The sequence below is a fragment of the Ranitomeya imitator genome, chromosome 2 (genome assembly GCF_032444005.1).
Source record: "Ranitomeya imitator isolate aRanImi1 chromosome 2, aRanImi1.pri, whole genome shotgun sequence".
Classification (NCBI taxonomy): domain Eukaryota; kingdom Metazoa; phylum Chordata; class Amphibia; order Anura; family Dendrobatidae; genus Ranitomeya; species Ranitomeya imitator.
The window spans coordinates 832,934,628-833,167,816 of record NC_091283.1 but is presented as its reverse complement, the minus strand read 5'-3'; the positions used below and the strand labels follow the sequence as shown (position 1 = coordinate 833,167,816).

Here is a 233,189-nt window from a genome sequence, read left to right as displayed (position 1 = left end):
GAACCCCCAAGTGCTTCACAGACGTTTACAACGCAGAGCCGTGAAAATAAAAAATCATTTTTCTTTCCTCAAAAATGATGTTTTAGCAAGCAATTTTTTATTTTCTCAAGGGTAACAGGAGAAATTGGACCCCAGTAATTGTTGCGCAGTTTGTCCTGAGTATGCTGGTACCCCATATGTGGGGGTAAACCACTGTTTGGGCACACGTCGGGGTTCGGAAGTGAGGGAGCACCATTTGAATTTTTGAATACAAGATTGGCTGGAATCAATGGTGGCGCCATGTTGCGTTTGGAGACCCCCTGAAGTGCCTAAACAGTGGAAACCCCTCAATTCTACCTCCAACACACCCCTAACCCTTATCCCAACTGTAGCCGTAACCCTAATCACAACCCTAACCCCAACACACCCCTAACCACAACCCTAACCCCAACACACCCCTAACCCTAACCACAACCCTAATTCCAACCCAACTCTAAGGCTATGTGCCAACGTTGCGGATTCGTATGAGATTTTTCAGCATCATTTTTGAAAAATCCGCGGGTAAAAGGCACTGCGTTTTACCTGTGGATTTACCGTGGATTTCCAGTGTTTTTTGTGCGGATTTCACCTGTGGATTCCTATTGAGGAACAGGTGTAAAACGCTGCGGAATCCGCACAAAGAATTGGCATGCTGCGGAAAATACAACGCAGCGTTCCCGCGCGGTATTTTCTGCACCATGGGCACAGCGGATTTGGTTTTCCATATGTTTACATGGTACTGTAAACCCGATGGAACACTGCTGCGGATCCGCAGCGGCCAATCCGCACCGTGTGCACATAGCCTAATTCTAAAGGTATGTGCACACGCTACGGAAAACGCTGCGGATCCGCAGCAGTTTCCCATGAGTTTACAGTTCAATGTGAACCTATGGGAACCAAAAATCGCTGTACACATGCTGCGGAAAAACTGCACGGAAACGCAGCGGTTTACATTCCGCAGCATGTCACTTCTTTCTGCGGATTCCGCAGCGGTTTTAGAACTGCTCCAATAGAAAATCGCAGTTGTAAAACCGCAGTGAAATGCGCAGAAAAACCGCGGTAAATCCACGATAAATCGGCAGCGGTTTAGCACTGTGGATTTTTCAAATCCGCTGCGGAAAAATCCGCATAGGACCAGAATACGTGTGCACATACCGAAACCCTAACCCTAGCCCTAACCCTACCCCTAACCCTACCCCTAACCCTAGCCCTAACCCTACCCCTACCCCTAACCCTACCCCTAACCCTAACCCTACCCCTAACCCTAACCCTACCTCTAACCCTACCCCTAACCCTAACCCTAGTTCTTACCCCAACCTTAGTGAAAAAAAAAAAAATTCTTTATTTTTTTTATTGTCCCTATCTATGGGGGTGACAAAGGGGGGGGTCATTTACTATTTTTTTTATTTTGATCACTGAGATAGGATATATCTCAGTGATCAAAATTCACTCTGGAACGAATCTGCCGGCCGGCAGATTCGGCGGGCGCACTGCACATGCGCCCGCCATTTTGGAAGATGGCGGCGCCCAGGAAAGAAGACGGACGGACCTCGGGCGGCCAGGTAAGTATAAGGGGGGGGAGATCAGGGCACGGTGGGGGCGTCGGAGCACGGGGGGGTGGATCGGATCATGGGGGGGGTGGATCGGAACACGGGAGGGAGGATTGGAGCACGGGGAAGGATTGGAGCACGGGGTGAGGGATCGCTGTGCGGGGGGGTGGATCGGAGCACGGGGGGGGGGGTCGCTGTGTGCGGGGGGGGGATCGGAGTGCGGGGGGGTTTGATTGCAGCACAGGGGGTGTGATTGGTGCACGGGGAAGCGGACAGGAGGACGGGGGAGCGGAGCACAGGACGGAGGGGAGCGGACCACAGATCGGGGGGCTGGGGGGGCGATCGGAGGGGTGGGGTGGGTGCACATAAGTGTTTCCAGCCATGGCCGATGATATTGCAGCATCGGCCATGGCTGGATTGTAATATTTCACCATTTTTTTAGGTGAAATATTACAAATCGCTCTGATTGGCAGTTTCACTTTCAACAGCCAATCAGAGCGATCGTAGCCACGAGGGGGTGAAGCCACCCCCCCTGGGCTAAACTACCACTCCCCCTGTCCCTGCAGATCGGGTGAAATGGGAGTTAACCCATTCACCCGGCCTGCAGGGACGCGATCTTTCCATGACGCATATGCTGCGTCATGGGTCGGAATGGCACCGACTTTCATGACGCAGCGTATGCGTCAAAGGTCGGGAAGGGGTTAATGGTGCTATATAAATAAATAATAATAATAATAATATATACCTGTAGCGCAAAAACGTGATGTGATAGAGAAATTATAAGATCAGATTTGAAGTCAGCACCCTCAAATTAGTCTAAAACTGTTCTTAAAGTCCATGCCAGAAAAATTTTTTTTTTTTTGTAGACCAGTGTAATAGATAGATAATAGATAGATAATGATATATAGCTGATAGATAATTGATAGATAATGATAAATAGATAATATATAGATGATAAATAGATGAATAATAGATCGATACATAGATGATAGATAATTGATAGATAATGATAAATAGATAATAGATAGATAATAATATATAGATGATAAACAGATGAATGATAATAGATCGATAGATATATAGATAGATGATAGATAATTGATAGATAATATATAGATGGATAATAGATGATTGATAATAGGTAGATGATAAACAGATGATAGACAATAGATATATAGATAGATGATAGATAATAGATGATCTATCGATAATATATTAATAGATAATTGATCAGAGAAAGATACAAAATAGATCAATATACATTAGGTAAATAATAGGTGAGATAAAAAAAGATATAATTAGAAGAATGATTAAATAAATAGATGTAAGATATATAAAAGGTTGTCAGAAATCACAGAAAAATAGATATTATGGTAGATTAATAGATGTACAGATATGAGACAGATATAGATAAATTAAATATGAGAAAAATAAGATATAAATAGAGCTATTGATTGACATTAAATATATGAATGTGAGAAAAATAGATATTAGATCAATACGAAATAAATATGGAATAGACAGATATAATCTATATAAATAAAAATTAATAGAAATATAGATATGTATAGAGAAAGGTAATAATAATTGATAACTATGACAAAAATACAAGATAGATAAAAGGTTGATTGGGGATAAAAATAGGCTGGGGAGACAATGAAAAGAAATAGGCTCCTATCCAGTATAAAAGAGAGAAAACAGAAAAATTGGTTTCTGCTCACTTTGTGGGGTTGTGACAGTCACAACTCCTGTTTGGCAGACGCGGTACTGAATAAGGTGCGCGTCTCTGACTGGGGAGCACATAGAGAGCTGCACGTAAAGGTGGTCTGTGCCAGTTCCCCCCTAGCATCACTCCCCCCTTAGTGATGTACTAATTGGAAGACCCCCAGCCGGCCAGTGGGCACTAGAGGGGAGGGGTCCTACGGCCACTCCTACAGGGGTTAAATCCAGGTGTCCGGCCGAGAACTTTCTCTTTCACTCTCGGCGGACACCTGGAAGCTGTTCGGTCGAACTCGTCCGAACAGCGTGCTGATTTATCTCCTGGCGTGACCTCCAGCTTACCCCCGGCAGGCGCAGCACTGATGCCTGTACGGGGGTATCAGGGGTCAGGCCGGAAAGGTCACAGGGCGGCTGAAGAGCGCGTTGTTCGGTCCCATGGGACCGAGCAAGGCGCTCAACAGCCGCACAGCGGGAATCACGGCGACATCGCAGTAAACGCACCAAGCACAGATACATTATCACCTCCCCCCACAGCCCAAAATCTTAATAAAAATTTTCCGTTTACCACTGCCCCGTCAAATGCCAGCAATAGGGAGGAATACGGTTACCTCCTGACGCCCCCCCTTCCGATTAGCGCTACAGGACCATCTACGGCCAATTATCCCCCGCTGTCCACTGATAGAATCCCCCCCATTACACCGCATAACAACGGCGGACGAAAGCGTAGACGCCACTCGTCCTCCCAATCTTCCTCCGATAACTCCCGTCGCCGTTCCCGCTACTCCTCTAAACGCCCCTCCCGTCACTGTCGCAGCTCCCATAGGAGCCGCCGCAGATCCCGGGCCACAGGATGGCTGTCATCGGCAACATCCGAGGGATCTGAGGTGTCGCTAAGTCCGGATAAGAGTCATCATGCACGTGGCAAGTCCTCTAAATCGCGGCCACCCTCTAGGGCTTTCAGCCGGGGAGAACAATCCCCCGCGGCTTCCAGCCACAACAACCACCGCGCAGTCGCTGAAGACGGAGCCATCAATCCGCCACTATGTGGTAGTAATCGGGCTCCAACGCACGATACTCAGTGCATCGGCCAGCACATCGGCCAGTCCCACGCTGTAGCGGGAGCCAGAGTTTCCCCGTCCTGCGACATCCCCCCGTCAACATCGGCGGGGGTTCCTCCAGGATCGGTGTCCACTCGTCCAGAATCACACAGTGGTGAGTGTACCAAGGATAGCGAGGAAACGTTACGGTACAGGGTTAATGTAAAGGAAATGGAGCTAACTTCAGCGTTAAAGGAGATAATCCTACAATTATCTCAGGCAAGGGGAAATGTGGTGAACACCACAACACCACAATCCGCTAACCTACACAAAGACGCCTTCTTCTGCGGGATCAGTCCGCTAGGCGCTCATATAGATCAGGAAACTAGACTGAAGATATGGAGCAACGATTACATAGATATATGGTCGCTGTTATCAGCGGACCAACAAACGATGGAGAAAGCGAACGATAGGGGTTTTGATAGGGGGAGATCGAAAATTGCTCTAACCATGAATAATTGGATCCAGGCCTTCGCAGTATTGGGCTGTATTATGGGCCAGAAGCATCCGGAACGCTGCTCCGAATTGTTTATATATCAGGACATGATATATAGTTCGTACAAGTCGCACGGCGGTTCAGCCTGGCGACGGTACGACGAGGAGTTCCGCAGGCCTCTGGCCCTACAGCCCGATCTAGGCTGGGGGGTAAAAGGGACAGACGTGTGGTTGCGTATGATGCTGTCCCAAAAGCAGCCCCCCTTTTCAGCCACGACCACTAATTACTCCGGAGCCGCAGGTCAGAACTCAGTGGTCGTGCGAAAACCCGGGGCCTGCTGGCTATATAACGAGGGGAACTGCCGTTTCCACGCGCTATGCAAATTCAGACACGAATGCTCCGCTTGCGGGGGGGGGGACACCAAGCATCAAGGTGCACTCGTCAGGCATACAAAGGGCCTACAAGGCAGAACCCCAGTGAGCGTAACCGCGATGGCCCCCTGGCTAAAGCTCTACCCCAATAAGAAAGCGGCTCAGCAGCTGCAGGCGGGATTCACCAACGGTTTCTTTATACCCTTTAGGCTAACAAGAACGCCAACCCTATCCGATAACCTTAAATCAGCTCGCGAATTCCCCAAAATTCTTAGGCAAAAAATTGGAAAGGAGGTAGAATTGGGTAGGGTAGCCGGCCCCTTTACGTCGCTCCCCTTCAAAAACATTAAAATATCACCGTTAGGCATCATACCAAAAAAGGAACCCGGTAAATACCGCCTAATCCATCATTTATCCCACCCAAAGGGCGATGCGGTTAACGACGCAATTACCCCAGAAGAAGCTTCTGTCTCATACGCGTCTTTTGATAAGGCGGTTGAATTAGTGCGGGCAGCCGGGACCGGCGCCCTGCTAGCCAAATCCGACATTGAATCGGCATTCCGTTTACTACCCGTGCACCCCGAATGTTTCCACCTTCTGGGCTGCAAAGTGGACCAATACTATTACTTCGACATGTGCCTCCCGATGGGATGTTCCATCTCATGTCACTATTTCGAGCTGTTCAGCACCTTCCTAGATTGGGTAGTTCGGTACGAAACGGGCAGTAAATCCCTAATTCACTACCTCGACGATTTCCTGTTCGTCGGCCCCAGAAATTCTAAACTCTGCTTCGATCTACTAGAAAAATTCAAATCTATCTCACTCAAATTCGGCGTGCCATTGTCACCGGAGAAAACGGAGGGTCCATGTAATGTATTGCCCTTTCTGGGCATTGAAATAGATACCAACATGATGGTGTTCCGCTTACCAGAGGATAAAATACAAAAAACCCTGCAAATGTTGAAAGGCTTCCGCGAAGTTAAAAAGGTAACCCTACAGCAAATGCAGGCATTATTGGGTCTACTGACATTCGCCTGCCGGGTAATGCCGGTCGGCAGAGCATTCTCGCGCAGACTATCGCTGGCAACAAAAGGTGCTTCTCAGCCCGGCCATAGAATTAGGCTCACTCGTTCGCTAAAAGCTGATCTGCTGGTATGGCAGACGTTCCTACAATCGTACAACGGTCACACGTGCGTCATGGCTAGAGAGATTACAAGCGAGGATTTAGGGCTGACATTAGGGTGGAACAAAAAAGAGGGTTTCGCAGCAATCTATAAAAACCAATGGTGCAAATCTGGTTGGCCAGAGAGATGGACGACAACAAAGTGGGGGCAAGACCCAGCCCTATGGGAAGTGTTTGCGGTAGTAGCAGCGTTGGAGATATGGGCCGATCAGTTGAGGAACATGAACATTCGTTTCCAAACTAAAAATACGAAAACAGCGAAGAGTTTAAATCACATGTCTTCTTCATCCTTGCCCATACTTGCTCTTTTGCGACGGCTTGCGCTGTTATGCCTAGAAAACAATATTTGGTGTAGAGCCACCGTGGTGGCGGAGGTTGACGAGAATATCATTAACCCATTGTTATTTTCCAATTGGCAGGCTTTCAGAATCCAGCAGCCCAACGCGCAACCCCTGGGTATCCTGTGTCCACTGTCCCTGTGGGATACAGTGGCCAATCATTGATGCCCTTAATCCGGGCCTCCGTTTCGCCAGCTACCTGGCGGGTGTATGGTAAGGCTTGGGAGGAGTGGTGCTCACTAATTCAGGGTAGGCCAGTCGATAAATGCGATCAAGCACGAAGCGCGGTGACGACTGATTTTCTAGTGCGGATGAGAGAAGATGGGGCGTCGGGCACCTCAGCACAACGGAAATTATCGGGGCTAGCATTTTTCTTTCAATTATTGGGATGGGTAGACGTAACTAAGTCCTTCTGCATAAGACAAGCCATAAAAGGTTGGAAAAGGCTTCAGCCAAGCCAAGAATGTCGCCGCCCCATCTCTCTGAGACTATTGCAGGACCTGATTGCGATATCCCCGTCGGTCTGCTCATCGCAATATGAGGCAGCCCTCTTATCGGCAGCTTTTGCGACCGTCTTTTTCGGAGCACTCCGTATCAGTGAATTGCTACCGCGGTCAAAAAACGCGTCGGAAGGAGGCCTAATTAATGAGGACATGGTAATATGCAGCGACGCCCTGCGCATCAGGGTCAGAAAATCCAAATGCGATCCCTCCGGTAGGGGTACATGGGTCCTGGTTAACTCCACAGAGGGCCCAGCTTGCCCGCTAAAAATAGTTAGAAGATACGCCGGGATAAGACACGCTGGTAGATTTTTCTTCACTCATACAGACGGGTCCCCTCTGACCAAGTACCAATTCCAGGCGATGTTCAAGCTATGCTTGGAAAAAAACGGCGCTAATCCAAACGAGTACGGAACACATTCGTTCCGCATAGGGGCAGCCACAGAAGCGGCTAGGGCAGGAGTGTCAGAGGCCGAGGTGCAGAGAATGGGTCGTTGGAAGTCCGCATGCTTCGCCAGATACATAAGACCTGACTTGCTTAATTGACATGTGTTGTCTCTTACAGGGGTGGAAGTTTGGGTGGTAGGAGATTCCTACGTTTACTGGGCCGAAAAGAGGGCCAAACTGCGGCCAGGAGGAACAAATCTTTACCTCCCGGGCATAAAAGTAAACTGGAGGGGTATCAAAGGCCTCCAGTGGAAACAGGTGTTGAAAGAGATGGTTGGCATTGCAAGGATGGCGGAACATCCGGTGATAATGGTGGTACACGCGTGTGGCAATGACCTCGGCAAACAAAAGGTGGCCGAATTGTACAAATGGGTGACAACTGATATGGAAAGGTTCAGCTGTCTATTCAGGAACATGATCCTGGTGTGGTCGGATATAACACCACGGGCCGTTTGGCGAGGAGCAAGAGATAAAAAAGCCATAGAGCGGACAAGGGGTAAATTCAACGCGCGGATTGGAAAATATGTGAGAGGAAGAGGCGGTATCGTGATCCGGCACCGCCAGCTACAAGGGGATAACACGCCACAACTAAGACCGGACGGAGTTCACCTAACGGACATTGGCCTCGATATTTTTCTGTCTGGTTTACAGGATGGGGTTGAACAGGCCCTAACATCGAGGTGTGGGGTCGGAGTCCCGCGTAGGTAATACACGGGATCCTCCGTGGCGGAAGAAGCGGGGGAGGGCAAAGGTCGTAACCGCTCGTTTGGCCAATTCCCCTGTCGATCACGGACAGGAGCTCGGCGCGAGCCGCTCGTTACGATATGTAATTGCCCTTTCTCTGCTTATTAATTAATAAACTGTGACCGACCTGTTCAACCCACCTAGGACTATGTGTGTTTCATTACGGGATTGATGGGAGGGGGGAAGGCACTGGTTACGACACCCAGGTCTCCACAGTCTGGCAGACGCGGTACTGAATAAGGTGCGCGTCTCTGACTGGGGAGCACATAGAGAGCTGCACGTAAAGGTGGTCTGTGCCAGTTCCCCCCTAGCATCACTCCCCCCTTAGTGATGTACTAATTGGAAGACCCCCAGCCGGCCAGTGGGCACTAGAGGGGAGGGGTCCTACGGCCACTCCTACAGGGGTTAAATCCAGGTGTCCGGCCGGAAACTTTCTCTTTCACTCTCGGCGGACACCTGGAAGCTTTTGTCCCACCCACCCTCCCTTTTAAAGGCTAATTATGATACTAACCCGCAGGAAAATGTAAATGTGTAAATTATGTTGTAATATTTAAAAAAAAAAAAAAAAAGTGTGTTTTTGCATACGTATGTGATATAACTAACCCTGGTAACCTTTATTAAGTCACAGCGGAAGAAGCGGGGGAGGGCAAAGGTCGTAACCGCTCGTTTGGCCAATTCCCCTGTCGATCACGGACAGGAGCTCGGCGCGAGCCGCTCGTTACGATATGTAATTGCCCTTTCTCTGCTTATTAATTAATAAACTGTGACCTACCTGTTCAACCCACCTAGGACTATGTGTGTTTCATTACGGGATTGATGGGAGGGGGGAAGGCACTGGTTACGACACCCAGGTCTCCACAGTCTTAGCTTGCGACAGCAGAAGGTTGCTGCGGATCCATCCAGGCAGATAAAATGTATACAAATGGAAAGCTGGATCTGAAATCGCGCTGCCAATCTCCCACCGGACAAAAGAATAATGAAGGGTATTTGGAATAAAAACCGTTTCCAAATACCTTTCACCATCTATTGGGAGAGTGGCAGCGTGATTTCAGGTCCATCTTTCCATTTGTATACATAAAAGGTTGATTGACAGATATTAAATGGAAAAATAGATGTTAGATTGATAGATAAAATTTGGGAGAAATTTACAGCTGGCGAAATATTGAACAAGTGACCAATATTTTTAGTAAATCTATTTCTAAAGGTGCTATTGAGATGAAATTCTCACTAGATGTCGGTAACAACCCATCGAATCCACATAGGCAAAGAAACCAAACCATAAATGTCCATAAATGATGTGTAATAATGAGAAATGACAAAGGGAAAAAGTATGGAACACATGACGAAAGAGAGCTGCAAAAAGCTGTGGAAAGACATGAGAACAGCTGAAATCTATCAGTAATTAGAAAGCAATCCTGCCACTTAGTGAAAAATAATATCAGGTGGTTCAACTGATGGCCAAGAAAAAGGTGTCTCATTACCAAGATGCCACACAAGAAATATTTCATGATGGGTAAAAAAAAAAAAAAAAACAGTGAGCTGCCTCAAGACCTTCACAACATTATTGTTGCAAAACATACTGATGACATTGGTTACAGAAGAATTTCTAAACTACTGAAGACTCCAGTGAGCAGTGTTGGGGCAATAATCCAAAAGTGGAAAGAACATAATTTCACCAGAAACTGGCCATGACCAGGTGCTCCCTGCAAGATTTCAGACAGAGGAGTGAAAATAATTATCAGAAGAGTTGTTCAAGAGCCAAGGACCATCAGTGGAAAGCTATAGAAAAACCTGGAATCAAAAGGTAATATTGTTTCACAGAAAACTGTAAGATATGCACTCAACCTCCATGACCTGCATGCACGCTCACCACACAAGACTCCAACCCTGAACAAAAATTGCACGTTCAAGCATGTTTAAAATCTGTTCAACAACATTTAGACAAGACTATGAAATAATGGAGAATAGATAAGACTAAAGTTGACTTCTTTTTAGCTCATTGAATGCCATAACAGACGTGTTTGGAGGCCAAAAGGCACTGCATATCACCCCCAAAACACCACACCAACAGTGAAGTTCGGAGGTGGGAACATCATGGTGTGGAATTGTGCTTCCTGGTCAGGTCTGGGTTAAATTACGGTAGTCTGCCTCTCTTTGGTTCTGGGGCGGCTATTTAATGCTGGTAGTTCCTGGGTTCTGAGTCTGTTATACTTCCGTCTACTCGGTCAGAGATAGCTGACCCAGGTTATTCATATGTAATCGTTATGCCTCTGTGCGTGTGTGCATTGCTGTGTATGTCCCGGTTTGCCCCTGACTACTGCCCAGGCCGTTTTCTGCTTGGCACTTGTCTTTTTTGGCTTTCTGACCCCTTGACTTGTCTCTGACTAATCTGCTGTTTTGCCCTTTGGTACCTCGCTCACGACCCTCAGCTTGTCCTTTGACTACGTTTCTGTCTTACTACTCGATGTCCTGCGTTTTTTGGTAGATCCTCCGTTCTCGCACGGTAGCTCTGCCCCTATCGTCCTGCAGTGGTCACGTGACCTGCCTAGTTCAGGTCCTGTGTGCACTGCATGCCTCATTCCTCCCTCTCCCTGCGCTCCCGCTAGCGCCCCCTTAGGCTGCCTCTCTACAACACCAGGCAGCGTCATTACAGATGAATGGACAAATGTACCGAGACCTTCTTGAAAAAATTTACTGCGATCTACCAAGATGAAATGAAGGTAGATATTTCAGCAAGACAATGATCCCAAACACACAGCCAAGCATACTCTCAGATTTCAGAGAAAGAATATAAATCTGTTAGAATGGCCCAGCCAATCACCGTCCCTGAATCCAAAAGAAAATGAATGGAAGGATCTAAAGCTCAGAGTTCATAGAAAGAGCCCACGGGACCCTCAGGATTTGAAAAGTGTTTGTGGGGAAGAATAGGTCAAAATCACACCTGAGCAATGCATGCGACTAGTTTCTCTATACTGGAGGCGTCTTGAAGATTCATCACCAACAAAGGTTTTTGTACAGTATTAAATACATTTCAGTGTGTTCAATACTTTTCCCTGAGTCATTTCTCATTATTACACATACAGTGGGGAAAGTATTTATTTAGCCACCAATTGTGCAAGTTCTCCCACTTAAAAAGATGAGAGAGACCTGTAATTGACATGATAGGTAGACCACAAGTATGAGAGGCAAAATAAGAAAACAAATCCAGAAAAATCACCTTGTCTGATTTGGCAAGATTTATTTTGCAAATTATGGTGGAAAATAAGTATTTGGTCATTATCAAAAGTTCATCTCAATATTTTGTTATATATCCCTTGTTGGCAATGACAGAGATCAAACATTGTCTGTAAGTCTTCACAGGGTTGGCACACACTGTAGGTGGTATGTTGGCCAATTCCTCCATGCAGATCTCCTCTAGAGCAGTGATGTTTTGGGCCTGTCTCTGGGCAACACAGACTTTCAACTCCCTCCAAAGGTTTTCTATGGGGTTGAGATCTGGAGACTGGCTAGGCCACTAAGACCTTCATATGCTTCTTATGAGCCCACTCCTTCGCTGCCCTGGCGGTGTGCTTGGATTCATTATCATGCTGAAAGACCCATCCACATTTCATCTTCAATGCCCTTGCTGATGGAAGGAGGTTTGCACTCAAAATCTCACGGTACATGGCTCCATTCATTCTTTCAGTCGTCCTGATCCCTTTGCAGAGAAACAGCCCCAAAGCATGATGTTGCCACCCCCATGCTTTACAGTAGGTATGGTGTTCTTTGGATGCAACTCAGAATTCTGTCTCCTCCAAACACGACGAGTTTTGTTTCTACCAAACAGTTCTACTTTCGTTTCATCAGACCATATCACATTCTCCCAATACTCTTCTGGATAATCCAAATGCTCTCTAGCAGACTTCAGATAGGCCTGGACATGTACTGGCTTAAGCAGAGGGACATGTCTGGCACTGCTGGATCTGAGTCCCTGGCAGCGTAGTGTATTACTGATGGTAGCCTTTGTTATGGTGGTCCCAGCTCTGTGCAGGTCATTCACTAGGTCCCCCCATGTAGTTCTGAGATTTTTGCTGACTGTTCTTGTGATAATTTTGACCCCATGGGGTGAGATCTTGCGTGGAGCCCCAGATCGAGGGAGATCATCAGTGGTCTTGTATGTCTTCCATTTTCTTATTATTGCTCCCACAGTTTATTTTATCACACCAAGCTGCTTGCCTATTGCAGATTCTGTCTTCCCAGCCTGGTGCAGGGCTACAATTTTGTTTCTGGTGTCCTTCAACAGCTCTTTGGTCTTCACCATAGTGGAGTTTGGAGTCAGACTGTTTGAGGGTGTGCACAGGTGTCTTTTATACTGATAACAAGTTCAAACAGGCGCCATTACTACAGGTAATGAGTGGAGGACAGAGGAGCCTCTCAAAGAAGAAGTTACATGTCTGTGAGAGCCAGAAACCTTGCATGTTTTTAGGTGACCAAATACTTATTTTCCACCATATTTTGCAAAACAAAAATCTCATAGTTGTGGTCTTCCTATGATGTCAATTACATGTCTCTCATCTTTTTAAGTGGGAGAAGTTGCATAATTGTTGGCTGATTAAATACTTTTTTTCTCCCACTGTAATTTATGGCTATCAATGGTGATTTCTTTGCCTGTGAGAATTTCATGTCAATAGCACCTGCAATAGTTTTACTTAAAAATATTGGTGACGTGTAAAGAACGTGTTGCCCTCCACAAATCTTATGAGCAAAAATTTGCCTTAGCTAACAACAACTTCAAAAAATTCTCAGAAAAATGGGCTCGATGGGAAGAAGTTTTCCCGTAATATTTTGCAGCAGAAAATGTTACATCGTGATTTGGAGTTTGATTAGAAGTGTTTATGTTAGACCGGCTCGTTTGTCTACCTGTTGTATGTTACTGCATGCATTTTGATTATTCACCATTTAAGTGTATTATTGCTATTTGGCAATCGTGAATACCTGTCGACGTACACTACTTGTGTCTTCTCTCCCCTCTTCTTCCCCTTCTCTCCCCCCTCCTACCCAGCCTTCCTCCCCCTCCCCTTCCCTCCCCTTCCCTCATTCCCCTAATTCCTTCCTGCCCCGTTACTTGTAAAACCCAATAAAGTTTATTTGATATAAATATATATATATATATATATATTGGTGACGTGTTCAATACTTATTTTACCCGCTGTAGATACATTTTTAAATATAAGAAAAACAGATATATTGTTTGATAGAAAAAGATAACACAGCAGCACTCTACAGGAGCCAAGATATATGCAAACACTGAATCTAAACTGTGTTATTATTCAGTAAGATTAACTTACAAAAAATTAAGGTTCTTAGCACATAAATTGTCCAATTCATGTGTGCCCATCAACCGCGGCGAGGAGACCTCCCTCTGATGGGTCCCTGTTCTACTATACATACTTGATCTATCAGCCTACAGTTAAACCCTTCACGACATGCGCCGTACTAGTACGGCGCATGTCGTGTCTCCCCCTTTGATGTGGGCTTCAGTGGTGAGCCTACATCAAAGTCGCGACAGGTCTGCTGTTTTGTACAGCTGACATGCGCGCGCAATAGCGGTGGGTGAAATCGCGATTCACCCGACGCTATTAACCTGTTAAATGCCGCTGTCAAACGTTGACAGCGGCATTTAACTACCGCTTCCGGCCGCGCGGCCGGAAATTAGTGCATCACCGACCCCCGTCACATGATCCTTCATACCTCTAGGGTTACTGATGTCGGCCTGCTGTGAGCGCCACCCTGTGGACGGCGCTCATAGCAAGCCTGCATTTCGGCTGATCTGATGATCACTCCCATGTAGCTGAGCCGATCGAGTGGTGCCAGCTTCTAACCTCCCTTGGAGGCTATTGAAGAATGGCAAAAGTTGAAAAAAAATGTTTAAAAAAAAATAAAAAAGATATAAAAGTTTAAATCACCCCCCTTTTGCCCCATCCAAAATAAAACAATTAAAAAAAAAATCAAACCTACACATATTTGGTATCGCCGCGTTCAGAATCGCCCAATCTATCAATAAAAAAAAGGATTAACCTGATTGCTAAAGAGCGTAGCGAGAAAAAAATTAGAAACGCCAGAATTACGTTTTTTGGTCGCCGCGACATTGCATTAAAATGCAATATCGGGAGATCAAAAGAACGTATCTGCACAAAAGTGATATCATTAAAAACGTCAGCTCGGCACGCAAAAAATAAGCGCTGGCCCAACCCCAGATCACGAAAAATGGAGACGCTACGGGTATCGGAAAATAGTGCTTTTTTTTTTTAGCAAAGTTTTGATTTTTTTTTTTAAATAAAAAAGAACCTAGACAGGTTTGGTGTCTATGAACTCGTAATGACCTGGAGAATCATAATGGCAGGTTAGTTTTAGCATTTAGTGAACCTAGCAAAAAAGCCAAAAAAACAAGTGTGGGATTGCACTTTTTTTGCAATTTCACCACACTTGGAATTTTTTTCCCGTTTTCTAGTACAAGACATGGTAAAACCAATGGTGTCGTTCAAAAGTACAACTCGTGTGCAAAAAATAAGCCCTCACATGGCCATATTGATGGAAAAATATAAAAGTTATGGCTCTGGGAAGGAGGGGAGCGAAAAACGAAAACACAAAAATGAAAAAGGGCCGCGGCGTGAACTAAATGGTCAAAATATGTCTCTCCTGAGCCATGAGCCTACAATGCAAATGGGTAAGTAGAACTGATGAAAATCACCCGCTGGTCAATGGGAGGAGTGCGGAGTCAGGCTGGAGGCAGTTACACCTCCAATAGCAAAATATAAAGAAAAAACCTGACCAGCACCTCCTAGGTATGAACAGGTGCCAGCTGCTCAAGAGTAGTATGTACAGTGCATTATACTATACTGCAGAGTCTCCCTATGGGCGGGGTGCATTATACTATAAAGTCTACCTATGGGGGTGTGCATTATACTATAGAGTCTGCCTATGGGGGTTGCATTATACTATAGAGTCTGCCTGTGGGGTTGCATTATACTATAGAGTCTGCCTACGGGGGTGCATTATACTATAGAGTCTGCCTATGGGGGAGTTGCATTATACTATATAGTCTGCCTATGGGGGTGTATTATACTATATACTGTAGAGTCTACCTACGGGGAGTGCATTATACCATAGAGTCTGCCTATGGGGGTGTATTATACTATATACTGTAGAGTCTATGGGGAGTGTATTATAATATATAGAGTCTGGTTATGGCAATGCATTAAACTATATAGAGTCTGCCTTTGGGGGGTGCATTATACAATATAGAGTCTGACTATGGGGAGCGCAGAATACTATATAGTTGCCTATATGGGATGCTTTATACTATAGAGGCTGCCTATGTGGGATGTATTATACTATAGAGGCCTATGGGGAGTACATTATACTATATTGAGAACTATCTGGTGCATTATACTATATGGAGGCTATCTAGGGGGACATCATACAGTGTTGGCGCCATTAAACAGTTTGGTGGCTACTAAGGGGTCAGTATACTGTGTGAGTGGTACTATACAGCGAGGGGTCACTATACTGTGTATAGGGGAGCTGTACAGGGGGGAGACTCGGGACATTATTAAATTTAAAGTGGGCACTTATTGCTATAGGGGAACTCAGGTTACTGTGATTATCAAAGGGGCACACAGGGCAATATTACTTTCTAGGGGGCATAATGTGGGCACTGTTTTCTAGGGCACTAGCACCCGGCATTACTATATTATAGAGGGGTGCTTTAAAATTTAGAGGGTACAGAGAACCACACAGCAGGTGCAGTAATAGGGACACATACGGCAGCAGCGGCTCAGTATTGGGATATCAGGGGCAGTAATAGGGACACATACGGCAGCAGCGGCTCAGTATTGGGGTATCAGGTGCAGTAATAGGTACACATACGGCAGCAGCGGCTCAGTATTGGGGTATCAGGTGCAGTAATAGGGACACATACGGCAGCAGTGGCTCAGTATTGGGGTATCAGATGCAGTAATAGGGACACATACGGCAACAGAGGCTCAGTATTGGGGTATCAGGTGCAGTAATAGGGACACATACGGCAGCAGCGGCTCAGTATTGGGGTATCAAGTGCAGTAATAGCGACACATACGGCAGCAGCTGCTCAGTATTGGGGTATCAGGTGCAGTAATAGGGACACATACGGCAGCAGCGGCTCAGTATTGGGGTATCAGGTGCAGTAAGAGGGACACATACGGCAGCAGCTGCTCAGTATTGGGGTATCAGGGGCAGTAATAGGGACACATACGGCAGCAGCAGCTCAGTATTGGGGTATCAGGTGCAGTAATAGGGACACATACGGCAGCAGCGGCTCAGTATTGGGGTATCAGGTGTAGCAATAGGGACACATACGGCTGCAGTGGCTCAGTATTGCGGTATCAGGGGCAGTAATAGTGACACACGGCAGCAGAGGCTCAGTATTGGGGTATCAGGTGCAGTAATAGGGACACATACGGCAGCAGCGGCTCAGTATTGGGTATCAGGGGCAGTAATAGTGAAACATACGGCAGCAGCGGCTCAGTATTGGGGTATCAGGTGCAGAAATATGGACACATACGGCAGCAGCGGCTCAGTATTGCGGTATCAGGGGCAGTAATAGGGACACACGGCAGCAGAGGCTCAGTATTGGGGTATCAGGTGCAGTAATAGGGACACATACGGCAGCAGCGGCTCAGTATTGGGGTATCAGGTGCAGTAATAGGGACACATACGGCAGCAGAGGCTCAGTATTGGGGTATCAGGTGCAGTAATAGGGTCACATACGGCAGCAGAGGCTCAATATTGGGGTATCAGGTGCAGTAATAGGGACACATACGGCAGCAGCGGCTCAGTATTGCGGTATCAGGGGCAGTAATAGGGACACATACGGCAGCAGCGGCTCAGTATTGAGGTATCAGGTGTAGTAATAGGGACACATACGGCAGCAGCGGCTCAGTATCGGGGTATCAGGTGCAGTAATAGGGACACATACGGCAGCAGCGGCTCAGTATTGGGGTATCAGGTGCAGTAATAGGGACACATACGGCAGCAGCGGCTCAGTATTGGGGTATCAGGTGCAGTAATAGGGACACATACGGCAGCAGCGGCTCAGTATTGGGGTATCAGGGGCAGTAATAGGGACACACGGCAGCAGAGGCTCAGTATTGGGGTATCAGGTGCAGTAATAGGGACACATACGGCAGCAGCGGCTCAGTATTGGGGTATCAGGTGCAGTAATAGGGACACATACGGCAGCAGCGGCTCAGTATTGGGGTATCAGGTGCAGTAATAGGGACACATACGGCAGCAGAGGCTCAGTATTGGGGTATCAGGTGCAGTAATAGGGACACATACGGCAGCAGAGGCTGAGTATTGGGATATCAGGTGCAGTAATAGGGACACATACGGCAGCAGAGGCTCAGTATTGGGGTATCAGGTGCAGTAATAGGGACACATACGGCAGCAGAGGCTCAGTATTGGGGTATCAGGTGCAGTAATAGGGTCACATACGGCAGCAGAGGCTCAGTATTGGGGTATCAGGTGCAGTAATAGGGACACATACGGCAGCAGAGGCTCAGTATTGGGGTATCAGGTGCAGTAATAGGGACACATACGGCAGCAGAGGCTCAGTATTGGGGTATCAGGTGCAGTAATAGGGACACATACGGCAGCAGCGGCTCAGTATTGAGGTATCAGGTGCAGTAATAGGGACACATACGGCAGCAGAGGCTCAGTATTGGGGTATCAGGTGCAGTAATAGGGACACATACGGCAGCAGAGGCTCAGTATTGGGGTATCAGGTGCAGTAATAGGGACACATACGGCAGCAGCGGCTCAGTATTGGGGTATCAGGTGCAGTAATAGGGACACATACGGCAGCAGCGGCTCAGTATTGAGGTATCAGGTGCAGTAATAGGGACACATACGGCAGCAGCGGCTCAGTATTGGGGTATCAGGTGCAGTAATAGGGACACATACGGCAGCAGAGGCTCAGTATTGGGGTATCAGGTGCAGTAATAGGGACACATACGGCAGCAGCGGCTCAGTATTGGGGTATCAGGGGCAGTAATAGTGAAACATACGGCAGCAGCGGCTCAGTATTGGGGTATCAGGTGCAGTAATAGGGACACATGGCAGCAGTGGCTCAGTATTGAGGTATCAGGTGCAGTAATAGGGACACATACGGCAGCAGAGGCTGAGTATTGGGATATCAGGTGCAGTAATAGGGACACATACGGCAGCAGAGGCTCAGTATTGGGGTATCAGGTGCAGTAATAGGGACACATACGGCAGCAGAGGCTCAGTATTGGGGTATCAGGTGCAGTAATAGGGTCACATACGGCAGCAGAGGCTCAGTATTGGGGTATCAGGTGCAGTAATAGGGACACATACGGCAGCAGAGGCTCAGTATTGGGGTATCAGGTGCAGTAATAGGGACACATACGGCAGCAGCGGCTCAGTATTGGGGTATCAGGTGCAGTAATAGGGACACATACGGCAGCAGAGGCTCAGTATTGGGGTATCAGGGGCAGTAATAGGGACACATACGGCAGCAGCGGCTCAGTATTGGGGTATCAGGTGCAGTAATAGGGTCACATACGGCAGCAGCGGCTCAGTATTGGGGTATCAGGGGCAGTAATAGGGACACATACGGCAGCAGCGGCTCAGTATTGGGGTATCAGGTGCAGTAATAGGGTCACATACGGCAGCAGCGGCTCAGTATTGGGGTATCAGGTGCAGTAATAGGGTCACATACGGCAGCAGTGGCTCAGTATTGGGGTATCAGGTGCAGTAATAGGGACACATATGGCAGCAGCGGCTTAGTATTGGGGTATCAGGTGCATTAATAGGGACACATATGGCAGCAGTGGCTCAGTATTGGGGTATCAGGTGTAGTAATAGGGACACATATGGCAGCAGCGGCTCAGTATTGGGGTATCAGGTACAGTAATAGGGACACATACGGCAGCAGCGGCTCAGTATTGGGGTATCAGGTGCAGTAATAGGGTCACATACGGCAGCAGCGGCTCAGTATTGGGGTATCAGGTGTAGTAATAGGGACACATATGGCAGCAGCGGCTCAGTATTGGGGTATCAGGTGCAGTAATAGGGACACATACGGCAGCAGTGGCTCAGTATTGGGGTATCAGGTGTAGTAATAGGGACACATATGGCAGCAGCGGCTCAGTATTGGGGTATCAGGTGCAGTAATAGGGACACATACGGCAGCAGCGGCTCAGTATTGGGGTATCAGGTGCAGTAATAGGGTCACATACGGCAGCAGCGGCTCAGTATTGGGGTATCAGGTGCAGTAATAGGGTCACATACGGCAGCAGTGGCTCAGTATTGGGGTATCAGGTGCAGTAATAGGGACACATACGGCAGCAGAGGCTCAGTATTGGGGTATCAGGTGCAGTAATAGGGACACATACGGCAGCAGAGGCTCAGTATTGGGATATCAGGTGCAGTAATAGGGACACATACGGCAGCAGCGGCTCAGTATTGGGATATCAGGTGCAGTAATAGGGACACATACAGCAGCAGCGGCTCAGTATTGGGGTATCAGGTGCAGTAATAGGGACACATACGGCAGCAGCGGCTCAGTATTGGGGTATCAGGTGCAGTAATAGGGACACATACGGCAGCAGCGGCTCAGTATTGGGGTATCAGGTGCAGTAATAGGGACACATACGGCAGCAGCGGCTCAGTATTGGGGTATCAGGTGCAGTAATAGGGTCACATACGGCAGCAGCGGCTCAGTATTGGGGTATCAGGTGCAGTAATAGGGTCACATACGGCAGCAGTGGCTCAGTATTGGGGTATCAGGTGCAGTAATAGGGACACATACGGCAGCAGAGGCTCAGTATTGGGGTATCAGGTGCAGTAATAGGGACACATACGGCAGCAGCGGCTCAGTATTGGGGTATCAGGTGCAGTAATAGGGTCACATACGGCAGCAGCGGCTCAGTATTGGGGTATCAGGTGCAGTAATAGGGTCACATACGGCAGCAGTGGCTCAGTATTGGGGTATCAGGTGCAGTAATAGGGACACATACGGCAGCAGAGGCTCAGTATTGGGGTATCAGGTGCAGTAATAGGGACACATACGGCAGCAGCGGCTCAGTATTGGGGTATCAGGTGCAGTAATAGGGACACATACGGCAGCAGAGGCTCAGTATTGGGGTATCAGGGGCAGTAATAGGGACACATACGGCAGCAGAGGCTCAGTATTGGGGTATCAGGTGCAGTAATAGGGACACATACGGCAGCAGAGGCTCAGTATTGGGGTATCAGGGGCAGTAATAGGGACACATACGGCAGCAGCGGCTCAGTATTGGGATATCAGGTGCAGTAATAGGGACACATACGGCAGCAGCGGCTCAGTATTGGGGTATCAGGTGCAGTAATAGGGACACATACGGCAGCAGAGGCTCAGTATTGGGGTATCAGGTGCAGTAATAGGGACACATACGGCAGCAGAGGCTCAGTATTGGGGTATCAGGGGCAGTAATAGGGACACATACGGCAGCAGCGGCTCAGTATTGGGATATCAGGTGCAGTAATAGGGACACATACGGCAGCAGCGGCTCAGTATTGGGGTATCAGGTGCAGTAATAGGGTCACATACGGCAGCAGCGGCTCAGCATTGGGGTATCAGGTACAGTAATAGGGACACATACGGCAGCAGCGGCTCAGTATTGGGGTATCAGGTAAAACATTAGTATTGTTGGTTCTAAATGATTCTGAACGTTTTCTCCTCCACTATTAGGGCGCCTCACCCAGTTATTATCAGGGTTCCTGGTTAGGGGCCACTCAGAAGCTTCGCCCCCTTAACCAAAACCCTAGCTACAACTCTGAAAAATAGATAGCTGATGAATAGATGTGTAGGAGAGATATTGATACATGAGATATGAAAAAAGTAGATATTAGATATGAAATAGATAAAAATCGATATATATATAGACGGATAGATAAAAGAACTACACGTCCCAGCACAGACACACGGTGCTGAGCGGCGGCAGCTGGCTGTGCTCTCTGTCCTGCCCTCCTTCTCTCTCGGTGTCCGGGGAACTTTCCATCTTTCCTTTTCTATAACGTTTCAGTCGACGTTTTCCATCATCAGAGCACAATCCCCGCACAGAGCTCTCGGACTCCGCCAACATGGCGCCGGTCCTCCAGGACTGGAGACGCACAGACAGCGCTGGGCCCGGCCTCTAGTGTCCGCAGCGCTGCAGGTACCACACAAAGGATGAAGGGGGGATGTTGCGTTGTGCCCCGGCAAGATGGCGACTGGAGAGACACCGTAGGGTGCCAGTCTGGTTCTCGGAAGTTGGCGCTTTGTCGCTGAAGATGGCGGCCGGCATGTACCTGGAGCATTATTTGGACAGTGAGTGAAGTGGAGCTGGACCGGGAGAGGAAGGAGGCAACGGGAGACGGGATTATGTCCTAGAGGAGCGGTATACAGGACTGGCACAGGATGGGGGCGGTATACAGGACTGGCACAGGATAGGGGGCGGTATACAGGACTGGCACAGGATAGGGGGCGGTATACAGGACTGGCACAGGATAGGGGTCGGTACACAGGACTGGCACAGGATAGGGGTCGGTATACAGGACTGGCACAGGATGGGGGCGGTATACAGGACTGGCACAGGATAGGGGGTGGTGTACAGGACTGGCACAGGATAGGGGGTGGTATACAGGACTGGCACAGGATGGGGGCGGTATACAGGACTGGCACAGGATAGGGGGCGGTATACAGGACTGGCACAGGATAGGGGGCGGTATACAGGACTGGCACAGGATAGGGGGCGGTATACAGGACTGGCACAGGATGGGGGCGGTATACAGGACTGGCACAGGATAGGGGTCGGTACACAGGACTGGCACAGGATAGGGGGCGGTATACAGGACTGGCACAGGATAGGGGGCGGTATACAGGACTGGCAGAGGATAGGGGGCGGTATACAGGACTGGCACAGGATAGGGGACGGTATACAGGACTGGCACAGGATGGGGGCAGTATACAGGACTGGCACAGGATAGGGGGCGGTATACAGGACTGGCACAGGATAGGGGGCGGTATACAGGACTGGCAGAGGATAGGGGCTGGTATACAGGACTGGCACAGGATAGGGGGCGGTATACAGGACTGGCACAGGATGGGTGTGGTATACAGGACTGGCAGAGGATAGGGGGCGGTATACAGGACTGGCACAGGATAGGGGGTGGTATACCGGACTGGCACAGGATGGGGGCGGTATACAGGACTGGCACAGGATAGGGGGCGGTATACAGGACTGGCACAGGATAGGGGGCGGTATACAGGACTGGCACAGGATAGGCGGTGGTATACCGGACTGGCACAGGATGGGGGCGGTATACAGGACTGGCACAGGATAGGGGGCGGTATACAGGACTGGCACAGGATAGGGGGCGGTATACAGGACTGGCACAGAATAGGGGGCGGTATTCCGGACTGGCACAAGATAGGGGGTGGTATACCGGACTGGCACAGGATGGGGGCGGTATACAGGACTGGCACAGGATAGGGGGCGGTATACAGGACTGGCACAGGATAGGGGGCGGTATACAGGACTGGCAGAGGATAGGGGCTGGTATACAGGACTGGCACAGAATAGGGGGCGGTATACAGGACTGGCACAGGATGGGTGTGGTATACAGGACTGGCACAGGATAGGGGGCGGTATACAGGACTGGCACAGGATAGGGGGCGGTATACAGGACTGGCACAGGATAGGGGGCGGTATACAGGACTGGCACAGGATGGGTGTGGTATACAGGACTGGCACAGGATAGGGGGCGGTATACAGGACTGGCACAGGATAGGGGGCGGTATACAGGACTGGCACAGGATAGGGGGCGGTATACAGGACTGGCACAGGATAGGGGGTGGTATACAGGACTGGCACAGGATAGGGGGCGGTATACAGGACTGGCACAGGATAGGGGGCGGTATACAGGACGTCCAGTAATGGGGAGAATAGGAGTAACTGTGGCAGGATCGGCATCTGCAGCACCAGAAGTGGTCGGGGATCTGCTGAGGATTTGTGCTTCTCCGGACCTCGCTGTGAGCCGCACTGCTCCCGTATTGTAGTTTTTATTTACTTACAGCAAACAGAGATCTTGAATATTGTGCAGAATTCAGACACGGAGTATATTCTGTGTGTAAAATTCTGCAATAAATCCACAATATTCTCGATGTCTTCTAACTCGTGGTTATTTTTCTTCCAGGTATAGAAAATTTGCCGTTTGAACTGCAGAGAAACTTCCAGCTGATGAGGGATCTGGATCAGAGAACAGAAGGTGAGAGCGGACATGACACGTGGCCTGTATACAGGAGGATATGATGCGTGACCCTCGGGGCCCTGTACGGGCCGGGGGTCCTATATGGTCCAGGGCCCCGAGTCACTGCGAAATACAGGAAAATTCCCTTCATTGTTTCTATATCTTCCATAATGGAGAGTGACCCTGCATGTGCAGTCTGTAAAACCCTCTTAAGTAGTGGCAGACATCAGTGGTAAATGTATAGGTTTTTTTTTTTAGGGAAACTTAAAATATTTATTTTCTTCATTTGTTTCCTCCAGATCTTAAATGTCACATAGATCGTCTGTCCCGTCAGTATATGAGCAACGCTCGAACTCTGAGCTCTGAGGAAAAGCTGCAGCTCCTCCGACAAGTCCAGGAGGCGTACAGTAAATGCAAGGAGTACGGCGATGACAAAGTGCAGCTGGCAATGCAGACATATGAAATGGTGAGTGACCCCAGCGAGAGACCAGATGTCCTTACTGATCACTGGACAGCGTGTAAAGCGCGTGTGCAGACACCGCTGTAATGTTCCCTCTCCCTTCCAGGTGGACAAACACATTCGTAGGTTGGACACGGATCTCGCTCGCTTTGAAGCTGATCTGAAAGAGAAGCATATTGAGTCCAGTGACTATGACAGCTGCTCCAGCAAAGGCAAAAAGAGTGAGGAGATGAGTTAGTTGCCCGGTCATTTAGTCTTTCAGCCCCTGGAAATCACTATTGTACAGTTTATATTCCGAATACATCTACATATGGAAAGTTTAGTCCCTTTTGTAAATATAATTATCCTGTACTGATTCTGAGTCACATCCAGTATTATACTCCAGAGCTGCACTCACTATTCTGCTTGTGCAGTCACTGTGTACATACATTACATTACTGATCCTGAGTTACCCCCTGTATTATACCCCAGAGCTGCATTCACTATTCTGCTGGTGCAGTCACTGTGTACATACATTACATTTACATTACTGATCCTGAGTTACATCCTGTATTATACTCCAGAGCTGCACTCAGTATTCTGCTGGTGCAGTCACTGTGTACATACATTACATTACTGATCCTGAGTTACATCCTGTATTATACCCCAGAGCTGCACTCACTATTCTGCTGGTGCAGTCACTGTGTACATACATTACATTACTGATCCTGAGTTACATCCTGTGTTATACTCCAGAGCTGCACTCACTATTCTGCTGGTGCAGTCACTATGTACATACATTACATTACTGATCCTGAGTTACATTCTGTATTATGCCCCAGAGCTGCACTCACTATTCTGCTGGTGCAGTCACTGTGTACATACATTACATTACTGATCCTGAGTTACATCCTGTATTATACTCCAGAGCTGCACTCACTATTCTGCTTGTGCAGTCACTGTGTACATACATTACATTACTGATCCTGAGTTACCCCCTGTATTATACCCCAGAGCTGCACTCACTATTCTGCTGGTGCAGTCACTGTGTACATACATTACATTTACATTACTGATCCTGAGTTACATCCTGTATTATACTCCAGAGCTGCACTCAGTATTCTGCTGGTGCAGTCACTGTGTACATACATTACATTACTGATCCTGAGTTACATTCTGCATTATACTCCAGAGCTGCACTCACTATTCTGCTGGTGCAGTCACTGTGTACATACATTACATTACTTATCCTCAGTTACACCCTGTATTATACTCCAGAGCTGCACTCACTATTCTGCTGGTGCAGTCACTGTGTACATACATTACATTACTGATCCTGAGTTACATCCTGCATTATACTCCAGAGCTGCACTCACTATTCTGCTGGTGCAGTCACTGTGTACATACATTACATTACTGATCCTGAGTTACCTCCTGTATTATACTCAAGAGCTGCACTCACTATTCTGCTGGTGCAGTCACTGTGTACATACATTACATTACTGATCCTGAGTTACATCCTGTATTATACTCCAGCACTGCATTCACTATTCTGCTGGAAAAGTCACAGAATTATAATTTTAGCTCTGGAGTATCTAACAGGCTGTAACCTAAAGACATTTATGGCATATCCGCAATGAAATGCCATGAATGCACGATAGACGGGTCTCAGCTCTGGGACGATGTCAGATAATGTCGATCACTGGTTGCCCCTTATTTTCTCATCCTTAGTGTTCCTTTCCTCCAGCCGTGTGTATGGACAGAGTTTTGAGCCTCGCTCCTCTTCTATCGCCCTTTAATTCTGCCCTCCTTCAGCCGTAGATCCTTTCTCAGCCTGGACGACGATCTCCGGCTCTGACTTCCTCCACGGCACTGATCACATTCTCACTATAGCAGCTAATAATCGTTTTCAGTAAATCGCCCCTTCTTTTATTTTACCTCCAGATTTGCCCCTCATCCCATTTGTTTCTGCCCCAACATTAGGATAACACTCTGATTATCCTTCCTGCAGAAGGCAGAGGTCAGAAGGAGAAGAAAGCCCCGAAGGTCAGATCAAAGGTGAAGAACTCCGACGATGAGACGGCAAAGAGCGGACAGAAGAAGATCAAATTGGTTCAGACGTGAGTTCGGGATGGGTTGAAGCAGAGGTCCAGGAGCCCCCTGGCCTTTCCATCAGTTATTATGGGCAATTTAGTTGCTTGTAATTTATACTGCATAATTGTATCTGCTCCCAATGCTTTGAGCAGCCAATCAGAAAAAGCAGTGCTGCAGGGTAAAGCATGAGGGAGCGACCGGATGGCGTTCTGATCGTCCAGTGAGGCAGGAAAAAGATTTCAGGCTCCCTCCGACTCCAGCAGACCTCTGATAAGAATAGAACAACACACATGGCAGTACACAGCCCGGGGGGCGTATATAACAGCAGTAGATTACTCTAGTAAAGTATATACAGTTGTGGCCAAAAGTATTGACACCCCTGCAATTCTGTCAGATAATACTCAGTTTCTTCCTGAAAATGATTGCAAACACAAATTATTTGGTATTATTATCTTCATTTAATTTGTCTTAAATGAAAAAACACAAAAGAGAATGAAGCAAAAAGCAAAACATTGATCATTTCACACAAAACGCCAAAAATGGGCCAGACAAAAGTATTGGCACCCTCAGCCTAAGGGCTTGTTTTCACTTGCAAGGAACACGTCCGTGTCTCGCATGTGGAAACGAAGCTCTGGCGCCGGCACTGTGGAGCGGAGCGTGCGGTCGCATAGCAACACATGGAGCCGCACGCTCCGCTCCGGAGTGCTGGTGCCAGAACTTCGTTTCCACATGCGAGACACGGACGTGTTCCTCGCAAGTGAAAACAAGCCCTAATACTTGGTTGCACAACCTTTAGCCAAAATAACTGCGACCAACCACTTCCGGTAACCATCAATAACATAGTAACATAGTAACATAGTTAGTAAGGCCGAAAAAAGACATTTGTCCATCCAGTTCAGCCTATATTCCATCATAATAAATCCCCAGATCTACGTCCTTCTACAGAACCTAATAATTGTATGATACAATATTGTTCTGCTCCAGGAAGACATCCAGGCCTCTCTTGAACCCCTCGACTGAGTTCGCCATCACCACCTCCTCAGGCAAGCAATTCCAGATTCTCACTGCCCTAACAGTAAAGAATCCTCTTCTATGTTGGTGGAAAAACCTTCTCTCCTCCAGACGCAAAGAATGCCCCCTTGTGCCCGTCACCTTCCTTGGTATAAACAGATCCTCAGCAAGATATTTGTATTGTCCCCTTATATACTTATACATGGTTATTAGATCGCCCCTCAGTCGTCTTTTTTCTAGACTAAATAATCCTAATTTCGCTAATCTATCTGGGTATTGTAGTTCTCCGATCCCCTTTATTAATTTTGTTGCCCTCCTTTGTACTCTCTCTAGTTCCATTATATCCTTCCTGAGCACCGGTGCCCAAAACTGGACACAGTACTCCATGTGCGGTCTAACTAGGGATTTGTACAGAGGCAGTATAATGCTCTCATCATGTGTATCCAGACCTCTTTTAATGCACCCCATGATCAATGAGTTTCTTACAATGCTCAGCTGGAATTTTAGACCATTCTTCTTTGGCAAACTGCTCCAGGTCCCTGATATTTGAAGGGTGCCTTCTCCAAACTGCCATTTTTAGATCTCTCCACAGGTGTTCTATGGGATTCAGGTCTGGACTCATTGCTGGCCACCTTAGACGTCTCCAGTGCTTTCTCTCAAACCATTTTCTAGTGCTTTTTGAAGTGTGTTTTGGGTCATTGTCCTGCTGGAAGACCCATGACCTCTGAGGGAGACCCAGCTTTCTCACACTGGGCCCTACATTATGCTGCAAAATTTGTTGGTAGTCTTCAGACTTCATAATGCCATGCACACGGTCAAGCAGTCCAGTGCCAGAGGCAGCAAAGCAACCCCAAAACATCAAGGAACCTCTGCCATGTTTGACTGTAGGGACCGTGTTGTTTTCTTTGAATGTCTCTTTTTTTCTCCTGTAAACTCTATGTTGATGCCTTTGCCCAAAAAGCTCTACTTTTGTCTCATCTGACCAGAGAACATTCTTTCAAAACGTTTTATCCTTTTTCAGGTAAGTTTTTGCAAACTCCAGCCTGGCTTTTTTATGTCTCGGGGTAAGAAGTGGGGTCTTCCTGTGTCTCCTACCATACAGTCCCTTTTCATTCAGACGCCGACGGATAGTACGGGTTGACACTGTTGTACCTCGGACTGCCGGGCAGCTTGAACTTGTTTGGATGTTACTCGAGGTTCTTTATCCAACATCCGCACAATCTTGCGTTGAAATCTCTTGACAATTTTTCTTTTCCGTCCACATCTAGGGAGGTTAGCCACAGTGCCATGGGCTTTAAACTTCTTGATGACACTGCGCACGGTAGACACGGGAACATTCAGGTCTTTGGAGATGGACTTGTAGCCTTGAGATTGCTCATCCTTCCTCACAATTTGGTTTCTCAAGTCCTCAGACAGTTCTTTGGTCTTCTTTCTTTTCTCCATGCTCAATGTGGTCCACACAAGGACACAGGACAGAGGTTGAGTCAACTTTAATCCATGTCAACTGGCTGCAAGTGTGATTTAGTTATTGCCAACACCTGTTAGGTGCCACAGGTAAGTTACCGGTGCTGTTAATTACTCTAATTAGAGAAGCATCACATGATTTTTCCAACAGTGCCAATACTTTTGTCCACCCCCTTTTTTATTTTTGGTGTGGAATTATATCCAATTTGGCTTTAGGACAATTCTTTTTGTGTTTTTTCATTTAAGACAAATTAAATGAAGATAATAATAACAAGGAATTTGTGATTGCAATCATTTTCAGGAAAAAACTGAGTATTATCTGACAGAATTGCAGGCGTGTCAATACTTTTGGCCACAACTGTACATGTGTAAAATCCTTTGCAGTAATTCTGACCCTTATTACTTTTCAGGGCAGAATACGGCGCTCCTGCTACTAATTTTGGGAAAGTGCACCCTTCTGATGTTTTGGACATGCCCGTGGACCCCAATGAGCCCACGTACTGCCTGTGCCACCAGGTGTCCTATGGAGAAATGATCGGCTGTGACAATCCAGATGTAAGTGCCAACATTAACTGTTTAGAGGTGTAATTAATGCCGTCGGATGGATCCATAGAGAATACTAATTAGTAAGCCTCAGGGGGCAGAACATCAGACCCTCCACTCCATCTACGGGCTGCATGATGTATTCAGTACGGCTGAGAGGACTTTCCACCATAGTGTATTGCATGTGTGGACTTCACTGCTACATATGGGGGACCTGGGACCTCTGTACTAAGGACTGATGAGGGTCCCAGCATTTATAGCACCATAGTATGTGCGGTGACCCCAGCGTGAGCGCCCTATGGCTGCTAGTTGCCCAGTCCTCCGTTATAATTTACCCCCTGCACATGTATAAAGCGCAGAGATGTAACTTTTGTCCGATCGCGGGCACTGACGTCCGAGCCGTGTGTACATTTATGGGGCAGCACTGTGGCGCAGTGGTTAGCACAGCAGCCTTGCAGCGCTGGAGTCCTGGGTTCTAATCCCACCTTGGACAACATCTGCAAAGAGTTTGTATGTTCTCTCCGTGTTTGCGTGGGTTTCCTCCGGGCACTCCGGTTTCCTCCCACATTCCAAAGACATACTGATAGGGAATTTAGATTGTGAGCCCCATCGGGGACAGCGATGATAATGTGTGCAAACTGTAAAGCGCTGCGGAATATGTTAGCGCTATATAAAAATAAAGATTATTACATTCACACTCGTGCCTCTGCTTTTGTTCCAGTGCTCCATCGAATGGTTTCATTTTGCCTGTGTTGGTCTCGCTACAAAACCTCGTGGAAAATGGTGAGTGGATCGTTCCCCCTTTAGTCCCTGTATTTTATCTCTGTGGCTTCCCCTACCTGCTCCATCCTAGTGCAGTTGCTTGTGCGTCTTGCTTTCTCCTCTTTATACCATTTCTTCATCTTTCTTGCTTCTCTTCACTGCCTCCATCTTGCTTTATGCACTTCTTTATTCCACATCATTATGATGCCACTTTTTTGCCTTCTCTATTCACTGCTCGTGGTTCCTAGCGCCTCGCCAATGCCATAGACTAATATCCCCTGCTCATCATTGTATTTTCTTTTGTTGCTTTCTTTTCCGGTGCCACACTTTTTTCTTTTCTTGCTGCTCTAGCTGATTATCATCACTTTCCTTCCTTGCTCTTCACCGCAGCTCCTCCTCATTGCCACCACTTTCCTTCCTTGCTCTTCTTTGCTCCTTCTCATTACCACCCCTTTCCATCCATCGTCTTCCTCACTGCTCCTTCTCATTGCCACCACTTTCCTTCCGTACTCTTCCTCGCTGCTCCATCTGGTTATCGCCACTCCCCTTCCTTGCTCCTTTTCCTTGCCACCTCTTTGCGTCCCTAGCCCCTTACTAGCATTCCTGTGTTGTGTCCGTTCCTCTTCTATACGGTGACCACTTTGCCTTTCTTCTTTCCCACCACTCTCAGCCCCTGCCGTCTGTTTTTCTCTTCTGCCTGGTTTGTATATACAGGATGTCATTGTCTTTTCTGCCTTCTTCCTGCAGGTACTGCCCCCGCTGCTCCCAGGAGAGGAAGAAGAAATAAGCTCCTGCGCAGAGGCTCCCTGCGGCGAGAGGGCAGCGACTATGAGGGGGCGGGTGCCCCTGCTTCATTTTCTATACCCCAGGAGGACATTACCGATCGTTTCCCTGACAGTATTAGACTTTACCTCCAGGTGCTGTTGTATTGCTGTGCATGAGGGGGGAGCACAGCATTAGACGTACGACTGACCGAGGGTCACCAGACACCCCTGTACGCACACCCTCGGCCTTGTCATTCTGCAACCCCTCCATGCTGGCTCCCGTCTCTTCTCCTTGCTGTGGCTTCAGACGTCTACTCTCCCCACTTTTTATTTTAGTACCGTCTCTAGGATTCGGTTTACCCCTGACGGTGTCTCCCCATCTCTCTTCTTAATATTGATATATGAACTACCTCCGGACAGTGTTCGGTATCTGCCTACCTACCCCATTTATTTGCTTTTTATTTTTTTTTATATTCTGCTAATTAATTTTAAAAGTAAAACATAAAGTAGTAAAACACTACATAACTAACGGGTGCCAAATAGGTTACCGCTCCCCTCCTAATCTCTCCTGTCCTCCCATATTCCTCCTTCCAGACATCAGTCCTTATCCCACCGAACATCACCTGGGCCTCCCCTCATTTCTCTCCCCTCCGACCACAAATCTGCCATCACCCCACCTGCCTTTTCCTGGACGACTGCCTTTATATTACTCGCCTTCTTTTTGTATATTTACCGAGCCCATTCCACGACTCCCTTTTAAGTCCTTGTAGCTGATGGCAGAACAGGGCAGACAGACCTTGTCCCCTTTAAGCCGGGGGCAATACCGAACTGCATGAAAAAAAAATATTAATGTATAAGTGCTGCAATAATCAGATATTATTCAGGAAAATAATATTAAACAGCATCTCGGCCCAGACGGGTATTGACTGTAACCCTGAAGGGGTTAATGTACAAATCCCTATTGGTCTGGGGCAATGAAAGCATTTAAAGGGGTTTTCCAAAAAGAAGGTGTACTCATTATTTATATACTCCTGCACTGGTCCAAGTGTTCCTGGATTCACTGTGGACTAGGGCCCATGCTGTATAATGGGGATCCATTGTGTTCCCCCACCTGTCGAGGCTCCAGCGTTGTCCAGGCGGGTGGCTCAGCTCTCTGTTTTTTCCCTGAACTGGTTATAGAGAGGAGCGCCGAGCCGTGACTGTCTGACTACACAATGGTGGGGCAGAATAATTTCCTAATCATTTCCTCTGACACTTTCCCTGAATATCGGCCCATAAATTACGCTCTTCTACCTAGATGTCCGCCCCTCCTCCCCCATCTCTTGTATTATCAGCCTATTTTCTCTCCATAGGGTCCCTGCCTTTTCCATTACTCCATTTTGGTGCTGAGTTCTTCATCTTCCTTTTTACTGGAAATGTCTAATCCCAGAGTTTACAGATGTCGTACCATAACCCAGTGTCGGCTCGGAGCACGGTGGGCACACTCGTGTCTGACGCTGTACGGCGCGGCGTCGGCATTATTTATCCAGGACCTGAAGACTTTTGCACTTGGGGGTTGGCTGCGTTCCTCACGTCCGCTCCATATTCTGGACTATTACACGTTTCTCTGACGTTCAGTAACTCTTAATCGTGAAAAAAACACTAATTTTCTGTATGATTTGTGTCATTCTGATGGTGCGAGGTCTCGTTCCTCCCCCAGTAACCTCCCGGGTGCTCCCACTCCGCAGCTAATACTGGTTATGTATTTTCTGATTTACTAGTCAAAAATAAATTAATAGTAAATGTCTCCGTGTCGCCCGTCGTCTCATTATCACATCGGCGGGATGGCTGGAGCGGGGACATAATAATAATAATAAATAATCTTTATTTTTATATAGCGCTAACATATTTCGCAGCGCTTTACACACATTATCGTCGCTGTCCCCATTAGGGCTCACAATCTAAATTCCCTATCAGTATGTCTTTGGAATGTGGGAGGAAACCGGAGAACCCAGAGGAAACCCACGCAAACACGGAGAGAACATACATACTCTTTGCAGATGTTGTCCTTGGAGGGATTCGAACCCAGGACTCCAGCGCTGCAAGGCTGCAGTGCTAACCACTAAGCCACGGTGCTGACATTTTTGGGTACGCTTATTTCTGGCTCATTATTGGATACCTCAACTTGGATGCAGTATATGGTGGACTCTGGAATCCATCTCCAATCATGGAGTTTGTCCACCATGCTTTACCTGGCACTCTGCTCCTGTACATGCACAAGGTCAACAGGGAATTACTGATTTCCATTACAGCAAGGAGAAAATAACTTTTTCTTTTTTAGCCCAATAATAAAAGGGCTCAAAACTCCTAAATGTTTGCAAAGAATAAAGCTCACATGGCGACATTGTGCAATAGCATCAAATGTTTGACCACAGGGGTCGCATTGGGTGTAGTGAGACTGGTGCCAGAAAACAAAACCTGTTGGATGTTTAGTTGCAACTTTCATACGACTTCTAAGGCCATGTTCACACTGCAGTATTTGGTCAGTATTTTACATTTGTATTTATAAGCCAAAACCAGGAGTGGGTGAAAAATACAGAAGTGATATTTTTCTGTTCTATTTTTCCACTCTTGATTTTTTGCTTCCAAATACTCAATGTGTGAATGTGGCCTAAAACAATCAAAACACTGGTTTAATTGCCCCTTCTTTCTGGCATCAGTATTACTCCTTCCACTTTCTGACTCCTGTAGTAGCCCCTTCATCTGTCTGGCTCCTGTATTACTCCTTCCTCTGTCCGGCTCCTGTATTACTCCTTCCTCTGTCCGGCTCCTGTATTACTCCTTCCTCTGTCCGGCTCCTGTATTACTCCTTCCTCTGTCCGGCTCCTGTATTACTCCTTCCTCTGTCCAGCTCCTGTATTACTCCTTCCTCTGTCCGGCTCCTGTATTACTCCTTCCTCTGTCCGGCTCCTGTTTTAGCCCCTTCATCTGTCTGACTACTGTAGTAGCCCCTTCCTCTTTCCAGCTCCTGTATTACTCCTTCCTCTTCCGGCTCCTGTTAGTAGCCCCTTCCTCTTTTCTGCTCCTGTATTACCCCTTCCTCTGTCCGGCTCCTGTATTACTCCTTCATCTGTCCGGCTCCTGTTTTAGCCCCGTCCTCTTTCTGGCTCCTGCTAGTAGCCCCTTCCTCTTTCCAGCTCCTGTATTACTCCTTCCTCTTCCGGCTCCTGTTAGTAGCCCCTTCCTCTTTCCAGCTCCTGTATTACTCCTTCCTCTGTCCGGCTCCTGTTAGTAACTCCTTCCTCTTCCAGGCTCCTGTATTACTCCTTCCTCTGTCCGGCTCCTGTTAGTAATCCCTTCCTCTGTCCGGCTCCTGTTAGTAACCCCTTCCTCTTTCCTGCTCCTGTATTACTCCTTCCTCTTTCCTGCTCCTGTATTACTCCTTCCTCTGTCGACTCCCGTATTAGCCCCTTCCTCTTTCCTGCTCCTGTATTACTCCTTCCTCTATCGACTCCCGTATTAGCCCCTTCCTCTTTCCTGCTCCTGTATTACTCCTTCCTCTTCCGGCTCCTGTTAGTAGCCCCTTCCTCTTTGCGGCTCCCGTATTAGCCCCTTCCACTGTCCGGCTCCTGTATTACTCCTTCCTCTTCCGGCTCCTGTTAGTAGCCCCTTCCTCTTTGCGGCTCCCGTGTTACCCCCTTCCTCTGTCCGGCTCCTGTTAGTAACCCCTTCCTCTTTCCTGCTCCTGTATTAATCCTTCCTGCTCCTGTATTACTCCTTCCTTTGTCCGGCTCCCGAAGTAGCCCCTTCCTCTTTCCGGCTCCTGTATTAGCTCCTTCCTCTGTCTGACTACTGAAGTAACCCCTTCCTCTGTCCAGCTCCTGTTAGTAGCCCCTTCCTCTTTCCTGCTCCTGTATTACTCCTTCCTCTTCCGGCTCCTGTTAGTAGCCCCTTCCTCTTTCCTGCTCCTGTATTACTCCTTCCTCTGTCCGGCTCCTGTTAGTAGCCCCTTCCTCTATCCTGCTCCTGTATTACTCCTTCCTCTTCCGGCTCCTGTTAGTAGCCCCTTCCTCTTCCTGCTCCTGTATTACTCCTTCATCTTTCCTGCTTCTGTATTACTCCTTCCTCTTCCTGCTCCTGTATTACTCCTTCCTCTTCCTGCTCCTGTATTACTCCTTCCCCTTCCTGCTCCTGTATTACTCCTTCCTGCTCCTGTATTACTCCTTCCTCTGTCCTGCTCCTGTTAGTAACCCCTTCCTCTGTCCGGCTCCTGTTAGTAGCCCCTTCCTCTGTCCGGCTCCTGTTAGTAGCCCCTTCCTCTATCTGGCTCCTGTTAGTAGCCCCTTCCTCTGTCCGGCTCCCGTATTAGCCCCTTGCTCTTTCCTGCTCCTGTATTACTCCTTCCTCTTCCGGCTCCTATTAGTAGCCCCTTCCTCTTTCCTGCTCCTGTATTACTCCTTCCTCTGTCCGGCTCCTGTTTTAGCCCCTTCCTCTTTCTGGCTCCTGCTAGTAGCCCCTTCCTCTTTCCAGCTCCTGTATTACTCCTTCCTCTGTCCGGCTCCTGTTAGTAATCCCTTCCTCTGTCCGGCTCCTGTTAGTAACCCCTTCCTCTTACCTGCTCCTGTATTACTCCTTCCTCTGTCGACTCCCGTATTAGCCCCTTCCTCTTTCCAGCTCCTGTATTAGCCCCTTCCTCTGTCTGACTACTGTAGTAGCCCCTTCCTCTTTGCGGCTCCCGTATTAGCCCCTTCCACTGTCCGGCTCCTGTATTACTCCTTCCTCTTCCGGCTCCTGTTAGTAGCCCCTTCCTCTTTGCGGCTCCCGTATTAACCCCTTCCTCTGTCCGGCTCCTGTTAGTAACCCCTTTCTCTTTCCTGCCCCTGTATTACTCGTTCCTCTTCCTGCTCCTGTATTACTCCTTCCTCTTCCTGCTCCTGTATTACTCCTTCCCCTTCCTGCTCCTGTATTACTCCTTCCTGCTCCTGTATTACTCCTTCCTCTGTCCTGCTCCTGTTAGTAGCCCCTTCCTCTGTCCGGCTCCTGTTAGTAGCCCCTTCCTCTGTCTGGCTCCTGTTAGTAGCCCCTTGCTCTTTCCTGCTCCTGTATTACTCCTTCCTCTTCCGGCTCCTATTAGTAGCCCCTTCCTCTTTCCTGCTCCTGTATTACTCCTTCCTCTTCCGGCTCCTGTTAGTAGCCCCTTCCACTGTCCGGCTCCTGTATTACTCCTTCCTCCTCCGGCTCCTGTATTAGCCCCTTCCTCTGTCTGACGACTGTAGTAACCCCTTCCTCTTTCCTGCTCCTATATTACTCCTTCCTCTTTCCTTCTCATGTATTACTCCTTCCTGCTCTTGTATTACTCCTTCCTGCTCTTGTATTACTTCTTCCTCTGTCCGGCTCCTGAAGTAGCCCCTTCCTCTTTCCGGCTCCTGTATTAGCCCCTTCCTCTGTCTGACTTCTGTAGTAACCCCTTCCTCTGTCCGACTCCCGTTAGTAGCCCCTTCCTCTTTGCGGCTCCCGTATTAGCCCCTTCCACTGTCCGGCTCCTGTATTACTCCTTCCTCTTCCGGCTCCTGTTAGTTGCCCCTTCCTCTGTCCGGCTCCTGTTAGTAACCCCTTCCTCTTTCCTGCCCCTGTATTAATCCTTCCTGCTCCTGTATTACTCCTTCCTTTGTCCGGCTCCCGAAGTAGCCCCTTCCTCTTTCCGGCTCCTGTATTAGCTCCTTCCTCTGTCTGACTACTGAAGTAACCCCTTCCTCTGTCCAGCTCCTGTTAGTAGCCCCTTCCTCTTTCCTGCTCCTGTATTACTCCTTCCTCTGTCCGGCTCCTGTTAGTAGCCCCTTCCTCTATCCTGCTCCTGTATTACTCCTTCCTCTTTCCTGCTTCTGTATTACTCCTTCCTCTGTCCGGCTCCTGTTAGTAGCCCCTTCCTCTTTCCTGCTCCTGTATTACTCCTTCCTCTTCCTGCTCCTGTATTACTCCTTCCCCTTCCTGCTCCTGTATTACTCCTTCCTGCTCCTGTATTACTCCTTCCTCTGTCCTGCTCCTGTTAGTAACCCCTTCCTCTGTCCGGCTCCTGTTAGTAGCCCCTTCCTCTGTCCGGCTCCTGTTAGTAGCCCCTTCCTCTGTCTGGCTCCTGTTAGTAGCCCCTTGCTCTTTCCTGCTCCTGTATTACTCCTTCCTCTTCCGGCTCCTATTAGTAGCCCCTTCCTCTTTCCTGCTCCTGTATTACTCCTTCCTCTTCCGCCTCCTGTTAGTAGCCCCTTCCTCTTTGCGGCTCCTGTAGTAGCCCCTTCCACTGTCCGGCTCCTGTATTACTCCTTCCTCCTCCGGCTCCTGTATTAGCCCCTTCCTCTGTCTGACGACTGTAGTAACCCCTTCCTCTTTCCTGCTCCTGTATTACTCCTTCCTCTTTCCTTCTCATGTATTACTCCTTCCTGCTCTTGTATTACTCCTTCCTCTGTCCGGCTCCTGAAGTAGCCCCTTCCTCTTTCCGGCTCCTGTATTAGCCCCTTCCTCTGTCTGACTACTGTAGTAACCCCTTCCTCTGTCCGGCTCCTGTTAGTAGCCCCTTCCTCTTCCTGCTCTTGTATTACTCCTTCCTCTTCCTGCTCCTGTATTACTCCTTCCTCCTTCCTGTATTACTCCTTCCTCTTTCCTGCTCCTGTATTACTCCTTCCTCTGTCCTGCTCCTGTTAGTAGTCCCTTCCTTGTTCGGCTCCTGTATTAGCCCCTTCCTCTGTCCGGCTCCTGTATTACTCCTTCCTCTGTCCGGCTCCTGTATTACTCCTTCCTCTGTCCGGCTCCTGTATTACTCCTTCCTCTGTCCGGCTCCTGTATTACTCCTTCCTCTTTCCTGCTCCTGTATTACTCCTTCCTCTTTCCTGCTCCTGTATTACTCCTTCCTCTGTCCGGCTCCTGTTAGTAACTCCTTCCTCTTTCCTGCTCCTGTATTACTCCTTCCGGCTCCTGTATTAGCCCCTTCCTCTGTCCGGCTCCTGTATTACTCCTTCCTCTTTCCTGCTCCTGTATTACTCCTTCCTCTTTCCTGCTCCTGTATTACTCCTTCCTCTTTCCTGCTCCTGTATTACTCCTTCCTCTTTCCTGCTCCTGTATTACTCCTTCCTCTTTCCTGCTCCTGTATTACTCCTTCCTCTTTCCTGCTCCTGTATTACTCCTTCCTCTGTCCTGCTCCTGTATTACTCCTTCCTCTTTCCAGCTCCTGTATTACTCCTTCCTCTTTCCTGCTCCTGTATTACTCCTTCCTCTGTCCGGCTCCTGTTAGTAACTCCTTCCTCTTTCCTGCTCCTGTATTACTCCTTCCGGCTCCTGTAGTAGCCCCTTCCTCTGTCCGGCTCCTGTTAGTAGCCCCTTCCTCTGTCCGGCTCCTGTTAGTAGCCCCTTCCTCTGTCCGGCTCCTGTTAGTAGCCCCTTCCTCTGTCCGGCTCCTGTTAGTAGCCCCTTCCTCTGTCCGGCTCCTGTTAGTAGCCCCTTCCTCTGTCCGGCTCCTGTTAGTAACTCCTTCCTCTTTCCTGCTCCTGTATTACTCCTTCCGGCTCCTGTAGTAGCCCCTTCCTCTGTCCGGCTCCTGTATGTAAACTCTGTATAATTGGTCTGGTTTACTATAAACAGGAGTTTGTTGCTCACTTTTTAGCAAATCGTCTGTGAAGCGCTAATTACTATTAGCTAGGAGTGGAGGCTAATAGCGATGAGCGAGTGTACTCGTTGCTCGGTTTTCCAGAGCACGCTCGAGTGACCTCCGAGTATTTTTTTAGTGCTCGGAGATTTAGTTTTCATCACGGCAGCTGAATGATTTACAGCTACTAGCCAGGCTGAATACATGTGGGGGTTGCCTGGTTGCTATGGAATCCCCACATGTACTCAGCCTGGCTAATAGCTGTAAATCATTCAGCTGCCACGATGAAAACTAAATCTCCGAGCACTATACTCGGGAGGTCACCTGAGTGTGCTCTGGAAAATCCGAGCAATGAGTACACTCGCTCATCACTAGAGGCTAAACATAATGGGCTTGTAAGCGCTGCACTGAGGCCGGCCCGGATCACCGGAGAGCGCTGCCATCTTCTATCATGGCACTGCACTTCCAATACTGCACATAGCCGCAATGGGGCGCGCACACCACGCCAGCGCTGCAACAATGTCACAGGTCCAAGCCGCCAGTCATTCAGGAGCACCTGACATAGGACATCCCCTTTAACCCCCGCCTCCTTTAGGCCATTTTTGCATGATTGAGTCTGAACAAAAATTTTCCAGGGTTATCCACAAAATATAAGGCGATTTACAGGAAATCTGGGAACTGGAGAACTGCTATACAATCATGAGAAAAACTATGGGCTCAATTCGCTGTTTGTGGGGTTTTTTTTCTAGGGCACTTTTTTGTTTATGATGTTTTTTTTTACATCAAATGTTTCAAAACGCACGTGAATTTGATTCATTAATTTTGCGCAAAATAAAGAAATGAACTTTCTTTTTTACCTGCATTTAAGAGTTAAGTCGCACGTTTTGCTAAAATGTTGAGGGGTGAACAGAAAAGCAATTTGAGCAAAAAATGTTTGCAAAGTTTAAAAAAAAAAAATCAATTGATTTGGATGCAAAATTCAGAAAAACGACAACCCTGTCGCCAATGGAGAATACATAATGCGAAAAAAAAAAAAATGATAAAATACACAAATAAAAATTGGGAGAAAAAAAGAATAAAAATGGCGCAAATGCAATAGTGAATTGGGTCCCGAGCACTAAGCTGATCCCTATGGATTTTCATATCAGGACGTGACAAATTCTACAAAAAAAACTGCTAAAATGGTGCAAAATGAACCAAAAAAACACCAGTGACGGATACAGAGGTGTACGTTAACCCCTTCCTGCCCTAGGACATAAGGCTACGTCATGGGCAGGAGTGAAAAATAACCAAAAATGCTAAAATTGAAACCACCGGCAGTCAAAAATGTAAAAAAAAAAAAAAAAGCTCAGGAAAAAATAATAATAAAAAATCTTGAAAATGTTTAAAGAAATTTTTTTTTCTGAAGCGCCGTCCTCTTAAAACTTTGTTGCACGCGCCCTCGGGGGCTGCGGACAATCACTGACTGCCATCTGCATGGATTGGTTGCTAGGGAAGGAGGGGGATAAAATAATTTTTTTTTTAATAAAATAAAGGAAAAAAATCCTTGTGGAGTGTGTCAGTGATGCCTTCTGGACATCTGTCAGGTCAGCAGTCTTCCCCATGATTGTGGAGCTATCAAATAGAAACTAAGGATCCTTGGTTGTTTTCGGTCGTCTCCCCAAAATCATGGAATAAAAAAAACTATGTACCCCAAAATGTTATTAATAATCAGGTATTCCACAGTTCTGTCTGCAGGAAGGAGAGGAGAAAAAGGGGAAAATCGTCCTAATATTGCTGGGGGGAGGGCTTATCTGTCTATGAGCGTTTCCTATTGGTCGCTCTCCCTGTCAGTCATTCCGCTCTGGTTCGCTGAGGACTCTAATTCGCTGCTACAATCCTATTGCTTCACGTTCCTGTCAATCTCTCCTGTCGTGATGTGATTGGCTTATTTTCTTATACGCTACCATTGGTCAGTTTTTCTTTTATAAGAGCGACATGTATTGGTTGTTTTTGACCAACACGTCATGGGGCGAGTGGCTCCCCGATTGGTCACATTTTGGCGGGAGGAGCGAATTTGAAGTCAGGGGGTGTTTGTCTGTTTCACGCCACCGGAAGCTTCCGGCTCCGTCCTCATCGGCCGCACCGCGGAGAGAGACCCGTCAGGTAGAGTACCCCATACTGTGTTGTACTCGGAATGCGTGTGCTGGATCCTGGGACGTGTCCTGAGGTGGTGAGGGAGCAGGCGTCGGATCCTGGGATCTGCTCTGGAGGATGGGGGGAGGGCTACAGGCGTCGGATCCTGGGATCTGCTCTGGAGGATGGGGGGAGGGCTACAGGCGTCGGATCCTGGGATCTGCTCTGGAGGATGGGGGGGGGGAGGGCTACAGGCGTCGGATCCTGGGATCTGCTCTGGAGGATAGGGGGGGCGGGAGGGCTACAGGCGTCGGATCCTGGGATCTGCTCTGGAGGATAGGGGGGGCGGGAGGGCTACAGGCGTCGGATCCTGGGATCTGCTCTGGAGGATAGGGGGGGCGGGAGGGCTACAGGCGTCGGATCCTGGGATCTGCTCTGGAGGATAGGGGGGGCGGGAGGGCTACAGGCGTCGGATCCTGGGATCTGCTCTGGAGGATAGGGGGGGCGGGAGGGCTACAGGCGTCGGATCCTGGGATCTGCTCTGGAGGATAGGGGGGGCGGGAGGGCTACAGGCGTCGGATCCTGGGATCTGCTCTGGAGGATAGGGGGGGCGGGAGGGCTACAGGCGTCGGATCCTGGGATCTGCTCTGGAGGATAGGGGGGGCGGGAGGGCTACAGGCGTCGGATCCTGGGATCTGCTCTGGAGGATAGGGGGGGCGGGAGGGCTACAGGCGTCGGATCCTGGGATCTGCTCTGGAGGATAGGGGGGGCGGGAGGGCTACAGGCGTCGGATCCTGGGATCTGCTCTGGAGGATAGGGGGGGCGGGAGGGCTACAGGCGTCGGATCCTGGGATCTGCTCTGGAGGATAGGGGGGGCGGGAGGGCTACAGGCGTCGGATCCTGGGATCTGCTCTGGAGGATAGGGGGGGCGGGAGGGCTACAGGCGTCGGATCCTGGGATCTGCTCTGGAGGATAGGGGGGGCGGGAGGGCTACAGGCGTCGGATCCTGGGATCTGCTCTGGAGGATAGGGGGGGCGGGAGGGCTACAGGCGTCGGATCCTGGGATCTGCTCTGGAGGATAGGGGGGGCGGGAGGGCTACAGGCGTCGGATCCTGGGATCTGCTCTGGAGGATAGGGGGGGCGGGAGGGCTACAGGCGTCGGATCCTGGGATCTGCTCTGGAGGATAGGGGGGGCGGGAGGGCTACAGGCGTCGGATCCTGGGATCTGCTCTGGAGGATAGGGGGGGCGGGAGGGCTACAGGCGTCGGATCCTGGGATCTGCTCTGGAGGATAGGGGGGGCGGGAGGGCTACAGGCGTCGGATCCTGGGATCTGCTCTGGAGGATAGGGGGGGCGGGAGGGCTACAGGCGTCGGATCCTGGGATCTGCTCTGGAGGATAGGGGGGGCGGGAGGGCTACAGGCGTCGGATCCTGGGATCTGCTCTGGAGGATAGGGGGGGCGGGAGGGCTACAGGCGTCGGATCCTGGGATCTGCTCTGGAGGATAGGGGGGGCGGGAGGGCTACAGGCGTCGGATCCTGGGATCTGCTCTGGAGGATAGGGGGGGCGGGAGGGCTACAGGCGTCGGATCCTGGGATCTGCTCTGGAGGATAGGGGGGGCGGGAGGGCTACAGGCGTCGGATCCTGGGATCTGCTCTGGAGGATAGGGGGGGCGGGAGGGCTACAGGCGTCGGATCCTGGGATCTGCTCTGGAGGATAGGGGGGGCGGGAGGGCTACAGGCGTCGGATCCTGGGATCTGCTCTGGAGGATAGGGGGGGCGGGAGGGCTACAGGCGTCGGATCCTGGGATCTGCTCTGGAGGATAGGGGGGGCGGGAGGGCTACAGGCGTCGGATCCTGGGATCTGCTCTGGAGGATAGGGGGGGCGGGAGGGCTACAGGCGTCGGATCCTGGGATCTGCTCTGGAGGATAGGGGGGGCGGGAGGGCTACAGGCGTCGGATCCTGGGATCTGCTCTGGAGGATAGGGGGGGCGGGAGGGCTACAGGCGTCGGATCCTGGGATCTGCTCTGGAGGATAGGGGGGGCGGGAGGGCTACAGGCGTCGGATCCTGGGATCTGCTCTGGAGGATAGGGGGGGCGGGAGGGCTACAGGCGTCGGATCCTGGGATCTGCTCTGGAGGATAGGGGGGGCGGGAGGGCTACAGGCGTCGGATCCTGGGATCTGCTCTGGAGGATAGGGGGGGCGGGAGGGCTACTGGCGTCGGATCCTGGGATCTGCTCTGGAGGATAGGGGGGGCGGGAGGGCTACAGGCGTCGGATCCTGGGATCTGCTCTGGAGGATAGGGGGGGCGGGAGGGCTACAGGCGTCGGATCCTGGGATCTGCTCTGGAGGATAGGGGGGGCGGGAGGGCTACAGGCGTCGGATCCTGGGATCTGCTCTGGAGGATAGGGGGGGCGGGAGGGCTACAGGCGTCGGATCCTGGGATCTGCTCTGGAGGATAGGGGGGGCGGGAGGGCTACAGGCGTCGGATCCTGGGATCTGCTCTGGAGGATAGGGGGGGCGGGAGGGCTACAGGCGTCGGATCCTGGGATCTGCTCTGGAGGATAGGGGGGGCGGGAGGGCTACAGGCGTCGGATCCTGGGATCTGCTCTGGAGGATAGGGGGGGCGGGAGGGCTACAGGCGTCGGATCCTGGGATCTGCTCTGGAGGATAGGGGGGGCGGGAGGGCTACAGGCGTCGGATCCTGGGATCTGCTCTGGAGGATAGGGGGGGCGGGAGGGCTACAGGCGTCGGATCCTGGGATCTGCTCTGGAGGATAGGGGGGGCGGGAGGGCTACAGGCGTCGGATCCTGGGATCTGCTCTGGAGGATAGGGGGGGCGGGAGGGCTACAGGCGTCGGATCCTGGGATCTGCTCTGGAGGATAGGGGGGGCGGGAGGGCTACAGGCGTCGGATCCTGGGATCTGCTCTGGAGGATAGGGGGGGCGGGAGGGCTACAGGCGTCGGATCCTGGGATCTGCTCTGGAGGATAGGGGGGGCGGGAGGGCTACAGGCGTCGGATCCTGGGATCTGCTCTGGAGGATAGGGGGGGCGGGAGGGCTACAGGCGTCGGATCCTGGGATCTGCTCTGGAGGATAGGGGGGGCGGGAGGGCTACAGGCGTCGGATCCTGGGATCTGCTCTGGAGGATAGGGGGGGCGGGAGGGCTACAGGCGTCGGATCCTGGGATCTGCTCTGGAGGATAGGGGGGGCGGGAGGGCTACAGGCGTCGGATCCTGGGATCTGCTCTGGAGGATAGGGGGGGCGGGAGGGCTACAGGCGTCGGATCCTGGGATCTGCTCTGGAGGATAGGGGGGGCGGGAGGGCTACAGGCGTCGGATCCTGGGATCTGCTCTGGAGGATAGGGGGGGCGGGAGGGCTACAGGCGTCGGATCCTGGGATCTGCTCTGGAGGATAGGGGGGGCGGGAGGGCTACAGGCGTCGGATCCTGGGATCTGCTCTGGAGGATAGGGGGGGCGGGAGGGCTACAGGCGTCGGATCCTGGGATCTGCTCTGGAGGATAGGGGGGGCGGGAGGGCTACAGGCGTCGGATCCTGGGATCTGCTCTGGAGGATAGGGGGGGCGGGAGGGCTACAGGCGTCGGATCCTGGGATCTGCTCTGGAGGATAGGGGGGGCGGGAGGGCTACAGGCGTCGGATCCTGGGATCTGCTCTGGAGGATAGGGGGGGCGGGAGGGCTACAGGCGTCGGATCCTGGGATCTGCTCTGGAGGATAGGGGGGGCGGGAGGGCTACAGGCGTCGGATCCTGGGATCTGCTCTGGAGGATAGGGGGGGCGGGAGGGCTACAGGCGTCGGATCCTGGGATCTGCTCTGGAGGATAGGGGGGGCGGGAGGGCTACAGGCGTCGGATCCTGGGATCTGCTCTGGAGGATAGGGGGGGCGGGAGGGCTACAGGCGTCGGATCCTGGGATCTGCTCTGGAGGATAGGGGGGGCGGGAGGGCTACAGGCGTCGGATCCTGGGATCTGCTCTGGAGGATAGGGGGGGCGGGAGGGCTACAGGCGTCGGATCCTGGGATCTGCTCTGGAGGATAGGGGGGGGCGGGAGGGCTACAGGCGTCGGATCCTGGGATCTGCTCTGGAGGATAGGGGGGGCGGGAGGGCTACAGGCGTCGGATCCTGGGATCTGCTCTGGAGGATAGGGGGGGCGGGAGGGCTACAGGCGTCGGATCCTGGGATCTGCTCTGGAGGATAGGGGGGGCGGGAGGGCTACAGGCGTCGGATCCTGGGATCTGCTCTGGAGGATAGGGGGGGCGGGAGGGCTACAGGCGTCGGATCCTGGGATCTGCTCTGGAGGATAGGGGGGGCGGGAGGGCTACAGGCGTCGGATCCTGGGATCTGCTCTGGAGGATAGGGGGGGCGGGAGGGCTACAGGCGTCGGATCCTGGGATCTGCTCTGGAGGATAGGGGGGGCGGGAGGGCTACAGGCGTCGGATCCTGGGATCTGCTCTGGAGGATAGGGGGGGCGGGAGGGCTACAGGCGTCGGATCCTGGGATCTGCTCTGGAGGATAGGGGGGGCGGGAGGGCTACAGGCGTCGGATCCTGGGATCTGCTCTGGAGGATAGGGGGGGCGGGAGGGCTACAGGCGTCGGATCCTGGGATCTGCTCTGGAGGATAGGGGGGGCGGGAGGGCTACAGGCGTCGGATCCTGGGATCTGCTCTGGAGGATAGGGGGGGCGGGAGGGCTACAGGCGTCGGATCCTGGGATCTGCTCTGGAGGATAGGGGGGGCGGGAGGGCTACAGGCGTCGGATCCTGGGATCTGCTCTGGAGGATAGGGGGGGCGGGAGGGCTACAGGCGTCGGATCCTGGGATCTGCTCTGGAGGATAGGGGGGGCGGGAGGGCTACAGGCGTCGGATCCTGGGATCTGCTCTGGAGGATAGGGGGGGCGGGAGGGCTACAGGCGTCGGATCCTGGGATCTGCTCTGGAGGATAGGGGGGGCGGGAGGGCTACAGGCGTCGGATCCTGGGATCTGCTCTGGAGGATAGGGGGGGCGGGAGGGCTACAGGCGTCGGATCCTGGGATCTGCTCTGGAGGATAGGGGGGGCGGGAGGGCTACAGGCGTCGGATCCTGGGATCTGCTCTGGAGGATAGGGGGGGCGGGAGGGCTACAGGCGTCGGATCCTGGGATCTGCTCTGGAGGATAGGGGGGGCGGGAGGGCTACAGGCGTCGGATCCTGGGATCTGCTCTGGAGGATAGGGGGGGCGGGAGGGCTACAGGCGTCGGATCCTGGGATCTGCTCTGGAGGATAGGGGGGGCGGGAGGGCTACAGGCGTCGGATCCTGGGATCTGCTCTGGAGGATAGGGGGGGCGGGAGGGCTACAGGCGTCGGATCCTGGGATCTGCTCTGGAGGATAGGGGGGGCGGGAGGGCTACAGGCGTCGGATCCTGGGATCTGCTCTGGAGGATAGGGGGGGCGGGAGGGCTACAGGCGTCGGATCCTGGGATCTGCTCTGGAGGATAGGGGGGGCGGGAGGGCTACAGGCGTCGGATCCTGGGATCTGCTCTGGAGGATGGGGGTGCTCTCTGTGCACTATTATTCTTGACACTCATGACCGTCATGGAATAGTTATACCTAAATCCATTTTCTTTTTCATGCTCCTTAGCTTTTATTTTCTCCGTTATACAGTTAACTAGCTATTGAACCCGTTCTACGCCCGGGTGGCGAGCATTTATATTGGTATATTGTCTCCATCCTGGTATGTGCTGCTCCGTCCTGCGTCCCCATCCTGTTATGTGCTGCTCCATCCTGCGTCCCCATCCTGTTATGTGCTGCTCCGTCCTGCGTCCCCATCCTGTTATGTGCTGCTCCGTCCTGCGTCCCCATCCTGTTATGTGCTGCTCCGTCCTGCGTCCCCATCCTGTTATGTGCTGCTCCATCCTGTTATGTGCTGCTCCATCCTGCGTCCCCATACTGCCTCTGACCCGCTCGGCGCCGAGTGCTGGGGGGCCTGAGCAGGCGGGGACACCGGCGCGCTGTGGGGGTCAGGTGCCGGTATCGCCGCCAGCTCAGGCCCCCCAGCACTTACTATATTCACCTGTCCTCCGTTCCATCGCTGAGCGGCGCCATCTTCCCGGTCTCCTGGCCGTGACTGTTCAGTCAGAGGGCGGCGCCGGCGCGCATTAAGCGCGTCATCGCGCCCTCTGAACTGAAGGTCACAGGCCGAAGACCGGGAAGATGGCGCCGCTCAGCGATGGAACGGGGACAGGTGAATATAGGCTGATGCTCACCCTCCTGGCGGTCCCTGCTTCTGCGGGGGAGATCGCGGTGTGCGTTCAGTGTGAACGCACACCGCGATCTCCCGGGAGCGTCGCTCTGTGAGGCCCAGACTGCGCCGGCGCTTGCGCAGTCTATAGAGGCTTCGGACAGAGTGACGCTCCCAGCGTTATATTATAGATGTGACAATTTCTTATGCAGCCCAGTTGCAGGTTGGGCTGGAGGACTAATGTGGGGGCTTTCAGCAGTCCTGGCTACCTCAACACACAGCACACGTTGTGAGGGGCTGATCTGTGCTTGTAGACCGGTGATCGTGCTGTTTAAATGCAGCTGTCGGGGAGTGAAAATATGGTTAAACAGCGGCGATGGGAGCTAGCTCTGCTCCCTGCAGTTATAGAAAGATATTGGTGGGGTTACATCTCCTGCTCCGTACACCGGCCCCTGACCTGGGGTGGAGAATTGTCACACTTCAGTGAGGGGTTAAAGGGGTTGTCTAGGATGTAACCACTAGTTTCCATACTCTTCTGCTGTCTCCCCATAGAGCTAGTCCAGACAGACCTCTGGTCTGCATTTGACCTGATAAATTGAGTAGCGCTCCTGAGAAACATGAGTAACATGACGTCTCTACTGTTGTCCAGGTCTCCACCATGACTCTCCAATTCAATATCCCCCTGGCCTTTAAGGACTTGCTGAAGAGTGGAGGAGTGGGCCAGTACGTGGTCCAGGAGGTGCTGCCTGTGCGACAGCTGGCCTCCGACCTACACGGTGAGTGTTGTTTTGGCTGTGTTTTTTTTTTTTTTTTTTTTTGTTTGTTTTTTTTATCTCTTGGATATGGGATGGATCTCTGTCAGTGATTCTTGCAGCTTAAGGGTACCGTCACACTATACGATTTACCTACGATCACGGCCAGCGATATGACCTGGCCGTGATCGTAGGTAAATCGTAGTGTGGTCGCTGGGGAGCTGTCACACAGACAGCTCTCCAGCGACCAACGATGCCGAGGTCCCTGGGTAACCAGGGTAAACATCGGGTAACTAAGCGCAGGACCGCGCTTAGTTACCCGATGTTTACCCTGGTTACAAGCGTTAAACTAAAAAAAAAACAAACAGCACATGCTTACATTCTGGTGTCCGTCAGGTCCCTTGCAGTCTGCTTCTCGCACTCAGTGACTGCCGGCCGTAAAGTGAAAGCACAGCCGCTGTGCTCTGCTTTCACTTTACAGCCGGCAGTCACAGTGCGGGAAGCAGACGGCAAGGGACCTGACGGACACCAGAATTGTAAGTATGTGCTGTTTTTTTTTTTTTTTTTTTTTAGGTTAACGCTTGTAACCAGGGTAAACATCGGGTAACTAAGCGCGGTCCTGCGCTTAGTTACCCGATGTTTACCCTGGTTACAAGCGAACGCATCGCTGGATCGCATCGCTAGATCGGTGTCACACACACTGATCTAGCGATGACAGCGGGAGATCCAGCGATGAAAGATAGTTCCATACGATCTGCTACGACGTACGATTCTCAGCAGGATCCCTGATCGCTGCTGCGTGTCACACAGCGATATCGTAACGATATCGCTGGAACGTCACGAATCGTACCGTCGTAGCGATCGAAATGTTATAGTGTGACGGTACCCTAAGCCACGAGCGGTGTGAATCAGCCTGGCTCCACAATTGCAGAGAAATGTTTTATTTACTCGGACTCCCATGACAGCACGACAGAGAGAGGGGATCCGCCCATTAGGAACAGGAAACCTACAGATACAAAAGGGCGGTACCTCTCCCTTGCCTCAGTTGGTTTCCTGTTCCTGAGGGGACGGGTGCCTACAGACGAAGGAGCCCAGGCCGGCCGGCCGATTACGGTAGCGGGGGGGTCTCCTACCTCGGCCGGTGCGGAGATCCCTGGAGACACCACGGTGGTCCTTGCTGGATTACACGTCAGTGGTGTTCGCAGCAGGGAGCGGAGTCCGGAGGATTTCCTGCATCCATCAGTGTCGGCGCAGGTAAGTATTCCCATTGGTGGTGCAGCGGTGCGGCATGGCTGCGGGTGCCGGGCTCCGATGTGTGGGCGAGCTCCGGAGCGCTGCCGATCCGTCCCTGGCGTCCTGCACCGCTCTCAGCGTGTGCTGGAGCGTTTCCGGGTGCGGTGACGTGGGGGGGCGGAGTCTGGTAGTCGCTTCCGGGTCGCCGGGCGTCTGCGCATGCGCGGGCGTTCCAAGATGGCGGCGCCCATCGCATCTGAGCGCCGGTTCATCATTCAGCCCTCTGCCCTCCTGGCTGTGTCCAGGAACCAATAGGGATAGCGCTGGCCTATCTGCTGACCGGATCCAAGGGGGATATAAGCAGGTCACAATTTCAGAACCATGCTTTTGGTCGTAATCCGTCAAAACCTGAAAAAAAGGGGGCCTTGCCGCCAGCTTTAAAACGAAGGTATCCCTTTGATGATCCGGTGGTGGAGACATGGGATAAAGCTCCGAGGTTGGACGCGGCCGTAGCAAAGGCGTCAAAGAAAGCCTCATTACCCTTTGAGGATATGGGGTCCCTCAAAGATCCCCTAGACAGAAAGGCGGATATCTTTCTTAAAGGTACCTGGGAGATGGCGGCTGGATCCCTCAGACCAGCAGTGGCCACAACATGCACAGCCAGATCATTAATGGTCTGGCTAGATCAATTAGAGTCTCAGCTGAAGGATGGCGCATCCAGAGATTCTATTTTGAAAGCGCTTCCGACAATTCAGAATGCTGCAGCCTTCCTATCGGATGCTTCTGTGGACTCTGTCAGAATGGCGGCCAGAGCAGCAGGTCTATCTAAGACGGCTCGCAGGGCCCTATGGTTAAAGTGCTGGTCAGGGGACATCCAGTCCAGAACTAAGCTCTGCGCCATTCCGTGCGAGGGACAGTATCTCTTCGGTCCAATGCTGGACGAGTTACTGGAAAGGGCAAGCGATGATAAAAAGAAGTTCCCAAGTCTGTACTCGGCATCCTACCGCCGACCCTTCAGTCGAAAAAGATTTGGTCGTGGGAAGAAACGCGGGTCCTCTCCCACTAGAGAGAGTTTCAGATGGGAAGACAGACGCGGTAGAGGTACGGGATATATGTTTCGCCGTTCCTCAAAGGATCAGAAAAAACCAGACCAATGACTAGCAATCCCTGTGGGGAGCAGACTGTCAGCATTCTCCTCAGCATGGCTTGACATAACGAACAGTAGATGGGTCAGAGGCATTGTTACTGAAGGTCTTAAGCTGGACTTCAATCATTGGCCTCGGGATAAATTCAAATTAACCCCTTATCGTTCCTCCCCCCTGGAGCAAGCAGCCCTAGAGGCTGAAGTCATGAACTTATGCGCCAAGAATGTATTGGTGGAAATTCCAGATTCAGAAAAAGGAAGGGGATTTTATTCTCCGCTTTTTCTGATCAAAAAGCCAGATGGATCGTTTAGAACGATCATTAATCTAAAGCGTCTTAATGAATTCCTGGTTAATGAATCCTTCAAAATGGAAACGGTTAATTCAGCAATAAAGATATTGTTTAAACACTGTTTTATGGTAGTTGTAGATCTTAAAGATGCATACTATCATGTTCCAATACATGAAGATTTCCAAAAATTCCTGAGAGTAGCGGTGTCAATGGAGGGTAGCATTCACCATTTCCAGTTCAGAGCGCTCCCCTTTGGCTTATCAGCAGCTCCTAGAGTGTTCACAAAGCTAGTGGCTGAGGTTATGGCGCACTTGCGAGAGTCCGACATCCTGATCATTCCCTACTTGGATGACTTCCTTATAGTAGGGAGCTCAGCAGACCATTGCCTGTCCCAGCTAGAATCAGCCACATCCAGACTGGAGCGTCTGGGGTGGATCATAAATTATGAGAAATCCCGTTTACAGCCTCAAAAAATACAAAGATTCTTAGGACTATCATTAAACTCAGAAACACAACAATGTTGTCTTCCACTCGACAAATCTTTACATATTCAGCAACAGGTGTCTAAGGCAATTGACAAACCATCCATGACCCTTAGACAGGCTATGTCTCTATTGGGTTCCTTAACTTCCTGCATTCCCGCTGTCCGTTGGGCCCAATTCCACACCAGACCATTACAAGCTGAGGTGCTGGTTAATGACAAAATCTTACAGGGGTCCCTGCAGAGTCAGGTTACTTTAGGTCCAAAAGCACTCACATCTCTTAAGTGGTGGCTAGTCAGTGAAAACTTATCGGCGGGGGTTCCCTGGATTTCTCAGGTAACACGTGTGGTAACTACTGATGCTAGCCCTGCGGGTTGGGGAGCACACATGGATGACATGATGGTTCAGGGTCTATGGCCCCCTTCCCTAATATCAGCCTCCTCCAACCAGAAAGAATTAATGGCAGTAGAGCTTTCAGTGAAAAAATTCCTCTCATATCTGCAGGGTCATCATGTCAAGATCCTATCGGACAACCGGGTGACGGTCGCGTACATAAATCATCAGGGTGGAACTCATTCCGAGTCACTGATGAGTGGCGGATCGTCTGTTCCAGACAGCAGAGAATCACTTTTTATCCCTATCCGCACTGCACATAAGAGGAAAGGAAAACGTCAAAGCGGACTTTCTAAGCCGCAACACCTTGAGACAAGGGGAGTGGTCCCTAAACAATTGCGTGTTCGATCAGATTGTCCACAAATGGGGACATCCAGATGTAGATCTATTTGCTACCAGGGACAATCGGAAGACAACAAAATTCTGTTCCCTAAATTCCAGGGAAAATCCTCTAGCCGTAGACGCTTTCCTGATCAATTGGGATTTTCAGCTGGCATACGCATTTCCTCCACTAGGCCTATTACCCTTGGTAGTCAGGAAGATAAGGGAAGATCGAGCCAGGGTTATATTGATTGCCCCATTCTGGCCCAGAAGGGCCTGGTTCACTTGGCTCAGGATCATGTCAGTGGAAGATCCCTGGGTACTTCCGAAGATTCCGGATTTGCTCTACCAGGGGCCGATCAGTCATCCGCAAGTGAAGAACCTTCATTTAACGGCATGGACTTTGAAAGGGCGTTACTGAAAAACAAAGGGTTCTCCCCGAGTTTGATTGAAACCCTTATGAAAAGTAGGAAGCAGATGACCACAACAATCTACGCTAGAACCTGGCGAAAGTTTCTGGCCTCTTCTGATTTCAATTTAGAAGAAGGAATACCTGTAAAACAAATTTTAGAATTCCTGCAAAAAGGCTTAGAACTAGGTCTATCCACTAGTACTCTAAAGGTACAGGTCTCGGCCCTAGGGGCTCTATTCTCCTGTAACATTGCCAATAATTACTGGATCTCAAGGTTCATTAAGGCATCCAGTAGATCTAGACCCATTCAGAAAGATAGATCTATGCCTTGGGATCTCAACTTAGTCCTATCAGCATTGACTAAAGAGCCATTTGAACCTTTGCAAACAGCTTCAATTAAGGCGCTATCCCTTAAGACAGCATTTCTGGTAGCAATTACATCTGCCCGTAGAGTAGGAGACATACAAGCTCTCTCCAGGGTATACCCTTATACAGAGTTTCTACCAGACAGAGTAATCCTCAGACCGGACCCAGCCTATTTACCAAAAGTATCATCACGGTTTCACAGGTCACAAGAGATAATCTTACCATCCTTCCTCCCTAATCCTGCTAACCCTAAGGAAGAACTACTCCATACATTAGACATTAGGAGATGCCTGCTAGAATACATCTGTTACCGACACATGGAAGAAAGATGATGCATTATTTTTATCTTTCCAAAATCCTAGAAAGGGACTTAGGGTATCAAAATACACATTAGCAAAGTGGATTAGGGAGGCTATCTCTTTGGCTTATACTGCAGGTGGGGGTCCGGCTCCGCAGAATCTGAGGGCGCATTCCACCAGGGCCATGGCTACATCCTGGGCGGAAAAATCTGGAGTATCAATCGACCAGATATGTAAGGCGGCCACATGGTCATCCCCGTCCACCTTCTTTAAGCACTATAGGTTGGATTTGGGGGCTTCCTCTGATCTCACATTCGGGTTAAGGGTGCTACAGGCCATAGTCCCTCCCTAAGGTACCTTACATCTCTGTAATTCTCTCGTCGTGCTGTCATGGGAGTCCGAGTAAAGCATTAAGCTACTTACTGGTAGCGGCGTTTCTCGGAGGCCCATGACAGCACCCTTAGTTCCCTCCCTATTCACTGGGGGTTGCACTTCCTATAGATGTATATATCTCACTCAGGATACCAGTTCCAAATATATAGCTGGAAATTTGTATATAATCTGTATATAATTGTATGTAGTGTATATTTTTTTGTGCCACTAACCGCGATAGTCCTCTCAAGACTCTGAAATACAACTGAGGCAAGGGAGAGGTACCGCCCTTTTGTATCTGTAGGTTTCCTGTTCCTAATGGGCGGATCCCCTCTCTCTGTCGTGCTGTCATGGGCCTCCGAGAAACGCCGCTACCAGTAAGTAGCTTAACGCTTTTTTTTCGAAGGCTTCAGATAAAACATATAGGGCCTGATTTATTAAAGCTTTAATGGCAGCATTCTGGCGTAAAGTTTTGAAAAGTCACAAATGTTTGCAACTCGAGACTGCACTAACAAATTTCGTGTCTTCACTCCATTGTGGCCGCGCTCTGACACGGTGGGCTGACATCGGGTGGTGGCGGCTGCTGCTTGTCAAATTCCTGATGAGCGGTGCCATTCACTACACCACAAATCTTACTCCATCACGGACTGGAGTAAGGTTTGTTAGCTGCACGCCACTTGTCAGGCGCTCCTCCTAATCACTCGGGAGCCGTGCGCTTCCCTCTTATAAAGGCCGGTGTGAAGATCACTGCTCTTGGTGATTATGGGACATGGTTTGCAGATCTGGCTAGTGACTAATCCAGTGCCGCTTGTGGCCGGCTTCTCCCTGCATCACTAGGTGACTGACCGATATCTCTCGTGCGTATATGGAGACTCCGATCAGCCAGCGAGGTTCAGGGAGAAGTCGGCTGGGGCAGTGCCCGAATAGTAAGGTCTCCAGCCAGATCTGCAAACTGTCTTCTCCGAAACGTTGACTCGTTTCAGAGAAGATCCCTGTGTGCAGCCTGGCTGGATCACGGCCCTGGTTTTGGGCAGCAGGAATCAAATGATCAGGTCTCTGTAAATTCCAAGTGAAACTATAATAGACTTTCCCGGCGGCTGGCATCTCATATAATTATCTACTACTTGAGTGAATGACTATTCAGACTATACATTTTGATGAATGTATAATTGTTGTGCATGTGGGTGACTTTTTTTTTTTTTTTCCTTTTGTTTTACAGCGTATAAAGCCGCTCTCCGGTCCCAGGGTCCCAAATCTGTTGTCCAGCACTTTGATCCACTTTACAGCATCATATAGTAAGCGAGCAATGAATTGCTGACTATAATCCGTTTTTGCTTCTATTGCTTATGACCACTTTACCGCATCGGCCACATGATGAGTCCAAGGCGAATGTGACTCCGGCGTCCTCTGGGTTTAGCCCTTCGCTCGTTGCCCTCGGTCTGTAATCTTGGTGGTTGTGGAGAAGCTTCTCGCTGCCGCTGTAAGGCCAGACCCACAGCAGCATTCATTGCTGGTCCTAATCTGTCAATCTGCCCACGCGAGTGTGTCGGCAGGGGATGAGCGGACCTACAGGATGGGTGTCTAATAGAGGGCCGGGCAAAGGGGCGACACTCGCTAAGAGCCGCTGCGGAGACATGAGCACAGATCTTTGGTAATCTGATGGCTATTTGGGGGATGTTAGTGATATTTATTTTTTCTGCTATCGGTGCATTTTTTTTAAAAAAATTTTTAAATTTTTTTTTTTTTTTTTTTTTTTTGCTATTGGGCTGTATTGACCATATTTTTCTTGTTTTAGCCATTTCCAATCGGTGTCTGTTTCCCTGAAAGAAGATTTACTTGAGCTGCTTGTGAGAGGTACGGGGCTCTGATACTAATAGCTGTTTAATTTCGGGGATAAAACTTAATGTTTCCTGAAATGCTCAATAGTCTGGATTATTTTCGATATTCTAATTTACTTCTGTGGTCATTGAAATTGAGTAGGTATAATTACATGACCGTGGATGATTGTGCCGCAGCTATTGGAAAGGCATCATTGCTTACCTGTCCATTATTTATTTATTTTTCCCTTAGCCAATTCTCAGCATGCGAGTGAGCTTCCCTCCGTCCTGGAGGATCTGTCTCTGGCTGCAGCGGAGCGTCATCTCCACCTGAACACCCTGAAGATGAACTGCTTTCTCCTCTTGCATCTCGTGGAGGCGTTTGAAGTTGAAACCTATAAAGCGGCTTTGGGAAATGTGGAGCCCAGTGGGAAGGTACTGAAGGGGTCTGTACTTTAGGCACCGATTATAGGTACGCACTTTAGCTCACTTTTTTTTTTTTTTTGCACAGGGGAGAAAAGCAAAGTCCAAAACTGATGGCTTTTTGTGGGAAAACGAGAGGGAAAATGTTCTGCAAACAGTCACCCATCTGCTTCAGCTGGATATTCGCCGGCTCTGGAACATGTCACTGATAGAGGAGGAATTCATCAGGTTTGATTTACTTTCCTGGACATCATGAAACCTTTGTCTTGCTATTTGAGTCCCAAGATGAATGGGGCTCTTAATCTTCTGGGTTTGCGCTTCGGTCTGAAATCTTGGTGGTTGTGCAGAAGTTTCTCGCTGGCGCTGTAAGGCCAGACCCACATCAGCATTCATTGCTGGTCCTCCTCAGCCATATTCTGTCTACAAGCTCATGTGGCAGAATCTGAGAGGATCTACAGTCTCCACTGGGATCTAGGGAGCGCTGAGCAGTGGGAAACGTGGGTACATATCACTGGTAATCTTACAGCAGGATAGTGGGAATATACTCTGACATTTATCGTGGTAATGTTTTACTTTCTCCTCAGTATGGTTACCGGCTGCTGTTACAAAATGATGGAAAACCCAAATATTGGAGCACAAAGGAACAAGTCCCTGTGGGAATCCTTATCACACCTCCTCGGGGCGGCTGTGAAACGCTCAAATGACACCCTAAGTAAGTCACTAAAGGAGGGGATCAAACCTGTAGGGTGAGAGGAACCACATGTACAGCTTTGTATGGTCACCCATACACAGCCTACCATGGATAAACATTTACTATGCAGTTCAGGAATTAAAGGGATGATCTGGTGCCATCCAGAGCTGTTCACATCAGAAGTGAATGATGCCAACCATCATACGAGACTCGCACATCTGCCAAGATACATGCATTAAAATGGGACACGTGCCCAATACTTCCCAATCGTGCGCTTCTCGCAGGTTGTAATGTCATTAGCACCACTTGCTTCTGATCTCGCGCTGAATATCGCTGGTTGCAGTCTAGATGCCTAATGTGTTGGCAACGTGTCTCCTGCCATGTGATGAGCTAAAGGCAAATGTGACTCCCTTCTCTCCTGGGTACGTCCTCTGCTCATGGCCCTCGGTCTGTAATCTTGGTGGCTGCGGAGAAGCGTCTCGCTGCCGCTGTAAGGCCGGACCCACAGCAGCATTCATTGGTGGTCTGTCTCTGCTTATAATCCAAACTGCGCATCCAAGTGTGAGGCTGCAGTTAGAGAAGACCTACAAGACGGATCACGGCCGGAGAACATGGGGGCGAGCAGAGACTGTTACTCAAAGGGGATAGGGAAAAATGATTGACTTTGGTAATCTGATGGCATTACTACTACAACAGTGCTATGATCTAAGTTAATCAAACCTTGTTCTATGTCAAACTTGACATCCAGGTTAAAAATCCATTTACTGGGAGAAAATCTCATATTGCATGCCAGATATTAAGGGCAGACATGTTTATACATTCCGCTCCTCCTGGTGTAAGTTCTAAATGTGCTGTTACCTGACTCTGATACTGTTTTGCGGAGTCTGTGTGAGTCGAATTGCTGGACAGTCTGACCGTCGGTGTCACCCTGAGAACCGATTTTTCTACCAGCTGGTATCTGGAGCCCGTTTGATTAGTTGGCCTGACGCTGCGACATGGGTGAGTCAATGATGGCGTAGTGCCAGGTCAACTGATATAAAAAAAAAAAAAGTGGATACCGGGTGGTTGACAGCCCCAGATTCCTGATCTGCCCTCTGTATCGTGTCCTGTGAACCGATTCGCACCAACTCTGGTCTTGAGTCTTTTCTCTGTCTTCAGGTGTCAGTGTGAAGGTTATCCAGCTTCTGCAGCACTTTGATCATCTCGCTCCAGTACTCGTCCATGCTGTGACTCTTTGGGCTACAGAATATGGAATGAAGTCTTTGGTGGGTGAGATTATGAGGTGAGCGGCTGCACTTGTGTCTGGGACCGTTTCTTGCTTTACAAGTGTTATAATATTTCTTCTAATGTAGCAGAGGTATCCGTCTGATAAATGCACCAAATTATCACAGGTTAATGCCGTTTGATCCGGCTAATTGTAAGACTGGTCTTAGTTTACTTCTATTAGTTGACTGTGCCAGAAATGTGCACTGTACTTCTGCCACTTTTTTTTTTTTTTTGCACAATATCTTGACAAATATGTCCCAATGTATAATAAATTATATATTTCTATTAGTGAAATAAAACCTTTTTAATGTTCTGACCATTTTACCGCATCGGCCACATGATGAGTCCAAGGCGAATGTGACTCCGGCATCCTCTGGGTTTAGCCCTTCGCTCGTTGCCCTCGGTCTGTAATCTTGGTGGTTGTGGAGAAGCTTCTCGCTGCTACTGTAAGGCCGGACCCACAGCAGCATTCATCGCTGGTCCTCCTCTGTCAATCTGCCCACACGAGTGTGTCGGCAGGGGATGAGCGGACCTACAGGATGGTTGTCTGATGGAGGGCCGGGCAAAGGGGCGACACTCGCTAAGAGCCGCTGCGGAGACATGAGCACAGATCTTTGGTAATCTGATGGCTGTTTGAGGATGTTGTTGATGGTTTCTACTGTCGCCTTGTCTTTTATTTTGTGCTATTTATCAGACAGACCATCTTGATTAAAATTTACATTATTGGTTCTTTTTGCGTTTATTTTTTTTTGGCTCTGTGCCTGTTATGTAATACCAATTGATTAATCCACCTAACTTTAGACTCTGGTTTATATCGCCTATTAGTTAACTGACTTGTGCCATAAATGTTCACCGCACTTTGGGTGTATTGCTTTGTTCACTGTCTTGATAAATATGCCCCAATGTATGTATAATAAAAACATGTATATTAATGTTTTTTGTTTACCTTGTTATATACATTTTTATTTTTTTAAATACAGGAAGATTGGACAGAAGTCATGCCAGGATCTCTCCCGGGAAACCTCTGCAGTGAAGACCTTACATACATTTATAACCCAGCTATCGGAGAGCATTCCTGCTATCATGATGCCTAATATTAGTGTTCTTTTGGATTACCTGGATGGAGAGGTAAAAGTTTAAAATTTTATAAATGAAAAGATCATTGTTTTGGTGAAAACCGCAGTAAACAAGCTTACTACTTTATTTTCCCTGCTCTCTCCTCAAACCCTAGCCATACATGATGAGGAACGCAGTACTGACTGTGATGGGAGAGGTTATTATTCGTGTCCTCAGTGGAGACAATCTGGACGAAGCAGAGAAAAACACCAGGGACAGTTTTCTGGACACTCTGCAGGATCACATACATGATATCCACACTTTTGTTCGGTCTTGTGTGCTGCAGATTTACAATCGTATTGTGCAAGAAAAGGTGAGTGCTGTATTCTGCTCGGACATGGGAAACCTATTAGTCTCAATGTGATGCTAGGACATTGGCGTGTCTCTTCGATTGTGGACCGAAATGTACGGCAAGGCTGTGAATGTCCTTACCTGATCTCGAAGGCATCCAAGAGGCTGAGTCTGAGGTCGGGGAAACCCGCAGTCTGTCTTCCTATCACTGACCTCGACACATGGATGTGGGAACGGTCTTGATGTTAGGAGCTTCATGATGTCTTTGGTCCCTGATATATTGCATTAATCATCGACAGCAAGCTTAACGTTCCACGGGTTTAACTTGATGCGATGTACATAGTGAGACTTGTATTTTACCGCCCTGCTTTCATGTGGTCTTGCCAATCTTTGTCTTCCAGGCTCTACCGTTGTCTCGTTTCCAATCGGTAGTCACACTAGTGGTCGGTCGGCTGTTTGACAAATCTGTGAAGGTCTGCAAAAATGCCATACAGGTTCTTGCATCTTTTCTAGCTAACAATCCTTTCACTTGTAAGGTAAGTTTCTAATACATGAGCAACATATATCTTTTAGCTTGCAGTATAGGCTGTTAAATAATGTGTAGGCTGTGGTGTTTTGACTAATACCTGTTTTAGTTCATGTCTGTGTTAACTACTTCACCTATAACGTGATCTTAGTAATGCATTCAGAGATTTAGAGCTGCTGCCACCTGACTGCAGGGTCTGTATTGTATGAGAAAAAGCCTCTGCCTGTGATGGGTTCCCCCTGTCAGCTCTGAACAGCAGGAGGCAGAGGGGATTGACTGAAACTGTAACGTGTAGGAATAAAATGGAGATACTGCACACAGATGTAGATGTTGAGGCAGGAAAGCTTATTGTATGGTCTTCTACATCACTGCCCTCTTATAAGGCAGAAATTTATGTTCTGTTATGTGGGGGTTTTAGTGGAACAATATGGGGATAGGTCCAAGATGTGTGGAAGGATTTCACTGATGTTCTGTAGACCGGCTATCTTATTAATGCAGGAGAGCATGGGCAGACTGGCATCAAACGGGTGCCTATGAGGGTCATGATGTATTAATAAGCCTCCTGCATTTGGTGCAAACTTTTAAGGGGTCTATAAGATCACGCACTGCTTAGTGGCGGCCAGCGTGTTCTTGGATCTGGTCAGCATAAGAGCAGCGCGTTCAGGGTCTACAGGAAAGGGCTTGAAAGCGTTGCACTCCTTGCCTTGGAGTCCTCCCACCACTAAAAAAAATTAGTGGTGGCCAATTATCTAGCTTTTTCTACAGACTGAGCCAGTTACGTGATTTATGTTTGCAGCTCAGCAGCGCTGACTTAAAAGCTCCTCTAGAAAAAGAGAGAATTAAGTTGAAGGAACTTCAAGAAAAGCAAAGAAGAAAACCGCCAGGTGCGTCCTCCTCCCCAGGGGTCATAATGTGCGTCGTATCCGTTTCCATTTGCCACCTTGTCATTTCTGACCATCGCAGCCTCTCTGGTTATGTTTTAGTGGTGGTTATATCTGCTGAAGAGGAGTGGGAAGCCATGCTGCCTGAAGTGCAGGAGACCTTGGATGGTCTGGACCAGGAGGAGGGTGATGAGGATACTGAGGTGGTCTCTCCCCAGCAGCTGTGCGAGCGTGTCTTCAGCCTCTTAAAGAACACCAGTTACAAGTTAGTGGTGCCGGACACCATATAGGCCTCAATAAGCTTCTCGGCATTTTACTCTTACGTTGTTTGTGTTTGCAGAAACGCCATCAGACTGGTGAAGAAGGGCATGCAGCTCTTCCCCAAAGACCCTTTGTTTTCAGTGGAACAGGAGGAAGACTCAAAGCTGATGACTATTCTGGAGAAAATATTTACTGGTAACGTGTGGTGGTCTGTCTATGGTGGTCGCATTGCTGAACGCACATTACAGAATTGGGCAGGAAAAAAATAAACGTACAGACAATCTGAAGGACGTGTCCTGATGGCTCTAACATTCTCCCCAAAGTTAAGTAAATAAGGCAGCACACTGCAGCGCTAGAACATACAAACTTGAAATACGAAATTTGAACTACATTACTGCACTAGAAATATGAATAATGAGAGCGTTTAGCGCATAAAAATGGCCAATTTTATGTGTACCTGGTAGCCCCTTTACGGCATCTCTTATACCAGGTCCTACACTTGCCTTACCTAGCCACAGGTGTTTTAATTACAGCAGGTCCAGTACCCCTCCACAGAGAGAATTTTAGTCTAGGAAGAGGTTTCACATGTACCCATTCAGATGGAGACGTTTATTCTCAGCGAGGTAAGGCAAGTGTAGGACCTGGTATAAGAGAGATGCCGTAAAGGGGCTACCAGGTACACATAAAATTGGCCATTTTTATGCGCTAAACGCTCTCATTTTTCATATTTCTAGTGCAGTAATGCAGTTCAAATTTCGTATTTCAAGTTTGTATGTTCTAGCGCTGCAGTGTGCTGCCTTATTTACTTATCTATATACGAGTTGGCGACTCTAGGTTCAGCACCTGTTCACACTGAGTCTATGTTTGAATGTGCAGGTCAGGTTTTTGAAATGTATTCTCCCCAAAGTATCTGGTGCAAAACTAATGCAGCAAAACCTGTCACACATACGTGGAACCTGCCACCTATTTCCAGATCCAGTTCTTCCAAAACAGAACCTACTAATTGCTCTAAGATTTTAATTGAAGATATTAAGGCTTGTAGCATTGGGCCGACATATTAATTCCTTATAATTGATTTGCACTTGATTAATATTCAATGGAGGGGGCAGCTTACCTCTTAATGACCCCCAGTCCATGTTCTCCATGTACCAGAACTGAAAGCTGTAATGTAAGAACAGCGCTTGAGCAACTAATGGAAACCGTGTGTTACATGATGGTCATTCAGATGATTGGCAGTATTGTACTACGAGTTAACCCCTGCTAAATGTATTAGAAAGTTCTGAAACTTCATAATGTTGGTCCTGGATGCAGAACTTACATTTACTGTGTGCTAAAAAAAAAAATGTTGGCTCTGTGTTCAGTCCATTCAGCTTCATCAAATCACTTGGATAATTTGCCCCTGGCTCATGAGACTCAATGCACAACCTTCCTCACTATGCTGCCATAATGTAATCAGTGGGTGTCTGGGGTGGGCATATCCTAATAACATGTCTAAAACTTTCTTTATATCGCTTCATTGGGGGATGCAGGTAACCATGGGGTGTATGTTGCTATCGCTAGAAGGCTGACACTAGGCAATATAAGGACAATGGCTCCCCAGCGGTATACACCCACCGACTGGCACAAAACACATCAGTGCAGAAACCCCCCCCACTCAGGAAAAACGTTTATTCCAGTCTCTTCATCCAAGACTCCCGGCTCAGGTCCCAGGTATCCTTCATTTAAGCCTATTCCCTGCTACGGACAGGAGTAATCATACCCATTCCCTAGCACAAACTTTTCTCAGGATTTTACTCCAATCTTCGTGGTCCCGAAGAAAGATGGGTCTCATCTAATTCTGAACCGGTCCCATTCGGATCCATCATTTCTAGATGGAGTCCCTACGCTCCATGGAGCCAGGGGGATTTCTCTGCTTTGTAGACATTCAGGATGCTTATCTGCACATTCCGGTTTGTGTTCAGCACCAGAGATTCCTCCAGTTTGTAAATCAGGAGGATCACTATCAATTCACAGCTTTTCCTTTCGGCCTGGCCACTGCCCCCAGAGTATTCATGAAGGTCATGGCCATCCTTTGTTTCAAGGGGATACTCGTAATCCCTTACTTATGGGGTGGGTAGTTTTTTTTTTTTTTTTTTTTTTTCTGCCAAGGGCCATTTGGATATTTATGCCATCCTTCGGGGACTGTACAAACTGCCCATAAAGTACATCCTGACTCTGGCAGTGGTTTCAGGACGTAATCTTTCATTGCATGCCCTTCAGCGTTCAGTAGTGAACACTGCGTGTGTATGCTAACAGAGCAAGAAGAAATTAATGAGCTGATTGTAATCAAAATACACCTCCCTGCCCAAGAATGTGGCCCCTGAGAATCTGCCCAGGGGCCTGATAGAATGTCATAGAGGGCCGTAAATGGGCCTGAGGTTCCCCACTCCTGCCTTACTTGGATGATCTTTTGATCAAGGGGCCAGCTGGCTTCTCGTCCCCAGGTTAAAACTTTCCTTCAAGGTGGTGCCCACTTGACTCCTCCTTACTGTCCTCCAATAGACCCATGGGATCTTCACCTTGTTCTTGGCACACTCCCTTTGAACCCATTCAGGATGTTCCGTCTTCTCTCCTGTCATGGAAGGTTGCTTTTTTAGTTGCTATTATGTACATCAGGAGAGTCTGAGTTAGCGGCACAGTCCTGCCATTCCCCATTCCTTGTTTTACATCTGGACAAGGTGGTTCTCAGACCCTTCCTTCCTTCCTGCCTAAGGTGGTCTCTTCATTTCACATTAATGAGGACATTGTCCTTTCATCTCTCTGCCCCTCTCCGGTCCATTCCCTTGAGAAGTTCCTCCACAAGCTGGATCAGGTCAGAGCTAGCGGAGCCGATCTTTCAAGGACTGCTTCCTTTCATCATTCTGATGCCCTGTTCGTCATCACTGAAGGTCGTAAGAGGCTCCCAGCTTCCAAGTCCACTATTGCCCTTTGGATTTGTTCTGCAATACTTGAGGCATATCTCATTCAGGATAAACCTCCTCCGTGGGTAAAAGCTCTCTCCACCTGGGCGGTGGGAGCTTCCTGGGCAGTTCGTCACCAGTCCTCTGCTTTTCAGATTTGTAAGGCTGCGACCTGGTCTCGGCAAGGTTTTACAGGGTTCATACCCATGCCGCCTCTGCAGGTCTGGGAAAGAAGGCGCTGCAGGCAGCGGTTGCGCACCGGCCGACCCGAGACTCTTTGGCCCCCCCCCCCCCCCCCCCCCAATGTCAGCCTCCTTATCGACAGCGGCATACACCCATAGTTACCTCTGTCCTCCAGGAAGGATTTTGCGATGCATACCAAAAATCCGTCTTTTTATATTTTCTTCAGCAAAGGATAAAGATGCAGAACCTACGACTGAGGAGCAAGTTGCAGAAGTGGCCGACGGGCAATTAGAGGAACAGAAGTGTGAGCTGAACAAGCAGGAGATGTTGGTGCAGTACCTGACCGACGCTCACCATTTTTCCGTAAAGATAGAAGAAGCCATTGATGTCATAAGCAAGATGATGTATGAAGCCGCGTCGTCTGGTAAGTTCTCGCAAGATTTTGATTGTTTGATTTATTTCTTTTTTTTCCTTTTCCTGATTGGAATTGCTGCTAATCTTTTACAGTGGTACAAGAGGTTATAGAGTTCTTTGTGACAGTCTCACAATTTGGGGTGCCTCAGGCTGTGATTGGGGTCCGCCGCATGCTGCCCCTCATTTGGTCAAAGGAGCCTGGTGTTCGTGATGCCGTGGTCAGTGCCTACCGGCAACTCTACCTGTGTGCCAGCTCGGAGACTGAAAGGTAAGTGACTGCATGAGAACTTTTTTTTTGTTTTAAATGAACCACTTATTACCTTTTTTAGTCTGTAGCAAAGGCTAATATTTATTGTTTTGTCCAAAAGGTTCAGCAGTTTTCTTTGGTTATAGGTAACTGCGGCGGTCGTACAAGGAAAGGACTGATATTGGCAATTAGTTCAAAGGGTTTTCTTAAACCTTTAAGGCTACGTTCACACTAGCGTTGTGCGGCACAACGCACGCAAAAACGCTGCGTTTTGTGCGACGCATGCGTCGTTTTTTGCCGATAATCGGACGCAAGAAAAATGCAACTTGTTGCGTTTTCTTGGTCCGACGCTTGCGGCAAAAAAGACGCATGCGTCGCACAACGCAACAAACAAAAACGCATGCGTCCCCCATGTTAAATATAGGGGCGCATGACGCGTGCGTCGCCCGACGCTAACCCGACGCACACTAGCATAACGCTAGTGTGAACGTAGCCTAATCGCTCCTAAATTTTATTTTTTTTCCCCTCTTTAGGGTGAAGGCTCAGAATTTGATCCATAACTTGTCTTTGCTTATGGTAGATTCCTCTGCAGGAGTTATCCAGTCCTTAGAAGAGATAGTAAGTGTCAGAGCTTTTATATATCGTGCTGAATTTAATTGCTTATGTCTTAACAAGAGTTTTGTACATAGAATCCCTTTGTCATTGAATACATTGGGGGACACCAGATCGTGTGTATACGCTGCTGCAGGTTGAATAGTATGTGAAATAAGTGACTCATCCGTACTGGACTGAAGAAGGAAATACTTGAGAGCCAAATCGCAACCTCCAGGTACAATGGCAAATCTTGGCAGATGGTCATATGAACCCTTAAAATTGAGGTTCTTAGATTTATCAGCCACATTAAGTAGCTGAGGTAAAGTGTGATGAAGCGGTGGCCCTTATGCAAACAGATTTGGATGAGGAGGTAAAGACCATGGAGCTCCTGCAACCAGCTGCATAAGGTTGACATACTGTGACTGGTGCCCAGAGCGATCAGGATCACTGGAATACCCTTAGTCTTGACCTGTTTGAGAACATAGTGAAGCAGAAGATTGGAGTAGTCCATGAAATGACCAGATCATCTCCTATGCAGGACATTATGATTAAGATCGAATATACAGAGACCCATGCAAAGGCATAGCTGGCTGGAAACCTCTGCAGAGAGAACCTGGAAAGGTCGACTCTCCTACCATAGTCTGCAGTACCATTTTCTATCAATGTAGATCGTGGGGAAAGTTGGAATGTGTCGTTCTGCACAGAAAAGTATCCTGGTGGCTTCACTCGTAGCCAAAGGCCTCCTAGGGGCCCCTCTGAAGGATTGGGTAGGCCACTACAGTCACGTTGTGTATCTGCACTTGAAGAGGAAGAACCAGTGGGAAAGACCAGTAAGAAGGCTCTGTTTCATTATGCCTCACGAGCCCGTAGAGTGGGAAGCTGTAGGATATCTGCCCATTCAAGGTCTTCAGATTCCTGCAAGATCTCCCCTTCCGAGGCTTCACAAGTGGGAATAAAGCACAAAATACAAAAAGTGCAGAAGATCAGTGCATGTCATGTCTGCCTCCTACAGAAACTAGACTGAGAACTGTCAGAGGGTAAAGCCCACCATATTGAGCCATGTTTATTTTTCCTTCTTCCACCTAGTGTTTCCCCCATTGGCACATCGTGTACCCATGGTCCTGTATCCCCCAATGCTGTTAACAAGAGAAATATTAGAAATCTTTCAAATTTTAAATCCTTCGCTTTACCAACCTCTCTACACCTGTAAACTTCACCCTTTTCTGCATTTTAGGTGTTGGAGTTTGTACAGAAAGGAGAAATTCGTCCCTCTGTAACACAGTTGCTCTGGGAGAAGTTCACTCTGAAAGTTCCCAGTTCTCACGCGGAGCGTCGCGCTGCCGTCATGTTGTTGGGTATGATGTCGCGGTGAGTTGCCGGCTTCTCAAAACTGTCTCGATATCGAAACTTTACATTTTCGATTTCAAGTTTAACAGCATCTGTGTTTTTTTTTTTTTATCTAAGGGGCGAACCAGAAATCGTACTTAGTAACTTGGAAACGCTGGTGACGGTGGGCTTGGGTCAAGAAGCGCAGAATGATTACCAGCTGGCTCGAGAAGTGTGTAACTGTATCTTGAAAATCACAGAGGGCCAGAAGTCCACTCTTGGGAAGAAATCACCATCTCTTAGTCTTCCGAAAGACCACTGTCTCTTCCAAAATGTGACTGAAGCTGTGGTTGGAGGTAAGTGCCTGGATGTCACCTCTGAAATATCAAGAAACTACCAGATCTTGTCGTTTCTGCCCTACTAATTGCCAATTATTTTTTTGCTTTACACCTCAGTGTTATTCTTGTCTTTGTGATTTGCGGCTTGTTTTTTTTTTTCTTATTTTAGGAATCACTCAGCAGAGCCTGCACTGGTTAACCTTCAAGGAGATTGTGATTAAGCTAGTGTATGAGATGGCAGAAGAACCGGAGGAAATTAGTGCCGAAATCCTCCACAGATGCAGCCAGCAGGTCCTGCAGGAACTGAACAGCCGGGAGGAAGGTGAGCTGGAGGAGATTCACTCCGGGATGGCAGAAACTACTAGTATTTCTACAGAATATGGGGAGATGTTGTAGCACAAGACTACTCTATATGGTCGGTTACGGGGATAATGGCTTTTAATCTGTCACCCTCAGTAGCCACGTTCCCTGCGTTTCTCCTCACCCACCTGGTGTCGCTGGCCGGAGATATCGCGCTGCAGCTCGTGGTATACTTGGAATGTACAGTAAGTGCGGAGCTGAGGAGGAAGAGGGTCTTGAAGGAGGAACAAGAGGCACAAAAACTGGGAAAGAACAAACTAGGGAAGAGTAAGGTGAGGATTGTACGGTGACTTTCTCGTTTCGATGTAAGAAGCGTCAAAACGCAAACAAGATTTCATGTAATTTCTGTGGCTGCCTTCTGTACAGGGGAACGAGAGTCTGGAGGAGGAGGACATGGGCTTGGTTGGTGCTTCTGCAGATGATGCCGAGGGTGAAATCATCCAGCGGGTCTGTGACAAAGAGCTGCTCAATGGTAAGTGACACAAACTTGTGATCACAGGAGTAATGTTGACTATATAAATATATATTATATTATCCCCTTTCCAACAGGACAACAATACCTTTCTGCATTTTTGCCTCTTGTTCTCCGTGTTTGTAAAAGTTCAGGAAAATACAACGACCCGGCCTTATGCACTGCAGCCACGCTAGCACTTACTAAGTTTATGATGGTCAGGTAACTGCGGTCTTCGTATTTTTTCCATATATACATGTATAATTGCCCATCCTTTACTCTCATAATATATATTTTTTTATTTTACAATCTCCAGCTCCGACTTCTGTGACTCTCATCTGCGTCTTCTCTTCACACTTCTTGAGAAGTCTCCTCTGCCGGGGGTTCGATCAAACATTATGATTGCTTTAGGAGACCTCAGCATTAGATTTCCGAATCTCATTGAACCATGGACCCCTCATCTCTATGCCAGGTGCATATTTCTAATATTAAACTTTATAACTGTGCTACACTGTGCGGTAGAATTGGGCTTCGTGGATTCACCAAGATGGCAGTGGGGGTCCTTCAGTAAGCTCCCCCGGACTGCAATGTGGTTATTGTCGCTTCTACGACAGGCTCCGGGACGAGTCTCTTGATGTCCGGAGGACCTCGGCCATTGTAATGACCCATCTGATTTTAAAGGATATGGTGAAGGTTAAAGGCCAGGTTAGTGAGATGGCCGTGCTGCTCATAGACTCGGACCAGGAAATATCCGCCCTCGCCAAGAACTTCTTCACCGAGCTGTCAAACAAGGTAAACGGCGGAGCCTTTGAGTTGTATATTACTTTAGGGCCATTCTCAGGATTACGTTCTCCTGTTTCTTAGGGCAATGCCGTCTACAACCTCTTACCAGACATCATCAGCCGCTTGTCAGATCCAGACTGCGGTGTGGAGGAAGAATCTTTCCACACAATCATGAGGTAATATCAGAAAATGGATAAAACAAACCCATCTGGGATCAGCTCGTCTGATAGATTTTTATTTTAGTTGGAGGTGTTTAAGGGTAACCTACCGGAGAATCTAGTAAAAGCGTTCTAGCACGTGACCCTACGACAACACTGCGGACCAGCAACTTCAATAACCAGGACCTGAACACTGCAGACCGTCCAGCACTTACTGGGGATGCTGCAGATTTCCACTGGTTTTCATTACAATGCAAAGTGAAATACTGGACTATCGGGTCTACAAATCCGCACAAGTTGCACGTGGATTTTATTGCATCCTGCTGCAGTTTCTCACATAGGAACATTCCTTCCTTTAAATGAGATTTTCATTTTTATACTTAAAAATATTTAAAAAACAATATATTAATCTCTTTATACCCATTTTTTTTTTTTCCACTTGTTCCCAGGCATCTCCTGTCGTACATTACGAAGGACAAGCAGACTGAGAGTCTGATAGAGAAAATGTGCCACCGCTTCCGAACGGCCAGGTAACTCTACCTTCAAAATTATTTGGACATTGAGGTTCTCTTCTGGATGGTGAAGTTGTCTGTCCATCAATCTTCAGATCCCAGGGCTCTAAATTTAATAAAACAGACTCCAATTTTCTGCAGAGGGCAATGCTGTAACTTTATTATCCTGCATATTTAATGTGAAGTATTTCTGTGAATATTTTTTTTTTTTTTTTTTTTTGCCCCCTTAGAACTGAGCGTCAGTGGAGGGATCTGGCCCACTGTCTCGCCCTCTTGCCCTTTTCTGAGAAGGGTCTCGGTAAAATGCAAGATTGCTTTGACTGCTATGGGGACAAACTGAGCGATGATGCAGTGTACAACTCCTTCCTTGCCGTCATAGCAAAGATCCGCAGAGGAGCAAAGCCCGAACTCAAGGTAGGTAGGGGAACCGAGGATATCCCTGCCCAGATTCTGGCATGTTAATATATTCTGGTTGCAGGTGATTAATGGTAATTTAGTAGAACAGGTTATTGAAGACTTCTTGCACAACAGTGGGACAGTGTCATGGGATACTTTGTGGGGTGCAATGAAAGCTTGTCTCGGGGCACTCATCCAAGAAGTGAGTAGAGTGAAGTTAAACAGACAATTTGGTGAATTCTTCAGTTGGAGAGTAAACGACGCTGGAACGTTACGCTTCTAACAGAGCGCAGATCTTCAGATGAAAGTTGCTCAAGATGCTTCTAATGTGAGTTTAATAATTAAAAAAACCATTCTATTTTGCTGAAGGTGAGAAAGCGGGGCATGTCTTGATTGCACAGGATTGGCATATATTGCTGCCCTAAATGTGGATAGTGGTGCTATACCACCTGCTTCTAGGATAACCCCCTAAATGTTTGCGCTGCCCTCCCTCCCCCTCAAAAAAAAAATAATTAAAAAAAACCTATACTGTGCTGTTGCCGCAGTGTCGGCAGTCACTCTCGTGGTGTTGTGATGCCGGTGGTGAATCTATCATGAAGAGGAAGTCCGAAAGCTGATCCCTGACTGACTTCCTTTTCATGTTCGATATTTGTCCAAAAGCAGGGACGGTGACGCCAGCGCTGATTCGAGTGCCGGTGTCGCATGCCACAAAACCGCATGAGAGTCCCGGGGGGAGTAAGTGCTCACATCGTGGAAGCGACACCTCCACAGGATGTCAGTATAGGCTTTATTTTATCAGGGCGAAGCGTGGGGTATGAATTTGCCCAAGTAATGGACACGTTCTGTAAAATAACTTAAAATATTCTGATTGCCTGTATATGGGCAGTTGGACCGGATCCACAAATGCAGGACTATATAGGAGGCACAGGTCAGCCTAAGAGGTCAGATGCGGATAGGATAAGCCTGTCATCCAGGAGGTAGTGGCTAATATGGCAAATACATCTCTGGGCACTGATGGGATCCCTATAGAATTGTATAAAGCATGGAGGTATATTGTTACCTAATATTTAAAATATGTATCAGGAAGCCATAAAATCTCACCCATTCCCAAAAGTCCATGCAGGAAGCAATTATAGTGGTGATACTGGCCATTGTCAGCCATTATCTTTACCCCAGAGGGATCTTCAATTGTTCATCAGATTCTGTCCAGGTAGGTTGAAGCCAACCGATATCACTGGTTGTATGTGAACCTGCAATTACTGATTGACCATTCAGGGGACTGAGTTATTTCCTCCTTAGACTCTGCCAAAGCTTTTGACAGTGTGGAGTTTTTTTTTTTTTTTTTGTTTTGTGTGGTTCTACAGGAATTTGGAATACGGTCAAACTTTATAGATCGCAGGAAAATCTTATTCTCCAACCCTATGGCTAGGGTAAGGATGAGAGGGGATCGGGTGGGCACTTTGACTCAGGACTATAGCAGGTATTAACATTGAAGTATCTGGGAGTTGAGGTCTCCTAGCCACTTACATTGTTTAGATTATATATCCTAGCACTGTTCCAAAATGCACAATTTGTGTAAAAAAATAAAAATAAATAAATATATATGAAGACAACACCAAATTTGATAGGTCCCAAGTTTAAAGGGCCACTGTCACCCCCCTCCAGCCGTTATAAACTAAGAGCCACCTTGTGCAGCAGTAATGCTGCATTCTAACAAGGTGGCTCTTTAATTTTTGTGGTCAGGTATTACTAAAATAAAGCGCTTTGAAACTTTGCAAAAATACCTATCTTTGTCCACGGAGGCGGGTCCTCAATGCCCAGCTTGAACAGTACTCTGCCGTCACTCACATCTTCAGGGGCTTTTGGCGCCGCCCCCTCCGCGCTGTTTTCTCTTCAAATCCGGCGCCTGCGCTGTGTAAAACTTTGTGGGGCAGGCGCAGTAAGCTCTGGCGGTCTGACGTCCCAGCCAGGCTTGGAGACTGCGCCTGTGCTGGCAGTGCGGCTACCCACCTCGTTAATCTCTGCCCCGCACTGTGTTATGCATTATGCACAGTGCGGGGCTAGGATTCCTGGGCATGCGCACTGCATGTGTCAGACTGTCACCCAAGTCCCCCGCCTTACAGCCTCTGTCTCTTCAGCTGATTGTCCCGGCGATTGCTATGAGGAGGAGGAGGAGGCACGATTGGGCGAATTCTATAAATTGGGGCAACTGAAAGCTTGGTTGCGTAGGGGGATATGCTATATATCACAGCTATTGGTGAACCAGGGGTTAAGGTCATTTGAGTCCTTACAAGAAGAATTTCAGGTGCCAGAGACTGATCGGTTTCTTTATATAAGGGTTCACCATGCCTATAGGCGGCAGAGGCGGGTTAGTGGTCTAAGGGTCCAGAAAGATATTTTGTTAGACTATATTTGTATGGAAGGGACCATGAGAAGGGTTATATTCACGATCAATGGAGACCTGTTAAGCACCTTTCTTTATCGCTACATTGGGGGACACAGGTAACCATGGGTGTATGCTGCTGACACTATGCAAAAAGAAAATGGCTCCTCCTCGGCAGTATACACCCACCGACAGGCACAAAGTACCTCAGTGTAAGCTTCGTGTCTGTAGGAGGCAGACCTGGATCTGATCCCAGATCCGTCTTTTCCTTTTCAGGTCACCTGTTATTACTGGTACACTGGTTGTTACAGGTCACCTGTTATTACTGGTACACTGGTTATTACAGGTCGCCTGTTACTGGTACACTGGTTATTACAGGTCGCCTGTTGTTACTGGTACACTGGTTATTACAGGTCGCCTGTTACTGGTACACTGGTTATTACAGGTCACCTGTTATTACTGGTACACTGGTTATTACAGGTCGCCTGTTGTTACTGGTACACTGGTTATTACAGGTCACCTGTTATTACTGGTACACTGGTTATTACAGGTCGCCTGTTACTGGTACACTGGTTATTACAGGTCACCTGTTATTACTGGTACACTGGTTATTACAGGTCGCCTGTTGTTACTGGTACACTGGTTATTACAGGTCGCCTGTTACTGGTACACTGGTTATTACAGGTCACCTGTTATTACTGGTACACTGGTTATTACAGGTCGCCTGTTACTGGTACACTGGTTATTACAGGTCGCCTGTTGTTACTGGTACACTGGTTATTACAGGTCGCCTGTTACTGGTACACTGGTTATTACAGGTCGCCTGTTGTTACTGGTACACTGGTTATTACAGGTCACCTGTTATTACTGGTACACTGGTTATTACAGGTCGCCTGTTACTGGTACACTGGTTATTACAGGTCGCCTGTTATTACTGGTACACTGGTTATTACAGGTCGCCTGTTATTACTGGTACACTGGTTATTACAGGTCGCCTGTTACTGGTACACTGGTTATTACAGGTCGCCTGTTACTGGTACACTGGTTATTACAGGTCGCCTGTTACTGGTACACTGGTTATTACAGGTCACCTGTTATTACTGGTACACTGGTTATTACAGGTCGCCTGTTACTGGTACACTGGTTATTACAGGTCACCTGTTATTACTGGTACACTGGTTATTACAGGTCACCTGTTATTACTGGTACACTGGTTATTACAGGTCGCCTGTTACTGGTACACTGGTTATTACAGGTCGCCTGTTTTTATTAATCTTTCCTTTTTGTCTTTCAGGTTTCTTCACCTTCAGGGTAACGGAGTGTAATGTCTCACCCTGTTTTCCCACACTTATGCGACCGAGAGCAGTGTGGTGTCACCCACATCGCCCACTCTCTTGGACCCGCAGGCAGGACTTTATCCCCAGTCACCCTTACGGGTGTTTCAGGGCGATTCCCGGTGGCCAGTCCTCACCTTTTCCCCGCCTCACCCCTCTCCTCAGAGGGCTGAGAGGAAGACTGGTCGCCAGCGGTGGCCTCCTCCCTTCTTGTAAGGGGTTGATGCCGTCTTTTGCACAGTCCGGAGACGGTGCGAGAAGGAGGATCCTTTTCTACCAGTGACCCTCATCCATTCGAGGGCTCCTGATGTCCTCGTCAGCGAGGAGGGAGTCGGGACTCGCCTTTACAGATATGTCCTTTTCTGTCCCCGGTAGCTACCTGCCTGCCTCAGTTTACCCGCGACAGGACTCCGCACAGAATATGGCACCACTGAATGGCTGCGGCCATTTTTTTCCTTCATCTCGGCTAGTGCTTCGTTAACGCCCCTTTCCCGGAAGTATTTCGCTGTGTTCTGGGACATAATGTGCCGTAGCATGCGCAATAATGCTTTTCGGCTTTGCCTGCAGTTGTGCAAAGCATTCTGCGCAAGGCAAGATTGCCTTGCGCAGGCGTGGACTATGGAGGACAGAGAATGAACTTCAATCCAATATTGCAGCCAGCGGGTAAAAGGGTGAATCAAACACCCAAAAACTCCGCCCATATGACCGAAAACTAGTTCTGCCAAATTCAGGTGACATGTTCCCTTTAATTTAGTGAGGCCTCCTAGGTATCGGACCCATGTGTAGTAGTAATGTGTCCATTAACATGACGCCCAAGGAGAAACTTTCCTAGGTCCGATCTGTAATGTGACTTAGTTCTTGTCTTCCTTTCCCTTCTATGGAGCTTCTTTAATGTGGTTTTGATAGTTTAAAAACTGATGGAGAATTTCAGTAAAAATCCTTTTATTCAAAGCAGAAACTGAAAACGACGTAGCCCTGCCTCTAAATGTTGTCACTGTATAGGTGATACGAGGTGTGCGAGTGTTGGATGCCGATTCTGGTGGGTTTCACCACTGAGCCCCCTATGATTCCCGAGGTTCCTTTGAATGTCGCCATTTTCTTGCTCACACATCACCGCTATTCGAAAATGAAACATCAGAGCTCGGTTATTGGGATCAAAAGTGGGATTCCTAATGGTGGGAACAAAGGAATAAGTAATGTCTGACGGGGTAGTGATTGACGTCTGCTGATCGTGGCCTCAGACATACCCAGAGTAACGATCACAATACACCGTAACTTACAAGGCCACGATCACGCTATACCGTATGCTGACAATTTGCTTGTACAAGTTAAACCTGTCTATAGGGTATATTGTGTTCAGGTAGTATACATATATACCACAAAGGTGTGGCATAACATGGGGATTATGCTATTTGATGGAACAGTTACCACTGGCATGGTGGTCACAAAAAAATAAAGCGTAAAAGCCATATGTAGATCAGGCTAGGAGTGCAGTGGGGGGGTGTCCATGCAATATAACAACTCTAAGTGCTGGCACGCCCCTAGTGCACTCCCAGCCTGGTTTGCATATGACTTCTTTGCTAGATTTTTCATCAGTCACATCTGATCTCTGCAATACACCTCAACAGTCTATACAACCGTATGTGAATATGTGCTGACTGATTCCCTTTTATTGAAATTCTGATTTTGTGAAATCCGCCAGAAATCATCCTGTATAATTCATCCGTAGGGTAACTGAATCTCGCTAAAAATGGTTAGTCTTCTGATCTCCGATAGGTGCAGTTTACATTGCATGGTTTTTTTTTTGTTTTTCTTTATCGCCTCTCATTGGGGGACACAGGAACCATGGGTGTATGCTGCTGCCACTAGGAGGCTGACACTTATGCAAATAAAAAAAGTTAGCTCCTCCTCTGCAGTGTACACCCCACCGACTGGCATTATACACTTCAGTTTCGCTCGTTTCGGCCTTTTCGTCGCTTCGCTGCATCAAACTCCTTTTCCCAGCAGCAACAGAGGCCACAGGCACGTCAAGAGAAGAAGGCGGTGTCCTTCAGGCCCACTCCGTCCTGGCGTCCTCGCTATTCCCAGGGTAGATCGTCCAGGCCTGGGACTGGAAGATCCACTTCCGCATGACTCTCGGCAAGACTCCAGCCCAACTCCCAGGTTGGGGGGCCGTCTTCTCCGTTTCAGGGACGTCTGGATTTCCGCAGTAGAGGATGCATGGGTCAGGGAAGTTGTATCCTCGGGATACAAAATAGAGTTCGCCTCCCGACCCAGAGATCGGTTTTTCCAATGTCGTCCTCCAAAAGATCCCGCTTTGGTTCCGGGCTTCTTCGCAGCCATCGCTTCTCTGCTAAAATCCGGGGTAATTGTTCCCGTCCCAGAAAAGGAACGGTACACGGGTTTCTACTCGAACCTCTTTGTGGTACCGAAAAAAGACGGCAAGGTTCGTCCCATTCTGGACCTCAAATTGCTGAACAGGAGGGTTCGCCTGAGACACTTCAGGATGGAATCCCTTCGTTCGGTAATTGCTTCCATGGAGGCTCTGGAATTTCTATGCTCTATAGATATCCAGGATGCCTACCTACATGTTCCAATATTTCCCGGACATCACCGTTTCCTGCGCTTCGCAGTGCAACAAGATCATTTTCAGTTCGTCGCCCTGCCGTTCGGCCTCGCAACCGCGCCAAGGGTGTTCACGAAAATCATGGCGGCGCTGATGGCCATTTTGAGAGTCAGAGGCTTGGTCCTGTTTCCATACCTCGACGACATCCTCATCAAGGCTCCGTCCTTTGCTCAGGCCCACGAAAGCTTGTCCATTGTTCTCGACACCTTATCCCGTTTCGGATGGCTGGTCAACCGGAAGAAGTCCTGCCTTATTCCTTCTCAGCGCATCATCTTTCTGGGCATGCTCTTCGACACTCGTCAGTCCAGAGTCTTCCTTCCCAAGGACAAGAGATCCACCCTTTGTCGGGACATACTCTTGCTCCAGGGTCCTCGGCCTCCCTCCCTCCGATCGGCCATGAAGGTTCTCGACCCCCTTCAGCAAGCCATTCTGTCTCAGTGGGACAGGTCGGTCTTCTCCCTGGATCGGCCGATCAGACTCCCCTTTCGGGTCAAGCGGTCTCTCATCTGGTGGCTGACGTCTCCTCTCATCTCCCAGGGCAGGTCCTTCCTTCCGGTTCACTGGCAGGTGGTGACAACGGATGCCAGCCTGTTCGGCTGGGGTGCAGTTTTTCGTCACCTGACGGTTCAGGGCCGTTGGTCGCCGCAGGAGTCTGCGCTGCCGATCAACGTCCTCGAAATTCGGGCCATCTTTCTGTCCCTCCGCCATTGGGAAAGGATCCTCAGGGGCCTTCCAGTCCGGATCCAGACGGACAACGCCACGGCTGTGGCATATGTCAACCATCAGGGGGGGACTCGGAGCTCCTTGGCCCTTGCCGAGGTATCCAAGATCCTCCTTTGGGCAGAGGCAACGGTTCCGGTGATATCCGCGGTGCATATCCCCGGCGTAGAAAACTGGGCCGCCGACTTCCTCAGCCGCGAGGGCCTCGCGGCAGGGGAATGGTCCCTGCATCCGGAGGTCTTCCATCAGATTTGTCTTCGATGGGGAACTCCGGATGTGGATCTCACGGCGTCTCGAATCAACAGGAAGGTTCCGCAATTCGTCTCCAGGTCACGCGATCCTCTCGCAGTGGGCGTCGATGCTCTGGCCATTCCTTGGTCACAGTTCGAGCTGCCCTACCTGTTCCCACCCCTTCCGTTACTTCCCAAACTGTTGAAGAAGATCAAAGCGGAAGGGGTGCCGGTCATCCTGATCGCCCCGGATTGGCCCAGGAGAGCTTGGTTCGCGGAGCTCGTCAATCTTCTCGCGGACGCTCCCTGGCGCCTTCCAGACATGCCCGATCTGCTGTCCCAGGGTCCGATCTGCCACCCGAATTCTCGGTCGCTCAGTTTAACGGCGTGGCTGTTGAGACCGCGGTTCTGAGAGCGTCCGGCCTTTCGGACCGGGTGATTCACACCATGATTCAGGCTCGGAAGCCTTCGTCTTCCAGGATCTACTACCGCACCTGGAAGGCTTACTTCCGTTGGTGCGAATCCAACCGCGTTCCGCCTATGGTTTTTTCTCTGATCGCCCATGACGGCACCACGGAGAGAGGGGATCCGCCCACCAAGGACAGGAAACCTACGGATAAAAAGGCGGTACCACTCTCCTGCATCAGTTGGTTTCCTGTCCTTGATGGGAGACCTACGGACTTACCAGTCAGCGTTGGAATTCCGGGGCCAACCAGTCCGATTCAGGCAGCTGGGGTCCCTCTGCCTCGGCTGGGGTGGTGACCCGAGGCACCACCGCTGGGGGCTAGTGGGCCTCAAGGGTGCGTGGAGGAGGTGACAAGGAGTTCGCGGTCACCTCCTCAGGTAAGATGCAGCAGCGGCAACATCCAGGGGGGTCCCTCTGTGGTTGCGGGAGGTGCGGCGTGGCCCTCCCCTAGCTCGCGTCAGCCTGCACACTGCAACGCCATCGGGCTTGCAGAGCCGCGCAATAAGGGTCTGCATAGGACCGGGGGTGCCGGTCAGCAGCGCCATATCTGTACTCCGGGCGCCATCTTGGAAAGTCGGCGCATGCCCGGAACTGCGCTGGTCTCGCGAGACGCCGGGGCGCCGCGGAAGCGATTGCGCAGGCGTCGGCGCTCCTCGCTGTAGCTGGACGCTCCATAGATCCCGACATGACGCTTAGGCGTTCTACAAGACGCAGGAGCGTCTGCGCAGGCGCCAGCGTTTCAGCGCTCCTCGTGCCGGCCGGGCGCTACTGCGCAGGCGCCGGGAAGTAGAAAAAAAAAAAAAAAAAAAAAAGAGGAGCAGCGGGAAAGTTTAAATGGGAGGATTTACTTCCCCCCAGTGGCTCTGCAGTATATTGGCAGGAGCCTCAGGAGCAGTCGTGTCAGCGCCAGCGTAGCAAGTGTTGTTTTGCGCAGACCAGCAGCAGCAGTATGAGCGACCCGGCATCTCCCTTGCCTGAATCACCTCCACCTATAGCATCGCCGCAGCAGCAAAAAAGGCGGCAGCAGAAAGGTTACCAGGACACCAGCAAAGAACGCCAAAGGTCTCAACACAGCAAGGAGTCCAGCACGGCGTCGGGGAAAAAGCCAGAGGCTGAGAATTCCCAACCGGTATTTATGGGTCCTGGAGGTGGTAAGTTGATCTTCGTGAAAGTTAGAGACAGTAAGATTATTATTTGTCTCTTTTAGGGAAGGAAAAGCGTAGGTAAAACCAAGCACAAGGTCTGTGCCATCTGTAAAGAGGATCTTCCACTCGCCTGGGAGAAGCAGCTATGTAATTCCTGCATACAGCAGACGGTATCAGAAAGCCTGCCCGGGTTTGCAACAGATCTTAAAAACCTGATTAAAGAGCAGGTGGAAGACACCTTTAAATCCCTTAAAAGGGGAAGAAAACGGAGAAGGACCAGACACAGGTCCCCGTCCCCAGTCTCTAAATCTGACAGCGATAGTGCGAGTTCGGAATCCTCCGACTCCTCCTCCGCGTCTTCGTCATCCACTTCTTCCTCAGGAGGTCACAATTGTTTCCCATTAGAGGACACTGATGGCCTCATAAAGGCAGTGAGGAGTACTATGGGGTTAGTAGACTCCCACCCTAAAAAATCAGCACAAGACATTATGTTTGGGGGCTTAGAACAAAAAAAGAGGAGAGCTTTTCCGCTTAATGAAACAATTGCAGCGCTAATCAAAAAGGAATGGAAAAAACCCATGAAAAAGACTCTCCTAACTCCCAAAAGGAAATACCCCTTTGAGGATGAATCCTGCTCCTTTTGGGAAAAAGCCCCCAAATTAGATGTAGCAATAGCGAAAGCATCAAAGAAATTCGCTCTCCCGTTTGAGGACATGGGGGTCCTAAAAGACCCTATGGACAAGAAGGCGGATGCCTTCCTCAAGGGCTCTTGGGAGTCAGCGGGAGGAGGCCTGAAACCGGCAGTGGCAGCAGCATGCACATCTCGCTCCCTAATGATCTGGTTGAATCAACTAGAGGGTCAATTAAAGGGGAAAACTTCCCGAGACTTGATGCTGAAGACATTACCCGTAATAAGGGGAGCTGCGGCCTTTCTGGCTGACGCCTCGGCAGACTCTATAAGATTAGCTGCCAGGTCGGCAGTATTTGCTAATGCGGCCAGGCGTGCCCTCTGGCTTAAGAATTGGCCTGGCGATCTACAAACAAAAACAAAATTGTGTACTATCCCCTGCGAAGGGGAGTTTTTGTTCGGTTCCACATTAGATGATATCTTGGAAAAAGCAGGGGACAAGAAAAAGTCCTTTCCCTCTCTAGGTCTCCCCTCTTACAGGAAGCCCTTTCGAAACAAGAGGTTTTTCCGTAAGAACCCTGGGAGAGGCCAGGGAAAGTGGGAGGATAAGAGGAACAAGAACAAGGGGTTCATCTTTAACAAAAACCCCAGTGATACCAAGAAGCCTTCTCAATGAAGGTTCGCCCCAGGTGGGAGGGAGATTATCTCTCTTTCTCCCAGCCTGGAAAAAGATTACCTCCAGTCAATGGATTCTAAACATCATAGAATCAGGTCTGAGGCTGACATTCAAAAAATGGCCCCGTCCCTCTTTTACGATGACATCTATAAGATCTTCGGCAGAAGAACAGCTGGCACTGGAAAACGAGGTCATCGGGCTAGTAAAAAAGGGAGTACTCCTGGAGGTTCCCCCACAAGAAAGAGGGCAAGGGTACTATTCCCCTCTATTCCTGAGGAAGAAACCAGACGGTTCCTTCAGGACCATTATAAATCTAAAAAAACTAAACGATTACTTGGACGTTCAAGCATTCAAGATGGAAACGATAAAATCATCTATCAAAATGTTGTTTCCCCAATGCTTCATGGTGGTCCTGGACCTAAAGGACGCATATTATCACGTCCCAATACACAAGGATCACCAGAGGTTCCTCAGGATGGCAGTTCACATCAGGGGAGTCCTAAATCACTTCCAATTTTCAGCTCTACCATTTGGCCTTGCCATAGCCCCGAGGGTTTTCACAAAGCTGATAGCAGAGGTAATGGCTCACCTCAGGGAAGAAAATACCCTAATCGTTCCATATCTGGACGATTTCTTGGTGATAGGCTCCTCCCCGCAACATTGCGAGGATCAACTGGCAATAGTGATGCATTCTTTAAAGAAATTGGGCTGGCTAATAAACGTAGGGAAGTCCAGACTAATGCCTTCTCAGGTCCAGGAGTACCTAGGTCTCACTCTAGACTCCAAAAAGATGGAGTGTCGGCTCCCAGAGAACAAGATACAAAAACTAAAAAGCTTAGTATCAAGAACCCAATCTCTCCCCTCCATAACACTCCGTCAGGCCATGTCCCTCTTAGGCTCCATGACCTCTTGTATTCCAGCGGTCCAGTGGGCCCAATTACATTCGAGAGTCCTTCAATGGCAGATATTATCGGAGCAAATCCATCTAGGAGGGCATTTAGACGGGCAGTTGACTCTATCTCCTCGCACCAATCACTCTCTAACATGGTGGAAATCGCAGGAAAATCTTTCCCAGGGAGTCCCATGGGTAATTCAGGTCTCGAAAGTCCTGACTACAGACGCAAGCCCTTCAGGGTGGGGGGCCCATCTGGGCGACCTAGTAGCCCAGGGCATTTGGTCTCCATCTCTGGTAAACAAATCCTCCAACATGAAGGAACTCCTTGCAGTAAAATTTGGCCTTCAAGAATTCTTGGGGGTCCTTCACTCTCACCATGTAAGAGTAATGTCGGACAACCGGGTGGTAGTATCTTACCGAAATCACCAGGGGGGTACCCGTTCCAAAAATCTAATGGAAGTGACCGACTCAATCCTGCAAATAGCCGAGAGCAATCTCTTATCCCTAACAAGCCTACACATAAAGGGAGTAGACAATTACAAAGCAGACTTCCTCAGCCGGTCCAGCCTAAAACAGGGGGAATGGGAACTAAATCGGTCAATATTCACCCAGATCACAGAAAGATGGGGTGTTCCCAAAATAGATCTCTTTGCGAGCCATCTAAACAAAAAAGTAGCCTCCTTTTGCTCCCTATCTCCTCTGGGGAACCCAGTAGCGGTGGACGCTTTCCTGATATCTTGGGGTCACCATCTTGTCTATGCCTTCCCTCCTCTTATTCTGATTCCAGCAGTGCTGAGGAAGATTCGGGAGGACGGGGCGCTGGTCATCCTAATTGCCCCGTTCTGGCCGAAGAGACCTTGGTTCTCATGGATGAGGAAGATGTCAATATCCGACCCTTGGGTATTACCAGACCTTCAGGATCTATTGTCGCAGGGCCCAGTCTGTCACCCTCGAGTCAAGAACTTGCACTTGACAGCTTGGCTCTTGAAAGGAAATTATTAGAGAGCAGAGGGTTCTCTCCGGGGCTAATCTCAACCCTGTTACAAAGTAGGAAGCCGGTTACAACAAAACAATACGGCAAGGTATGGAAAAAATTTCTGTCTTCTTCAGGTGTAAGAATAGGGAAAGAAATTCCCCTTACTTCCATACTAGAATTCCTACAAAATGGGTTGGAGATGGGGTTGGCCACTAGTACCCTAAAAGTTCATGTGGCAGCTTTGGGAGCCCTATTCAATTTTGACTTGGCTTCAAACAGATGGGTCTCTAGATTTATCAGGGCAGCAGGAAGATCGAGGCCTCTTCCAGTAAAAGTTGTTCCTCAATGGGACTTAAACTTGGTCCTTAAAGCCCTGTCTAGTACTCCATTTGAACCATTACGCGAAGCTTCACTGAAAAATTTATCTCTAAAAACTGCTCTGTTAGTCGCCCTCACTTCTGCCCGTAGGGTTAGCGACTTACAGGCTCTCTCAGCTAATCCTCCCTACACACAATTTCTAGAGGATAGAGTCATTTTAAAAATAGACCCAGCATATCTACCGAAAGTGGCTTCAAAATTTCACAGGTCCCAAGAGATATCTCTCCCCTCCTTCTGTCCCAACCCTAAAAATAAGGAGGAACAAACCTTACATACACTAGATGTAAAAAGGTGTCTCTTACATTACATAGAAGCCACTAGAGAGAGTAGGGAGGATCCCTCTCTGTTTGTGTGTTTCCAGGGTCCCCGGAAGGGGAAAAAAGCATCCAAAGCCACCATAGCAAGATGGATCACGGACGCCATCAGTCTCTCATACTCGGCAAGTGGGATGTCCGTTCCAGGGGAGGTTAAGGCTCACTCAACAAGGGCAGTGGCAACTTCCTGGGCGGAGAAAGCCGGAGCTTCTATAGACCAGATATGTAGAGCTGCTACCTGGTCTTCACCATCCACATTCTATAGGCACTATAGATTGGACCTAATCTCCTCTTCAGACCTTACTTTCGGTAAAAGGGTTCTGGAGGCGGTGGTCCCTCCCTGAATGTACTATCTATGCAATTCTCTCCGTGGTGCCGTCATGGGCGATCAGAGAAAAATATAGTTCTTACCGATAACGGTATTTCTCTGAGCCCATGACGGCACCCGTACATTCCCTCCCTTCACTTATGGGTGCGCACATCAAATTAGTGCCATAGTCTATTTATAGTCTTTAAACACGCGGTATCTCGTTATGATAAACAGTTAAAATTTACAAATGTTTTAGTAGTCTCCCATCGTTCTCTATGTAAAACAACTGATGCAGGAGAGTGGTACCGCCTTTTTATCCGTAGGTTTCCTGTCCTTGGTGGGCGGATCCCCTCTCTCCGTGGTGCCGTCATGGGCTCAGAGAAATACCGTTATCGGTAAGAACTATATTTTTCCCTGCCTTCTCTTTTGGCCTTTCTTCAGGCAGGACTGGATTCGGGCCTGGCCCTTAGCTCCCTGAAAGGTCAGGTCTCTGCGCTTTCCATCCTCTTTCAGAAGACCTTGGCCTCCCGGCCACAGGTTAAGACCTTCTTTCAAGGGGTAGCCCACGCCGTCCCGCCATACAGGGCCCCTGTGGAGGCATGGGACTTAAACCTGGTACTGGACGTTCTGAGGGTTTCTCCCTTTGAACCTCTTAGGGAGATTCCTCTATCAGTTTTATCATGGAAGGTAGCCTTTCTTGTGGCCATCACGTCCATTCGCCGCGTTTCCGAGCTGGCGGCCCTGTCTTGCCGTCCTCCGTTTTTGGTCATTCACCAGGACAAGGTGGTCTTCCGGCCCCCACCTTCCTTTCTTCCTAAGGTGGTTTCCACCTTCCACCTCAACGAGGACATCGTCCTACCTTCCTTTTGCCCAGCTCCGACTCATCCTCTGGAGCGATCGTTGAACAAGCTGGACCTTGTCAGGGCAGTGAGGATCTATCTGGACAGAACGTCCGCTTTCCGGAAGACGGATTCCTTTTTCGTCATTCCTGATGGCACGCGCAGAGGCCAACCGGCTTCTAAAGCGACTATTGCTCGCTGGATCAGAATGGCAATTTTGGAGGCTTACCGGGTCAAGAACAGAGTGCCCCCTCCTGGGATTAAGGCTCACTCTATCCGGGCAGTCGGCGCCTCCTGGGCGGTGCACCACAGGGCATCCGCCCTACAGCTTTGCAAAGCGGCAACTTGGTCTTCCATCCACACGTTCGCCAAATTTTACAAGGTCCATACCTACGCATCGGCGGACGCCGGCCTAGGCAGAAGGATCCTGCAGGCGGCAGTGGTGAGTCCTCTGACCTGATGGAAGTCTGTTTTCCCACCCGTGGGACTGCTTTGGGACGTCCCATGGTTCCTGTGTCCCCAATGAGAGGCGATAAAGAAAACAGGATTTTTTGGTTGCTTATCGTAAAATCTGTTTCTTGAAGCCTCCATTGGGGGACACAGCTCCCTCCCAATGTTTCTGTTATCTGTTTTATGACTGTTCTCACGTTTACAGTTCTCAAGTTTGTGGTTATGGTTTTTCAACCTTGTTCTTTTCTCCTACTGCTTTCTCACTAACTGAAGTGTATAATGCCAGTCGGTGGGGTGTATACTGCAGAGGAGGAGCTAACTTTTTTTATTTGCATAAGTGTCAGCCTCCTAGTGGCAGCAGCATACACCCATGGTTCCTGTGTCCCCCAATGGAGGCTTCAAGAAACAGATTTTACGGTAAGCAACCAAAAAATCCTGTTTTTTTCATGTCTCCTGCAGACTCAGATTGACGAGTTCGAGCACAAGCTGAATGTTTGCCACAACAAAGGTTTGGAGAACATGGACGCCCCTGGAGAAACCATCCAGAACGGAGATGCTCCGCCGTTATCTGTGAAGAAGAATCCACCTGGTAAGTGCCGAGCGACGGCATCGTCATCATTCAGATTAATGTCTGACAACCCGTGGTCACGGTGACGCTAGATCCACAGGAGGCATTTGACACCCTTTGTGATGGGGTAGGTCCATGCTGACGGCTGAGGTCACGTTTCCTTTCCAGGTAAGAGACGTCCTCTTAAGTCTGTGAACAACAAAGCCTCAAAAGTTACTGAAGAAAGTGACTTCCAGACTCCAAAAACTCGACCCCCTAGAAAAAATGTCAGGAAGGTGACGGTGAAGTTCTCCAGTGATGAAGAGTCGGACGGTGAGTAGTTCTAGGGTTATGTTGGCCCCAGGAAGGTTTACGTCTAGTTCTCTTGTAATGTATTTGATCTTCACACTTTATTTTTTTTATATTTTTTTTTTTTTTTTTTATTTTTTCCTCCTTTCCAGATTCAGAAACTGAGTTCAGTGAAGCAGAAACTCCTAAAAATACCACCCCCATCAGACGCACCTCTACCCGATCCCGGGCCCGGTGACCTGCTCTGTGGGCGCCTCCTGTGTGACCGCACTTTATGTAATACTCGGCCTTTTTTAGGTGCTTCTTGTATAATATTAAATCTTTATCTTCCTAAACTTGCTGTTGCCGTTAGTCTGATCCGTGCCCCCTGCAGAGCTCACAATGCTGCACCCTGCTGATAAATGTACTGAGGGCCATGATGGAAAGGTGCTGGGATATGTAGCTCGTCACCGCTCTGTTTATTGGGCTGTAGATGATGACCCCGTACACCACCAAAAGAGCTAATAATGGCCACTAAGGCATAACTATGGAGCAATGGAAGGTGCCGGGCCGGGTCTGGCCAACGAGGCTTGATTTTACGTCTAGACGGCCAGATGCATCACTTAAGAGATGTACTATAGAGGCTGGCAGCGACACTGATGGGGGCAGCGTTCTGGCATCACATGTGCCGCTACCTAAGCACTGTACACAGCCCCCCATCACAGCAGCGCTGGTCTTAATTTTAGCAGGTTGATATTGTCGCACTCAAATTGTTCAGGAAAAGTGATTAAAAAAAACTGCGAGTGATTATGAGGCCCGGCACATTAGATCTGACTGGCTGATTTGTTGGATGCAACATCGGACTGGAGCACCTTGGGGCCCACCAGAGAAAACCCTTCTTGGTGCCCACTATGTAGCTACATGGAAATAAATACAAGACTACCAATTGTGTGGTAAAACACGCAAATATCAGGGTTTAGTATAAGGTAGCACATGTCTTAATTATGTAGCAGGGGTTGGGGTAGCCCCCTAATGGAATATAAAGTAGCCCCCCTGATGCAATATAATGCAGCCCCCCCCCCCCCCTCCATCATTGTTCGCATTGCCTTCTCACCCACCACCCCTATCATTACCCTTTCCACCACCTCCATCATTGCACATTCCACCATCGTTCTTTCCACCACCAACATTGCCTTTCACCTCCATCACTGCTCTCTCCATCACCCCCATCATTGCCCTCTCCAATACACACCGCACCACTCCCACTCATGTACAGACACACAGCACCACTCGCCTCTCTGCACGCTCCCCCGCAGCTCATCCCAGCAGCATCTTCGTCGGCAGCAGCTTTCTCTCTGCTCTGGCATCGGGCAGGGCCCCCTTGACTCTCAGGCCCCATAGCATCGGGGTGTGCTGCTATTAGCGACCCGCAAATGGTTGGGGCCCTAGGCAGCTGCCTGCCCTGTATGCCAGCTGGTGTAAGTGATCGCGCCCACCAGAGAATCCTCCGGTTCCCCAGTGGGCCAGTCCGACCCTGGTTGGATGTGCTGGAAAACGAGCCTGATCTGTGGATGTCGCATGACACAACATGCTGCCAGCTTATTGGTGCAGCCTTCACAAATTGCCCTTCAGAGGTGTGTAGTCTGGATCTCGACTTGTTAGGGAGGGGGCTTGTATAATAAATGGTTATGTATTTATCTCCCCTCCCCCATTGTTCAGTGTCTGAGCTCTGCCTGGCCTCTTCCTGGACAGTGGGGTGCTGGCAGGGAGCTCTGCCTGGCCTCTTCTATCCTCCACTTATTACATCACGTGCTTTCCTCCCTGCCTACAGCCTGTTTTTCTCTTCCCTCCCTGCGATGCTTTGCCCCCTCTCTGCTTTGGAGATTGCTCAGCTAGATAAAGGATTTGTGCCCTGCAGCAGCAAACTAAGAAATTTTGGAATGAAAACTTAATATAGAAAGTTGCGAATTTTCATTTAGGAAACAAACCCTTCTGTACAGATGTCCGTGGCCGCAGGTAACGTGGCTTATGTTTGTACTATAAGAGCAGCCGCTGAGTCCTGCAGCAGCGATGTGTGAGAAGTGAACACTGGGGGGGAAATATGTGCCACTTCTGCTCTTCTAATGTGTGTATAATACCGGCTTTGTTTTCAGGCGTGCCCCATCGCTGGAGCCTTTCCATCACTAATCGCTGGGCTGGCACATAGTCTGATGGTTTCTTGGCTGCCCATCAATGCGTGGCTGCCATCAATCACTGAGCTGCCTGGCTACCAGAAGATGCAAAGTCCTAAGAAGTTTTAGACTTAGCCGGTTATATAGTTTGTGGGGTTGCGATCGGCAGCCGGACGGATCAACCACTTGTGTTTTTGCAGCTGCTATCCGCAGTTGTCGTTGTTCACCTGGCGCGTCGGGTTCAGTCGCAGCTTTGGCTTCTGGGACTGTACGTCTCTGAGAAGCAGGATATCTTGGTAAATTGCGTAAAGACAACTGTTCCCTTTCTCTTTTTTTTTTTTTTTTTTCTTCTTCTTTTGTAGGTGCAACATCCTCCATAATGATTGTAAAGCCTTCTGATAACTGTAGCGCTTGTGAACCACTCGGCCACTAGAGGGCGCAGTGATGGTAAAATAAAGGAAACTGGCAGATGGTGGGCTTCCTCTGCTGATCGCAGCGTGCCCCCCGAATACGAACAACGTGGGCTCATCTGCAGTCAGGAAACGAGCGCATTTCATGCTGGTTTTGATCTTGAAGCTGAACTTTGTTAGAGACAAGTGGGTCATCAGGGATAAGAGGGGTGTTTATACAGCTTGGACCCCTGACGTGCAATGTCCTGTACAGACCTTGGGCAGCCATGACTTGCATGTTTCTTGCTAAAGGTGTCAGTGCAAAATCTGTATTTACTGCCAGCAAGAGCATTAATATCTGTGTTCCCCCTGGGCTCTGGTAGTCTCTGATGGTCGCCCCTTACATAAGATTAAGGCCCTGATTTGTCAGTGATATTTTTTTACACCGTCTTGATGAAGAATGTCTCTTACTGAATCTGACTCCTCTTCCAGCTGCTGTGCATAATGAATGTCGGAGATGAGAGTAAACCGGTCCTAATTTACTTACTTTTTACTCCTATTTTAATGAATTGTCAGTTGTGCTTGGTGACCCCCTTGGTTCTTTATCCAGACGCCTCATGTGCAGAATGTCTGCTGCCCCCCTGCCGTGCAGTCCACCATCACTGATCGAAGCGCGTTCCTGTAATAAAGGCCACCAGGGTAACAAGTCCATCGATTACGTTTCTTCCCTCCTGAAATTTCCCCTATCTCTTGTGAGTGAGGGGAAGGACCCCGTAACGTTACAGAGCGGGGGGCCAAGTGCGGAGGAGCAGAGGGCAGACAAGTCACCACCACTCTGCTGACCCCATAACTGCAGAGTCCAGACCTCCACTGGTATTACATCAGCACAAACACTGCGCCCCCGCCGGGAGCTTCATGGCCGAGCAGCCGTACATCACCAAGCACAATGCCGAGCGTCGGATGGAGTGGTGTAAAGCCGCCACCACTGGACTCTGGAGGACACGTGTTCTGTGCAGTGACGGATCACACTTCTCTGCGTCTGATGGAGGAGTCTGGGTTTGGTGATTCCAGGAGGACGTTACCCCCTGACTGCATTGTGCCCCCCCATACAGATGGTGAAGGGGATGATGCTATGTGCTGTTATCAGAGATCGGCCTCGGACCTTTAGAGCCAGTGAAGAGAAATCTTAAAGCTTCAGCACAAAACATTGAGGACAATGGTAGCTTCAGCTCTGTGGGAACCGTTTGAGGAAGACCTTTACATTGTCATCTGTTGTGACACTACAACTCTCAGCATGCCCTGTATTTTAAGTGGTATTCCAAGGCATTGAGGGCATATTTTAAAAGACCTTTCTGTCTGGATGGTGGGGGTTTAAGTCTCCAAAAGAAGGCTTCCAATCATCCCTTCTGTGCCAGTTTGTTGGAATCCAAAATTTGGTGCAAAACTTACAAAAAAAAAGTGACGTTTTGCTTCAGGATTTCTCCAGAAAATAAGCGGCTTTGCTAAACACAGGTGATTCAGAGATGATGTGCCAGCGCTTTGTGTGGTCACTGATGAAATTGGAAAGTTGGGGTCTCGCTCACTGTAGGTGATGTACTGGGGGCTTCTTTGCTTTCACGTCAGTTTTTTTTTTTTTTTGGTTTTTTCAAATGATTTTAATTTGTGCCCAATTTTAAAGTCTGGGAGTTTTTTTTTTTTTTTGGTTGGTACACCGCAAGTTTTATTGGTCATTTTAACTCTTTGGGGCTTCTTGCTTTAAAAAGGTGCAAAGAAGGTAAAACAGCATTGTTATTTTGGTGCAGAATTCATGAACTCGCTTGTGGAATCTTGAAGAATTGGGTAAAAACTCCAATGTTGAATTGAGCCCTCGGAGCATCAGACATGGCCGTTTCTACATGTAACGGAACTGATTTTCACTTGCTGAATCTCCTGAAATAATTCTGCCGTGTGTGAATACGTCTCTGCTTTATCGTCACATTCATCACTGCGGCTCCGCTTGAGATCTGTGCTGCCTTTCCCCCTCATTCACCGCAGACCCACCAGGCTCTGTCACCTCTCGAGTGAGCGAGCAGCTGGAATCGGGCAGAGTCCTTGCCAGGGGCAATGTCATAAGAGGATGCACCGCTCTCTGCCCCACACAGGACCGGCTGGACCAGACCTGACCCTTCACCCTGCTGGGCGAGTTCAGTGATGGCTGGGACTGGAGCTGTAAGATTTCATGATCGCCAGTAGTGAGGAGCGAGTGCAAGAACCGCACCCGATAAACATCATGTATCTGTTTTATAACCTAGTGGAGAGACCACCTCTGTCCTTGTGACTCGGTTTTCCAGCATTTTCCCACTGATTGATCAGATTGAAATTTGGGAAATCGGGGACCAGACGTTGCCTTGATCTTTATCGTCCTCGAACAATTTTTGCAGTGTTGCAAGAAAGTTGAAGCATCCCACTGCGGTGAAGGAGTGGGCTAGGTCTGTACAGTGTTTCTATAAGTTGTACGTGTAGCATCCACAGGATTAATGCCAGGACCTAAGGCATCATGTCTTCCTAAAGTGCTTTCTGGTGCCATCTTTTCTGGGGTTGTGACGTGCACCCGGCTGTCCACAAGATGCAAAATGTTTCGACTTCTTCCATGATTCAATTTTGATCATGTGCTCATTGTAGGCACTTTAACCAGTGTACAGGGGTCATCGACTACACAGTAGCAATGCTCTATGGCTTCAGGCACTTTGCTATCATAGCTGGACCCTAAGTGCTCAACACTTTTCTGTCGTAGCTTTAATTTTTGGTGCCTATAAAACGATCATTGTTTAGTCAGTTGCTGTTCTTTGGATCAGTTTTGGTAGGTTAGTAATCACTGTACAGCCGGAGACCTGCCGTGTGGCGGGCGGGCGCCCCTGAAGACCTGCTGTGTGGCTGGCAGGCGCCCCTGAAGACCTGCCGTGTGGCGTGCGGGCGCCCCTGAAGACCTGCCGTGTGGCGGGCGGGCGCCCCTGAAGACCTGCTGTGTGGCTGGCAGGCGCCCCTGAAGACCTGCCATGTGGCGTGCGGGCGCCCCTGAAGACCTGCCGTGTGGCGGGCGGGCGCCCCTGAAGACCTGCCGTGTGGCTGGCGGATGCCCCTGAAGAACTGGCGGGTGCCTTTGAAAACTTGCCGTGTGACGGGCGCCCCTGAAGACCTGCCGTGTGGCTGGCGGATGCTCCTGAAGACCTGGCGGGTGCCTCTGAAAACTTGCCGTGTGGTGGGTGGGCGCGGGGCGCCCCTCGAAGACTTGCCATATGGCAGGCAGGCGCCCTCTGGAGACCTGCCGTGTGCCAGTAGTGTGCCCCTGAAGACCTGCCGGCAGTGCCACACTAAATCAAGCAGTTTAAGCATTTGCACCTCTGTTCCAGTTACGATGCGGCTCTGCAAGTGCCAAAGCCCCGATCTCTGGATCGTGGGGGAATCTGTCAGGTTTTGTGTATTTTGACTGCAGCGATGGCAATGTGATGCTGTTTCTACCACATAGATATATGGAAAGCTGTAGACATTAAATATTTGTGTAATGAAAAGTCTTGCTACTTAACAAGCCAAAGCCCAGAAAGGCAGTGCAGGGTATTAACATGTGAGACTCAGCCGTATTTCTCACATGTGTGATCCTTATACACTGGCTCGCCATCATGTGTAGATTAACAGCTATTGCTTTAGGTCTTATGAGGTGACTGAATCTAATTAGATCCTAAACAAAGATATTTGCTTTAAGAGACTCCTCAGAAAACTCCATGTGTATGTACCCTTAGGATATGTTCACGATGCATTTTTCCACCATTTTATTCTGTGTTTTCTATTAAAAAAAAAAAGCACTGACCTAATAAGGGAAATGATTCTTTACTAATATCTTCCTGCTTTTGAGGTTTTTTTTTTTTTTAATGCTTCAAATGCCAAGCTGCTAAATGAAGTAACCGGTCCACGCTTCAGGCTTCTCTTAGGAAGTCGGTCAATACTTTTTGATGAAGGTCAAGAGGAAGGCTAAAAAGACTCAAAAACTTTGCATGTTTTGTGTTTCTGCTGCAAAAATAATCTTCATTGGTTACGGTATTTTCTGGACATTATTAATCCATCCACTAACAGTCGCTGAAGAAAAAAAAAAAAAAAAACCCTCTAACATTGACATGAAAAAATGCTGACTGCTCTGGGAACTACCAAAAAAAAAAAAATGCTAAAGAAAACTCATCTGCTGAAAAACAGCCGTAAGCCACGGAGTGTTAACATATCTTGGAGCTTCCTTTTCACACAAGGTTTTCACATACACAGTAGTGCGCAGGATTTATATTAGTACACGGCTATCATTTATTCGCCATCCATCCGCGCACTGAAGAGGAAGCTCCTTCCTGGCAGCGCAGTCGTCGCTGCTGCAACAGAAAGTTATTGAGCTGCGGTGAAATGTCGTAAAGCAACAAGGCATAAAAGCATCGAGGAACAGATCAGATGAACATTAAATATTCATCATTAGCAAGGTTAAAAGAGCAGCTGTGGAATTGTCCTTCCTGATTAACCCTGTAGTGCCGTCCATGAGACCCTCACTGCTCCGAGTAGAAAATGAGACTATTACTTAAGACTAATGCAAATAAACTGCACGTTTTTGGTAGAGTCGGAGTCAATATAAAAGACTGACTCCTAAAATATGTAATAAATTGGGTTCCGTGCAGGATGTGCTGTAAATGTTTTCATAATAATGTGGGAAAGTTATGAAATGTCCTATAAATGTCTGTTCTGTTCCTGATCTCAGGATCTCGGCTTTTGGTTAAGATTAATCTGTTGCTGCACTTGCTCAGTAGGGACCAATGCTGTGGAGTCGGAGTGGAGATGAATTTGTGCTGCACTTTATGCACATGCTCAGTTGTGAGGCAGGGCTGTGAAGGTGAATCTGTGCTGCACTTTATGCACATGCTCAGTAGTGACCGCTGCTGTGGAGTCGGAAGTCAGGGAAAAGTCGGAGTCGGTGGTTTGGCTTACCGACTCCACAGCCCTGACTATAACCACTATATTTAGTATTTTAGGTCAGTGGCAGTTGGGGTCCTAAGACCCCAGGAATTACCTAAATTATGATGCATCTGCAGTCAGCTTATTTTCGATTGTGAGAAGAGAAGGGTGCGGAGTAATACACTGATCTGTTCACAGATAAGAGTCACAGGACTCAGATCATCACTGATTTAAACTATTAAACCGTGGCTATATGCCAAATTTTGAAAAGTTTACTTTTTAATTTAGTTTGAATAAATAACTTGTATTAGGAGGTTAGGGTGGGGAAGAAGATAGAAGGGGGTCTTTCGGTATTCAGTGACTGAGCCAATGAAGGTGCCAACCGCAGCTGTAGAAAGTCTCTAGGGTGGAAGAATTTGTGTGGTTATCCTCAAAGACTTTACGTTTAATGCAATGTTCCTACTATGTGGATGGAGCAGCGCTTTAGGCACAGTGTATTTTTGTTGCGTCCAAAGTGCTGCCGTCTATTGAACGCATGTAAATCCGCGTGTGATCACTGAAACGTGTGGATTTACCACGTTCAATACATTCTATTCATCTACTACTCTGTAACATTTGGCCGCTGTGGTTTTGACGCCGTATAAATACGCAGTGTCAAAACCACAGCAATTCCTGAACGTAGGAACATACCTTTGAGGTGTCTTCTATGAAGTTGGCTCCCAATTGTGTAGGTCCTTTACAGCAGGGGTCCCCAACTCCAGTCCTCAAGGCCCACCAACAGGTCATGTTTTCAGGATTTCCTTTGCATTGCACAGGTGATGCAATTATTACCTGGGCAAGACTAAGGAAATCCTGAAAACATGACATGTTGGTGGGCCTTGAGGACTGGAGTTGGGGACCCCTGCTTTACAGGATTACAAACGTTTTCAATCCTGTGAGTGTACTCGCTGAATCTTGGAAAATCAAAGGCTTCTTCCAATTCTTCCCTTTGAAAGAAATTTGAAGGCACACGTGGTCCCTGAGACATTATTGAGGTATGTCTGAAGGAGGATCGGGAGCATGAATTTGATCGAATTCTAGGATCCTGGTGGGTCAGGCGCCGTTTCCAGCATCTCGTCAAGTGAAAGGGTTATGGTCGGGAAGATAACTACTGGGTTAATTCGGTGGATCTTTATGGGGATCCCTTAATAAGAGAGTTCCATCATTGTCATCAGAAGATGAGGCTGTCTGAGGGTCCGGTGGCCCCTCATAGAAGGGGGGGAAGGTACTATCATGGCTCGACTGCAGGGCTCCATCCGGTGACCTCTGGCTGATGGTCGGTTTCCCTTTTGGACCACAGCCTGTGTTGTCTCTGTCCAACTGCTGATAATACTCTTGTTTCCTTGCTTTGCTTCTATGCAAATGTTTTCACTTATTCATTTGGTTTGTGCAATAACATCTTTGGGAGGGATTATTTATACTCACCATGAACTTGCAATCTTTTGCAAGTAATAATTCAAGACCGATGGTGTTTGGAGATCCAGCTTCTCCGCTATGGATTATCCTGCCAGGTTAATCTCTGATCCTTTTCCTGCGGTTTGTTTGTGAGTCTTCCTCCCCAGTACCCTTTCCTTTCTTTGGCGTTTGAGGTCTGGAAGGTTTTTTTTTTTACATATTCCGTGTGTTGTGTGGTTCTTATTTTCTTCCGTCTTTCCTGTGTGACTGTCTGAACATGCCCTTAGCCCTGCCTCTGCGCTATGTTCCGTTGTGGTTGTTTTGGGTAACACATTGTGAGTAGTTTAGGGTGCAGTTAAGGACACTTATGGTCAGACTACATTGAATGGAGGCACCATTGCGTAATCTTAGGCTATGTTTCCACGTGCCGGATTACATCAGGATTTGCTGCGGATCGGATGCTGCGTAGAGCCGCAGCATCCAATCTGCAGCGTCCAGATGTTATAGCATAGTGGAGGGGATTTTATGAAATACCGTCTCCACTATGAGCGCACGGCCGCATCCGGCGGCCCTGCGTATCTGGACATACGGTGCGTCGTTATAAAACTGCAGCATGTCTATTTATCTTGCAGAGACGCGTCCAAAATGCTGCCATTCCATCACGTGGAAATATACCCTAAGGGTGCCAACCTCCGTGGTCAGGAAGGAACAAATCCGGGTCAGGTTAGGGATTGCCTAGTCTGAATAGGAACCTGTGTACAGGTTTACACCCCTCCTGGTTTGTACATATCTGTGTTCTGCTTATACGGTCATAACACCTGGATGCAGATTGTAAGAACGGCTGTTGGCTGAGAACCAAAACATAGGTTGAAATCACCGTAAAAGGACATATACCTTTTGTGCTATGAATAAACCATGCAAAAATCCACTGCGCGTTTACAGTAGACTGAAAAATACATCTTAAGGTATAACAAAGCGGACAACTGTCAGGCCAAAGCTGGAAAGGAATGTTGTGCAAGATGCACCCAATATTGTTCCCCCAACCTGTGAAAATCATATCAATACCACAGATGAGGAAGAGTAGATGGAAATACAGACTCCTACATCCCGTACTTTGTAATAGCTGAGCTAATCCGGCTGCTGTTTTCTCAACTTTCTCCATAAGTTTTTCTTTGCATGCACCCTTAAATGTGTATACTGAATATAAATAAATGCTATCATATACCGTTACAGCCTGATCTCATATTCATCTCAGAATCGGATGTTCCCGCTTTGCTTTCCCCTCCCCCATCTTTGAGAATGCGGGTGTCTGTTTAAATTTGCCCCCCAAAAATGTGTTGACTTTACTGAAGGAGAGACTGGACTTTGATATGAAAGGTGTGAAGATTAGTATGTATAGCATCGACATGTCACGGGGGTATTGTGCAGTGAGGGGTTAACAAGGTGAATATAAAACCTGCAGTCATAGAAGGAAGCAGGAAGGGCTATCGATGTAGGAACGGCCACTGACTCAGGAATGGCCACTGATGCAGGAAGGACCACCGATGCAGGTAGGACCACCAACACAGGAATGGCCACTGATGCAGGAAGGATCACCGACGCAGGTAGGACCACAGATGCAGGAAGGACCACCGACATAGGAAGGGCCACCGATACAGGTAGGACCACAGATGCAGGAAGGACCACCGACATAGGAAGGGCCACCGATACAGGTAGGACCACAGATGCAGGAAGGACCACCGATGCAGGTAGGACCACAGATGCAGGAAGGACCACCAACATAGGAAGGGCCACCGATACAGGTAGGACCACAGATGCAGGAAGGACCACCGACACAGGAAGGGCCACCGATACAGGTAGGACCACAGATGCAGGAAGGACCACCGACACAGGAAGGGCCACCGATGCAGGTAGGACCACAGATGCAGGAAGGGCCACCGATGCAGGTAGGACCACCGACACAGGGCGGGCCACAGATGCAGGAAGGACCACCAGCTTGCCACCGATGCAGTAAGGACCAAATGAAGATCCTACAACATGTACCCATCAACTGGACTGGCAAGTGTCGGTCTGAGCAATGATCAGCTACTATCTCATTTAAAGGGGTTTTCCAGTTTTAACTAAATAAAGCCTAAAAGGGTTGTCCTACCATAACAGCTTGTGCCCTATGTACAGTATAAGTGGTAAATTGCTGATCACTTGCAACTTTGCAATATACATTTCATTTTTTTTTTCTCAGTAGATTTCAGCAAAAAGCTCTGCAGGACCCTGGCCCGGCGGCAATGTCGGTAGTCTGTGGCCACCGGACCAAAGCCCTGCTATCGTTCTACTACGTCCCTGTACTGAGCCTGGCAGCCTCCTCCCTCCACCTGTCTGACCTTTATGTAAAGGTCATGCCCACGACGAGCTATTTTAGGACCCTGCCCTTCAAACGGTGGCATTCCTCATGGAGGCCAAGAATAGTGACTGGGTCCCTAACCGAGGTCATGTCGGAGGGTGTGAAGGACAGGAGATGCTTCAGAGCAGGGGGCAGGGCGGCTTTACAGTGAAGCGAAAAATTATCTGCATGTCATACTGAGGCGGCCATTAACACATTGGGATAAGAGGAAGACGGCAGAAAGGATTGATCCCGCCATCGTAATCCCTGCAATTCCTTATAGGATCTAGGCTCTATGGTGATTCTACGCACTGGGTTTGCTCATTATCACCCCTGGTGTTATTCTACTGGGGCGTCAGAGCTCCATGGTGATAGGTCGCACGGATTCGAGGGCCCCATTCAAATGTCCCTTTTTCACGTACATGATCTATCCGTATTTTTTTTTATCACGGATATAACATACTTATTGACTATGCCGCTGTTCATACATGAGTGGTATTTTTGCATATCAACTGCACGAAAAAAAACGAAGACATGTCCGTCCCTGATCTATCACACCCATTCAAATCAATAGGTCTATAAAAAAAAAGAAGGTAGTCCATGGGGGGCCATTCATGAGTCACTCTCATCCAAGTGTTGTCCGTTTTTCTTTTAGGCTACGTTCAGACTAGCGTTGTGCTAGTGTGCGTCGGGTTAGCGTCGGGCGACGCAGCAGCGACGCACGCGTCATGCGCCCCTATGTTTAACATGGTGAACGCATGCGTTTTTGTTTGTTGCCTTTTGCGACAAATGCGTCTTTTTTGCCGCAAGCGTCGGACCAAGAAAACGCAACAAGTTGCATTTTTCTTGCGTTCGATTTTCGGCAAAAAACGACGCACGCGTCGCAAAACGCAGCGTTTTTGCGTGTGTTTTGCCACGTTTTTGCGTGCGTTGTGCGTTGCGTCGCCGACGTAGTGCCGCACAACGCTAGTCTGAACGTAACCTTACTGATTAATAAGTGGAGGAAACTTGGATTATTTTTATGAGAAAAATGGATGCCACACTCATGTAAAGAACGGAGACGAGGACCAAAAATGGATGACAATTGTATCCAGCACACTGATGTACTCGGGACAAAACAAGGATGTGTTCATGATGCCCAAGTTGCAGCCCAATATTGCATGCAATGTAATAATAATAATCATCTTTATTTAGCGCTAACATATTCCGCAGCACTTTACACACATTATCATCACTGTCCCCATGGTGCTCACAATCTAAATTCCCTATCAGTATGTCTTTGGAATGTGGGAGGAAACCGGAGAACCTGGAGGAAACCAACGCAAACACGGAGAGAACATACAAACTCTTTGCAGATGTTGTCCTGGGTGGGATTTGAACCCAGGACTCCAGCGCTGCAAGGCAACGGTGCTATCCACTGAGCCACCATGCTGCCCGCAATGTAATCATACAGGCCCACAAAAAAAATTGCAAGGGCTATCAAGCGTGCACAATAATTTATTCCTATAGAATTTATGCAATATTGCAGAGTGATTTGCAGATTTTTTTTTTATATCCTAATAAATCACAGATAGTTACATTATACTAATTGTTGGTGTTTTTAAGGTGTAAATTCATAAAAGACAATATAGCCAACAAATTCCAGGATAACATGCCATGTACATACTGTATATAGCAGTAATAAGGCACAATAAAAAAATCGCAATAACGCTAAAGTTGCACAGTGACGTGTCGTTCAAGCCACAGCGTTGCATCACGCCATTGCATCGGATGATTCCCAATTGTGTCACGTTGCAACTGTGATACAAAGTCACAAATGTTTCCAAATCTGTTGGATTCTGTGTCACTTGTGGCAAGTAGAGTTGAGCGAACGTCCTGGGATAAGGTGTTATCTGAGCATGCTCGGGTGCTAACCGAGTGACTTCCCCGTGCTCAAAAAATTGTATGAGTTCCAGCGGTTGCATGTCAAGTGGCTGTTCAACAACCGCAACACATACAGGGATTTCCTGCTTGTTAGGGCATCCCTGCATGCAGCCGCAGGGACTCGAACATAGTATCCGAGCACATTCACTCAACACTCGTTTGCCATAGGCTTCAATGCAAGTCATGCGACTGGGACTTATCTGCGAATCACAGCTCAAAAATAGTCGCTCAACCGTAAGTTGCAGACAATTTTCAAAATGTTTTTGGTTTGCAAATGTCTGAGAATCGCTGTTGTGCAACCTATGTCGCAGGGTAGCGCCAGCTTAATGGTTTGCTAAGACCGTGTGGTGGGAACTGGGTTTTTTGCCACGTGGAGCAGCAAAAAAATGTATACCATTAACCATGTGAGCTGCAGAGCCATAGCAATTCACAGTAAAACCACTTTTTTTTTTTTACCTGACTGTTCTCAGCCGCATAGCGAGAACCGCTGCCCAAATGTTAGCTCTAAATGAACCATAAATGTAGCGTGCAATACCTGTGCGCATGGGCGGAGTTCCCTGTGATTATAGTGCATGTAATCATTAGATTTCTTGCAAAGGCGATATCGTATAATTATGGTATCACAAGTACACGTGCGATGTCATGTGACCACATAGCTGCACTTTGCATGTAATTTTGCGCAATGCAAATCAGCAGGAATGTGCATGAGCAATAACTGCATGTCTTCAATGGCCATGCAGCCCTGCTTAAAGGGGTTGTCCACTACTTGTACAACCCATTCTTAAATGCTAGAGTCCTTGAAGAAAAATCTTAGGCTATGTGCACACGTTGCAGATTCGTGTGCAGAGTTTTCTGCGCAGAATCTTAAAAACCCGCAGGTAAAACACAGGGCACGGTTTTTATGCGAATTCTTATTAAGGAGCAGGTGTAAAACCCTGCGGAATCCGCACAAAGAATTGACATGCTGAGGAAAAAACACGGCAGCATTTCTACGCGGTATTTTCCACACCATGGGCACTGCGGATTTGGTTTTCCATAGGTTTATATGGTACTGTGCACCGCATGGAAAACTGCTGCAAATCCGCAATGTGTGCATATACCCTTATACTCAACTTCCGCATTGGTGCCGTTCCGGCGCTGGATCTGGTGCCGCTCGAGTGATATTATTATGTCATGTGTGTGCTGCAGCCAATGTCAAATCTTTGATTTTTTTTTTTGTGTTGTGAACCCTTCAATCGCAAAAAAAGAACATGGACCTGTAAACAGCCCTATGGACTATAATGAATACGCACTCTATCTGTGAAAAATGGAAGGATGAATGAGGCCTAGTGCTGTGGCTCCATAGCCAGTTATTATATGCGCTGAGTAGATTGGAAAAAATAAAATGCAATTATTGCAAGAATAAAATCAACTATCGCAAAAAAAAACAAATGCAATTATTGCAAAAAAAATCGGACCTGTGAGATATTCCCTCATGATGGTCTCTTCATGGCTTTCATAAAATAATAGGAATCCAACTGCGATATCTCTCCGCAATCTGATGCGATAATGGAGACCTGGCCTCTATACACTAAGATGCTGCACATCAAGGAAAAAGCCAAGGACAAGATGCGAGGTGTAGGAGTCCTTGACTGGTAATGCGTACAGTCAGGCCGGACTAACACACAGCAGCAGCAGCGTTGACATTTGCATTAAAAATGGATGAAAAGAGAAAATCGATAAAGGAAGGGTTAATAAAAATGTCATGTGATCAATATGCTCCTGATAAACTGTTCAGCACATAAAGTGTTAATTAATCATCCAGGAGTTTAAAAAGGGTTAATTCTCTACGTCACACGTGCTGACGTCCTAATGGGGGGTGGCGGGAAGGATGGGCTGTGGGTGACATTGGCCACAGCTGAAGGGTGATGGATATTTCAATTATTTAAAGGGACACTGTCACCTGAATTTGGAGGGAACAATCTTCAGCCATGGAGGCGGGGTTTTGGGGGTTTTGATTCACCCTTTCCTTACCCACTGGCTGCATGCTGGCTGCAATATTGGATTGAAGTTCATTCTCTGTCCTCCGTAGTACATGCCTGCACAAGGCAAGATTGCAGGCATGTGCAGGCGTGTACTATGGAGGACAGAGAATGAACTTCTATCCAATATTGCAGCCAGCATGCAGCCAGTGGGTAGGGAAAGGGTGAATCAAAAAACTCAAAACCCCGCCTCCATGGCTGAAGATTGTTCCCTCCAAATTCAGGTGACAGTGTCCCTTTAATTTCTGACCAAAGCGGCTTTTGTAGGGGACTAAAAATTATCTCCTTCCTGGCCTTTGAGGCATCTTACACCTAAGAATGGCCTGTGCTAAATTACATTGGGATTTCACTTGGCAATAACCCTTGACAGCGCGCGTCGTTGTGTCCGTCCATGTGACGTCGTGCACCAACAATTTGTTTGTGATTGGAGAAAGAAATGCCATTTTACAATGTCAGCATCGAGCCCCGGCCTTAAAATGAAGCCATAAATTATGACAAGTCAGGCCAGAAGCCGCGTAGTAAGGCCAGGGTATTATGGTGATTACATGTGCGTGACCGTGGTACGTGTTCTTATATATTTCTATTATTTTGTATAACATCAGGTGGCTACATTGATGAAACGAAATTAATGCCCTAATGTTTGTAAAAAATATATATATATATCAAAAATAAAATAAATCCATCATCTTGTCAAGGCCTCAATTAATAAAACTGCATCAGGGAAGAAGTAGGCCTCGTTGCCCTTAGCAACCAATCAGCATTCAGCTTTCATTTTCAAAATTGCTCTGGAAATATGAAACGTGTGCTCTGATTGGTTGCTATGGGAAACATGGCTGCTTCTTCTCTGGGACAGTTCTGACACCTGAAGTCTAGAATATGATGAACGTGTCGTAATTTGAGCTCAGATCTTTAATCAGTCTATAAATCCCTACGACTAGACTGGGGATCTGATTCTGTCTCGCGTCTGCTTGTAATTTCCGCCTTCTCCCTTTGTTCTATGTGACTGGATACAATTCACATCTTACTTTGGGTGTGAACACTTTTACAAAATTGAGTGTGAATTTTCTAAGATGCCGAGTCATCATCAGACGCTGGATGAGGAACTGGTCATGAGCCTAAATGGGGGTTTCACTTTTGAAAGGACGTATGGGACAGACATTATCTTAGGCTACTTTCACACTAGCGTCGGATTCGGCTTGTCGCATTGCGTCAGGCCGAGATTCCGACGCTAGCAGCGGATGCATTTCTCTGGCGCATCCGCTGCCCCATTGTGAGGTGCGGGGAGGTGGGGGCGGTCTGTCGGCAGCAAAAAACGTTACATTTAACGTTTTTTGCTCCCGGCGGTCCGCCACAACACGGCGCAACCGTCGCACGACGGTTGCGACGTGTGTCAATACGTCGCAATGCGTCGGTAAGGTTACTCTATGGGGCAAAAACGCATCCTGCAAACAAATTTGCAGGATGCGTTTTTTCCCCTAAACGACGCATTGCGACGTATTAAAAAAAACGCTAGTGTGAAAGTAGCCTTAGTGAATTAATCCCATTACGGCTTGCTGCGGATTTGCTCTGATTTTTCCATCCGAATTTGCGAATAATCTGCTGTGGAATACAGTAGCAGCAATGGAAGGCCTCATCTAGACGTCCGCTTTTTCCATATTTTTTTTTTTTTTTTACAGATAGGACATGTACGTATGTATCTTTTATTTTTTTGATAGACCAGTATAAAAAAAATGAATTTCTGACTTTTTGCACCTTACTTGAAAGTCACAGGGAGCCCCTACTCCCAGGCATTACTCTGTGAAAAAGCAGCGGTATACAGAAAACGCTGTCGGAATGAACCCGTATTGGAGCCACGGTCGCCGTGTATCTCCAGTCTTAAGCTAAGTTCACACGAGGCATTTTTTAAGCGTTTTCTTTTTTTCCTGCAGCAAAGCCTGATCTGTTGGCAGGAAAGAAGCTGCAGGAGCAATACTTTTTTTTTTTTGCTGCGGTTTTGGCATGCTGATAAAGTTTAGTGTTAAAGAAAAGTCCTATTTTATAAAATCAGTTTTTGCCCCCCCCAAAAAAAAAAAAAAACCTGCAGCAAAACCTGCTATGTGCATGAGATTTCTGAAATCTCATAGACTTTGCTGGTACCTTAAAATGCAACTGAAAGTTTGCCTAAAAAAGCATTTTAAAAAATGCTACAAAAACGCCTAGTGTGAACTTAGCTTTACATCGACATATGACGTATGTCTGGAATTTACTGAAAAGTCGCAAAAAAAAAAAATTTGTGCAACCTTTCTGCGATTTGCAAGCGTGCAACAATTTTAGACGTGCAATTTTGCTGTAAAAAAAAAAAAAAAAGCAATTTGCATTGAAGTCTATGGTGAGTGAGCGGCGTGCGACTTGAGACCGGCGACAAAAAAATGGGAAACACTTGTGACTGAGTGAAAGGTCATAATGCGACACCATAGTCTTATATCTAAAGATCAGCCTCCTCCTCATCACTGTGCAGCCAGGGTCATAGGCTATCCCTGGCCATGTGAGCGAACTACAATGCCCAGCAGGCGCTCTCTCATCATAGTACTACATCCCCCATCAGTTCCATGGGTAAAATTCAGCCCCTGATGTGATCGTGCACTAGATATATAGTGCAGGGGACGGTACCAATACATATATTTATGTGCATCCAGGATTATGACCCTGATGAGGTTTGGAGGGCTGAATGGTGCAATAGGGTGAAAGAGATTCTGCTGCAATGAGCTGTGGGGGAGGGGAGGGAGCAGCATGGAGGAAGGTCTGATGTAGAGACTACACGAGATGGGAGTGAGCGCAGTGCCCACCGAATCACAATGTGGTCAGATCACAGGGGGAAGCACATTACGGTAATTATAGATGAGGGGATCCAGAGGACTATGGGGCGCGTCTACTACAACTATTACGGTAGCACGTAGCCTGGTCTAGAAATGACAGAAGGTGCCGGTGACGTTGTGACTCTGCGGGCGGTGATTGGTGCGGAGCTGTTGGTGGGCGGAGCCTGCGCTGTCACTCATCAGGCTGGTATATAAGGGGGCTGGGCTCGCAGTTAGTCACTCTGCAGCAGGACTTGTGAGAGGTGGGTGCGGGCTGTGTGCGCAGATTGCGGGTTTTCCTCTGTTACCGGCTCTGGTGCGTTATTGTTTAATCTGCTCTGTCTTTGTAGGAGCAGAAACTACAGGCAGCAATCATGGTGAAGATCGGCATCAACGGGTGAGCTTCCCTGGTGTTAACCCTGTGGGTGCATTATGTGCTCTGCATGCTTCTGTAGTGGGGGCAGGTCGGCCTGGTCACTAACTGGTTAAGGGGTGGCCAATAACTAATGGTGCAAGGATTATTAGAGGGGGATGGGGGAGCTGTTCTCCTCCTATGTTGCATGGAGAACAAGGGGTTACTGGCATTACTACCCAGTGAATGATCTCCCTGCCCTGAGGTCCTGGTCGCCATGGTGAGTGTGTGGGGTGGGTGTTACCTGCCCCTCCAGGGGTGAATGCTGGGGATGGAGGGGGCAGGTTTGCCAAGTGATGCAGACAAGGAGGTGCTCTTCTGCTCCTGGTCCATTGCATGTGCAAGATGGCTGCTGTTAACCCCTGCTGTTGCAGCTCTGGTCACACCCACCCCCTCCCCCTGTGCGCCTCCCTCGTGCTCTGCAGAGATGCAGCATAATCCTCCACCTTCCACCCCTGGCTGATGAGCCTCAAGGGCATCCCAAGGTCACCGTCTCATGCAGGACCTCTGTCTCCAGAGGCTGGTGGGATTGGTGGTCCCTGTCCTCCACCCCATACCTGATCCATGTACAGGGGTGTGTCTAGGGGGCTGGGGCATGAATCTGTTCTCTTCCCCCTCCTGCAGTGACTGGTGCTTGCACAAGAGCGTAGATGACTCACGTCCTGCTGGTGCATGTAGCTGCTGTGATGGTGGGGGGTGGGGGGGGGTCCCAGGGTCTGTAATAAAAGACTCCAATGGTAAAAATCTGCTAGTGATGTGAATGTGGAGCAGCCAGCCCCCTCCATCCTCCCCACTGTAAAGTAGGTCTCCTATTAATAGAGGAGCACCAGCTGCCCAGCGGAGGGGGTCGGTCTCCTGGTTACCGGGGTGTGTAGTTTGGCTGCAGAGCTTGTTGTCTCCCCTGGTGACCTGTCTGTCATTCTGTGACACTGGATCCTTACAATCCTGCGTTCTTGCAGCCGGACTTTCTGTCCGGTCTTCCTGTTTGTTCACACTTTGCACACTCAGCCATGAACTTTGCTCCAGCAGGGGAGGAGGCGTTCTGCAGCCGGGGCTCATTGTTACAGGCCGCACAGAACAACCCTACAGGGCATTGCCCCGGAGTCTGAGTGGCTCACTGCTGTGATAATGTATAGTTGCCAGAGAAACTTGTAGAAGGGGCTCTGCCCCCCAATACTTGGTCCCACTAAGTGTACTCCCATGGTCTTAAAAGGACTTGACAAGATAAGGAAATGTCTGCTTTCTTCCAAAAATGGCCCTACAGGCAGTTCTTGGTACTACAAGTGTGCGCTATTCACTTCATAGAGCTGAGCTGCAATACCAGACTCATCCTGCAGACAGATGTGGCGCTGGTCTGAATGTGTCCAGTACTAGAGCAGCATGGTGGTGTCATTATGGCAGAGCGACATGAATAAAGGGAAAGATGGGATGCTGGTGGCTTCACTCTTAATGTGGAGAAGTCATTGGATAAAATAGTTTGTGTAGGGGACCTTCGAGTCTATAACTGGGCACACTAAGCCCCCCTAGCTCAGCTGGATCTATAGGGAGGGGGTCATGTCTTCTGCTGAATGCACCCAGGGAGGTTTCAGGTTTGGCCTGGGGAATCCGCACATGTAAAATCTGCTGTATGTGTTGCAAAACGATCTGTGCATGTTGGTTCTGTAAATCCTGCTGCAGATCTGCAATATTGCTCCTTGTGAGCTTAACCTTGGACTCGCTCTGCATGCCAGCACTTAAGACAACTGCCCCCCCCCCCGCCTTCCTCAATGGCCCCCTCTTTAGCTTGCACATTGACTAGTGGTAGATGTGTCCTTTATTCTGGAGTGCTGAGTTTTCTGCCCTTTGGTTAATGCCACATCGTGATCAATTATTCATCTAAATGTGTGGTTTTGTTTTTCTCTCTTGGCAGATTTGGTCGCATCGGGCGTCTGGTGACCCGAGCTGCAATCGAGTCTGGAAAAGTACAAGTTGTTGCAATCAATGATCCCTTCATTGATCTGAGCTACATGGTAGGTGGGCATGGCCTGGGGTGGTAGCTGTCTTTTAGCTCTTGTAACTATTCTGCTTGTATCTGGCATCAGAGCAAGACATATTTCCTAACTACACTAGAAGTCTCAGCATGCCTTGCTAGTTTCCTAGTGCAGAAAAAATGCAATTTATGGGCTAGGGTATAGTGGCACTCTGTATATAGTAGGATTTCTAACACCAACCTTGTCTTCCTCAGGTTTACATGTTCAACTATGATTCCACTCACGGACGCTTCAAGGGAAAAGTCGCTGCTGAAAATGGAAAGCTGGTGGTCAACGGCCAACCCATCACCGTCTCTCAGGAGTGAGTATACATCAATGCCAAGCTAGAGACCCCCACTAATGCCACTGGGGGCATCTTCCATTCCTAAAGCTCTATCAGCTGCACTGATCCCACCCCATAGTGCACATGGCCGGCAGACCACCCGTTTAACTATTACATATTTGATAGCCTGAAGCAAATGTCTAAGTCTGCTGCAGTTAAATCTGGGGATCCATTATCTCCATCTATGACCATTGGGATCCGATTGCACAGGAACACTTGGACGGCAGCCACAGAGGAGAAGGCTCTGGCCAAAACATTAATGGCTCTTGCTGCAGACGCTGCTGTCATACTGGAGTCCCAGCCGGTGTGATCTCTGATAACTGTTACCTTCTGTTATCTTGTAGACGTGACCCAGCTAACATCAAATGGGCAGATGCTGGCGCCGACTACGTGGTGGAGTCCACCGGTGTCTTCACTACCATTGACAAGGCCTCTGTAAGTGTCCACCGCAGCCATTACTGATCTGATGCCGGTGTCCTGTGCCTCCAATAACTCACTGCCATCTTTCCAGGCTCACTTGAAAGGAGGTGCCAAGCGCGTAATCATCTCTGCACCATCAGCAGATGCTCCCATGTTTGTCGTTGGTGTCAACCATGAAACCTATGATAAGTCCCACAAGGTTATCAGGTAACAATGGCCCTGGTGGTAGAGGAGGGTGTACTGGTGGAGTGCAGGGTCCAGGGCTTGGTTACACTTGGGGCTGTCAAGAGCTCCTGATGCTGGTGGGAATAGGGTTGGGAGAAATCACTGCTGGTAATTGCATCATATGCAATTCTGAGTTCTCAGATCTTAGTCCTATAGATGCTTATAGCATAAACATATGTCAAAACACTATAAAACAAAGAAAAATGAAAGGCTCTTCCATTTCAAGATGTTGACACCAAAAAAGTCCACCCGAATCCCAGTTCAGGATGCAATCCAATCACTGGTGGTAATGATGCCTGAGCCCACTTGGAGAATAATTTCCTACAACAGGCATATTTCTGTAGCATGGGGAGGATTTGTTCCATTCCTTGGGTATAAGGCTATGTTCACACTTTGCGGATTCCACTGCGGATTTTTCTACAGCAGAATTCCAAAATCCGCAGTGAAAACCCGTTGCGGATTTATCGCGGTTTTTACTGCATTTTCATCTGCAGTTTTCTATTGGAGCAGGTGAAAATCCGCAGAAAAGAAGTGACATGCTGCGGAATGTTTCCGCGTGGATTTTTCTGCAGCATGTGCACAGCGTTTTTTGTTTCCCATAGGTTTACATTGTACTGTAAACTCATGGGAAATTGCTGCGGATCCGCAGCGGTCAAAACCGCTGCGGATCCGCAGCAAAATCCGCAAAGTGTGAACATAGCCTAAAACTACACCTGCTCTTCCATCCACAGCAATGCCTCCTGCACCACAAACTGCCTTGCTCCTCTTGCAAAGGTCATCAATGACAACTTTGGCATTGTGGAGGCCCTGATGGTGAGTTACTACACCCTTCACCCTCTCCAAACCATTGACTCACTCACACTTTGCTGATCTTCATGCTCTTTCCTTTCAGACCACAGTCCATGCTTACACCGCCACCCAGAAGACTGTAGATGGACCCTGTGGAAAGACGTGGCGTGACGGCAGAGGCGCAGGACAGAACATCATCCCAGCATCGACTGGTGCCGCTAAGGCTGTAGGCAAGGTCATCCCAACCCTGAACGGGTAAGGCTCTGCTGTCCTGGGCAGCCATGTTGGTGCCACATCTCATGCCCATAGCTGTATATGGGGCTCCTAGCAGAAACTTGCACAATACTCAAATCGCTACTCTTTTTCCAGAAAGTTGACTGGCATGGCCCTCAGGGTTCCCACTCCCAATGTGTCAGTTGTAGACTTGACTGCCCGCCTGGACAAACCAGTAAGTATGGGAAGAACCAACCTTGATCCTAGAGTTGTCCTGCAACTGAAGGGTTAATCTGACCTTTCTATATTGTTAGGCCAAATATGAAGACATTAAGGCTGCAGTGAAGAAAGCATCTGAAGGACCACTGAAGGGAATCCTGGGATACACAGAGGATGAGGTGGGTGTTGTGCCATCCTGGACTTGTAACCCATATATATATATATATATATATATATATATATATATTTATTTATTTATTTATTTATTTATTTTTTTGCTCGTGTTCCCTTATAACCCCCTCAGGTTGTCTCAACTGACTTCAATGGTGACACACACTCCTCCATCTTTGATGCTGGCGCTGGTATCTCTCTTAACGATCACTTTGTTAAATTGATTGCTTGGTGAGTATAAAGAATTGTTAGGAACTCCTGGGTTTGGGTCACATGCACTGACGGGCATCGTAGTGACTTCATTCCAGGGTCTTGGCCGAGTCTTACATGGATCTTGTCTTGCAGGTATGACAATGAATTCGGCTACAGCCATCGTGTCGTGGACCTCATAACTTACATTTCCACCAAGGAGTAAAGTCATCAAGTCATCCCACCTCTCCTGTCACTGCAGGGCCCAGCATCTCACCCAGTGATGTGTCCTGTCACTGAAGGGGCCCAGAGTCACCCCTACTAGTCTGTCTGTCAGTTTCTGTGTTAATAAATTGTGAAACACTGAACCCCCTGTGTATAGAACTATATATGAAGTCAATGTCTGCAGTTTGAGGTCAAGAGGAACACTGGTCCCCCTGGCAGTGCCCAGATAAGAGGTTCTCAAGGCTGAAATGAAAAGCCTTCAGCCCAGACTGATCAGCTTGGAAAACTGTCCTCAGGATATTATACCGTGTAATGGCATGACCTGCCTAGTGTGGCCCAGATTGTGCACAGGCTCAACCATTGCCTGGGGCAGTGCATGCACAGTTCAATAATGCAATTCTCACAGCTTCGGGGACTTGTGTATGCTGGCCCCTATGGGATGATACTGGGAACTGTGGTGCCTACAATATCAAACATGAGAGAAACCAGAGTGACCTGGAAGTAGGCCGAGAGGTGCAGGGCCCATGGTGGAACATCAAAATTACTTACAAGCAATATTCACACACTGTCTTGCCTGCAGAAAATGCAAAGCTTCGTTTGTCTGCTGGACATGTGCTCAGTAAAACAAATGGTTGCACTGACATTCTGCAGTTCTCCAGGTCTGGGGAGTGTAAGCATGTGCATTGCATTAGACTCCCAAAAATTTTTTTTGCTGGTACTATAAACTGCAACATTTGACCATGGTCTTGCACATTCTCATAAAGGGAACCTGTCATTAAGATTAACCCTTGTTTAGATCCTTCATATTTAAGTATCTAGTCCTACACTAGCAACCAAGCCCAGTTGTGTGGAAAAATCTTAAGGGGTCTGATTTGAACAATGATCATTTGAAAAGGGGGTATCTGGGACCCTTGTGATCAGTAGTAAAACTGGGGAAATGTAAGTCTGATCTCCCTGCAGTAACCCCTTAGGTGAAAAAGGACAATGGTGCGCTAGTGTAGCTGAGACATGACTCTAACCATGTAGGAGGCTCTACATGCTTATCCTGCCAGAGGGTAGGAGTTTGAGCCGGTGTAAAGGGATTCTCTTCTCTTAATCTCCTGCGGCATGTACAGGTGTCTGCTGCTTCCCTGCTGGCAGCACAGTGCTGGTCCTGTATTAGTCCTTGACCAGTAACCAAGGACAGGCTGACAGCTATAGTCAAGGTTCTAAGGATAAGTCCTAGAAGCTGGCTTATTGCCAAATATCACAGCATTCCGTCCTATGTTGGTCTATTATACTCATATAGCGCCATTAATTCCACAGCGCTTCAGACATCACTACAATCTACATCTCTATCAGAATGTCTTGAGTGGATGGAACCAGAGTGCAGAGTAAACCCATGCAAACACGAGGGGAACATACAACTCCTTGCAGCTGTGGATCTGAACCCAGGACTCAAGTCTGCAGTGCTAGCCACTGAGCCACCGTGCTGTCCTAGTTGAGTAACTTCTCTCTGGAGGACCATGTTACATCAAAGATTTCAATCAGATGCAAGTCTTTACTTGACCTGTGGCGGTATGGCAGGGGATTCTACTTTTTGCTCCATGGGTCCATTTTGATCAGCAGCGGGTGCAAGAACCTCCTAATCTGAGCATTGTCCTAATTGTTAATAACATGCATGTACACCCTGCTTCAAAGTCCTGCCCACCAGATCCAAGAAACTTCCACTATAGGGAGCTGCTAGGTATTGTCATAGGGTAGATGTCTTCTGCCATTATCCTGTGGTGGTATGTAAGGAAGTGTGTGTGTGTAGAAAAGGGGACCGCAAAGGGGTCAAAATAAGCCCTTTAAAGACGTATTCTATAATGGCACTTCCCAATACATCAAGCTTAGTGGTACAACTATAGTTGTTGGACTTGGGGCAAAGCCTCCACTGCTACATAAGTGTTGGGTATATTGTGTGCAGTTTCTTTGCATTAATTGTCGTTTCGCCCCTGGTTGTTAGATGCTGTATAATGGCCTCAGATCTTAATAGCTGTCTACAAATATCTCAAGGGCTGAAACACTATAGAAGGATCATCTTTATTCTCATTTGCATTAATTGTTGTTTTTCGCCCCTGGTTGCTGTATTCCGGTCTTGGATCTTAATAGCTGTGTTCGAATATCTCCAGGGCTGTCACATTGTAAAATCTTTATTCTCATTTGCACAAGGAAAGACTAGAAGCAATGGGATGAAATTGAAGGAGAGGAGACACTGATTAGATACTAGAAAAAACTTTTTGATAGGGTGATCAATGAGTGGAACAGGCTGCCATGAGAGGTAGAGTTGCCCTTCAATGGAAATCTTCACACAGAGGCTGGACAGACATCTGGGATTTATTAGTGAATCCTGCTTTGAGCAGGGGGTTGGACCAGATGACCCAGTAGGTCCCTTCCAACCCTACCATTCTATGGAGGTATAAACGGGAGTGTGGATGATGAGTGGGCACCTGGCCTCCCCTGCCTCGCAGCAGTCGTCTTGCTGTCTGGCTGCACGTAGCCCCTGGTGACAATCATTCCTGTCAGACCAGATCTGGCCTCTTCCTGTTTGCAGCAGTGAGGGAGGGGGTGGCAGCATGAAACCCCTTGTGGTTAGCACAACGCTGGGTTTTCTCAGTGCATGAAGGGCGTGACGATCCGCCATTTCCTTTTATGAGGTGTCACTGATGGAAATATTGTAAATGGAACTACAATAGCAATGTGTGTGACTATATATGTGGACTTTGTCCTTGCTCTGCACCTGCAACAGCTCCCTCTCTTCTGAGAAGGATTTTGGAGTCTGGAAACGTCTGGTACTTGTGGCCTAGCGTAAAAGCCCAGTGACCCTCACTAGGGCCAGAATTCCTGTGAGAGAATGAGAGCACCTACATGGTAAATCCCATGAACGGATGTGCCGTCTCTGCTCAGAGAACTTCAGTATCGCATAGTGAAGAACTTCTGTTACTAATTTATTCATACACAGTCAAGGGGTAACGTCCTCCTGGAATCCCCAAACCCAGACTCCTCCATCAGATGCAGACAGAGAAGTGTGATCCGTCACTGCACAGAACATGTCTCCTCCAGAGTCCAGTAGTGGCAGCTTTAGGGTATGTGCACACGTATTCCCGAGCTCTGCAGATTTTTCCGCAGCGGATTTTTGAAAACCGCATGTAAAAGGCACTGCTTTTTACCTGTGGAATTATCGCAGATTTACCGCGGTTTTTGTGCGGATTCCACTGCGGTTATACATTATGGAGCAGTTGTAAAACCGCTGCGGATTCTGCACAAAGAATTGACATGCTGCGGAAAGTTAACCGCTGCATTTCCACGCAGTTTTTTCCGTAGCATGTGCACTGCGGATTGCGTTTCCCATAGGTTTACATAATACTGTAAACACATGGGAAACCGCTGCAGACCCGCAGCCAAATCCGCAGCGTGTGAACATAGCCTTACACCACTCCATCCGACGCTCGGCATTGTGCTTGGTGATCTACGGCTGCACGCAGCTGCTCGGCCATGAAGCTCTCAGCGGGGGCGCAGTGTTTGTGCTGATACCAGTGGAGGTCTGGACTCTGCAGTTACGGGGTCAGCAGAGCAGTGGTGACTTTTCTGCCCTCTGCTCCTCAGCACTCGGCATCCTGCTCTGTAACATTATGAGATCTCCACTTCATGGCTGAATTGCTGCGGTTCCTTCCACTTCTCACTATTATCAATCGCAGGTGATGGGGTGATCTATTGATTGACTATTATCAATCGCAGGTGATTAAGGAAGAAATGTCATGGATGCACTTGTTGCCCAGGTGACTCCTTACTCAAGACTTTGCTTTGTGGGACCCAGTACAGGGTGGGTTAAAAAAAAGACTGGCTCCCCTGATGGGCACTGTACAGGATGATGCTTATCAGAAGAGTAAAACTGTCATTGTCAACCATAACAACCAATTAGAGCTCAGTTTTCATTTTACCTCAGCATTGTAAGAAATAATGGAGGCCGTTGTGGCCTTCCTGTCATTCAGGTGTTTCTCTGTGGAGGGCAGTAGTGATGTGTGTGAGACCAACATGGCGTATAGTGATAGCGGAGGCTGATGTACTGTACACACTGGATTATTCACAGAAACACCACGGTTCCGCTAGGCAGTTTTCGCATTTTCCTGTTTCAGCATTTATCAGTATATTTGCTTTGGTTCAGATGTGCCGTAACAGAGGAACCGTGGCTGACATCTAAAATATTCAATGTCCACGAGTTCAGACACCCGTCATTGTCACAGGCATCGAGAGGGGACTATGGGAAGCCGAGGAAACCGGCATGAAAATGACCCCAGTGGGCGCACATCAGCAGAACGACATGTCACCACCGAGTGTCAGCACTGCAAGGGGTATAGGCGGGAGAGAAACAGAAGTGTGCAGCGTGTTGTGATCGGCTGCCGGTAGTCAGCCAATTTTTTTCTTTTTTTTTTCTGACCTGTTGAATGAATTTTCTAGATTATTAAGAGACTTTTTACTTTATTTTATTCAGTTTTGTTTTCTTGCAAATGGCACATGTGTGTGTGTGTGTATATATATATATATATACACATACATATATGTGTTAATTCTGTTTTATTATTGGTTCATTTCCCCTCATTACTCCAATATAACTGAGGCAACTGTAGTAGGACCCCTAGTTACAGCTGAAAGTCCCCCGGGGTGATAGAAGTCACTGGCCAGCTATTTTGGTGTGACAGACGGCAACCAGAGATCATGTGTCACCTGGCGATCAAGTGTCTGAGCTAGGTGAATTGGTTCCCGATAACGTCCTTAGTCTCCTCGGGGGCTAGTGAAGGGATTCAAAATAACAGCTGTGTGGGTCTAGGCTGGTTAACGTCTTCATCATAACATTCCTGGTGGTCTAGGGAATAATGCGGGGGATCATGATGACATCCCTGGTGGTCTAGTTACTAGTAAACGTGTTCATGATAACATCCCTGGTGGTCTACAGCTAAAAAATGGTTAATTCTTACATTCCTGGTGGTCTAGGGGCTAGTAAAGAGGTCTATGATAACACAAATCTGGATGTCTGGGTAAGTAGCCATTTATCGAGGTCCAGTCCAGGGTTTAGTGGAGTATTGAATTGTCAGAATTTGGGCAGGGCCGGGTACGGGGTCCAGTTAATGAAATGGGCACTGGCTTTGTTTTACTCATTAATACTTAATAACAAGTTAAGCAGAAAAGCTCGTTAATGCCTTTTAATGCCGTGTCCCGGGACAGTCCCATGTGTGCGCAGGTAACGCACGTGGGAGGTTTGCACCTGGATGTCGTCCTGTGCCGCCGGTGACTACATGCATTTACTACAGACTGACGATGAAACTAAAGGAGGCGGCTTGTAATGTTCGCGCTTTGTGCAGTGACACCGAGAAAGCGAAATCTGAGCCGCTTGTGTTGTATAGGGTCGTTTCATACAATGCACCAGCACCACATCCCCGGAAACCGCACTGCACCGGTGTCTGCATCCGTGTAATGGGGAACGCTTCCTCCAAACCACTGCACTTGGATAAAAAAATATATATTTATTGTGTATATTTAAAGAAGTTATTAAAACCGCAGACATATTCCGGATCTCTGTCCTTAATCACTGCCAGTAACGCATTGCAACTGTAAGCGACTCAGTCTTCGGAGCTCAGTCCATTGGATTCCGGGGATAAAAGCTGTTTGGTGACGATCTCCTGTCTTTATCTTATAGCTATATAAATCCTGCCACCCCCGTGCATCCTGCTGTCCTCCGCCACCCCCGCGTATCCTGCTGTCATCCACCACCCTTGCGTATCCTGCTGTCCACCACCCCCCTCGTATCCTGCTGTCCTCCACCCCCCCCCCCGCGTATCCTGCTGTCCCCCGCCACCCCCGCGTATCCTGCTGTCCTCCGCCACCCCGTGCATCCTGCTGTCCTCCGCCACCCCCGCGTATCCTGCTGTCCACCACCCTTGCGTATCCTGCTGTCCACCACCCCCCTCGTATCCTGCTGTCCTCCACCCCCCCCCGTGCACCCTGCTGTCCTTCACCAGCCCGTGTAACCTGCTGTCCTCCGCCACCCCCGCGCATCCTGCTGTCCTCCACCACCCCCGCATATCCTGCTGTCCTCCACCACCCCCGCATATCCTGCTGTCCTCCACCACCCCCGCATATCCTGCTGTCCTCCGCCACCCCGCGTATCCTGCTGTCCTCCACCACCCCGTGTATCCTGTTGTCCTCCACCATCCTGTGTATCCTGCTGTCCTCCACCACCCCGCGTACCCTGCTGTCCTCCACCACCCCTGCATATCCTGCTGTCCTCCACCACTCCTGTATAGGGTTAGATACACGGCTCAGCAGACAATATGACACAGGATAGGATTAGATACACAGCTCAGCAGACAATATTGCACAGGATAGGATTAGATACACGGCTCAGCAGACGGTATCACACAGAAGATTAGATACACGGCTCAGCAGACAGTATCACACAGGATAGGATTAGATACACGGCTCAGCAGACAGTATCACACAGGATGGGATTAGATACACAGCTCAGCAGACGGTATCACACAGAAGATTAGATACATGGCTCAGCAGACAGTATCACACAGGATAGGATTAGATACACAGCTCAACAGTCGGTATCACACAGGAGAGGATTAGATACACAGCTCAGCAGACAGTATCACACAGGATAGGATTAGATACACAGCTCAGCAGACAGTATCACACAGGAGAGGATTAGATGCATGGCTCAGCAAACAATATGACACAGGATAGGATTAGATACACTCCTCAGCAGACAGTATCACGCATGAAAGGATTAGATACACGGCTCAGCAGACAGTATCATACAGGATAGGATTAGATACACAGCTCAGCAGACGGTATCACACAGGAGAGGATTAGATACACAGCTCAGCAGTCGGTATCACACAGGAGAGGATTAGATACACAGCTTAGCAGACAGTATCACACAGGATAGGATTAGATACACAGCTCAGCAGACAGTATCACACAGGAGAGGATTAGATGCACGGCTCAGCAGACAATATGACACAGGATAGGATTAGATACACTCCTCAGCAGACAGTATCACGCATGAAAGGATTAGATACACGGCTCAGCAGGCAGTATCTCACAGGATAGGATTAGATACACTGCTCAGCAGACAGTATCTCACAGGATAGGATTAGATACACGACTCAGCAGACAGTATCACGCATGATAGGATTAGATACACGGCTCAGCAGACAATATTACACAGGATAGGATTACGGTAGATACATGGTTTAGCAGACAGTATCACACAGGATAAGATTAGATACATGGCTTTAGCAGACAGTATCACACAGGATAGGATTAGATACACGGCTCAGCAGACAGTATCTCACAGGATAGGATTAGATACACGACTTAGCAGACAGTATCACGCATGATAGGATTCGATACACGGCTCAGCAGACAGTATCACGCATGATAGGATTAGATACACGGCTCAGGAGACAGTATCATACAGGATAGGATTAGATGCACGGCTCAGCAGACAATATTACACAGGATAGGATTACGGTAGATACATGGTTTAGTAGACAGTATCACACAGGATAGGATTAGATACACAGCTCAGCAGACAATATTGCACAGGATAGGATTAGATACACGGCTCAGCAGACGGTATCACACAGAAGATTAGATACACGGCTCAGCAGACAGTATCACACAGGATAGGATTAGATACACGGCTCAGCAGACAGTATCACACAGGATGGGATTAGATACACAGCTCAGCAGACGGTATCACACAGAAGATTAGATACATGGCTCAGCAGACAGTATCACACAGGATAGGATTAGATACACAGCTCAACAGTCGGTATCACACAGGAGAGGATTAGATACACAGCTCAGCAGACAGTATCACACAGGATAGGATTAGATACACAGCTCAGCAGACAGTATCACACAGGAGAGGATTAGATGCATGGCTCAGCAAACAATATGACAGGATAGGATTAGATACACTCCTCAGCAGACAGTATCACGCATGAAAGGATTAGATACACGGCTCAGCAGACAGTATCATACAGGATAGGATTAGATACACAGCTCAGCAGACGGTATCACACAGGAGAGGATTAGATACACAGCTCAGCAGTCGGTATCACACAGGAGAGGATTAGATACACAGCTTAGCAGACAGTATCACACAGGATAGGATTAGATACACTCCTCAGCAGACAGTATCACGCATGAAAGGATTAGATACACGGCTCAGCAGGCAGTATCTCACAGGATAGGATTAGATACACTGCTCAGCAGACAGTATCTCACAGGATAGGATTAGATACACGACTCAGCAGACAGTATCACGCATGATAGGATTAGATACACGGCTCAGCAGACAATATTACACAGGATAGGATTACGGTAGATACATGGTTTAGCAGACAGTATCACACAGGATAGGATTAGATACATGGCTTTAGCAGACAGTATCACACAGGATAGGATTAGATACACGGCTCAGCAGACAGTATCTCACAGGATAGGATTAGATACACGACTTAGCAGACAGTATCACGCATGATAGGATTAGATACACGGCTCAGCAGACAGTATCACGCATGATAGGATTAGATACACGGCTCAGGAGACAGTATCATACAGGATAGGATTAGATGCACGGCTCAGCAGACAATATTACACAGGATAGGATTACGGTAGATACATGGTTTAGTAGACAGTATCACACAGGATAGGATTAGATACATGGCTTTAGCAGACAGTATCACACGGTGGCTCAGTGGTTAGCACAGCAGCCTTGCAGCGCTGGAGTCCTGGGTTCAAACCCCACCAAGGACAACATCTGCAAAGAGTTTGTATGTTCTCTCCGTGTTTGCGTGGGTTTCCTTTGGGTACTACGGTTTCCTCCCACATTCCAAAGACATACTGATAGGGATTCTAGATTGTGAGCCCCATCGGGGACAGCAACGATAATGTGTGTAAAGCGCTGCGGAATATGTTAGCGCTATATAAAAATAAAGATTATTATTATAATGGGATAAGATACACAGCTTAGCAGTCAGTATCACACAGGATAGGATTAGATACACGGCTCAGCAGAGAGTATCACACATGAAACAAATATAAAAAGGTAAGAGATAAAGGCGACATTTCATGGGGACCTCTGACATTACTATGAACCACAGAAGTGCATGTGATGCGGCTCCTGATATATTATTGACCTTTGAAGATCTTTTTTAGTCTGAAATTATTTTAAGTCTGATGATATAGAAATTTTCCCGCCTTCTTGTTTGTGCTGTCAGCATGACCTTCCACATCCACACCACTGGGTGGCAGCATAGTCCTGTACATACTATGCTGCACATATCTCCCACCTAGTGTGATGTGACTCCTAATTATCTGCTGCTCCAACAGGAAATTGCCACAATTACCCTATAGAATTACAGAAGGATTAGAGGGAAAAAAAATAGTTAAAAAAAGCAACAATAATTAAAAAGGGTTTATTCGTTTACATAAATCACATTGTATAGGCAGGGTGGCTGGTAAGAGGCCTGGTGCGTATTGTGCGCAGCAATGACTGCACAATCCATGACAGACACAGCGGCAAAGTGCTGACTGCGTATCAGTCAACATTCCTGAGTCATTATGGGCCATTACAGACACCACAGATCGTGAGCCTTTATTGTGGTTTTCCATCGTTTTCAGTAAATTAGTTCTAAAAAATTGAAAGAAGTTTTTCAGGACTTAAAGGAAATGTTCACTACTTAGAAAGGTCATCAGTGTCCGATTACAGCAGGTCCTGCACTCCTCACACCCACTGCAGCTGGATGTAGAAAGTGAACAAAGACTGAACAGCAGAGCACCATACACCGCGTAGTGGCCGTTCTCTGTAACTGCAGCTCAGATCACATTGATGTAAACAGGAGCGGAGTTGCAGTACCAGTCCACTACATGGTGTATGGAACTGTGCTGATGTAACCAATGCATCCAATGTCACCGACATTGCAAACCGGATCAGGTGTCGGACCTCCGCTAATCTGATTTTGATGACCAATGCTAAGGATACGCCATTTATATCAAAGTGTCCTTAGGATAGACCTTAAAGGAGTGACTCCAAGGAAAATCATGATAGACTGGAAAAAGTGGATGACACCACAACCCTTTATTCTACTGTCACATTACTCTCCAAACACAACCTTGATGACTTATCTTAAAAGACGTCCTGGAGAACTCAAAACCAATATATCTAGAAACTATAGAGGTCCTCTCTGTGTACTTTCCTCTCCTTCCTTATCCCTAAGGCTCCATGCAGTAACCCTTAATTTGTCACAATACGTTATTAACAGATATGTTTCAAGTTATCTCACAAGTTGTGGATTGCAACATGTGAACAGGATGAGAACCAATAACTGTACACGAATACATCACCAGGACCACAAACAGTACATGAATAAATCACCAAAACTCCCAATAGTATATAAATACAGCATCACAACCACAATCAGTTCAGGAACACAGTACCAGAACCACCATCAATGCATCAATAGATCACTAGCACAAACATTACAAGAATACTGCACCAAACCCCCATCAATACATGAATACAGCACCATAACCATAAACATTACAAAAATACAGCATGACAACAACCAACAAAAAAGGAATACATCACCAGAAGCAACAACACTACAGAAATACAGCATCACAACCACCACCAGTACAGGAACAGAATGCATCACCAGAACCACCATCAATGTATGAATAAAATATGAGAACCACCAACATTACAAAAACACAGCATCACAACCACCATCAGTACATGCATACATCATCAAGCTTAGTATGTGATCAATTGCAGTATCAGGTCAGCTTCACATACAAGTGTATTGCATGAATCTACAACTCCCAGGTCCCCCATGCCCTCCAACCAACCAGCATCTGCTTTTAAATATCCTGGCTAGCTTGTCCTTTATAGTGTTTATCACCTACATATATGTTTAAAAAAGTTTTTATAAAACTTTGCTTCTCATATGCAAATTAGCCCTTTGACTAATTAAATGGGCATTAACATAGTAACATAGTAAGGCCGAAAAAAGACATTTGCCCATCCAGTTCAGCCTATATTCCATCATAATAAATCCCCAGATCTACGTCCTTCTACAGAACCTAATAATTGTATGATACAATATTGTTCTGCTCCAGGAAGACATCCAGGCCTCTCTTTAACCCCTCGACTGAGTTCGCCATCACCACCTCCTCAGGCAAGCAATTCCAGATTCTCACTGCCCTAACAGTAAAGAATCCTCTTCTATGTTGGTGGAAAAACCTTCTCTCCTCCAGACGCAAAGAATGCCCCCTTGTGCCCGTCACCTTCCTTGGTATAAACAGATCCTCAGCGAGATATTTGTATTGTCCCCTTATATACTTATACATGGTTATTAGATCGCCCCTCAGTCGTCTTTTTTCTAGACTAAATAATCCTAATTTCGCTAATCTATCTGGGTATTGTAGTTCTCTCATCCCCTTTATTAATTTTGTTGCCCTCCTTTGTACTCTCTCTAGTTCCATTATATCCTTCCTGAGCACCGGTGCCCAAAACTGGACACAGTACTCCATGTGCGGTCTATCTAGGGATTTGTACAGAGGCAGTATAATGCTCTCATCATGTGTATCCAGACCTCTTTTAATGCACCCCATGATCCTGTTTGCCTTGGCAGCTGCTGCCTGGCACTGGCTGCTCCAGGTAAGTTTATCATTAACTAGGATCCCCAAGTCCTTCTCCCTGTCAGATTTACCCAGTGGTTTCCCGTTCAGTGTGTAATGGTGATATTGATTCCCTCTTCCCATGTGTATAACCTTACATTTATCATTGTTAAACCTCATCTGCCACCTTTCAGCCCAAGTTTCCAACTTATCCAGATCCATCTGTAGCAGAATACTATCTTCTCTTGTATTAACTGCTTTACATAGTTTTGTATCATCTGCAAATATCGATATTTTACTGTGTAAACCTTCTACCAGATCATTAATGAATATGTTGAAGAGAACAGGTCCCAATACTGACCCCTGCGGTACCCCACTGGTCACAGTGACCCAGTTAGAGACTATACCATTTATAACCACCCTCTGCTTTCCCCAGACAAGTTGGCTCTCACAGCATGTTATCATGATTTGCAAGAAATTGCCAGTTCTCATCGCCAGCTCTAAAGCTGATTGTACTCTTCCCGGCTTCAAAGGCAGCGTCAGCGTATGCCCGGGAGTGAAGAAGATGTCTTCCTGGCTCTTGGACATGAGCTGTGTGCCTCTGCAGCTGGGAAGCATACACCCGGCTTCAGAGGAACAATGACGTGGGTGAAGAAAGCCGTGCGCATGCGTAAGATTTGCAGATTGGGGTGTATGTTAGAGTTATTGCTCTCACTTCTCAGTTTTATTGCTGTCAACACTGGAGAAGTGAGAGATCTGCGCGCTGGCCTGTTAAATAGTTGTAAATTGAAGATGAATATTCACTGCTCCCCATGCCCACCTCTCGGCGCCGGGTCAGTGATAGTAAAAATCTACACTGGCGCCAAGAGATGGGAGGGATTATGGTCTTGGGGAGCAGGGAATATTCATTTTGAATTTACATCTGATTGATTGGAGCGGCTGAGCGCTGTTTCCATCCATTTCAGCGATTTTCCTGCCCCTTCAGCCCTCCTGTTAGGGTCTTCTGCAAAAATACTCGAGTTACCCATTGACTTCCATTGTACTCGAGTTGAACCAGTCCGAGCGTCAGACCTGCTCAATTCAAGCAGGACCGCCATCAGGGCATTACTATCATTAGTGTTGTATGGGGCCCGGACTGGGTGAGACATTTTGCGCAGCCTGCACCGAGGCAGCACTGCTGAACCACTGTATAATGGACTGGCAGACTGCGTGGCACGCTGGGGTCCGTGCACTTACCCGCCCGTCCGACCTTCCATTACAGTTAAAATAAAATAATAAATAAACAGAAACTGCTTTTCTAATAGACTGACACATCCAGAAGAGATCCCTTTTCAGCAGTCACCTCATTATCATAGCAAGCAGGAATACAATGAGATAACAGAATCCACCATTCGCAGTAGGTAGTGTCACAGCTCACCTCTTCCCCTTTCCTGCACAACGACATCTGCATGTCACTAAACTTGGGAACATGTATGGAAAACTCTCCCAAGAAAATAAATGTCTTGTCATATATACCGCATCTTTGCAATGATAATATGCACTTTTCCCCCTAAAATTTGGAAGGAAAATGGAGGTGCGTCTTATAGTCCAAATGTAGCCTACTGGGAGGGGGCGGTGGAGCAGGGTCACAGGAGGCAGAGTCGGTGCTACAGGAAGCCGGCGGTGGCAGGAGTGGGATAATGCTGCGTGCCCTGTTCTGGGACGAGGGGGTGTAAGGCTGTGGGCCCTGGGCCTCAATAAAATGGTTTAGGTGATTTAGGAGCGGAGTCGGCACTCTGTACATTGATTTGCCAGCGGTGTGCTTCAGGAAAATGCCCGCCGGAGGCTGCGCATGTGCAGATTTGGATCTAAATTCAAACTAAAAGAAGGACCCCCATATTAGCATTCATTTTTTCCACATTTTCCTCCTCAAAATTTTGGGTGTCTTATAGTCTGAAAAATTCTAGACTTGTGTAATGTGTGTCAGATGGTCGGTGCTTGCATGGACGTCTGTGATCTCGCTATTATGACGCATGCGAGCCTCCTCCACTGCTGTGTTTATCGGCAGACCTTGTGATGAGACGACTTGTTGACTCTCATATTTTGCCTCAACGTCCCCCTTTGGCTTTTAAATGGATGGACGGACATAATTTTGTATTCTTCCAATTGTCATAGTGCTCACATTTTCTTGGCCTACAGACCGCTATCAATGAGCTGGATGATGCTGTGTCTCTTTTCTTGCAAAATCTTCTTCATGGCGGCTCCTCAATTCAAACCAGTGACCCTTCACTTGGGAATCATCCTAATAACACATGGAGCTATTAGCAAATGTGAGGACAGGTTGTATTTTCTTAACCTTAGTCAGGAAGAAAAAGATTTTTCCACCACCAGCAAAACAGTAACAATGCAGTGACGTGACGAGAATCTGCATTGTCTATAGAATGATGGTAGTTTCACGATCAAAGCATAAGTGGATGGTGAGACGGGAGCCTGAAAGTCAAAGGTTCAAGACATTGTTACCCTTTTGCTCTTCAATGTACATCACATGTGAGTCACTGGGGCTGCATCCTATACATAACAAAGGAGTCGCCAGGGCTGGAGCATATACATCACATGGGAGACGCTGGGGCTGGAGCATATTCATCACATGGGAGACGCTGGGGCTGGAGCATATTCATCACATGGGAGACGCTGGGGCTGGAGCATATTCATCACATGGGAGACGCTGGGGATGGAGCATATACATCACATGGGAGACGCTGGGGCTGGAGCATATACATCACATGGGAGTCGATGGGGCTGGAGCATATACATCACATGGGAGACGCTGGGGCTGGAGCATATACATCACATTGGAGTCGATGGGGCTGGAGCATATTCATCACATGGGAGTCGCTGGGGCTGCAGCATATACATCACATGGGAGACGCTGGGGCTGGAGCATATTCATCACATGGGAGTCGATGGGGCTGGAGCATATACATCACATGGGAGTCGATGGGGCTGGAGCATATACATCACATGGGAGTCGCTGGGGATGGAGCATATTCATCACATGGGAGTCGCTGGGGATGGAGCATATATATATCACATGGGAGATGCTGGGGCTGGAGCATATACATCACATGGGAGACGCTGGGGCTGGAGCACATACATCACATGGGAGTCGCTGGGGATGGAGCATATACATAACATAGGAGTCGCCAGGGCTGGAGCATATACATCACATGGGAGACACTGGGGCTGGAGCATATACATCACATGGGAGTCGCTGGGGATGGAGCATATTCATCACATGGGAGTCGCTGGGGATGGAGCATATATATATCACATGGGAGATGCTGGGGCTGGAGCATATACATCACATGGGAGACGCTGGGGCTGGAGCACATACATCACATGGGAGTCGCTGGGGATGGAGCATATACATAACATAGGAGTCGCCAGGGCTGGAGCATATACATCACATGGGAGACACTGGGGCTGGAGCATATACATCACATGGGAGTCGCTGGGGCTGCAGCATATACATCACATGGGAGATGCTGGGGCTGGAGCATATTCATCACATGGGAGTCGATGGGGCTGGAGCACATACATCACATGGGAGACGCTGGGGCTGGAGCATATACATCACATGGAAGTCGATGGGGCTGGAGCATATTCATCACATGGGAGACACTGGGGCTGGAGCATATACATCACATGGGAGTCGATGGGGCTGGAGCATATACATCACATGGGAGTCGCTGGGGATGAAGCATATTCATCACATGGGAGTCGCTGGGGATGTAGCATATATATATCACATGGGAGATGCTGGGGCTGGAGCACATACATCACATGGGAGTCGCTGGGGATGGAGCATATACATCACATGGGAGTCGCCAGGGCTGGAGCATATACATAACATAGGAGTCGCCAGGGCTGGAGCATATACATAACATAGGAGTCGCCAGGGCTGGAGCATATACATCACATGGGAGACGCTGGGGCTGGAGCATATACATCACATGGGAGACGCTGGGGCTGGAGCATATTCATCACATGGGAGACGCTGGGGCTGGAGCATATACATCACATGGGAGACGCTGGGGCTGGAGCATATACATCACATGGGAGTCGATGGGGCTGGAGCATATTCATCACATGGGAGACACTGGGGCTGGAGCATATACATCACATGGGAGTCGATGGGGCTGGAGCATATACATCACATGGGAGTCGCTGGGGATGGAGCATATTCATCACATGGGAGTCGCTGGGGCTGCAGCATATACATCACATGGGAGACGCTGGGGCTGGAGCATATACATCACATGGGAGTCGATGGGGCTGGAGCATATTCATCACATGGAAGTCGCTGGGGATGGAGCATATACATCACATGAGAGACGCTGGAGATGGAGCATATACATCACATGGGAGACGCTGGGGCTGGAGCATATTCATCACATGGGAGACGCTGGGGCTGGAGTATATATATCACATGGGAGTCACCAGGGATGGAGCATATACATCACATGGGAGTCACCGGGGCTGCAGCATATGCATCACACGGGAGTCGCCGGGGATGGAGCATATACATCACATTGGAGACACTGAGGATGGAGCATATACATCACATGGGAGTCGATGGGGCTGGAGCATATTCATCACATGGAAGTCGCTGGGGATGGAGCATATACATCACATGAGAGACGCTGGAGATGGAGCATATACATCACATGGGAGACGCTGGGGCTGGAGCATATTCATCACATGGGAGACGCTGGGGCTGGAGTATATACATCACATGGGAGTCACCAGGGATGGAGCATATACATCACATGGGAGTCACCGGGGCTGCAGCATATGCATCACATGGGAGTCGCCGGGGATGGAGCATATACATCACATTGGAGACACTGAGGATGGAGCATATACATCACATTGGAGACACTGAGGATGGAGCATATACATCACATGGGAGACACTGGGCTGGAACATATATGTCACATATGAGTTGCTGGGGCTGGAGTACATATATCACATGGGAGACACTGGGCTGGAGCATATACATCACATGAGTCGCTGGGGCTGGAGTATATATATCACATGGGAGACACTGGGGATGGAGCATATATATCACATGGGAGACACTGGGGATGGAGCATATATATCACATGGGAGACGCTGAGGCTGGAGCATATACATCACATTGGAGATGCTGGGGATGGAGCATATACATCACATAGGAGACACTGGGGATGGAGCATATACATCAGATTGGAGATGCTGGGGATGGAGCATTTACATCACATGGGAGACGCTGGGGCTGGAGCATATACATCACATTGGAGACGCTGGGGATGGAGCATATACATCACATTGGAGATGCTCGGGATGGAGCATATACATCACATGGGAGTCGCTGGGGCTGGAGCATATACATCACATTGGAGACGCTGGGGATGGAGCATATACATCACATGGGAGATGCTGGGGATGGAGCATATTCATCACATGGGAGACACTGGGCTTTAGCATATGCATCACATGGGAGACACTGGGGATGGAGCATATACATCTCATTGGAGATGCTGGGGCTGGAGCATATATATCACATGAGAGATGCTGAGGCTGGAGCATATACATCCCATTGCAGATGCTGGGGATGGAGCATATGCATCACATTGGAGTTGCTGAGGCTGGAGCATATACATCACATGGGAGACACTGGGGATGGAGCATATACATCACATGGGAGACACTGGGGATGGAGCATATACATCACATGGGAGACGCTGGGGCTGGAGTATATACATCACATGGGAGTCGCCGGGGATGGAGCATATACATCACATGGGAGACACTGGGTTCGAGTATATATATCACATGGGAGACACTGGTCTGGAGCATATACATCACATATGAGTTGCAGGGGCTGGAGTATATATATCACATGGGAGACACTGGGCTGGAGCATATACATCACATATGAGTCGCTGGGGCTGGAGTATATATATCACATGGGAGACACTGGGCTTTAGCAAATGCATCACGTGGGAGACACTGGGGCTGGAGCATATACATCACATTGGAGATGCTGAGGATGGAGCATATACATCACATGGGAGTCGCTGAGGCTGGAGCATATACATCACATAGGAGACGCTGGGGATGGAGCATATACATCTCATTGGAGATGCTGGGGATGGAGCATATACATCACATGGGAGTCACTGAGGCTGGAGCATATAGATCACATTGGAGACGCTGGGGATGGAGCATATACATCACATGGGAGACACTGGGGGTGGAGCATATACATCACATTGGAGATGCTGGGGATGGAGCATATACATCACATGGGAGACACTGGGGGTGGAGCATATACATCACATGGGAGACACTGGGGATGGAGCATATACATCACATGGGAGACACTGGGGATGGAGCATATACATCACATGGGAGACGCTGAGACTGGAGCATATACTTCACATTGGAGAAGCTGGGGCTGGAGCATATATATCACATGAGAGACGCTGAGGCTGGAGCATATACATCACATAGGAGACGCTGGGAATGGAGCATATACATCACATTGGAGATGCTGGGGATGGAGTATATACATCACATAGGAGACGCTGGTGATGGAGCATATACATCACATGGGAGTCGCTGAGGCTGGAGCATATTCATCACATAGGAGACGCTGGGGATGGAGCATATACATCACATTGGAGACACGGGATGGAGCATATTCATCACATGGGAGTCGCTATGTTTTGCGTAGTTTAATGCAACACTTTGGGAATCGTCAGTTCTCAAAAGTAGACAAGAATGATTTAGCTAGACCTCTGGGGTGATCACCATGCAAGAAATGAACACACTGGATTCAGTTACATCTTTTATTCATCCTTGGACATACATGACGTTCCTCACACATCATCTCATGGCACGTCCATGACCTCGCTATCACATGTTAGTACCCGGCCCTAACCTCATCACTCATCCATTGTCATCATTGGTTTATAATATACGTAACCCGGGGTCCATTTATCAGACTCTCTATCTTACATCTCTTCCAGAGGGGCTATGGTCTTAGAATATAGATTTTTATTTAGAAAATAGTGATCCATCAAGACTTTCTTACGATATAGATCTGTATTTATAGCGATGATTATGTACAGGATTTATATAGAGAGCTCTGTGACCGTATATATAGCGGATCTATATACACATGCTGAATGTACATTACATCTGTACACATTTTACGATGGTTCCCATAAAACCTATAAAACCTTCCTCCTTATATATGTGAACCCCAATTGCAGAATATATATACATGAGATGTTCATAGGGTTTATCAAAGACCTTATGGCTTCTATAGATGTTACTCTATATGTAGCCTGGAGTGTGTTGCACTTCTATATGTTCCCAACATCGGTCTACTATATACAGATTACCTTCAGGCATAGGGCGGCGATGTATAATCACCTGTACATTCCCAGTATTCGTCCCAGGGGGCTATAGAAAATTCATGCCTAGTACTCACACCTATAGAGACGATATCTACAGACAGTATAGCAGCTATACTCAACCAGCATCGGATAAAGCATCACACCTATATATAGACGCAGCAGCATTGCACCCCCAAAACATGGGGTATTGCACCCTTTATACACCCAGATAAGATTGCGCCCCCTTGTGTACCGAGCCAGTTAGGTAACATATATACATCCAGAGTCATATTTCCAGAGGCAGTGGTGGCAGGTGTGGGACGACAGGCAGGTCATATATCATCTGGCCGAGCTGTCTGAAGATGCAGCGTCACGATCCGAGTCTTCAGGGTCTTCGTTACAGACGGATTCGCTACTGGGGGGAGGAGATCTGATAAAGAGAATAAATAATATGTAGAATGCGCATGTGTCTCTGAGGAATAACCCTACTTCTGACCATTACTTGACTTGTATCCTGCATATTTCACCAGTTTTTCCCTCTGCGGTACACATTTCTGATCTTCAGTTGCCTCTGGGCTAGTGGATGGAGGCTAGCTGCTAAGAAGTCTCCCCATATACAGTATGCACAGACATGAGGGATTCCTGCTCACCTGTTTTTATGTAGCACATGTTGAGAGGTAACAGCGTTATACAAAAATATTGAGCAGTGTAGCTGTGACTGCAGCTCTGAGGTGAGATAATCACTTACTAGAAAGTTGCAGCAGCATAGAAGACTTTATACAGCAGAACTGAGTAGTGTAGCTGTGATTCCAGTAATTGGATGAAATAAACATTTACTTAAAAATAAACTGCAACAAAGAGGAAATTATACAGCAGAACTGAGCAGAGAAGCTGTGAACTGAGTTCTGGGGATGAGACAAAACTCTTACTTGAAAGCTCCAACAGCATTGAGTATGCTATACAGCCTTACTGAGTAGTGTAGCTGTGATTCAAGTAATGGGGTGAGATATACACTTGCTAAAAATCAACAGCAGCAAAGAGGACATTTTACAGCAGTACTGAACAGTGTAACTGTGAATCCAGTCCTAGGATGAGATAATATACTAATGAAGTGATCATAAGAACACTTCCTCTCTGTGATGCACAGGCTTTTCCAGTCCCTGACTCCTAACAGAAGGGGAAAGCAGACCCCAATAAATTTGGTCAGCCTGTCATGTAACTGGCGCCCTCACCTGTCCTCTGATTGGGTGATTAATCTCCGACATGTCTCCATCTGTACATCCAATCCTCTCTTCATGCTGCACATTTCCATGTATTCATGAAGATGCCGGGTCATGTCGTCTTTAGCCGTCGCCAATTCCAGCTGGAAAAAAGGATGAGCTTCATCTACAAGCCCCATGATCACGGCCAGGCCTCCCTCCGAGCTTCTGCACCCATCTTACCTCTATCTGGTCTATGGTCTCCTGGTATTCCTTCTCCCGACTCTTGAAGAGAGACTCCGTGTCCTTTATGACCTCTTCTAGACTGTCGTCCTGGGTCTGCGGAAGAGAAGACTTAACTGACACATTTGTCTTTAAAACCGCTCCCATATGCCGGGTGACAGGCTCCCGAACTTTCAGGGGTTGCCAACAAGAGCCTCCATCTCAGAGGGCTTCATTGCTGCAGAGTTTGGCCTAAAACTAGACTTTCCAGAAATACTGCCACCCTTGTTCATGGCTGTGTCTGGTACTGCAGTATTTAGATGGATGGGGATGAGCTGTAATACCAGACACAGCCACATGCACAACAGTGGTGCTGTAAAAAAAACAGCTCTTCTGCTCTATTACAGTCCTATGCAAGAGTTGTATGGTAAGAGCTTATAGATCCGAATAGAATGAAAAAAAAAATAGAATTCTAAATCACATCGATATTTGACCGCACGTTGCCTTCATCGGTTCTTTTAGGCACAACTTTGTAGGAATATACTTGGGTGTTTGTATAACCAATGACACCAAACAGATGACAATCATCATCATTTTCATATACAGGTTGAAACATAATCATTAAATGAATCATAAACAGCCGTGCAGGAGGCTTAAGACTGGGTGAGGAGCAGCCAAACTCTGCTACAAAGGTGAGGGTGTGGAAGACAGTCCATGCTACAGGTCATACACCGTGGCGAGACTGAGCCCAGCAACAAGACACAAGGCAGTTCTACTGCATCAGCGAGGTCTGTCCCAGGAAAAGACTTCACAGCAGACTGGGGTTCAAGCTATGAGGAAGCCCAAGGAAATGGCAACATTTAGGACTGTAGATGTGGAGGTCGGCAGAGGAATCGGTGCAGGAGATGACAGGCACCTCATGTTATGGTGACTAATGATGGAGGCGACTGTCAGTCACCAGATACTGATGATGGAGCAGACGGGCGGTTACCAGATACTGATGATGGAGGAGACAGGCGGTTACCAGATACTGATGATGGAGGAGACAGGCGGTCACCAGATACTGATGATGGAGGCGACTGTCAGTCACCAGATACTGATGATGGAGCAGACGGGCGGTTACCAGATACTGATGATGGAGGAGACAGGCGGTTACCAGATACTGATGATGGAGGTGATGGGCGGTTACCAGATACTGATGATGGAGGAGACAGGCGGTCACCAGATACTGATGATGGAGGTGATGGTCAGTCACCAGATACTGATGATGGAGGAGACAGGCGGTCATCAGATACTGATGATGGAGGAGACAGGCGGTCACCAGATACTGATGATGGAGGTGATGGTCAGTCACCAGATACTGATGATGGAGGAGACAGGCAGTCACCAGATACTGATGATGGAGGAGACAGGCGGTCACCAGATACTGATGATGGAGGTGATGGTCAGTCACCAGATACTGATGATGGAGGAGACAGGCGGTCATCAGATACTGATGATGGAGGAGACAGGCGGTTACCAGATACTGATGATGGAGGTGATGGGCGGTTACCAGATACTGATGATGGAGGTGATGGGTGGTCACCAGATACTGATGATGGAGGTGACGGGCGGTCAACAGATACTGATGATGGAGGAGACGGGCGGTTACCAGATACTGATGATGGAGAAGACAGGCGGTTACCAGATACTGATGATGGAGGTGATGGGCGGTTACCAGATACTGATGATGGAGGTGATGGGTGGTCACCAGATACTGATGATGGAGGTGACGGGCGGTCAACAGATACTGATGATGGAGGAGACGGGCGGTCACCAGATACTGATGATGGAGGAGACAGGCGGTCACCAGATACTGATGATGGAGGAGACGGGCGGTCACCAGATACTGATGATGGAGGAGACGGGCGGTCACCAGATACTGATGATGGAGGAGACAGGCAGTCACCAGATACTGATGATGGAGGAGACGGGCGGTCACCAGATACTGATGATGGAGGCGATGGGTGGTCACCAGATACTGATGATGGAGGTGACGGGTGGTCACCAGATACTGATGATGGAGGAGACAGGCGGTCACCAGATACTGATGAAGGAGGAGACGGGCGGTCACCAGATACTGATGATGGAGGCGATGGGTGGTCACCAGATACTGATGATGGAGGTGACGGGTGGTCACCAGATACTGATGATGGAGGAGACATGCGGTCACCAGATACTGATGATGGAGGTGATGGGAGGTCACCAGATACTGATGATGGAGGTGACGGGTGGTCACCAGATACTGATGATGGAGGAGACAGGCGGTCACCAGATACTGATGATGGAGCAGATGGGCGGTCACCAGATACTGATGATGGAGGAGACAGGCGGTTACCAGATACTGATGATGGAGGCGACAGGCAGTCACCAGATACTGATGATGGAGGAGACGGGCGGTCACCAGATACTGATGATGGAGCAGACGGGCGGTCACCAGATACTGATGATGGAGGAGACAGGCGGTTACCAGATACTGATGATGGAGGCGACAGGCAGTCACCAGATACTGATGATGGAGGAGACAGGCGGTTACCAGATACTGATGATGGAGGTGACGGGCAGTCACCAGATACTGATGAAGGAGGAGACGGGTGGTCACCAGATACTGATGATGGAGGCGATGGGTGGTCACCAGATACTGATGATGGAGGTGATGGGCGGTCACCAGATACTGATGAAGGAGGAGACGGGCGGTCACCAGATACTGATGATGGAGGAGACAGGCGGTTACCAGATACTGATGATGGAGGAGACAGGCGGTCACCAGATACTGATGATGGAGCAGACGGGCGGTTACCAGATACTGATGATGGAGGAGACAGGCGGTTACCAGATACTGATGATGGAGGAGACAGGCGGTTACCAGATACTGATGATGGAGACAGGCGGTTACCAGATACTGATGATGGAGGCGACAGGCAGTCACCAGATACTGATGAAGGAGGAGACAGGCGGTCACCAGATACTGATGATGGAGGCGATGGGTGGTCACCAGATACTGATGATGGAGGTGACGGGCGGTCACCAGATACTGATGATGGAGGCGGCTGTCAGTCACCAGATACTGATGTTGGAGGTGACGGGTGGTTACTGGTCACCAGATACTGATGATGGAGGTGACGGGCGGTCACCAGATACTGATGATGGAGGCGGCTGTCAGTCACCAGATACTGATGTTGGAGGTGACGGGTGGTTACTGGTCACCAGATACTGATGATGGAGGTGATGGTCAGTCACCAGATACTGATGATGGAGGCGACAGGCAGTCACCAGATACTGATGATGGAGGAGACGGGCGGTCACCAGATACTGATGATGGAGGCGGCTGTCAGTCACCAGATACTGATGATGGAGCAGACAGGCGGTCACCAGATACTGATGATGGAGGCGACAGGCAGTCACCAGATACTGATGATGGAGGCGACAGGCAGTCACCAGATACTGATGATGGAGGCGACAGGCAGTCACCAGATACTGATGATGGAGGAGACGGGCGGTCACCAGATACTGATGATGGAGGAGACGGGCGGTCACCAGATACTGATGATGGAGGCGACAGGCAGTCACCAGATACTGATGATGGAGGAGACGGGCAGTCACCAGATACTGATGATGGAGGTGATGGTCAGTCACCAGATACTGATGATGGAGGAGACGGGCGGTCACCAGATACTGATGATGGAGGAGACAGGCGGTTACCAGATACTGATGATGGAGGAGACAAGCGGTTACCAGATACTGATGATGGAGGCGACAGGCAGTCACCAGATACTGATGAAGGAGGAGACGGGCGGTCACCAGATACTGATGAAGGAGGAGACGGGCAGTCACCAGATACTGATGATGGAGGTGACGGGCGGTCACCAGATACTGATGATGGAGGCGGCTGTCAGTCACCAGATACTGATGTTGGAGGTGACGGGTGGTTACTGGTCACCAGATACTGATGATGGAGGTGATGGTCAGTCACCAGATACTGATGATGGAGGCGACAGGCAGTCACCAGATACTGATGATGGAGGAGACGGGCGGTCACCAGATACTGATGATGGAGGCGGCTGTCAGTCACCAGATACTGATGATGGAGCAGACGGGCGGTCACCAGATACTGATGATGGAGGCGACAGGCAGTCACCAGATACTGATGATGGAGGCGACAGGCAGTCACCAGATACTGATGATGGAGGAGACGGGCGGTCACCAGATACTGATGATGGAGGAGACGGGCGGTCACCAGATACTGATGATGGAGGCGACAGGCAGTCACCAGATACTGATGATGGAGGAGACGGGCGGTCACCAGATACTGATGATGGAGGAGACGGGCGGTCACCAGATACTGATGATGGAGGCGACAGGCAGTCACCAGATACTGATGATGGAGCAGACGGGCGGTCACCAGATACTGATGATGGAGGCGACAGGCAGTTACCAGATACTGATGATGGAGGCGACAGGCAGTCACCAGATACTGATGATGGAGGAGACGGGCGGTCACCAGATACTGATGATGGAGGAGACGGGCGGTTACCAGATACTGATGATGGAGGAGACAGGCGGTCACCAGATACTGATGATGGAGGAGACGGGCGGTCACCAGATACTGATGATGGAGGCGATGGGTGTTCACCAGATACTGATGATGGAGGCGGCTGTCAGTCACCAGATACTGATGTTGGAGGTGACGGGCGGTCACCAGATACTGATGATGGAGGTGATGGGTGGTCACCAGATACTGATGATGGAGGTGACGGGCGGTCACCAGATACTGATGATGGAGGTGACGGCTGGTTACCAGATACTGATGATGGAGGTGACGTGCGGTCTCCAGATACTAATGATGGAGGTGACGGGCGGTCACCAGATGCTGATGATGGAGGTGATGGGTGGTCACCAGATACTGATGATGGAGGTGATGGGTGGTCACCAGATACTGATGATGGAGGTGACGGGTGGTCACCAGATGCTGATGATGGAGGTGACGGGTGGTCACCAGATACTGATGATGGAGGTGATGGGTGGTCACCAGATACTGATGATGGAGGTGACGGGTGGTCACCAGATACTGATGATAGAGGTGATGGGTGGTCACCAGATACTGATGATGGAGGTGACGGGCAGTCACCAGATACTGATGATGGAGGTGATGGGCGGTCACCAGATACTGATGATAGAGGTGATGGGTGGTCACCAGATACTGATGATGGAGGAGACGGGTGGTCACCAGATACTGATGATGGAGGTGACGGGCGGTCACCAGATACTGATGATGGAGGTGATGGGCGGTCACCAGATACTGATGATGGAGGTGATGGGCAGTCACCAGATACTGATGATAGAGGTGATGGGCGGTCACCAGATACTGATGATGGAGGAGACGGGCGGTCACCAGATACTGATGATGAAGGTGATGGGCGGTCACCAGATACTGATGATGGAGGCGATGAAGGTGATGGGAGGTCACCAGATACTGATGATAGAGGTGATGGGAGATCACCAGATACTGATGGTGGAGGTGACGGGCGGTCACCAGATACTGATAATGGAGGCGATAGGCAGTCACCACATACTAATAGGATTTAGATTTCTCCTCTTTCATTCACTTTGCATTTTATGTGAATTTATAGTGGTGTAAAGCATACATTCTGCCAGTGTGAACTGTTACCCCATTAGTGATCATATTGGGGTGTTCTTTGGGATCCCTGTGATTGTGGTCAGCGCTGGATGCACTAAGGTCCCTGGTGATTATGTACAAATCATCTTAACTTATTCCGCCCCTTCTGGAAACTTGAAGGATTACCTCTCCTTGGTTGTCGACACCAGACATTGCGTAGCCGGAGAAGTCTTCCCATAATAGCAAAGTTTCCTCCGTCTCCTCCCAGGCAAGACTGTCGCAGTCATCCTCAAAATCATAGTCACGCCTGCGGAATGAAGATCGTGGTTTAGAGGTGTTAACTATGAGCGGCTGAGAAAATGCTCATTGGAGAGCTGGAAAGCGGTACTGCAAGTGCAAATAATTTTGCGAAATTTGTGAAGCAACTACCAGAAACGGCAGATTTGACATATGGATAAGATATAAAAATGTCACATCTGCCGTTTCTGATAGTTGATTCTTAAATTTTGCGGAAATGATTTGCTCTTGCAGTACCGCTTTCCACCACTCTAAGTGCCCAATAGTCTCTATAGAGTTCATGCAACAGCGCCCCCACCCACCCACCCACTACTGAACTCACTAAATGCAATTGCAAAAACTCTAGTTCTTCAGTTGTTGCAAAACTACAACTCCCATTGAGCCCTGAACAAAGCATGGATGCTGGTAATTGTAGTTTTGCAACCTTTGGATAACATTAGTTTTATAGCAGCATCCTGTGTGATTATACTGGTAAAAGTGAAGGTCGTACAGCTGGTTGAGCATCTTCTGCATCTCCTCGTTGATGCTCAGCGCTGTACTCTCATCTTCCTCGCCCCCTCTTGCGCTCTCGCTGTCGCACACAGACGAATCGTCATCACCCGCGGGTTTCCGCTCTTTTCTTCTTCCCAAAACCTTCATAGGAGAGAGGTGGACAGTCTGGAAATAAAGTGGAAGAAGAAAAGTGCTATGAAATGTACAAGTCCTATACACCTACCAACATTTCAGAATGGCTCTCGACACAATTCTGCCAGCAGCGCATCCTATTAAATATAATGGGGCCTTTAAAAATGGCCATAATGGCAAATAATTAAATTGTTGTTTCCTGCAGAGGCCACTAGGGGGAGCTCACCGTATACGGATTTACACAGCATGAGTCCACCAACGAAGGCTACGAGAAATGGATTTTACGGTCAGCACCTAAAATCCTGTTTTCTGACCTGCAGCATGTTGATCATGTCCTCGCAGCTGCGCTGTTGAGCCACGTCGCACAGTTTGGCGGTGATGTCGATGCGCCGGCAGATGTCCATATCTACTCGCATGGCCTTCTCCTGGATCTTGGTGTCTAGGTCCGACAAGTTCTGGGGCAGAAGACGGAAAACGTTTCCATTAATTTAGATAGAATTATCGTTCAGTTCTCTAGAACTCTATGGAAACCGTCAACAAGGTGCTTTTATTGTTAGTATGTGTCAATTTTTGGCGCTTTCAGTGCATAACGGTGTCCTACCGTCATTAATTAATTAATCCTCCCCCATAGGTCGTCACATGGTAACATGGTCGAGATAATCGTGAAGTTTGCATGAGCCAAATATTTTTACATAGTGAGCATCAATAAGCTCCATCAGGGAGCAGCAGTCAGCCTACTTACTGATGGTTTCCTTCATCTTTTAAAAAAATATTGTAAAGGAAAATACCCCCCCAAAAAAATTTAAATATGAAAAAGTAACATTTTACATGTGTGCCTGATGTATAATGCAAAATATTTGACGACAAACCAGATACTCACGTTGCTCATTAACCCCTTGAAGACAACCAGTTCCGCTTTGAGCTGCTTGACCTTCATCGCCAGTTCCTCCTGGTAAAGCGCCGACTCCTGCGCCTCCTGTGTAAGGAGAGTAGATGTGGTTGCCCAATGTAGTCAGACAGACTCCCCCCAATAGTGATTAATAAAATATCTGAATAATTTCCATCTGCATCCGTAGATCATCCTAACATATATTTGTAGGGATGCATTTTTTTTTATGCTGCAGTACCGGTAATGACCACCAGGTGGCAGACTGAGCCTTATATTGGAATGAGAACCTTATCTTGCTCCTATAAGAGTATCTTAACCCCTTCAGGGTTTTTTGTGCGGTTTTTTTTTCCCTCTTCTACTTTCAATAACTTTTTTTTTTTGTTTTGTTACGAGAGCATGTTCTTTATTCTGGGACGGGTTGTAGTTTTGAATCATATGACACCATTCACTTTACCATATAATGTACTAAAAATAAATGGTGGGAAAAAAACTTTCTGAATTCTGCCATGATTTTTTTTTTTTTTTTACAGCATTCATCGTGCGGTAAAAATTACCTGGAAACATGATTCTCCAGGTCTGTATAAGATTACAGACATACCAAACTTAAAAGGTTTTTTTTATATCTTAGTGGTTAAAAAAAAATTCAGAACTCTGTAAAAAAAAAAAAAGCTTTGGTTTGTGTCGCCATTTTCCGTCGATGGACCTGTGTTTGCTTTTTTCTGAACCATTTTGGGGTCTAGAAAAGCTTGTAAACATTTCATTGCATTTTTTTTACCTTTAATGTCGCACCTAATCTGTACAAATACATTGAGAAAGAAAGTGAAATCATTTGGAGGTGAAAAATAAAAGTACCAAAACTAAATAATTGGGGATGTGGTTGTGTTCAGGATCAGCCAATCACGTTTACCCTCCTGTTACATTGTAGTCAGTGCACTGCTGTCGTCATTTATGAGGATTCTGAAGAACCCCAGGGAAAGTGTCGCTGTTCTAGGATGATTTTCCTGACATTTACTTAGTTGCATTTTACAGAAAAAGTCATGGACTGTAAACAGCTAACAACACAGCAAAGGGATCTCATTGTGGAAAGTTATTAGTCAGGGGAATCCAATTGAAAAATAACGTAACAGATTTTTTTGGTGACAAAAAGAAAAATAAAGAAGTTAAATAATGTGGTTGCATAAATCTGCACACCCTTAAACTAATACTTTTTTTCAAGACTTTATGACAGCATTCAGTGTTTTTGGGTCGGAGTCTTTCAGCACCTGTATAATTGGTAATCTTAGCACCTTCTTCCTTGCAGTAGCTCCATATCTGTACAGCGCCGTCTTCAGGTCACCCAGATTCTCCCCTGGATTCAGGTCTGGTCCATTCCAAAACTGTGACCCTTCTTTCGAGAAGCCTTTCTTTTGTTGATTTTGAGGTCGCTTAGTGTCATGCTGAAATGTGAAATTCTTCATCTTCCACTTTTTAGCAGATGTCTGCAGTTAAAAAATGACTGATATTTGGAACTGTCCATAATTCCATCCATCTTGACTAAAGCCCCAGTTGTAGATGCCAAGAATCAGCCCCAAAGTACAATTCTACCTCCACCATGCCTCACTGTGGGGATGGTGATCTTTTGATGATGAACAGTGTTGGCTTTTCACCATTTGGAATCAGGGACAAAAAGTTCCACCTCGCTCTCATCAGACCATAACCCTTTTGGCTGCCTAACAGGCCAACTTTCTTCTTATCTTTTCATCAATTTTGAGGGATGTCCAGTTCTGGGTAATTTCACTGGTGTGCCAAATTTAAGCCACTTTTTGCTGACATCTTCACCGTGTCCATGGAAGATCTAATGCTCTGGAAATGTTTCTGCACACTTCCTCTGACTGATGTCTATCAACAATGAGATCCCTTTGCTGTGTAGTCAGCTGTTTACGGTCCATGTAAAATGCAACTAAGAAAATGTTGTGAAAATCCTCCTAGAATAGCAAAACTTTCTCTGGGGTTCATCAGAATCCTTGTAAATGATGACAGCCGTGCACTTTCTACAATGTAACATGAGGGTAAATGTGATTGGCTAATTCTGAACACATCCACATCCCTAATTAGAACAGGGTGTTCACACTTATGCAACCACATTATTTTGTTCAGTATTGTTGTTTTTTGCCTCTCAAAATGAATTCAGTTTGTTTCTCATGTACTTGTACAGATAATGGGTGACATTAAAGGTGGACAAAGTTCTGAAATGATTCGCAGGATTGGTAGTTTAACCCCTTAAGGATATTTTGCGCTATCTTTTTTTGCTCCCTTTAGTCCAAGAGATATTTTTTTTTATTTTTCCTTCCACATAGCCGTTTGAGGGCTTGATTTTTGCGGGACGACTTGTACTTTTGAATGACACCATGCATTTTATCATGTACGGAAAAAAAAAATACAAGAGCGTCAAAATAGCAAAACAAGTGCAATTCTGCAATTTTTTTTGATCTTTATTTATTTATTTACAGCACTTATTTTATGATACAAATCACCTGACAATATGATTCTGCAGATCAGTGCGATTGCGCAGACACCAAAGATGGATCATTTTTGTTTTATTTAAATGGTGAAAATAAATTAAAAAATTTGTAAAAAACAAAAGAAAATGTAGCTTCTGCCGCCATTTTCCGAGAGCCTTAACGTTTTTCAATTTTCGTGACATGGGACTGCGTGAGGACTGGTATTTTGTACCCCGAGCTGGTGTTTTTATTGATATAATTTTTTTGGGGGGTAGATACGATGCTCTGATCGCCTCTCATTGCGCTGAAAAATAAAAAAGGAATTTTTTTTTAGTATGGATGTGAATCCATTCAGTAAAAGCTTCGGCAGAACCTGAAGCCCCGAGGCCATGGACGTCCTGACCGCCACATATCTAGGTCACATCAGATCTAATTAGTATGAGAGAGGAACATATGCTAATCCCATCCGTGCGTGAGGGACGGTCTACAGCGCGATATATTACTTTACATGTAAAGACGCCATTATACCGCATGATGTATGACATTACCTAACCTCATGTAACACCGGACAAAGCAGATGTGACCCCAATATCTGCCTCCCCCATGTCACATTCACAGAGATCCAGGAGATGTGATGTGATGAGCGAACGTGCGCGGAAAAGGTGTTATCTGAGCATGCTCGAGTGCTAACTGAGTGTGTGCTCGAATACTATGTTCCAGTCCCTGCAGCTGCATGTCTCATGGCTGTTTGATAGCCACAACACATGCAGGGTTTGCCAAACAAACAGGCTGTCGGACCGCCACGTGACATGCAGCCGCAGGCACTTGAGCATATTATTCGAGTGCGCCGAAAACACTCGGTTAGCACCCGAGCATGCCCAGATAACACTAGTGAGGAGCTGTTTGATGGGGTCCTAACAAGTCCAGATCATACGGGCATATATCCCGAGACCCCCAGAATCCACCCTCTCTCCGAGGTGGTATCAATTCTAATACAAATATACTTGTTCGTGGCTGTCGTAATATTGCTTTCCTGGAGGCAAATTCGTTAATCTCCAATTATATGTGTCGCATTTTGTGGACAACCCATATAAAAAAAAAGTGTCACCAGCCTAGAAATAAGCATTAAAATCAGCAAGGGAATGTGTTTGACTAGATGCAGATGTATCGGAATCGTCCAGATTTTCAGGAGGGAAAATTTGCAGCAGAGTTCAGGAGCATAAAAAATAAAGTTGATGGGTAGCGTTGTTCCTTGTAGCGTTAATGCGGCAGGTTTTAGACGGCGTAAAATAAATTCCTAAACGAAATTCACAGCAAAGAAAAACGTGTCTGTAGGACGATATAATGGAAGGGATCATCTCACCTCGTCCATCTCGTTCACCTTCTGCTGCAGCTGAACGCGCGCCGTGTACTCCTCCTCCCACCTGCAAGAGAGACACTGGAAAATCAAGAGCCAGGAGGAGGCCGCAATTATTAGTATTGTCAGATTCTACTGCAAATCCTGTACAGATTTATAGAGAAACCGTCATGATGGAGATATAATTAAAATTTTTTCTAGGCGCAGGTGCACAAATGTAGCATAGCGTTGTGTAGTAACATAATCCCCTGCACTATAAGTCAGTAGGGGTCCTGATGGGTACCCTGTAAATGATAAGATTCTGCCTATCTGCAGCCACCACTAGAGGGAGCTCAGGAGTATACAATGGTCTTATTTAGCATGCAGAGAGCTCCCCCTAGTGGTGGCTATAATAACAGCTAATCAGATATAATAGAATAATAAATGTATGGTTAGAAATATATATATAAAAAAAAACAGCAGCGACTCAGATTTCAGCTTTTCACTGATAAAATAATTCACCAGAGGAAAAAATCATAGAAATATCCTGTGTCATCATGGTTCAGCAAAAGGGGGTCATGTATTATTGCTTTTACTACTTTTATTTGGAGTAAAATGCAACATTTTGTGATTTTTCTTTTATATGCAACAAAATTACCGTAATAATATTTTGTCCCTTATTATTACATTTTTTTTTTACATTTAGACAAAGTGGGGGAGGGTTAATATTAAAGATGTTTTTTAGATTAATTTATCACTTGTGACTTTTTAAAAAGTTGCAAAATCTCTCCAATACAAGGTGACGGTTCTAGAGACAAGTGTTTTTATCTATCTATCTATCTATCTATCTATCTATTTATTATCTATCTATCATCTATTATCTATCTGTTATCTGCTGTATCTATTATCTATCTATCTATCTATCTATTATCTATCTATCTATTATCTATCATCTATCTATTATCTATTTATTATCTATCTATCTATCTATTATCTATCTATATTATTATTATTAGAGCTGTTGTCATACTGAAAGGTAAGATTTCTCTTCATCTTTAGCTTTTTAGTAACATTCTAATGGTTTTGATGCACATTTGACTGATACTTGTAACTGATCATAATTCCCTCTACCTTGACTAAATTTGCAGTTCCAGCTGCCAAAAAGCAGCTCCAAAGCATTCTGTTGCCTCCACCATGTATCACTGTGGGTATGGTATTCCACCACACCACACATACGTGGTTGGCTTTCAACCACACATACCTTCTGGAATTATGGCCAAAATGTACAACCCTGTTCTCATCAGATATGACATGTTTTCCCACATTCTCTTGCAGACTTACTGGAGGTTTTGGCAAAACATAGCTGGACTTGTATTTTTTTTTGTAAGAAGAGACTTTCATCTTCCCCCTATTGCACAGGCTGGACATATAAAGAACACATGAGATTGTTGTCACAAGCAGTATGCAACCAGTACTTGCAAGAAATTTCTGCAGCTCCTTTAATGTTGCAGTAGGCTACTTGGCAATCTACTGGATTAATTTTCTTCTTGTATTTCATAATTTTTTTTGCATTGTGGTTAATGTCACGGTTGTGCCAAATTTAAAGAAGCACTCCTCCCATTAAAGTTTTATCCTCTATATTGCAGTCATCATAGTATATAGCACTGTGTACTTACAATTGTTCATTTTGCCTTTTTACTCAGTTAATTCATCTTTTTGCTCTATGTAGAAACAAGAAGTCTCTTTTCCCTGCATGAGTCATCACTGGAAAAGTCCCTGGCAGAGGAGAGGGCGGATCATTTATGCAGGGAAAAGAGAGTTACTGCTTCTACATAAAGCAAAGAAAAGAGAAGAATTAGCTGGGTAGAAAGGCAAAATGAGCAATTGTAAGTACACAGTGCTGTATAATATGATGAGTGCAATATATTAAGAGGATAAAAACTTTGATTGGAGCGCTTTTTTTCAGCCACTTCTTGATGACGTTTTCACATTGTTCATGGTAGATCTAATGTAATGGAGTTTTTTTGATCCCTTTGCTGTGTTGTCAGCTGTTTATGGCTGTTACTATAAGATGCAACTAAGAAAATGGCAGGAAAATCCTCCTAGAACAGAGAAACTTTCTATGAGGTTAATCAGAATCCATGTAAATGACGGCGGCCGAGCACTGACTGCTGTGTAACATGAGGGTAGATGTGATTGGCTAATTCCGAGCACAACCGCATCCCCGATTATAACTATGGCAATTATTATTGCACACTTATGCAAGCACATTATTATTATTATTATTTTTTACCCCCTTAAAATGATTTCAGTTTGTTTCTTAATGGATCTGTACATATTATGGGCGGAAAAAGTTCTGAAATGATTCTTCTTGGTTCAAAACATCTGGGGTTTCACAGGGGTGTGTAGACATTTATATCCACGGTATGTATGTGAATTAAACATTTAGTCTTCTATCATTTCTTCTTATCTCGTTTGTGACTCATTATAAACCCTATCAGCATTCTTGAGATAAAGGGATTTTTGCAATAATAACAGGGCAGGTGACAAACACTCTATAGCCGGGGGCCCCACATTTAGAGCCCCAGCAATCACCAGTACAGAGGGCCGGAGTCCTTGGCTCCTCTTCTCCCGCATGTCGACGGCTGATGGACCCGGTGCGCTGTTGTTCCGTGCGACTCGATAATCCATTATTCCCGATTGAATTATCAATTCTTGTGAAAGCCCAATGTTTTTCCTAAATTCTGCGAAATTTCAAAAAATGCCGTTCACCCTGAATCATCCCTCCCCTGGGGGCCAGTAGTTCCGGCGTCTGTCCCCCTCCCACACTTCGGCTGGTTCGCCTCCAGGCCCACTGCGCAGCTGTACAGTGTGTGACAGTTGTGCTCGGGGCGGTGTATAACATGGACGATCTGCTGAGGTAGCAGCTATTTGTATATATCAGTATGGACGGGTCACTGATAATGAGGTAGGAAAAACATTGAAGCCAGTCATAATAATATTAAATGGACGATCTCATGAGGGTGATTTATCAAAAGTACTGAAAAAAAAGCAGTTTATCACAGCGGCCAATCAGATTGCAGCTCTCATTTTCAAAAGGGCCTTTGAGAAATGAGAAGTGAAATCTTATTGGTTGCTATGGGCAGCCCTTCCATATAGGCCTCACATCCAGCCTATATTACTAGGAAAGACAAACACAATCATTCATATCCAGCCTATATTACTGGGAGAAATACACAGATCTTACATCCAGCCTATATTACTGGGAGAGAGACACAGAGCTCACATCCAGCCTATATTACTGGGAGAGAGACACAGACCTCACATCCAGCCTATATTACTGGGAGAGACACTCAGAGCTCACATCCAGCCTATATTACTGGGAGAGACACACAGAGCTCACATCCAGCCTATATTACAGGGAGAGAGACACAGACCTCACATCCAGCCTATATTACTGGGAGAGACACACAGACCTCACATCCAGCCTATATTACTGGGAGAGACACACAGACCTCACATCCAACCTATATTACTGGGAGAGACACACAGACCTCACATCCAGCCTATATTACTGGGAGAGACACACAGAGCTCACATCCAGCCTATATTACTGGGAGAGACACACAGACCTCACATCCAGCCTATATTACTGGGAGAGACACACAGAGCTCACATCCAGCCTACATTACTGGGAGAGACACACAGAGCTCACATCCAGACTACATTACTGGGAGAGACACACAGAGCTCACATCCAGACTATATTACTGGGAGAGACACACAGAGCTCACATCCAGCCTATATTACTGGGAGAGACACACAGACCTCACATCCAGCCTATATTACTGGGAGAGACACACAGAGCTCACATCCAGCCTATATTACTGGGAGAGACACACAGACCTCACATCCAGCCTATATTACAGGGAGAGACACACAGACCTCACATCCAGCCTATATTACAGGGAGAGAGACACAGACCTCACATCCAGCCTATATTACTGGGAGAGACACACATACCTCACATCCAGCCTATATTACTGGGAGAGACACACAGACCTCACATCCAACCTATATTACTGGGAGAGACACACAGAGCTCACATCCAGCCTATATTACTGGGAGAGACACATAGACCTCACATCCAGCCTATATTACTGGGAGAGACACACAGAGCTCACATCCAGCCTACATTACTGGGAGAGACACACAGAGCTCACATCCAGACTATATTACTGGGAGAGACACACAGAGCTCACATCCAGCCTATATTACTGGGAGAGACACACAGAGCTCACATCCAGACTATATTACTGGGAGAGACACACAGAGCTCACATCCAGCCTACATTACTGGGAGAGACACACAGAGCTCACATCCAGCCTATATTACTGGGAGAGACACACAGAGCTCACATCCAGCCTACATTACTGGGAGAGACACACAGAGCTCACATCCAGCCTATATTACTGGGAGAGACACACAGAGCTCACATCCAGCCTATATTACTGGGAGAGACACACAGAGCTCACATCCAGCCTATATAACTGGGAGAGTTTCTTCCACAATAAAAAAAAAATCTGAAACTTTGATCAGGCTGCCGACTGCATATCAGGGGGTATGAATAATGAATGAAGGTATAAAGATTTCAATCTGAAACTTGAAAAATATTTAGAATTGAGAGTCCTCAGTGGTTGATACATGTATCTTTCCTGAGTCTGAAACTTGGTAATTTTTACCAAGTGAAAGGTGTCAATAACATTTAATTTTTCTGTGCATCAAAGTTCCACAACTCTCAGATTTTGTGTATCCCCTCCTCACTATTTTCAAGATCTCTGTTTGCAGTCAGTGAATGAGAAAAGTCAAGAGCAGTCCTGGTGCAGGATGACGAAGGACTGTAAGTGGCAGTGGTTGTTAGGAAAACTTCCAAATCCGCAGAAAGGAGACCATTGCCAGAAGCTTTATGATACCTCCAGCATCTCCAATGTTCAGATGACTCAGAGGTTATCCGGAGAAAAGACAATATCATGTACATCATCCACATATATGACCGCCATAGACTTAGGCTACTTTCACACTGGCATCGGTACGGGGCCGTCGCCATGCGTCGGCCCGACGTACCGACGCAAACTGCGAAAAAAATGAACAACGGGGGCAGTGGATGCAGTTTTACAACGCATCCGATGCCCCATTATGAGGTCTGAGGAGGAGGGGGTGGAGTTCCGGCCGCGCATGCGTGGTCGAAAATGGCGGCCTGGACGCACAAAAAAAGGTTACATGTAACGGTTTTTTGTGCCAACGGTCCGCCAAAACACAACGCATCCGTCGCACGACAGATGCGACGTGCGGCGATACGTCGCAATGCGTCGCTAATGCAAGTCTATGGAGAAAAAACGCATCCTGCGGGCAACTTTGCAGGATGCGTTTTTTTCTCCAAAACGACGCATTGCGACGTCCACATACGACGCTAGTGTGAAAGTAGCCTTAGACTTAAATAACAGGAATATCCCAGGGTCAGCAAGTAAATCTTCTTTGTAGAATATTTCTAAATCATTTTCTAATGTTGTCAAGATCTCTGCTTGCTGTCATTTATTAACAGTAACAGGATAGAGGTAATATTCAGGCACGGGGTGGTGGTAATACATGATCATAGTGTGGCAGCATGACTATTATTACAAGATCATTTACTATCAGATTATTATACACTGTTCAAAAAAATAAAGGGAACAGTTAAACAACAGAATATAACTCCAAGTAAATCAAACTTCTGTGAAATCAAACTGTCCACTTAGGAACAACACTGATTGACAATCAATTTCACATACTGTTGTGCAAATGGAATAGACAACAGATGGAAATTATTGGCAATTATCAAGACACCCTCAATAAAGGAGTGGTTCTGCAGGTGGGGACCACAGACCACATCTCGGTACCAATGCTTTCTGGCTGATGTTTTAGTCACATTTGAATGTTGGTTGTGCTTTCACACTCGTGGTAGCATGAGACGGATTCTACAACCCACACAAGTGGCTCAGGTACTGCAGCTCATCCAGGATGGCACATCAATGCGAGCTGTGGCAAGAAGGTTTGCTGTGTCTGTCAGCGTAGTGTCCAGAGGCTGGAGGCGCTACCAGGAGACAGGCCAGTACACCAGGAGACGTGGAGGGGGCCGTAGGAGGGCAACAACCCAGCAGCAGGACAACAACCCAGCAGCAGGACCGCTACCTCAGCCTTTGTTCAAGGAGGAAGGGAGGAGCACTGCCAGAGCCCTGCAAAATGACCTCCAGCAGGCCACAAATGTGCATGTGTCTGCACAAATGGTTAGAAACCGACTCCATGAGGATGGTCTGAGTGCCCGACGTCCACAGATGGGGGTTGTGCTTGCAGCCCAGCACTGTGCAGGACGCTTGGCATTTGCCACAGAACACCAGGATTGAGAAATTCACCACTGGCGCCCTGTGCTCTTCACAGATGAAAGCAGGTTAACACTGAGCACGTGACAGACGTGACAGAGTCTGGAGACGCCGTGGAGAGCGATCTGCCTGCAACATCCTTCAGTATGACCGGTTTGGCAGTGGGTCAGTAATGGTGTGGGGTGGCATTTCTTTGGAGGGCCGCACAGCCCTCCATGTGCTCGCCAGAGGTAGCCTGACTGCCATTAGGTACCGAGATGAGATCCTCAGACCCCTTGGGAGACCATATGCTGGTGTGGTTGGCCCTGGGTTCCTCCTACTGCAGGACAATGTCAGACCTCATGTGGCTGGAGTGTGTCAGCAGTTCCTGCAAGATGAAGGCATTGAAGCTATGGACTGGGCCGCCCGTTCCCCAGACCTGAATCCGATTGAGCACATCTGGGACATCATGTCTCGCACCATCCACCAACGTCACGTTACACCACAGACAGTCCAGGAGTTGGCAGATGCTTTAGTCCAGGTCTGGGAGGAGATCACTCAGGAGACCATCCGCCACCTCATCAGGAGCATGCCCAGGCATTGTAGGGAGGTCATACAGGCACGTGGAGGCCACACACACTACTGAGCATCATTTCCTTGTCTTGAGGCATGTCCACTGAAGTTGGATCACCCTGTAGTTTGATTTTCCACTTTGATTTTGAGTATCACTCCAAATCCAGACCTCCGTGGGATATTAGTTGTGATTTACGTTGATCATTTTTATGTTTTATTGTTCTCAACACATTCCACTATGCAGTGAATAAAGATTTACAACTGGAATATTTCATTCAGTGATATCTAGGATGTGGGATTTTAGTCTTCCCTTTATTTTTTTGAGCAGTGTATATTGTTAGCATTTTTTTGTGGGCGACTAACACACACTATCAGCTCTACTGGGGCCCAGCATATGATAACACGCTAGTGTGGGGGGGACTGGTCTAAATTTTGCCTACAGGACTATTAGTCACTGCCTACAAGGTCAATGTGCGGTTATTTACCTACACAGAAACGTTAGGGCCGGGGGCCACGCTGACATTTTTGTGCAGTGACTAAATATAAAAAGCGTGAAGAGGCGACGTTCTTGTCTGGACTCATCACATATCACAAATGTAGTAAAGAAGAAAGACGATTAGTAGAATAAAATAATTAATATTCTGATTTGCAGCCTTCAGGGAACTCAGCTGTTTGCAAGCTTTTTCTTAGGGGTTGTCGATGTGTCATCGCGTTGTGTGCACAAATAAACTTTGCTAATATAGAACATACTGTAAGGTCGGGGAGCACCCAAGGGCCCATGTCCGTACCTTTATAGACGCCATAGCTCAGCTTTTCTGATACAGAGATCCAAATCCCCTGCTTCTTGTGCCACAGCTATAAAAAGTTCTATCTGTCTCCACTAGGGGGAGCTTACGACTTACAGGTTATTGAGAGCTCCCCCTAGTGGTGGCTGCAGGTGGCAAGAATAGTATCCTGCAGGGATCACTGTATAAAGGCGAACTGCGGATTGTCTCTTAATATTATGGCTATAAAATGAGTTGGATAATAATTTTATGATTACAGTGACTTATGGGTGGTGTTGTTTTTTTTGTGTGAAAATCTCTTTAATTCAGCTTTTATAGACTTTTGTCTATATGTTTATTATGAACACTAGTAAATAGGTTTTTTTTTTTCAGTTGTACCTCCCCTTTATTCAGCATCAAATTCTGGGTCTAAAATATAACAGTGCAGAATTTATTATTATTATTATTATTATTATTATTCTAATTAATGACAAAATAAATGATCTTTGCTAATGGCCTTGATATAAACTCATACGGTTTTGTGTATACAGCTCCAATGCAGACCAATGAATTACCATAATAAACACAGACTACAAACTCCGAGTCCAGTAGTCTGACCCTGCAATCATTCTCTCTTCCACCCGATTTACCATCTCATGAAGCGTAAACTATTATATTAGCTGAACCCCGACCCTCCCCCACTCGCCCCATCATTACTGAAGGCCCGCGCTGCGCACAGTATCCTCATCACCCAGGGAAGCCGCCATTGTGCCCTTCATTCTTTAGATAACAGTCTATAAATGAACTAGGGATTGAGGACATCACTGAGGCACGCGCCGTCACTTTAAGGACGGACCCCGCTGATACAAGTTATTAGTAGTCAATTCCCATCACCGACCAGAAATACTGCAGAGCCGGCACTGAGGAGGAGGAGACCACCGGACACCTTCACTCATCATCACTGTATAACACCAGGATCCCCCCATAACAGCGCGTAATCCAAATCCACAGATCCCCCATAACAGAGCATCATCCACAGATCCCCATAACAGAGCATCATCCACAGATCCCCCATAACAGCGTGTCATCCACAGATCCCCCATAACAGAGCATCATCCACAGATCCCCCATAACAGAGCATCATCCACAGATCCCCCATAACAGAGCATCATCCACAGATCCCCCATAACAGAGCATCATCCACAGATCTCCATAACAGTGCATCATCCACAGATCCACCATAACAGTGCGTCATCCACAGATCTCCATAACAGTGCATCATCCACAGATCCCCATAACAGAGCATCATCCACAGATCCCCCATAACAGTGCGTCCTTCACAGATCTCCATAACAGTGCATCATCCACAGATCCCCCATAACAGCGTGTCATCCACAGATCCCCCATAACAGAGCATCATCCACAGATCCCCATAACAGAGCATCATCCACAGATCCCCCATAACAGTGCATAACCCACAGATCCCCCATAACAGAGCATCATCCACAGATCCCCCATAACAGAGCGTCATCCACAGATCCCCATAACAGTGCGTCCTTCACAGATCTCCATAACAGTGCATCATCCACAGATCCCCCATAACAGCGTGTCATCCACAGATCCCCCATAACAGCGCGTCATCCACAGATCCCCCATAACAGTGCGTAATCCACAGATCCCCCATAACAGTGAGTCATCCACAGATCCCCATAACAGTACATCATCCACAGATCCCCCATAACAGCGCGTCATCCACAGATCCTCCATAACAGTACATCATCCACAGATCCCCCATAACAGTGCGTCATCCACAGATCCCCCATAACAGTGCGTCATCCACAGATCTCCATAACAGTGCATCATCCACAGATCCCCCATAACAGAGCGTCATCCACAGATCCCCATAACAGTGCGTCATCCACAGATCTCCATAACAGTGCATCATCCACAGATCCCCCATAACAGAGCGTCATCCACAGATCCCCCATAACAGTGCATCATCCACAGATCCCCCATAATACCTGTCATTGAGGGTCTCTGGAGTGCGGGGCACTTACCTACCATTGAGGGTCTCGGGTTTTTTTTGCAACAGCGATTTCAGTTTCATATATCTAATAACTGTTGGACACAGTAATCTTTCTGCCTTGAAATGAGGTTTATTGTACTAACAGAAAATGTGCCATCTGCATTTAAACAAAATTTGACAGGTGCATAAGTATGGGCACCCCACCAGAAAAGTGACATTAATATTTAGTAGAGCCTCCTTTTGCAAAAATAACAGCCTCTAGTCACTTCCTGTAGCTTTTAATGAGTTCCTGGATCGTGGATGAAGGTATTTTTGACCATTCCTCTTTACAAAACAATTCCAGTTCAGTTAAGTTTGATGGTTGCCGAGCATGGACAGCCCTCTTCAAATGATCCAACAGATGTTCAATGATATTCAGGTCTGGGGACTGGGATGGCCATTCCAGAACAGGGTAATTGTTCCTCTGCATGAATGCCTGAGTAGATTTGGAGCGGTGTTTTGGATAATTGTCTTGCTGAAAGATCCATCCCCTTCGTAACTTCAACTTTGTCACTGATTCATGAACATTATTGTCAAGAATCTGCTGATACTGAGAGGAATCCATGCGTCCCTCAACTTTAACAAGATTCCCGGTGCCGGCATTGGCCACACAGCCCCAAAGAATGATGGAACCTCCACCAAATTTTACTGTGGGTAGAAAGTGTTTTTCTTGGAATGTTGTGTTTTTTGGCCACCATGCATAACGCCTTTTTGTATGACCAAACAACTCAATCTTGGTTTCATCAGTCCACAGGACCTTCTTCCAAAAAGAAATTTGCTTCTCCAAATGTGCTTTTGCATACCTCAGATGCTGCAGCTCTCTGGAGGTGGTCTGAGGATTGTCCTTGACTGATCTCACCATTCTTCTTCTCTGCCTTTCTGATGTTTTTCTTGGCCTGCCACTTCTGGCCTTAACAAGAACTGTACCTGTGTTCTTCCATTTCCTTACTATGTTCCTCACAGTGGAAATTGACAGATTAAATCTCTGAGACAGCTTTTTGTATCCTTCCCCTGAATAACTATGTTGAATAATAATTTTTTTCAGATCATTAGACAGTTGTTTTGAGGAGTCCATGATGCCACTCTTCAGAGGAGGTTCAAACAGGAGAACAACTTGCAAGTGGCCACTTTAAGTAGATTTTCTCATGATTGCATACACCTGGCTATGAAGTTCAAAGCTCAATGAGGTTAGAAAACCAAAAAAAAAGGTGCTTTAGTAAGTCAATAAAAAGTAGGTAGGAGTATTTAAAACAAGAAAATGATAAGGGTGCCAATACTTATGCACCTGTCAAATTTTGTTTAAATGCAGATTGCACATTTTCTGTTAGTACAATAAACCTCATTTCAAGGCAGAAACATTACTGTGTCCAACAGTTATTAGATATATGAAACTGAAATGGCTGTTGCAAAAAAAAAAACAATTTTTATAAAACATTAAGCTTAAGATTAATAGGGGTGCCCAAACTTTTTCATATAACTGTACCTGTCATTGAGGGTCTCGGGAGTGCGGGGCATTTACCTGTCATTGAGGGTCTCTGGAGTGCGGGGCATTTACCTGTCATTGAGGGTCTCTGGAGTGCGGGGCATTTACCTGTCATTGAGGGTCACGGAGTGCGGGCATTTACCTGTCATTGAGGGTCTCGGGAGTGCGGGGCATTTACCTGTCATTGAGGGTCTCGGGAGTGCGGGGCATTTACCTGTCATTGAGGGTCTCGGGAGTGCGGGGCATTTACCTGTCATTGAGGGTCTCTGGAGTGCGGGGCATTTACCTGTCATTGAGGGTCTCTGGAGTGCGGGGCATTTACCTGTCATTGAGGGTCTCGGGAGTGCGGGGCATTTACCTGTCATTGGGGGTCTCGGGAGTGCGGGGCATTTACCTGTCATTGAGGGTCTCTGGAGTGCGGGGCATTTACCTGTCATTGAGGGTCACGGAGTGCGGGCATTTACCTGTCATTGAGGGTCTCGGGAGTGTGGGGCATTTACCTGTCATTGAGGGTCTCGGGAGTGCGGGGCATTTACCTGTCATTGAGGGTCTCGGGAGTGCGGGGCATTTACCTGTCATTGAGGGTCTCGGGAGTGCGGGGCATTTACCTGTCATTGAGGGTCTCGGGAGTGCGGGGCATTTACCTGTCATTGAGGGTCTCTGGAGTGCGGGGCATTTACCTGTCATTGAGGGTCTCTGGAGTGCGGGGCATTTACCTGTCATTGAGGGTCTCGGGAGTGCGGCGCATTTACCTGTCATTGAGGGTCTCGGGAGTGCTGGGCATTTACCTGTCATTGAGGGTCTCTGGAGTGCGGGGCATTTACCTGTCATTGAGGGTCTCGGGAGTGCGGGCATTTACCTGTAATTGAGGGTCTCTGGAGTGCGGGGCATTTACCTGTCATTGAGGGTCTCGGGAGTCTGGGGCATTTACCTGTCATTGAGGGTCTCGGGAGTGCGGGCATTTACCTGTCATTGAGGGTCTCTGGAGTGCGGGGCATTTACCTGTCATTGAGGGTCTCTGGAGTGCGGGGCATTTACCTGTCATTGAGGGTCTCTAGAATGCGGGGCATTTACCTGTCATTGAGGGTCTCGGGAGTGCAGGCATTTACCTGTCATTGAGGGTCTCTGGAGTGCGGGGCATTTACCTGTCATTGAGGGTCTCGGGAGTGCGGGGCATTTACCTGTCATTGAGGGTCTCAGGAGTGTGGGGCATTTACCTGTCATTGAGGGTCTCTAGAGTGCGGGGCATTTACCTGTCATTGAGGGTCTCGGGAGTGCGGGGCATTTACCTGTCATTGAGGGTCTCGGGAGTGCGGGGCATTTACCTGTCATTGAGGGTCTCGGGAGTGCGGGCATTTACCTGTCATTGAGGGTCTCTGGAGTGCGGGGCATTTACCTGTCATTGAGGGTCTCGGGAGTCTGGGGCATTTACCTGTCATTGAGGGTCTCGGGAGTGCGGGCATTTACCTGTCATTGAGGGTCTCTGGAGTGCGGGGCATTTACCTGTCATTGAGGGTCTCTGGAGTGCGGGGCATTTACCTGTCATTGAGGGTCTCGGGAGTGCGGGGCATTTACCTGTCATTGAGGGTCTCGGGAGTGCGGGGCATTTACCTGTCATTGAGGGTCTCGGGAGTGCGGGCATTTACCTGTCATTGAGGGTCTCTGGAGTGCGGGGCATTTACCTGTCATTGAGGGTCTCTGGAGTGCGGGGCATTTACCTGTCATTGAGGGTCTCTAGAATGCGGGGCATTTACCTGTCATTGAGGGTCTCGGGAGTGCAGGCATTTACCTGTCATTGAGGGTCTCTGGAGTGCGGGGCATTTACCTGTCATTGAGGGTCTCGGGAGTGTGGGGCATTTACCTGTCATTGAGGGTCTCGGGAGTTCGGGGCATTTACCTGTCATTGAGGGTCTCAGGAGTGTGGGGCATTTACCTGTCATTGAGGGTCTCTAGAGTGCGGGGCATTTACCTGTCATTGAGGGTCTCGGGAGTGCGGGGCATTTACTTGTCATTGAGGGTCTCGGGAGTGCGGGGCATTTACCTGTCATTGAGGGTCTCGGGAGTGCGGGCATTTACCTGTCATTGAGGGTCTCTGGAGTGCGGGGCATTTACCTGTCATTGAGGGTCTCGGGAGTCTGGGGCATTTACCTGTCATTGAGGGTCTCGGGAGTGCGGGCATTTACCTGTCATTGAGGGTCTCTGGAGTGCGGGGCATTTACCTGTCATTGAGGGTCTCTGGAGTGCGGGGCATTTACCTGTCATTGAGGGTCTCGGGAGTGCGGGCATTTACCTGTCATTGAGGGTCTCGGGAGTGCGGGGCATTTACCTGTCATTGAGGGTCTCGGGAGTGCGGGCATTTACCTGTCATTGAGGGTCTCTGGAGTGCGGGGCATTTACCTGTCATTGAGGGTCTCGGGAGTCTGGGGCATTTACCTGTCATTGAGGGTCTCGGGAGTGCGGGCATTTACCTGTCATTGAGGGTCTCTGGAGTGCGGGGCATTTACCTGTCATTGAGGGTCTCTGGAGTGCGGGGCATTTACCTGTCATTGAGGGTCTCTAGAATGCGGGGCATTTACCTGTCATTGAGGGTCTCGGGAGTGCAGGCATTTACCTGTCATTAAGGGTCTCGGGAGTGCGGGCATTTACCTGTCATTGAGGATCTCTTGAATGCGGGGCATTTATCTGTCATTGAGGGTCTCTAGAGTGCGGGGCATTTACCTGTCATTGAGGGTCTCAGGAGTGCAGGGCATTTACCTGTCATTGAGGGTCTCGGGAGTGCGGGGCATTTACCTGTCATTGAGGGTCTCTAGAGTGCGGGGCATTTACCTGTCATTGAGGGTCTCAGGAGTGCAGGGCATTTACCTGTCATTGAGGGTCTCGGGAGTGCGGGGCATTTACCTGTCATTGAGGGTCTCAGGAGTGCGGGGCATTTATCTGTCATTGAGGGTCTCTAGAGTGCAGGCATTTACCTGTCATTGAGGGTCTCTGGAGTGCGGGCATTTACCTGTCATTGAGGGTCTCGGGAGTGCAGGCATTTACCTGTCATTGAGGGTCTCTGGAGTGTGGGGCATTTACCGGTCATTGAGGGTCTCTGGAGTGCGGGCATTTACCTGTCATTGAGGGTCTCTGGAGTGCGGGGCATTTACCTGTCATTGAGGGTCTCTGGAGTGCGGGCATTTACCTGTCATTGAGGGTCTCTGGAGTGCGGGCATTTACCTGTCATTGAGGGTCTCTGGAGTGCGGGGCATTTACCTGTCATTGAGGGTCTCGGGAGTCTGGGGCATTTACCTGTCATCGAGGGTCTCGGCAATGCGGGCATTTACCTGTCATTGAGGGTCTCTGGAGTGCGGGGCATTTACCTGTCATTGAGGGTCTCTGGAGTGCAGGGCATTTACCTGTCATTGAGGGTCTCTGGAGTGCGGGCATTTACCTGTCATTGAGGGTCTCGGGAGTGCGGGCATTTACCTGTCATTGAGGGTCTCTGGAGTGCGGGGCATTTACCTGTCATTGAGGGTCTCTGGAGTGCGGGGCATTTACCTGTCATTGAGGGTCTCTAGAATGCGGGGCATTTACCTGTCATTGAGGGTCTCGGGAGTGCAGGCATTTACCTGTCATTAAGGGTCTCGGGAGTGCGGGCATTTACCTGTCATTGAGGGTCTCTGGAGTGCAGGCATTTACCTGTCATTGAGGGTCTCTGGAGTGCGGGGCATTTACCTGTCATTGAGGGTCTCGGGAGTGCGGGGCATTTACCTGTCATTGAGGGTCTCGGGAGTTCGGGGCATTTACCTGTCATTGAGGGTCTCAGGAGTGTGGGGCATTTACCTGTCATTGAGGGTCTCTAGAGTGCGGGGCATTTACCTGTCATTGAGGGTCTCGGGAGTGCGGGGCATTTACTTGTCATTGAGGGTCTCGGGAGTGCGGGGCATTTACCTGTCATTGAGGGTCTCGGGAGTGCGGGCATTTACCTGTCATTGAGGGTCTCTGGAGTGCGGGGCATTTACCTGTCATTGAGGGTCTCGGGAGTCTGGGGCATTTACCTGTCATTGAGGGTCTCGGGAGTGCGGGCATTTACCTGTCATTGAGGGTCTCTGGAGTGCGGGGCATTTACCTGTCATTGAGGGTCTCTGGAGTGCGGGGCATTTACCTGTCATTGAGGGTCTCGGGAGTGCGGGCATTTACCTGTCATTGAGGGTCTCGGGAGTGCGGGGCATTTACCTGTCATTGAGGGTCTCGGGAGTGCGGGCATTTACCTGTCATTGAGGGTCTCTGGAGTGCGGGGCATTTACCTGTCATTGAGGGTCTCGGGAGTCTGGGGCATTTACCTGTCATTGAGGGTCTCTGGAGTGCGGGGCATTTACCTGTCATTGAGGGTCTCTGGAGTGCAGGGCATTTACCTGTCATTGAGGGTCTCTGGAGTGCGGGCATTTACCTGTCATTGAGGGTCTCTGGAGTGCGGGCATTTACCTGTCATTGAGGGTCTCTGGAGTGCAGGGCATTTACCTGTCATTGAGGGTCTCTGGAGTGCGGGCATTTACCTGTCATTGAGGGTCTCTGGAGTGCAGGGCATTTACCTGTCATTAAGGGTCTCGGGAGTGCGGGCATTTACCTGTCATTGAGGATCTCTTGAATGCGGGGCATTTATCTGTCATTGAGGGTCTCTAGAGTGCGGGGCATTTACCTGTCATTGAGGGTCTCAGGAGTGCAGGGCATTTACCTGTCATTGAGGGTCTCGGGAGTGCGGGGCATTTACCTGTCATTGAGGATCTCTTGAATGCGGGGCATTTATCTGTCATTGAGGGTCTCTAGAGTGCAGGCATTTACCTGTCATTGAGGGTCTCTGGAGTGCAGGCATTTACCTGTCATTGAGGGTCTCGGGAGTGCAGGCATTTACCTGTCATTGAGGGTCTCTGGAGTGTGGGGCATTTACCGGTCATTGAGGGTCTCTGGAGTGCGGGCATTTACCTGTCATTGAGGGTCTCTGGAGTGCGGGGCATTTACCTGTCATTGAGGGTCTCTGGAGTGCGGGCATTTACCTGTCATTGAGGGTCTCTGGAGTGCGGGCATTTACCTGTCATTGAGGGTCTCTGGAGTGCGGGGCATTTACCTGTCATTGAGGGTCTCGGGAGTCTGGGGCATTTACCTGTCATCGAGGGTCTCGGCAGTGCGGGCATTTACCTGTCATTGAGGGTCTCTGGAGTGCGGGGCATTTACCTGTCATTGAGGGTCTCTGGAGTGCAGGGCATTTACCTGTCATTGAGGGTCTCTGGAGTGCGGGCATTTACCTGTCATTGAGGGTCTCCCTGGAGTGCGGGCATTTACCTGTCATTGAGGGTCTCTGGAGTGCAGGGCATTTACCTGTCATTGAGGGTCTCTGGAGTGCGGGCATTTACCTGTCATTGAGGGTCTCGGGAGTGCGGGCATTTACCTGTCATTGAGGGTTTCTGGAGTGCGGGGCATTTACCTGTCATTGAGGGTCTCTGGAGTGCAGGGCATTTACCTGTCATTGAGGGTCTCTAGAGTGCGGGGCATTTACCTGTCATTGAGGATCTCGGGACTGCGGGCATTTACCTGTCATTGAGGGTCTCGGGAGTGCGGGGCATTTATCTGTCATTGAGGGTCTCAGGAGTGCAGGGCATTTACCTGTCATTGAGGGTCTCTAGAGTGCGGGGCATTTACCTGTTATTGAGGGTCTCGGGAGTGCGGGGCACTTACCTGTCATTGAGGATCTCGGGAGTGCAGGGCATTTACCTGTCATTGAGGGTCTCGGGAGTGCGGGGCATTTATCTGTCATTGAGGGTCTCAGGAGTGCAGGGCATTTACCTGTCATTGAGGGTCTCTGGACTGCGGGCATTTACCTGTCATTGAGGGTCTCGGGAGTGCGGGGCATTTACCTGTCATTGAGGGTCTCGGGAGTGCGGGGCATTTACCTGTCATTGAGGGTCTCTAGAGTGCGGGGCATTTACCTGTTATTGAGGGTCTCGGGAGTGCGGGGCACTTACCTGTCATTGAGGGTCTCTGGACTGCGGGCATTTACCTGTCATTGAGGGTCTCGGGAGTGCGGGCATTTACCTGTCATTGAGGGTCTCTGGAGTGCGATGCATTTACCTGTCATTGAGGGTCTCTGGAGTGCGGGGCATTTAATGTACAGTTAGGGCCAGAAATATTTGGACAGTGACACAATTTTCGCGAGTTGGGCTCTGCATGCCACCACATTGGATTTGAAATGAAACCTCTACAACAGAATTCAAGTGCAGATTGTAACGTTTAATTTGAAGGGTTGAACAAAAATATCTGATAGAAAATGTAGGAATTGTACACATTTCTTTACAAACACTCCACATTTTAGGAGGTCAAAAGTAATTGGACAAATAAACATAACCCAAACAAAATATTTTTATTTTCAATATTTTGTTGCAAATCCTTTGGAGGCAATCACTGCCTTAAGTCTGGAACCCATGGACATCACCAAACGCTGGGTTTCCTCCTTCTTAATGCTTTGCCAGGCCTTTACAGCCGCAGCCTTCAGGTCTTGCTTGTTTGTGGGTCTTTCCGTCTTAAGTCTGGATTTGAGCAAGTGAAATGCATGCTCAATTGGGTTTAGATCTGGAGATTGACTTGGCCATTGCAGAATGTTCCACTTTTTGGCACTCATGAACTCCTGGGTAGCTTTGGCTGTATGCTTGGGGTCATTGTCCATCTGTACTATGAAGCGCCGTCCAATCAACTTTGCAGCATTTGGCTGAATCTGGGCTGAAAGTATATCCCGGTACACTTCAGAATTCATCCGGCTACTCTTGTCTGCTCTTATGTCATCAATAAACACAAGTGACCCAGTGCCATTGAAAGCCATGCATGCCCATGCCATCACGTTGCCTCCACCATGTTTTACAGAGGATGTGGTGTGCCTTGGATCATGTGCCGTTCCCTTTCTTCTCCAAACTTTTTTCTTCCCATCATTCTGGTACAGGTTGATCTTTGTCTCATCTGTCCATAGAATACTTTTCCAGAACTGAGCTGGCTTCTTGAGGTGTTTTTCTGTCTATTTTTGGTATTGATGAATGGTTTGCATCTAGATGTGAACCCTTTGTATTTACTGTCATGGAGTCTTCTCTTTACTGTTGACTTAGAGACAGATACACCTACTTCACTGAGAGTGTTCTGGACTTCAGTTGATGTTGTGAACGGGTTCTTCTTCACCAAATTAAGTATGCGGCGATCATCCACCACTGTTGTCATCCGTGGATGCCCAGGCCTTTTTGAGTTCCCAAGCTCACCAGTCAATTCCTTTTTTCTCAGAATGTACCCAACTGTTGATTTTGCTACTCCAAGCATGTCTGCTATCTCTCTGATATATTTTTTCTTTTTTTTCAGCCTCAGGATGTTCTGCTTCACCTCAATTGAGAGTTCCTTTGACCGCATGTTGTCTGCTCACAGCAACAGCTTCCAAATGCAAAACCACACACCTGGAATCCACCCCTGACCTTTTAACTACTTCATTGATTACAGGTTAACGAGGGAGACGCCTTCAGAGTTAATTGCAGCCCTTAGAGTCCATTGTCCAATTACTTTTGGTTCCTTGAAAAAGAGGACGCTATGCATTACAGAGCTATGATTCCTAAACCCTTTCTCCGATTTAGATGTGGAAACTATCATATTGCAGCTGGGAGTGTGCACTTTCAGCCCATATTATATATATAATTGTATTTCTGAACATGTTTTTGTAAACAGCTAAAATAACAAAACTTGTGTCACTGTCCAAATATTTCTGGCCCTAACTGTATGTGGCATTGAGGGTCTTAGAAGTACGGGGTGTTTACATAGTATTGAGGGTCTTGGGAGTGCAGGGTATTTACCTGTCATTGAGGGTCTCGGGAGTGCGACCATTTACCTGTTAATAAGGGTCTCGGGAGTGCGACCATTTACCTGTTAATAAGGGTCTTGGGAGTGAGAGGCATTTACCTACCATTGAGGGGCTCGGGAGTGCAGCCATGTACCTGTCAATAAGGGTCCCGGAAGTTTGAGGCGTTTACCTTTCATCGAGGGTCACAGGAGTGCAGAGCACTTGCCTATCATTGAGGGTCTCAGGAGTGTGAGGCATTTACTTTATGTGGCATTGAGGGTCTCAGAAGTGCAGGGTGTTTACATAGTATTGAGGGTCTCGGGAGTGAGGCATTTACATGTCATTGAGGGTCTTGGAAGTGCGAGGCATTTACTTATCATTGAGGGTCTCGGGAGTGCGGGCATTTGCTGGTCATTGAGGGTCTCGGGAGTGTGAGGCATTTACCTGTCATTGAGGGTCTCGGGAGTGCGAGGCATTTACTTATCATTGAGGGTCTCAGGAGTGCAAGGCATTTATTGCCATTGATGGTCTCTGGAGAATGGGGCATTTACTTTATGTGGCATTGAGGGTCTCAGAAGTGCGGGGTGTTTACATAGTATAGAGGGTCTCGGGAGTGAGAGGCATTTACCGGTCACTGAGGGTCTGGGGAGTGTGGGGCATTTACCTGTAATTGAGGGGTCTCGGGAGTGCGAGGCATTTACCTATCATTGAGGGTCTTGGTAGTGCGGGGCATTTACTGTTTGTGGCATTGAGGGTCTCAGAAGTGCACGTTGTTTACATAGGTAAATGCCTCGCGGTCCCCATACTATCATTGAGGGTTTCGGGAGTGCGGGGCATTAACCTGTCATTGAGGGTCTCGGGAGTGCGGGCCATTTACCTGTGATTACATAGTATTGAGGGTCTCAGAATTGCAGGTCATTTACACTAATATTGAGGGTCTCAGAAGTGTGGGTCATTTACATATTATTGAGGGTCTCAGGAGTGTGCCCCATTTACCTGTCATTACATAGTACTGAGGGTCTCAGAAGTGCGGGGTACTGATGTGGCATTGAGGGTCTTTGGGTTGAATTTACTTGTCATTGAAGATCTTACCAGTGTGGAGCATTTACATGGTGTGCGGGCTCAGAAGTACGGGGCATTTAAGGTCTCAGTTACTAAACATTTACATGGCATTGAGGGTCTATGGGTGTGGGGAATTTATGTGGCACTAAGGGTCTCGGGGTTATGGGGCATTTACCTGGCATTGAGGGTCTCATAGCTGAGATCTTCTGTGTGCACGGTAATGCTGGTCACTGGTGGTGGTCACCCATTATCCGTTGTTGGAGTTGCCCCAGCTCAGGATGAGTGCAGTTGGAGGGATGTGACCACATAATGTCTGGGGATAGTTGTGTGTCCATGCTGGGTGTCAGACCTTATGGACGTTGTTATAGGCGGCCATTGGCGGTTGTCACCCAGCTTATGTATTATACTTTTCGTAATTATGTGCATATATGTCCCGCTCATGTCCTTACCTTTGCTTGTAGGCATCTCGCTCCCTCTTGACCTTCCCCAAAACATTGTAGAGAGCTCTGATCTCGGGGGTGATGGTATCGATCTGAACTCCGACTCCGTCAGCGTGACCCCAATAAGCACCACATCCGGTGCCCACAGACCCCACGTCGGACCTGGTCACCAGCCTCCGTGTCCCATAGACCCACGGTTGAGGAGGCGGTGGAGTTGGTGATGGACGGGTGAGTCCCAAAAGAGGTGGTGGTAAAATGGGCCCCACAAAGCCCGTCTGGATAGCTTGGTCCTTGGTGATGGGCCCCGCTCCTTGGGCTCTTTCCAGCGCCCTCTCCAGAGAGCGGTTTCGACGTTCCAGTTCATGTACCTTGGCCAAGAAGCAGCGAAATCTCAGGTTGAGGGTCTTCAAGACGCTGATGTTAGAACCAAAGTCATTGCGCAAAGCCGAGGCCCCCCCACCTTGAGCATAGGGGGCCCCGAGGAGTAGCGACGACTGCGGCGGTGATGGGGGGCTGTCCCCGGACTGCAGAGGGGTGTCCGACGAAATCAGAAGGAGATTGGGAGTCAATAGCGGATTCATAGCCGGGGCTATTCTGAGCACTGCGGAGAGGAGGGACAGGACCAGCAAGAGCAGGAGGATGATGGGGGTGGTGGTGGTGATGGGAGGGGAAGTCACAACATCTCTGTCTGAGAGATATTAGTGGAGAAGAGGGGGATGCAGAGCGATGATAGAGGGAAAAGGGAAGGAAGAGAAGAATATGATGACTGGAGGGAGAGGAATGGGCTGGAGGAACAAGACTCAGCTGTGACGTGGAGCAAGAGGGGGGGACATTCCTGTTTCCTTCACCGCAGGCAACACACAGAGCAACTGCAGAGAGTGGGGGAGGAATAGAGAAGAGAGAGGAGAAATAGGGGGGACGCAGCCATGAGCTGGGGGGCGAAAAGATGAAATCATGGACAAATAGGATAACAAAGTGGTGGGACTTATGTACTAAAACTGCTGCAAAAGAGAAGTGAAATCAACCAATCAGAAAACAGCTTTCATTCAAAAAATGGCATCAGAGGAATGAGTGATGGAAGCTGATTGGTTGCTATGGGCAATTGCTTCACTGTGTTGATTAATCACCGCCATGACGCTCATCTACAAAGTGGCGATATCCCAGAAACGTTGACACAATCCCAGAAAAGTCATGAAAGCCTTTAATAGAAACTGACATTTAAAGGGGAGGTGGACGTTATGGGCAACTGGTTCACTTTCCCTTTATAAACCACCCCCATTATGGTCATCTACAATGTGGAGGACATCCCATAGACGATAATACGAATTCCCTGAATAGAAACCGCTGCTTAAAGAGGGAGTCCTTTATATAGCAAGATTCCTTTAGTCCGGCACCAAGTGTCAGATTATCGGATTTTACGTTTCATGAGGTGATATCTGCTGTCTTTTACTTTATCCCGACAAGAAGTTCGGTGATGAAAACAAGCACCAGATTATCAGATTTATTGGATGATAGGACTCCGGATTAAAGGAATTTTGCTGTTTAATTTTTTAGTACAAAAGACCTAAATGACAGAAGTCACCTAAAGATCTAAACCTAGCGAAACACAAAGGGTTAAAAGTCAGGTCCTGAGCGCAGACCCCACTGAGGAAGCCGTCCTAAAATGAAACATGAAGATGTTGCCCATAACAACCGGGTCCACGCTTTCTGCCATTTTGTAAATGAAAGCAGCCTAGGTTACCGGAGGCAACTGCTAATATCCCCCCACCAGTCTCATATGATGGGGCTCTATAGAAAGGATAATCTTCCCTAATATTGATAGGATTTACAGGGAGCTGTAACGGCGGCCATGTTACCCTGAGGGTCTGAAACCACGACAGCTCTAGTGTCATCCACCAAGGAAAATACATATAAAAATGGTGCCTTTATGGGGATGTGATAGCATACGCCCCTCTTCTGGCACAGGAGCGCACTTAGTATAATGGGGGACACGTACAAAACTGGGGTGTCGCATATCACGGTGGTACTACACGTGTATACAAGTCCCGAGCTTTCAGACAGCGCCTCAACGGGGGCTAGTTATTGTGCATCCCCTAAAAACATGCTATTAAAGGAGTATACTCTACAATATGAATTTAGTGTGCAGGTTCTCAGTTTATCAGTGCACCATATGGCGGCACATTGTCCGACTCTTATATGTCTAAATCCTTGGGGCGATCATAGAGCCTCGGCCCCTTCAACAAATGTAGCTTGTGACGGATGACTGACATTTGTTCTATATGACTCACACAAAAAATAAAAATAGAAGAAAAAAAAGTACAGGAAAAAAAAAAAAAGGAAACTCCCTGTACAGTTTCTTCTTAAAAAGTCGAATTACAGCTTCTGTAATCACTGGGTGGAGGAGGTCAGACACAGAGATCCAGGTTGGAGAAAATAAAAAATGAAGCAAAAAAAGAAAAAAAACAAAATCAGTAAAACCTGGCATTAGGTTATCCATGTTGAACGTGCGGCACGTCCTCATCAGCTGGGGTTTAGTGTACGTTCTCACGGAGAATTGTCACTGTGGACCTCCCGCCCTGATACCCACCGGTGTAAATAACGTTTTCACGTACCGCTCCTAGTTCCTGGCATTATGGAGATGAGGGAATCCGCCTTTGCATTGAGCATCGTTGCAATTACAGTTAATAAAATGTAGAGAGGAAAAAAAATCCAAAAAACTATTTTTTTTTTTTTAATAAAATCATAGCAACCCCTCTAAATATAAGCAAACTCTGCAAAGCTCCGATTCTTCACATTGATGTCAAAAGTGTGCAATAAACTAATGTGCCGTCATCTTCTAAAGCTCTGGTTGCTGTCAGTGAATGGATGCACGATTTTTTTTTCTTTGTCACAACCAGAGATTGAAGATCTGCTGTGATCAAGTCCAACTGATATAGGGGCAGAATTCACAACAAGAGCGCCCTCTAAGGGCCAGGCTTCACACCATGGCTGCCGTTTAACCACACAGTATCTGAAAACCACAACAATATGCATTTTTACGGCAAATTTGCAGAAATTTCCATAAATGACCATGTCTGATTTGAAGGTAGATAGCAGCATTATTTGTTAAATCTGTACAGACATTTATGTTCCCATTCACTAACAGCAAGTAGAGATCTTGAAAATGCTGAGACATTCTAACAATGTGTATTATACGTTTCCTAGTCCGCTGCATGACGGTAAGGGGCAGACGATGGCGGTGTGTGGGGCAGACGGTGGCTGTGTGTGGGGCAGACGATGGCGGTGTGTGGGGCAGACGATGGCGGTGTGTGGGGCAGACGATGGCGGTGTGTGGGGCAGACGATGGCGGTGTGTGGGGCAGACGATGGCGGTGTGTGGGGCAGACGATGGCGGTGTGTGGGGCAGACGATGGCGGTGTGTGGGGCAGACGGTGGCGGTGTGTGGGGCAGACGATGGCGGTGTGTGGGGCAGACGATGGCGCTGTGTGGGGCAGACGATGGCGCTGTGTGGGGCAGACGATGGCGCTGTGTGGGGCAGACGATGGCGGTGTGTGGGGCAGACTATGGCGCTGTGTGGGGCAGACGATGGCGCTGTGTGGGGCAGACGATGGCGCTGTGTGGGGCAGACAATGGCTGTGTGGGGCAGACAATGGCTGTGTGGGGCAGACAATGGCTGTGTGGGGCAGACAATGGCGGTGTGTGGGGCAGACAATGGCGGTGTGTGGGGCAGACAATGGCGGTGTGTGGGGCAGACAATGGCGGTGTGTGGGGCAGACAATGGCTGTGTGTGGGGCAGGCAGCAGAAGTTTCTCACTTCGACCTCCGCCAACAATGGCCGCATCTGTTCCCAGCTGGTATCCCCTCCCCCCCAACATAAAAAAAATCTGCAAGAACAACGCACCACCCTTCACTTTACAGTTTCCTAAAAGTGAAGTTCCACCTTGTATCCAAGGTATTTAATCCCGAGGCCTCTACATGGAGGCATTTACACCACTTTGTTTTGTGCAGTATAATACCATAGTTAATTAACCCATTATCCACCAATGTCCTTTTTTTGGGACGCCTAATCTTTTGCTTCTAGCAACTAAGATTTTATAATTTTTAAAACTAGGTTCAAATTTTTTGTGTTGTGTTTGTAAAATGAATGTTTTCAAAATAGGAAATCATGTCATTGTCATTTTTAATTGAATATTGGGACGCCCTTTTCTGAAAAATCCATAAAATGAAAATTTATAATTTGGCAAGTAATGGGTTAATCCTATGGATTGGCAGAATAATACAATTACAAAAAACAAAGTTGCTTGAGATAAAGGGGTTGCTTAAGATTAGAAAAACATATGTAGATACCAACGACGGTTGCGACGTGTGGCAATGCGTCGCTAATGTTAATCTACGGGGCAAAAACGAATCCTGCAAACAACTTTGCAGGATGCATTTTTTCCCATAAACGACGCATTGTGACGTATTGCAAAAAACGCCAGTGTGAAAGTAGCCTAATGCACGCGCTCCGGCCGAGCGCTTCCCTGCACTGACTGTGTCAGCGCCGGCCGTAAAGCAGAGCACAGCGGTGCCGAAAGCGGTTTTAACCCTGTGGACGCCGGGAGACGTGACAGACATCGGAATGTGAGTATGTAGTATTTTTCTTTTCTTTTTTTTAAACTTTTACAATGGTAACCAGGGTAAATATCGGGTTACTAAGCGCGGCCCTGCGCTTAGTAACCCAATGTTTACCCTGGTTACCAGTGAACACATCGCTGGATCGGCGTCACACACGCCGATCCAGCGATGACAGCGGGTGATCAGCGACCAAAAAAAAGGTCCTTATCATTCCCCAACGACCAACGATCTCCCAGCAGGGGCCTGATCGTTGGTCGCTGTCACACATAACGAGATCGTTAGCGGGATCGTTGCTACGTCACCAAAAGCGTGACGTTGCAACGATATCGTTATGTGTGACTCCCCCTTTATTACCCAGGATTTATCTAGAGACCACCAGCACCTTCATTGTATATTCACGGCCAGGCTGCCGCTCAGATTAAGATAAGGCAGACATTGCGTATATTTATATTCACCCCCATGTTCGGAGCTTAAAGATGAAGACACTTAAGGCAAATTACTTACATTGATTTTTACGTAAGTGGCTCTTAGCTTGCAAGACAGCCTATTTAAAGGGGTTCAATGTAGGATCAAAAGAGGTCCAGCCGCTAGGACCCCCACCAATCAGTGCAATAAAGGGTCCGTGGCGCTTACATATCCTTCACTTGTTACCCACAGCAGCTCGTCCATACAGGTGGCCAGAGGTCCCCAACCAATCATCATCATTGGCTTTTCTCATGGTTAGGGTAACGCGGCTCTTATTTATAGGATATAGGAGCCAGACCTGCACGAGTCAAACATTTATGGCAATAAATATTGCAAAACTGAAAAAAAAAACACTTAAAAAGATTAACATGTTGAACATTGTGAATTTACGCTTGTCTAATTGAAGCAGCCCGATGTCCATATTTTACGAGTGACGCCCCAGAATTCCACATTCTCCTATTTCAGGCACAGCTGCTGACTTCCATACATGAGGGTAAAGGACAGCGACAGCTGCCGGGTAACACGCCCTGTCTGTACTCAGTATGGACTTCTATAATCTGTGACTTATGGCGGGATTAATACACAAGTGATTGCAGACAATGCTCTCAGTATCCTGGCAGAGCACTGAGTGGGAGAGGTTTAATAAAATAAAAAAAAATGGTTCATCTTTAAGCACAATTTCACATCCCAGAATAACATTTCTGCATGTATAACTTCGGTGTCCGGCATTCAGCTGAAAAGGATCTTTGGGAGGAGCATCATGATGAGGGCAGCCCTGTCTGTCAGATTGTCTCAGCCAATAAGCACTGCTTAGACCATCCCCGGTGATGCTGATTGGCTGAGGGTACTAGACTGACCAATAGAAAGATCTCTCAACTGTTTATTTGAAATCTTTCCAGCTGGATGCCAGACAGCAAACACTACTGCTTTTCAGAGCTGTATAGGAGGTTCACTCTTATGAATGCTTGTACTAAAATTCCAAATTATTTTCCCTTAGTTGATAAAAAAAATCCTGCCCAGAACATCTGTCAGTGGAGAATGTCACCTTTACAACACACGCAATCCATGTTTTTTTTTTTTTTTATATACAAATTTATAATAAAACATGAAGGTCACAATTGACAAAATCAGCAGAGAGTCCATGGCATGGAGTTCATTGCCTGCAGAGCATCTCAGCCGCCCTAGACAGTCCAAGCTCTTGCAGAGCATCTCTGGATCCCAGAGTCCACGTGTAGAGAAGACCTTGCACATATGGAGCCCACACGCTGGTCATATTGTGGAGTCGTGCGGGCCAGCTCGTTGTTCTCGATATATGGGGTAGGATGATTACTGATCAGGGGACCAGTGCAGAACAGGAGATGGTGGATGGGGTCTATGGTACTATTTACTCTTCTTTTTCTCTTTCTTCTTTTTTAATAAAAGCTTCTTTTTCTTCATGAACATCTTCTGCTGCTTTTCATCCACCAGGTTCTCCCATTCCTCTGTTTTAAGAACTGACAGCTCTGGTTTTGCCGGAGGCATTTTCTGCCCAGGTTTTGCCGGAGAAGCTTTCTGCCAAGGTTTTGTCAGTGGGGCTTTGTTCCCTGGTTTTGCTGGAGAGGCTTTCTGCCAAGGTTTTGGCGGAGGTTTCTGCCCAGGTTTTGCTGGAGGTTTCTTCCCTGGTTTTGCAGGAAAAACTATCTGCCCATGTTTAGCCATTGGGTCTTTCTTCCCTGGTATTGGCGGAGAGGCTTTCTGCCCAGGTTTTGCCGAAGGGGCTTTCTGCCCAGGTTTTGCTGGAGAGGCTTTCTGCCCAGGTTTTGCCGGAGAGGCTTTCTGCCCAGGTTTTGCTGGAAGGGCTTTCTGCCCAGGTTTTGCCAGAGGGGCTTTCTGCCCAGGTTTTGCCGGAGGGGCTTTCTGCCCAGGTTTTGCCGGAGAGGCTTTCTGCCCAGGTTTTGCCGGAGGGGCTTTCTGCCCAGGTTTTGCCGGAGGGGCTTTCTGCCCAGGTTTTGCCGGAGGGGCTTTCTGCCCAGGTTTTGCCGGATGGGCTTTCTGCTTCTTCTTCAGTTCTTGGGTGGCTGGTTTGGAGCTTGCACCCTTCTGTCCGGCTTCTTTTTTCTCTGGGTCAATTTGTTCCGTCTGATCAGCCTCAGATTCTTCTGCCACATTAATGGAAAAGATAAACGGAATTAGAAATTTGCAAAACAAACAGAAGAACAACCCATTCAAATGATCACATTTTAGCCTCTTTAGACTTAGTGGAATATTACATTACATTATTTACATACACTTTAACCGTGGAGAACTCATGTACCGCATGACAGACGCCATTCACTTTACTCAGCGTCTACTAGTAGTTACTGTGCATGTCTAAGCGCGTCATAGGTGTAGAGGATTGCCGACCAATTAAAAACCGTGGGATGGTCCTACAGACCAATCTCACTCCTTACGGCGGATATAAAGATTTTGGCGAAGGCCTTGGCCAACAGACTAACCCATGTGATTGATAAAGTAATCCACCCAGATCAATCTGGATTTATGCCCAACAAATCTACAGCAATCAATTTAAGGAGACTATATTTAAATATGCAAATTCCAGCCGAAAATGCTGGAAAGAGAGTGGTGGTGTCTTTGGATGCCCATAAGGCCTTTGATTGTGTAGAATGGAATTACTTGTGGTCGGTTCTGTTGTGCCTTGGGTTCGGGCCTAAGTTTATATCTTGGGTGGGGTTGCTATACTCCTCTCCAATGGCAAAAATTAGAGTAAATAATAAATTATCTGATAGTTTCTCATTGCATAGGGGTACAAGGCAGGGGTGCCCATTGTCTCCGTTGCCATTTGCCCTAGCTGTGGAGCCCTTGGCCGCTAAAATAAGGGAGGCACGAGAGATAAAAGGATTTGTCTATGGAATGAAGGAAGAGAAGTCTCTGTATGCTGACGATATTTTGTTATTTTTGGGGGACTCAGGGGAGAATCTGGATAACGCGGTGGCATTAATTGAGGAATTTGGGGAATTCTCTGGACTCAAAATAAATTGGGACAAATCGTGCATTATGCCCATTGATGAGGTAGAAAGGGGTACTGAGGAGGTGGAATAAGGCATGGGAAAAAGTTGAACAGATTAGGGGTGTCACGGGCCTTACCAAATACTCACCTATATGGGATAATATAAACTTACAAGAATTTAAGCAAATGGAAGGATATGGGCCATGGAGAGAGGCAGGAATTAGAAGGATGGGTCAGCTACTGGGTCACGGGGGACTTAAGTCATTTGTGGAGTTACAAACAGAATTCCAGTTATCACATTTAAATCTATATCATTATAAAAGAATTCAGCATGCGTATCGGTCGCAATGTCGGAGAAAACTTATTGAGATCCAGACTGATATCACGCTGGCTTCCATTTTGGAGAACAGCGGGACAAGGGGTTCAATTTCAGAAGTGTATAGAGATTTATTATTCACCTTTCTAGCCAAACATCCCATCAAGTCTAGAGTGAAATGGGAAGAAGCTGAATTGGGAGAGATAAATGATGATAGATTGGAATCTATTCTAGAATATGTGACTAAGATCTCTATGAGCGAACCTGGGAGGATGTCTCAATTATACGTGATACATAGAGCTTACAGAACTCCCGATAGACTGTTCAAGATGGGTTTGAGGTCTGATTCCGAGTGTCCACGATGTTCGCAGGAACACCTGTGGTGGAACATGATCGCATGAGGATGGAATTTTTATATTCTCTATGTTTCGATATGGATTTAATCAAGAAAATGTTTTTCTCAATATAATTTAAAAAAAATAATATAGTGTATTATGAAATAAAAAGGTTATTCTTAGAATATTTAAATCTTGTCTTATATGTTTTGTATGGGCCTAGTATAAAGAATGGAATTATATGTAAGGGTTATGCTACCTTGTAGCTGTCCTATTTGTAACAGCTGACTCGGAGGGGTTAGCTGAGACATTTGGACGCTATGTGGCGCCCGGAGTAGCCTGAAGAAGGTGCCGTCCGGGTTGTCAGGGTAGGTTTAAAATACCCACATAATGATTAAGATGAAGATGTTCTTAAAGTTGGCCCTGGTATAATATTACTAATATATTTTTATTTAAACTCGTACATAAGTTGGTACGTAATATAGTGCAGGCGACCGAGTAGATTGCGGAGTAGGACTGATCTGCTCTAGTATCAGTGTGGCCATATATACAGTTAGGGCCAGAAATATTTGGACAGTGACACAATTTTCGCGAGTTGGGCTCTGCATGCCACCACATTGGATTTGAAATGAAACCTCTACAACAGAATTCAAGTGCAGATTGTAACGTTTAATTTGAAGGGTTGAACAAAAATATCTGATAGAAAATGTAGGAATTGTACACATTTCTTTACAAACACTCCACATTTTAGGAGGTCAAAAGTAATTGGACAAATAAACATAAACCAAACAAAATATTTTTATTTTCAATATTTTGTTGCAAATCCTTTGGAGGCAATCACTGCCTTAAGTCTGGAACCCATGGACATCACCAAACGCTGGGTTTCCTCCTTCTTAATGCTTTGCCAGGCCTTTACAGCCGCAGCCTTCAGGTCTTGCTTGTTTGTGGGTCTTTCCGTCTTAAGTCTGGATTTGAGCAAGTGAAATGCATGCTCAATTGGGTTTAGATCTGGAGATTGACTTGGCCATTGCAGAATGTTCCACTTTTTGGCACTCATGAACTCCTGGGTAGCTTTGGCTGTATGCTTGGGGTCATTGTCCATCTGTACTATGAAGCGCCGTCCAATCAACTTTGCAGCATTTGGCTGAATCTGGGCTGAAAGTATATCCCGGTACACTTCAGAATTCATCCGGCTACTCTTGTCTGCTCTTATGTCATCAATAAACACAAGTGACCCAGTGCCATTGAAAGCCATGCATGCCCATGCCATCACGTTGCCTCCACCATGTTTTACAGAGGATGTGGTGTGCCTTGGATCATGTGCCGTTCCCTTTCTTCTCCAAACTTTTTTCTTCCCATCATTCTGGTACAGGTTGATCTTTGTCTCATCTGTCCATAGAATACTTTTCCAGAACTGAGCTGGCTTCTTGAGGTATTTTTCTGTCTATTTTTGGTATTGATGAATGGTTTGCATCTAGATGTGAACCCTTTGTATTTACTGTCATGGAGTCTTCTCTTTACTGTTGACTTAGAGACAGATACACCTACTTCACTGAGAGTGTTCTGGACTTCAGTTGATGTTGTGAACGGGTTCTTCTTCACCAAATTAAGTATGCGGCGATCATCCACCACTGTTGTCATCCGTGGACGCCCAGGCCTTTTTGAGTTCCCAAGCTCACCAGTCAATTCCTTTTTTCTCAGAATGTACCCAACTGTTGATTTTGCTACTCCAAGCATGTCTGCTATCTCTCTGATGGATTTTTTCTTTTTTTTCAGCCTCAGGATGTTCTGCTTCACCTCAATTGAGAGTTCCTTTGACCGCATGTTGTCTGCTCACAGCAACAGCTTCCAAATGCAAAACCACACACCTGGAATCCACCCCTGACCTTTTAACTACTTCATTGATTACAGGTTAACGAGGGAGACGCCTTCAGAGTTAATTGCAGCCCTTAGAGTCCATTGTCCAATTACTTTTGGTCCCTTGAAAAAGAGGACGCTATGCATTACAGAGCTATAATTCCTAAACCCTTTCTCCGATTTAGATGTGGAAACTATCATATTGCAGCTGGGAGTGTGCACTTTCAGCCCATATTATATATATAATTGTATTTCTGAACATGTTTTTGTAAACAGCTAAAATAACAAAACTTGTGTCACTGTCCAAATATTTCTGGCCCTAACTGTAAGTTCTGAAGCAGTTGTTGGAAGTATGCCACAACCAATATGGCGGTTCTGGGCGCCTATGCGCAAGCGCACTGCACTAGTATGGCGTTTTTAAGGCGCCTTTGCGCAAGCGCACAGTAATACACACCCCACGGTTTTTAATTGGTCGGCAATCCTCTACACCTATGACGCGCTTAGACATGCGCAGTAACTACTAGTAGACGCTGAGTAAAGTGAATGGCGTCCGTCATGCGGTACACGAGTTCTCCACGGTTAAAGTGTATGTAAGTGGAATATTATGACGAATTATTGATTGGGATACTTAGTAAGTGATCTGAATATAGGGATAATTTTATAAAAAAACATCATAGGAGCACGGAGCACTTTACACTAAGGCACCTTATGTTAATGGTCTATGAATATAATATACGAAGTATGCACTGTATGATATGTGTATCCTCTTTGGCTGTAATTATTGTTGGGATTACTATAAATCGACACCCTATTGTAACACCCATTGCTCGAGAAAGGCTCATTCAGAGCCGAAACGTCGCCCAGACAAGTGGGTTGATCAAAATCCTGCACGTCTAAACACTGCAATGATGGAGTGCTGCCTCGTTTTTTTCTTAATATTTTTCTTAATATTCTAAAACCTAGCTATTGATGTAAAATCCAAGAAAACATGTTGAAGCTATACTTCAACACTTAATTCTGCTGGGAGTCGCAGTGCTACACAATCAGTGATATCTGCTCACCCATGGCACTGAACTAGCGCTCACCTTCTTTACTAGATGGGATCTTATTGGAAAACTTTCTAAGTTTGGCAATAAAGAACCCGTCCATGTTGTGCTTGTGAGGATAAAATCTGCGAGCCAGGCGCAGAGACTGGTGGAACCGTCTCTCCTTATATCTAAAGGAAGGAGTCAAAAGTAAATGTATTATAAAATCACGTCGCCCCCAGAATCGTCCATTAAAAAAAGATCCAACATGACGCTTACTTCACAAATCCCTCTGTGCCAAAGTCCAGACCTGTTGGCACAAGTTTGACATTTCGCTTGTTCAGGGCGTAATCCACCACGCACTCGTTCTCCTCCACCTGTAGGCACAAAATGGCAAACTCTTGGCATACTTGCTTCCCAGTGCCATGATGGATCCAGCATGAGCAGCTCGGGAGGTCAGTGCCGGCTCTGGAAATGATTTCTGGAAGTCACGGCCCAGCTGCAGCCAGTGCTTGGCTGCAGCGCTTACATGAGAAAATAAGGGGTTCTTCTATTCACCTTTCCCCTGCAACCAATCACAGGCTGCAGCGGTGCTGTGACTTCTGGAACTGGGGCAGATCTCTGCAGCTGCGAGTATGACTTAGATTATTATTTTAAAGTCATTCAAGGCTGAAATTTTCTTTCATTTCAGGTGTTCAACAACCCCTTTAAAATGTAAGTTATTGCTGTCTGCCATCGGCCATTCTTTAGGCTAGGGGAAGGGGTGACTAGTGTTTGCCAATGGTATAAGTGAAAGGAAGCAAAAAACAAAACAAAACAAAATAGTATTAGGCCAAAATGTAGTGACGCTTACTGTGATAGAGCAAGTACAGTAGACCAGGAATCCACCGCTTGTGGATTGGGCATCGAGAGAGTCGATGGCGCTCAGGATCAGCTCCTTCTGGATGTGTGCGCACCTCTGGATGTCCTGGGCATTCTGCATATACACGAGAACCATGTCAGACTATATGTAATTACACAGAACTCCCAATTCACACCCAAAATAATTGACCTCCAACCTGTGGGGGTCCACCTATTGCAAACTACAACTCCTGGCATGCCTAGAGTTGTAGTTCATAAGCTTTGGAGACCACTGACCTTTATAATATACAAGCATTAATCTACCCAACCAATCTCTGATGACCACATGAGAGCCCCTAACCCTTATGTCACCCACCTTGTTAGTTTTTACAGAAGGATCTTTGCTGATTATCCCGGTTCCGCTGCACGGAGCATCGAGGAGAACCCGATCAAATCCTCCGAGAACCTGAAAACAAAGGGAAAAAATAATCAATATCCATAAAATAGGGGATAACTTCCCGATTGTTGAGGGGCTGACCTTTGGGACCCCCAGGAATCTAGAGAAGAGACCCATTTGAATGGAGCAATTGTGGGCATGATCGGCTACTTCTCCATTCACAGCCTCGATTCTTGGGAGTAATGAGGGTCGGACGGAAGGTGACTGGGAAGTTCTGCCCTATCCATTAGCTATGGTATAACTACCAAACATGGTACAACCCTTTAAATCTCTGCAGAGGCAAGATGATGGAAAGAGAAGGCGTTCACTATGTCACACAAACGTCTGTATCTAAGGGAATCTCAGCCACATTCACTTTGATTGCCCGGGTACAGCTGCTGAGCTCGCACAATCTGGGATGATACACTCACGCCCCCGTTTATAACCTTCGGCCCCCTCCGTGCCGTCTGCTGTTACTAACATGATGCAGAACGGCCGGTGGTGCAGAGATCACTGATACCAGTGTGGTCCTATAATCGGAGCCACCGGGTAACAAGTCCGTTCATGACATTTCTTCCTCCTGAATCTTCCTCCATCACTGGTGAGTGATATTACTGAGAAGTGAAAGGAACGGAGCAACTCGGCCACGCAGTGGAGACCCCGTAATGTTACAGAGTGGGGGGGCCGAGTGCTGCGGAGCAGAGGGCAGATAAGTCATCAATGCTCTGCTGACCCCGTAACTGACCAGACCTCCTCTGGCATCAGCACAAACACTGCGCCCCTGCCAGAAGCTTCATGGCCGAGCAGCAGCGTGCAGCCGTACATCACCAAGCACAATGCTGAGCGTCGGATGGAGTGGTGTAAAGCCGCCACCACTGGACTCTGGAGGAGACATGTTCTGTGCAATGATTGATATCACTTCTCTATCTGCGTCTGATGGAGGAGTCTGGGTTAGGCGATTCCAGGACGTTACCCCGACTGCATTGTGCCCCCTGTACAGATAGTGGAGGAGGATAATGCTATGTGCTGTTATCAGGGGGCGGCCTCGGACTCTTAATTCCACTGACGGAAAATCTTAATGCTTCAGCACCAGACATTGAGGACAATTGTAGCTTCAGCTTTGTGGGAACAGTTTGGTGAAGACCCTGTTTTGTTCCCATTAATGTGCCCAGTGCACAAGCTCCATACAGACATGGAGGGGAGAACATGAGCGGCCGCACAGAGCCCGGACCTCAGCCCCATCCAACACCCAGACTGGAGATTGTGAGCCCGGACGCCCCAACATTGGGGTGTGACCTCACGAATGCTCTTCTGCATTAAGGGACTAAAGTTCCCACATACTTTAGTCTTTAAGGTGGGCACAGACATGTTCACTTTATGGAGAAAAGTACATGATTTTGGAGGAGGAGATTAACCTGCATTAATTAGGTTATTCTAACCTGGCGAATGTTGACCCCTGGTACGTGCCCCCCAATGATCGCTCTATGAAGCTGACGCTAGATAAGGGTCTTCTACACAACAATGTGCTGGTTACACAGGAAACAAAAATAGTTTCAGAGGAATAGACCCGCGAGATCATCGTTTTCTCACCCGCTGGGGATGGTTAAGCCCATCACCTCCAGATCGGTGGAGAACCCTCCTGTCTATGCGTCGTTGTGGAGACACTACAGGATTTATCTCCCTCACCTCAGAAAGCTTCCGACCATCATAATTGCAGATTATACAGTTGGTGACTCCCAGTCTGTGCAGGTTTCCCACCACACTGCGAAGACGCTCAGTGTTCATGTCATTGGCGACAACGACCCCCGTGTTCTTCATCAGTTGGGCTGTGGAGACGGTAACATCGTCATATAACCGTGAAACCACCAAAAGGGAAGACCCCAGAATATACAACATATCCGTAACCGAAGCCCCCCGCTTTACTCACCCATATAACTGGTCTTCCCACCAGGAGCGCAGCACATGTCCATGACACGTTCATTTTCTTGAGGCGCTAAAGCGATGACGGGTAAGAGACTGGAGGCTCCCTGAAGCATGTAATGTCCAGCCAGATACTCCGGAGTGGCCCCTGGAAGGAGAGGAAGCTTTATATACCCCATCCCGAGAAAGACCACGCTAGACAGCGTACCCCAAACTTACCTATTGGCACAGAGGAATCATAGATGACCAACCCAGTCTTTGACCATTTCCCCAACGGGTCCAAATTGACGCCACGGTTGATAAGAGACTAAAAAGAAAGCAAGAACATGGAGTAGTATTATAGTAGTTATATTCTTGTACATAGGAGGCAGTATTATAGTAGTTATATTCTTGTACATAGGAGCAGTATTATAGTAGTTATATTCCAGTACATAGGGGCAGTATTATAGTAGTTATATTCTTGTACATAGGAGCAGTATTATAGTAGTTATATTCTTGTACATAGGAGCAGTATTATAGTAGTTATATTCTTGTACATAGGAGCAGTATTATAGTAGTTATATTCTTGTACATAGGGGCAGTATTATAGTAGTTATATTCTTGTACATAGGGGGCAGTATTATAGCAGTTATATTCTTGTACATAGGAGCAGTATTATAGTATTTATATTCTTGTACATAGGGGCAGTATTATAGTATTTATATTCTTGTACATAGGGGCAGTATTATAGTAGTTATATTCTTGTACATAGGGGCAGTATTATAGTAGTTATATTCTTGTACATAGGGGCAGTATTATAGTAGTTATATTCTTGTACATAGGAGCAGTATTATAGTATTTATATTCTTGTACATAGGGGCAGTATTATAGTAGTTATATTCTTGTACATAGGGGTAGTGTTATAGTAGTTATATTCTTGTACATAGGGGCAGTATTATAGTAGTTATATTCTTGTACATAGGGGCAGTATTATAGTAGTTATATTCTTGTACATAGGGGCAGTATTATAGTAGTTATATTCTTGTACATAGGAGCAGTATTATATATTTATATTCTTGTACATAGGGGCAGTATTATAGTAGTTATATTCTTGTACATAGGAGCAGTATTATAGTAGTTATATTCTTGTACATAGGGGCAGTATTATAGTAGTTATATTCTTGTACATAGGAGCAGTATTATAGTAGTTATATTCTTGTACATAGGAGCAGTATTATAGTAGTTATATTCTTGTATATAGGAGTAGTATTATAGTAGTTATATCCTTGTACATAGGGGGCAGTATTATAGTAGTTATATTCTTGTACATAGGGGCAGTATTATAGTAGTTATATCCTTGTACATAGGGGGCAGTATTATAGTAGTTATATCCTTATACATAGGGGCAGTATTATAGTAGTTATATTCTTATACATAGGGGGCAGTATTATAGTAGTTATATTCTTGTACATAGGGGGCAGTATTATAGTAGTTATATCCTTATACATAGGGGCAGTATTATAGTAGTTATATTCTTATACATAGGGGGCAGTATTATAGTAGTTATATTCTTGTACATAGGGGGAAGTATTATAGTAGTTATATTCTTGTACATAGGATCAGTATTATAGTAGTTATATTCTTATACATAGGGGGCAGTATTATAGTAGTTATATTCTTGTACATAGGATCAGTATTATAGTAGTTATATTCTTATACATAGGGGGCAGTATTATAGTAGTTATATTCTTGTACATAAGGGCAGTATTATAGTAGTTATATTCTTGTACATAGGATCAGTATTATAGTAGTTATATTCTTATACATAGGGGCAGTATTATAGTAGTTATATTCTTGTACATAGGATCAGTATTATAGTAGTTATATTCTTATACATAGGGGGCAGTATTATAGTAGTTATATTCTTGTACATAGGATCAGTATTATAGTAGTTATATTCTTATACATAGGAGCAGTATTATAGTAGTTATATTCTTGTACATAGAGGACAGTATTATAGTAGTTATATTCTTATACATAGGGGGCAGTATTATAGTAGTTATATTCTTGTACATAGGATCAGTATTATAGTAGTTATATTCTTATACATAGGGGGCAGTATTATAGTAGTTATATTCTTGTACATAGGGGGAAGTATTATAGTAGTTATATCCTTATACATAGGGGCAGTATTATAGTAGTTATATTCTTATACATAGGGGGCAGTATTATAGTAGTTATATTCTTGTACATAGGATCAGTATTATAGTAGTTATATTCTTATACATAGGGGGCAGTATTATAGTAGTTATATTCTTGTACATAGGATCAGTATTATAGTAGCTATATTCTTATACATAGGGGGCAGTATTATAGTAGTTATATTCTTGTACATAGGGGCAGTATTATAGTAGTTATATTCTTATACATAGGGGGCAGTATTATAGTAGTTATATTATTGTACATAGGAGCAGTATTATAGTAGTTATATTCTTGTACATAGGAGCAGTATTATAGTAGTTATATTCTTGTACATAGGAGCAGTATTATAGTAGTTATATTCTTGTACATAGGGTCAGTATTATAGTAGTTATATTCTTGTACATAGGGACAGTATTATAGTAGTTATATTATTGTACAAAGGGGCAGTATTATAGTAGTTATATTATTGTACAAAGGGGCAGTATTATAGTAGTTATATTATTGTACAAAGGGGCAGTATTATAGTAGTTATATTCTTGTACATAGGAGCAGTATTATAGTAGTTATATTCTTGTACATAGGGGCAGTATTATAGTAGTTATGTTCTTGTACATAGGGGCAGTATTATAGTAGTTATATTCTTGTACATAGGAGCAGTATTATAGTAGTTATATTCTTGTACATAGGGGCAGTATTATAGTAGTTATGTTCTTGTACATAGGGGCAGTATTATAGTAGTTATATTCTTGTACATAGGAGCAGTATTATAGTAGTTATGTTCTTGTACATAGGGGCAGTATTATAGTAGTTATATTCTTGTACATAGGAGCAGTATTATAGTAGTTATATTCTTGTACATAGGGGCAGTATTATAGCAGCTACATATGTAGATTATACACGATAAATGTTAAATATGAGATGAGGAGGTGGTTATACCTGTGCAAGGTCACGTCTTCTGGTCTTCAACGTGTTTGTTCTGATGGTTACTGGACGTTGAACCTCACAGGATTCCAGAAAGTCTACTAACTTTAAAAGAAGAAAGAGAAGTAATATTTGGTGCAGAAGACATTGTCCAGGACATCACTTCTTGCATTTTTCAGCATTTCCATATAACTAAATCTTAATGGTAAATCTCACCTCTGATACTGGAAACAGGTCACTGAGCATTTCGATCATGTAGTCGCCATAACTGTAGTAGGTAGCGAGATCCCGCCGCAGCACAGTAATGTATTCCTTCCTCGTATGCTGTCCCCCTCGCTTGGCAAAATCTTGCAAAACAGCTACGATATCCTTAATCCGTTCTTGCACGCTGGTGAGGTCCAGATGTGTGGAGACTAAATAGTGATGTAAGGAGGTGGACACGACATTGACGGCATACTACACTTATGTGTATGACGGAAGGAAAGACATACTTCTGACTAAAACCCCAATATGAACTACACCCCTAAATAGAGACCATAACAAACAAGGATACGTTCTTGCTCCATTTCCTCTGCAGTTGGCAGGGTAAAATGCTCATCACCGTCTACATTGAGCTGAATGTCTTCTTCATCCTCTATCTCCTTCTCCCTGTATGGAATGAGACCATTTTATAAGCAATTGATTGGTTTAGTGAATGACATAGTGGAGCAACACCATGAAGCAGAGGGAAGGAAAGGAAAGGCAGTGACCTTCACTACAGAACAGGAGGCAGAGAAGGAAGAGCAGGGAGCAGGAGGCAGAGAAGGAAGAGCAGGGAGCATCACTACGGAACAGGAGGCAGAGAAGGAAGAGCAGGGAGCATCACTACGGAACAGGAGGCAGAGAAGGAAGAGCAGGAATCACCAATATGGAGGCAGAGAAGGAAGGGCAGGGAGCATCACTACAGAACAGGAGGCAGAGAAGGAAGAGCAGAAATCACCAATATGGAGGCAGAGAAGGAAGGGCAGGGAGCAACACCAAGGAAGGGCAGGGAGCATCACTATGGAGCAGGGGGCAGAGAAGGAAGGGCAGGGAGCATCACTATGGAGCAGGAGGCAGAGAGCATCACTATGGAGCAGAGGGAGGGAAGGAACAGCAGGAAGCAATGTTATGGAGCAACACCAAGGAAGGGCAGGGATCATCACTACGGAACAGGAGGCAGAGAAGGAAGGCTACGGAGCAAGGGGAAGAGATGGACGGGCAGTAAGCATCACCACAGAGCAGGGGGAAGAAAAGGAAGGGCAGGAAGTATCACTACAGAGCAGAGGGAAGAGAATGAAGGGCAGGGAGCATCACTACAGAGCAGGAGGAAGAGAAGGAGGGCTATGGAGCAGGGAGAAGAGAAGGAAGGGCAGGAAGCATCACTATGGAGCAGAGGTAGAGAAGGAAGAGCATGTAGCAACACCACAGCGCAGAGGGAAGAAAAGGAAAGGCAGGGAGCATTACTACAGAGCAGAGGGAAGAGAATGAAGGGCAGGGAGCATCACTACAGAGCAGGTGGAAGAGAAGGAAGGGCAGTAAGCTTGAATATGGAGCAAAGGGAGAGAAGGAACAGCAGGGAGCAACACCAAGGAAGGGCAGGGATCATCACTACGGAGCAGGAAAAAGAGAAGAAAGGCTACAGAGCAGGGGAAGAGAAGGAAGGGCAGAAAACATCACTAGGGAGCATTACTATGGAGCAGGAGGCAGAGAAGGAAGGGCAGGGAGCATCACTACAGAGCAGAGGGAAGCGAAGGAAGGGCAGGGAGCATCACTACAGAGCAGAAGTTAGAGAAGGAAGGGCAGGGAGCAGAACAGTCTATAGGTTACCAAATTTGCTATTTTTACCTTTTACTCTTTTTCTTCTGTTTTTCAGCAGCTTTCTCAATTGGGAGAAGCTATAACAAGATGGGAAATCACAGAGTGAATATATGAAATACAAACGAACATATGAAGAGTAAAGCAGGTGAAGAAGACAAGATGCTGAAGGACCTACATCACCACCATCATCATCCTCATCCTCCGAGGAAGCGCCAAAGTCATCCTGTAGGTCATCATCACTGTCAGAAAGCTCCAGCTCTTCAGCAGGTTCATCATTTCCACTCTCTTCATCATCATCTTCATCATCTACTAGCTTTATAGGTTTCTCATCTCCGCTGTCCATCTTTTGATCACTGAAATCTTCATCCTCTTCCTCATCATCATCACTGTCCTTCCTCGCTCTCTTAACAGGTTTTAGCCACTCTGCGTTCTCATCACTGAATCCCGACAGTTTTTTCTTCCCTTTCTGGACGGCTTGCGCATTACCTAAGGAACAGTGAGATGTCAGCGGCGATAACGTGCAAGACGCGAGTGCAGCCGGGACGCAGCAGGCGACTTCTTACCATTCTGCTTTGCTTCTGGTTTACTCAACTTTACTTTCTTTTCTTCCACTTGCCGCCTTTTTGCTGCTCTGTGATGGGGATTAGAATAAGTAAGATGAATAATAAATCTAATAAAAAGGACCACAAGTCACACGCGGCAGACCCCCACAAGTCACACGCGGCAGACCCTCACCTCTTTCTGCTGCGGCTGGACAGGCGTTTTACTTCGGAGTCTATTTAAAAAAAATGGAAATCAACTTACTTTATCAATATTAGAAAATTCTTAACCAAGGAATATCAACATCAGAATCTATTAAAAATAAAAATCAGGATGAATAAAGGCTTTTGTAAATCTCCGCTTGCAGTCAGTGAATGAAACCACACACAATTATGTTACACCTCTCAGTCCACATTTGGGGTGTCCAGACACTCAGAATGGGAGGTGCGAGAGCGCTTTTAGCTTGTTATATGGACAGATCATTAAATAGTCGTCTCATATCGGCAACTAGCCAGAGCAGCTCTTCTCCCTACACCGTGGACCGGCCGTTCTCGGGCTCTGCAGCTCAGCTCCTATTAAAGTCATTGTGATCTGAGCTGCAGTACCCCAGAATGGCCACTACATGGTGTACGGATCGGTGCTTTTCCGGGGCGCTCACTGCACTCTCTCTATACACCCACAGGACAGCTGATGGATCGGATTGTCGGGAATTGGACTTGCACCGATATATTAATGTGTTCTCCATCAATTTCTAAGTCCTGGACAACCCCTTTAATTAAGGTCCAGCACAGGTCTCATTCACCGACACAGTTGTCCATACGTTGCACTTACCACCGTCGCTCAGGATCTTGCACAGCTCCTTTTCGGCTCCCGGTTGCTTTCTTGATTTCCTGCCGGGTCCTCGGGGCACTTTCTTGAGCGGGTCTAACTTCCTTCCCATGATGAAGTTTTAGGGATACGGCGGAGGTGTTTTATAAGCGACTGTGGGAGGAACAGAGAACGAATTTCAGGTCAAAGCAAAAGTACAAAACATTTTTATTGGGCTTTTATTAACCCCTTCCCGGATGCTTCCAGTCGCAGCGGTAAGCCACTTAAAATGCCGCTGTTACTTTCTGCCGTTGACATTTAAGGCATGTTGTCCAGGTGGCTATTGCCCACCCGCAGAGTAATCGCGGGGAGCAGATGGGTTGCCACAGACTAGGCTTCATAGGAGACTGGGATTTTACTTATATATTGCAATATACAGTAGCTGTAATGTAGTGTATAGCACAAGTGATCGAACAATCACAGGTTCAAATCTTCTAAGGGAGGAATGAACAAAAGAATATATAAAAAAAAGGTAAAATTATTAAATATTTAAAAAATAAATAAAAAAACATAGAAATGATTCCCTTTTCCTCCATTAAAAATATACATAAAAATATATTATTTTGTTGCATCTCTAAAAGTCTGATTTATCAAAACATAACATTATTGTAAAGTTATGGCTCTTGGAAAAAATTGCAAACTAGCCGTGCCAGAAAAGGGATAAAAGTGTATAACTGACATAGACATTTATAGCATAATAGCATACCCCAAATGTAGACCCCCTCACCGGACTATTGACGTGAATACTGGATGCTGCGCCCAGGCTCAGAATAAATCTAGAGGTAGTCACAAGTGTGTGTGCCGGCGTCTATACATTGTGAGCCTGCAAGCCGGAGCTGTCAGTCTCCTCTCCCAGGTGCAAGTACGATCTATGCGGCATCTAACACCATTCTTCTGGTGCAGACCAAATACATGTCTGAGTGCAGCTCTGGAGTATAATACAGGATGTAACTCAGGATCAGTAATGTAATGTATGTACACAGTGACTGCACCAGCAGAATAGTGAGTGCAGCTCTGGAGTATAATACAGGATGTAACTCAGGATCAGTAATGTAATGTATGTACACAGTGACTGCACCAGCAGAATAGTGAGTGCAGCTCTGGAGTATAATACAGGATGTAACTCAGGATCAGTAATGTAATGTATGCACACAGTGACTACACCAGCAGAATAGTGAGTGCAGCTCTGGAGTATAATACAGGATGTAACTCTGGATCAGTAATGTAATGTGTGTACACAGTGACTCCACCAGCAGAATAGTGAGTGCAGCTCTGGGGTATAATACAGGATGTAACTCAGGATCAGTAATGTAATTCATGTACACAGTGACTGCACCAGCAGAATAGTGAGTGCAGCTCTGGGGTATAATACAGGATGTAACTCAGGATCAGTAATGTAATGCATGTACACAGTGACTGCACCAGCAGAATAGTGAGTGCAGCTCTGGGGTATAATACAGGATGTAACTCAGGATCAGTAATGTAATGTATGTACACAGTGACTGCACCAGCAGAATAGTGAGTGCAGCTCTGGAGTATAATACAGGATGTAACTCAGGATCAGTAATGTAATGTATGTACACAGTGACTGCACCAGCAGAATAGTGAGTGCAGCTCTGGAGTATAATACAGGATGTACCTCAGGATCAGTAATGTAATGTATGTACACAGTGACTGCACCAGCAGAATAGTGAGTGCAGCTCTGGAGTATAATACAGGATGTAACTCAGGATCAGTAATGTAATGTATGTACACAGTGACTGCACCAGCAGAATAGTGAGTGCAGTTCTGGAGTATAATACAGGATGTAACTCAGGATCAGTAATGTAATGTATGTACACAGTGACTGCACCAGCAGAATAGTGAGTGCAGCTCTGGGGTATAATACAGGATGTAACTCAGGATCAGTAATGTAATGTATGTACACAGTGACTGCACCAGCAGAATAGTGAGTGCAGCTCTTGAGTATAATACAGGATGTAACTCAGGATCAGTAATGTAATGTATGTACACAGTGACTGCACCAGCAGAATAGTGAGTGCAGTTCTGGAGTATAATACAGGATGTAACTCAGGATCAGTAATGTAATGTATGTACACAGTGACTGCACCAGCAGAATAGTGAGTGCAGCTCTTGAGTATAATACAGGATGTAACTCAGGATCAGTAATGTAATGTATGTACACAGTGACTGCACCAGCAGAATAGTGAGTGCAGCTCTGGGGTATAATACAGGATGTAACTCAGGATCAGTAATGTAATGTATGTACACAGTGACTGCACCAGCAGAATAGTGAGTGCAGCTCTGGGGTATAATACAGGATGTAACACAGGATCAGTAATGTAATGTATGTACACAGTGACTGCAGCAGCAGAATAGTGAGCGCAGCTCTGGAGTATAATACAGGATGTAATACATAGATATCCATTCTCTGCCATGGAGACCACTTTTGCTGTCACAGTCAATTATAAGTAAATGCTGCATCAATTGGATGCCTGTGATTACAAGAAAGTTGTTTAATAACAGGATTATAAAAACATCTACAAAAAAATCCTACTTCCTCTCTGTGACCTAACACATTCTTGATGTGACCGCTGCAGCCACTCACTGGCCTCAGCAATCAAGCACCATACACGCATCACTGCTGAGGTCAATGATTGGCTGCAGCGGTCACGAGAGCGGTGGATGGTCGGGGAGCACAAGAGCAGCGGCGGGGGCTCAGTCACTAGAATTACAGATCATCTCCCGCCTCCTCTTCTAACATTTGACCTCACAGATACAAGTAACGTTTCGGGGATACAGGAACTTGCACCCCAACCGGGGGACGTCTCCACACAGGGTGCAATGATGGGGGGCGCAGAGGTGGCCATAGCACTGGGGGCCCGAAACCACCCCCTGCAGTAGGAAGGACTGTGCATCGTGGACCCGCAGCGACGCCTCGTCCTGCTCTAAGATTTGATCACATTTTAGAAAGAAAACAAATAAAAGTGAAGTTAATAATAAAAGTCCACCTTAAAGAGTTAATTTTCAAGGATCGACCACGCTCCTTCTCAATACAACAGAAGTCCTATAAAGGGGTCTCTGCAGCGGACCAGCGCCCCCGAGAATAACGCTCCCCCTGCCCTCACCTCTGACCCGCGGCCCGGCTCGTCGCTCCTGCTCCCTCACGTGTTGGAGGAAAGTCGCCTGCTGATGACGTCGGCGCCCACGTTCCTTCCACAGGGATGACGCGTACGATCACATGACTGAGACTCGGCAAAACGCGGAGATTTTTGTTTGCGAAATGTCCCTCTTCGGGAGCCGTAGACTCCGATCTTCAGGAAAATGGCGGCGGCGGAAGATCAAACAAGAGAAGTCCGACCTCTAGTGTGAAGCTGGCGGGACTTCTCTGGGTGACGTCACGTGCCTTCATTAACCGCTTTGCTCCCGTATCGCGCTTTAGATGAATTATTTTACAATCTTGGTGTCCAATTAGGTTGCAGCAATTTTTTATTTTTTTTTTTAGGGTTTTTTTTTAACACCTGAGGCGCTGGACATTTTTTGAGTTGAGAAGAGGGGTTTAGACTTTTACATTTTTTCATATTTTTTTTTTTAATATTTTACAGCTAGGAATCTGCTGACGTCCCCCGGTGCCTCCTTCTTGTTCTTCCGGTGAAGACGACCATTTTTGTCAATGTCATTTTCAGGAAATAGAGAAAGTGATGAGATCGGACGATCGAGCGCAGGTTCACGGCTGCTGGAGGCAACGTTTTTTATTTTGTGAGTCGGCTTCAGCGGAGGACAAAGATGGAGGCGCCGGGGCCGTCAGCAGGTTCCTAACTGTATAGGTAATCCATCCTGCGCCCAGTGATGGCATCACTCAGGATGGCGGGCTGACAGCGGCGTTTACATGGTTAATCAGCAGCGATCGGCGCTCGCTCAGGTCGCTGCTGCAGTATTGCGCCTCGTGACTGTGACGTAGAGTCATGTCTGAGTGCGCAAAGGGGGTCACAAAGATTGGGACCACGAACACCTGCTGTGAGCTCTTAAAGGGATTGTCCAGTGACATCATGTACGCAATAACTGATCTGAGCTCTTAAAGGGATTGTCCAGTGACATCATGTACGCAATAACTGATCTGAGCTCTTAAAGGGATTGTCCAGTGACATCATGTACGCAATAACTGATCTGAGCTCTTAAAGGGATTGTCCAGTGACATCATGTACCCGATAACTGAGCTGAGCTCTTAAAGGGACTGTCCAGTGACATCATGTACCCGATAACTGATCAGTGGGGTCCGGCCGCACCCAGAGGGACCCTTGTCACTCCATTCCCTGTGGGCTGCCGTGTGTTGTGCATACATTTTTATTTTTTCGTGTGGGGTTCAGATCCCAGCGTCCGACCCCCTGTGATCAGCAAGTGACCACCGATTGCATCCTGTAATAATTTCTCACCCCACTGAGAGCCCTAACCGCCCGTTTTCAGAAGCCACACCCCTCCATACACCTTTCACGCCTCTTCCGAATTTTCCATTTGGACGCCGCACCTCAATGTCACTTTGGATCTTCCCGGCGTCACATACAACAAACTTTCTGGAAGTTTTCCCAACACTTCCTTTTTCAAAGTTCCCAGGTGGTGTCGTGAGACTTAGACGTGTGCAGACGGCGGAGGCGAGCACTTCTACAATTTTGTCAACTTAGAAAAAAAAAAACTTTATCCCCAAGGCACAAAGTGCACGGTCCCTGGAATCGCAGGCCGTTCTGTGGCTAAAAATCAGCTTTGCAATTGGATTTCATTAAACACTTGGCAGCTTTTGGCATTTAGGGGCCTTTTCCCGACCCATTGATGGCTTCTGTGGGCTTAAAAAAAAGATAGAAGTCACACGCTTCAAATCAGACCGTCAATATGAGCTCACTGATGGATCATCTGTTATCTCATTTGGAAGCCAGACATGATGCAAAACACAGAGGCCAGAGAATGCAAAAAAAAAAAAAAAACCCAAAAAGACACTTTTCCTCTCCAGGTGAATGCAAATAAAAAAGCTCCACGATGTGAACAGAAAAATATTTAGAATTGAGAGTCCTCAGTGATTGATGCCTTTTAATGGCTAACTGAAAAGATGGTAACAAATTGCATCTTTGAGACTACTCAGGTCTCTTCATCAGGCAAAGTATTCGAAACTACTCGTCTCTTCATCAGGCAAAGCTTTCGAGACTACACAGGTCTCTTCATCAGGCATCTAAATAATTTTCTATCTGCTGGCTAACACAGTACCAAGATATATATCTTTCCTGTACCAATGTGAACAAGCACTTAATGGTCCAACATGTCGGCACCAGCTGCATCCACTGGCGCGGATGTGTATTCCATACGGCGTGGAACCTCTCGCTGGATTCACTTCATTTTTTGGTGAATATTAAAATCAACTTCACTTCATTTTTTTTTTTTAATTTATTGAAAATGAATCCATCTCTGCAAAGTCTGTATTACGCCGTCTCCTCCGATTGTGTCTGCAGCCCCGTCTCTGTCCGAACGCCCCATGTGGTCCGATCCTGCAGCGTCAGCCATCCCCTTCCCCTCAATTACTGCTGCTATACGAATCGGTGTACTTGTAGTCTGTTACCACGGAGACGCATCACTTACAGCGGAGCTGCAGAAACAGATAATTTGAAGGGGAGCGGCTGTGAAGTGTCACGCGTGCTCCGGTCAGAGACAAAGGCCTGACAAATTCCATTTACCTTATGCAAAAAATAAAAACCCGCTGTATGTATAAAAAAAAAAAAAGCCTGCAAAATGTGTATATACTATAGTGTCAAAGACACCGCCCCACTCTCTCAATTTTACTGACTATTTTACACAAATATTACTAAGATGACGTTGATGTTTAAAGGGAACCTGGGCACCTCAAAACCCACTATTAACCTGCAGCTCTGGGGTTAGTGTGCAGGTTAATAGCGTTCTGAACTAGCCCGCTGCCGGCGCTCAGACCCCGCTGCCAGGAGGAAATTCATTTTATTTTCCCCAGCACTGTTCCGGTGTCAGTCACAGTGGTCCCGGCCCTAATGTGGGGCATCAGTCAGGGTCGGGTGTGTGGTTAATCCCTTCATGACCTTGTGATTATCCTTTTTTTTTTATTTACCACGTTCACTATATGGTAAAACAGACCTAGCCATATGATTCTCCAGGTCAGTACGAGTACGCAGACACCAAACATGGATAGTTTATTTTTCAACTTAAATAGTGAAAAAAAAAAAAAAACATTTTGAAGACTAAGAATTTTTTTTCCTTATGGCGCCGTTTTTCGAGACTTGTAATGTTTTCATATTTCGTGATCTGGGGCTGAATAAAGTTTTTTGCTTTTTTTTTTTAAATACGGCTTGAGCTTACTTTCTATTGATACCATTTTGGAGGTAGATAACGATGTTTTGAGAGCCTGTTATTGAAAGTGAACGCAAGAAAAAAAAAAGGGGGGATTTTTGTGTACTCACCGTAAAAATCCTTTTCTCCAAGCCATTCATTGGGGACACAGACTGTGGGTGTATGCTGCTGCCACCAGGAGGCTGACACTAAGTCGAGACAAAGAGGTAGCTCCTCCTCTGCAGTATACACCCTCCTGCTGGCTCCCAGAGATCCAGTCCAGTGTAAAAGCAGTAGATCATTAATATCATATCAGAGTACAACACATCCAACGAGACACAAGCAGAACAAACGGAAAGGCTAACAAGGTGGGTTTCTGTGTCCCCCAATGATTGGCTCGGAGAAAAGGATTTTACGGTGGAGTACACAAAAATCCCTATTTCTCCTTTGCCTCATTGGGGGACACAGACCGTGGGATGTCCCAAAGCAGTCCCTGGGTGGGGACAACATAACAGATTGAGCCCCATGTACCAACTGATTAAAGAAGAGCCGCCACCACCACTGGCAGAATACATCTGCCAAGGGGCGCATGTCCAGGAGTCTGAGTGTGAATACTGCAGTGCTTGGAGAATGTGTGCAGACTGGACCAAGTCTCCCCGCTGAGATAGGCTTACCTCTGATGTTGTAGGCCTCCTGCACAGCCCAGTGAATCCCTCTGGCTATTGTGGCCCTAAAGATACTTATGGAAGGCCGCCATCCTCGAGACGTACCTTCTTAGAGCCCTCACCACAAGCATTTGCTGGACCAGACGAAGGAAGGACAATGTCTTCAATAAGGTGGAAAGACGAGATCATGATGGGTAAAAAAGACGCAAATGGTCTGAGGACCACCTTGTCCTGGTGTAAAAAAAACTCGACAGGACAGACCGGTCAGCTCCAAGACCCGCCAGATAAATGGCACTGCGACAAGAAGGCAACTAAAGACAGAGCTGTCAGCGAGACGTCCAGCAACGGTTTTAAAAAGCATCTCCTGAAGAGCGCCCAGGATCAAATTAAGGTCCCAGGCCTCTAACGACATTCCTATGGGGGGGGGGGGGGTGTATCATCTGGAATACCCCCTGAATGAAAAAAAAAAAACCCACACTTGCAGTTCGAAAACAATGCTGCGCTGGAATAAAAAACAGGTAAGGCCAAGTTCTGGCCCTTGTGGAAGCTAAGCGCCGAACCCGAATCCAGGCCAGTCTGGAGAAATTCCAAAATGGAGGGAACGCGGAGACACGAGGACGACGTCCGTGGACCCTGCACCATCCGACAAAGGTTTCAGGTGCGGTGGTAGATACGAGCTGACGCAAGCTTCCGAGCAGTAGGAGATCAATAACAACAAATGAGCATATAGCATGTCACATTATTTATATATATATATATATATATATATATATATATAAGAGTATAGCATGTCAAACTATAAAACAAGCGCAAACTAATAATAGGGTGGGAGCTGTGTCCCCCAATGATTGGCTCGGAGAAAAGGATTTTACGGTGAGTACACAAAAATCCCTATTTCTCCTACGCCTCATTGGGGGACACAGACCGTGGGACGTCCCAAAGCAGTCCCTGGGTGGGGACAACATCAGAACAGGCCTTGTGTAACCGCTACTTACAAGTGTGCCACCGCGGCCTGCAGCGTCCGCTTGCCCAGACTTCACATCTGTGAAAGTCTGGGAAATATAGTGCTTCAAGACTGCATACGGACTGGACAAGCTTGCAGTCGTGCTGTGCTGACGCCTTGTGCCTAGAATCCAAGAAACTTCGATAGATGTCAGCCTAACACGGAAGGATTCCTGGATGGTGTAACAAATCCACCAGGCTAACATGGCCGATGAAACGGTTAAACTCTTCCTGTAATCGTCAGGAAGCAGTCCTCTTACAGTGAGGTAGCCCAAATATAGTGTCCAACCTTCGAAAGGACGCCGTCCTCGAAACGTATCTACTCAGAGCACTCACCACGTCCAGAATATGGGGAACCCATTCCGTTATGTGGACTGGTGCCGAAAGAGATGAGGGAAGAACGATGCCCTCATAACAGTGGTAACACAATACCACCTAGGTAACAAGGGACGGGGATTGCATGTAGACAACCTTGCCTTGAAGGTAATAAGGGAAAAAGGTCTGAAAGAACAGAGCGGCTAGCTCCGAAGACTCGTCAGGATGAGGATATCGCAGAGAAAGAAGGGCGATGTTCCCTGATAGTAAAGTCTGTCCAGATCAAAAGGAGTCTACTGTAAGACTCCCATGATCATTAAGAGCCCAAAGATCTAATGGTATGCGATAGAGAAGAACCACATGTGAAGACTCCCTGCGAGGAAGTCCACATTTGCAGTTTTGTTGCAATAAGACGGAAAAATACTAGTTCAGCAAACGAGAAAATACCTGACATGGTCAGTGCGGATCTCCCATGATAACTGGGGCCCTTCCTGCTTCCGAAAAGATCTCAGAAGTAATGGAAGAGGGGTGAAGGAAACTGGTACCATGGAAGAACCAGAGCATGCACGGCGATGGCTTTTGGACCTGGAAGCCGAACCATGAACTTAGAGTACATTGGCGTTCAGTCTGGACGCCATCCGACCTACATCTGGAGTGCTCCAGAGAAGACGGATCTGATGGAAGACTTCCGGGTGAAGTTCCCACTCACGAGGCGGGACCCTGACGGCGTCCGCCACCCAGAGTTCTACACCTGAGATGTGTAGTGCCGAGATCACCAAATGATAGATCGTGGCCCAACAGAGAATGTGAGGTACCTCGGCCATGACGTCTGACCGTGGGTACCTACTAGATGATTGACGTATGGCAAAGACGTGGGATTGTCCGATTGAATCGGATGGGGTGACATGCCAGAAGGCAGTGGACCTGCTGTAGAACTAGCTGTACCGTTCGGATCCCCAGAACAATGATCAGGATGAGAGGACTGGCATCGGTAGTCACTAATAACCGGGAGAAAGGATCTTCCCTGGATATGGAAGGAGCTCAGAGACTACCCTCTGAAAGCCTCATTGGAAGTGGTTTCCTTCGCTCCTCTCGTCTTCTGCAGGTCATTGTCGTCACCAATTTTCCTCAGAACACTCCTAGCAAATCGAATGGAATGATCCTTTGAAAGGACCAGTCGCCCTTAATCAGACCAGGCATGGCATCTCACGTCTTAGGTGGGAATACGTGGAGGGAACACCCCACGTGTTTGCATATTTGATTAAAAGGGATACCGCGCTTGCAGAGGTTTCTGTCCAGTGGATCGCTTATCCGGATGCTCCCTGTCCGGGTGAAAGGCAAATGCTCTGCGAGGGAGTTAAGGTTTCCTCATGAGGGACACTGCGTGATCTAGAGTAGAACCAGAGTCCTCGTCAATCTACAGAGATTGGTTAATGGTCTAAATAGATTAATCCATCCTTTTCTGAAGATTGCCTTGTGCAGGCATGTACTATGGAGGACAGAGAATGAACTTCAATCCAATATTGCAGCCAGCGGGTAAGGAAAGGGTGAATCAAACACCCGAAAACCCCGCCCCTATGGCTGAAGATTGTTCCCTCCAAATTCAGGTGACAGAGTCCCTTTAAGTATCGGGGAAGATGAAGGGGAAGAGTGCAGTACTTACTTACTCGGATGCAGAGTCGTTACGCCCCTTTAATACAAAACCATAGCGTGTGTGTCGGTCGGGTGGACCAAGATGGCCACTGGGAGTTGCAGAGGTGGTAAAGTCTCGCAGAGAGCGAGAGGTGGCAATTTGGGGGTGGGGCCACAAATGCTATGTGGGCGGAGCCTCATGACGTCCATGAATAGGCCCAAGCCGGGACCTAAATTTCTGCAGCCGGCAGGAGCAATACCCGCATTGATGAGGGAAGCGATCGTTCCTGTGCCAGGGAAGATGCGCCTGAAAAGGTGGGCGGAGCCGGGCGCCATAGTGCGGGCGCAGCTTCCAGGACGCGGCCTACACATTGGCCGAAACCAGGGTCTAAATTTTTGCAGCCGGCCGGAGTTACCTCAGGGAGGTGGGCCACAGGGAAGCTGAGGCTGCCTGTCAGCATGTGAATATCCCACTGCAGAGGCCATCGCTGACTGGATCCACTCACCATCGGTGCACGTCCCGGCATGGAGCCGCTGAGATGACTGGGTTTCAGCGCCGAGGAACGTGCGCACTCTACTGTTCTGCTGCAGGTCGGGTATCGCAGCGTGGACGGTGCAGGGATGAAGGGATGAACCTCAATCCATCATCCCTTTGTTAGGGAGGTGGAGAGGAACCGTCCGCCTCCTTGTGCCATCCGCTTTCACAGTGGTGGGACAGTGGGGGCTGCTCGGACGCCATAGAGAGGGGCCTCAGAGTTCAGTCCGGGTGGACAGGGCCAGTTGTCCGGCATTAGGCCTGGCTCCAGGAGAGGATACATGGAGGCGACACTTCATGTGGTCGCCTGCTGCTGGTGTGGGGAGATCGGGACCGTGAAGGAACCGTCGCCCCTGAAGTGAGCTCAGGCATGGCTTCCCACGTCGCAGGAGAGGGTACGGGATGGTATACTCTCCGTGCTCGCCTGTTGATGGTTCGGGGGAGATCGGAACCTTGAAAGGAACCGTCGCCCCCTTCACTCCGTTAAGAATAAAAAATTTACAGTAAAAAAATAAAAACGTTGGGGTCTGAACCAGACCCATGTGCCCCCTACAGACACCAAACAAGAACTGGTTAGCTGAGAGCCAGCAGGAGGGTGTATACTGCAGGGGAGGAGCTGAGAGCCAGCAGGAGGGTGTATACTGCAGGGGAGGAGCTGATAACCAGCAGGGGGGTGTATACTGCAGGGGAGGAGCCGAGAGCCAGCAGGAGGGTGTATACTGCAGGGGAGGAGCCGAGAGCCAGCAGGAGGGTGTACACTGCAGGGGAGGAGCCGAGAGCCAGCAGGAGGGTGTATACGGCAGGGGAGGAGCTGAGAGCCAGCAGGAGGGGGTATACTGCAGGGGAGGAGCTGATAGCCAGCAGGAGGGTGTACACTGCAGGGGAGGAGCCGAGAGCCAGCAGGAGGGTGTATACGGCAGGGGAGGAGCTGAGAGCCAGCAGGAGGGTGTATACTGCAGGGGAGGAGCTGATAGCCAGCAGGGGGGTGTATACTGCAGGGGAGGAGCCGAGAGCCAGCAGGAGGGGGTATACTGCAGGGGAGGAGCCGAGAGCCAGCAGGAGGGGGTATACTGCAGGGGAGGAGCTGAGAGCCAGCAGGAGGGTGTATACTGCAGAGGAGCTGAGAGCCAGCAGGAGGGTGTATACTGCAGGGGAGGAGCCGAGAAAGCCAGCAGGAGGGTGTATACTGCAGAGGAGCTGAGAGCCAGCAGGAGGGTTTATACTGCAGAGGAGCCGAGAGCCAGCAGGAGGGTGTATACTGCAGGGGAGGAGCTGAGAGAGCCAGCAGGAGGGTGTATACTGCAGAGGAGCGGAGAGCCAGCAGGAGGGTGTATACTGCAGAGGAGCTGAGAGCCAACAGGAGGGTGTATACTGCAGGGGAGCTGAGAGCCAGCAGGAGGGTGTATACTGCAGGGGAGGAGCTGAGAGCCAGCAGGAGGGTGTATACTGCAGGGGAGCTGAGAGCCAGCAGGAGGGTGTATACTGCAGAGGAGGAGCTGAGAGCCAGCAGGAGGGTGTATACTGCAGAGGAGCTGAGAGCCAGCAGGAGGGTGTATACTGCAGGGGAGGAGCTGAGAGCCAGCAGGAGGGTGTATACTGCAGGGGAGCTGAGAGCCAGCAGGAGGGTGTATACTGCAGAGGAGGAGCTGAGAGCCAGCAGGAGGGTGTATACTGCAGAGGAGCTGAGAGCCAGCAGGAGGGTGTATACTGCAGGGGAGGAGCTGAGAGCCAGCAGGAGGGTGTACACTGCAGGGGAGGAGCTGAGAGCCAGCAGGAGGGTGTATACTGCAGGGGAGCTGAGAGCCAGCAGGAGGGTGTATACTGCAGGGGAGGAGCTGAGAGCCAGCAGGAGGGTGTATACTGCAGAGAAGCTGAGAGCCAGCAGAAGGGTGTACACTGCAGGGGAGGAGCTGAGAGCCAGCAGGAGGGTGTACACTGCAGGGGAGGAGCTGAGAGCCAGCAGGAGGGTGTATACTGCAGGGGAGGAGCTGAGAGCCAGCAGGAGGGTGTACACTGCAGGGGAGCTGAGAGCCAGCAGGAGGGTGTATACTGCAGGGGAGGAGCCGAGAGCCAGCAGGAGGGTGTATACTGCAGGGGAGGAGCCGAGAGCCAGCAGGAGGGTGTACACTGCAGGGGAGCTGAGAGCCAGCAGGAGGGTGTACACTGCAGGGGAGGAGCTGAGAGCCAGCAGGAGGGTGTACACTGCAGGGGAGGAGCTGAGAGCCAGCAGGAGGGTGTATACTGCAGGGGAGCTGAGAGCCAGCAGGAGGGTGTATACTGCAGGGGAGGAGCTGAGAGCCAGCAGGAGGGTGTACACTGCAGGGGAGGAGCTGAGAGCCAGCAGGAGGGTGTATACTGCAGGGGAGGAGCTGAGAGCCAGCAGGAGGGTGTATACTGCAGAGGAGCTGAGAGCCAGCAGGAGGGTTTATACTGCAGAGGAGCCGAGAGCCAGCAGGAGGGTGTATACTGCAGGGGAGGAGCTGAGAGAGCCAGCAGGAGGGTGTATACTGCAGAGGAGCGGAGAGCCAGCAGGAGGGTGTATACTGCAGAGGAGCTGAGAGCCAACAGGAGGGTGTATACTGCAGGGGAGCTGAGAGCCAGCAGGAGGGTGTATACTGCAGGGGAGGAGCTGAGAGCCAGCAGGAGGGTGTATACTGCAGGGGAGCTGAGAGCCAGCAGGAGGGTGTATACTGCAGAGGAGGAGCTGAGAGCCAGCAGGAGGGTGTATACTGCAGAGGAGCTGAGAGCCAGCAGGAGGGTGTATACTGCAGGGGAGGAGCTGAGAGCCAGCAGGAGGGTGTATACTGAAGGGGAGCTGAGAGCCAGCAGGAGGGTGTATACTGCAGAGGAGGAGCTGAGAGCCAGCAGGAGGGTGTATACTGCAGAGGAGCTGAGAGCCAGCAGGAGGGTGTACACTGCAGGGGAGGAGCTGAGAGCCAGCAGGAGGGTGTACACTGCAGGGGAGGAGCTGAGAGCCAGCAGGAGGGTGTATACTGCAGGGGAGCTGAGAGCCAGCAGGAGGGTGTATACTGCAGGGGAGGAGCTGAGAGCCAGCAGGAGGGTGTATACTGCAGAGAAGCTGAGAGCCAGCAGGAGGGTGTACACTGCAGGGGAGGAGCTGAGAGCCAGCAGGAGGGTGTACACTGCAGGGGAGGAGCTGAGAGCCAGCAGGAGGGTGTACACTGCAGGGGAGCTGAGAGCCAGCAGGAGGGTGTATACTGCAGGGGAGGAGCCGAGAGCCAGCAGGAGGGTGTATACTGCAGGGGAGGAGCCGAGAGCCAGCAGGAGGGTGTACACTGCAGGGGAGCTGAGAGCCAGCAGGAGGGTGTACACTGCAGGGGAGGAGCTGAGAGCCAGCAGGAGGGTGTACACTGCAGGGGAGGAGCTGAGAGCCAGCAGGAGGGTGTATACTGCAGGGGAGCTGAGAGCCAGCAGGAGGGTGTATACTGCAGGGGAGGAGCTGAGAGCCAGCAGGAGGGTGTATACTGCAGGGGAGGAGCTGAGAGCCAGCAGGAGGGTGTATACTGCAGGGGAGGAGCTGAGAGCCAGCAGGAGGGTGTATACTGCAGGGGAGGAGCTGAGAGCCAGCAGGAGGGTGTATACTGCAGAGGAGCTGAGAGCCAGCAGGAGGGTGTATACTGCAGAGGAGCTGAGAGCCAGCAGGAGGGTGTACACTGCAGGGGAGGAGCTGAGAGCCAGCAGGAGGGTGTATACTGCAGGGGAGGAGCTGAGAGCCAGCAGGAGGGTGTATACTGCAGGGGAGCTGAGAGCCAGCAGGAGGGTGTATACTGCAGGGGAGGAGCTGAGAGCCAGCAGGAGGGTGTACACTGCAGGGGAGGAGCTGAGAGCCAGCAGGAGGGTGTATACTGCAGGGGAGGAGCTGAGAGCCAGCAGGAGGGTGTATACTGCAGGGGAGGAGCTGAGAGAGCCAGCAGGAGGGTGTATACTGCAGAGGAGCTGAGAGCCAGCAGGAGGGTGTATACTGCAGAGGAGCCGAGAGCCAGCAGGAGGGTGTATACTGCAGAGGAGCTGAGAGCCAGCAGGAGGGTGTATACTGCAGGGGAGGAGCCGAGAGCCAGCAGGAGGGTGTATACTGCAGGGGAGGAGCCGAGAGCCAGCAGGAGGGTGTACACTGCAGGGGAGGAGCTGAGAGCCAGCAGGAGGGTGTATACTGCAGGGGAGGAGCCGAGAGCCAGCAGGAGGGTGTATACTGCAGGGGAGGAGCCGAGAGCCAGCAGGAGGGTGTATACTGCAGGGGAGGAGCCGATAGCCAGCAGGAGGGTGTACACTGCAGGGGAGGAGCCGATAGCCAGCAGGAGGGTGTACACTGCAGGGGAGGAGCTGAGAGCCAGCAGGAGGGTGTATACTGCAGGGGAGCTGAGAGCCAGCAGGGTGGTGTATACTGCAGGGGAGGAGCTGAGAGAGCCAGCAGGAGGGTGTATACTGCAGAGGAGCTGAGAGCCAGCAGGAGGGTGTATACTGCAGAGGAGCCGAGAGCCAGCAGGAGGGTGTATACTGCAGGGGAGGAGCTGAGAGAGCCAGCAGGAGGGTGTATACTGCAGAGGAGCGGAGAGCCAGCAGGAGGGTGTATACTGCAGAGGAGCTGAGAGCCAGCAGGAGGGTGTATACTGCAGGGGAGGAGCCGAGAGCCAGCAGGAGGGTGTATACTGCAGGGGAGGAGCTGAGAGCCAGCAGGAGGGTGTACACTGCAGGGGAGCTGAGAGCCAGCAGGAGGGTGTATACTGCAGGGGAGGAGCTGAGAGCCAGCAAGAGGGTGTACACTGCAGGGGAGGAGCCGAGAGCCAGCAGGAGGGTATACACTGCAGGGGAGGAGCCGAGAGCCAGCAGGAGGGTATACACTGCAGGGGAGGAGCCGAGAGCCAGCAGGAGGGTGTATACTGCAGGGGAGGAGCCGAGAGCCGGCAGGAGCGTGTATACTGCAGGGGAGGAGCTGAGAGCCAGCAGGAGGGTGTATACTGCAGGGGAGGAGCTGAGAGCCGGCAGGAGAGTGTATACTGCAGGGGAGGAGCCGAGAGCCAGCAGGAGGGTGTACACTGCAGGGGAGGAGCTGAGAGAGCCAGCAGGAGGGTGTATACTGCAGAGGAGCTGAGAGCCAGCAGGAGGGTGTATACTGCAGAGGAGCCGAGAGCCAGCAGGAGGGTGTATACTGCAGGGGAGGAGCCGACAGCCAGCAGGAGGGTGTATACTGCAGAGGAGCCGAGAGCCAGCAGGAGGGTGTATACTGCAGGGGAGGAGCTGAGAGAGCCAGCAGGAGGGTGTATACTGCAGAGGAGCGGAGAGCCAGCAGGAGGGTGTATACTGCAGAGGAGCTGAGAGCCAGCAGGAGGGTGTATACTGCAGGGGAGGAGCCGACAGCCAGCAGGAGGGTGTATACTGCAGAGGAGCCGAGAGCCAGCAGGAGGGTGTATACTGCAGGGGAGGAGCTGAGAGAGCCAGCAGGAGGGTGTATACTGCAGAGGAGCGGAGAGCCAGCAGGAGGGTGTATACTGCAGAGGAGCTGAGAGCCAGCAGGAGGGTGTATACTGCAGGGGAGGAGCCGAGAGCCGGCAGGAGTGTGTATACTGCAGGGGGGAGCTGAGAGCCAGCAGGAGGGTGTACACTGCAGGGGAGGAGCTGAGAGCCAGCAGGAGGGTGTACACTGCAGGGGAGGAGCTGAGAGAGCCAGCAGGAGGGTGTATACTGCAGAGTAGCTGAGAGCCAGCAGGAGGGTGTATACTGCAGAGGAGCCGAGAGCCAGCAGGAGGGTGTATACTGCAGGGGAGGAGCGGAGAGAGCCAGCAGGAGGGTGTATACTGCAGAGGAGCGGAGAGCCAGCAGGAGGGTGTATACTGCAGAGGAGCTGAGAGCCAGCAGGAGGGTGTATACTGCAGAGGAGCTGAGAGCCAGCAGGAGGGTGTATACTGCAGAGGAGCTGAGAGCCAGCAGGAGGGTGTATACTGCAGGGGAGGAGCCGAGAGCCAGCAGGAGGGTGTATACTGCAGGGGAGGAGCTGAGAGCCAGCAGGAGGGTGTACACTGCAGGGGAGGAGCCGAGAGCCGGCAGGAGGGTGTATACTGCAGGGGAGGAGCCGAGAGCCAGCAGGAAGGTGTATACTGCAGGGGAGGAGCCGAGAGCCGGCAGGAGGGTGTATACTGCAGGGGAGGAGCGGAGAGCCGGCAGGAGGGTGTATACCGCAGGGGAGGAGCGGAGAGTCGGCAGGAGTGTGTATACCGCAGGGGAGGAGTGGAGAGCCAGCAGGAGGGTGTATACCGCAGGGGAAGAGCCGAGAGCCAGCAGGAGGGTGTATACTGCAGGGGAGAACTTTCTTTGTAATACTTATTGTCGCCTCCTGGTGGCAGCAGCATACACCACGGTCTATGTCCCCCAATGAGGCGAAGGAGAAATTTAGACTTGAAGCTGCGATCATTGGGGGATCTTCATAGCAGCGAGTCATGATCGATGAATGTTAACCACAAGCCTCTGTTCACCGAAGACTCACAATGACAGTCACGGGGGTCTTCTGCTGATCCCCCGTCCCCCCCCCCCAGCCATCATGACAACCCATCTGCGGATGGGCAGATTTTGTAACGCACTTATGGCCAGCACGTGTTGATCACAGGTTAAGAGGAGCAGACAGAGCACCGCTCCAGCCACAGTTGTTTAAATCAGCCATCAAGTGCAGGGAAACGTCCAGGCTCAGCGCCAGAGCCTGCAAAAAGTAACGACAAACTTTGATGTAAATATTGTATGTCAAAGGTAGTGAATGGGTTAAAGGTGTTGTCCACTAGTAGGACAACACCTTCTTAAACTAAATGTTTGGCCCTGATATAGGTTTTATTTTATTCACCTTCCGTGCCGGCTCCACTCCCACAGTGTCAGGGCTGTGATTCCGTGTTGTGATGCCCAATCAGCGCCGGAGTCACCGTCTCCACCTTCAGACAATCTGAACATTAAGTGTAAGTTCAGGCTGCAGCTGATCTAGGGCTTCTTCATGTTCATTTCGACAGGATGTGGAGTCAGTGACGCCAGTACAAATTGGGCGCCGGGCATCACAACACCGCGGCACAGCCCGGACACTGCGAGTCTAGACACCGCAGGAACAGCACAGGTGTTGAATATAGGATTATTTCTTTTATCTCGGCTGTACATTTAGTTTAAGAAGGGGTGGTACTAGTCGTGGACATCCCCTCTGAAACCGGGAGGTGACTGAACCCACGCCGCCCCCGTTACTGGAACCTGAATACTACCAAGAGGAATCAAGTTAATTTCCTCCCGGCAGCGGGGGTCCGAGTGCCGGGCAGGATGAGAACACAACCTGCAGTTATGGGGGTTAAGGGTTTGTTTTTTTTCCAGGCAACAGGTTCTCTTTAACAACACAATCAGATTACAAGAAAGCCGGGTGTCCACAACTACTCCCATCATTACAGCTCCGGAAGAATCACCTACTGCTGGTCTCATGTCATCCACATCCGTAAGACAGAGCTGCAAATCACTGACAACCTATAGACACAAAGGGCCCTAAAGCTGGAAACCAAGCAGTTGTCTGGACGTGGCGGTCAGGGAGGACTGGCGCGTTCTGACTTCAGGGTAACTACTTTTACCAGGCGACGCTGCTAACATTCTCAGTCTAATCCTTGACAAACCCTTTAAAATTTTTGCAGCCGGAGGCTTTCACTATCCCCAAAATTTTAACATTGTGTACAAGGTTTTTATTTTTGATTTGATCCAATACAGTACCTCCTTTTCCCTCTCCAGTGTTGGATGGAGAGCAGGTTGTTACTCTGTACAAACCAAATATCTGATGATGTTTTCTCAAAGAAATCTCCTCTCCCGACATACAGAACTCAAAGAATCTCTCTTAATAGTGTTTTGTGTTTTATTATACGACAACGCGTTCTGTATTAAAAAGGATGGAGGTAGGGTGTCTGTCCTGGATGACACCCCTCCGGGCCCCCTTGGGCAGCGCGAGGGGATTAGAGCAAATAAAATTAAAAGACAAAAGAAAAAAAAAACAAAATATTTCCTTCTGAAACCAGGATACAATTTGTCCTGTGCACAGGGCGAGTTTCTGGCCTTCGGGTATTTGGTACAGCCCTGAACACCCCCACCTGGAAGGACGGGGTGGACCCCATTTTAATCAAGCAGCAGCACCATAAGATCTGCCCTCGGGCTAGTGCGGTCACAGTGACGCCTTGCGGGATCAGGATTCCTGTGGCCTTCCCCTTTGTTAATTGTTCCTGGGGTGGGGGTTCAGCTCTGCTGAGTCGTCTCCCTGGACGTCGATTTGGTGAACAGGTCCGGTTGCTCTTCGCCAGGTCGTCTGCTCTTAGGTGGGAATGTATGGGGTGGGCGGACGCTTTGTCCTCCTGACCAGAGGAGGGGGGATTGTTATTGCTGAGCCATCTGCTGTAAGAGAGATTTGAGAAATATTAAAAAAATGCCAAATATTTAAAGAGTACTACCCAAAATTACTAAAGAAGTGCAGATTTACTCACACGTACCTGCTGGGGTTGAGGTTCGCCGCTCCTGCTCGCCAGTCGACTCAAAATGTTGCGCTCTGACATTTGTAACCGGACGGCCACAGGAGGGATTCGGGCAATGGTGGCTGGAAGTCGGGTGACGTCAGCTTTCATATCGCTCAATAATTCTTCCAACTGTTTAAGAACTGAGGCGGATAGAAGAGAATATAAAGGACGTGGATGAAGCGCTCGTCATGGGGCATTGCACTGCATGTGCAGACAGGTCCTACCTTTGTGTAACACGGCGTTGGCTGGCTTGTTCCCTGCCATAGACTCTTTAGATAAGTGCTGGTGACTTTCGGCCAAACACTCCACCTCTGCAAATCGAGTATTCAAAGCCATAGACGGGTGCGAGGGGTCTTCAGACATGTTCAGGTAAGCGGCTCGTCTCAGCTGCTCTTCTATGACAAGCGCCTGCTCTAGAAGCTGTATGGAAAAATGGAAGATCAATAATGGGCACGATCATATTCTACAAGACCGCACCACCCCATCCATGAGCCGGGTCTGGTATCATACTGCACTATGTCAGACGTCAGTTACCCAGTATGCTGTCCCCATATAGAAAGGCTCAAAATCTAACTTGGCCCGTGTATAATGTCCTCAGAGACCCCCGTAAAGGCAATGGTGCTGCACTAACCTTAAACCGTCTTGCCAGAAACTTGTTTTTGATCTCCAGGAAGTTTCCTCTGTTCACTTCACCCTTGAACGGTTCGTTGAGGATGGCATACCGCACGTCGTTCTGAATATCTTGCCAGCGGGCATAGCCGTGGCTGAAAGATGACGCTAAGGAAAGGGTCTGATACAAGAACATTACATATAACACAAACCTATCCTGCGAGGCTGGTGTGTTGGGCCCAAACTAGTCGGTCCACAAACTAATCCAACCCATGTAAATGCAGCCATATTATTCTAAGTTTGCTCTCAACCAAAGGATACTTTATGATACCAGACAGCAGCCAGTAGTCATGCCGCCGGTGCCAGATCTCATATGTTTTCTTCGTAACGGTTGCTGCTCGCTCTTCATTCTGCCACAATGAGTGTAGTTCTGGGGAAAGAGACAAGAGAAAGATTGATTTCCAGGTGGGATACATTGACAGTTTGATTGAGATTTGGCCAGCAAGTATCAGCTCAGCCTTTTCCCTGACATCCCATTATATCGCACTGCCCCCCTCTCCCTGTGAAGGCCCATTTCCCACCCACCACACTCTTTGTACCTATGAAACACCCCCCACTCTCTTCTGTACCTGTGAAGCCCCCCATCTGCCATCCTATCTCTGTACCTGTAAAGCCTGCATAACATCTCCTCTCTGGGTACGTGCATTGGCCTAATCTCCCCCTCTCTCTACCTGCGACGCCCCCATCTGCCCCCTCTCTCTGCACCTGTGACGCCCCCATCTCCCTCTCTCTGGGTACCTGTGAAGCCCCCATCTGCAATGTTAAACATGAATCTCTGCTTGGTGGCCGCAGCCTTTTTCTTGATCTCCTCTGTGGTGTCTTTGGGCGTCTCTCCGTTCTGTAATGTGACCGGCTGGACGTCATCTATAAAGGAAGAGGGTAAAAGAAGAAGTATGAGAATCGTCCCCATACTCAGCCACCAGCTAAGAGGAGAAGTCATGCTAACCCTTCTTATCATCCACAGTAATAACATCATCGTTGGCTTTCTCTGGCTCTGGTTTCGGCTCTGGCTTTGGCTCTGACTTCAGTTCTAGCTTCAGCTCAGGCTTTGGCTCAGGTTTCGGCCCAGTCACCTCCATGGGCTCAGCAGCAGGCAGCTTCTCCTGTTTTTCAGGCTCTTCTGCCTTTACCTCCATAGGGGTGGTCTCTGGCTGAGTGCGGGGCTCTGCCGCAGGCTGTGAGCTCTGGAATAAGATCAACAGAAATTTACAATTAAAAGTAACCAGTTTATGAGGTTTTCAATAATCTCATAATGCAGCCGCCAGCTGATGTTCACCTCATTGTTCTCTTCAGGTGGTTTGGATTCTGGTTGTGCGTTTTCCTCTTTTACAGGCGCCTCTTCGTTTTTTACACCTTCTTCTGCAGAGAGAAATCGATTAACACAAGTCATCCCCCCTAAAAAAGAATAAATAAAAAAACCCTAACAAATGTTTAGCTGTCCTGTCGAGCCTTTAAGGGAGTGCGTCTTTCTGTAAGCAGCCCTCCTAAACAGACAGGGTTAATGTACGTCCAGCCATCGGTCTCCATATCATAGATATGACATAAGGAGCTCGGTTACATGGCCAGACAACAGGAATGTTGCGTCATCTCTAAGGTCAGTCAGGTTTATGTCACCAATTGTCCAGTGCAGACCACAACCACATCACCAAGTGATCAATGAACTCGCATCTGCACATACGTGCACAGACCTGTGCACCACGGGCAGGTATCGTACACACAACACGGCAGTGACAAAGACTTGAGCGACGCTGGAAATCCCTCCCCGACCTTTTGAGGTAGATGCCACGATAGAAAGGACACCCCACTCATCATACCGTTTGCTACAGCTGGGGCTGGGGTATTGGGCTGTGTATCCCCCGGCGTGGATGGGGTGGGAGTTTTCGGAGATGGAGAATCTACTGGGGAGGTCTTCTTGTTCTCTTCTTGTTCAGCGAGCTCTGGCATACTCCAGCGTCCATTCACGTGCTCAAACTCTTGAACCTGGTGGAGACCATGCACATTTGTAAACCCAAATTACACCAGTATTTGTAATATGGCGTCAGGCCGTTGGTGTAGATCCCAACAGCTGATATTACTGTATAGCCTACAGGCGACCCCCTCTATGTCCAGTTCCATAATCTCTCAGTACAGAGCAGCATGAACAATCGTACCTTCTTTCGAATGAGAGACATGACTCCGATCCTCGTTAGCACGTGCTGGCGAGAGAGCCCTTCTCTGGGGACTCCATCTGCAAAAGTTTCTGCTCCATCTGCACCTGGCTCACAGAGATGGCGCATAAACAAGGAGACGTATGCTCTAGAGAATGAAGGGGAAGACAACGTGAGAAGAAAGGCACAAACACAGCCAGAACAGATAGGGGAATAAGAAATGAAAAAAAAAACAAAAAAAAAAAAAAAACAAGTAAATAACAAAAACACAAATCTTACTTAAATTCTTTTTCAGATTTTCCACGCAGGTCTCTGACGAGCCATTGGGTGGTGAAGGCATCCTGCGGTGGCATGCCATAACGCATGATGGCATTCAGGAAAGCCTTGCGTTGGCGGGCATTGAAACCCAACACCTGAGGAGACAAAAAAACAACACTTTTACTGGTGCACTACAACACCAATAGTTTATCCACCCTGGTGTCCAACTGCATCTAACATGAAAAATTAAGCAACTTTGCAAATGTTCAAATTAGAAATTGTTTTGTGTCCTAGCAAAACTATCTGCAAGCAAACCCCGCAAGTAGGATCCTCCAACCGTACACCATCACCTTTTCCTTCATGATAACCTTAGCAGTAGAAGGGGTGCAGGTAAAATGGTAGTAGACTGCTAGAGAGGGTTTGAAGTCTGATATCAGACTACTGGGGATCCAACTCCCAAAAGTGGCTAGACATACACCATGCACAGAGATGGAGCTGCAAAGCTCTATACACCATGTAAAGGGCGCTCTCTAGTACGGCAGCTCAGGTCACATTGCAGTAGAGGAGATCTGAAGTGTTTATCAAAAGTGGCAAATGTCATTAAGAACATCCTCACCAGTGCGAACACACCGCACACGTTACACGTCTTACCTCGATGTTGCCTCCAACACGAGCCAGCAGAGGTGGTAATGGTTTATCTTTATCATTCCTCAACCCTTTCCTGTTGGGTCGACGAGCAGCTGAAAAAAAAAAAAAAATCAAAATGATGAAACATTAACATAAGTACTAGCGAAGACACTGAGGGTAAGGACATAACCATAGAAGAATAGAACAGCGTCTCACCTTCTGACCGCTCATCAAAGTCTTCATCTCCTTCCTCGGAAGCCACGGAATAATCAGACTGGTTATCCGACTGATCATCCTGCCAATCTGAGAGTGGGCAGAAGGAAGGGTTTAAGATGGAGAAAGCTACAAAAGCATCACCTTGTATATCGGGACACGTGGAAGGGACTTGCCTCTGTCCTCCTGGCTGCCGTCATTATAGTTGACCTGTTTACGGATTCGCTTTCCTTTGCCGAGATTACGAGCCAAGTCTTCCTGCTGCTGCTCATAATGGTGTCTGAGGAGTTTCTCCCAGTAATCTGGATCCACGCTCTCTTCCTGCTTGATAATTTCGCGAACAACTTCTTCTTCATCCTAGAAAAAAAAAAGGAAACCCAGAGACACTTGGATTAGCCTTAAAACTCCAAGCAATTACAGCTGCAGAAATACAGGCACATTGTTTATTTCTACTAGTAGAACGGGCATTAAATCCCTGTTCACATCTGTGTTGTAAGCATTGCTACATGCAGCACTGCTTTTCCTGTAAACCAACCCCCCCCCCCCCCCAAAAAAAAAAAAACAACAACGCCTGCATTGGAACCAGACTGCCCCACTTATAAGCTTATGGAGCCCATAGGGCATCACTGGTGTTAGATTTGCGATGGCCTCAGCATTATAACCCAAGAGTGCACACCCCTCCTAAATGATCCAAATTGTGAAAAAAAAAAGTGGCACAATCTATGCCGGGTTCACTCACTCCCATCTCTTCTTCGCGAACCACATATTGCGCCACTTTAAAGGAGCTCAGATACTCATTCATTCCTTGAATCTCTGTGTCTTCAATCTCATCTTGGTTCCTGTCCAGCAATCGGGCTATGGCTTTGTCATCGTAGTGAATGACGCTGATGTCGTCGCCTTCCTTGTTTTCTCCTGTGGTGATAAACCATAGAGTCATGCAGCAATGGCATGGGAAGTAGTGCATTACCAAGTTCTGCCAATTCTGAAAGACCCTCTACCTTCTGTTGCTTCATCTTTGAAAAGTTCTTCTGTACCAAACTTCAGGATGTCATCCAGTTCCTGCTTGGACATTGAACCCGTCTTGGAGCCAAGACCTGGCCTCACCACCAAATGGGTAAGCATCATCTTTTTCTTTGCTACCTGAGTAATCCTTTCCTCCACAGAAGCTCTAGTTACAAACCTATAAATCATCACCTTCTTATTCTGTCCAATACGATGGGCTCTGCTGAAAGCCTATTGTGCAAGGGGGAAAAAAATATAAGAACCACCATCAGAAAGTGCAGAAGAATGCAAGACCAAGGCAAACGACACTTTCCCTGCCCTTACCTGAATATCATTGTGAGGGTTCCAGTCTGAATCGTAAATGACGACGGTGTCGGCTGTGGCAAGATTAATTCCCAAACCTCCAGCTCGAGTTGACAGAAGGAAACAGAACTGCTGAGCACCCGGCGCTGGAACATAAGAAGGGAAAAGGGTTAACGCGATACAACAATAATCTCCTGGATCTGAAGGGTAAAACTGAAAATATTAGTATCAGCTTGAATACCAAACATGGTGAACCAGGGCTGAGATACTGAAGGACATATCCCATAGTGATATCTGCTGGGCAACTTTTACAACTTTGTTTCATCTGATTTTTTGACTTTGCCATTTATTTCTAATTAAAATACTTTGCCTTTTTAAGAATAATTACTAAAGCGATAGAAAAAAAAGCCATTACTGAGCCTAGTGGCATTGTCCGAGTTGATGGAACAAGCCACTCAGAGCTGCTGAGCTCAGTTATTGGCTGCAGTCCTGTTGATGGACATGGGGAGGGTGGATAAAGAAGTTTTTTTTTTTGTTTTTTTTTTTACTAAAAAGTTAAAAGCTATGGGACAGGGGTTTTGTAGAAAAAAAAATGCTGCTGCTGTAATTCTAAGACCACCCCCTTTAAGGCTGGGGTAAAGGTTAATGTGCACAAGAATTATCCATTACACAAAACCCCAATGAGGCGTAAGAGAAATGTACCGTTAAAGCGATCGATGGCTTCTTGCCGCATATTTCCAGTGATTCCTCCATCTATTCTCTCATACTTATAACCCTCATGTTCAAGGAAGTCTTCCAGCAAGTCCAACATCTTGGTCATCTGAAGCGAGAAAATAGAGGTCAGTACAGCTGCGATACTGGGCTCTCAACCAGCAGAAACGGACTATTCAAGAATCATCAGCTGATAAGGAACTTAGAGTTACAACTTGCGGTGCATATTTGCAACATGTGAGAGAACCAGAGGCTCTTTAAAGACAAGTGAATAAAAGGATGGCCTTTGGTAGCATAAAAGTAAAGCAAGATCTTGCTTATTTCTCAGTTTCATAATAAGACAAACAAAAATCCAGAAGACTGATCTCTAACCTGGGAGAAAATAAGTACTCTGTGCCCGTCATCCTTTAGTTTTCTCAACATCTTCTGCAGAAGTAGCAACTTTCCAGCTCCCTTGATCAGGGCGCTGCCATCATACATCCCATTGGGCATCTTGGGAGCCTCCTTTAGAACACACATAAGAAATATATATTTAAATAAAAAAAAGTAGAAAAAAAAAGTAATATTGCATTTAAGTGTATATTAAGCTTGTGTCCTCTTTACCATGGCAGCCACTGGGAAGAGGTACGGATGGTTGCAGCATTTTTTCAGGTCCATCACTACGTTCAGTAAAGATACTTGATTACCGCCTCCTCGAGTATTAAGAGCCTCAAAATTTCTAGTAAGGATGAACTTGTAATATTTTCTGAAAAAGAGAAGAGCAGATGAGTACGGAGTCGACCGGATGAAAAGAGAAAATAAGAGCGGGACATTGTCCATCACTCACTTCTGCATGGGGCTGAGCTCGACACGAACAATGAGCTCAGTCTTGGAAGGCATGTTCTTAAAGACATCAGCCTTCAATCTTCTCAACATGTGAGGTCCCAACATGTCATGTAGCTTCTTGATTTGATCTTCCTTCGCAATATCTGCAAATTCTTCCAGGAAACCTTCCAGGTTACTGCACGGAAGTGACACATTTATATGAAAAGCAGAAATGTAAACTTTTTACATAGAATACAGGTGCAAATATAAGAAAATTTATTACAGCCCAATATGTAATAGGACTACGTACTTAAACCGCTCTGGTGTTAGGAAGTTCAGTAAATGGAACAATTCTTCAAGGTTGTTCTGTAATGGGGTTCCTGTCAGGAGCAGCTTGTGCTGAAGGCTGTATCCATTTAGAACCCTGAAAAACTAATAATAATAAAAAAAAAAAAAGAAAGATATATATTATTATATTAGCGATTGCAAAAGTGTACAGCTCATCCCCCAATGAGGGTCAGGGAAAGAGTTTTCTTACCTTGGACTGATTATTTTTCAGACGATGAGCTTCATCTACTACCAAGCAGGCCCAATCAATGGAGCCCAGAACAGCATTGTCAATGGTGATCAGTTCATATGAAGTTAGCAAAACGTGGAACTTAACAGACGCCTCTTTCTATATCGGGAGGTAATAAAGTAACATGGGATAAGATGAATATTCACAAAATGAAAACAGTTCAAATCCCCCTTTAAAAAAAAACAAAACAAAAAAAAAAAAAACCACGAACCTTCATGCGCGATGCTTTCTTGCCGCCCCGTATTGCGTTGTTCTCGAACGAGAACTCGTTTTCTCGGATAACGGCGCGGCTGTCCTTATCTCCTATATATGTGACTACGTACATATCAGGTGCCCACATTTCAAACTCTCGCTCCCAGTTAATGATGGTGGAAAGTGGAGCACTGACCAAAAACGGACCTTTTGAGTGACCCTAAAAAAGAAAATACAACCATATGATAAATGCCAGCTATTTCCAAGATCTTACTAAAAGATTATATAACATGTCTTTCTGAATTTTCAGATACTCACCTCCTTATACAGAGAGTACAGGAAAACTGCTGTCTGGACAGTCTTTCCCAGGCCCATTTCATCTGCTAAGATGGTGTCTGTGCCTTGTGCCCATGAAAAACGCAACCAATTCAGACCTTCCAACTGGTAGGGGTGAAGGGTACCTCCAGTAGTATCCAAGTAATCAGGCTGGCGGTCATATTTTACTGTAGGCTGAGAAACACAAGGCTGTAAGAATCATTGCAGAAAACACTACGCATCTCCAGAAAGCGGATACAAAACATAAGGCGACTTACATCGACCACTGGAGTGTCGGGTGGTCTGTCAAGTTTTTTAAGTCTGATTTTCTTCAGTTTTTTCCCAAGGCGGCCATCATCGCCACACATCAGCTCCCTGTACACATTAGATAAACAGTTTTAGCTGTGCTAAAAGTTATAAAAGAGGTCGTCTCGGGCCACACAGATGTCAACTAGCCAGCACGGACAGCTCTGCAGTCATTTACAATCCCCTTGCTGTTCGTTTGGCACACGTCCGCTTACCTGTGATTCCAGTACGCTTGCTTGTACGTGTCATAATCTTGAACATCTGAATCTTCCAATTCCCAGGAGGCCTGGTCATACGCAAGGTCTCTCCACTTGATCAAATAATGGATGTTCTGCTTCTTGTCCACACTGAGAGGAGAGTAGAAGGGATTTGGTTAACACTAAATTTGCGGAAAAGCGATAATCGATAACAATTGCCAAGACACCAGTCTCAATGGTCCCCCACACATTAGACTAAGGCTGACAAACAAAACCACAGATATCAGCCGACATGCTAATGTGTATCGGGGCTTCCTAAATATTCCCCAAAATGTGTGCAAAACTCAGAACAGTATGAGGACATCCAATAAGGCGGCAAACGTTTTATCAGCATCACCTGCTCTCCCGAAGATCACAGCACTTTCCTCCAAACATGATCCCTTCTATGTGGCATCCCCGCCTAGCTTACCTGTGATTCAGGATTCTGTGAATCATCATCCATTCTGGTTTGATACCATAACGATAAAATTTCTCCTCCATTTCTAAATATTTTGGATCTTTGTTTTTCCTTTTGCGGCTTTTTTCTTCTTCATCTACACCATACTCGCCGGCGGGGGGTTCGTCCATGTCATTCTTTCTCTGGTAGTTCCTAAACATCACCTGGCAGTGCATTTCCAGCTGTACAAAAAAAAACAAACAATTTTTACAAATGAAGGTGAACTTTGTCGTCTTTGCAGCATATGATAACCTTTGCATACATTCACGTACCTGCAGTTCTGATACCCAGGAACAGTGCAGGTAAGACATGCCTTGCCACTTGACAAAAAACTCCCGCTCCGCACGTCCTTCCAGAGGTTTGGGAGGAGGAACGCCGGTATCCGCGTTGGCCGATTTCAGCACTGATGTGGCAGGCGGTGGCTGCCCCCATTTCCATATCAATATTTTTTGGATTTTACCTTTCAGCTGAGGACACTATAGAGGAAAAAGAAATAATAAAATAAAAAAAATAAATAAAAATAAATTTATAATATAGAATATCTACCATATAATTGTGTAAGGGTCACTTCCGTCTGTCTGTCTTTCTGTCACAGATTCATTGGTCGCAGCCTCTGTCTGTCATGGAAACCCAAGTCGCCGATTGGTCGTGGCTGTTTTGCCGCGAGCAGCAGAGTCCGGCGGAAAAATGGCCGCTCCTTCCTCCACGCAGTCAGTGCCCGCTCCATACTCCCCTCCAGTCAGCGCTCACACAGGGTTAATGCCAGCGTTAATGGACCGCGGTGTAACGCACTCCATTAACGCAGCTATTAACCCTGTGTGATCAACTTTTTACTATTGATGATGCGTACACAGCATCAATAGTAAAAAGATCTAATGTTACAAATAATAAAAAAAAAAAAAAAAAGGTTATTCTCACCCTCCGCCGTCGCGTCCTCACCTTGGCAATGCAAGCGGCAGGTTCCGGTGCTAAGGATGCTATGCGAGAAGGACCTTCCATGATGTCACAGTCATGTGACCGCGACGTCATCACAGGTCCTGCGCTCATACCAACCCTGGGACCGGAAGCTGCTGCACCGCACACAGGCGACAGGACTACAAGGGGCCCTCGGATGGTGAGTATGTTTATTTTTTTATTTTAAGTCTTTTTTAACCGGTTACCTACGTGGCTGGGCAATAGAATCGGGCCAATAAAATATATATATTATTATTATACATTTTTATAGCACCATTTATTCCATGGCGCTTTACATGTGAATACGAGGCAAATATAGACAAATACATTAAACATGAGCAGATAAGGCACACGAGTACATAAGGAGGGAGGACCCTGCTCGCGAGGGCTCACAGTCTGCAGGGGGTGGGTGAGGATACACTAGGAGAGGGTAGAGCTGGTTGTGCAGCGGTTCAGTAGGTTGAGGATCACTGCAGGCTGTAGGCTTGTCTGAAGAGGTGAGTCTTCAGGTTCTTTTTGAAGGTTTCTATGGTAGGCGAGAGTCTGATGTGCTGGGGTAGAGAGTTCCAGAGTATTGGGGAAGCACGGGAGAAGTCTTGGATGCGGTTATGGGAAGAAGAGATGAGAGGGGAGAAGGAGGTCTTGAGAGGATCGGAGGTTGCGTGTAGGTAGGTACCGGGAGACCATGTCACAGATGTATGGAGGAGACAGGTTGTGGATGGCTTTGTATGTCAGTGTGAGGGTTTTGAACTGGAGTCTCTGGGCGATAGGAAGCCAGTGAAGGGCTTGACACAGGGGAGAGGCCGGGGAATAGCGGGGAGACAGGTGGATTAGTCGGGCAGCAGAGTGTAGGATGGATTGGAGTGGTGCCAGAGTGCTGGAGGGGAGTCCAGAGAGTAGGAGGTTGCAGTAGTCGAGGCGGGAGATGATAAGGGCATGCACTAGCGTTTTTGCAGTGTTGCGGTCAAGGAAAGCACGGATCCGGGAAATATTTTTGAGTTTCAGACGACAGGAGGAGGCAAGGACTTGGATATGTGGCTTGAAAGAGAGGGCAGAGTCGAGGATCACCCTGAGGCACCGGGCGTGTGGGAAAAAAAAGGAACAGCACAGAAATACTTAGCTTCAGGTGCAGCGCCCCAAGATAATCAGTCCAGCGATCATCCACGTTAATAGATATCAAAAAATGAGGCAGCACTCCATAGTTTCATAAAAAACGTGCAGGGTTTAATTTACCCACATGATGTGGCAACGTTTCAACTCGCAATGAGCTTTTCTCTTGAGAAAAGCTCATTGCGAGCTGAAACGTTGCCACATCATGTGGGTAAATTAAACCCTGCACGTTTTTTATAAAACTATGGAGTGCTGCCTCATTTTTTGATAGATATCTATATATCTATATCTATACATATATACACACACACACACACACTCCCATCTCCAAAACTTCTCGCGAGCTGCGCCAAATCTCTAGAGTGCACTACCCAGAAAAATACCCCAAAAAATCCAATTCCAAGTTTTAAGAATGGTCTTAAAATGTTTTTCAGACTGGCCTACCGCTTCAACATAATTATCTAACAATCCTTTGCCCTATCACCTGTCCTCACTAGTGATGAGCAAGTGTACTCGTTACTTGAGATTTACCCAAGCATGCTCGGGGGTCCTCCAAGTATTTTTTTTAGTGCACGGAGATTTAGTTTTCATCGCCGCAGCTGAATGATTTACATCTGTTAGGGTATGTTTCCACGTTCAGGAAACGCTGCGTGTTTGATGCTGCGTAGAGCCGCAGCGTCCAGATGTTACAGCATAGTGGAGGGGATTTCATGAAATCCCGTCTCCACTATGCATTAAAAGACGCATGTGGCAGACCCACGGAAACGGACATGCAGTACGTCTTTTCAGAACTCAGCATGTCCTTACAATGCTGAAACAACGCAAGGATAATGCAGGTGACCTGCCAGTGACCTCAGGTGCAGATTTTGCTTGCGTAAATTCCTGACCAAATCCTGATGTGTCCACATTCGTGGACACATACCTTTAGCCAGCTTGATTACATGTGGGAATTCCCTAGCAACCAGGCAACCCCCACATGTACTTATGCTGGCTAACAGCTGTAAATCATTCAGCTGCCGCGATGAAAACGAAATCTCCGAGCACTAAAAAAAAAAAATACTCTGAGGATACCCGAGCGTGCTCGGGAAAGATCGAGCAACAAGTATATTCGGTCATTACTAGTCCTCACACCTTTTATGCATTTAATAGCCCTGCGTCTGCACTGCACACATACTGGTTGGTTACCAGTTCATGTAGCATTACGTGAACACCCCATTACATTGATGTTGGACCGTACAATACAAACGATTGTTACCATCCACCTTTCATGTCTCCCTTATTTGCTCACAGGTTACAAGTTTGTGAGCAGGGCCCTCGCTCCTCTTGTATCCGATGTGATTGTTATGCTGTAATGTGTTTTATTGTCTGTACAAGTCCCCTCTAAAATGTAAAGCGCTGCGGAATACGTTGGCACTATAGAAATAAAATTACTATTATTGTTACAAGAAAGCTGCAAACACTGTGCAGAAGACAAGCAGACTAAGAACATGGCTTACTGCGACCATGTCCTGTGCTCCGATAAGACCAAGATAAAAACTTATTTGGCTCAGATGATGTCAAGTGTGTGTGGCGGCAACCGGGTGAGAAGTACAAAGACAAGTGTCATGCCTACAGTCAAGCACAGGGAACATCTCCAAGACCACCACTGCCTTGCTAAAGAAATGTAGTGTAAAGGTGCTGGACTTGTCAAGCATGTCTTCATTGAGCATCTGTGGGGCATCCTCAACCAGAAGGTGGAGGAGCGAAAGGTCTCCAACATCCACCATCTCCACAACAATCATGGAGAAGTGAAGAGGATTCCAGTGGCGACCTGTGAAGCTCTAGTAACCTCCATGTCCTAGAGTTAAGGCAGAAAATAATGGTGGCAAAATATTCACACTTTGGGCACAATCTGGCCATTTTCACTCTGTGGTGTACTCACTTTTGTTGCCAGCGGTTTAGACATTAATAGCGGTTTGTTGAGTTATTTAGAGTGCATACCAAAAGTTATACAAGCCTTACATTGACTACATTACATAGTTTCAGTGTCATATCTTCAGTGTTGTCCCAAGAAAATGATCCGCAATTAGCACTATAACCCCTATAAAAAGGAGTTGTTCTGCAGGGGGGTGACCACAGACCATTTCTCTGTTTTTATCCTTTTTGGCTGTTCTTGTCACTTTTGCACTTTGTCATTGCTCTCAACCCTAGGGGTAGGTACAGTAGCATGAGGCGGTGTCTACAACCCACAGAAGTTGCATCTCATCCAGGCTGGCACATCAATGTGAGCTGTGTGTCAATGTCCAGATCATGAAGCAGATACCAGGTGACAGGCCAGTACACCAGGAGACTTGGAAGGGGCCATAGGAGGCCAACAACCCAGCAGCATGACCGCCATCTCTTTCTTTGTCTAAGAAAGGAAAGGAGGAACAGGAGGAACAGTGCCAGAGTCCTGCAAAATGACCTCCGACAGACCACTAACTTCCATATGTCTGCTCAAACTGTCAGAAAGACTCCATGAAGGTGGTATGAGGGGCCGGACGTCCACATTTGGCATTGTGCTTAAAGACCAACACGTGCAGGGTGACTGGCATTTGCCATAGAACACCAAGATTGGCAGATTCAACATTGGCACCCTGTGCTCTTTGCGGATGAGAGCAGGTTCACACTGAGCACGTGACAAACGTGAGTCTGAAAGCTCTGTGGAGAAAGTTACCTGCAACATCCTCTAGCATAACCATTAGTGGGTCACTATTGGTGAAGGGAGGCATTTCTTTAGGAGGGCCATACATCCCTCCTTGTGCTAGCAAGAGGTATTCTGCCATTAAGTATACTGATAGGGATTCTAGATTGTGAGCCCCAATGGGGACAGGGACAATAATATTTGTAACGCGCGGTGGAATTAATGATGCTATATAAATGAGTAAAATAAAATAATAGGTAACAGGATGAGACCTTCAGACCCATTGTGAGACCATATACAGGTACAGTGGGCCCTGGGTTTCTTCTGATGCATGTCAGCAGTTCCTGCATGATGAAGGCGGCACTGATATCATGGACTGGCCTGGCCGTTCTCCAGGCCTGAATCCAATCGAGCATATCATGTCTCGTTACATCCAGTAATGCCACGTTGCACCACAGACTGCCCAGGAGTTGACTAATGCTTTAATCCAGGTCTTTGAGGAGACCCCTCCGGAGAACATCCATTGCCTCATCAGGACCATGCAATTTGATTTTCCACTTTGATTTTGAGTACTTTTCGAAATCCAGACATCCATGGGATCTTTTGATTTACATTGATAAAACAAAGGTCTCAACATATTCCACTAAGAAATGAATAAAGATATGCAACTGGAATATTTTATTCAGTGATATCTAGGATGTGGTATTTTCGTGTTCCCTTATTTCTTTGAGTAGTGTGTACACACACACACACACACACACACAAACCTGTCCCCAATTGGATCACACAAAGTGAATTTATGTACTTACCGTGCATCTAGGGCACAACCACTCTCCATTAGGTATTTCTGGTAGCGGTGGATTTAGACAGTGAATATGGTAGGAAGAAGGGCAGGCGTCACAACAAAGGAGCTCTCCTCCATCCTTACAAACACGGCAAAACTCCATGTGGTGATCTTCTTCCTCCGGGTCACCCACAGTCTCATCTAAATCATCATCAATCTCTGAATTGTCTTCTTTAGCTTCCCATTGTACTCCTTCCTTCTCCTGTAATATAAAGATCAATTGAAAACAGCAGTGACGAAGACCCCAAACATGGCATTGTACATGGAACGTCACTTACACAGTGAGGACAGCTCCATTTGCCCTCAGGTGCTTTGTCCATGTCTGGATCCAAGCAAACCATGTGGTAAGCGCGTGGGCACGTGTCGCATAAGATTATCTCTCCTCCTTGTTGGCAAACCTCACAGTAGTCCTGGTGGTCTGTCTCGTAGCCATCAATGACACCTCCTGTTGTGCCATCATCTGCCAAGATTAGAGCTCATCAATCAAAAAAAATAAAATAATTGTACCTATATAATACAGGCGCCAAAGTCCATACAATTTATTATTTACCTTTCTTTTTCTTCTTTACCACTTTAATTTTCTTCCGGCTTCGGCTGCTCTTGCTGGTCGATCCGTCAGATACAGACATGCTATTCATGCTGCCTTCGTCATAATCTGAGTCCACATCAAGGTCCTCCTCCTCACTCTGAAGAGAAATGTAAGACGGAGGAATGAAGTCAAAACTCAATAGAACCATAAAAATAAAAAAAAAACCTACAAACTCCTAAATCGTAGTTTATATATTACTCACAGAAGAGCGCTTGCGTTTAGAGCCAAAACCCCCCAGCTTGATCTTCAGAGGGGCCACTTTCTTGGCTTTGTTTTTTTTATTTTCTGGTGGACGGACAATCTTTGGTTTCTTTCTGGCATTGGGTCCTTAAAAGTAAAGAAAATAACTGTAGAATTTTTTCAAAACCAAGTGAACTATTAAAAATCTGGACTTAAAGGAATTGTCTCGACACAACCAGTTTAATAAAACAACCACTGCAGACCCCCAGCTTCTCCCTGGAAAAAAGCTTATTTTGTCAGAGAAGTAGTGCAGTTAGCTGATTTTTTTTCTGCACCGGCCGATACAGCGAAATAAAATGTGTGGCCATTTAAATGAACTACCATCTCTAACTCATGGAACAAATGGGTCTGACAGAACTTTTCCTTAAACATATGGAAATCTAAGCAGAGGATAAACCCCCTAGGAGGTCATAGGTCTTCATATGGAATAGGGTTTGCAGAAACTTAACAGTCCCTTTAATTCCGTCTCCACGTTTTTGCATTCCAGTTCCAATAATAACAAGTATTCACCTTTTCCTTCCTTGGTCTTTGCTTTGCGCAGTGGAACCTCAACAGGTGGTGGCGGCGCAACAGGCTCTGTAGAAGCGACCATGCTTTCCACCACGGCTACGGCAGCTGCGGCAGCAGCAGCGACGGATGCTCCGGAACTTCCCTTCAATGGATTGTTGGTACTGAACTCTCTCCACTTTGCTCCGAGGACCATCATCATCTTAGAGACAGCAATTTTGGGATTCTTGGCAGCAATAAGTGGCCTAAATGGAAGGAAACAAAATGGAATCATCAAAACGACAAACGTTGAAAGGATCCCCGCCTTTAGTATCAAATTAAGAAAGTACAGACCTGACGAACTGACTGAAAGCTTTATAATTGGTAAGTGTTCTGTAATCATCCTCTGTGAACACGTGATCGATGTCCTCCATGCCCCAGTCTTCCAGAAGCTGACCCGAAGACTTGGGTTCCTAGTAACAAATATAAAATCTTAAAACGCAAGCCACTCGCAGCAAGCGGCACTACAATAATTATTGCAAAAAAACAAATTAACCACAGGTCTGTTTACTTTAAGAAGGCAATTCAGCAGCAGGACCTGCAGTAGTTAGACGAGCGCAGAAAAGTGGGGCGGCCATGTTTGTGAATTTAGAAGGGTGCAAATCCCTTTAGAGGAATTTACAGTGTGGACCGGGGATGACCCCAATAACATTGTATTCTTCAATGTTGGGAGAAGAGGACTTATTGTGAGACGACCTAAGGGTACGTAGTAATCCTGCCTTGTGTGGACACTGTGGCTTGGTACTGAATGTGGTGCGTCCCTGGGGTAAACATCTCCAGTATCGCACCTTCGAATCGTCGTCATCGTCGTCTTCCTCTTCGCGCTTTGGCTTGGCTTTCTTTTCTTTCTTCTGCGTCAGCTTTTTCTTCTTTTTCTTCCCGGGAGTGTAATCGCTGCCTTCGCTGTCGGATCGAATGATGCCTCCATCGTCCTCTCCAAAGTCATTGCCTTCACCAGAGCTGTCATCTAGTTCCTGGAATAATAGTAATAAAAAAAAAGTCAGGAAACATCTCTAAAGCATCTGTCTGGATACCGGGCACTCTCAGAGCTGGACTTTGCATCCCATACCCACGGCCTGCCCACGCACTTTTGCTTAGATTAGGGAGAAATCTGCTCTGTCTTGCTGTTTTTTGCTCACCTTCTTCTGTCTCTTCCCTTTAGGAGTCTTGGTCTCCCGCGGCTTTTTAGGTTTCTTCTTCTTTTTGACTTTAGGAGTTTCCACCTCGGATAGGTCTTCGTCCAGGTCGTCATCGTCTGTAAGGGAATAATGCAGTGTTTAATAGATTGGAGATTTCTTCTTTTTTTTTTTATATATAAGTTTGCCATGGGGAGGGTTTTAGGACATGGAGACAGAGCGATCCAGTAATCACATAGCTGAAATTGTCTGGATAATCAAAGGATCACCTCAATGTAAGAAGGAGGGAGGGGGAGTGGGTGAACAAGACGAGGCGGGGGTGGGGCACGACGACATTATGAAGTAGCATTATGCACAGAATATATCCCGGCATTGGCAGAGAACCCGATCTGCAGCTTGTGCTGTAATTGGACACGCAGGACGCTGGTTGGGGGCATTTCCTTGCAGCTCCGCAGCCATTTTGTTCATGTGATTTACTAGCTTGGGCTGCGTCGACCTGGCAGGAATCACCAGTGCGGATGGCAGAGCTGCACTATGCAATTTTTTTTTTTTGCAGGGCACAAAGAAAATCCCTGCTGTGTACGGCGGGAGCGGCAACCATATGCAACGGTATACGTGCACCACATAGATACAGATCGCAGGACAAATATGGGTTACTTCTCGCAGAGAGATTAGGAAGATTAATCCTGCCACATCCTGACTGAACGTCGTCTCCACCCGCAGGCCACACAGCGCGGTGGGCACAAGCCCCTCCGATCCACGACAACGGTCAGCGATCACATAATCCACCACAAATCGCTCATGGTACAATTTATACCGAAAGATCACGGTGAAGGAGTTTTCCTAGGGACGCTCGTTATACAGCATCGTGCAGTGTGAACAGGCAGCCGGTCGCTCCATGATTGACGAAAACGCTTGTTCGCCGGGTGAAATTTTTATCCTTGGTTATAAATCATCGTTCTTGCTGGCACAGTCTTCTGCTACCGAGAATAACCGCAGCTTGTGCACACAATCATCTTTCACAAATCCCTCAGCGCGGACCGCCTGTCTAAACAGACGCAAATATTTACTACAGAGACGATTATTTACTCATTAGCAGAAATGTAGTAATTGGACCCTTACATGTATCTTACACAAGCAAAGGAGTAATTTGCCATTACTTACATGACCGGCCATCAAAACTAACAAATTATTCTCCAATGAACGTTCCATGAAGCCCCCATGTGGCACTATGGGGGGGGGGGGAATGGACACCCAGCGCAATGTGGTGCCATTATGGTCGACAAACGTCAGAAGACGCCAAGTGTCCTCAGTAAAGCACCAGAGACAAAACAACAACTTTAGGCGCTATGCTAAATCATTCATTTGGGCAGGTCCATGATACGACTAGATGTGAGCCACCTTCATTCATGGAGGCCATAGCCAGCAGCCAGTCACACAAGAGGCCACGTAAGAGCAGGCACAATGCAGGGTCAGCACTGGGCAATGAGGACATGGGTGGTCCCAAAGCCATGACTGGCGCCCACTACTATAGGGGATAGCAGGCCTGTAATACCCATGTAAACCTCTTCCCTCTGCCCCCCACCCACCAACATACACGATCCAGAAGGAAAAGTGCCGAGCCACTGCACAACCCCTCTCGCAGATCATCCACGTTCCCAGTTGAGGATCCTCTAGGCTTCAGTCATGGAGGCCTTCATTTTATGGGATAATACTTTGATATTTTGGTGGAATTTCAGATGTGAACAGCCCCTTACTGGGGTGAAGAGATGCAGTTACGGACCTACCCCGTGTGTATCTGACTATACGGTATTACACATGCACCCGCCTCAGCCCTGGAACCTCACAGCGGACACATGAGCACGAGTCACATTGCAGGAGCGACATATGGAGCGGCCGCCGTCACATGTGACAGCCCTAGGTCACCGATCAGTTGCTGGGTAGGAGAACAAAAGCCCGGGAAAGGAAGGAACTGTGGCTCACATGTGGGAGGGGGGCTGAGCGTGGCATGAGCGAGGAGGAGGAGGAGGCAGCACGGACAGATACCGGAGAGCAGCACGGGGAACAGCAGGGGACGAGGCGCAGCGGGAGACTGATCCAGGCCTGTGGCCTAGGGTCCCTTATGGAGAGAAGTAAAAAGCACATGCAGAGGGAGGTGGGGGCTTCCCGTGTCTGACAGCCCCCTCCCGCCCACGCAGCTCTGCAGGGGGAGGGGTGGGGGGGGGGTGAGCTTTTGTTTCTTTAGGACAGGACAGTTAATGGCTGCTTTACTTTCTGACTTTGACAAGATGGCAGCACCCCAAATATCCACGCTGCACCTCATAGTGGCCGGGGGGCTCAGGCCGGCCAGCCGTAGTCTCACTGACACCACTACATCACCTGGCACTGCAGGCTGTCCAAAGCACAAACGTAGAAGAGATCTAAAGGGGCGATGCAGACCCGAGATAGAGGACGCCGGGATATATAAAAACCAGCCGTGCGTCCATGTACAAGACCGTAGACAGAGCCACACGACTACAGAAGACTAAGGCTATGTGCACACCATGCGGATTTAGTGCGGATCCTTCCGCACAGAAACGCTGCAGAAACGCTGTAAATCAATGTGAAAAAAAAAAAGAAAAGAAGCTGTGCAGGAAAAATCCGCGTGGAAACGCTGCAGATTTAAAAGAAGTGCATGTCACTTTTGTGCGGATCTGCAGCATTTCTGCACCCCTCCATGATAGAAATACATGGTGGTAAAATCCGCATCAATTCCACATAAAAACCACGGCAAATCTGCACCTGCGATTTCTGCCAGGAGATGCGGATTTTGTGCAGAAAATTGTGCACCCCATTCCACAAGGTGTGCACATAGCCTTAAACCCACATGATCCTGTGCCAGACCGAGAATCCAAAAAAATAACAGAAATGGGACAGAAGCAACGTCATGGAGCAACCGCTAGGCCGTGTTCACATTATGTCAGTGACGTACAGCAGGAGAGGCTCTCGGCAGACTCGCAGTTTACCCATAGGGCTCGGGTCCATACGGCCTCTGTCGGCCGGTAGAGATAATATATTAATACAATGGGCCAAAACAGATGAAGAATCTCGCGGTGTGACTGTAGAGGGAGACGCCACAGGTATAGGTTGATGGAATATTCCACAACGTAGGAGTCAAGCAGCCAGCTCATGATGTGAACAGGGCCAAACATTTAGGGTCTCGCTTACGGTCGTACCAATATCCATATCTTTAATTAAAAAAAAAGTCAGCATGTCAGTTTACCAGACTGAAAGCGGCCCAAATGCTGACATAACAGAGGCGCTCAGTACAGATAACATAGGGGGCATTAAAACGAGCCGAAATGCACAATAAGCAAAGAAAGCCGAGCAGAAATCTGCCTGCGAGAATGGGGATGGCATGAAGGACCACACACTACTACTAAATGATGCCCCCGGTCTGGCCGCAGCCTCAGGAGAGACCCTCACTTGTATCAAGCCCTGATGTCTCATCTGTGCCGGAGAGACCTCCACCGGGATGAGACACGCAGGACGTGTATGGGAATATTGTATCCGACATCCAATGACACGATACCACAGAGGATGCTAATAGCGTCACCAGGAGAACATATGACGAGGAGGAGCAGATGAGAAGTGGCCGGCATGTGGGGTCTTAGGCTAGGTTCACATTGCGTTAGTGCCATCTGTTTAATGGATGCGCTAACGCTGATGCAAAAAATCTATTTTCTTCCACAACCGCGCTAACACATGGTGCCATTGCGTTAGCAATAGAGGTCTATGTACAGCGAACGCGTCCGTTCGCTGTGCGTTAGACCTAACGTACCCGGAAATGCGGTAGACCCCGTTTGAGGGTGCGTCACAAAGTAATGCATCAGCGCTAACCATGCCGATTTTGCGTTACGATAATGGAAGTGTATGGGCGCGTTAACGGGTCTGTTAAACAGATCGCCCAAACGCAATGTGAACCTAGCCTTACGTATCTCTAGGTCTGCAGATGAGGACCAAACAAGAACGGGTAACTATCCGGCTGATGGCAGGAACACTCGCAGCATCGCTTGTATGCTCGTTTTCTGTAGAGCATATATGACATACTTTCCACCAGCTAATAAAATGGAAACAGACCCCAACCAGGAGGAACAAGGGAGTCGTCCCCTAAAAGGACGGTCACTTCTTTTCCATAGGAAATAAGACAGACACTTCACACCTGTCAGTCAATACAACGATGGACACGTGAGCTGCCATACAATATTCAACGCCACTGACCGCACTTGTGGCCATTCTTTACACCCCTCGTATCCATTCACCCTCAGCTGAGAGCAATAAGCTGATGCTGGCATGTCCGGAGGGCACTTGTCTCCTGAGCACAAAAGGATCAGCCATGTTGAAATGCAATAGTCCGATCCTTCTTCCACTTCCCCCACCGGCAGGGCAAAGCTAGCTGAACCTTATGCAAATTAGCTCTAATTGTTCAGTCAATTACTGTATTGATTATCCAGTACTCCATCATAATATAGTGATGAGCGAACGTGCCCGGATAAGATGTCTTCCAAGCATGCTGGTGTATTGGGCGTACTCGAAAAATATGTTTGAGTTCCTGCGCTGCTCGACAGCCGCAACACATGCAGGGATTGCCTAACAAACATCCTGTCAAACAGCCGCGGGGACTCGAACAGATTTTTCAAGCACGCCGAATACACTCGTTTAGCAACCGAGCATGCTCATATAACACCTTATCCGAGCACATTCGCTCATCACTGATCGATAGTGCTGCTCACCAGTTTTATCTTTCTAAACTGGACGCCCCATCACATCTAGCAATAACCTCCTGGGCATTGGAAGGGCTACTCCACAATGATCTGATATCACTGTCATGGCAGAAGTAAGCGAGAGGACCAGCCCTGGATACGTCCAGTTCAGATCTCTGAGCACCCTGTGGGAACACATTTACCTGCGGAAAAATTTCTGCACGTTTCCTCTACAGCCACAAATGAAATCTCCAGTAAAATACACACTAACATGCATAATCCTATAGGGTGCAGTCGTGAACAGAACATATCTAAGGGAGGACATAGGCCCTTTGCTACCAGCTGCATCCACCCTGGAGCCATGAATGATGTATAAGAAAACCAGACCAAGGCTGTGCTCAGGTGCTTTACAATTTATCTCCACCGTGCGAACGCGGCCTATGGAGGTGAGGCTCAGGAATAATGCAGAATATATCCAATGTGTCACTTTCCAACAGTTGTTAACCAAATAAAATAGTATTTTCCAAGGCGATTGATGAATCAGCAGCCAGATGGAAACCTGCGACGGATCCAGCCTACCCCTCTACCCTAAGTCACGTACAATCTACACATAATGCAGATGAAGCGACAACTAGGGAAACAAAGTGACCCAAATGTCCATTTGTGAAAATCTTTGCTTAGGAATCAGATGTATACTTATTTCTTCACTATGTTCTGGAGAAAAAAAACAAAAACAAAACAGAAGAAAACACACTGACTGCTGTCAGCCAATGTGAACACTAAGAAGACTTGTACAGGCCTAACGTACAATCCTTCTCACAGGTGACAATGGTTTGTTGTAATAGTTTCCAGTCCAGAAAAATTCTCCATGAACCAAAGCAGGGATCAAGCAGCTTGGCCAGCAGCAGTAGTCAGGGCATGCTGGGTGTTGTAGTTTCACATCAGCTGGAGTACCAACAGAACTGGCTTAAACACTAAAACTACAGGACATTAGAGAGATTTAATTCTGGCGTATTTAAAGGAATTTTCGAGATTGGATAGAGCTGTGAGAAATCTTTACAATCTTATCTACTTGTCAATTCTGATCTCATCTAGTAAAAATATATATATACATATATATATATATATATATATATATATATATATATATATATATATATATATATATATATATATATATATATATATATATATATATATATAAAAAATCACATTTGAGCAACTGAAAAAAAAAAAAAAAAATTAAAAGGATTTGCAGGACTCTAATATAGTCAGGACTATGCAGGACTCTGACAGACATAGTTATCCCGGGGACCAGAGCCTGCAATCACATAGTTATCCCGGGGACCAGAGCCTGCAATCACATAGTTATCCCGGGGACCAGAGCCTACAATCACATAGTTATCCCGTAGCCCCCCTGGGGACCAGAGCATGCGGCTGCATGGATTTCTGTACAGCCGCATGCTGCAGTCCTGAGTGCCGGGAATTGTTGCTAGAGACTCGTGCGAGTTTTTCGCATTGAACTTACAAGTGTGACCCCGGCCTAAGACTGGGAACCTGATCAGTAAAGTTGCAGAACCCTAGGCCACGTTATTCTTCGGCCCCTGGACCAGAGTGCTGCAAACCTCCTGTCTGCATCCCCGGCGCCTCTTCTGATTAGCGTGATGTCGTCGTCATCATCATGGTGCCATCATCGTTGCCTTCCAGTCAGAGAGGCGCCAGGAATACCAGCAGGCAAAAAGTGGCTTGCAGGGTTCTGGTCCCTGGGGGCCACGGGATAACTATGCGATTGCAGAATCTGGGCCACGGGATAACTATGTTATTGCAGGCTCTGGGCCACGGGATAACTATGTGATTGCAGGCTAAGGGCCACGGGATAACTATGTGATTGCAGGCTCTGGGCCACGGGATAACTAGGTGATTGCAGGCTCTGGGCCACGGGATAACTATGTGATTGCAGGCTCTGGGCCACGGGATAACTAGGTGATTGCAGGCTCTGGGCCACGGGATAACTAGGTGATTGCAGGCTCTGGGCCACGGGATAACTAGGTGATTGCACCTTTCCACCTCCTGTCGCCGCCAGCTCAAAAATATCTCCAGGATCCGTCCTTTCCTCAACCCCCAATCTACTAAAATGCTTGTGCACGCCCTCATCATTTCCCGCCTTGACTACTGCAACATCCTTTTCTGTGGCCTCCCTGCTAACACCCTTGCACCTCTCCAGTCCATCCTTAACTCTGCTGCCCGACTAATCCATCTCTCTCCTCGCTACTCCTCCGCTTCCCCCCTCTGCAAATCTCTTCACTGGCTCCCATTCCCTCAGCGTATCCAGTTCAAATTGCTAATACTGACCTACAAAGCCATCCACAACCTGTCTCCTCCATATATCTCTGAACTAATCTCTCGATATCTTCCCTCACGTGATCTCCGATCCTCCCAAGACCTCCTTCTCTCCTCCACACTTATTCGCTCCTCATCCAATCGCCTCCAAGACTTCTCCCGAATATCCCCCATCCTCTGGAACTCTCTGCCCCAACACGTCCGACTATCAACCACAGTCAGATCCTTCAGACGGAACCTGAAAACTCATCTCTTCAGGAAAGCCTACAGCCTGCACTGACACCGCTGCTGCCTCACCAACACCGGAGCTACCGCCTCACCAACACCGGAGCTACCGCCTCACCAACATTGGAGCTCCTGCAACCCTCAACCTACTGTCTCCTTCCCCATAATCCTGTAGAATGTAAGCCCGCAAGGGCAGGGTCCTTGCCCCTCTGTATCAGTCCGTCATTGTTAGTTTGTTTACTGTATGTGATATTTGTAACTTGTATGTAACCCCTTCTCATGTACAGCACCATGGAATCAATGGTGCTATATAAATAATAATAATAACTGCAGGCTCTGGGCCACGGGATAACTAGGTGATTGCAGGCTAAGGGCCACGGGATAACTATGCGATTGCAGGCTCTGGGCCGCGGGATAACTATGTGATTGCAGGCTCTGGGCCGCGGGATAACTATGGGATTGCAGGCTCTGGGCCGCGGGATAACTATGTGATAGCAGGCTCTGGGCCGCGGGATAACTATGGGATTGCAGGCTCTGGGCCGCGGGATAACTATGGGATTGCAGGCTCTGGGCCACGTGGCCCAGGGTTCTGCAACTTTACTGATCAGGCTCCTTGTCTTAGGCCGGGGTCACACTCGTGAGTTCAATGTGAAAAACTCGCATGAGTCTCTAGTAACAATTCCCGGCACTCGGGACCGCAGCGTGCGGCTGTACAGAAATCCATGCAGCCACAAGCTCTGGTCCCGAGTACCGGGAATTGATGCGCGAGTTTCTCGCACTGAACTCACAAGTGTGACCCCGGCCTTGGGATGTACATAAGATGCTCCCACGGACATGACGCAGGGATCTTAGTGATATATTTAAGCACAGTATACCAGAAAAGATGCTGAACCTTTTTTTTTAACATAAGGATCATCTCTTACCTTGATGGTGGCTATTCAGCATGACCTCAATTTCACCGTCACTACCTGGCGAGGAGGGTCCCATTCCAGAAGCCATATTGTTAACGGGGCCACAAGGCGGAAGTTAATATCCAAGGAATGTCGGGGCGGCTGCTTGCTGGCGCAGGAGAGGAGGCTGCAATGGGGATTAGAGCAAAATATAAAATCAACGTTGATGTATATGAAAACAGATAACAGAGCAAAAACGCATACAAGCCCATCATCCATCCTGACCGGTGGTCTCCAACCAAGACATGATGGGAGTCGTAGTTGTCCAGCTGTTACAGAACTACAATTCCCATCATGCCTCGATAACCTTAGCCTAGCAGGGTATGATGGGATGTGTTGTATTGAGGAGGGGGGGTCACAATCACTACTGCCAAGTCTCCAATCTCCACCATTGCCGGTGTCCTACAACCGCCAGGTGACCAGATACATAAACACCGTCCATCAGATGCAGAACCGCGCACACGACGTAAAGCACCGGGCCGCCGCCGTCCACCAATCATCTATCTCTACACTGAGCACTGCTACATCCAGGCGCAGGCTAAAGTTCAAAGCCGCTTTAACACTGCTGCCAGTGGCTCCCAGGCGAAATGCAGCTTCCGCTCCGGACGACGAGCCCTTTGTCAGGCCCGGCTGCTGGGGGTTGTAGTCCCCTGGTAAGAGCTGCATACTGGGGAGGGAGGAGGAAGAAGGGAGGAGGAGGAGCGGCCAGCAGGGGAGAAGAAGGTGCTGGGGTGATGATAATGACCCTAGGGTGAAAAGAAAGGAGGGGGAGGAAGGGGTGCCGGCAAAACAATGACCACAATGCAACTACTGCACCCCCCCAGGAGGATCTGAGGGGCAGAGTGGGGTCTACACACAAGCAGCACTAATATATATACACACACACAGAGGCTGGGCAGCTACACGGACATACTGGGCTACAGCGCTCCCTGTCTGGCGGTAACGCTGCGTGTGAACACGGACATGCCCGGTGTAGCTCCATGTCCCCGGCGCCTCTGCTCCCTCTCCACGGCTCTCTCTCTCTCTCCCCCTGTCGCCCTGGCTCCCACTCCCCGGTGCCTCTACTTCCTCTCCCCGGCGGCCCAGGCTCCCACTCCCCGGCCGAGCGCCTCTGCCTCCTCTCCCCGGCGGCCCAGGCTCCCTCTCCCCGGCCGAGCGCCTCAGCTTCCTCTCCCCGGCGGCCCTGCTCCCTCTCCCGGCCGGGCGCCTCTGCCCCCCGCACACAATAGGTCGCCACAGGCCGGCGTCCTCGCAGCCCCCTCTGCCCTCCACTCGTCGCCCTCTCCCGGCCTGGTCGCCGCCTCCCTCGCTCGCTCACCCGGGCCGGTACACGCACTGTCCAGACGCCTCCACGTTCCCTCCTGCTCGGTACACACTCCCGCTCCTCTCTCCTGTACACCGGCAGTGATGGTGGAGACCACACCCCTTCCCTCGTCCCGCCCCGTTACCATGACCACCAGCGTGTTGCCCTAGAGATGGGCCGGCCTGACATCCCATAATAAACCTGAGGGAGTCTGACATCCCATAATGCCCTCCTCCACCACCACTGACCCCCCCCTTTTTTTCCACCAGCCATCCCATAATCATCATCATTACACACCAGCAAAAGTGTGACATCCCATAATAGTCCTAAAGCCTGGACATCCCATAATAAGTCTCCTCACAGTAGAGAAAGAGAGAGAGTGACATCCCATAATAGTGCAGCGCACAGTGACATCCCATAATAACTTTAGGCAAAGCCTGGCATCCCATAATAAGTGTGAGGGAGAGAGAGAGAACATGACATCCCATAATAGGTCCTCCTGACAGCAGCCCATAATCAAGTATGAGAATGACAGGACCTCAGAGTGCCAGGTGCCATGGTGACAGCAGGGGCACACATCACCTGAGGGCCACCTCCTGCCATGTTATATGGCGGCCACCCAGCTGTCCCAGAATCCTCAGGCACCAATCAGAACAGCTGTTTGGGAGCCCTCACGGCGGCCATGTTAGTCCTCACCCAGCTTTTCCGCAGGGAATTTTTTGCGCAATCTGACAGGAATATATCGCGATACTCCCTGCTGTATAATAAAATATATCGTGATAATTCACAACCGTTCATTCACCGCGATATCAAACGTTTAATACGGCCATTTTTACTCTTAGTGCGGGGTCCCTATCCAACCATGACACCCCCGCCTTTGTTGTGGACCGATCTTAAATCACTATTAAACCCTATGGGGGTCAAAGTTCTGTGAACTATTGGGAGGGGGAATTATAGCAGTACCACAGACAACAAATATTTATGAAAAAATAAAAATGTTCGCCCACACGGGGGGTCTCCTCTGTCAGTAATGACCGCCCCTTTCATATTGTTGTGGTAAACAAAAACTTAAAAACGTGTTTGAGGTGAATGAACCCTATGTATTGTATACGGGGCAGGCGGACATCTTGGATGTCCACTTTATAGGTACATAGGCCTCAGTGCGCTGTGGGATGATGTCAAGGCCGTAACAGAGGTGGTCTGGTCCCCAAACTAGACAAACAGTGAAGTGGCGGACCACCGCTCTCCGTTTGTCCCTTGTGTACGCCTCTGCTTGCTGCCGGTGAATGGAAATGGTCTTCTTTTCATCCAGAAGGCCTAAATCCTGTCCTGGCCTAGAGTTTTCCTCACAGATTGCAGGAAAATATAAGAAATAAGAGCGGGGCAGAACATATTAGGACATATGGATATCATGGGGGGACTTCACTGCTCGGAGCCCCCTCTATTAACCAGAGAGCGGAGGCACTGGGCCGTGGTGTAGCGGAGGCACTGGGCCGTGGTGTAGCGGGGGCACTAGGCCGTGGTGTAGCGGGGGCACTGGGCCGTGGTGTAGCGGGGGGGGGTTCACTGGGCCGTGGTGTAGCGGGGGCACTGGGCCGTGGTGTAGCGGGGGGGGGGGGGGCACTAGGCCGTGGTGTAGCGGGGGGGGGGGGCACTGGGCCGTGGTGTAGCGGGGGGGGGGGGGGCACTGGGCCGTGGTGTAGCGGAGGCACTGGGCCGTGGTGTAGCGGGGGCACTAGGCCGTGGTGTAGCGGGGGCACTGGGCCGTGGTGTAGCGGGGGGGGTTCACTGGGCCGTGGTGTAGCGGGGGCACTGGGCCGTGGTGTAGCGGGGGGGGGCACTAGGCCGTGGTGTAGCGGGGGCACTGGGCCGTGGTGTAGCGGGGGGGGGGCACTGGGCCGTGGTGTAGCGGGGGCACTGGGCCGTGGTGTAGCGGGGGTACTGGCCCGTGGTGTAGCGGGGGCACTGGGCCGTGGTGTAGCGGGGGCACTGGGCCGTGGTGTAGCGGGGGCACTGGGCCGTGGTGTAGCGGGGGGGGCACTGGGCCGTGGTGTAGCGGGGGCACTGGGCCGTGGTGTAGCGGGGGCACTGGGCCGTGGTGTAGCGGGGGGGCACTGGGCCGTGGTGTAGCGGGGGGGGCACTGGGCCGTGGTGTAGCGGGGGGGCACTGGGCCGTGGTGTAGCGGGGGCACTGGGCCGTGGTGTAGCGGGGGCACTGGGCCGTGGTGTAGCGGGGGGGCACTGGGCCGTGGTGTAGCGGGGGGGCACTGGGCCGTGGTGTAGCGGGGGCACTGGGCCGTGGTGTAGCGGGGGCACTGGGCCGTGGTGTAGCGGGGGGGCACTGGGCCGTGGTGTAGCGGGGGGGGCACTGGGCTGTGGTGTAGCGGGGGGGCACTGGGCCGTGGTGTAGCGGGGGGGCACTGGGCCGTGGTGTAGCGGGGGCACTGGGCCGTGGTGTAGCGGGGGCACTGGGCCGTGGTGTAGCGGGGGGGCACTGGGCCGTGGTGTAGCGGGGGGGGCACTGGGCTGTGGTGTAGCGGGGGGGCACTGGGCCGTGGTGTAGCGGGGGCACTGGGCCGTGGTGTAGCGGGGGGGGGGGCACTGGGCCGTGGTGTAGCGGGGGCACTGGGGCACGGCCCGTTAGCCTGAGACCCTTCCACCAGTCCAGGAATTATGCCTGCCTTTTGACCCTCTAGATTTTTTCTCCTTTTTTTTCTGAAATCCGACATAAAAAAAAAAAAAAAAAACTATTTTTTTACTCTAGACCAAAACCTTACCCTAGTCATAACCTTAGCCCAAGCCCTAATCTTAGCAGTAGCCCTATCCCTAACCTTAACCCCAGCCCTGGGGTCAGGCTAAACCCTGATCCTAGTCCCAGCACTAACACTAGCCCCAACCTCAATTATAGGCCTTAACAGAGGTGGTCCCTTGTCTAGCCCCCCTACTAGACAAACAGTGATATGGCAGACCCCCGGGCTCTGTGCTTCCCCTGCATATACCACAAATCCCCAGCCCTAACCCTACTCCAAACCTTAGCACCAGACTTCACACTAGCTGTAACCTTAAGCCTCAGTCCTAATCCTAGTCCCAGTACTATCCTCGCCTTAAAGGGACACTGTCACCTGAATTTGGAGGGAACAATCTTCAGCCATGGAGGCGGGGTTTTGTGGTTTTTGATTCACCCTTTCCTTACCCGCTGGCTGCATGCTGGCTGCAATATTGGATTGAAGTTCATTCTCTGTCCTCCATAGTACACACCTGCGCAAGGCAAGATTGCACCTTGTGCAGGCGTGTACTACGGAGGACAGAGAATGAACTTCAATCCAATATTGCAGCCAGCACGCAGCCAGCGGGTAAGGAAAGGGTGAATCAAAAACCCCAAAACCCCGCCTCCATGGCTGAAGATTGTTCCCTCCAAATTCAGGTGACAGTGTCCCTTTAACCCAAGCACTAACTCTATCCCCAACTCTAACCCAAGACCTACCCTAAACCCTAGCTCCTGCCCGAATCTTACTCCCATCCCTAAAACTAACCCTAACTTTAGCCTCAGCCCTATTGCTAGCTCCAGCCCAAACTCTAGCCACAGCCCTAAGCTTATCTCCAGCACTAACCTTAATACTAGCCCTAACCTTTGCAGTAGCCCCACAAGGCCTAACCCTAGCCCCAATCCTAACCTTAGCCGTAGCCTTAACTCTAGCCCTAATTTTAACCTCTGGTCTAATCCTAGCCTAAACCATAGCCTTAACCCAAGCACTAACCCTAGCCCCAACTCTAAACCAAGCCTTAACCTCAACCCTAGCCCCTGCCATAATCTTTTTCCCAGCCTTAAATCCAACCCTAACTTTAGCCTCAGCTCTATTGCTAGCTCCAGCTCAAATTATATCCCAAATTCTAGCCACAGCCCTAAGCTTATCTCAAGCACTAACCTTATCACTGGCCTTAACACTAGCCTTAACCTTAGCTTCAGTTCTAACCCTAGCTCTAAACCTAACCCTAGCTCTGAACCTAACCCTAGATCTAAACCCTAACTCTAAACCTAACCCTAGATCTAAACCCTAACTCTAAACTTAACCCTAGCTCTAAAACTAACCCTAGCTCTAAACCCTAGCTCTAAAGCTAACTCTAGATCTAAATCCTAACTCTAAACCTAACGCTAGATCTAAACCCTAATTCTAAACCTAACCCTAGATCTAAACCCTAACTCTAAACCTAACCCTAGATCTAAACCCTAGCTCTAAACCTAACCCTAGCTCTAAAACTAGCCCTAGCTCTAAACCCTAGCTCTAAACCTAACTCTAGATCTAAACCGTAACTCTAAACCTAACGCTATATCTAAACCCTAACTCTAAACCTAACCCTAGCTCTAAACCTAACCCTAGATCTAAACCCTAACTCTAAACTTAACCCTAGCTCTAAAACTAACCCTAGATCTAAACCCTAACTCTAAACTTAACCCTAGCTCTAAAACTAACCCTAGCTCTAAACCCTAGCTCTAAACCTAACTCTAGATCTAAATCCTAACTCTAAACCTAACGCTAGATCTAAACCCTAATTCTAAACCTAACCCTAGATCTAAACCCTAACTCTAAACCTAACCCTAGCTCTAAATCCTAGCTCTAAACCTAACGCTAGATCTAAACCCTAATTCTAAACTTAACCCTAGCTCTAAACCTAACCCTAGATCTAAACCCTAACGCTAAACCTAACCCTAGATCTAAACCCTAACTCTAAACCTAATCCTTGTTCTAAACCTAACCCTAGATCTAAACCCTAGCTCTGAACCTAACCCTTGTTCTAAACCTAACCCTAGTTAGGGCAGGAAAATATGTCAAAACATATTACAGAGCACACTTTAAAAATAAATTGTCTCTCATCTCACTAAATTACAAGTAAGAGGAAAGTTGGAGAGCTGCAGGAGAGTACAGCACAGTGCGCATGTCTTGCTCAGCCTCTGTATGGCTGCCTATGCAGAGTGCAGCAGCTGGTTACAAATTCATCTCTGCTGCTGCGCTCTGCATAGGAAATGGCAGCAGCAACCAAAATGAAAGACATGCTACTGTTTACTAAGCACATACAGCTGCCATGGTGCCTCCAGGATGTACCCAAAAACTGATTAATGGGACACGTAATGACCTAATCCCTCATAATGTCTATTGGAATATTCTGCCACTTTCTATTATACTTTGTGTCCCATTTCTTCCCTTTTTATAATCTCTGCCTGCTGTCAGTGAATGGACTCATCCACTTCCCCAGCATTGCTGACCCCTCTCCCTCCTGTCCTCCTACAATGTATCTGTGACTCCAGACTGGATACAATTGTTGCACACTTTCAGCAGTGAGAAGTATCAGGTCAGGGAAAGCTGTTAACCCCTGGAAGCCAAAGAAGAAAGTTTCCATTCACTGACAGCAAGAAGAGCTCATGAAAATGATGTGAAAGGAAACTCACATTAGAAAGTTGCAGCATTAGAATATTTGGCATCACTGGCACCAGGAACAGAGCTACTGTCATTATGGGCTGTCGGGAGAACCTATTATGGGATGTCATGTTCGCTCTCCCTCACACCACACTATTATGTCAGACTTCCCCAGCATTATGGGATGCCAGCGTGCACTATTATGGGCTGTCGATCTCGCTCTCGCTGTCTGGCTCATTATGGGATGTCGGTCTATTGCTCACCTTCTGGTTCATTATGGGATGTCTGTGTGGAGACTATTGTGGGATGTGCGTTTCCCCTCGTGTTATTACTGTGGGCTGCAAGGAGAGGATTATTATGGGATGTCTTCATAATGATTATGGGATAGCTGGTGGAAGCGGGGGCAGTATGCAGATGATCTTTGAATAATGCACAGGGGTCAACCAAATGTCCGCAGCAGCTCCTTGCTCTGGCTAAAAGACCCCTCAATTACCTCAATAAACCAGCATATGGAAAGGTTATTAAAAGCAGATGACCCCTTAACATCATTTTGTGAGAGGGGCCTACGGGCGAAGGGTATGTACCCCTGCAGTGGACATCCGCTAGCTCAACTGATTTGACTTTGGTTTAACCCTAAGAGAGGGGACCCTGCCCATAAGAACTGACACCCTGCAGAAGAGAGACCCCTGTGCGTAGGAGCTGACGCTCTACAGGAGAGAGGACCCTACACATAAGAGCTGACACCCTGCAGAAGAGAGACCCCTGTGCGTAGGAGCTGACGCTCTACAGGAGAGAGGACCCTACACATAAGAGCTGACACCCTGCAGAAGAGAGACCCCTGTGCGTAGGAGCTGACGCTCTACAGGAGAGAGGACCCTACACATAAGAGCTGACACCCTGCAGAAGAGAGACCCCTGTGCATAGGAGCTGACACCCTGCAGAAGAGAGACCCCTGTGCATAGGAGCTGACACCCTGCAGAAGAGAGACCCCTGTGCATAGGAGCTGACACCCTGCAGAAGAGAGACCCCTGTGCATAGGAGCTGACACTCTACAGGTTAGAGGACCCTGCACATAAGAGCTGACACCCTGCAGAAGAGAGACCCCTGTGCGTAGGAGCTGACACTCTACAGGAGACAGGACCCTGCCCATAAGAGCTGACACCCTGCAGAAGAGACCCCTGTGCGTAGGAGCTGACGCTCTACAGGGGAGAGGACCCTGCACATAAGAACTGACACCCTGCAGAAGAGAGGACACTGCCCATAAGAGCTGACACCCTGCAGAAGAGAGGACACTGCCCATAAGAGCAGACACTCTACAGGAGAGGGGACTCTGCACATAAGAGCTGACACCCTACAGAAGAGAGGACCCTGTGCATAGGAGCTGAC

General features: G+C 48.0%; 6 protein-coding genes and 5 non-coding genes across 20 annotated transcripts; 7 read left to right on the top strand and 4 right to left on the bottom strand.

Annotated features, from left to right (window-relative positions):
* The first annotated feature begins 21,388 nt into the window (after positions 1 to 21,388).
* On the top strand, positions 21,389 to 32,578 carry ING4 (inhibitor of growth family member 4). The gene is made up of 8 exons (XM_069754123.1): positions 21,389 to 21,793; positions 23,662 to 23,733; positions 24,015 to 24,181; positions 24,282 to 24,396; positions 26,166 to 26,274; positions 29,134 to 29,278; positions 29,988 to 30,049; positions 30,776 to 32,578. The coding sequence occupies exons 1-8, from the start codon at positions 21,667 to 21,669 to the stop codon at positions 30,813 to 30,815; spliced, it is 837 nt and encodes a 278-aa protein (XP_069610224.1). The 5' UTR covers positions 21,389 to 21,666; the 3' UTR covers positions 30,816 to 32,578.
* A 7,881-nt stretch (positions 32,579 to 40,459) lies between these two features.
* Positions 40,460 to 86,637, top strand: NCAPD2 (non-SMC condensin I complex subunit D2). Of its 4 annotated transcripts, XR_011318555.1 has the most exons (32): positions 40,460 to 40,549; positions 47,393 to 47,519; positions 54,027 to 54,102; positions 54,603 to 54,661; positions 54,878 to 55,059; positions 55,136 to 55,275; positions 55,632 to 55,759; positions 56,897 to 57,020; positions 57,985 to 58,132; positions 58,236 to 58,433; positions 58,813 to 58,947; positions 59,734 to 59,821; positions 59,921 to 60,083; positions 60,159 to 60,274; positions 63,428 to 63,625; positions 63,709 to 63,883; positions 64,396 to 64,480; positions 65,691 to 65,824; positions 65,921 to 66,138; positions 66,290 to 66,442; positions 66,577 to 66,752; positions 66,847 to 66,952; positions 67,030 to 67,153; positions 67,248 to 67,403; positions 67,546 to 67,723; positions 67,796 to 67,890; positions 68,322 to 68,402; positions 68,615 to 68,798; positions 83,610 to 83,739; positions 83,887 to 84,030; positions 84,159 to 84,303; positions 86,519 to 86,637. XR_011318555.1 is itself a non-coding variant. In XM_069754120.1 (31 exons), the coding sequence occupies exons 2-31, from the start codon at positions 47,402 to 47,404 to the stop codon at positions 84,242 to 84,244; spliced, it is 4,095 nt and encodes a 1,364-aa protein (XP_069610221.1). In that variant the 5' UTR covers positions 40,460 to 40,549; positions 47,393 to 47,401; the 3' UTR covers positions 84,245 to 84,341. The 4 variants fall into 4 exon arrangements, 3 of the variants coding, with proteins under 3 accessions (XP_069610221.1, XP_069610223.1, XP_069610222.1); XM_069754120.1 differs by lacking the exon at positions 86,519 to 86,637 and having other exon boundaries at positions 66,580 to 66,752; positions 84,159 to 84,341; XM_069754122.1 differs by lacking the exon at positions 86,519 to 86,637 and having other exon boundaries at positions 40,480 to 40,549; positions 84,159 to 84,341.
* On the top strand, positions 54,174 to 54,472 carry LOC138668355 (small nucleolar RNA U85). Its single transcript, XR_011319181.1, has one exon. It is a non-coding gene; the product is annotated as a small nucleolar RNA U85 (small nucleolar RNA).
* LOC138668357 (small nucleolar RNA U85) lies at positions 55,316 to 55,575 on the top strand. The gene has a single exon (XR_011319183.1). It is a non-coding gene; the product is annotated as a small nucleolar RNA U85 (small nucleolar RNA).
* On the top strand, positions 56,116 to 56,419 carry LOC138668356 (small nucleolar RNA U85). The gene has a single exon (XR_011319182.1). It is a non-coding gene; the product is annotated as a small nucleolar RNA U85 (small nucleolar RNA).
* Positions 57,337 to 57,635, top strand: LOC138668354 (small nucleolar RNA U85). The gene has a single exon (XR_011319180.1). It is a non-coding gene; the product is annotated as a small nucleolar RNA U85 (small nucleolar RNA).
* A 15,495-nt stretch (positions 86,638 to 102,132) lies between the features above and the next one.
* GAPDH (glyceraldehyde-3-phosphate dehydrogenase) lies at positions 102,133 to 107,451 on the top strand. The gene is made up of 12 exons (XM_069754119.1): positions 102,133 to 102,356; positions 102,444 to 102,490; positions 104,415 to 104,514; positions 104,730 to 104,836; positions 105,202 to 105,292; positions 105,369 to 105,484; positions 106,234 to 106,315; positions 106,395 to 106,546; positions 106,661 to 106,739; positions 106,819 to 106,902; positions 107,028 to 107,125; positions 107,240 to 107,451. The coding sequence occupies exons 2-12, from the start codon at positions 102,468 to 102,470 to the stop codon at positions 107,307 to 107,309; spliced, it is 1,002 nt and encodes a 333-aa protein (XP_069610220.1). The 5' UTR covers positions 102,133 to 102,356; positions 102,444 to 102,467; the 3' UTR covers positions 107,310 to 107,451.
* An 18,436-nt stretch (positions 107,452 to 125,887) lies between these two features.
* Positions 125,888 to 160,572, bottom strand: IFFO1 (intermediate filament family orphan 1). The gene is made up of 9 exons (XM_069754118.1): positions 159,787 to 160,572; positions 139,184 to 139,244; positions 135,332 to 135,427; positions 134,766 to 134,906; positions 134,318 to 134,484; positions 133,717 to 133,837; positions 127,896 to 127,991; positions 127,686 to 127,816; positions 125,888 to 126,883 (listed from the first exon to the last, which is right to left on the bottom strand). Exons 1-9 carry the CDS (start codon positions 160,356 to 160,358, stop codon positions 126,793 to 126,795), a joined length of 1,476 nt encoding a protein of 491 aa, XP_069610219.1. The 5' UTR covers positions 160,359 to 160,572; the 3' UTR covers positions 125,888 to 126,792.
* Positions 160,573 to 165,940: 5,368 nt separating this feature from the next.
* NOP2 (NOP2 nucleolar protein) lies at positions 165,941 to 184,137 on the bottom strand. Of its 3 annotated transcripts, none has more exons than XM_069754113.1 (17): positions 184,050 to 184,137; positions 180,886 to 181,035; positions 180,250 to 180,289; positions 180,078 to 180,145; positions 179,690 to 180,000; positions 179,542 to 179,591; positions 178,229 to 178,323; positions 177,892 to 178,088; positions 177,691 to 177,780; positions 174,793 to 174,880; positions 174,581 to 174,721; positions 174,340 to 174,479; positions 172,594 to 172,683; positions 172,231 to 172,353; positions 171,657 to 171,754; positions 171,438 to 171,568; positions 165,941 to 166,996 (listed from the first exon to the last, which is right to left on the bottom strand). In XM_069754113.1, the coding sequence occupies exons 2-17, from the start codon at positions 180,992 to 180,994 to the stop codon at positions 166,239 to 166,241; spliced, it is 2,529 nt and encodes an 842-aa protein (XP_069610214.1). In that variant the 5' UTR covers positions 180,995 to 181,035; positions 184,050 to 184,137; the 3' UTR covers positions 165,941 to 166,238. The 3 variants fall into 3 exon arrangements, with proteins under 3 accessions (XP_069610214.1, XP_069610215.1, XP_069610216.1); XM_069754114.1 differs by having other exon boundaries at positions 165,942 to 166,996; positions 183,933 to 184,105; XM_069754115.1 differs by having other exon boundaries at positions 166,088 to 166,993.
* Positions 184,138 to 199,264: 15,127 nt separating this feature from the next.
* On the bottom strand, positions 199,265 to 226,524 carry CHD4 (chromodomain helicase DNA binding protein 4). 5 transcript variants are annotated; one of them, XM_069754110.1, is made up of 39 exons: positions 226,405 to 226,524; positions 225,060 to 225,213; positions 216,833 to 216,948; positions 216,482 to 216,667; positions 215,988 to 216,106; positions 215,658 to 215,899; positions 215,110 to 215,234; positions 214,869 to 215,004; positions 214,597 to 214,778; positions 214,284 to 214,520; positions 209,021 to 209,224; positions 208,722 to 208,930; positions 208,271 to 208,402; positions 208,028 to 208,124; positions 207,753 to 207,944; positions 207,454 to 207,654; positions 207,204 to 207,341; positions 206,976 to 207,097; positions 206,688 to 206,861; positions 206,465 to 206,606; positions 206,234 to 206,365; positions 205,853 to 205,970; positions 205,172 to 205,296; positions 204,844 to 205,078; positions 204,585 to 204,757; positions 204,022 to 204,202; positions 203,849 to 203,935; positions 203,657 to 203,745; positions 203,027 to 203,160; positions 202,751 to 202,895; positions 202,415 to 202,580; positions 201,877 to 201,995; positions 201,547 to 201,784; positions 201,339 to 201,464; positions 200,862 to 200,970; positions 200,563 to 200,695; positions 200,156 to 200,351; positions 199,908 to 200,071; positions 199,265 to 199,812 (listed from the first exon to the last, which is right to left on the bottom strand). In XM_069754110.1, the coding sequence occupies exons 2-39, from the start codon at positions 225,133 to 225,135 to the stop codon at positions 199,795 to 199,797; spliced, it is 5,718 nt and encodes a 1,905-aa protein (XP_069610211.1). In that variant the 5' UTR covers positions 225,136 to 225,213; positions 226,405 to 226,524; the 3' UTR covers positions 199,265 to 199,794. The 5 variants fall into 5 exon arrangements, with proteins under 5 accessions (XP_069610211.1, XP_069610212.1, XP_069610213.1 ...); XM_069754111.1 differs by having other exon boundaries at positions 199,902 to 200,071; positions 201,877 to 201,959; XM_069754112.1 differs by having other exon boundaries at positions 201,877 to 201,959.
* LOC138668338 (small Cajal body-specific RNA 11) lies at positions 202,035 to 202,170 on the bottom strand. The gene has a single exon (XR_011319164.1). It is a non-coding gene; the product is annotated as a small Cajal body-specific RNA 11 (non-coding RNA).
* Positions 226,525 to 233,189: the final 6,665 nt, after the last annotated feature.

What these genes read in the sequence shown, in the direction of transcription:
- ING4 (XM_069754123.1), top strand. Translation starts at nt 21,667, where the DNA reads ATGTTGCGTTGTGCCCCGGCAAGATGGCGACTGGAGAGACACCGTAGG. An exon ending in CAATGCAGACATATGAAATG is followed by an intron (nt 24,182 to 24,281) that starts GTGAGTGACCCC and finishes TCTCCCTTCCAG; the next exon opens with GTGGACAAACACATTCGTAG. An exon ending in ACAAAACCTCGTGGAAAATG is followed by an intron (nt 30,050 to 30,775) that starts GTGAGTGGATCG and finishes TTCTTCCTGCAG; the next exon opens with GTACTGCCCCCGCTGCTCCC.
- NCAPD2 (XM_069754122.1), top strand. Translation starts at nt 47,402, where the DNA reads ATGACTCTCCAATTCAATATCCCCCTGGCCTTTAAGGACTTGCTGAAG. An exon ending in CCACTTTACAGCATCATATA is followed by an intron (nt 54,103 to 54,602) that starts GTAAGCGAGCAA and finishes TTCTTGTTTTAG; the next exon opens with CCATTTCCAATCGGTGTCTG. An exon ending in ACCCCTCATCTCTATGCCAG is followed by an intron (nt 67,404 to 67,545) that starts GTGCATATTTCT and finishes CTTCTACGACAG; the next exon opens with GCTCCGGGACGAGTCTCTTG.
- GAPDH (XM_069754119.1), top strand. Translation starts at nt 102,468, where the DNA reads ATGGTGAAGATCGGCATCAACGG. An exon ending in CTACCATTGACAAGGCCTCT is followed by an intron (nt 105,293 to 105,368) that starts GTAAGTGTCCAC and finishes CCATCTTTCCAG; the next exon opens with GCTCACTTGAAAGGAGGTGC. An exon ending in GTCATCCCAACCCTGAACGG is followed by an intron (nt 106,547 to 106,660) that starts GTAAGGCTCTGC and finishes CTCTTTTTCCAG; the next exon opens with AAAGTTGACTGGCATGGCCC.
- IFFO1 (XM_069754118.1), bottom strand. Translation starts at nt 160,358, where the DNA reads ATGAATCCGCTATTGACTCCCAATCTCCTTCTGATTTCGTCGGACACC. An exon ending in CAGAAGATGCTCAACCAGCT is followed by an intron (nt 133,838 to 134,317) that starts GTACGACCTTCA and finishes TTCATTCCGCAG; the next exon opens with GCGTGACTATGATTTTGAGG. An exon ending in ATCACCCAATCAGAGGACAG is followed by an intron (nt 126,884 to 127,685) that starts GTGAGGGCGCCA and finishes TCTCTTTATCAG; the next exon opens with ATCTCCTCCCCCCAGTAGCG.
- NOP2 (XM_069754113.1), bottom strand. Translation starts at nt 180,994, where the DNA reads ATGGGAAGGAAGTTAGACCCGCTCAAGAAAGTGCCCCGAGGACCCGGC. An exon ending in GAAGACGTGACCTTGCACAG is followed by an intron (nt 174,881 to 177,690) that starts GTATAACCACCT and finishes CTTTCTTTTTAG; the next exon opens with TCTCTTATCAACCGTGGCGT. An exon ending in TGATTCCTCTGTGCCAATAG is followed by an intron (nt 174,722 to 174,792) that starts GTAAGTTTGGGG and finishes CTCTCCTTCCAG; the next exon opens with GGGCCACTCCGGAGTATCTG.
- CHD4 (XM_069754108.1), bottom strand. Translation starts at nt 225,135, where the DNA reads ATGGCTTCTGGAATGGGACCCTCCTCGCCAGGTAGTGACGGTGAAATT. An exon ending in TGTACTCTCTGTATAAGGAG is followed by an intron (nt 207,655 to 207,752) that starts GTGAGTATCTGA and finishes TTTCTTTTTTAG; the next exon opens with GGTCACTCAAAAGGTCCGTT. An exon ending in AGAAAGCATCGCGCATGAAG is followed by an intron (nt 207,342 to 207,453) that starts GTTCGTGGTTTT and finishes CTCCCGATATAG; the next exon opens with AAAGAGGCGTCTGTTAAGTT.